The sequence below is a fragment of the Podarcis bocagei genome (assembly GCF_964188305.1).
Source record: "Podarcis bocagei genome assembly, chromosome: 15".
NCBI lineage: Eukaryota > Metazoa > Chordata > Lepidosauria > Squamata > Lacertidae > Podarcis > Podarcis bocagei.
Window position 1 is genome coordinate 20,987,178 of NC_138141.1, and position 205,975 is coordinate 21,193,152.

Sequence of the window (205,975 nt, forward strand, 5' to 3'; positions counted from 1 at the left end):
TTCCTTTGGCAGAAAACTTCCCACGAAGCACTGGGGTACAGACGACCACAGTGGTTAGTGGCCATAGCAACATCTAGCAGAAGGAATGTAACAGTGGAGTTTTCCTTTCAAGTCCTCCAAGAAACCTAGGAACATTCTGTTTATTCCTCTCTGCTAACTTTGCTGTTTGTCAAGCGATGTGTTTTGCTAGGCCAGGGCCGCACTGGGCAGCCAGGTAGCAATTCTGTTTATTGTTCTTGGCTCCTGCTTGCTTTTAGGAAGGATGTTTTCAGCTCTAAGCCCAAAGTCTGAATGTGGATGTTTCTTTGTCTCCGTGTTGATATACGCCTGGTGCACACATAACATTCTAGTTCTGAAAACACCCTGTTTCCAACTGCCCTTAAAGTATTACCCAATCCTGTTCCCGTTTTCTGTTGTTGTTGTTTCTTACCCACCCTTCACCATAAGGTCTCAAAATGGTTTACTGCAATTTTAAATTCAATATTACACACCCTCCAAGTGTCACTATTTTCCAGGGACAGTCCAGGATTTACAGAAACCATCCAGGTTTCTGATTTGATCCCAGAACTTCCCACTTTTCCTTAGGACGTCTCTATTTTCATCAGAGAAATGTTGGAGGGTATAGAGCTATGCAACCCGCCAAGCCAAGCTGATAAATAACTATACAAACTTTAGAGGACACCAGTATAGGGAAGGTTTTTTTAATTAAAAAAAAGTTTAATGTTTTATTATGTTTTCATATATGTTGGAAGCTGCCCAGAGTGACTGGGGAACCCAGTCAGATGGGCAAGGTGTAAGTAATAAAATTATTATTACTATGGAATAGGACGTCCCTATTTTCAGAGAAATGTTGGAGGGTATGGTATTAAAAACAGTTTAGAACAAATTACAGTCACAGGAATAGGGTATACAGTGGTACCTCGGGATGCGAACGGGATCCGTTCCGGAGGCCCGTTCGCATCCTGAATAGAACGTAAGACGCGACAGCGCGTCTGCGCATGCTGCGTTTCACCGCGCATGTGCGTGACGTCATTTTGACTCTCTGCGCATGCGGCGAAACCCGGAAGTAACACGCCCCGTTACTTCCGGGTCGCTGCGGAGCGCAACCCGAAAATACTTATCCTGAAGCATATTTATCCCGAGGTATGACTGTATATATTTATGGTGAGTGTGTCTTCAGCAGAAACTACATTTCATAACACCTACACACCGTTCGATTGCAAGGGGAAAAACCTCGAAGGGGTTTACAAAAAAGACAAAACAATTAAAATGATCACTAAACGTTTTAGCTTCTTAACAATGCAGCTGCTGCACTGTACTGTACTCTGGACTGCCAATAATCTATTTTTGGGCCATTCTGTTTTAGTAGCATATATTTAACACACACACAAAGGCATTCTCCCTGCTCTACGTGGTTCTTTGATCAAATGGAGGGCAGCCTATGGTACATTAATACAGCACATAACAGTGTAGAGCAGTGTAGACCGGGAACATGTGGCCCTACATATATTTTTCGCCGTTCCCAGGCAGTTGTCCCGTTGATCGCTAACAGAATCCCTTGAAACCAATAGGACTTGCTTACAAGTAAACCTGTTTAGAACTGTGGTGTGACTAGCTGAGTATTGCAGGGTTGTAGGCAGGAGACGAGAGGGTGAAACACCCGGGATTGAGCTTAAAAAATCTGGTAAAGAAGCCACGTTCCAGGTCATTCCAGGTCTTGCATATAAAAAATGTTTGCAGAGGATTATTTACCTGGCTTTTCTTTTTTCCGCTTAAACGGCGAAGGGCAGTTCCTGAAATAAAAGAGACAGAGTTGCATGAAATTCAGAGGGTCTTTAATCCTCTAACGGCGCACTGATCAGTATGTGATAAAGGTGTATTGATCCACAGCCTGCCACAAAATGCTGCAGAGTGGAATACTCCTGTTCAGGTTTCCAGCCAGTCCCATTCATTTCTCTAACCCACCTTCAATTTTCTGGTTCTCACCCCCATCTGTCAGTCAGCATTCCATGCCCACTGACCACGCTCAGTCTTCGTTGGGTTTGTGAAAATTGCAGGGACAAAAAGAAAACTGCTCAGAAACAGAGCTTTAAAACCCAGACCTGTGCCTAGAAATCGGCATGAAAGGAAGTCTGGATGAGACCTGACTGGGTATATGAGCCCTCGTCTCCCAGGTTTCAGTCTGATGCTCCAACCATTATACCACCCTGCCTCTCATTGGCTGTAACATGACTGGTGCTCTAGATTTCAGCATTGCCATCAGCAGAGGTGAGAGATACCACCTTGTTATATGGATAGCCAAAGAATGGAAAAATACCAGGGTGAGTTGGGGGACAGAGAGAAAGGAGGTGCGGCTGTGGGGAGCCTGTTCCTAAGATACCCGCCCCAAAACTCATTTTTCCATGGAAAGGGTTGGAAATGGCGAGAGCTCCTGGGCAGGGAGCCACAGCTGGCAGCTCTGTGACATTCTTCAGAAATAAACACCCGGCTCTCGTAACATGCCTCCCCTCCTCCAGCCAGAAGCCATGGGGCAGCACGCAGACCGAAGGCATTGTACAGTCAGTGAGCACACACTGGCTGACTTATGGAAAGAGAAGAGAATGGACCCTGTTCAGTACAGGCCACCCCACCCGTCCTCTTCCCAAAGCTGGACATTGTCCTTTGCTACCAGTGAGGACGCCTGCTCTCTTTCCCATGAATAAGAAAGTTGTTTCGCAGCTGTATTTTTGCTTCCATGTGATCCAGTACTTGTTTGCCCTTTCTGTGCTTTTATGGAGCCTAAAACTAATGTTGAACTGGAGCATTTTGTTTCTCGTTTTCTGGCAGAGGTTTTTCCCCCAGCGCGGAGTTAGTGATTAGATCAGCCACATGTTTTGGAATGCATCTCCCATAAGCCCTAGCCAGGATGATTTTGCTGGCTGATGGGAGTTGTAGTCCACAAGCACAGTTACAATAAGTCATGATCCCATAAGGCATGGTTCCTTGTAAAAGTTTGTTTCACATAATGGTTTGTTGCCCAAAAAAAACCCCAAACAGCCCATAGTTACTCTGCGTGGCTGAGTTCAAATGTCCAAACAAGCCATACTTTAGCCAAACAAATCAGGGCGTAGCGTCATGTCTGAAGCATACCAGCTCATTTACATGAGTAGGGCTGTCATACGTCTGGATTTTCCCAGACATTACCAGGATTTCAAAGGAGGAATTGATGTCCAGGGGAAATTTCTTGGATCTTAAGCAGCAATATATATTAAAAAATGAAATATGGCAACCCTAACCTGAGAGTAAGCTGCACCAAACTCAATGGGATTTGCTTCTGAATAAATATGCATAGGATTCCACTCTGAGAGTGTTATCCATTGGGTGGTGGTATCCATTGGGACTGGTAGGGCGAAAGGCAGAGAGGCCAATATAGGCAGAGCCAGAACTAATGACAGACAGAGCCAACTAATTCTGGTTTTGCCCCCATCCTCTTTCCTGCTGACATCTACAAGGACAGCACTGGAACTCAGGGGGAAGAAACTGACTGGCAATGACTCCCTGCTAGACAAGTAGGCAGGCAAGGGCTGGCTGAGGATGGACTGAGGTTGGTGGGGCAGTACCCCATTCATTCACCAGAAAGGACTGCACTGCAGATAAAATCCATTCTGCCTCATTTTCCAAAGTATTTTCCTTCCCTGCTGCAGGTCCAGAGACTTTTTCAGCAGGGGGCCAGCCCATTGTCCCTCAGACCTTGTGGGGAGCCAGACTATATTTTGGAAAAAAGAAAAAAAAGAATTCCTATGCCCCACAAATAACCCAGAGATGCATTTTAAATAAAAGGGCACATTCTACAAACACGCTGATTCCCGGACCGTCCGCGGGCCGGATTTAGAGGGCTATTGGGCTGGATCCGGCCCCTGGGCTTTAGTTTGCCTACCCATGACTTACGCTATCTTATTGTAATGCAAAGAGCAGGTGGACCATCATGAAAGACCCACAACTCTACTGGCCATCTTTCCACTCCGGCACCAACTTGTTCATTTCTCTGTTCTGCCAAGGCCTGGGCAGTGCAATTAAAATAGCTCTGCTTTAAATATAATCATTGGCACCCTAAGCATGTTTCCTAAGAAATACAAGGCCCCTGTATCATTTTTCAGAGCTGCTTTTCTCTTGTATCGGTTGGCAGAGAGGAGGGGTGTTTTAACAAGCTGCCCCGCAAGCGATGGCTATTCTGAGGCTGTCTGCGGGCTAATCCCTGGCTCGTCCATCCAAAGGCATCTCCCAGCTTCTGCTGGATCAGACAGAATTAGAATGGACAAGGATGGGAGAGAGGTCTACAGCAATGAGGCTGCTCCCTCTCTCTAAACCAAATACAAAATGTTCCTGAAAAATCTTGCCCTGTGAGACTTAAGCCCTAACCCTCACAAACCACTTTTTCCCACAGCTACGCAGAACTACTTGATCACAGTTGTCCATGTATTGGTAACCTGCAGGCTGGATAACCGCAATGTGCTCTGTGTGGGGCTACCCTTGAGGCTGGTCCAGGGGGATGCCGCTGGTTTAAAACCAAGCAGCTAGGCTGCTTGTTGGGACAAACTTCCACCAGCAAATACCACCTTGTCTATTGGCTACCAACCTGCTATGAGGGCTAAGCTCAAGGTTTAGGTACAGTGGACGCTCAGGTTGCAAACATGATCCGTGCGGGAGGCACGTTCGCAACCCGCAGCGCCGTGTCTGCGCACGAGTGGGGCACGATTTGGTGTTTCTGCGCATGCGCGAGTGCCAAAACCCGGAAGTAACCCATTCCGGTACTTCTGGGTTCGGTGCTGTGCGCAACCCGAAAACGCACAACCTGAAGCATCTGTAACCTGAGGTATGACTGTCCTAACATGTAAGGCCGTGTACAGTTTGGGGTCAGGTTATTTGAGAAGCCGTCTTAACCCTTACCTACCCAGTAGTGATAGGTCATTGCATTCTGCAGAAGAGATTATCCCCCCCAAAATATCAGAGGACCACTCAATACTATTTTTCCTAGAAAAAGAGGCGCCGGAACTCATCATGAATACCTTCCTTGTTCTCTTATACAGTAATGGCAATGGTGTCCACCTGACACTTGCCAGAATCAAGTTCCAGCCAGTTCTGGCTGGGGGAAAACTTGCCCTGGGCCCACTTCACAGCAACTCAGGTTGGGACTGCCCCCGTTTTGTGGAACAGCATCTCTTAAGATACGACAGGCGCCTGCTATCAGTCCTTTTCAGAAATAAATGGAAGACGTGTTTGTTTCAATACGTTTTTCCAGTTGGGTGAAATGGTCTCTGGCCTCAGGTGTTTATTCTGTGTTGTTTCTAAACCTGTATTACATTGTGCTTTCTCTACTTAAAAATAAAAATAAAATGCTTAAGGTATTTTTATTGTATGTTTGTAAATCACCATGAGCCTCATGGGAAATGCAATTCATAAACAAAATAGATAAGCGGTTACAACCTCCAGCTGTTTCCACTATGCAAACATGGTGCAAAGTTCCTTTTGTACAATCAACAGCATTTCTCCATCTCTTGCGCTAAATTTCCATGCTGCACTCTAGCTACTCCAGGGCCTTGTCAAAAAATATTAATATTCTGCAACTCAGCTGGGGGTGGGGGCTAGATTCAGCCCCTCTTTCCTCCATCTAGCTGCTTATTAAGTGGGATAGTAATCTCTACTGGTTGCTTGTATCTCATAACTTTACATGTCCTGGAATGCAATTTTCCTTCTTCATAGGATTTTGACAAATAGAGAGATAAACTTAGGTCCTATGGAAATCAATGGGACAGGTTAATAATGGCATAAATAAAGTCCCATTGTTTCAATACAAACTAAGTGCAACCAACTTCTTACTTGGATTTAGCTCACTGTTATTTCAAATCACCAGCTCAATTAATTATGATACCACTTCAGTCCATTAGAAGTTTTTGAATCAATTAATCTAACTGATCAAATGCACACTCCAGCCCTAATGGCAATAGATGCGGAAGTACTCTGAGCACTCTAAAATGCTACATAAATGTTAAGTATAATTATTACTCCTACTGCATTATCTGTGGAAGAGAGTGGCACTGTTAAGCAGAAATTATGTTTCAGCCAGCTTGCCTTGTACGGCTCAGTTAAAGATATGGGAAACTCACATTCTGATTAATTTGTTGTTGTTTGCTGTTTAGTCATTTAGTCGTGTCTGACTCTTTGTGACCCCATGGACCAGAGCACGCCAGGCACTCCTGTCTTCCACTGCCTCCCGCAGCTTGGTCAAAACTCATGTTAGTAGCTCCGATTAATTTAGTTACTTATAAACACACACACACACAAGCATCCTTTTCTCCTTCAGGGTAGCTCTGCCACTCTTTGTGCAATTCAGAAAACCAGCAAAATGGGGGCTTTGATCAGGGGTGGAGAGGTGGGGAGTGAGAGCACAACTAGCAACCTGTTTGCAAAATATTTCCTCCCGCTGAGTAAAACACCCTGCTCAGGTGGGACAAAAGAGAAGACCCCTTTGTGCAGGCAAAACACAAAGCCTTGGAGTCCCACTTGACTCCACCAGAAGCACTTCAAAGCGGCAGCAACTCAGTCAAATGGGGCTTTTGAAGCAGGGCCGGATTTAGATGAAGAGAGCCCTAGGCTACTCCACTTATGAGGGGGCCCCCCATCCCCCACCCTCACAACTAGAATTAAATGGAAGAGTGTTATAAACAAATTTGAGTGGAGGCAAGGATGGTGATGGGTATTTAAAATTCTACAATTCACAATTTCTCCTCCAAAGGACATAAGATATTATTGTTAAATACCATGGTGATTTTTAAAAATGCATAAAATTAACACTGAAAAACTTTTGCAATAACTGAACTTTGTAAACCTTTTGTGGCCTGGGCAGGCCTGGAACTAGTTCCCATGTCTTGTTCCTCTCTAAGGAATCAAGTTCAGCCTTCATGGCATTTAACCATGGCTCAGCATCCTCTGAGTTTAAACTTTGGACCTCTTGGAAGCTTGAAGGTTCCCAAACTTTCTCTGAGTTACTAACAACAGCTGTATCTGCTATGGCTGTTTTAGCAAACTCTTCAGCATACCTTTTGGGTGGTTTACCCTTTGTCACCCTTTCAGATCTGCATACTATACACCAGTCTTCCATGTTAGGCTTCTCCTCTTTAGGAGAACGCTGGGCAGTCCTCTTATATACCTGCTGGGATTGACAAGGCATCTGACCCTCACCTGAATCTCATAGCTCTCCTGTAGCTGCCTCTGATTAGTTATCATGTAACTCTTCAGGGAAATAATTAGCATCACACGTCATGTGCATGGAAGTTGCCGAACCAATTAACCAGCTAGAAGGATTACTGTTAATAGCACCAGTTTTCCTATAACTTGATATTCCTGGATAGTTTTGATGAACTGCAAAAGCATTTTTAGTTTGTTTTCTGTTGCCACCCTGGAACTTTTCTTTATTGTGCCACTTTGTTTTGTACGATTCCTTGCAAATGAAGGAAAACAACTTTTCTGCTTGTATATGTTGATAATATAATTTTGGTGACTAAGGACAAACAAGATTGTACAAAAACAAGACTGGGTGCAGGCCTGGCCAGGACATAGGCGTCCTGACTGTGACAAAGGTGACCTGTGTGCTTGCTTGCTTGATTAACAGCTGTTGGGAACTTCAAGGTCCCTGCTCTCCCTTTTTATGGTCTTTGTACTGGACCTGGAGACTCCAATAGAGAGCATTCCATGTCAAGAAGGAGGGCAAGTGGGCACTCTATCAAATGTCAGGACAGGAGTTACACTGAGCAGGGCCTTTTCACTGGTGGTGCCCATTGTATGGCTCGCTCTTCCCAGGCCTGCTCTCTTTTGGCCAGTATTTTGGAGCTTTATAATTTAGGAAGACTTTGGAAGAACTGGTTGACAAGTCTTATCAGTTGCTGATGTATGAGCAGATTTTATTTGCTGCTATTCTGGGCTTCTGGTGTACCAGGGTTTACACCAGCATAATAGAGTTGGCCAGGATGCCAGAAGGGATACAATTTACGAGCTTTCTCCATTATCTGCACAGCAGGGGGTGTTCAGTCAACAGTGCAAAGGCTGAGCTGAAGCATTCCCTGCTGGTTACCTGCTTTCAGCAATAGGGGTCGCTGTTTGGTAGTACCCAATTGGTTAGCTGTCAGATTCTAGAGCTCCCTATTGGTGGCTCTTAGGTAATTCACAAAATACAGAGTCCATTCATAAAACACCGTGTTCATTCATAAAGCAGCAACATAAATCTCCATTGCTACATATTGGGTGTATATTTCAGCAGTTGAACTTACAGGTTTATGGCCATGCTGTAGTGTAGTGCTTATGCAACTGTGAATAAAAGGTGGCTGAGGTCATTGTCTCGGGGTTTGGGGGGGGAAGAGGTGACAAAACTGATTTCCAATATGTGCCCCCCCTTATTTCCATAACAAGTCCTTAAGTCTATACTCTGAATGGTGACACCAGGGACCTAGAAGGTGCAGAGCTTGTCCGTCCAACCCCTGCACAGTCTCATCAGGGCTGACCTTAAGGCAGTTGGAGCAATTGGGCCAAATTGGGCCCTGTGTGCTGCTCCTAAGGAGGCCCCTGCACCAGGGCAATCTAGATGGATTTTATTTATATCTATAAGATTTTGCAGACTTTGGCTGTGAACTGGGGCCCTACAAGGAAAAAAAAATCAAGTTGTGCCCCACTGCTTCAAATTAGGCCCCACTGGCCAGCCCTGAGTCTAATAGTTGCTGGGCCTTAGTTGCCCTGCCCTTGCATGAAGTCTTGGGTTTACAATTTTGGTAGAGGGGAGACTGTGGTACTGGGGAGCAGGCAAGCTGGCGAGGCCCCCTAGATTTAGAGGCCTGAGTTGCCCTGCCCTCTCATGAAGTCTTGGGTTTGCAATTTTGGGAGAGGGGAGACTACCTGCTGGGGAGTGGGCAGGCTGGCAAGGCCTCCTAGATTTAGAGGCCCTAGGCTTCAGCCTACTTAGCCTATACATAAATCCGGCACTGGTGGGGAGACGAAGGGCCCACCCACACTTTCAAAACCTGGGTCCTAGAAGTTGTGTGTTTGTGTGCTTCTGCTGCTTTCCTCAGTAAAGTCGACTGTTTACTGCTGAATCGGAACAAACGTAAATCCACAGAAAACCCAATTGACATTTGCTCTGATTCAGCAATTGAATATCAGATTTTACTAGGGAAAGTGGTGGGGCCAAAAGACACCCCCCCCAAAAAAAAAACTTCTCAGACCTGAAATCACTTTCAAGGGAGAAATGAAAGTGTAGATGGGGCCCTGAATGTAGCAAGAGCTCCAGGGAACATTGAGTGCCAAGATTCCCACCAAAGCACCTTTCTGTTGAAAGATTTCAGGCAGAAAGAGCAACAGGAGCCATTGTGGACTGGAGTCTGCAAAATCATGGGGGGGGGGGGAATACCTTGCAATCTAGGAGCAATTTTTAAAAAGTCAGTTTCTAGTCCTCATTACTTATGGAGATAGAGAGGGAAACTCGGAGGCATGATTCTGCTTAAACTGCTCTCTAAGAGAGACATTTGTTCCTGCTTTCTAGTGTTCTGGCCCACACGTTCAAAAACTGTAAAACAACTGACAAGCACATTACTTGTTTTTAGAACGGCATTTGTGCCATATGTTGAAAGCACTCTTATACCATTTTAAGTGTCACAACTTCCTCCAAAGAATTCTGGGAACTGTAGTTTATTAAGGCTCTCCTAACTCTTTAAGTACCCAGTAGATATGTTTAAAACAAAGCTAAAACAAACCAGATACTCATGACAAAAGCCCATTTTTCCAGCTGTGTTGCCATTCATAAAGTACACAATCAATTTTTTGATGGAGATGCTCAGCAGGAGTCTGAAATGTCTTCTCAAGTCTAGCAGACCAGGCCAAAATATCTGAATCCCAGCTGCTGGGAATCACAAGTGAGGATTTAGGTCCAGCTTGTAGGCTTCCATTTTGAGCATCTGCTTGGCCACTGTGAGAACAAGATGCTGAGCTATGGTGAGCCTTTGGTCTGACCCAGCAGGCCAGGCTCCTCTTAGGTTCTATTCAGAACCACCTGAACAGAAAACGTTGTCCTTAACCTCAGGAACAGGGCTGGGGAACCTGTGGCTTGCCAAATGCTGTTGGACTCCCAAGTTTCAACATCCTTGACCATTGGCTATATTGGCTTGGGCTGATGGGAAACAAGGCACCATTCACAGTGTTATGTACTGAAGTTCTCACTCTGGGCCAGCAGGGGGGATACTGTAGATAGTTTTCACTCAGGTCCACATATGCAAATAAGGGATCAAAAGTGACGTTCAGTGATTGGATAGTTACAGAAAATGGTTACTGTTGCGTTCTAGTGGAGCTCTATATAAGCAGGCTAGCTGAACCCTTCAGTTCAGTTCTGGCCTGTGAATAAACAAGAGCTGTTTGAAGAATCGCTGTGTCGTCTGATATGTTCACCCACAACTTAACACACAGGTTCCCCAGCCTTGCCCAAGGGGGATTCCCAGATTGCTAGCAGCCCTGTATCGGGAAGCTTTCTAAGGTGTAATGTTTTATTATGTTTTTTTATATGTTGGAAGCTGCCCAGAGCGGCTGGGGCAAACCAGCCATATGGGTGGGGTACAAATAATAAAATTATTAATTATTATTACTACTATTATTATTTATTATTTATTATCTGTTCTGCAGTTATCCAGCATGTGCTTTTGCTGACCCACCCACCACCATTCCATTTCCCACTTACAGTCAAGAGAAGCCCTTTCTCTTTGTGATGTTGATCTCATCTTCACATTCACAGAAGGGATGGGTGAATCTGATCTGGGTTTTTTCCCTTTTAATTTTCCCCTGTTGCCCCACACTGGCTTTGAAAAGCCCTGCACAGAGGTCACAGCTACGCCATACATTTAAAGCACATATGGCTTCTGCCAAATAGTCCTGGGAACTGTAGCTTAACACCTACACCCACAAAGCAATGATTCCCCACCATGCTGAACAAATTACGGTCCCCAGGATTCTTTGGGAGAAGCCACCTCCTTTAAATTTGTGGCGGGGATGGCTCCACAAGCATCTGTGAGAAGTTGGACTCCTCACAGCAGAGGCTCAGGGAGCCAGTGTGGTGTAGTGGTTAAGAGCCATAGACTCGTAATCTGGGGAACCAGGTTCGTGTCTCCACTCCTCCACATGCAGCTGCTGGGTGACCTTGGGCCAGTCACACTTCTTTGAAGTCTCTCAACCTCACTCACCTCACAGGGTGTTTGTTGTGGGGGAGGAAGGGAAAGGAGAATGTTAGCTGCTTTGAGACTCCTTCGGGTAGTGATAAAGCGGGATATGAAATCCAAACTCCTCCTCCTCCTCCTCCTCCTCCTCCTCCTCCTCCTCCTCCTCCTCCTCTTCTTCTTCTTCTTCTTCTTCTTCTTCTTCTTCTTCTTCTTCTTCTTCTTCTTCTTCTCCTCATTTGATAGGTGCCCGCAGACCAGTGGTTTGGTGGTAATCAAATTCTGAAAGGCTCCCTGTTTGCTTGTATGTGTGCTTGTCGTGAAAATAACACTGGAAGTTGCGTGTGTCAAACCAGATATCCCAGGTGAGAACATCGGGTGTTTGTGTGTGTGCTTTTTTTTTAGAAATTAAGGACCAAGCTGAAAATCCGCCAACAAATCTAGACAACTTTTCACCAGGAAATAACCCTGCAGTTCTCTCTCCACTAGATGATGCTATTTCTCTGTTCCACCACAAATCATTAGCGTCACAGCAAAACCGAAAACCAGGACTTCTATTTCACAGTGAGCCTTCTCTCCTCTTGCTCAAAGCAGTCTTTCAGACAGCGGCCACACCGCAGACTGGGCTCTCCCCCCCCCCACTCCCAATGTAGGAGATCCTTCCACCTGCCATAAAAGGAATCTGCTTCTTTCTGCTGTTGCTTCTATTACTGTATTTACTCGTATCAAATGCTCACCTTCTTTTGCCCAAATTACCTTGCGAAAATTGAGGTGCGCATTAGATTCAATGGCACATTTACATTCGCTAGCAAATACTTTTTTTTGTTTCAAGGTTCAGAAAACTGAGGTGCGCATTAGATTCGAGGCACATTTACATTCGCCAGCAAATACTTTTTTTTGTTTCAAGGTTCAGAAAACTGAGGTGCACATTAGATTCGATGGCGCATTAGACTCATGTAAATACGGGATATAGGAGGCAAAATAAATGGGGAATCCTAGGAAGATTCCGCCCCAGAATGGAAGGACTATAGCTCAGTAGAACAGCATCTGCTTTGCATGTCAAAGGTCCTAGTTTCAATCCCCAGTGGTATGTCCAGGTAGGGCTGAGAGAGACCCCCTTCTTGAAGCACTGGAGAGCTGCTGCCAGTCAGTGTAGACAATATTGAATTGGATGGACCAAAAGGCAGCTTCATATGTTGCTAGATCACACCAAACTACTCTCATTTGGGACTCCAAATGTAGGCTGAAGGAATTTTTGGCATCCTGAGCTTAGGTTCTCAAATGCCCAAATAGTGGTTAAAAGGTAAATGGAAAGGGACCCCTGACCATTAGGTCCAGTCGTGACCGACTCTGGGGTTGCGGCGCTCATCTCGCTTTATTGGCCGAGGGAGCCGGCGTACAGCTTCCGGGTCATGTGGCCAGCATGACTAAGCCGCTTCTGGCGAACCAGAGCAGTGCACGGAAACGCCATTTACCTTCCCGCCGGAGCGGTACCTACTTATCTACTTGCACTTTGACGTGCTTTCGAAGTGCTAGGTTGGCAGGAGCAGGGACCGAGCAACGGGAGCTCACCCTGTCGTGGGGATTTGAACCGCCAACCTTCTGATCAGCAAGTCCTAGGCTCTGTGGTTTAACCCACAGCGCCACCCGCATCCCCATAAATAGTGGTTGGAACCCCCTAAAAGAGAATGGCTGAGTGACAACTGGGATGTTCCTAGTTCGAAAGTCGCCCAGAGTTAGTGGCATTAGGCACAGCACTCTTTCCTAGCCTCACCACCTCATCTGCAATATACGGAAAAGAATGGATTTCTTTTCTATAATTAAACTGTTTTCTGGTTGTTGTTCCATACTTTCTCCAAGGAGTCCCCAGTGCAGACTAACGCACTGGGTTCTCAAGTGGCCATCGATCCAACAAGGATTGCCAACTGACCCCCACCCTTGGTCAGCTCTTACGTTTTTAACTGTTGCCTGATATATAGAAACCAAAGAGCAAAGTTTTTTTTCTCAGCATGGAGATAATAAACACAACTGCCTATTAAAGGCAAGACAAAACTGCTGCTAAGGGAACAGGAGCGGCAACAGGTGGGAAAAGTTGGCAGCCTGCTAGCCCTCCTCTGAGTGGTTAATCTCTAAAAGGGGAGGTGCCAGCACTCCAGCCTGCCCATCAAACTTATACACATTGACCTCCTATAATCTAGTACAGGGATGGGGAACCTGCAGCCGTCCATCAGCCGCATCAGCTAGCACGGCCAATGGCTGGGGATGATGGGAGTTGTAGTCCACCAACATCTGGAGAATTACAGGTTCCCGCCCACCCCCCAGCCAACCTGGTATGTATGGGCTAGTGGCAGCTCTCATTGGGACAGGCAGCAGACCCTGTACGTGCTCAGCAAATAAGTCTCAGGGTTTTGACAATGAATTAGCTTCTGCGTAGGGCTGAGCTCCATTGACACCTGTCTCCAGTTAAGCTCTGCCTCCTTTGGAGAAGTGGAAGCCGCTCCAGGAGGATCTCTCTGTATCTTGCCTGCAAAAGCATTTAAGGCAGATCAGGAGACGGGCAGGCTCTTCCTGTGGATGTGAAACCTGGAACGCACCCATCCTTCCCCTAGCCGATACTAGGTGCTGCCCGGGTGGCTCTGCTTCCAACCACGGGGCTGAGGACGATGGTGGTGGCACCAGCTAGAAGAACCAGCCAAGCTCTCCAGACCCGGCAGGGAAACACCACCTCTCCCTCTCTTTAACACGACACAGCTGGCAAAGCTGGTCTTCTTCGTAGCCCTGGGCTGCCCCCAAGAAGCGCTCCCTCCCTCTTTGCCCAGCTCCCAAGCAGCGAGCCAGCCCCAGCTAACTCACCAGACGCAGCAGCAGCACTGGTTGCCCATTTCGCTCTCTGGAGGGAGAAATCTTGCCTTTCTGGAGAGGAGAACCTCACTGGAGCACAGGGCGCCCGCATTTCCTGGTTCCCTGTTCAGCCCCTGGCAGATCCAATCCAAGGGAGTGTCTGGATCATGGACGTGTCAGGTTTCTCCCTCCATCGAGGAAGGCAAAGCTGTGTGTGCCATCTACTGGACAGAAGATCTCCCGAAGGCAGCGGCGTCAGCGTCTGCTGCTGTCGCTGCTCCTCTCCCAGCTTCTCTGCTTCCCCCCTTGATTCTCTGCCTTGCTGGCTTTGGAGTGTGTGGCAGCTTGAGTTATAGGAGTTAGATGGACAATGGCTTTTGGGCTCCTCACATCCGCTCGGAGCCTCATGCCCAGGACATTCAGCTCTCCTCCGCAAGAGCTGAAACGGGTGAGGAATCTGGCATGCGCACACAGAAGGAATCATATCCATATGGACGGATGCATAGATTTTGAAAAATATTTCCAAACTTCCAGTGGGGTGAGGAGCCGTCTTGCCCGTGGTTGCAGGCTTGTCTTATTCTCATGCAACATTTTGCTCCGAAAAAACAACCACCTGAAGATCATGAGCCCGACTTACTGGCCCGACATCAGTGGCAGACTTTAGGCTTTAAAATTTCAGCAGTAAAATTGGTGCAACACCAAAATTCAGTGTGGGTGAACCAGTCATGCTCCCCTAAGTCTGCCTCTGCCAACATCCTCCCTTCTTCCCCACCACACCATTATATGATTGGATTATGCATGTATGGTTAATTTATAGGACGGGGGCTAGTGTGTATTCTTTACTTTTATGTTCCTGAGAGGCCTCCTGAGCCCTCTGCAGCTGCAAAAGAGACAGCAGTTCTACAGGTGGCCTTTGCCATCCCTGAACATGCTATCTGCAGCTTTTTGGCAGGGGAATTCCAAAAACTAGACTCAGGAAGTTTTGAAACAAAAACAGGGTATACGTAGCTCTCTCTGCTCTTCTCCATCACCAGTCACCTTGCATCTGCAGGAGACAACAAGGGATAAAGGAAGAGGAGATATTCTGCTCATTGAGATCCCCAGCAGAATTAGGGTTAGGTGGAAAGGCTGTGGCCAAGAAGCGGACCATAGCCGAGTGAGAGAGCTCGTGCTTGGCATGTAGAAGGGCCCAAGGTCAACCTCCATTTGAAAACATCAGGCGACAGGTGATGGGAATCATAAAAGCCCTACAAGATCAGTCCAAAGGCCTGCCTCCTCCAGAATCCTGTTTTCACAGTCACCAACCAGATGCTGATTGTGGAAAGTGTGAATAATAATAATAATAATAATAATAATAATAATAATAATACGTTTTATTTAACCCTGCCCAGGGCGGCTAGCACCAATGAAATCACAGTAAAAACATAATGGGGGAGGGGACCAATTTAAAATACAGGTTAAAATGCAATTTGAAATGCAGCCTCATTTTAAAAGTAGCCCATAAATCAAGACTATAAGGAGAGGGAAACATAAGGGTCAGACTAAGTCCAAACCAAAGGCGAGGCGGAACAGCTCTGTCTTGCAGGCCCTGCGGAAAGATGTCAAGTCCTGCAGGGCCCTAGTCTCTTGTGACAGAGCGTTCCACCAAGTTGGGGCCAGTACTGAAAAGGCCCTGGCCCTAGCTGAGACCAATCTAACCACCTTGCGACCTGGGACCTCCAAAATGTTGTCATTTGTGGACCTTAAGGTCCTCCGCGGGGCATACCAGGAGAGACAGTAACACTTGCTTTGACGCATCATAATCTAACCCCCCCCCCAGACAAATTAGAATGAATGCTCATTAAATAACCAACATTGTCTAATCTCTCTGTGAACCAATCAGAATGAATCTTCAATAAGTAGCTCATCTAGAAGCATCCTTAGTACCTGATCATTTTAGTGGCTTCCACGACTATATTCATAGTGCAAACAAGTACAGTAGAGTAGCCCTGAACAAACCCCCTCCCCAGAAACACTAGACCTTTGCTAATACGGGCACAGTCCCTGAATCTGTTTTGATTTCCAGACCGTCTATTGAGTTTTCGTAGCCCTGTGCTGAGACCCAAAAATAACACAAGCTCTGGGTTTGCACGCCTGCTCCTTTAAGCCCCTCTCTGGACATGTGCTCAGTTTGCTCAGGGTTTTTTTTTAGCTCCTCTGGGGAAACAGAGAAGCATCAAAAACACCACCCCTGCCAGCCAATCCTTGGCTGCCAGTCCACATTCCCTTTTCATAACGTGTCTGTGGGCACAAAAGGGAGTCTGGGTCTCAGCGCCCAGGCTTAACAATGCAATGCGGGGCAGTGGGGTGGGGGGTGGATTATGCTTTGCTGGCAAAAATCTGGGCCTGTAATTCCCTGCAGTAGATGGGCCAAAACCAAGACCCACTTCTTTGGGGCCTGAAATGTAGGGATGGGCAAACCAGAATGTTATTATTCCAATCTTAAATCCAGCTCTCCACATTTCTGCAGCAATTTGCAATTTGTTTTTAAAAATCCTCATGAAAATTCATCAGCATTTTAGTGCAATTTTCTTCCACTAAATGCATTTTTGTAGTTTCTTGTTTAGCAATATTCACATTTTGCATGCTATTTTGTGACTAATATATACATTTTTAAGGTGCATCCCTCCCCCATTATATGCATTTGTATGCACTGATTGGTTGGATAGCTGCATTGCAAAATACAGAGAACTGCAGATATTGAAGGATGGTTGTGTTTTGGTTCACACATTGGCTCAAGAGGTGTGGAATTAGGAAGTTTCTCATTGAAATGTAAACAAAGTTAAATTTCTCCTCCACTGCTACTGACACGAGAGGCGTGTGCAATAATCTGTTTCTGTAATGAAGGAATTGAGCACTGGCTGTGAAATATACTCGGAGTTGAGAATCCCACCTTCGTTGCCAGTGAAATATACTCGGAGCCGCTAGTGGATTTCATGCTCTTTATTCATCTCATAGAGGTGAGGAGGAATGGAAGTTCCCCCAGAATGTCTGCCTTATATACATTCTTTACACAATGGGCCCCACGTGATTGGCTAATTCCGGGATTCTCCTGTAGGTCAATCGGTTTGCGGATTCCCTTCCACCTGGAGCTGGATTGGGTGGCTCCTGTGGACCAATCAGACTGCTGCCTTTTGGATCCTATTCAACTCAGTACGTAACAGGCTGGAAGAGGGGAACAGTGCCCAGCTCTGCAGGGTGGCATCCTGAAGTCCACCAGACCAGCACGGGGCAGAGAAAAGAGGATGAAAAGTCAGAATTACTGAGTTTTGCAAATGTAAGAAGAGACGTGCTGGATCAGACCAAAGGCACATTTGGCATCCGTTTCTCTCCATGCGTATGAGAAACCCACAAGTAGGACTCAAGTACAAAAGCTTGGCTGCTGCCAAACTCACTGGATGATCAGAGGCCAGTTCCTGTTTCTTAGCCTAATTTACCATAGATATTCTTCCCAAGCAAATTTGCCTAATATCGTGCATTCTTGCATGTTGTTTAATATATGCATTTTAATGCAAAAATTACCCTAGTATATGCATTTTTGTACACCTTACTTGGCCAGGGAACTGCATTGCAAAATCTGGAGAAGCATGACTTTCTAAACATCATAGAATCATAGAATTGTAGAGCTGGAAGGACCCCAAGGGTCATCTAGTCCAACCCCCTGCAAGAATCTCAACTAAAGTATCCATGATACATGGCCATCCAACCTCTGTGTAAAAGCCTCCAATGAAAGAGAGTCCACCACCTTCTGAGGGAGTCCGTTCCACTGCTGAATGGCTCTTAACGTCAGAAAGTTCTTCCTGATGTTTAGTCGGAATCTCCTTTCTTGTAACATGAATCCATTGGTTCGGGTCCTACCCTCCAGAGCAGCAGAAAACAAGCTTGCTCCATCTTCCAGGTGACAGCCCTTGAGATATGTGAAGATGGCTATTCTATCTCCTCTCAGTCTCCTCTTTTCCAAGCTGAACATAACTTTTTATGTTGTAAACCACCCTGTGATGTTTAGATGAAAAGCAGTACAGTGGTACCGTATTTTTCGCCCTATAGGACGCACTTTTTCCTCTCCAAAAATGAAGGGGAAATGTGGGTGCGTCCTATGGGGGGAATGCAGGCTTTCACTGAAGCCTGGAGAGCGAGAGGGGTTGGTGTGCACCGACCCCTCTCGCTCTCCAGGCTTCAGAAGAGCCCCAGCGCCAGCCCCACAAGGTCGGGGGACAGAGGGAGGCGGAACGCCGCCATCCCGCTGTCTCCCGAAGTGGTTTGGAGGCTGACGGCGGGGAGAAGAGCGCTTCTCCCCGCTGCCTGCCCCACCAGTCCGGGGACAGCAGGGAGATGCAGCGCGTCTCCAGGCTGTCCCCGGACCTGATCTGAAGGTGGGAGACGGGGAGAAGAGCGCTTCTCCCCGCTGCCTGCCCCACAAGCGCCTGGGGGGGAAATAATTTTTTTTTCTTTATTTCCCCCCAAAAAAACTTAATGCGTCCTATGGGCCGGTGCGTCCTATGGGGCGAAAAATACGGTACCTCGGGTTACATACGCTTCAGGTTACAGACTCCGCTAACCCAGAAATAGTACCTCGGGTTAAGAACTTTGCTTCAGGATGAGAAGAGAAATCATGCTCCAGCGGCATGGCAGCAGCAGGAGGCCCCATTAGCTAAAGTGGTGCTTCAGGTTAAGAACAGTTTCAGGTTAAGAACGGACCTCCGGAACGAATTAAGTACTTCACCCGAGGTACCACTGTATACAAATTGAATAAAATAGATAAATAAATAAACTAACTCCCTCAACGGTGCGCCATAAGGCTTTCCAGACCCTTGATCACATTGCTTGCTCTCCTCTGCACACGTTCCAGCTTGTCAACAACCTTCTTAAATTGTGGTGCCCAGAACTGGAGACAGAACTCAGGTGTAGTCTGACCAAAGCAGAACAGAGCGGTGCTATCGCTTCCATGGATTAGACACCAAACTTCTGTTAATGCAGCATAGAATAACATTTGCTTTTTTTGCTGCTGCATCACGCTGTTGACTCATGTTAATATTGTGCTCTACTAAGACCCCTAGATCTTAGATGCCTGTGTTTCGGTTCGCATATTATTTCAGAAAGTGCGCATTTGGTAGGGTTGTTAAATGTGAATTGGATTGAATTCCTCTCCCATCTTTGCTGAGAAGGTACAAAAAAAATGGTTTATCTTCCACACCTCTGGGACGGTGCATAGCACCCAAGTTAATTTGGGATCCTCAAAGCCCTCTCTCTTTCACTGGGCATTAAAAAACCCCTACAAGAATAAAATAAATAACAAATTGCTGTCCTTTGGCAGCACCCACAATCAGCTGCTCAAGCCAGCTGCCTCCCTCTGCCTAATGGGATGCTCAATAAGAAGGAAACTTTATCCTGAATAGTTTTTCTTCTTCTTGCCAAGGAACCCTGGGGATGGCTAACAAGCACTTGACATTTTTTCAGGATCATTACAATTTTAATGATAACCCCTCAACTATATATTTTAGGAAGCATGTATGTTCACTATGCATTCAGACGCCTCTTGAGATATTGTAGCCAGATTTGCATGAAGATTCATTTGCTTTCCCTGATACCTTCTCCTCTCTCCATCTTTTGCAGTCGCCCCTTCTGCTGAAATATAGAAAACTAAGTTTTCTTCGGCAGGGATCTGTGTTTTTTTTTACATCACACAAAACATGTGGTGATTTGGGATCACGGGGGGCCAAAAAAAAACACCTTTTTGTATATGCAGTAGGTCTCTGTCTCCAGCATCCTAGAGCCCCACACTCAGCATGAAAAGAAAGTTTTTTTTTAGCCACTAAGAAGCCTTCTCACCTTTAGTGCTGATTGGAGTCATCAGAGTGAAAGGAGAAAAGTCAGCCACCAACACTAGGGTCACTCTGGAAAAGGCGCATGAGGGAAACACCAAGGGGGAGTTGTTTAGTATGCTCCAAACCTAAGCATTTAGACACAATGAATAAACATGGTACCTCCATTTCAAGAGACTGGTGTGCAAGTTCTGTTACATACACAGGAACGTCAAGGAAAACACAAATTAAGATACTCTGAAAGAAGATTGGTACTGGCCATTGCAATGCATCCCTATTTGCGTGTTCAGACCCAGAAACCTCCCCCCTAAATAAATTCACACTTGTCTCAAATTTTAGTTTTGGTTTTTGGCAGGATTTAGGCCACAACTTTATTGATTACAGAAAGTGACTGTTTGCATAGGCTCTGGTTCAACTAGCTCCCTGCCATGCTGGTAGCGCTGACCCAGGGTTCCAGCATAGGTCAGCCAAGGGTGAACACCTGGATAAGCGGAAAGCTGGGAACAGGCTATCTCTGCCACCCAAATGTCCCCCTCTCAAGGGTTGACCAAACCATTGAGTCCCTGGATTCCTTTAACGGAATACCCTTCACATAGGGATGGCGAGAGCGTCCTCCCATCCCTATCACCTGAACCAGAGCCTATCCGCAACCTTACAAGTTGTGACGATTTGCTACGCAGCAGGCAAAACCCAAATGGCCACAGCCAATCAGCCAAGTGGGGAAAATTCCTGCCATGCCCCTGTCCCAATGACAGACGACACATGACGACATAGCAAGGTCAAGCACAAAGCCCTAAAAGTAGGGAGAGGTGGGTGGGTGTTCCGAATGCACATGCCAAAAGAGGAAGCTCTGGGTCACGTGCATGAGTATAAATCGGTCCCTCAAACCGTTTAGACTGCGTCCCATTGGCCAGATTGCACCCAGCTACGAGGGACCTACCAATCGGGTGTTGTGGCTGACCATTTGTACCCACCCACAACACAAGGTGTCGGTTTCCAGGTCTCACTGCAATACGTGCCCTCTTTAAGGGAGGCCCCGATTTATCACTATTGCATCATTATAAGATTGCATAATCTTAGAATGCTGCATAATCTTTGGAGGGTGTGACTGAGAGTGGCTGTGACTATTAAGAAGGAACTCTGCACTTCTGAATTTGCCACTACACTACTGACGTTGTGCCATAAAATGCTGGTGCTCTCTAAGTGGTCATTATAACAGTCTACGTAATTACTCGGAAGTATCACTCAGTTCAGCGAGACATACTCCCTGATAAACGGGTACAGGACTGCAGTCTAAACCTTGTTAACTTACCAAGCTTCTTATATTCATGTTCCTGCTGTTTCACATCAAGACGATGGGCCTACTCCCAATGTGTACCCTGAGGTCACCTGCATTGCAAAACACCTGCTTATGGCCCTCGGTTAACAATCAGCTGCCTCCAAGGTGTGTTGTGGAAGTAAAAGTCAATAGAGCTGGTAAGCTTGTTTGCACAGGAGAAATGTTTTAGTCATGAGGAATAGTAAGCATTACAAACTTCGGTTCTTTCCCCCCCCCCCCTTTGTTTATTTTTATGAGCTTTCAGAATGGCATGCCTCACTGGATTAAGCACACATGTGCCTCCTTTCAGTTGTGGTTTTATTAATGCCTTATTCTCACGGCACAAAAAAAGCAAACATATGAGTTCAGTAGCCAACACACCCAGCTGGAGCAGCCAGTTAATGCACCATCAGAAAAGGGGATATGAATTTCCAAGAAAAGAGGGTGCCAATTTGCATATGGTAACTTAGAGGCAATCCATACCTCGTCTTAATGTGGATTGTGAACGCCTTGTGCTTCTTTTAATTCCCCCTCGTTTGTGCAGTGTTTTCCTCCAACTACTGCTGTCCCACACTTTCTCTTCCCTAAATCCCTGTGATTTGAAAATCCAAAATAGCTATATTGATTGCATAGGGAATCTCTGGATTTAGGGAGGAGAAAGTCTGGGACAGCAGGAGTTAGAAGGGAATGCTGCATGAACAAGGGGCGAATTAAAGGAGGCACAAGGGGTTCACAATCCACATCAAGTTGAGGTATGGACGGGCCCTTGTTTCTACAGTATTACTAAAACTCGGGAATAATTACTGTGCTGCCATTGAATTAGGAACACAATACATCTCACCATAGCGGGAAGAGGCTAAGGTGGCTTGTGTGCTTGCCCAGTCTGCCGACATATGCCTCATAATTTGGGGCATGGTGGGAGCTCACACGCATGAAGGGGGCCGTATCAACATTGGCACTGCTGCACTGTCGCCAGCTTGTTTCTTTCAGAATCCCACTAACTTGAGCTCCATGGACCAAATAGGGAAAACTAACTTCATTGCGATGAATGGCAGTGCCCTTGTTGCCATGACAACACAAGTAATTGATGGTGGCTGCTGCTGGCAGAACCAATGGAAGCAGCTCAGCCCAATCAGATTGACCAGGATGCCCGCCAGGCACTCTACTGCCTTCTGATTGGTCAAATGAACATCCTATCTCCTTGCCTCTGAGTCTTGAAAGAATATTAGTGAGGTACAGAGGTCCACAAGCGTATAATTCTCAGGATTATTTATTTTTTAAAAAACCAATTTATACATTCAGAGCATGAGGCTTAACAGTTCAAACACACACAGAGAGAAAAAATGCTGATCCAAGTCAGTAGGCATACAATAGGACAGGGGCTTTTGCCAATTTTTTTATGCCGATTGACATGTTTGAAATTTTTTTGAGAATGTGCCATGGACACCAGTCACAAAATGGCTGCCTTGGGGGCATGGCATAAAAAATGGCTGCTGCGGGTGCGTGGCATAACACAAAATGGCTGCCACATCTAAAGGATGAGAAAAAGAGACAGGACCCCACAAAGCCATGTGGGTAGGCCCCCTTCCCCAAATCAGCTGTCCAATCCTGACATTCAGTGAAATGTGTGCACGTTGAAGGGGGCATGTTCAATGTGGGAGAGGACATTGCTGAGGGATGTTTTAGGGCTGTGGCTTCTCCTCACAGCCCTTTCCCCCCGCAGCTGGCTGTTCTTGGTGTATTATTTTCACCTCATTGATTTTGGCCTTCACCTCCTTTCCTGTCCGCGGAGCTTCTATACTCAGAATGCCATCATGGGTCACGGTGGCTTTGACCAACAGAGGGTCAACATCAAGAGGGAGGATATAGGTCCTGGTGAACTCCCGGGATATGAAACCATGCCGATCTGCCTTCTGTGGGTGCTGAGCTGTCACCTCCAGGAGATTGTCCACTGTGCGGACAGCAATCTCATCTGGCGTGAACTGACAAACGTCAAGGAACACTTGGAATTTGTGGTCGTTGAGGTTGACCTCTGAGATCCCTCGGTCCAGCTGCTTATTAATCCGAGGTCTAATGTAGTAGCCATGGTACAATGTGGGGGACAGGATTTCCCCTGGGGAAACACCTAAAAGGGAGAATTGACAATTACAGATTATGCCACACTTGAGTACAATTAAAATAACAAGAATAATGGAGGCGGATTTAGGTTCAGTGCCAAAGCAAGTTCAGTGCCAAAGTGCATTGTTTACTTATGTAGAAGTAAAAGGGTCAGTCTATTGACTGCCCCTGCGTACACATAGCTGTAGTGCCAACTTATCCATCAGAATCAGGCCCCAAAGTTTCGTCAACCAAACTTTATGATAAAGGTTGCTCTCCAGAGTCCCCTGATAGCTTGCAATGGTGAGCTGTGTGGCCATCGTGAGATGGAGAATAAGTTCTTTTTGAGAAAGGTCCATAGCATCTGGGTCAAAGAGTGGCAAAAGAGCAGGCTTGCCTCATATAAACCAGCCATATGTTCAATAGGCTGCCATGCTAAGGAAACTTGGCAAACTCAGCATTTTGGAGTTCCCGATATATTTCTTTTGGGGGGTTCATTTATTTCCCAGATTCTATGTATTCTCACTCTCCTTACACTGGAGCCTTCCTCTCCTGCTTTGCCTGCTCTTCCCCACCCAAAGGCATCACCTACCATTGCCCTAGGCTTGGTCCTGCCCAGCCATTTTGCCAGGCCCAGAAGCAAGAGAGGCACATGGCGGCCAACTGCAGTCTGGAACAGACAACAAAAGCCCTTTTATGCAACACAGTCATCCCACCGGCTTCTCTCTGGGGGCTTACAGCTTTTCACTCTGTTCAGCGCTGAATGGTTTACTGCTGCCTTCTGCATTCTTTCTCCTCTAACAGCCACTGCAACTCCAGCCGGGCTTTGTGCACAACCCACCAGCTCAGCTTTTCACCAGTTTTAACGGAGTTTGCAAAAAAATAAAAATAATCTCTGGCTGGCATCGTTCCCCTCCATGCTGCTCTGTGCCAGCCACATTCCATAAAGTGTCCTGGATCCGTGTGGAGAAAGAGAAGGATCTCATTCCCGGCTGCCAGCAGCTTTGAGAGGGCTCCCTTGCCAGCTGGAAGTCTTTTTAACTTCTTGCAAAACAGAAGTGAAGCCAACTGACCCATATGGTCTCATCTTCATGGGTTGTTCCTCCCTTACACCTGGGATGCCGTCTCTCTCTTTTGCATTGTGTGCGGTTACAGATAGCTTGGTTGTAACATATTGGCTTGTTTTTTCCTTTAAAACCCCCCAAAAAACCTTGCCTTACAGTATAACAAACCTATGCTTCCCTTTATGTTGGTCGATTCTGTTGCTGACTGTTGGGCACACATATTGATTTTAATGACCACAATATTAATGGACTAAAAAATATTAAGGATTTGGAGATGTGCTTCAAGATATGTCTCCCCATCCCAGGGGATATGGATATATAGTTTCATCATCCCAGGCAATACAGAGAGTGTGTGTGTCTATATATGCCTCTATAATTCTATTTAGCACAGTGAATGCCTGGCAATGCCTATAGTTGCAATCTGACTGCATTATACATTAAGAATTGAAAGAACTCACTTTTTAGAGGATTGATTTGCGTTTTCTATAATCTCAGACCACAATCCACTGCCCCACTGAACCCAGAAAAGCTTATTTCTGGTAAACAAGCACAGAATCAGATTATCAGCACTTGGGGTAACACACTGAGACACAGTTCTGATTGTAGGAATAATAATAATTAAAAAAACCCTAAAAGGTTTCCAATAGAGGGGTTGTTTCCAGATGGGGTTTTTAATATTATAAATGGGTCACTGAGATATCATGAACAGGTTTTTCCTAAGAAAGGGAAATTTGGATTAAACAGCCGGAAATATGGGGTGGCATTTTCATGCAACGATGCTGTTTGGATGCTGCAAGAAATCTCACGTGCATGAAGAAAAGCAATCCTACAATAAACACTCAATTGGATGCACCTTCAGTCTCATCAGACCCATGAAGAAGGTTAGTCACTGCCACACACTGGTGCCCCACTGTGCCTTTGTTCAAGGAGGCAAAAGTGTGGTGAAAAAAGGGTCTTCAAACACTCTTTCCATGCAAGCTCACGAGAACATTTCTATAATTACAAAATGTGTGTGTGTTATTCTTTGTTTCATAATCACTCTTCCATAGGATTCCCTCAATCGCTGAGTTAGAATCACCAGCTCAGCCTTGGATTGTCTGCAATCTACTGTGTGCAAATACCGGCCAGTCATTTTTCTTACCTTCTCCAAAGTTCTGGTCGTAAATCTTGCTGGGGTTGGCAAACTCGTACTCCGTGCTCATGGGGTAGGCGTGAGGGACAGTGCGCTCCGCCATGGTCTTTGCTGGTGGAATGGACCTCGTTGACTACCTGTTTCTGTGTCTCCTTGTGAAGGCTGCAGTCCGATTGCGACGTTTTCCCGGGGCAAATTCCATGGGGTGGGGGAGCAAGTGATAAAATATGGACCAAAATAGATAGGCCCTGGAACGCCAAGCCCCCAATGATGACCAAAGAGCTCCTTGCTGCATTCCACCCGAGAGGCATCTTTTCGCTGTGCAGCCCTCTGACAACGCAGTTGCAGCTGTTAGAAATGTCAGAAATTTGTGATTCTCCCAAGCTGGCCGTGTTGTGGGACAACTGGATGGGAAGCCACATGGATGAAATGAAGAGCTGGCTGTAGCCACAGGCAGTGTCCTCTCCTCCAGTCCCACTGTGTTCTCCATGACTCCCTCACGGAGTGCATCCACCAGCCTTCCCCAACCTGGTGCCCTCCAGCAGTTTTCGACTAAAATCTCATCAGCCCTAGTCAACTCCAAGGATGACTAGACTAGAGGCATTCTGCGTGGCTGCTCCACAACTATGTACAATGGAGAGAGTACTTCAGTATCTTTTACAGACCAGTACGTTTCCGAGCACAATTCAAAGTGTTAGTGTTGACCTTTAAAGCCCTAAATGGCCTAAGCCCAGTATACCTGAAGGAGCGTCTCCACCCCCATCGTTCTGCCCGGATACTGAGGTCTAGTGCCGAGGGCCTTCTGGCGGTTCCCTCACTGCGAGAAGCCAAGTTACAGGGAACCAGGCAGAGGGCCTTCTCGGTAGTGGCGCCTGCCCTGTGGAACGCCCTCCCATCAGATGTCAAAGAGATAAACAACTACCTGACATTCAGAAGGCATCTTCAGGGAAGTTTTAAATGTGTGACATCTTAGTGTATTTTTGGTCTTTGTGGAAGCCGCCCAGAGTGGCTGGGAAAACCCAGCCAGATGGGCGGGGTACAAATTATTTTATTATTATTATTATTATTATTATTATTATTATTATTATTATTATTATTATTATTACAGACCGCTTCAGGTAAAAGCGCTTACCAGCTCGCCAAGTTGTTACAGCCACAATCCCCGAATGCAATGCCTAAAGACATTGGGAGATACTTCTGCATTAATGTAGCAGGAAGGCTGCATAAGATGCTCAATTGTTGTAGATGGGATAGTCTGTAGCACGTTTCTCTGTTCTGGTATCCTTCAGGTAAGAACAGAAGAAAAGCATGGCTAACGGTTGGGTCCTATGGTCCCAAACATCTCGAGGGCACCAGCTTGAGGAAGGCTGGCCTGGAGCTGAATAGGGAAAAGGTTGGCAACGAGGAATCAGCTGGAGCCTGGAACCACTATAGGTATGTTGTTTTGTTCTGAGCTCACAATGTATCATTTCGTTTGGCTCAAAAGAAGTGATTTGTATGCTACGCAAATGTGCAAAGGGGCTGTTCTGCCACAGGAGTAAAAAAAGAAAACCCACATGGTTTGGCAAATGGTCATCTGCATCCAGAGAGAGGCAGAGAGGGAGACACTGTGCACTGGATAAAGTGGTAGGGAAAAAGGACATCTAAAGTTACCCCCTATTTCCTTCCCTGTGGACTTCTGACTCTGCTGGTTAGTGAAAGAAAGGTTCCTCTTTCTACCAGGACCAGTTGCTGCCTGATGCAAAAACAACACAACACAACACAACACAACACAACACAACACAACACAAAACAAAACAAAACAGGTGCTCTCCCCACCAGGCCACCTATTTATTTATATAGTCAATGCATTCACACTTCACCTTTCCCCCAAGGAACCAGGGCCAGATTCAGGTTTGATGAGGCCCTAAGCTACTGAAGGTAATGGGGCCCTTTACATGTCCAGCTGTCCTTTGTCAACAACAAATTGTCACTGTTTTTTGTGTTGAATATATGCTATATGGTAATTTATGGACCTAATAGGTATCTAAAGCCATTTGCACATGTTGCCATGCAGAATGTAGGCCCCCTATATATAGAAATGAACAAGCCAGTGATATTTCAGGGAGCAGGCTAGCAGGCGGGGCCCATTACTTACATCATAGGAGCCTACACAACACAAAACACTGTTGCTGTATGTAGGTTTTATTTTATTTGTTTTACATCTTATATTTTGGAAATGTACATCCAGTGGTTTTTTTCCTTTAAATTTTTTGGGGGGGCCCAAGAGAGTGGGGCCCTAAGCTATAGCATGTTTAGCTTATACATAAATCCGGCACTGCAAGGAACGCAAGGGGTTCCACCCACCTTCCCATTTTATCCTCACAACAACTCTGTGGGGTAGTTCAGGTCGAGAGGTGATGACTTAGCCCAAGGTCGCCCATCCAGTGAGCTTTATGGCTGAGGGGAGATTTGAACCCTAGTCCAGCACCCTAACCACTAACCCTAACCCCTGCACTGCACTGTAGACAAACCAACTGGACTGAGAGATGAATCTTACTTTGTTACTGGCGACGGGATAGAGTTCTGAACCGTCTGTACATGAAAGAAGCAGGCTAGTTGTGAGGCTTGGAAGGGGCAGGAGAATATGTGTCCCTCAACAGAAGCATACAGCCAGAGGCCTCAAGAGGAACATCTGGAGAGGCTGCCTCTTTCTGCCCCCACCCCAGAATTTGCCCCCTGAGGCAGCTGCTTCAATCTGCTTCAACCTATCTGAATGGATCCAGCATCCACAAAGATTCCCAATGCGTGCAGATCCCTGTCACACTTAGCTTTGTCAAACATACAGTGTGACCTTGGGCCAGTCTCTCAAATGCTAATCTACCTCCCTGGGGTACTGTGAATAACAAACTGTGCCATCCCTTGTAAAATGTCCTGCCAAGGAGGAAAGACAAGACACAAAGTTGTTAAGGACTTTCCCCACAACCGAATGCCCTACATTAGGCCCAGCCCTTCAGTTCTTACCCTCAGGAAAGCAGGCAGAGGACTGCAATCTTTCCTCAGTAATGATTCACAGAGTGCAAGAAGCATCACCATCGCACTCATCATCCCGTATTCATTTGTGATGTGATGTGAAACCAGAGACTTATTGAAGACCCTTTGGGGCAGCAGGTGCACAGACATCTTGTCTCCCTTGTTATTTACATGAGATGAAACTGGAGAAGGAAGCCATCTCAGAGACCATAGCTGGCTACAGCCAGGCAAAAAGTTGCCCCCACCCGCCAACCCCCCACCTTACAGCTCCATCCTACTTCAGCAGCATCTGGTCCTGGCTGTCACAGGATGGCTCAAGGGAGAACCCGTGCCCTTTTAAATGGAAAGTATAAAAGCATACCAGCCTCTCTCATCAATTTTTCTCTCCTTTGAAATTCGCTATCCTGCAAATTTCATGCAGCTCTCCAATGGAAAATTATTCATAGAAATGCAAATATTAGTGCAGATATGACACACAAGTGCATTGTATTAGGTGAAATTGCTTGCCAAAATGGATTAAGGGAAATGCACACTAAAATGCTGGTGAATTTTTGCAAGGACTTCAAAAAACCCTGCAAACTAATGTGGAAATTTAGTGAACTGGACTGAAGTTTGGGAAATTGAGAGATGCAGAAATTGACTGAATCATCCATCCCTAGTGTGTATATATATAATTTTTATTAAATTTTCTGTTTCACAGTTTAGAATATTCATTTAAACAACTTTAAAATATCAATGACTTCCCTTCTTCTCTTTCCATGGTTCATTTTACAGAGCATAAATCCCTGCATATTTTATATAAACTAAACCATTCAGTATTCCATTATTATTTCCATCAAAACTTATTTACACTCTTGAATTTATCTTAATGCTGCCAATGTTTTCAAGTGTACACAATTTCCCCCCATATATTCAATAAACATTTTCCAATCTTCCTTAAACAAATGTTCTTCTCTTATTCTATAAGTTAGATCCACAAGCTGCGCATATTCCATCAGTTTAAGTTGCCATTCTTCTTTGGCTGGGACCTTGTTCGTTTTCCATTTTTGGGCTAACCAAACATAAGCCGTCGTCATGGCAAAGACAATCCCCAATAGCTGCCAGCCAGATGCCTCTGAGAAGCTCTCAAGGAGGGCATGGGAATGATTGCCAGCATATGGCAACACATGTCCAGTCCTTCCGTAAATTTAGCAATCATAGCTCAGCTTGGCCAGCTGTATTGGAGGGGTGCTTCTTATTGCCTGCAAGTTCCCCAAGAGGCCCTAGCTCAGGTGCAATCACAACTACAGATCTGACAAAAGGCAATTCCCAGCTACGGGTACCACCAACGCACAGCACGGGTTACACCCTTGGAGGGATGGGGGCGAAGAAAGAGGAACAGAGAGAGTGGAAACAGGTCAGGCAGCATTCATGTCATGCTCAGCTGGAGGTGGTGTAATGGCTGGCTGCAGCCTTGCATCTCCTTTCAGGAGCCTGAGCAATCAGACCTAACACTCCCAGTTTTAAATTTAACCCAGTAGGCTACATTAGTCAGCTCTTATTCTTAGCAGCTGAATCGGAGGGAAAGGGGATGGGAAGTGTTTGGCTTGAAGGGAAAGATATGAGGAAGTAAACAAACATTCAAAAGTTCAGATCCAAACATGGCAAGGAGGCCAAACGGATAACAAGGTACCTTCTTTCAATATAACCTCTTGAGCACGTGAACAGAAATGGAATTCAAGCAAGCAAAGGCTTCCAGATCAATAAGGTCAAATGATAAGAAAGAAAGAAAGAAAGAAAGAAAGAAAGAAAGAAAGAAAGAAAGAAAGAAAGAAAGAAAGAAAGACTTTTTCTGTGTCACTCCAAAGGACAGGACTAAAACAGATCACTGGAAAGTAAATAGAGAGCAGATTTCGGCTAAGTATTAAAGAAACTCCCCAATGGTTCAACCCTGGGATCTCTCTCAGTGAAAGTATTTCATTCATCTGTCATGGATCTTGCCGTTGCTGATGCTGCACTGAGCACTGGGTTAAGCTAGATTGGTTGGCCACTGTGAGAACAGGATGCTGAACTAGGTGAACCTTTGGCCTGATCCAGCAGGCTATTCTTACATTCTAGATTACCTCTAAGGCACCTTCCAGCACTATGGTTCTATGAAAGAGGAAAAATCCTTGCCAGTCCCTCTGCACTTGTATGATGTTTCTAACAGCAGCCACCTGAAGATCTCTGGAAGATGACAAGCAGGGCATTAAGGCAGTAGGTATGTCCTGTTTGCCTCCACCATCTTGTAACCAGAGGCACATGGATGCTCTGTGTTCAGATATCCTGGCTATTAGCAGTGGGCATCTCTTCCACAGATCTATCTCACCCTTAAAAACAACAGAAGCCACCCAAAGGAGTTGCTGACACCACCACATCTTGTGGCAGTGAGTTTTCTAAGCGCTGGTCGCACTGAGTGGAATGGGACTTCCTTTTTGCCTGTGCAGATTCTGCCACAAATTGACTTTCTTGGGCAACTCTTTGAGCATCAGTTTTACATCACAGGGACCAAGACGTCTCATTGAGTAACCTTTCTGTTTCAACACAGCCAGAGTGGAGAGGAAGGACACAGCCCGGCTGCAATGGAAATCGGAAGATTCCAAGCGACAGAGATACAACAGTGCCTTGTTTCTCTCTGTGTGAGACAAAGATAGTAACTGTGTGAGTGGCGCTGGCATCCGAAGTAGGAGAGAATACCAGATCGGCCTGACCGGGCTTTTTTTAAAATATAAAAAATATATAATAAGAAGGGAGGGGGCGCGAGGAGATTTCATGCTGACCTGCTAGAATTTAGCTGTGTTCTTTTTCCTTGGCAATGTGGGTGCTGAGTGGGATGTACAAATCTCCAGCTAATCTGCCAGCCAGCGCTGAATGGTGCAGATGGGAGAACAGGGATAATGAAATGCCTGACATCACCGTTCCAGAGAATTCAGCCTGGGCACAGCCTGGCACCAGGGAGCATATAAAGCCCTGGCTCTTGGCTTGCTGGAGTGCACTGCTGCCCACTGTCTCCTCCGGGACCAACTCAGATGGATATCACCGTTCACCACCCCTTCTTCCGCAGACCCCTGCTATCAAGCTTGTTGCCCAGCCGCATCTTCAACCAGACTTTTGGGGAGCACCTTGTGGAATCTGAACTGCTCCCCAGCTCCTCAGCTTTCAGCTCTTTCTTTTTGAGACCCTCCATCCTAAGGAACCCCAGCTGGCTTGAGAGCCGACTCTCAGAGGTAAAAATATTTTCTCTTGCTAAACTTCCCCCAGCTCCCATGCAGTCCTTGAACCAGGTGGAGGGACACCTTGTCCCCTTTGCAGTTTGTGCCCTTCATCAGTTAATTTATTTAACTGCATATTTACTATGAGCTTAAAAGGGTGACGTAAAAATCCTTGACAAAGGGAACATAAAGACTTGCCAAGATTGAAGGCAAAGAAAATCGATATCTGCCCCTTAACGTACCCCGCCACAAAAACCGGTTGTTTTCTCCAGTGACGCTAAGAATACCTTTGAAACTGGAATGAGTCATCTGTGAAGATTATTCACACAGGAAAGCCCACAGAAAACAGCCAGATTTAGATCTAAAAGTAGACTTCATTTGAATGATAAACTCTGGAAACAGAAACCTCACGGTTGAGAATTGCTTGCAGGGGGGAGGCGGAAAGACAAAAGGGAGTTCTTCTGTGTAGGCCATAATCAAAGCTGTGTGAGAGTATCCATTTCCATGGGACACACACAAGAGAAGTTCCTGATGGATTTGTGCAATACAGAGTCAAAAAATGGAGCAACGTTCTGTAGCCTGGGAGGCTGCTGCGGAGAATGCACTCACACTGTGAACATGGTAGTCAACAAGGGCAAGACGTCTGTGAAGGACTAGGAATTGTAATGGGGAATGTTAAAAGAAGTTTCCTAAGGGGCAAGAAGTGATCAAAAGTGGAACAAACAGCCTCGGGAGGTGGTGGGCATCCTCCACTTAAGCAGAAGCTGGACGTCCACCTGTCAAGAGATCCTGTAGCTACAGCTTGATCCTGCACTGAGCACTGGGTTAAACCAGATGACCTCCAAGGTCCTTCCCAACTCTGTGTGACTTTGAGGTTTAGGCCCTGTTGGATTAGCCATCCTGTATTTTATGGCTGACAGTTAGCATTGTTATTGTCTTACTGCAGTTGTTAATCATTCCACGCATGGAATTTCTTTCATTATTATTTTTTCATTAGGACGCAACTGTACCATGCAATATGCATTTTCACATTACTATTACACCCTAAAATTGCTAGATGCTGTACAAAAATTAAAAACCAACAACGCAGTCTCTTACAACCTAAAGGACAAGACACAATGGGGAAGTAGGTGAGGGAGAATAAAAGCTGAGAAGGGTAAATTGTGGTAAGTCGAACAGATCTGTTTTCAAAGAACCTGGATCTAAAAACAGAGGAAGAGAATTGGCTGCCAGGTGGGGGGGACTTTCCAGTGGCAGCGAGTTGCAAGGGGAAAAGGAGACGCCGTGGGGAACAGTTCTGGTAGCTACACTGGTGGATCCCTTCTGCCTGTTTTGTATTGTAGAGTTTCCATGCCAGCACAGCTCATTTCTAGCATTATGGCTTTGAGAATCCATCACATCAAAGCCATAATTTTCTCTGTATTAAGAACACAAGAGCCTGGTTGGATAGGACCATCTATGCCTGGCAACCTGTTTCTCACAGTGGCCAATCAGATGCCTCTGCAAGGCCCACAAGCAGGGCCTGAAGGCGATAAGAATCCCTCATTGATGCTACCTAAGCAACTGGCATTCAGTGATACACTGAAGAGGTTCTATATAGCCCCCATGACTAGTATTTTTATTATATTTATATCCCACCTTTGCTCTGAAAAGCTCAAGCTGCCTCCCTCTGGTCCTCAAAACGACCCTGCCCAGTAGGTTAGGCTGAGACGCAGTGATCGGCCCAGTGAGGATTTGAACACTGGTCTCCCACTGTTGGCATGAACTCTCCTCCCCCATAGTCTTGTCTAATCCCTTTGTAAAGCAAGCAAATATTCTGGCCACCATCCCATCCCATGGGGGTGAATTTCATAAGTTAATTATGCAATGTGTGGGGAAGTCCTTTCTTTTGTCTGTCCTGAGTCTACTGCCAATCAATGTTACAAGGGGGAACAAACCCTCATATTTATGTATGTATTTATCGTGTTTTTAATATTCTATTGGGAGCCACCCAGAGTGGCTGGGGAAGCCCAGCCAGATGGGCAGGGTATAAATAAATTATTATTATTATTATTATTATTATTATTATTATTATTATTATTATTATCAACATGCATGACCTCTATCTCACCGCCCCACTCCCAGTCAGCTGTGGAGATGGGCAGCAGCCCCACCTACCCCCCTGAAATTAGACTTTGAACAAAAAAACCTCATTCACATCAATGGGAACTTTTTTTCCTAAGCACAATTGCCATGTGAGGAAGGCTTATAGAAAAGATTTCACTCAACAGCCAACTCTCTTCCTGTTTCTATGTGGTGGGTGTGTTTGAAGGGTAGATACAGAAAGAGGGAAGAATGGGAACGTGTCTCACTGCCAGTACTGGTTCCAAGAGATTTCCTTTGGAGGACTGCAGCCCTCAACATGAAGAAATGTTGCCTGACCTTAACCCACATGCTACCATGAAAGAAGCATACAGAACAGTCTTGCACTTTGGGGATGTGGAATAGCAAATGATCTACCACACTGATCATGTCTAATTATCTGCTCCACATACAGCACCTAACAATTAGTAAACATTAAATATTATAACTGCCCTAACTAGACTCTTTTGTTAGCAGATGCGACTGGATAAGGACAAGTTCTCTGTAAACCTCGATGTGAAGCATTTCTCACCTGAGGAGCTAAAAGTCAAGGTTTTGGGAGACGTGATTGAAGTTCACGGAAAACATGAGGAGCGCCAGGTTGGTCTGGTCTTGGCATGAGCGCAGCTGGCAGGGCGATGGGAGGCAGGGTGGAAGGAAGGAGAAATTGACCCATTCTAAACAAGGTTGTCCATCAAGGAAGGAGACGTTAACAATGCCATGTTACCTGCCACATAGAAGAGTCTCAGAGAGACAGCCTTGGGCAAAGGAAATAGAAATGGCCCCTCATTCATTTATTCATTTGGTTTTAAATCTGAGAAAGCCAAAGCTGGACCACAGCAAAGGACCATTGGCCCAGCTCACTTAGTACTGGCCACTCTGATTGGTAGCAGCTTTCTCAGGTCTCTGGCAGTGGTCTTTACAAGCCCTGATACCCCTAAACTGGGGTATCCCAGGGGACTGAACTTTCTGAATGGGAAGAGTGTGTCTTAACAATGAACTATGAGCTCCCCTTATAGTAAACTGTACTGTTTTTAACACTGATTGGGAGCTGCCCAGAGTGGCTGGGGAAACTCAGCCAGATGTGCGGGGTATAAATAATAAATTATTATTATTATTATTATTATTATTATTATTATTATTATTATTATTATTATTATTAACCATTTGCAACCAGACATATATGGTTATGTTCTTCTCCCCCTCGCCCCTTCTCTTTTGAAAAGGATGAACATGGCTTCATTGCCAGGGAGTTCAACAGGAAGTACAGGATCCCAGCTGATGTGGATCCCCTCTCCATCACCTCCTCCCTCTCTTCGGATGGTGTCCTGACAGTGAATGGACCAAGAAAAGCCATGGAAGTCCCAGAGCGCACCATCCCCATTGCCAGGGAGGAGAAATCTGCCGTACCAGCAGCGCAAAGGAAGTAGACATGCCCTTTGAGACCTACTCTTTTATACCCAAGAAAGCCTTTCCATTGGATGCAAACAGCAGGCGGTGTCACTGACTGGCTGTTCTTATTTATTTGTGCTAAGCAAATGAGCTTGTTTACTAACAAATAAACCGATGAGTAAGCATCTGGCGGATTCTTTCCTCAATCTTCGGGGCAGGGTCAATTTGAGACAGGGCTCAGCCCTACAGCATGCAAACTTGTGATAAAAAAGAGAGAGGGAGAATAGCTCTGAGCACGTGCAGAGTTCCCTTCTGCTCTGGCAGAGCAACCACAAACAGTGTTGGGGGAAAATAATTTTACTGGCTCTTCTAGCTTTGGCTACACAGAAAAACAAATGTAACAGCTAACAAACAAAAATTAGGTGGTGCTTCACAAACCGTCAGAGGGAAAGTACAGTAAAAACTTTATATACACACACACACCCCAAGCCATGAGAAGTAAGAAGAATCTCCTTCTCACTCTGACGCAGACTCTTTTATTCACAGACATGGTTTGTGAGTTGCTGCATGGCAGCCTAGCTTTTAAGTGGGTGGGTGGGGAAAAGAGGGGGCAACTAGGTCACACAGGCAGGGCCTTTCAAGCAACCCCGGCTGTCCTGAAGCGGAAGAGAGACCTACTCTAGTCCTACTGCTTCAGCGGAGTCCCTTGCTGTTCTTTGGGCTTCGTATCAACCAAGCAGCAGGATCCCTTCTTCTGTGGAGGCTCATAATCTATCATGTAGCATGACCGGGCAGTTGGCTTGATTGGAGGAGGCTCCAGCTCTGGCTGGTGTCCAGGGAACCAGTGAACATCTCGCATAACTCCTAAGAGCAGAGAGAGGACAAGGCCGAGGAGCTCAAAAGAAGGCAGGGCAGTTGCAAGCCAGTAAAGCGGAATGAACACATTGCACTGAACAAACTCGACAGCAGCCAAAGGCAGTCTTAGCTTCTGCCAATCTAAAAGGGAGCTGAATACCTGAGAAGGCACATTAGGAAAGTCATACGGGACACGCTGCTTTATCACAAGTGCAGTACAGAAGATTCTGCACCTGAATCCACCCATTTCTATGGGTGCCATTTCCAATTTGCATACCAGCAAATTTCAGCATATGCAATCATGTATATTTTCCAAATTTACATTCTTGCACTATCAGGGTTGGGACACAGGTGGCGCTGTGGGTTAAACCACAGAGCCTAGGACTTGCCGATCAGAAGGTCAGCGATTCGAATCCCTGCGACAGGGTGAGCTCCCATTGCTCGGTCCCTGCTCCTGCCAACCTAGCAGTTCGAAAGCACGTCAAAAGTGCTAGTAGATAAATAGGTACCGCTCTGGCGGGAAGGTAAAAGGCGTTTCCGTGCGCTGCTCTGGTTTGCCAGAAGCGGCTTAGTCATGCTGGCCACATAACCCGGAAGCTGTACGCCGGCTCCCTCGGCCAATAAAGCGAGATGAGCACCGCAACCCCAGAGTCGGTCATGACTGGACCTAATGGTCAGGGGTCCCTTTACCTTTTTACTATCAGGGTGGTCTTTGTTGCTTTCTAAATCATGGACTAACTCTACCTTTTTATGTTGCTGTTGCTTGCCCTGGGGTGGAAGAATGGGTAAGAAATCATATGAATAATGATGATGATGATGCCTGCCACTTTCTAAGTAGAAACAGTTCCCACGGATAGCTGACCACTTCAGGGGAGATGGGGGTGGCGCCATTCAATTGTGCATCCAGACTGCTAGTACTTCAGGACGTACTGCAATGGATTTCATTGTGTTCCTACAGGTCCCTTGCTGTCACCACCAGAGTCCACTGACACTTGACTCATGGCAGTCATTTACTTATTGTTGTTCTAAACTGCACTTTGGCCCCTCAAGACACATTATGCATTATCACTTCTGTATTCCTCTTATTTGGACAGCTCTGTTAGGAATATTTGAGAATAGAGGATTCAGAACTGGGGGAAGACCTAGATCTTCCCAAAGTTCTCTTGCAGCTTTTAAATTAAGTGCCTGCATTTCAGTTTTATGTACCTACTTCTTGTACTGTGGGGCTTTTCCTTGGAGTAGTCCGATGTGTAGGTGGACTCAAAATAGTGAGCAAACTGAAAAGGAAAACACAGATTGAGTGCATGTTTACGGCAACTGAGAAACCATAAGAACATTAAGAAGAGGCTGGCTGCTGAATCAGACCAAATGCCCATCAAGTCCAGAATCTCAATTCCCATAGTGGCTAACCAGGTATTTCTGGGAAGTCTACAAACAGGGCATGAAGGTAACAGCACTCTCCTGCTCATGTTCTGGTACTCAGGCAGAGGCATATTGCCTCTGATCCTGGAGGTAGAATATATCTAGTATGACTAGCAGCCTTAACCTCCATGAATTTCTCTAATCCTCTTTTAAATTTCTCTAAGGGCTTATCCACAGTTACCTTTCCTCCACACTTTTCAGGCATGGTCCACGCTTTAACCTCCGTGTTCAAGCACCTATTATTATTATTTTTTGCTTTGCAGCAATCTGCAGGAAACCCGAATTGCCAATTATTGTGCTTCAGCTTTTAAGAGTGGGTTATCGCAAGTTAAAAAAAATAAAATCTCTTGGACACGGATCCGTGCCTGGAGAGACAGGGCAAAAGCTAAGTGTAGATAAGGCCTAAGTTGGTGGCCATCCCAACATCTTGTGGGAGTGAATTCCATAGTTTAACTGTGAAGAAGAATTTCCTTCTGTCTGCCTCAAGTCTTGAAACATTCAGATTAATTGGATGACCACACTGGGTTCCAGTGTTATGGGAAATAAATGCCTCTTTACCCTTTAATTCACACCACATGCAACTTCATATACTTGTATCATGCATAATTTTGTACACCTCTATCATGCCCCCCTTTACTTGCCTTTTTTTTCTAGACAAAAAATCATGTAGAACTTTTAAGAGGACGAGCCTTATCACCAAAGCAACACCAGCTTGGCTTGGCTTAGTGAGGCAGAAGGGCTGGGTATAATTAGGTATTGCGTGGTGGTGGAGGGTTTGGTGGGATGAAATGGCTAATACTGCAATCCTATGCAAGTTTACTCATAAAATGTGTTCAGTGGGACTCTTTCCCAGGGAAGTGTACATAGGATTGCAGCCAAAGAAAATAAACTGGAACTGAACAGACGGAATGCAAGGAAGGACAACATCATAAACAGGAATGCTGCCTACTATTACATTTGTGCTTCTTCCTTGGAGCTTGGAGCAACAGACATGAGCTCCTAGGTGATGCTTGATTTAGGTCAGCCAAGCTCCCCTTCAAATATAAAATACAACAGAACATTTATATCCCACCTTTCCCCCAAGGGGCCTACATGGTGCCCCCGCCTTTTAAATCCTCATCACAACACTGTGACATAGATTAGCCTGAAAGAGAACGATGGACTCCAGAGACCAGCAACCACCGTGGCCAAACAGGGAAGTAAAGCAGTTCAAGTATCTTATCTTCACACTTGCTCTTCTAAAGCTGGGCTGGAATCATTCAACAGGTTATAAGATAAATTAAACACAGAGTACTAGAGCAGGGGTCAGCAACCTAAGGCCCATGGGCAGGAAGTGGCCCGTGGAGGTCATTTGACTGGCCCATGAGCCACTCCCGAACTGAGCTGCCTGCTCACACGCTGCGCTAAACTGGAACAGCACAGCGAATCGCTTCCGTGGTGCCGAAAATCACGTCTGTGCAGACGCAGAAGCCAAAAATCATGGGGGCGTGTGCTCACGCGGGCGTGCAATCTGGCCCAGGCAAGATAAACCTTGCTGACCCCTGTACTAGAGCATGGGTGGAAGACCTTTGGCCACCAGATACTGCTGAATTACATCTCTCCTAATCCCTAACTGGATGCTGGTGCTGATGGGAATGGAAGTCCAAGAACATCCAGAGGGCCGCAGGTTAGTCGCCCCTGTGCCAGAGGGCTGAATATTTGACTTTACGTTAACAAGCTAACAAACAGGGCAATGTGAATATGGTACTCTGACCTGAGAAGGGAGAGGCTTGGGCTGCAGGATTTTCCGAATGTCATAGCGCTCTTCGTTCCAGTTCCCCAAGAGGGTCTTGTTGGTGTAGGAGTCTTCGTTGGTGGTGCACCTCCAGCCATACTGGAAGAATTTGGCAGAGCTGTCCCAATCTGTCCACACTTCTCCATGACCATTGGCACGTAATGCACAGCCATGATGGGGGTTAAAGAAGCAGGACAGGGACATGGCCTAGGAAGAGACAGAAACGTCAAATGAGGACAGGAAACAACTTGTATTAGGGAAGGCACAACTACACTACAAACCTATCAAGTGCCATGTCTTCTCTCAGCAAATCAGCAAATTCTGGGAACCGTATTTGAAGATGTCCTGAGCTGCCTTCTCAGAAAACTCCTAATACCCCCTAAGGAAGTAACTATTAAAGAAGGTTAAGACTATAATCCTAATCACACAAACTGTATGCCCCAATATAGTGGTTTACATCAGAGCAAACATGTTCAAGATGACCTTTGAACATTGCAAACCCATACACACTGACTTACTAGACAAAGTTCAGTTGAAATCAGTACAACTTACTTTTGAATAAACCTGCACAGGCACATACTCCTTGTCTGTTGTGTAGGTATGTCTCAGAAAAAAAAGACAATATTAATCACTGTTCCTAAAATTATGTTTCTTCTTTAATACTATTTTTTAATATTTATTTTATGCCACTAATATGGTACATGCTCCTCTACTACACCTCTTGCAATCTAATTATAAACTTGTGTACTCCTGAAAACCCACTTTTAGTGGGACTTACTTCCTCATTACATTTGGGATTTAACTATTTCTACATTTTAGAACATAACTTTACATTCTTTTAAAATTTGTTTTTCAGCTCTACGCTTCTCCAGTTCTTTTCCCACACCAAAATCAGTCTGATTCCCTGACACTGGACAGTGATATTAACTGCTGAAAGATCTTATTTTAACCAAAACATATGGGGATGGTTTCATCATGTGGATAGGTTAGAAGGATGGATTGTGCTGAAATTTGGAACTGGAGTTCAATAGGGGAATACCTCTGAATCAGAAGAGGTTGTAGCTGATAAAACTGAAGGACTGAGCTGATCCACATTTTCCCACATTTTCTTGCTTATTTGTCTTGGTTTTAATTGTAATTTTGCCTCAGGATCTCAGCCAAAATGGGCAGCCTCAGTAGAGTGAAGTTCAAGGCTGTAGCTGATGTTAAAAAGTGCTGAAGTTTTTTTTGGCAGCCCTTACAAAGGAAGGTGGCAGGAGGAACTGGAGCAGGCAACCAGAAAAACTTTTGTTTGTGATGCAACTTCCTGATCATCAGCTAGTCCTGATGTCACTGGTTTCTGAGCATCCATGGGGTGAGAGACTTTTATCCAAAAATCTGTATGACCGGACCTTGTCATCAAGGAGGTCAAGCACTAAGATACAGCCTCACTAGTGAGTAAGGCCCATTGAAATAAGCAGCATTTAGATCTGCGTAAACACACTCAAAAGGTTGCAGTGCATAATAATATGCAGGCAGAAATACTACCAAATGTTTGAAGCAGCCACTTCAATTGCATATTGATGAGATCTGAAACCTAGAATTATTTAAAAAATGATTTGTACAACTCACCGCTCGAGTTCCCTAGAACCATCTTTTTAATTTAGGTAGCCCCACTGATATTTTAATTTCAGTGGCCCCACTGAAATTAACGTACATGTCTAAGTTACATCCCCTAATTTCAATGGAACTGCTCTGAATAAAACTTAGTTGAATACCACCCTAATGCTACAAGCCTTGTATCTTAATATCTTAAAATTAAATAAGCACAATATTGCCTGATATATTTAATTTCCCAGAAACATTATTAGCATAAAGGTGTGCCTATGACATACTGGAACACAATCCTGCCATACACTCAGGGTGTGTACCTGAAAGCTCTCCCCTCCCTTCTGATAACGCTGGTTCTGATGGCTCAGAAACAAAACGGAAGGCAATCTGTGCATGCTTAAAGGCAGGTTTCACTCCCTTATTGCTCTTTTGAAGAAGCTTTTAGGGATGAGCAAGTTGCCTGATTTGAAAACAGCCTACAGCGGGTAGCGCTGTGGTCTAAACCACTGAGCCTCTTGGGCTTGCCAATCAGAAGGTCAACGGTTCAAATCCCCACAATGGAGTGGGCTCCCGTTGCTCTGTCCCAGCTCCTGCCAACCTAGCAGTTCAAAAGCACGCCAGTGCAAGTAGATAAATAGGTACCGCTGTGGTGGGAAAGTAAACGCCGTTTCCATGCGCTCTGGTTTCCGTCATGGTGTTGCGTTGTGCCACAAGCAGTTTAGTTATGCTGGCCACATGACCCAGAAAGCTGTCTGCACGCAAACGCCGGCTCCCTTGGCCTGAAGGAAGATGAACGCCACAACCCCATAGTCGCCTTTGACTAGACTTAACCGTCCAGGGATCATTTAACTTTTTTTGTACAAGCCTATGCACACTTGTAAGCACCATGGAGGCTATTAGGACACACTTCTAATAAATGTGCATTGAACAGTACTGCACACCCCTATGAGCAATGCATCATTGAGCCCAACCAAAAAATCACCTTGCTGGATCAGATGGAAGAATCTGTCTAGTGGAAGAACTTTGGCCAGTCACTCTCAGACTAATCTTCCTAACATAGTTGCTGTGATGATAAAGCGGGATTAGAGGGGGTGGAATAGAGAACCATTTGTGCCACCCTGCACTTCTTGCCAGAAGGACATCTGAATATTACAATAAATACACAAAAAGCAAAGCTTTCTGTTTCCAGCACCAGCCAGTCATATACCTCTGGTTTGCAATCTGGGAATAAAAGGGACTGACCAGCTCATGTAGCACCTGCTTTCTTGGGTTCTCCATGCTAATTAGGAGAGGCGTCACCTCACCCATCGTTCCTCCAACACCCGACTCAATCTTCCTGCCATACACCAACAGATGTGCATATGTGTGCATATGTATATAATAGAATCGCAGAGCTGGGAGGGAACCCCAAGGGTCATTTGTTGAACCCCCTCCAATGAAAGAATCTAAACCATTGCATCCATGACAGATGGCCATCCAACTTGCACTTAAAAACCTCCAAGGAAGGAGAGTCCACAACGTCCAGAGGGAGACCTATGTCCACATGTGTGATATGGACATGTGTTTTGGATATATTAAAAAGTTCCCTTATTTTGTTATTTAATTTTGCTGCATCCGAGACTTTCGTGCTCTTCTGTTAGCTGTGATGGCCTCAATAATATTGTTCAAAAAATGATGATGATGGCATAAATCAATGAATGTTATTTTTAATATTGCAGTTGTTGTATAAGGGATTATCATGATCAGAATGTAATTGAAATTAGTAAGATTTTGGAACACAGAAATAAAGAAAATCATCAAAGCATCCATTCTAGCATGCGGGGAGCCACCTAAATTATATAATTTGGTATCTGATCGACTTGTATTAGTAACTGCATTATAAATTGGTATTGTTATAATGTGGCTGTTATTGGAATGTAACTGAAAATTAATAAAAATTATTTTATAAATTGTCAAAAGAAAAGAAAAGGAAGGAAGGTTAAGAACAGGAAAACATGGTAGGCTACATCTGAATACGGTGGCTCCATTTCAGCAGCATCCCTAAAGACTCCTCTCCTCTGCTCCCTTCGCCAGGTGGCTCCTTCCCTTCCGCCCACCCTGCCCCGCTCCATCCTCCCCTCGGTCTCAGCAGAGCCCGGCCCTTTCCCTATGCCCACCTGATAAAAAGGCGGAGTAAGGGGGAGGAAAAGCAGGAAAGCCGTTTCCAAGGCAACCGCCCAAACGGCGCGCGCCGGAAGCGAAGGGCGCACGCTGGCGGAAGTGACGTAAACATACCGCGACGCCGGCTTCGGGAGAGTGGAAAGGTGTGTTTGCGGGGAGACCTAAGTGGGTTAAAAGACCCAATGAAGAAAGGAAAAGGCGTGGGGGGGGGGCAACAGTCATTTGCCTCTTTTATGCCCTCTGCGGGAGGGAGGGTCCTATGCCACGCCCCCTAGGAATCCCCTATTTCTTTGTTTACATACAGTCACATAGCTGTCAACTTTCAGATTTGAAAATAAGCGATCAGCAGCCTCGAAAATAAGGGATCAGCAGCCTCACCTGTCCCAGGGACAGTCTATAGGATATCTAACAATCCGGGATAGCAGCAGGAAATGGCGCTGGAATAAGGGGATTTCCCGCAAAAAAGGGAATATTGACAGCTATGTACAGTCAGTGCTTTTTTTCTGGGGGTACGCATGGGTACGCATACACCTAAACATTTTGTGAATCTTTGTACTTTTGTCCGTTTACTGTTTTTATTTTCCCCGATTTGAACTATAAAATGGTGATTTTCTTGAGTCAAAATGAGAGTAATCCTAAACATTTTTTTTAGGGGAAAAACCACTACATACAGTATATCCTGCCCGTCCGTGAAGGAGCTCCAAGGAGGTGTATACGTAATTCTCTCCCAGCTCAACCTCCTCCGGCTTGTTTTCTCACAACATGCTTTCAAGGACTGGTCAGGAATGAAGGGGCTTCGTAGTCCCAGCAGCGTCTGAAGGGCAGCAGAGTGGAGTGGACTAGCTGAAGAAAGGTCACCTCATGGCTTTGGGGTATTGACCCTGGATCTCTCTCTCCCCTAATCTCAGTGTGAGGTACTGAGTGACTAGTCTCATACCAACTCACCATTGCTTCAAGGAGGGGGGATCTTCTCACCTGTATATACAACCTTTAGGGAGCCAGGAGGACTTGCTTTTCTAAATTTACTAATTTTTTAATGCTCAATCTTTACTGTACTCTTCATTATTAGTATTTTTTAAAAAAACAAAAATTGTACAGAATATTTGCAGTGCTGGGAGTATAAGGAATGAAGGTGTGCTAAACCACAGCATTGAATTAACATGATTAATGAAACAATATAAACCGCTTGCTGCTGGTTTGATTCACATCTTGGCTTATTCTCCAGCTTCCTGTAACCATACACCTTTTTTCAGCATGTATTTGTGTATGTTAAAGTAAGATTAGAATACTTGCTTGCTTATGAACTTGAATTTTTGACCTGTACAAAGGATTTTCTATGTTGCTGTCATGTCAGCTAGGCTGGCCTGGTGGATATTATTAACAAATGCTGCTTTTGCTGACTGGAGACAACTCTAGATGTTTTTGAAACAAGCCTGATTCCTATATTTTTTGTTTTTAATGCCTGACGTTTTCTTACGTTTTTATATGTGTTGGAAACCACCCAGAGTGGCTGGGGCAACACAGCCAGGTGGACGGGATATAAATAATTTTTATTATTATTACATTTCTCTCCACTTAAGGTTTTGTCACCATGAGGCCTCTGCATCATCAGCCCTGTCTCCTCCTAGTTGGAGAAGGAAACTTTTCCTTCTCTGCCAGTTTGTGTGAAGCAAGGAGCTGTGAGGCTCACATTGTTGCTACCTGCTATGAGAGTGAAGCTACTGCAACTAGACAAGCTGTTGCCAAGTCCAACATACAATATCTGAGGGACAGAGGTAAAAGGAAGAAGAAAATTCAAAAAAGAAAACTTGTTTGTTGCATAATTTCTGATGGCTGTTGTTGGAGAACTATTTTCACCAGAGCAAATTGGCTTCTTGGGACTCTGATAATGGGGTTGCTGGGATGCCACAGGATAAATGGGGTTGCTAGGATCCTGCCGAGACATGTAAACCTTCTAAATAAGTAACTGGAGGTTCATCTGTCCTCCTCTTTATAGCAAGTTGGACTTGCCCTGCAGTAGGTGAGATGGAACAAGCAGGATTAAGGGACCAGGGAAATGGTGTGCAGAAGCCACGGGTGCATTTTCACAATATCTGATTAGAGCAAGTTGAAGAAAATTGAAAATAAAAACATTATTAGAAACTGTAGGAGGGAGAGGAAAAATTGGATTGTGCTTGTGGAAGTTGTTCCACTTGTTCAGTGACTTCCTAGAGCAGTTAAATGAAAACAAATCATGGCTCCACCATAGCCAGGCCACAGTCACACAGTCAAAAGGAATCAGTTACAGCATTGTCATCTACATTCTTGGCACATTTAGAGAGCTGGAAAGGATCTTGTTTCAGTCTAGCTTGACTTGCTTCTTGAGTCATTTGAAGCTATTGATTGTATCTGCTGTGTACTTGTGGGCACAACAATCAGGTTTAGGTGAATTAATTTGTGGAAGACCTTGTCCTGAAGCAAGGAACTGTGATGTGGGTATTGGGTGAGGACCCCTGCAAATTCAAGCCTAAAGAATATATAAATTTGCTTTCAGTTGTTACCTTTGTTGCATTGGGAATACCCTTCCATGCCATGTCTCATTAAGATAATGATAATAATAAAGATTCTGCCTTTTTCAAGTGCCCATTAAAGTGTGTATTGCATGATCTCCTAGTATCTTACATATCATTTTTCTTTTACCATTCCAGGTGCTAAAGTTCTCTTTTGTGTTGACTGCACAAAACTGAAGGAGCATTTTTTGCCAGCTGATTGGAAATTTGATTGCATTTATTTCAACTTCCCCCACTGTGGGAGAAAAGCTGGAGTGAAAAAGAACAGGGAGCTTCTTGCCAGGTTTTTCTTTAGGTGAGGCTAAAATGAGCCATGTCAATGTACTCTTGTTACTCGGAAGGTGGTGTGTGTTAACTTCAGTTGATGTTGCTACCTTACACCAAAACCTGTCTTCAATATAAAATTGATATAAATGTGAGCCAGCTAAGTTCAGATGTTCTGGTTTTATACAGGCAGGCATATTTAGTTGATGCGCTTTCTTTTAAACGCTATATACAAATAAATGCTTTGTTGCAATTGGCTGTTTTGAGCAATGAGGCAGTTTGGTAGCAGATGGTCTGTATAAGTAGGGGAAATGCACTAGGGTTTTCATGCAAGAGAACTAATAATTCTGCGCCTTGGAGTTGCTATTCATTTTTGCAAGCTTTCCAGCAAACACCTCCAGTTATAGGAACTATAAAGATCCTATCTGGAGCAATGCTGTTAAGGTCCAGTGAGAAAATATAAGCACTATGTGTTTTCCTCTCTTTGTAATCTTTTGATGAAAGTTTCTTGCCATACCTGCCCAAGCTCAGTAACCAATCATATAACATACTCTTTCCCCTCCCAAAGTGCAACTCTCACAATCCTTCCCCCACCCCCTAAAATATTGCTAAAAGCTACACAATCCAAGGACTTCTTGGAAACAGCTCAAGAAGGCAGCAGAGTGTTGCCTCAGGCACAAAAGAATGTTACCCATCACTCCTCTCTTCCTTTTCCAGCTGTGCAGAGGTCCTGGCAGAGAAAGGCGAGGTCCATGTGGCACTTTGCAGAGGGCAGGGTGGTACCCCTGCAGACCAGCCTGTGAGGGAATGGCATAACAGCTGGCAAGTAGTGGCTATGGCAGCGGAGGCAGGATTTATTTTGAGCGACATTCATCCATTTAACATCGGGGATGCTTGCAGATATAAATGTACAGGTTACAGGTAAGTTGCAGCACAGCACAGCAGATGGTGGCATTCCAGATGTCATTGTGGGTGTTGCCATGGTAACCAGCATATTAGCATCTGCTCTTGCTTCTGAAGCTGCCTCCGTGTTTAAGAAACAGCAAGGAAGTTTCTTTGCTGGATGTTGCTGTATAAGTTTCCTGCCTCTAGCAGCAAGAGTGCTATATTTTATACCAGCCTTTCCCAGTCTGGTACCCTCCAGATGTTTTTGACTGCTGACTCCCATTACCCTGACTCACTGACCTTGCTGGTTAGGGTAATGGGAGTTGAAATTAAAAATTCATGGAGGACACCAGGATGGGGAAGGCTGCATTTTAACTGTCTTTGGTTCTCACGACTTTATCAGGTTAGTTGATAGAGGGAATGGATTGGATCTCAATCTCCATTTAAGTGCTACAGAGATGCTGGGGGAAAGAGTCAGCACTCTAGTAGTTTCCCATGCCTTCCTCCCACCATTTACTTTCGGCCAGCCTGGCATTTATACCCAGGGCCCTGAATCGACAGTCGTACCTCTGCTTATGTATCCCTCTGGATATGTAAACTTCGGGTTGCGAACGTGGCAAACCCGGAAGTATATACTTCCGGCTTTCGCTGTGTGTGCATGCGCAAAAGTGCTCTCCATGCCACATGCATGTGCAGAAGTGCTCAATCAGGCCGTGCATGTGCACAGAAGGGCGCCTCCGGTTACGGACTTTTCGGGATATGGCCGGGCCTCTGGAACGGACCCCATCCGTAACCGGAGGTACCACTGTACAGTGGTACCTCGGGTTAAGAACTTAATTCGTTCTGGAGGTCCGTTCTTAACCTGAAACTGTTCTTAAGCTGAGGTACCACTTTAGCTAATGGGGCCTCCTGCTGCTGCTGCCACACCGCCGCCACACGATTTCTGTTCTCATCCTGAAGCAAAGTTCTTAACCCGAGGTAATATTTCTGGGTTAGTGGAGTCTGTAACCTGAAGCGTCTGTAACCTGAAGCACCACTGTAATTGGTTTACTGTTGATCATGTAGCTCTGCATAGTTTGTTTGGTTTTATGCTTGTGCAAATAAAGAGTGTCTATTTAAATATTCTTGGCTTGTTTGTTTGCAGGAGTCAGGATAAACCTTTTCATGTAGAAGGAGCTTTGAATCATATATTCACACAGAGTGTGCCTTTTCAGCATCCCAAGCCTATGATCTGTCAAACAGAACTGGGAGGAAAGTTGGTTTCCTTCCTTGTTCCAGAGATATTTCTAGATAAGATTAACAGGTATGTAACTGAGTTTCGGCACCCATGTGAAGTTAATAAATATACAGCATAGTCACTCAGTTGATAACTGGAAAATTCAGCAGGCATCCTATTTTCTTAGCCCTGGGTGATCTTTAGAACAGTCCTCACGAGGTTAATTTTGATACAAGTTCCATTGACTTGTATTTCCTTCTGGGTAGGTATGGTTGGCATTACAGTCTAATCTTAATCTAAAGTTTGTAATGTATAAAATATATTGTGGTTTAATGGTTGTTTGCTGAATCCAAATCCTGGGGAAAGCTGCATTCAAATTCTGCTTCATGGGATCTCTTTGTAGCTTTGAACTACTAGAGACACGATATCCTGCTGCCGTTACTGCTGGAAGGGGGCGCCAGCTGTCAAAAGACAAATAGTCCTGTCTGTCTTGGATCATCTGGAGGAAATATTTGCTGCCAGATGGTCTTCCCACCTGCAAAACGCACTAAGCATCATATAGCTCCTTTGTACATTTTGGCGCTACATGAACAGAGTGCTGTTCTTTAAAATATAAAATCCAATTTTAATGACTTGCCTAAGAATATTGCTTTCTGTTGTTTTCCCCCTGTTTTTAAATAGGGGTTTCCTGGATACAAATTCGGAACATCCTATAAGAACAATAAACGAAAAGCTCACTGATGAGCTTGGCAAGTCTTTCCCAGTTCAGAAAGTGAGTGCTTCTCTTTCCTTGATGTTCCAAGATTGTCACAGCTCTTCTTCCACTCTGGATGCCACTTGGATGGTTCCTGCTGCCCAAAGTAACCCAAAAGCCAAGTCTGTGGTTAATAAAGCTGCAGCGGATACAGAGGCCTTTGCCTTTCCTTCTGGCTTTCCTGCCTGGGATGATACAGATCTGGGTGGCAACTTGATCAGCTGGGAAAGAGATTGGATCTTTGGACATTATTGTCTCCGACCTTCCCTTCTTGTTTCTCTTCACAGAACTGTACAAGACAGAGAGCTTCCTCTGGGGACTTTCCTGGTCCTCAGCGGGCTGGCATTTAGGAAATGCAAGCTCTCTGCTCATGCTCTGCCCATTTTTCATGAGTCCGTTTTTATCTGTGTGGTTAATAAGGGCACAGAAGAAGAGTGTAGCCAGCTCCTCGCAGAAAACCTTACAAGTACTTTATGTGCTCTGCTCCAGCCTTCAGGCTTCAAGCTAGACTGTACAGCGGACAAGCCAAAGACACAGCTAAATACTTTTGCGAATCCTGAACTTCAGCTCCTTAAATCAAAGTACTTTTTCAGTGTGACCCCTGACACTTCTGACCCAGACCCAAATAAACTTTGTGTAGGGACCGTAAGTACAACGCCGTGGCAGCCTACAAGCATTGATCGAGAGATTGTTTGTGCTTCGCTGAACCTTGATCTTCTGGCCATGCATGTATGTGAAATCTTTGACTGGCGCATGCTCTGGACTTCTGACGAGCGCTTCCTAAATCAGTTTGCAGGAGGGCATTTAGGTCCGTTCAAGAGCTTTTCCCTCTACCCGGTCTCCTACGTTCATGACGTCAGCTTCTGGGTTCCAAAACCAGAAGAGTTTAATGAGACCCAGCTCCATGCCATTGCTAGGTGTGTGTCTTCTGAATCAGTGGTGTCTATCCAACTGCTCGACAGCTTTCAGCACCCAGGCACAGGGCAAACTAGCCTCTGCTACAGGATCACTTACCAGTCTTGTGACAAAGCACTCAGTCGCCAGCAGGTGGCAATGATGCAGATGAACCTTAGGAAAGAAATACAGCGCTGTCTGCATGTGACTCTTAGGTAGTTCTTTATTATTCTGTGCAGACAGGTTTTGTTGGACTCCATAATTCAAATTAACTGTGTGTGTTAACATCAGGCCAACTGTAGCAAGCCTTTTATAAAGGCTGGGTGGGCTTGAAGGTGGTGCATATACCACCTTTTTCTATTTTCCTATTTAAGGCAATAAAGTCAAACACTTTATAAACCTTGTTTAACTCCTGTCACTCTCAGTGAGGTCTTTTTGGAAGAGGTTATTAATTGCAGGCCAATGTAATTGTATCTAGCTCCCGTTCAAAAGCTTATGAAGGCTGCAGCTGGTCAGAGAAAATAATACAAGGCAGTTTAATTGAGTGCCACCCACTCTTCTTTTGCTTATTTGGAATGGCATAAATGGAAACGCTGGAGATGTAACTGCAAGGTACATAGGGTTAAGCTATGGGGGCCAGATCCGGCCCAATCTTCTTCTAAATCCGGCCCTCAGACAGTCTAGGAATCAGTGTGTTTTTACATGGGTAGAATGTGTTCTTTTATTTAAAATGCATCTCTGGGTTATTTGTGGGGCATAGGAATTCATTCATTTTTATTATTTCCCCCAATATATAGTCCCGTCCCCCCCAGGGTCTGAGGGACAGTGGACCGGCCCCTCGCTGAAAAAGTTTGCTGACCCCTGGTTAAGCTGTTCAGTTTGTGTATCCGAAGAGGTATATATTTCTGAAGTGGAATTCCTGCAAAGTCTTTAGGATAAACTATGCAATTTGAAAAAGAAGAAGTTACATTTCAGTTCTGCTACCCTGCAGACAGGCTCATGGTAATGCACACAATTCAACCATCACAACAACCTGGCTAGGCTGAGAGATGGTAACTGGCCTAAGTTCACTTAGCAAGGCTTGTGGCTGAGCCGGGGACTTTACCTTGGCCTCCCTCATCTGAGTCCAAAGTGCTGACTGCTACATTAACAACAGCTTCTATATAGGAACTTCTACTACAATCCAGGCAAGCAAGAAGCAGGATCAGAGTTCAAGGGCACATTTCACCCAGGCAAAAACACTCAAGGAGGGTGCAAAGCAGGAGTGGAGAGGGGTGTGGACTGGGGAGGGTCCCATGGGCCAGGTAGAGAGGCCTGGAGGGCCACATTTGGCCCAAAGGCCTGAGGTTTCCCAACCTTGCTGTGCAATGTCACCATGTTGACTCAGCCATGCCCACATCTTTAGGTGGTGGAATGCAAAGAGTATGAGTAACAAAATGCCAACATATTTATAATCAGGTCTGGCAAAGACCTAAATCAGCAAGTGGTGTTTCTTATTTTTAGAGAGGATTGCCACAGTTGTTTCTTTGGTTAAAATAAGAGACTGTTACAGAATCCTGAGCCTTTGAGTCTGCTAAGCTTCTGCAGGATAGCTGGAAGAAGGGAGAATGGTCTTATGCCAGCCAAACCCTAACTAATCCAATCAGTCTGGACGCTCACAAGCTTGGATGAGCTCAGGTCCTATTTAAAACCAATGCAGTCACTTCTCTGCTACCCTGCTTCATATTGGCACACTTGGTGCACAGTGATGTACTTGTTGGTGAATTCAAGATGCACATAACAGTGATATTTACTGCCAATGTTGTAATACTAAACAGATAATAAGCCCCACTGAATGCGACCAAGTAAACAGGCATAGCGTTGTTGCAAGCTTATAAAGACTCATAAGCTCCATTACATTCAGAGGGGCTTGTGAATAAATACATAGGAACAGCGTGATGCACTTTTCAGCAAACATGCATGAAAGATGGAGACAAATTCTATCCCCCCCCCCCTTGTTCATTGGTTTGCTTCAAGTGGAGTGTGGAAAACTTTTGAATGCAGTAAGAGCAAAATCATGTAATGATGGCTGGTATGCAAGATCCAGATAAAATTTAGGCAATGCAAACCACCCTGACTGAGTCGTGGTAATCTACTGAAAAGCAAGTCTCGTTCCAATAAATGGGTCTTGCTTGCATGTACGTAGAATCTCAGCCACAGACTCACTCTTGGCACAAAATAAATTGTAAGGCACACACTGGCTGTTAATTTAAAAAAGGCACAGGAGGGTAGGGAGGTTAGTGAGGTAAGTATTAGTCCTGAACACATTTTACTCAGCAGTAAATCCTACATACTTTGGGCATGCAATTCTAGGATTTATCTGCCAGTGCTGAGTGGGGAGAGATAATGAATGTATTTGTGCAACTGCAGCACACTGTAAAACGCCCATCTTGTGCTCAAGTTGCCAGCTGTGTGCGCACATCTGCAATCTTCAATTATTTACCTGGAAGCAGTTTTTACTTCAATAAATACATACTTCTGTGAAAACATGTCCAGGAAAGCAAGGGCACCCTAAAGGTGAGGCATTTCCCTTGCAGGCATTGAGGGTGTGAGGCTGAGTACACCCCATACATTTAAAGCACATCCAAAGCACGTTTCCCTCTCAAAGAATTCTGGGCACTGTAGTTTACCACTCCCTGAATTGCCATTTCCATCAATCCATAACCAACTACAGTGTTCATAATTCTTTGAGGGCGAAGCTGTGCTTTGAATGTACTTCAAAGGTACAGCTGTAAGCGGCCTGAGAGAGAAGGGAGCAAGCCATGGCATGCACCACGTGGAAAACCTGAGCAGCCACCCACAGCAGTGCCCTACTTGGTGAGTTAGTGGAATTCTGGATTTTGCTGCTAAAGACAGAAGGGGTCATATTTTTGAATACTTCTTCCCGTTCACATTTATATATGTATATAAAAAGCCCGCATCCCTGCAAGGAGAAAACTAGCGCATCAGCGACAGGCTCAACATTTCACTGCTAACTGATGACATACAAGGGATAATAAACAACATGAAAGGGCACGTTCAAAAGCGGCCCTCCCACTTGGAAAGTGAAGTGGTAGAGTCTGAGAATGCATAAGGTAACAGCTGCGGCTCCCTTCTGTAGACTCTTCTCGCCCTGCGAGAGGGAGAGACACGTTTTCCTAGTGGCCACCGGCGCCCCAGCAGGGAAAGAGACTGCGCTTGCGCGTGTCTGTTTGCCCGGACCCATCATGGCGGCCGCCACCTTCAGCTCTGACGTGTCCCTCCCTTGACTGCCGAGAGGAGCCTGCCGTCGAGGCCGTTCTCGTGCCCACACTCGGCATGGCGGCCAAGGGGCCCCGGCAGCGGCCTCGAGGGGGAGGTGGGGATGCGGCAGCGGCGGCTGCCGTTTCCCGCCAGCGAGAAGAAGCGCCCCCGCCGGCCACTGAGGAGACCAAAGCCGAGTAGGTGGCAGATAATGGGGTGGGGCGAGCGAGGAGGATATGGGGGGGGGCTGCCATTAGGTGGTGACTTGGAGGCACGAAGACACTTTATAGGGGGGAGGGTTGCCTGAGGTAAATGGGGTCCCCTCGAGGAATTTGAGGGAGGGTCAAATAGGGAAGTCTCTTTTCGAGGTGGACTCGTGGGGGTGGGTTCTGTGGCGCCTGAATTACTAGGGCCTTCCTGACTTTTTAATTTTTATTTTATGGGGGCATTGGGCTGAGGGAAGCTTCCTTAAGAGTCGGGCTCGAAGGGTCATGAGCTGTGGGGGCTTTGGAAATGGAATTTTGGAATTCTCTTTTTGTTTTGGTTGTTGGATGATTGTAAATTTCAAAATTTGGAAAAATTAAATGAATTTGAAAATTTGAAGAAGAAAAAAAGGAAGTGGAGCAGGGGTGGGAGACACTTGACTGGTTTTAGGCTTTGTAAAATGCTGTGTTGCATCATGGATATAAGCCATGTTGAGATACAGATTGTTGCTTGGAATTAGAAGGACTCCCACAAAAAAATGCACCTCTCAGAATCGTGTAATGCCCTCCATTGAATCTCTGTCCACCACTGTCATATTGCACACACATAAACAAACACATCCCTCAATCCTGTAGGAGACATGAAGCAGACTTGAGGACATTGTCCAGAGGATAGAGTCTCCCTATTATTTGTAACTCCCTCACCCTATTCAGCTGCCTCCCTGCACTGCAAAAACCAAACCACACATGTCCCATAACAGCATCATATAAATAGACAGGGTCAGTAGTATTCACACACACAGACACAGGAAGAGCTTTGTGGGACTCTCCCCAATTCTATGGAGACTGCATCAAGACCAATAGGATGTGTTGCTGTTCTCCCCACATATAAATGGGATGTTTCATGGGGGATTCTGAAGCAGAGAGACACACTTTTTTTCTTTCTCATGCCACAGGCTCCCATTTGGGTGTGTGTAGCTTTGCATTCTTGTACATAGTTTCTTGAACTGAAGGCAGGATACTGCCCCAAAGCAAGAAACTAACGCAGTTCTTTTTCCTGCCAGCAGCAATGCAAGAAGGTATTTAGAAAGGAACCTTTAGCAACCCTTGGGGTGGACATGACATCCCTTCTTGATTATAGGCCAACCAAAGTTTGGGCCGATCAGTATTTTGTCAGAAGAAGAATCTGCACTCACTGATCAGTGTGCAAATCAGTGAGAATTGATCAGCGATTGTCTCCACAGTGAGAATTTTTAGATGTATGCAGTATTTCTGGGTGTTTAAAAATGCTTCATTTTAAAACCTGGAATGATTCCCTGAGCACCCTTCCCTTTTCTCAGCTTCAATCACCTTGCCACTTCGGTCTAATCCCCTCACCTTATCATCCACTCATGGGGCTAACACCTGCCTTTTTTTGGCTCTCCCCTAGGTCGTCTGGGAGCAAAGCAGGACATGTCTGGGCCCCTGAAGGATCTACAGCTTTCAAGTGTCTAATCTCAGCCAGGTTCTGTGCTGCACTGTTGAGTAACATCGCCGACTGCGATGAGACATTTAACTACTGGGAACCTGTGAGTGACGTTCGTGTCTGTGAAATACCTTGTTGGGGTGTAAAGGGGGTACATGTTCAACCCAAATCCTTAATCACTCCTGAATTGAGTAGTAGTGGTATCCAGGGTATACCCTGTGGTTTGTTGTGATGCAGGATCACGATCCTGCAGGTTCATGTTTCCTAAGGGTGACACTGCAAATCCTTTGCTCTTCCTCTTAATCTTTTGCCCATAACTGGCTTAGCTTTTAGCATTGTGTGTGTGTGTGTGCGCGCATCTTACTAAAGTGAGAATTGGAACACCTTCTGACTTGATTTTGTAACACGTCCTACAGATGCACTACCTCGTTTATGGTAAAGGCTTCCAGACATGGGAATACTCTCCTGTCTATGCCATCCGCTCCTACGCATACCTGTGGCTCCATGCCTTACCAGCTTTGTTCCACGCCAGAGTTCTGCAAACAAACAAGGTAATGTGCATACTTCAGGAGTCAGGAATCCCAGGCCCAGGGCCAAATGCAGCCCTCTCTGTCTGGCCCTTGCTATCACCCAAGGCCACACACCCTCACCAGCCCTATGTCATACCCTCTTTGAATGTTTTTGCCTGCCTGGAATGTGTCACTGAACTTAACTAATGCCTCTTGATTGTGTGGAAACTAGCTTAGAATACAAAGACATTGCTCTGTCCGCCTCTGCCATCACCTACCACTAGTATGTGATGCCTAGAAAGTTGCTCAGATGGTTGGGTAGCCCTCAGTCTGAAATATATTCCCCTCCCCCCATGACATACCTTGACTTCATCTATGTGTTGGGTGCTCTATCCATGGCTCACCCAAGCTTCCCCTCTCCCCAACCTTCTTCCCTCCCTTCTGCTAACATGGACTCCTGTATCCTTGGTGCAGTGTGGGACACCCAGTTTGCACATTGTAAAGGGTCTGCCCACAGTTTCCTGGAGTCAAAAACAGCCTAACATTCTATGTGTTAATCAATTATCCCTTGCTTTCTTTTTAAGTCTGGGCAAGTCCATCTTGGTGAAAGCTCTGGCTTTCTGAGTCCTGGGCAGGGGTGTGTGAGTTTGACTCTATGTCTGCAAGCATTATAATTGTAATTCTTCATCCTAGGTTCTCATCTTCTACTTCTTGCGCTGTCTTCTGGCCTTCCTGAGTTGTGTTTGCGAGCTTTACTTTTATAAGTGAGTACAGAAAGTGCTTCCTCTATTACCATTGTGAATGCTATGACCATTGACACAGCTGTCACTGAATGGGAATTTGCCAGTTCATCATATAAGAAATGCGCCTTGATAAACTACTGGGCAAGTACATTTCTAGAGATCTTGGTCTTGTTTTCTATGTGCATATCTTACATTGTAAGCCACCTTAAGGATCTGATTCAGTTAGAAATCCTAAGAGCTGGAGCAATTTTGTAGGTTGGCCTAGGATATAAATCAGTATTAAACTGTCAGATGAGACAGTCTTACCATTGAGCTGCCATTCAGCAATGTTATCTGTACAAAACCTGCTTCTGGTATCCCTCAGCACACCAGTCTCAACTGGCATGTAGTTGGGAGACTCCAGCAAAAAGGCATAAGGGGGCAGAGGTGGTAGCGATTGAATGGAGAAGTTCAGAAAACCTATTGAGAAGGACATATAAAACCTGGTACTATGTATGCTGGTAGCTGGATTCATAGTGCAGAACTGGCCAGAGGTCATGTTGGTACCTTAGGGATGCCCATAAGGTGTTAACATGTAAAGCTGTGTTGTATTCATCATTTATTTATTGTAAGATATTTATATACTACTTTTCTGGCAAACCTCACCAAGTGGTTAACATGGAAAAGGTTAAAACAGTATGCATCAATTAAAACTACATAATTAAACAGCCAAGACAAGCTACAAAGGGTGGAGAAGCTTTCTGCAAAATATATTTTCTTTCAGAGCAAGGTGGCTGCTTTAGTTGAGGGAGACGCTACCTCGTCTGGAGCTAGTCTTTGGCCTGTTTAGCCCACTCCTGGATCTTTCCCAGCCCAGACTCCTAAGCCCCTCTTTTAGCTGCATAAAACACACCTCTGCTTTGTCACTAAGTTACGTGATCCATCTGAAAACATAGCTGCCTGATTCTGAGCCATGTCTTTGGTCCATATTGTTGTCTGCTGTGCTCGCAAGTTCTTGGCTTTTGCAGGTCATGGGACTTTTTGTGCACTGGAACTGTGCTTATTTTACCTTCTACTTCCCCAGGGCCGTGTGCAAGAAATTTGGGTTGCATGTGAGTCGTCTCATGCTGGCTTTCTTGGTACTCAGCACTGGGATGTTCTGCTCAGCGGCTGGTGAGTTAAGAAGTGAATTGCTTGAGAGTTAGGAACCGATTTCATATTGACTTTTGATGGGCAAGGATATTCTCCTGCAGAATTTGCATTTTTGGGTAGAGATGGGTAAGAGGTTGCATGAGAGGTGGAAATTATATGGTCTGTATCGGCAAATCTTTCCTCCTCTCTTTTTCCAGCTCCCTGTATGCTGTTTGAATGAGTCACCTAACATTCACATATACCAGAGCTTTCAAAACTGTGCAACACATTAGTGTGTCGGCTATAGTGTGTAGGTGTGTTGTGTGAACACATCCTGCACTCCTCCCAGGCCTGGATAGGGATAGTTTAACCTCTGGTTTTCTAGTAAAACTGAATTACGGTTTTGCGAAATGATGCATATCTAAAAAGTGTGTCACCAACATGAAAAGATTCAGGTAGGTAGCCGTGTTGGTCTGACGCAGTCAAAGTAAAAAATAAAAAATAAAAAAATAATTGTCCAGTAGCACCTTATAGACCAACTAAGTTTGTTCTGGTATAAGCTTTCGTGTGCATGCACTCTTCTTCAGATACACAGACACACACTTTAGACTTCAGACACACTTCTGAAGAAGTGTGCAGGCACACGAAAGCTTAGTTGATCTTATAAGGTGCTACTGGACAATTATTTATTTATATTTTTCCCCCAACATGAAAAGTTTGGAAAGCTCTGGCATATACTTTTCAATCTTTTCTTCATACCAATGGGGGCTAGAAACTTGTAACAAAAATAAATACTGAGATGTTCAGGATTCTGAAAAGGACATTGTATTTTGCACTAGTTAGTCAGTGCAGACTTTTGTGCATCCAGATTCTGTGGAATTAGCAATGCATAAGGACTGTTTCTGGTTTTAAGATCAGTAGAATCAGAACATGAAAGGCATTCACTTTGCTTACTGCAAGAGTCCTCACTATTTGTTGGAGAACTTAGCCTGGATCCTCAGGTGTAACTGGAGTAAGGGACTTCCCTTGCTCCCTGAGCCCCCTGCATCTTGGCATAAAAAGAGACCATCTGTTGCAGAGTATTTCCAGAGATGAAGAATGAGCCTCCAGTTAGCAAGAGGTTGCTTAAGAATCACCTTTTCCAGCAGAAGGATTCCAAGGGCTGTGTTGGTTCATATGTAACCTCAAGCACCCCCACCCCTGCCAATCTGCTTTACATTGTGTACAGCCCCTGATCCATCTAGCCTAGTACTGTCTACTCTGACTTGCAGCAACCTGGGCAGAGAGGGTTATTTTCCCTCTTCCAATCTGATAGTTTTAACTGGAGACTGAACCTGGAACCTTCTGCATTCAAAGCAGATGCTCTCCCATTGAGCTACAGTTCCTTTCCTATGTCACGTGTTCTTAGGTTTGTGCTGAGAAAATCTCCTGCTGACAAGGAGTCCTGAAATGACCCCAAGTCATCTGTGGGGTTCTGAATGCTTTCTGCTTTCTCCCAGACCCTGATTCCTTTTTGCTTCTTTTGCTTTTCAGCCTTCCTCCCCAGCAGCTTCTGCATGTACAGCACAGTAATAGCAATGACGGGGTGGTACATGGATAAAATCTCTCTGGCGGTCCTGGGCGTGGCTGCAGGAGCCATTGTGGGCTGGCCTTTCAGTGCAGCACTTGGGTAAGCAAAAGGGAGCGGGGAACGTGGACGCATTCAGGGACAGGTAGCTCTAGGTGGGCCCTAGCCAGCTGCAAGGGCAACGATGTCTCTCCAAGACTGATCAGTTTCACTGTTGTCCTCAGGCTATTATAGCTCTGTGCACAGGGCTGCAATATTTGACTTGCTTGGGATTGTAGCTGTGCAATTGTTGTTCCTTGAAGTGTTCCTTGAAATGTTGTGTTTTGGAACCTGGTTGTTTTGCATTGCATTCAGGTGCTGTGACACTCAGCTATTGAAAACTCTTTAATTAACTTCCTAGGCCTCAAGGTGGCTAGAGGAAAGTTTCAGAAATATGTGGGAGGTACCATCAAAATTAGCGAGAGCTTCCATTCGTTAAGAGTAAAACTGGAAGCATTCATCTATTATTGCAACTGGAATTGTTGAAGTTAAGAAATTATATCACCATGTGATTTATAAAATTCTGAGCAGAGAACTTTGCATACTGCCATCACAAGTGATACCTTAAGTCACTGCTTTGTAGGCACTAAGTTGGTTTCTGTAGCAGTAGTGCTTCCCTAGAAAAGAGAGAGGAGAGATAACAGGTAGCTCTTATCCTGCTATGTTCACCATGGAAAGGGGATTCCCTCTGTCACTCCAAAAGGATTGCTGTAACTTACCTCTCTCCGCTCTTTGCACCCCTCCCTTTTTTGTCCTGTATTTCCAAAGTTATCCAGCCAAATCGTTCCAAACTATGCTTTTTCTATCTCTGTTCCTTTTGCTGCTCTGTGTTCCAGTGCTATTTATCTATTCCCATGATTCATAAATGTCACTCCCTACTCCCTCTGCTGTTCTTAGGAAAAAAATGAATTCCTTTGCATCCTTGATTAATTTAGAAACAGGATTATATTCAAAGGTAGGTGGGTGGGGCTCCACATAGTTGGTTTGGGGGGGGGGCTTGGAGAGGGGGAGGGCTAGGGTGAGTGTGCAAGGGTCAGCTGATAAATGTTTTTAAACATCCAAGTTGAGATGGGAATATTTTTGGCATCTCCTTTTGCCAGGCTTCCTATTGCCCTGGACTTCCTCATCCTGAAAAGAAGGTGGAGAAGCTTCCTGAGGTGGTTTCTGGTCGCACTAGTGGTGTTTCTGGTGAGTTTCTCAAGTTAATTGTGGAGAAATAACTCAGAGGGGAGTGTTGTATAATGGGAACTGAGTGCCAGGTTCTTCCAAAGGGGTTACTGAGGAGGAGGGGTCTCTTTTGCACTTCTGACCCCCCCACTCTTCCTTCCAAAGGAGTATTCTGCCAGTGAAGTCATGTGGGCATATCCCATTGTTTTCTGCATGGCTTTCTGGACAGGAAGGTATTTTCTCTATGGCTAGAAGAGGCACCCTGGGAAGGAGCAGTAACGTTCATGTCTCCTCCCATATTGTGGCATCTTCACAGTGTGCGTTTCCAGCAGATCTCCCTTGACAGCAGTAGATAATGCTGTTGGCTGTGGGAGGGCAACAAAACTGCAATGCCCTTACATCAGTCGTTATTAACCTGTGGGTCCCCAGATATTGTTGGACTACAACTCCCATCATCCTGAGCTCTGGCCTTGCTAGCTAGGGGTGATGGGAGTTGTAGTCTAACAACATCTGGGGACCCACAGGTTGAGAAAGGCTGCCTTACATTATGGTAGAAGTGATAACTACGACGGTTTTTTGGCGGGGGGGTATATATGCGCACACACACCTGATGGGAGGATGCTTTGTTCAGTGTCAGCCTTGCATTTGCATCAGCCTGTAGTTCTTGTGCCCTAAGTTCTGGTCAGCACCGCTGTTTCACTTGGTTTCCAAACGTGGGAAACGCAAGTGCTGTCCTGGAATTGAGATAATCTAGAAACAGCTGTGTTCTTTTTGTTGAATGAAGGTGCCCCTGGTGGCTGTTGACAGTTATCACTATGGGAAGCTTGTGATTACTCCTCTCAACATTGTCTTGTACAACGTCTTCACACCACACGGACCAGATCTTTATGGTGAGTCCACACCTGTAGGACATACGTAAATATTTTGGGGCGCTAGGTAGGGACCACAAAAGCTAAGGTGTGATAATGGTGCACAGTTTTGTGGGTTGTTCCCAGAGTGGCCCTGTTTGCAGAGCTTCCTCTAACAGCCATACGTACCGTGAAACACTTGGGTTGTGCAGGCCCCAGCAGCCTCTCCGAAGGAATCCGGGAGCAAACCTCTTAGATTCAATGTTGCTTTACTCAAGTCCTTAAAATCGCAGCTACTTCAAGCAGACTGCATGAGTCGCTGATAGTCTTGCGGCCTCTGAGGGATCAAGGGACACCTGAACTTGATCTTAGTTTGACACTTCTTAACTTAATCTGAAGCATAAGAAGAGATGCTTTACCTTGGTAAAGAGATGCACCACCTGCAGACTTGAAATGGGATTTCTGCCATGCAGACAGCTGGTCTCATTGAAATGTACAGTGGGGAAGCAGGCAGGCAGTATGTAGTTATGAGAATTTGTATGTAGTTATGTAGTTATTTGTATGTAGTTATTTGTATGTAGTTATTTGTATGTAGTTTGTATGTAGTTATGGGAATTTATGGGAACTATAGGGGTTTTGGTGAGTCTAACCTTCTCTGAAACTGCTGGTGAATAAGTCCAAAATGAGGACATTTACGCAGTGGGTTGGGAAGCAAATTTAGTTTCCTGTGAGATGTTTCAGCTGAGTTGGTTACTGCCTTCATTTATTCCTTTATAAGGACCCGTCTTACATTGGGGTCATACTTTTGGGGTTCAGATAGCTCCATACTGGCTACTCTGTACTGACAGTGGTTATCCCAGGTCTTGGAGGTGTTCCCCAGACTCTGAGTGGGAGGCAATGATGTATGTAAGACTGCAGCTTCTGGCTCTGTGGCTGTGGCTGTAACAGCAGCTTGATCTTTGTCCTTCTGTGAGTCCTTCATCTCTGCACAATGATTCCAGACACACATCACTGTTGGACCTCGGAGCCTCTTCTCTCTGTCACTGTATTGAGCCTGACCTTTACACATTTCATGCATGAGCATGAGCTGGCTCTGTTGTCCTCAGGGGACCAGTGAATTCTGAAGTGTCTTACTCAGAATGACGCTTATGTAACATCTTCATGCTAATGAGAGAGCTGCTTTAATACTGTCTCGCCTGGAAACACGATGAAGAGCAGAATGCCGTGTGCGTTTAGACAGTGTCACTGAGGCACACACTCAAGGATGACTCAAGGTTGGATGTGTCTGGATGGATTTTGTTTGTTTGTTCTGACTTTGAAGTAAGATTCCGTGTTTGTCTCATCCATCTGGGTTCAATGCTCAGGCATGGAATCTGGCATTTTAATTTTTGTTTTTAAAAAGCAAGTTTCTAGATCTCATGGCTGCTGCTAAATGTTTGCAAGGGGAAACAAAACAAGGCTTGAAAGAGGACTTCTGATGGTCAGAAAAAGAACACTTTTTTCCTTTTCCTGTAATTATTCCTCAGGGCTGGAATTTATATTTGTCACCCAGGCTGTGAAAAATGCGACACCAGCACCTTGGAATTTGGGATATGTTGCTGTCATCTGTTCTTGCTGCCCATAAACCTCATCACCATGCTCTTGTTTTGATCCAGTACATGCAACCCCTTATTATCCACTGTCACATTGCAGAATCCTGAACTGGTTTAATGCATCATACTTTCTACTTCCAAGATAAGATTAAAGGGTTTTAGCCAATGCCCATGACGGGGTGAGCTCCCGTTGCTTGGTCCCTGCTCCTGCCAACCTAGCAGTTCGAAAGCACATCAAAGTGCAAGTAGATAAATAGGTACCTCTCCAGCGGGAAAGTAAACGGCATTTCCATGCGCTGCTCTGGTTCGCCAGAAGCGGCTTAGTCATGCTGGCCACATGACCCGGAAGCTGTACGCCGGCTCCCTCGGCCAATAAAGCAAGATGAGCGCTGCAACCCCAGAGTCAGTCACGACTGGACCTAATGGTCAGGGGTCCCTGTACCTTTACCTTAGTCTTACTCAGAGTAGACATGGCTAACATAGGCCCAATGTGGATCAGATATAAATTTTGAAGAGAAGCAGAAACATAGCAATTGACAGAGGAGAGGAAAATGGAGACAAGGAAGTAAGAGAAGAATGTAATCTTGGGTTTAGTTTCAGGAAGCAATGAGGACTAAAGTGAGTGTGACCTTGGCTCTTTGCATTACTGGAGTGCTTCTTAGCTTCCATGCTTTGATACTGCTTGATAATGTGCATAGCAGTGGCAATGCTCTTACCTTGTGCTGGAACAGTATTGGGTAACGTGGTGGCCATATTGGTCTAAAACTTAACAAGCCCCACTCCAAAGATACAAAAGCTCATAGCAATTTGCTACTGAAGAAGCCCCCCAGGAGACGAAAGCAAGGCAAAGACACACAATGTCATCCTTTTTACTTTTGTCTCTACTAGGCGGCAGGTGGTACTGGCCTCTGTTCCTAGAGAATGTTCACCCGCAAGTTCAGAAACCCCCGCAAATAGATGACTGTCTTGCTGGCCTTTGGGCTGTTGACTTTGCTCTGTTGGGGATCATGACTTCCCCAAATACACATTGGCCTAGGAAGGGTGAAGAAAACCCCATTTTCCCTCCAGCAACCTTCTGCACCTCTTTAAAGGGGGGGCTGCCCTTGTTCTTGAGAGAGCCATGGGTCTTAAAGGAGAAGAAGAGATCAGCTGAAGTAAGTCGGGAAGGTTGTCTGCTTCACAGGACTGTCTGCAGCCAGCTGCTGGATGAATCGTTCTAAATTGAGGTGGAACCGCGATGTCTTTTGTTCCTTGCGTGCTTTTTATAGCTCCACTACGCAATGCAGCGTTACCCCAGAACTATTCTAATCCCTTGAATCTCCTGTGCCTCTGCCAAGCCTTCTAAATTGGGAAAGCACCTTTGCTAAAGAATTCAAGGGGTGGAGGAAGAGAAAGAAGAACCGTTTGTTCTTTGCCATGGCAGGTGGGGGGAAGGTCAGCTGCCTTGGAATTGCTGAGGACCCCAAGAGCAAGGCACCCTTTCCCCTTTCTGCATGACTCTGTGTGACAGCCTTCCCCAAACTAGTGCCCTCCAGATGTTTTGAAGAACAACTCCCATCAGCCCCAACCGGCATGGCTGTTGCAGTTTGAAGCATCCAGAGGGCACCATGTATGTGAAGAAAAAGGAGCAATGATAAATAACTACAGCCAGCATGTTACAGGACATATTAACCTGGTCTGAGGAAAAAATAATAATTGGACTCTTGCTAGATACCATACCTGGTTGAAATCTGCAGATTGCCAGTTGTCATTTCAGGTGTTGCTGAGCAAGGAGCCTGTGTTTACTATGGGTTGTCGTCCCCCCCCCCCCCTTAAAAGTGAGCTGCAGTTCATCCCTGCTCTCTTGACAAACATCTCTGTCCGATATGAAAGTTCACACCTGAACGTCACATTTACATCTTAGGTGAACACTTAAAACAAGCAAATAAGCAAGAAGCTTAAAAAATAAAAAGTAATGTTTGAGGAGGATATAATGGCTATTGGTTTTGATGACTATAGGAAGCCACCAATTCTAGAGGCAGTATATCTTGAAATAACGGGTGCTGGGGAGGAACCATGGGGGAAAGTTGCGGCATTCAGGCCCAGCATGTGGGATTCCCAGAGGCATCTGCTGGACCTTTTGGCTAGAGGGCTGTTCTTTATGTTCTGGAGAGGCCTGAGGAATTGCTGGGTCCAGAACTTTACTATTGCCCTGGAGAGTCTCTGTCTCAAGTGATAGGCCCTGACTGCAGAAGGGCATCACGAGCCCTCTTCAGGAGTCTGTATGGAAATATTACACCTTTGCAACATCCCCCCCCCCTCCCAATTTTCTCTTCTCTCTTTGCCTCCCTTAGGTACAGAGCCCTGGTCTTTCTACTTCATAAATGGCTTTCTGAACTTCAACGTGGCCTTTGTGCTGGCACTCCTGGCCTTACCTCTGACCTCCCTCATGGAAAGTCTGCTGCAGAAATTTCATGGTGAGTGCTGCGGTGTGTTTTTGGGAGCTCAGCTAGAAGCTATGGTATGACTGTCAGGCGACAGCTTGCTTGCAAGCGCAACTTCATTTGGTGGAATTGGCCAAATCCTTCCTGACTGCAAGTGTTCAGAGCAGCCACAGAAGGACAGGGCAGTCAGGGAACCTCAGGCGGAATTTCGTGTGCCGAGAACCTGCTATTACCCGCCACAAAAAATTGAAGTAGGATTCTAGCCCTTATGACCGCCAGAAAAGCATTAGAAGTTTGAGGTGGCTTTTGCTGGAATCCTGGAAGTCCAAGTGGAGCTTGAGCAGGACTTTCCAAAGGCTGAGGAGCAGGAACTTTGATGTCTGCCTGCAACTCCTTGTATCTTCTTCTCTGGCTAGTGCTGGTGGCTGTTACTCACCTTGGAAGCTTTTTGTTAAATTTAAAAGCAGAGTATAAGTACTTAACAGGAATAAAGTGTGCCTTGCATATGCAACCTCACTGCTTTCTGTTTTCTTCTCCCCCCTTTCTGAAATTCTTGTTCTGTAACTCAGTGGCTGTGTGCGATCAAAGGGCACCAGTTCTCCAATCAGGACTGCTTTTTTAAAATAGCATCAAGCCTGCCTCCACAACCCCTGCCTGGTCCCCTACTGCCCTGACGCCTCAGAAATGTTTATTTTATTTTATTTTTTTAAAAAATTTCTTTGCTAGCTGCAGGCTTGCTTATCCAATATTTATAGAAGTTAAACAACTTGCAAATGGCAGCAGCCCAGCTTTGCCACAGGGCAGACACGCAAGTTCCTTCTTTGCACATTTTAGCTTTGAGAAACACCACAAGGATAGAGGAACTTGAAACATCCCCCAGCCTGGTTTTCCACAGGGGTGGGCTGGCTTCACACTGCTGTGGCCCAATGTATTTATTTGTTACTAGCATCCCTGGAGGTCACTGATGTGAATGAATTTTTTAAAGTGGGAGCATATACTTCGGATCTCTAAATAGTTAAGGCGTAACTTGTTCCTGCTAGGTGTTCCTGAGAAGGCTCGCTTGCTTAATAGCACAAGAAGTGCTATTCTGGATCAGACCAAGCTCTGAAAAACTCCAGCATTCTTTGTTTTGAAACAAACAAACAAAAAAATCCCAGAAACTAGTGGGGCACTGGGGAGGGGGTGTCTGCCAGATACTGACCAGTGGTCCACTGGTGGGCCATGTTTGTCTTTCTGTCTTGCCCATCTCTGAAATGAAGGCTTGTACATCCAGGGATGTCCACTAGAGTGCACTAAATGCTCATGTTCTGCAAAGGGCGCCGCATGCACTGTGGGAAACATAAAGGCCTCTTGCCAGCCAAGCCCAGTAGTGGAGGCTGCTGTAACTACCCATTTCATGCCTTTCTGCTTAGCAGATTGTGTCCCGAAGCGGGGGGGGGGGGTCCTTCACTTGCACGCCTTGTTCTCACGGGCTTTGTGAAGCGCTGTTCAATCCTGATTTGCTTTAACACCCTAAGCTTTTCCTGTTGGGGGCAATTCAGGATTTTGACATATATTGAGCTGCCTCTGCAGCCCTTGCAAATTGAAGTAATTGCTGTTACTTCCAAATAAATGACTTCCTGCTTCATTCGAGGGGAGACAAGGGAGGTGGTGCCTTGGTTTTGTTTTCCTTCAAGAGAGAGAATGTGCGTTCAGAGTTCTTGGTGTACTCTGTTGCTGCCGTAACAAAGCGTTGGAGGTTTTAGACGTGCCTGCCCCTAAGCAAGCACATTTTTCTTTCAACATCTTAGGCTCCTTAGAATTCCCCTTTGGATGAACTTCTACAACACCTAGCAGGTAGCTGGTAAATCAAAGACTGTTCTCGTTTTTCCTATCGCTCTGCCTGGGGGAAAGTATTTATTTGTGAAATTTGAGGTATATGCATTAATCATATACCTTTGCCCAAGATCGGGTGGCTTTGAGATGTATTTAGTAGCTGTGTACCAGGCACTTTCACTGGCACTGAGGGGAAATGGCAGAAGCCCCTGTACCTATGTAGCTCAGGGTTCACATTGGAGCTCCATAAAGCAAGCTTCATAAAGCTGGGTCATGCCTGATGATAAGGATGCAAGAGGGGCATTGCTGGATTAGGCCAAGGGTTTCCTTAGCCCAGTTTTCCCTTTCTAGCAGCAGCCAGATGGATGCTCACAAACAGAGCATGAAGGAGTGATCCTACCCTGTCAGTGGTGGTCTTCAGAGTTAACAGTGCCTTCATGTGTGACTGTGCATACCTCTAAAGCACATTCATTATTTCCCTAAAAGAATTATGGGCACCCTCCCAGAGTTACAATTCCCAGCAACCCTTAGCATATTACATTTCCCAGAATTCTTTGAGGGAGAAAACATTCATCAAATGTGCTTTAAAGGCATAGTGTGTACACAGCCTATGAAGCCCGCATCAGATTTCCCCACCCAAAAGCCCAACAGAGAGCTGAAATAAACAGCAAAGTGCTGCATTCCAAGATAAGGGTGTGGTGGGGTCCTGATCCAAATGCCTTGGTTGTCCTTGAGCCTCTCCCTTCCTGGAACTAACCCCCCCTTTTTTCTTTTTTTCTTCCAGTTCAGAATCTGGGACGGCCTTACTGGCTGACGCTTTCTCCCATGTACATCTGGATCCTGATTTTCTTCAGCCAGCCTCACAAAGAAGAGAGGTTTCTGTATCCCATCTACCCCCTCATTTGCCTATGTGGTGCTGTAGGACTCTCTGCCCTTCAGGTGTGTTTGGGGGTGGCGATGGCTGAGTGTGGGTGCAGGTGGAGAGGGCCCACACCTAAGCAAAGCCATGTTCATGCTAGGTGGTTCCCCCTTCACCGCATTGCGTTGAGTTCCCAACTTGACGCACGAGCTTTCCATGTAGCCTCAAGAGTTGGCATGAAGCAATAGTAAAAGAGAGAGAGAGAGAGAGATTTACAGGAATCTGTGCTATCCAGGAACACACAAGGAGCTTTTTTCTTCCTGTGGTCCCAGCCGCAAACAGGAGTCCTGGACTGGGAGCTCTCAAAATTGGTCTGAGGTTGTGCCAAAAAAAAAGTATAAAAGTGGGCAGCTGGCACCAAAATAAGTCCACACTGTTGTCTCCCAGTGATGCTCCAGTGCGGCCTTTGCCAACCCAGTACCCTCCAGATGTTTTGAGCCACAACTCCTTCAGCCCCAGTGGCCAGGGATGATGGCAGCATCTGGAGAGCGCCAGCTGCACCATCCCATTCCGCTTTGTATTTCCCGAACTTGTGCAGAAATATAATCTTATGGAAAGGCTGTTAGAGGTTTCTTTGCAGCAGCCACCCTCTTCCTCCACTGGGTTATTGAAATGAGCTCTATTCCTCCCTCCCCTTGTTGTAGTCTAAATGACATTCATATTTTGCTTTTCTCTCTCCCTTTCCTCAGAAATGTTACCACTTCATATTTCAACGTTACCGCCTGGAGCACTACACGGTCTCTTCAAACTGGCTGGCCCTGGGGACCATCTTTGTCTTTGGGCTCCTGTCCTTGTCGCGCTCCGTAGCTTTGTTCAGAGGTTGGTTCTGGAGAGGCTGCCCTGCCGCTTATTAGTCCCAGGTGGACAAACAAACAGCGTAATGCATTTCAGGGGTAGCTTACTCCTCCCTTATCCAGAAACCATGGAGCAGGAGACACCTGACCATCAGCATGCCATCTGCGGAGAATGGCATTCTTGGTAGCTGAATCACAACTTTGGAATTCCCATTTGCCAAAGTCTGAGCCTAGCCATCTTTTGGGAGTCTTTCAGGCCTTTTGGTCTGTGCTGGTGGTTAATATTGGTGGTAGCCATGAGATTTTAACAACTCTTTTGATTCTTTCTCTCCTGCCCCTTTTGCTTCTCTCCTGATTTAAGGATACTGTGTTCTACCCAGAGCCTTTGGGATTTAATGTAAAATCCTTCAGATGTGTTCTGAAATTGGGTAGCTAACCTAGGATGCTTAGCAAAGCACATGCAGGAGCCCCTTTTAAAGTTAAGAGACCTTATCATAAGAGCTTCTGTGGCATAGTGGCTAAGAAACTGAGGAAGTCCCTGGTTTAGATATTGTCTCTGGCATTTCAAGTAAGACTGGGAGAGTCTTGACTTCTGACTGAATGTTGGAGAGCCACTGCTGGTCGGAGCCTGTTGGACTCCGACTCCCATCAGCCCCAGTCACATTACCAATGGTCAGAGATGCTGGGTGACGTAGTCCAATATTTGGAGTTCCAGGGGTTTTCTATCCCTAGTTGATAAGAAGCTGAGCAATATGGGCCAGTGGCTTGGCTCCTTACAAGGCATTTTCGAAAGTGTAAATTTCTGGTTCACTTTGTTAAGTGCAAGGGAAGGGCATTTTCACAGTTCATCATAGCTCAGGGAAGCTCAGGCTGACTTGAAGAGGTTCCTAAAATTGTTTAGGCACAAAGGCACAGCCAAATCTTCTTCCTTTTTTTTCACTTGCAGTGTCTCTTCCTCTTAGGTTACCATGGGCCCCTTGACCTGTACCCAGAATTCCACAGAATCGCCACTGATCCCACAATCCACACTGTGCCAGAGGGGAGGCCGGTTCACGTATGTGTGGGGAAGGAATGGTACCGTTTCCCCAGCAGCTTCCTCCTGCCAGATAAGTAAGTCAAGACACAAACAGGGTTTATCCCACAAGGATGCAGGTGCTGTTCGTCACCCTAGATAACCAATTTGTGCATAGACCAGGAGTAAATACTTGGGTGGACCGGTGTCCATGCTACCTGCTCACATTGTCAGCCTTCCAGGTCATTTATGCCCCGTCGTCCTCCAAAAGCGCATGAGGTGGCTTATACAAAATTAATGCAGCACAAGATAAAAGTAAAACCTAAAAACAAGAGAAAATGCTGCTTAGAAACAAAAACAAACTAACTAGCCAAACCAGCAGCAGTTAAAAACAAACAAGCAGCAGTTTCCCCTCTGAATTCCAGGTGCTGGGAATCGCAGGAGGGGAGAATGCTGCTGCTATGCTCATGTCTTGCTTGAGAGTTTCCCATGGGGATCTGGTTGGTCACTGGACTAGATCTGTGTCCTAATACAGCAGAACTCTTTTTACATTCTCAGTTTTCAAAGTAGATCACACAGCAACAGAAGACTGAGGACCATGGAACAATGTCCTCCTCTGGCTCCCAGGTTTGCCAGCTTTTAACTAAGGTTGCCTCTTAACCAAGATTTGAAACCAGGATCTGCTGCTGTTTTCCATAGTTTGAGAAAGAACCTCATTAGAAGCTGCAATGGCCAAGTTCCCCCAGGCTCACTGATGGTGATGAGAACTGGGTTGCTTTTGGCCACTGCAGGAATCAAAGGAAGGTGTTGAGGCCGGTGAGATGGAGAGAGTATCTGGACATTGTGACATAAACACTGGGCAGTGTTGTGTTGTGTTGTGTTGTGTTGTGTTGTGTTGAGGTTGCAATTTTGATGTGTTTTTGGTTTATTGACAGGTTTAATTTTTCGAATGTTTCATTTTATTTTTTTACTAATATATTTATTGCTCAATTCTTTTTGTAAACGCTTTGAGCATGTTTGTTTGTTACAATCAAGCAGTAAATAAATTTATGAAACAAGTAATTTTGCAGGACTGCAGCAAAAAAAAATGCAGAATGTGGAATTGGGAGCAGAATTCAGTTTCCTATAAAACCCACTTCAGGATTAAAAAACCCCACAAAGCAAGGTTTCTAGGTCTCATGGCTGCCGATAATACAAAGGGGACAGGAGCTTCTGTGAGCTGCTTGTTCCCCCCCTCATCTGCATCCATTATGCAAATAATTGCAGGAAATGACTTTTTAAAAGATGAGACATGATTCAGATTTGCTCAGGTAGTGCAGATGGCCAAATCCAGCTCCTACAGTAATGTACTTTGGTTTGGCTGAAGACAGAATTTCAAGTGGGATTTTTTTGGCTGGGTGTGTTGTGTGTGCTACTGATTAGGACAGCTTTGCGTTTAGCTTTTCGTGGTGACACTGATGCTCCCGTCAGGCTGCGCTTATGCCTGCGCCTTCAGCTTCAAATCGAGGCAGCTTTGCCTGCACAGACGTTACTGTAGCTGTAAATTCAAGGGTTTAATAACCTAACGGTACCTAGACCATAATGCGCCAGATGGATATCTCTCTCCCCCCCCCCCCACCTTTAAAAAAAGAGAGAAAGAGAATGAGGCATTAAATCCCAACACCGTCACAAGGGATTGATGATTAAGAGGAACAAAACTCGCCCAAGACTACGTCAAAACTGCTGCAGCGTTGCAAGAGCTGGGATTAGCTCTGGCCTTGCCAGTGATTAGGGCTCAGGCAGCAGCCAAGGGCTGTGTTCTTGGAGTCACTGGAGCATGAGTTAAGGAGCATCAAGGACAAAAAGGCTTTCTGGATCTCCTGCCCCACTGAAGCACCTTCTGCCAGGGTTGCTCTGACCCTGTTACAGCAGACGGGCTCCGAATGATACCTGAGCTGCAAACTTTCTTGGCGCTTGTAGGCAAAATGTGAATTTAGCAAGGCTTTGTACCTACAGGAGCCTGTTTGTTTTCCTCTTTTCCTGACTCTGGCCTTTGTTCTCTTTGCACTCTCAGGAGTGCTGCACGTTTCCCCCTATCACTGCCCCCCTCCAATGGCCTGTCACAACTGTAGCATTCCATTTCCCCATGGTCTGCAGCCCTCTGATGAGGGAAGCCCCTAGAATATGTAACATGAAGAGCAGTTAATGATAATGGGACTGTGAACATGCACACACACACCCCACTCCCAAATCCTGATTCACCCATGAAGGAATCACAGGCATGTCCTCATCCTGTGGCCTGCAGATTACGGTGAGCTGTTCTGTAGCGGACAGCTGGCAACCCCAAGCTGTGTTCACAGCCTTTGCCTTGCTGGGTTATTGCTGTGGCATTTTACTTGCAAGTTAAAAGCCCACAGGGTTTAATATCACCCCCTCCCTCTTACTCCCTGCAGTTGGCAGCTTCAGTTCATTCCATCAGAGTTCAGGGGCCAGTTGCCAAAACCATTTGCCAAGGGACCAATGGCCACTCGCATCATTCCAACAGACATGAACGACCAAAACCAGGAAGAGCCCTCCAGATACGTAAGTGACATCTTCTCTCTCTCTCTCTCTCTCTGGTACCTTGGACAGGACACGCTTGCTGTGCCCAATGGGAAACAGCACTCTTGATTTCTTTCAGGGCAGAACTTCTCTTTGGCATGTGGGGGATTCCTACGTACCTGTTTAAACCTAAGCGACCATAGCTGGGGGGGCCCATTGCATTTGGACAAAGCTGTTTCCATGATAAGTGCCTGGACACTCAAGTTTGTTGTTGTTGTTTTTTTAAGTAGCTTCTGTCACCAAGTTGTCACAGGATGCAAGCAGAATAGATACACCCAGGTCCTAAAAACATAAACTCTTATGCACAGTACAACCTGTGGCCCAAATGTGCATATGTGAGACAGCTGTAATGGAGAAAAGCATCCCAATTGTTGTTCTTGTACAGTGGTACCTCGGGTTAAGTACTTAATTTGTTCCGGAGGTCCGTACTTAACCTGAAACTGTTCTTAACCTGAAGCACCACTTTAGCTAATGGGGTCTCCTCCTGCTGCTGCGCCGCCGGAGCCTGATTTCTGTTCTCATCCTGAAGCAAAGTTCTTAACCTGAAGCAATATTTCTGGGTTAGCGGAGTATGTAACCTGAAGCGTATGTAACCTGAGGTACCACTGTACTGATGAGACAGGCAAGGAGATGTTGTCCCTGCAAAGAGCAGGAGTCCTGATGCTGTGTGAGCTGCATCCCTGTAGGAGATGGGAACCAACCCAAAATGTCCTCTCTCCCTTCCAGTTTGACATTTCCAAATGCCATTACCTGGTGGATTTAGACACTGCAACCGAAGCACCCAGGGAGCCACGGTATGCAGCCAACAGGGAAGAATGGATCAGTATCGCTTACAAGCCTTTCCTGGATAGTTCAAGGTAAGATGCTGAAAAGCACAAGGGGAAAAGGAGGGCTATAGGGGGCGTATTCTGCCTAGTTGGGGATCTCTGCAAAACTCAATTAGGGAACTTGTATCTTTTGGGAGGGCGGGGATGGAAAAGTCGTTACCTGAAAAAGGGAGCAGTAGCCATGTGTGCACGCTCTTAACCTGCACTGGCAAACTGCACCTGCTCTGTCTGCTTCTTATGACGGTGATGTTTGGAATGGCAACAGCCTGCACTGCTGGTGGATTTTCAACAAAGTTTCCTTTTGGGATGACTTGGCTCAGGGTTTGAGTCATGCTAGAGGTTGAGAAGGAAGGAATTCCCCCCCAGCAGGGAGGACTGTTGGCAGCCAGCAGCACTCTTCTTCCTTCCTTCCCCCCTTTCCCTTGCAAGTGAGTTGTAGACTGCTAAAAAGATTACTGAGGTGTGAAGTTAATCACATCCCCTCACTTCTAAATTTGCATTTCCCCTGTGTCACCTTCTTCCTCCTCTCGGCAACTGTTCTGGCTGAAGTTTTGCTCCCAAGTCTACTGGTCCCGGGGGGGGGGGGGGCTCACCTTTCAGGAAAGATCTGCCAGCCTCATGAGACACTGAGGGTGGGATTTTGGGTCCCGTGCAATCCACTTCCTCTTCCCCTTCCAGCCTCACGTTGACGGCTGCGACATGTCTGGCTCCTCCGAAGTGTTCACCAGCTGTCTGGCTTCCCCAGCACTCCCCACGCTTTTCTCTTTATATATTTTAAAAGATAAGAGCATGATCGAGAATTGTTATTTTAAAAAAACAAATAAAAAGCTTGATGAGTGGGTGGATGGGAAGCCAGCTCTGCGAGAATTTCCCCAAGGAAGGTGGCAGTGGGAGATGTGTTAATAGGTTACCAGCTTGCTGGAGAATCTCAATTGGCAGCTCGGGGGGGGGGGGGTGGCAGGAGGAGGTGTAGCTGACTGTGCTGGCGACCCAGAGAGGCAGCATCCAAAGCAGCTGCTTCCATCCTTGGCCACTTCTGCAGATACTGAATCTGAAGAAATTACATTGTGTTAAATATTCCATAGCTTGTGCAGCCTGGCAATAATTCTGTGTGTGATGAAGTGGTATTTTTCACTGTAGTTTGGCTTATTCACTTGCAAAACATATAGAAATGCATTGACAGTGAGACAAATATCTCCAGTGCTTTAGTTTCTGAAAAGATATCTCACCTTAAGTCTGCCCTCCTCACCTTGGGAAACCCTTTCCTCAAATGTCAGACGTGTTTGTTCTGCAGTACGTGTTCTGCATACGCTCAGAGGAAGTGTCACTTTCATTATTTTATATGTTCCAAAGGGAAAGGGGGGCTTAAAAACTGAAAAGTTACTGGGGCTCAGTCCTGGCATATGTTTAATTCCTAAATATTCTAAGCAGCAAGCATGAATTGAAACCCTGAGCCCTTTCCACTCCTTCCTTTTTATGGGAACCTGGTGGAAGACCCTCCGTTGACTTGCCTGTAGCAGTGACAGCTGGTTCCTGCTTGCTCCTGGTTCAGAGGGAGGAAGAGCGAGAGCCGGGGGCCTGCTGGATTTTGGCAGCCTCTAGATCTGGCAGCTGCTCCGTCGATCCAAACATAGCGGTTCCAAAAAGAGAGAGTGGCGGGTGTGCGCAGGGGAATGGATCTGTTAATAGCTATTGGCTGTTTTCAGAGACTGGAATTTGACCGAGGAGATGGGGAGAGGGGAGGTCACGTGGCTGCTTGCAAACGGACTCGAACCTCTGGCTGGCTGCCCCTCTCTCAGCCCGGCTGACCTCCACTGCAGCGCAGCCAGCTGCCTAACTCCTGAACCCTCAAGGGGAGAATGTGGACTAACAACTGTCTGTTTCTCTGTGGTCTCCGGCACTGTGTAAATCAAAAACCACCGTACTGACCGTGACCACTGCTCAGTGTTCTCAGGGAATTTCTACATGGGTGGGCCTTAAGTTTAGCTGCTCCTGCTGCATTCTGTACCTGAGAGTGCCACAATTCTGCGCTTGAAACTATTTGTGTAAATGTAGTAATATAGCAGGGCTGTAGCTGAGAAACGGGATTTCAAGTAACATTTTGGGCTTGGAGGCTGGGGAAGGAGGGACCAGTGCACAAACACAGGAGAGCCAGTGGGGGCTGCTGCACTGGGCTGCCACTCTGCGCCCGCTGCCTGACGAGTGCGTTTTATCTTTCTCACAACTACTGTTCCTCTTCTCTGGGAAACTGAATGACCCTGGCTGCTCGATTCATGCTTGCTGAACCAGAGGCTTCTGGGACACAAAGAGTCCCCCATTGACGTCAGCCAGTGCCGTGGTAACTCTCAGTTGGCTTTGATAAATGGTGCTGCTAATTGAATTAGAGAGCACTCAGAGCCATCGACTAATTATGCTACTCAGGCAGCAGCTTTGTCTGGGTCCATTTAATTCTGCATTGGCTGAGCGCTCCAGTTCTGGGGGGAGGAAAGGGCAGGATGGATTAGGATCCCAGCTGAGGCAGCAAAGGCATGTGCCAGCACTTTTAAACCAAGGAGACCCTCCCCATTCCCCACCAGCTGCCTTAGCACTTCCCCACCCCCTCAAGCATACAATAAGTGACCAGGGGCTTTAAGCAGGCCAGCCCTCCCTGTCAAATTCTTTTTTGTTCCCCTTTCCCTATAAGTGATGTTCAGCTACCCTTAATGTTCTACTTTTCCCCTGCATATCTAGGGAGTCTTAGAAACCCTCACTTTCTCTGTGGGTAGGCCTGTTTTGGTGCCTTCCCACCACCAAGTTTGCTATTAATAGCTAGCAATGTGTGTGTGTCAGACATTTTATTTTCAAAAAGCTTCCTTGGTTTTCCAGGTCCTCAAAGTTCTTTCGGGCCTTCTACATCCCCTTCCTGTCCCACCAGCACACGACGTACATGAACTATACCATCCTGAAGCCTCGGCGCTTCAAGCAAGCCAGGAAGAAAGCTGGAGGCTAGCTCGAGCCTCTGGGGATGCAACGAGAACCAGCTGAAGATGCTGGCTTCTGCTTCAGGGGTCTCAATCCCACCTGCCCACTCCCATTTTTTGTAAGAGTGGCAGTGGCTGTGGTGGGTGGGTAGGGAAATGCTTGGGAAGGTTTCCCTTTTTTTGGCTGGCTGTGCTGCAATATTATTGACCACCTGATCTGCCATTGTTTGGGGGCTCTGCTTCGCTTTCAGAAACTCCTGGAAAGTATGAGCAAGGCGTCATCTTGCTGAGGAGTCAACAGGAGCAAAAATCTTGGTTTGTGCGAAAGTTTACCAAGTTTCTGGCTGAACGGTAGCCTGGGGCTGCTGTGGGTCTTTCAGTATTTCCCCTCCACCACAGAACATCTCGCCAAACCCGGAGGGAAGTTTTTTTTTGGGGGGGGGTGTATGTGTGTGTTTTAAGAGGCCTTTTGGAGAGAGAAAACAGCCTCACCAGCAGGAATGCACAACGCTCCCTGGTGGGTCTTCCGGGGGAAAGGCCCTCCTTGACTCAGATGGAGCAGAAATAACTTGCACTTTCGAGAACTGTGACTCTGTTAATTACATAATTTAGTGAAACATTGACTTGTGCGTGAGTGGGTTTTTATTTTAAAAACCTCCATTGTCTGTCTTGTCAGCTGCTGCCAAAACACAGGGGTTTGTGTAGGGTGTTTTTTTTGTTTTAAGTTTCCTTTCACCCCCCTCTACATTCTAGCTTCTTTGTGAAATGTCTGGCTTTGTAATGTTTCCAAATTTACTAAAGTGTGGAAGGGAGCTCTCCTCCTCACTGCACACCTTTCGCTGTGGAATACAGTGGCTTCTCATTCAGTCTGCACTGTATGTACTATGAAACTATGTCATTAGTGATTAAAAATTAGGCTTGCACCACCCCCAAATGCAGTTTTAGGTATGGAAGGAAAGTGCGTGTGTTGGTCTCTCTCTGTCTTTCATACACCCAAAGCTCCAGTCTAACTTCATCATCCACAGCCTCAAAAGTACATGAGAAAAGTGCTGACAACATGTGAGAGTACCAGGTGATTTATTTCATGATGGGAAGGCCAAGGTCTCCCTTCTGAGGCTAGAGCTGACATTTTTAGCATCCAATGAGACTATCCTGCACCATGTACAGCTAATGCATCTAGCTGGGGCCCCTGAAGAAGTGGGAGGCAGCAGATGATTTTTCACCCTAAACTTGTGCATGTTAAAAAAATCACAAAACATGTTATTCTGAAGAAATGTTTGAGGAAGCCAGTCCCAGAAGCAAATGAGTTGATTTTGGTCACTTGACCTTGTTCACCTGAATTGTAAGGAAGAAAATGCAGCCGCTAAGTTTTTCCACAAAAGTTAACGTAACTAAATATTTCACATGGGAGCAGGGCTGCAGGCAAGAGATTCATTGCCACCAGGGTGGCCAGAAGTGGGATTGAATGAACATCTCCATCCCAATGCCGGGACAACGCACAAATGTTGCGAATCTGGAAAACCGGCACATCATCCTCACAGGAAGTGCAGGAGATGTGGCTGGGCAAAGCTGTGAAGAGGAGAAGAGAAAGGGTTGTGTCAGAAACAGACTTAAGGAGAGCTGCTTAGCCTCTCCACAGCTGAGTTGGAGACAGCAGAGGCTGCCTAGGATCTACCGTGTGGTCTGATTCAGCTGGTGATTTTTTTCCCTTTTAACATACTTTAGAGAAGGAATAGGAGAGTGCTGGTCCCATTTAAATACTGTACTTGCCGATTGCCCTTTTAGTCCTTCTAAACAGCACTGGCGTCTCTCCTGCCCAAACCCTGAAGCTGTTCTCTCTTGTGCCTTTGTGCTGTGCAAAAGGCAAAAAAATTCAACCCTCCTTAACAGCTAGGAATATCTTGCTACACAAAGCAGGCTGCATGAAGGCCTGTCGTCCTCACCACAAGAGCTTTTGCACATTGGTGCAACCGTGCATGTGTGGCCTCCGTCCCCATTTGCTCAGTAGGGCAAAGAACAGGCTCACGTGTGCCTTGCTCTGTACAGAAAGGCAGAGAGCAGCTGGGAGTTTTGTTAGTCACGATGTCTCGAGCTGATGTTCTGGAGACTGGAGCGACCCTTCCAGCTGGTTTATGCAATGCAGCATGAATCATGCCATCAACAAGCTCGGGGCCTATTATTAGATTAGGAAACTGCTGCCTCAATGCAAGATCTGCTCATAAAGATCAGTTATTTTTTGCCACAGTTCTCAACAAGGGGATGCTGGCCGGAGAAAATAAGAGGCTCTTTGCTTCTTAGGAATTCCTCTTCTCCTGCAGCTCAACTAACCTTTGACATCCAATACAGAACTTTGTTGTTGCCCGAGTTTTAATATTTGTCTCTATCAGGAACTTGCAGTAAAAAGCGGACTTTGCATGCTTCAATTAAAGCTTGGGTACTCCCCCCTCCCCAACTTCTGAGCGATCACATTAATGACCAAAGAATCCTTTTGCAGCTAAGACCTGGAACCAGTATTTCCTTCCTGGTAGTGACCCAGGTCCACTGATATGAAGCTGCCATTGACCCATCTAGTTTAGCATTGTCTACACTGACTAGCAGCAGTTCTTGAGGGTTTCAGGCAGGGTAACCTCTAGCGGAGGCTACTCTGTTAGGGCTAACAGGGCACAGGCCTACCAAGCTCTCACCTCAGCTAGTCTGCACCTGCCTACCTTTTTGCTTGCAACCAATCAAGAGATGTCTCTACCTGCCATTGGCTCTGGCTGTGCTGCCTGTTAGCTTTGTTTCTACCCTCATGGTCTCAATGGGCACCAGCCACAACTGGTTCTCTCCTAACCCTACCTAGAGTTGGGAGGGACTGAACCAGGGCCTTCTGCATTTAAAGCAGAGGCTCTACCAATGATCTATGACCAAATTTTCTACACCTTTTTCTCAGTGAGAGAAACCTTCTCACTGCAGGGCTGCCCAAAGGAGGTCTTACGAAGAGAATCAGAAGTGTGTTTTACAACAGGGTGTATTCAGCCTAATGGGTGAAACTGTGCATTCCCTTGGGGCTGCCTAACATTATTAAGCATAACAACAAAGCAGCTGCATCTGGATTACGAATCGAACTGACAGACCCTGGAACACAAGCAGGGTGGGGTTTCTGGACCAGCACCAAATTCTGAGGAGGTTCCAGGTTGTCTCTACAGCAGTTCACACACCAGTTACAATCTATTGTGCCCACTAAGCTTGTGAGTCAGCATGGCAGGCATCAGCTTGTGGTGCAGGCATTATACCGCTTCAGCAGAGCTGTTGCCTCCCCCAAAATACCTACCCTCTGCTGTTCTATGGTTGCAGAATAATGTTCTCTCTCCTCGCAATACAACTTTTCAATCTCAAAAAAGTATCAAGATAACTTACCAAACAGTCACCCTCTTCAGACCACTATATATATAAAAAACCAATGGGGAAGCTTTTGCTGGGTTGCATATACCACCTGAGGCCAAGGGTGCGTATCCAGGTTTTAATGTCCCTTGTGGGGAAACACTCCCAACTGCATAGAAAACTAATTCATCAAGAGAAAGCATTGGATCCAGAGGTTCGCCCTGTGGATTTCTTAATCTCAAAGAAGAAAAGGCGAAGGCAGCAAAATAGCACGCGATAAAATCTCACACCTGCTGAAAAATGTGTTATCCATGGATAATCCTTTCCCCTTAACCCCATTGCCTGACACTTTCCAAGAGCCGCTATGTTGATTTGCAGAGGTCAAATCACTCCCAGCTCGTCCCTCCCCTCATTGGGCTCGCATGGGGACAGAAGTAATCTGGAGTTAGGGAACTAGAAGGGCCAGCCCTAATATTGGGTAGAGGGAGGAAGAAAATGTGGGGTGGGGTGGGAAGGGAAGGGAAGGAAGTGGTGGTGGTGGTACTGGAGGACAGCTATGTGGACCATGAGGTGTGGCAGGTGCTCTTCATCCTTCAGGTACAGCAGAGGACGTTGTCCACATTGAAAAGCCACCTGCCAGTCTGTGCATGGAAGGGGTTGTGAGCAGTGGAGGCAGCTGCATTAGCGGAAAAGGGGCACTGCCCCACCAACCTGTCCGCCTTCAACCTACAAGAGCTCAGGGTGGCTCCACTCTCATCGGCTCTGGCGCCACCTACTGTTGGTCTCCCTGCCTTCCACCCTACAGGCGTGAAATACACAATTTGTCCTTCCCCCCCTCTCAGGTAGCAGAAGTTCTTGGGCCAGTCCTGAGAACCAGCCAGCACTTGTCCCCTTTGGAAAACAGCCTATGCTCAAAACACACTAGGCCATTGGAATAAAAGGGGGAAATCCCCCTTCACTTCCCACCAAATCCACCTTTACAGCACTTGAGAGGCCTTGCCTCCTTAGCACGGTCTTTCGTCACCCCATGCCTGGCTTCCAGAAGGAGGAGCCTTGACCTCAGTTCGCCTTGGCACCGCAAGGGTCTGCTCAGGGCAGGCTCTTTCCTGGGCTTGCTCCTGGCAGTAAACAGACAGCGTTGCGTCACCATCGGGCTCGCCTTGTGACCAGGCAGCCGCCAGGAATGCAGCGACCCTTTCTCCAGGGAGCCTGAGGCCTTGGCGTTGGTTTTGGCTGCCTCCCAGTTGCTGCCTCAATCTGCCTTCAGAAGAGCTCTTGTTTCCCTCTGGATTCGCATCCGAGAGAGCGCTGTGACAACTTCGGCCCGCTCACTCGGCAGGAGAAAAACAGACAGTCCTGCTCTCTGTCCACAGGTCACCCTGCCCGGCTACCTCTCTCTGTCTGAAGCACTAAGGCTGACTTTCCAGTGACGACCTCCCCTCCCTCTTTATGGGGGCGATGAGCTGGTGGTGAAGCACGGAGGGAGCCGAGCAAGCTGCCTCTTTGCATTAATCCCCCTGCTGTTGCAAAGCCTCGCTGTTGACTGAAAGAATGAGTTCGCGCTGGGCTCGGGGCTGCAGCAGCTTGCCAGCTGGAAACAGCTCGCAGCGTGCAACTCGCCTGCTCTCTCACATAAATGACAAAGGGAGGAAACTGCCTTATATATGCCGAGTCAGAGAATTGCCCACACTGGCTGGCAGCATCTCTCCACAGAGTTTCAGACGGGAGGTTTCCTCAGTCCTAACAGGAGTTGCTGGGATTTGAAAGCGGGACCTTCTGTGGGCAAGCAAATCCCCCATTGCTGAGCTATATGGCCCTTAAGATGCAGGAAGCTGCCATTTACCAAGCCAGACCAGTGATGCATCTAGCTCAGCCTCACCAGCACTGACTGGCAGTGGCTCTCCAAGGTTTCTGATGGGGCATTCCCTTTTTTTTTTTAAAGATATTTATTACTTTTCGAACAGTTTCAGCACAACACTACAAACAAAAAAAAGAAAAGAAAAAGAACAATACAAATACAATACAAAAACACTACATAACACATTAAACTAACAAAACAAAACAAAAACAAACAAAAACAATTTAAAAACACCTCAAACATTTTCAATATCTTATCTTTCATTCGCTTATTTCCAACGACTTCCTCACACCTCCCTTTTTGTATTCCACTTCTATTAATTTTTTCAGCAATTCCTTTCCATCTTACTCTGTTTTCTATCCTATAATTATCTTAACACATTCTTGCCTTATTTTTTCCTTTAATTTTCTATTAATCTATTTATACTTAATTCCTTATAACATTTCTACTAAAGCCATATAACTTCATTCCAACATTCTTCTAACATTCCTTAATTTTACAGTATTTCTGTAAATAGTCTTTAAACTTTTTCCAGTCTTCTTCCACCGACTGTTCTCCCTGGTCTCGGATCTTGCCAGTCATTTCCGCCAATTCCATATAGTCCATCAACTTCATCTGCCATTATCCAACACTTCAGTGCTTTCAAGAAGCAGCCATTCTCTCAGCCAGCAAAAAGCAGATGGTTCACAACAAAGTTTAGGGGTCTGGCAGGGCAAGTCCACCTCCTTCTTTGGCATCCGTCAATATCTTAAATTTTACTCGAGGCTTCCTGCCCTGCCAAACAAATCTAGGGACGTCCCTCTGCCACCTCCTGAAACAATCCATCCCATCCCAAGCTTGCAATGTTTGAAACAAAAGCAACATCCCCGACAACACAGCAACCCTCATCCCCGCCACAGCAACTCGGCCCAACAATAACAACTTCAGATTTGTCCATATTTCCAAATCCCCCTTCTCTTCAATCCAACGTCCTTCACAGTTATCCTTGAATAGGTTCACATTTTTTGCGGTCATACTGACCCCCAAATACCTCTCTTTCTCAACCGATGTTAGTCCTGTCTCCTCCTGAAACTCTGTCAAGCTTTCCTTTTCCAATTCAGATAGGGCTCTGGTCCTCAAATTAATCTGTTTTTCTTTAAGTTCAATCATAACAAATGTCAGCTTATGTTCATCAAGTTGCCTTTGTATGGATGGGGCTCTCTCTCTCTCCAGTTGTATTACTTTACATTCAGCAGCAAGGGTTTTCTCCTTGACTTCATCTGCAGTTTGCCGTATCAGAGTAGATTCCTGTATCAATTTCTGGATGGTTTCTGTATTGGTATTCACCTTTTGTCCCAGATTATTTAAACTTTCTACAATTAAGTCTATTTTAATATTTGCAGCATCCACTTTCACATTTATCACGTCTGTTTTCTTGTGAAGCTGTTCCAGCGAATAGTTTATTTTCACTAATGCGACCGCTAAGGCCTCTTCTGTCGACATTCCATCTGTTTTTTCCTTTCCATTTGCCATAACACTTAAGAGATTCAAGGTCAATCCCAGAGTCTCACAATTTTTTATCTTGCAGCTGGAAATTCCCCTAGCCCAGCTCCTGTAAAGCAACCAATTTCAAAAGCTTCCGCTAGGGTAAAACAGTTTCTATTTGTATTAGTCAGTAAAGTCCTCTTTTAAACACAGTTCCAATAATCCAAAGTTAGTTTCAGTTTTCAGTTACTTTTACTCCTTTTTTTTTTTAAGAACAGCCGGAGACAGTAGAAACAATGTATTCTCTTGTTTTGCTACCTGTCAATGAACGTTCTAAACGCTGTCAATGAACATTCCAAAAGACATCGATCCTGCTAGCAGCCCGTTTCCAGGGTCAGAGCAGCGGTATTTTAACTCTCTTGACTCTCTCCTACAGGCATATTCAGTCCACCACTTTCCCCCCTCTTCTCCTGTCTCCAAAGGGGGGGGGTTAGTTCTTTGCCGATGGAGATTTAGTCTTTTGCAAAAGGCTTTCCAAGACTTCAGCTTGCAGCCTCATTGCTTTAGTTTTTACAAAAGGGGGAGGCGGACTTCCTGTATTGAACCTCCCCGTTTCGATACCAAATTAGACGTTTAAAAATCCAATTCTCCCACTTCAGCTCTACTCACGGGTAATCAAATTGTCCACAGGAAAAAGTCAGTGCTCTCCGGCAACAGCTATGCGGCTTTGCTCCGTGGAAGAAGCAGACATTCGAAGCACCACGCCACTCACCCCATGTCGCTCCGGATCCCCGAAACCGGGTTTCCCCATGAGTAGGGGAGGCGCAAAAGGTGCCCGCTGAATCCCACGTTCACAGGCTTCTCCCGCCTGTGATTTTTACGGTCTCCGCCTTCGCTGTGGCGGTACAGACCCAAATTCCCACGGGGCAAATTCCTCCCGATCAGAGGAATTCCACCATTACCGGAGGCACCAACCCGAAGTCTCCCAGATGGGGCATTCCCAGCCCTACCAGGTGACACCAGAGATTGAATTAAAGGTAAAGGGTAAAGGGACCCCTGACCATTAGGTCCAGTCGTGGCCGACTCTGGAGTTGCGGCGCTCATCTCGCTTTATTGGCCAAGGGAGCCAGCATGTGGCCAGCATGACTAAGCCGCTTCTGGCGAACCAGAGCAGCGCACGAAAATGCCGTTTACCTTCCCGCCGGAGTGGTACCTATTTATCTACTTGCACTTTGATGTGCTTTCGAACTGCTAGGTTGGCAGGAGCAGGGACCGAGCAACAGGAGCTCACCCCGTCGCGGGGATTCGAACCGCTGACCTTCTGATCGGCAAGTCCTAGGCTCTGTGGTTTAACCCACAGCGCCAGGCGCGCCCCAGGGATTGAATTGGGGAGAAGCAAAAGCAGCGGTTGCCCCTTACTTGCCTCTTTGTTGCTCTGCCAGGGGGCCACCACCTCTCCTTCCTTTAAACCAGTGTTTCCCAACCGGTGTTCCGCGGCACACTAGTGTGCCGTGAGACATCGGCTGGTGTGCCGTGGGAGGGAGGCGGGCGAGTCGGGCGGCGAGAGGCGGCGGCGAGGATCCGCGTCGAGCCGGGGGCGGCTCCGCGGTGGTGGTGCCGAGCGGCGGGGCAGCGCGCGCAAAAGGGAGGAGCGCGAGACAGCGGAGGAGGAGGAGGCCGGCATGTCCGGGCAGCAGCAGCAACAGCAGCAGCAGCAACTCCCGCCGCCGCCCCCTCCTCCGCCCGCTATCGCCGCCACCACCACAACAGCCGCCGCCGCCTCAGCTGCCGCCGTCCCTCAGTCCCTCGCTCTGCTGCCTCCTCCCACCCCGGCAAGGGGGAGGGAAAAAACTTTCACTTTTGTGCGTCCCTCCCGGCGTGACGCTGCGCGCTGACGTCACGGGGCGGGGCTTTAATGGTGGTGTGCCGCGAGATTTTTTTCCGGTAAACAGGTGTGCCGTTGCCCAAAAACATTTGGGAAACACTGCTTTAAACCATTGCTCAAAGGACCCTTTATGTGGGGAGCCCCTTGCATAAAATCTCTCATTCCTGGCGCACATTGGTATAAGGGTATTTGCCCATGTCTACTTCCCTGGCTGCCAAATGTTTGGAAATTTCTCCAGGCAGAGGCTTTCGGTTGCTAATTTCACTGAACAGCACTTGGTGTTTTATTATACCTTGAATAGTTTATTTGTGGCATCAAGAATACCAGATTCACTTTTCGTTTCGTTTTTTAATAATGTGAAGAAGTGGGGTGTTTGGGGATCGTACTGTGCTCCCCAATAAGGGCTTGCCATTTATCTGACCCCTATTTTTCAAAACACAGCAAGTAATAAAGAGGTCTGGCATGCATGTTAAGTAGGGAACAAATAGGGAGAAGGGGAGCTGCTCAACCTTCGCTGCTCCTCACGAGCCACTGTGATGGGATCCTCGCAGTGCCAGAATAAATTCCCCTTGGTACCACCACAAAGAGAACGCTCAGCCCAGCCCTGCTGGCTGTTTATCAAAAATGCGCTTGTTTTTGAGGGGGGGAAATGTTAACAAAACAAGACTGGAAGGTTTTGGACTTTGAACTGGAACAAGGATAAATAAATAGCTGATGAAAGAGAGGCAGGAACAGGAGCCAGTGGGCTTTGAAGTGCATCGGGGGCATGAGGCAAGAATTGCAGGCCGAGAGCCGGAGAACACGCAGAGACAGGAATGATCATAATATTTTGTAACTGGTGGTACGAAGAACCCCCCCCCCCCATATCCACATAATTCCTTGCTTTGTAGAGGTGGATGCCTGAAAGCTTACAACATTAAGATGACTTGGAAGGATACTGGCTTCCAAAGCATCCCTGGGAATTTTGGTATAAAAGGAAGGGTTATTGTGAGAACTCTTGTTAGCAGAGGTGCTTGCATTTTCTAAGCAGCTGCAGTTTCCACAGGGTTCAGATTTGAAAAATCAAACACTGATATAAGCCCTTTGGAGAAGAAGAAAGAGAAAATAAAAGCATACTGGCACAGAGAGGAATATGTGTCAGACACACGTAATGTACGAATGGCCTTCAGAAAACGAGGGACTGCATTCATCAAGTCCAGGAGTCAAGTCACAAAAAAACAGTGGCTGAATCTACAGACAACCTCTTACCACAAAGTGCGTGTAAATTGCTTTGCAGGGTGGTTTGGTTTTGTTTTTTTAAATCTGGATAATCAGCCGGAGTACTACTGGGCAGACCCATACCCCAAATTTATGTGGTAAGACAGTGGGAATCACAGGATGCTTCTGAACAACTTGCTGGCTGAGTACTCATCCCAATTTGTGGGGAGATTAGATGAGGTTGCATCAAAGCCTGCACTTTCCAAGATGTTTCCCAGTCACTTCCCTTACGGTAAAAGTCTGATCATCAACCATCAACCATAATTGTACAGCCGAGATTTGGCCAGTTTGTGATGGAAACCCACACAAAAATAGCAACAGCCTTGGAACGCCCAAACGGAAGGGTGAGAACAGAAATATATCGGGTTTCCAACATGCTTGAAATGACTTAATGTTATTAATGGATTAATGGATCCAGTATTTGTTTCTAGATAAAGCTGGCTATAAGGCTGTTTTGACTCGGAAAGTTTAGTCTGCCATTGTAACCCCACTTACCTGGGAGAAAGCGTGCATGGTCCTTCCAATCTGAAAGGCTGCTCCTTCAGGTAGTTGACTCTACCTTTCTACGATTCAGTGACAGGTGACATGGCTGCCCCTACCCATCCACCAGGAACAGCCAAAGCAGAAGCCTACTTACTCAATATGCCAAATGCCCCCCCCCCTTTGCTCACAGCAAGCCTGCAGAGGCAGCCACTGACTCTAAGGACAAACATGTTATGTTGTTGTTTGGAGGGGTTAGGATGCCAGCCAGGTGTTGTCCAAGATACCAGCCCCCACAGTGCCAAGAAAGGGAGATGACGGATGTGCACTTTGTTAAATTTCCAAAGAACGTGGCTTTGATAATAATAAAAATAATAATAAACCCGTTTCCTTGGCAACTGCTGATGTCAGGCTTGCTCTGGCAGGGAGTGTCGGCTGTGCGGACCCCTCAGAGCTTGAGGCTAACTGCAAGAGAGAGAGAAAGGCAAGTGTCAATAAATAACCCACCTCAACCGGCAAGTCACAAAACACTTCCTGGTCATTCACTGGTCTTGAACTCAGACCCCTCTGCCGATCCAAAGAGGCTCACTTGAGGTAAAACGTTTTAGTAGTTGTAAGGTGCTTATTGTCTTTTCAATCACAACAGCAATGTGAAAGAGAGGTCATATATTCCCATTTTACAGACACAACATTGAGGCCAAGAGACAGCAACTAGGTCAGTGGCCAAGACCCCAGACTTAAGGACAACTCAGGACAGATGTGGGCACGTAGCCTTTTCTAGTCTCCTTTCTAAGTTCACCTCCTCTGCTTATTCATTATTGGCTTGCAGGCGTATAATCTCCATCAAGGTTCACAGCCGGTATCTGGAAAATTGATCTCTTGAACTCTACATGTTTCAAGTCTCAGCCGTCAGATTTGGGAGCTGGTGCAGCGTCAACAGCTAAGAGGGCAAGTTATGTATGAGTCGATATGTCTGCGCTTCAAACCTTGTGTCTGCTGTGAGCTCACCAGTGGGATTTTCTGTGTCAATTAAGTAACCCCCCCCCCCACGACAGGGATGACTGTGGTCTACCTTACAGTGTTCGTGTAAGGTTTACTGAGCCAACACATATACGCTAAGAAGTGCTGGGTTGAAAGGCTCTCCTAACACCTCTCAGTTACATCAACAACACAGAGATACCAGCGTTAATTGTGACGGGTTGATTCAGCCAGAACAAGAATCTTGAGACATGGCCAGACTGAATATCAACTGCTTTCTTTGCTTCTTCTGGGAACAACCCCTGCTGCATCCAGTCCCCATGTGTGTTGTGGCTGCTGCATGCAAGGCTGCAGAGATAGAGATTTATGCATTATGCACACTAATCCAAGTGTGGCTGTAACCGTAACCTGGGGTGGGGTGGGGGGAGAGGGGGCCGCAGCTTCTCTTCCTGCACAAGGTGACTGTGGGTCAGGCACTGGCAAGTGCGAGCAGAGCGTCTCCTTGGAGCCGTTGCCATGCCAACACATCTGCCTAGGTGATTGCCACTTGTTGAAGGTCGGAGATGAATTAGCAGCTGGAGGAAATGGCAAGGGGGAATTAGAGAGCTGGAGGGTTTAACACTCTCCAGCCAAAGGGTTTGACACCCAATTACTCTTGCTAAAAGGTGCACACTAAAGGAGCAGGGGCCCTTTCTCTGAGACTTCTACACTGCCTTGTCGATGCAAATTGAAGTGCTGTATAAGCAGATTGGTAGGGACGCGGGTGGCGCTGTGGGTTAAACCACAGAGCCTAGGACTTGCCAATCAGAAGGTCGGCGGTTCGAATCCCCGCAGCGGGGTGAGCTCCTGTTGCTCGGTCCCTGCTGCTGTCAACCTAGCAGTTCGAAAGCACGTCAAAGTGCAAGTAGATAAATAGGTACCACTCCGGCAGGAAGGTAAAAGGCATTTCCGTGTGCTGCTCTGGTTTGCCAGAAGCAGCTTAGTCATGCTGGCCACATGACCCAGAAGCTGTACGCTGGCTCCCTTGGCCAATAAAGTGAGATGAGTGCCACAACCCCAGTTGGCCATGACTGGACCTAATGGTCAGGGATCCCTTTACCTTTACCTTCTATCCAGAGAGCCATCAGCCACTAAAAGAAGAGAGGCCTGGGGGGCGGTGTCAATCATTACTTGCTCCCCCAAAGCAGATATAAAGTAAAGCAGCAGCAGTCAAACACTGAGCTTTATGGATTCTTTCCCCAGGAAGCACAAATTCCGAGATCCAAATTTGTTAGGTAATATTTAATATTGCTTTAATTTATTCTGCTTCCACAATCTGGGTTAGCTAATAACTTGGAAGTTATCTGGAAACTTTTGAGGTGAGCAACAGAGATGTTTCCTTGTTATTCTCCCGTGTTAAATGAGAAAGAAGCGAGGAAGAGAGATGTGCAGTCTTCAGGGTGCTGAATTTGGAAATGGGTGGCCGGCTGATTCTCCGTTTTTGCATGGCCAGTCCTGAGATAAACAGAAAGCAGCCAGTGAAAATGTCTCTTGCCCAAGGTGTTTCCACGCTGAGCACAGGCAGATTTTGTTTCTCCAGGCACCTTCCCCCTCTTTTCCGCTCCTTTGAATTCCTACTCTGTACAAAAAAAGGAGAAAAGAAATATACTGCAGAAAAAGGCATCTGGCCTGTGCAGTTTTCTTTGCAGGAGGATGGCCTCAGCAGGGCCTCGCTGAAAGGGTAATGCATACTCTGGCAATTTCAATGCAGGGTATTATTTACCCAGCTGACGTCATTCCGAGCACATTCTCCGCTTCCATTCTCTCTAGAAGCCTCCAGGATATAAGGCACCTGATCGTTTTACTGGCTTGAAAATGCTGGCTAGCCCTTTATATAGAGCACAGTGCATGAAGCAGAGGAAGGAGAGAGAGAGAGAGAGAGAGAGAGAGAGAGATAGTCATCTTGGACTATTTAGGAGAGTAAATAGCTGTCCTGGTTTAATTTGCTTCCTTCTATGCTCCTTGTTGCCAATTCTCCCCCTCCCCAAAACTCTAGATGGATTATTGCAAAAAAAGACAGGTTGCTACTATTTATGTTCCAAAATCTGAGGGAAAGGTTTCAAACTGACATGTCTGTCCCCTTCAAATGTAGACATAAAATCGCTTTTTTAACACATGGAGGATTTTAAAAGAACTCACATGATATGGTCATTAACAATGATGTGTTCAGAGAAAGAGCTCAAGTCTACATACTGTATTTTTCCGTGTATAAGACGCCCTCTATTTTTGGGGACTCAGATTTAAGAAAATGGGGGAGAGATGTATCCGTGTATATGACGCCCCCTAATTTTTGAATTCATTTTTTAGGGAGAAAACCTAGTCTTGTACACAGAAAAATATGGTATTCTTGTTTCAGAGAAAAAGTCTCCTTCATCATTTTATCTTAAGAGCAACCTTCCAAAAGAGCAATTTGTCAGGATAGCAAGTGCATTTACAAAGCCAAACAGTATGAATATGACTGGTTTGTCTTCTTCTCGCAAGTAAGTTCCAACTAGGAATGTGTAGATAAAGCCTGTGCTCATCACGCCATATTTATTTGCCAAGTTGGTGAAGGCTGCTCTAAGGTGTTCCGGAAAACCTCTGCTTAGCTAGCTTGTTAGTAAAATGAGAGCCTGTGCTTTACAAATGAAAACCCATAACGTATCGCAAATATTCCCCCATAGGCAAATGTATTGGTGGGAGGTATACTCAGTGATTCACACACAGCCATCTTAAAAAAAACCCATCATCCACTGCAGCTAATGAATGGTGGAACTCCCTGCCGTAGGAGACAATGGATACCAGTGATAAAGTAGGACAGAAATGGGACAGGGGCATTGCTTTGCAATTAGTAGCCTCCTCAGGTCATGCCTGCCAATGCTGTGGGGCTAAAGGAGCCGCCATGTACACAGTTGAACTCATGACCGGTTTAGCCCGCTATAAATGTATGTTCCTGTACAGATTACAAATGGTTAATATTTTCTTCCTTCAACTTCTCAAATCAGTTTCTTCCATCACACACATTACTGAGTAGAGAGACCTTAAGATTTTATATAACCACACACAGATGTTGTTTGCTTATCAAATGTCTCAGATTTGCTAGACGTAGCTTCTGATTAGCGTATGACTTCTCTGCAAAGCCTGGCTCTGCCTTGCACTGAAAAACAAGTCTGAATATAGTATTATTATTTTTTAAGTTCCCCAATTAATCTATGGAATCCATTTGCAACTCCCATCGTATCCGGCAAACAGAATTATTTATATCCTAATGGAGAGAAAGTACAAGAAAAGGAGAATCGTTGCAATGACATCTTGTAATGTTGCTCCCGTTTTTCATCACCATAATATCCTCCCCCCGATGTCAACAACAGAGCGTGAATTGAACAGGGCCGCTTGACACCTTGCTGAAGAAACTACTTTGGCAAGAAGGTGGTTTGCTTTTCATGTTACATATTATATATTCTGCAGAGTATATGTCTGCACTTCCCTGCCAGTGGCGGCACCCAAAATGTATTAGGAGGGAAGGTCAGGGCATGGCAAAGGGAGAGAAACGGGGGTGAGATTTGCTCCACACATCAGATTTCTGAAAGGGAAACAATATATTTCCCATTAATGGTTTGATCCTAAAGGTAAAGGGGCAGAGGCACTCCCTCCTGCCCCAGTGCTTTTTTAAAAAAATAAATATTTATTAAAGTTTTCACAGTATTACATAATGAAAAAGAAAAAAGAAAAAATACAAAATAAAAAACAGTTAAAAATAATTCCATCTTTTCGTCACTTATCTTTCATTTACTTGTTTCCCGGACCTCCTCATACCTCCTTTTTTTGTATTCCAGTTCAATTTATTAGTTCAGCAATTCCTTTCCCTCCTTATCTTTAATCTTAATATATTGTAGCATTAAAATTTTACCTATTAAAAATCCAATTTTTCCATATTCTTTTATACCATTACAGCTAGAAACCACTTAACTTCAATCAAACATTTTAACATTCATTAATTTTGCAATATTTCTGTAAATAGTCTTTAAATTTCTTCCAATCTTCTTCTACCGACTCTTCTCCCTGGTCTCGGATTCTGCCAGTCATTTCCGCCAATTCCATATAGTCCATCATTTTCATCTGCCATTCTTCCAGAGTGGGTAAGTCTTGTGTCTTCCCCCTCCTGCCCCAGTGCTACCTAGGCATTCAGCCGTCTCCTAGCTTTGCTCTACCCCGGCAACTTGACAATTCCACAAAGACCGCTCAAAGTCTATTGCAACTTAAAAAGCCTGGTTATTTTCTAGGGGTGAAGGTGTGGAGTCCCAAGAGAGAAAATGCCTATGCAGTAGGTGCTTCTGCAGTCCAGGACATCACTCCTTGCTCAGTCTCTTTCTGGCAGGCTGCCTGCAAAGTAAAAACTCTTCTCACTGTTTGCTTCCAGACCCAAAGGTGGCTGACTATTCTTACAGGACTTGGGAAGGAAGCCTTTTGAGAATCGGGTTTTTCAATTTGTTGCCTACAGGTGCCTTTTGCGTGCAGAATCTCCTCCAGGGGAAAGGCTACCAAACATGGAGTGCAAAGGAACAGAGAAGGCTACTGCAGCTCACCAATTATTATTATTTTATGTATATATATATATAAAAAAACCAGAAGGTCCATGTTCTTTATTTTGCATTAATACACGGTAATTGCTTTTACAGAGTCCAGCATACCAACTGCGTGTTGATTCTACAGATGGATGCGCCAAAAACCGGCGCTGACCAAACTAGTGCACTTCTCCCAAAGCGAAGACTAAAACCCTTTTAACTCTTCTTAAAAAAATACATTAAAGAACGTACCACACACACATATTGCACTTGTCTCCATATGAAAAATTTGTTTAACCCCCCGCCCCATGTACATCTCACCAAAGTCTCTTCAAAGGAACCTGTATTAAAACTAATAAAGCTAGTAATTGTTATACAGTAGTATACACAAATCCTCTAACAACAGACATCAACAGCAGACTCGACAGAAGCGGCTATTCTGAAGGAGTAGTTAAGAGAAAGAGAGAGAGAGAGAGAGAGAGAGAGAGAGAGAGAGAGAGAGAGAGAGAGAGAGAGAAGGCAGGCAAGTGCGCTACGGATATGTAGAGTTAAGAAAAAGGGTTTCCTCTGTTGTAATATAAATGACAACAAATGTTCCGAAACACAAGCTGTTAAGCAGAAGGGGTTAGCTATGCCTGATATAGTTCAACATTCAGAACTTCTGCCCCATCTGCTGAGGTACAAAGCGACTGCCAAGGAAAGTGATGCTTATCACTTCTCTGCACCTGGATATGGAGCTACAGCCACCTCCTGAGGCTGGCTACAGGTTGTGCTCTGGATGCCCCCACCCCACACAGGGGAAGGAAAAGCTGTGCAGGCCAAAGCTGCGTTATTCCTTGGTGGATCTCTGCTCTTCGGCTGCCCTTTGCAAGGACGTGAGCTGGGATCCTAACAAACCTTACTCCCAGTCGCCACGGAGTAACGTCTTGCAAAGGAGATGCCACCTCACGAATCTCCTGGGCGTTAAGTCAAGGACCACCAACATACCAGCGCTTATATCTTCCACGCACAATGAAAGCCTCCTCCTATTGTGAGAAACAGCTCCGGAGACTAAGAACATGGGGGGGGGGGTAGAGTAGACAATGCAAGGTCTGAACGCGGCGTCCAGCCCATCAAGGTTTTGGCTAACATAGACTGTTGCTGCAATGCCCCCGGTGAAAAACTTCTGTGGGTTGGACAGGGTCCAAAGGCTGAGGTTGCCTTCTCCACAGAGCAAAGGGGAGAGGAATGGCTGACCTAAGCTTGCTCACAGCACCACCACCATATGCAAACTGAATAAAGTAAGAGGTTAGCAGCTGGGTGGGCAGGTCTCAAGGGCCAGTGGGGGTTCCTCCCACTGCTTACAAGGAAATAAGGCAGTTGGCGTCAGCTTGGCTGACCTCTCCTCCCCACCCAAAGTGCATAGGATATAGCAGGAAAGGATTTCCTTGTGGGAAAAGCACCTTAAGTCAACGTGCTTCAGCAGTTTACAAGTCAACGGAAGGTTATTAATTCCTGGCTCGCCTCTCAAGAACCCAAAGGTCCCGGTTCCTAAGGGCAAGGATCGTCCACAGGAAGGAATTCCGCAAGGCAAGAGGTCTCTTTAGGACACAGTTCCTTGCTGAATCAAAGCCTGTCTCCAAGTCACTCATTTCTCTGAGAGTTCAAAACTTAACTGAGGCGGGGGGGAATTAATGGCAAAGACAGCAGCTAGGAGCAAACAGTTGGTGTGGCAATTAAAATGGGAAGTTTAAGCATCGCACAGTGTGAATGCGGCACATGGACGAAAATGGGTCGGGAGGGGAGGGGTACAGTTTCCCCTTGAAGAAGAGAGGCACAGTTCTCACCACCAAGCTGGGCTGCACAATTTCAGACTGTAGGCGGGGGGCAGGGCTGGAGGGGGGCTCACAGGATGGAATGTTCCGCCTTACAAGCCCCCTCCAAATTAGGGCTGAACAGGAAGTTCTCCATTGGGAACCTTTTGTTTAGAAAACTGGGAAGCCTGACAAGGCACCATTTCAGCAACTTGGGGAGCGAGAGGGCTTGAGGTTTGTGCTTCTTTCCTTAAAGCATCTGAATATCTTGAAAACAGGTGGTAGCTGCTGCAGGGGTCCTATTGCCAGCTGCTTCCTGCCAGCTGCCTTCCCTCTGCCGCCCCACACCCAGAAGGGCCCGGATGGGGCACGGCCACACCTGCAGCCCAAAGTGGTGGAGCTCAGGCGCCAGTTGAGCCCCTCAGTTGAGAACCAGGCCTACATTTGTCTTCAGCCAGATCGACTTTGCTAATCCATTGTTCTTTGTGCTTAAAACAAATCTGTGTTGTGCTTAAATCTTCATCTGCTCCCAGCAGGATGCTCAGTAACCCGTAGTGCCTTTCCTAACACTGTCACGGCATTTATTATTATCTAAATCCTCTTACGTGACAAATTCAAGGGATCCTCTGTATTCTTTCCTATGGTTTTGTGGCCAGCGTGTCATGCATCGCAAAAGGTCTCGGCCAAACGCTTGATAGAGCAGACTGCCTGTTGAAGTGGTTAACAAGTCAACAGTTATTGATCCTAAATATTGCTGTAATACTTTTTAACATTTCAGATATACTAATGATGAACAAGTCAGAAACACTTAAGGAGAACGTTAAACCTGCTTTCCACATGGTGGAATTTGAGCTCTGAAGGGACTTTGGCGTCAGCATGGACACAAACGGGGGTATTTTCTACTTCAGAAAAAGAAAAAAAAGAAAAAGCGTAAGAGTCTCAAAATGAACCCAAAAAGGCACAGCACTATCACTTCACATGGGTTTTCTGATAAGCTCATTTTGTTTCGTCCTTAAAATGCTAATTCCCTAAATAACTGTCGAAATATACAAAGCCTAAGAAACCAAAAGCAATACACACTGCTTAGTCCAAAGTAAAGTTGCTTCTTCTTTTAAAACAGAAAAGCAACAAAGGGCAGCTTATAACTACTTCTCCAGTGATCACAGCTCCCCCCATGCTCCCCCAAGGGGCAACATTGTATAGCCTCCCCACACACCCCTGGGTCTTCCCCACCCCACCCCCCCCACCTCCACATTCTTGTCCATTGATCTCTGGAGGGGTTTCCAACACACTTTTAAGTTCTATGAAAATCCTGGACGTCCAACTCCAGCCTTCTTTTGACAACGGTATATGGACCCTTTCGTCACAAGATCCAGGGGCTTGTCAGGGTTCATAAAGATCAGGAATTTCCTGGCGAGAGTCAACAGAAGGAAGTGGAGATTGTGAGAGGCGCCACGTGAGTCCTCTGAGGATCGGCTGCAGTCAAGTTCTACACCGGCAGCTCAGAGAAAGGTTGTTTGATCCCCAGCACGCTACGTTCCTGATTTGCTTCAATATCAGCGCACAACTTTGCAGCGTTCCAATGAAAAATGTATTGCTTTTATTGCCAAGTAGCATGGTGTCGTCCCATGTTCGCTACTCTTCTTGATCCCTTCCAGGCTTCCTCAGACAGGGGCTGCGTGGTTTGCAGATCTCCTTCTTCCCTGCAAGTGTCTCGCCTCTTTCCTTTCAAAGTAGTCCCCTCTTCTATCGAAAGTGCAGTACCTTGCCTCCACAACCCCTGCCATCGAGTTTCCTTGCAGAGCGAGTGACGCTCAGTCATTTCCCTGCTAGTACCAATTTAGGAGGGTTTGTATAATCATCTGTTAAGGTCAAGGGTTGGGTCACAAACCATGAATTTTAGGGATGGGACGTACATGGAAATCCACATGCATTTCCGTCCTTCACTTCAAACAATCCACCTTCCATCCACAACACTCCAAAACTTGCTAGTTCACCAAGACGTAGCCACCATGTTGGGGGTCAACAGTCTCCATCATTTCACAATCAAAGAGCCCCGGCAGCTCCACCAGGCCTAACGCCTCGTAGCTAGACTGGGATCCAGGAGGGTCTGAACTCCGCCGGCTGTCGGTCATTGCTACACTGCTCTGCTGGGTCGGGCCCAGGGGATATGGATGCTGGCTGGCATAGTCTGGTTCGGACGAGGTGCCAACGGGCAATTCGCAAGTCTGATAGGGATACTGCTGCTGCTGCAGGGGGATCTGCGAGGGCAGTCGAGAGGAACCGTGAATCGGGGGTGAGGGTGGCTGGTCAAGTTGAAGCTTCTGGTATTGGCTAAGGAAAGGGTCGTATTGCATTTGTTCGGCAGAAGGCTCCATGACGGGGCTCAGGGGCTGCACCAGACTGAACTGGGAAGGGGGTGGTGGCTGCTGCTCCTCGTGGCATGTGAGGGACAGCTGGCTTGGTCTGGGGTAAGTACTCTCCGCTATTTGCATCTGGTTGAAATACGCCTGCAGCTGGGATTGCTTCTGGAGAAAGAGCCGCTTCTGGTGCAACCTGGATCGAGAGAGAGCGAGAAAAGTTGGTTCAGCCAGTTTCTTAAAAGCCATGCCACTTTCTTCTCCTCTAGAGGCAAGGATTCTAGCATCAGACATAAAAAATTGACATCTAGTCTAAACCTCCACTTGGAGCAAGGATCAGAAAACCTACCAGCTGCGCTGCCCCCAGATTAATTCAAACTAAGTCTTTTTAAAAACATACTTCAGTTTTTGAATTATTTTCTTTAAGGATCGAGGAAACCAAGATAGACAAACGAGCAAACACCGCTGCTCTAATTCTATGCAGTACGCACTTTTACACACAGATTTTAAAAGCAGGAAAATGTACAAAATGAGCTGAAGGAGGCTTTGGGAGAACCTTGGGGTGACAAATTTCGCATTGGAAGTTTCCAGGTCTACAAGGCAGAGCCATCTCAGCCTGAAGCCAGCAGCAAGAAGCAAATATGTGAATTCTTTTCCCGCTTTTGGGACTGGCTCACAATTCAATCTGGAGAGGAACACTGCTGACAAGGAGAATGGGGCAGCACACCTATGACAATTCAGTGCTGCCCGCATACATGCACTGAGTGGCAACTGTTGGAGATCACCTGGGAACCATCCACCCCTCTTATGCTATAAAGAATTGCATTCTTGTGAGCCCTCATCCAAAGACACATTAATCTGGAGGTGGGTGGGAAAGCATCCTAATTAAGCTCCCCCGACTCTTAAAGCAAGCTTATATATACAAGCAGGTCCAAACCAGTGGGCGCTGCTGCCTTCTCGCTCACCTGTGTTCCTGTAACTGCTGCTCCAGGCTCCGGGGTAATTCCTTGCAAAAAACCTGGCAGGCGTTTTGGGCTTTTGAAAGCAGACTGGGCTTCTGAAACAAGGAAGACTCGCTGTATCATCATATACACAACGCTTTATAGTCCTGCTATAATACTTTAGCCGGCTACTGAAATAATGTAGGGACTGAGCTTGCTGGTAAGCCCATCACAACTAGTTTTGCCATGATATGTGCAGCCGGCCACGAGAGCCCCATGGCTTTGTTATTTGAAACCCTGGAGGAGGGGAGAGTAGTGTGTCTTATATCTCGACCCATTTTAGTGGGGAGACGAGAGTGAAGGAGAGGCAGCAGAAACTCCCTATAAACGTCTCTGTTGTTTGAAGTGGCCTAACTCTTCCAAAGGTGGCACCGTACCTGGAGTCTGTGCTGCAAATACTGCGTTTCTAAGCTCTGCCGCCTGGAGAGCAACTGGGGATGGATGCCGTTAGCAAAAGCAGAGGCAGCTTCCTGCTGCTGGGGTGTTTCCTCCTTGGGGGAGAGAGAGAGACAGACAGAGAGAGAGAGAGAAAGAGGGAAAGGATGAACGTGCTGTAGAGACCTTCTGCTAATCCAGAAGCCACATTTCCCACTTAAAACTCTGACAAGTAGCAAAGTCCATCGAAACAAGAGCCAGATCAGGAGCCGGGCAAATGACCTGAATTCAGGTCCAACCCTCTGGCATCCAGATAGGCTGGAAAGAAATTTCAAAATCTCCAAGTGCGGTCAGCAAGCCTGCATGTTTGTGAGTGATGCCTGCTTCCTAGAGAAATCACAGGTTGCTGGTGTTATCCAACTAACTTCTACTTAGAGTAGCTCCACTGAACTTAACGAGCCTGTCAGCCACATCTATTAATTTGAACGGATCTCCTCTGAGTAGGAGTCTTTTAGTGGCTCATGTGTTGTATACGCTTGGCCTGCAGAGCTCCCAACCCCTTCCACACAGACCTGAGGTCCACAACCTCCTCATTCCTATACAGTACTCTGAATGCCAATCAAACCCTCCCTGGCATCAAGAGGTTTCAGATTTGGAAATGCAGAACTTAAAATGGTAACAAAACCCAGATGAAAGCTAAGGAATTACACCCAGCTCAGATTTGTTGGTTCTTGTGTGGCAGGTGCCCCAGTTAAGTTTGCTCTCTCTGCCTACCAACACATTCTGACTTCTCTGTGCTGCTTCAGCTGGAGTAGCTTAAGGAAGGCTGCAAGACTCCATGGCTCACAAGAGATATGGCAAACATGCCCCAGAAATGGCGTACCTGCTGGGGACCACTCCTGAGGTCTTGCAGATGGGGAGACGTGGAGGCCAGGGCAGGCTCATCTTCCGACCTCATCTGTTCATAGAACAGCTGGACTTTGTTAAGCTCCAGGATTCCTTTGGTTCGGGCTAGATTCTGAAGATGCTGCCTAAATGCCACAATTCCTGGATTGAGGACAAGGCAGAGCAGTTTTTAGAAGGAAAGCAATCCCTGGATGTTAAGATTGTGAGCAGCCCTCTGCTTTGAATTGTTAGTTTATTTTGGGGTTTTGCTCATTGCACCTGTGATGTACATGTATTTCCAAGACATCCACATACAATTTCTAAAAAGCTGAAGGTATATATAGAGCAGGGTTTCCTAACCTTGGGTCTCCAGCTGTTTTTGGACTACAATTCCCACCATCCCTGACCAATGGTCCTGCTAGCGAGGGATGATGGGAGTTGTAGTCTAAAAAACAGCTGGAGACCCAAGTTTGAGAAACCCTGATATAGAGGCCCATGTGCACTAGGGAACACCAACAGGTGCATATGTAGGCTGCAATCCTAAACACCCTAGGAATAGCTCCAATTGAACTCAATAGGGCTTACTTGGTAGTAGGTTGCACTGTGAGACAGCCCCACAATCCCCTCCTCTCCTTCCCACCACCCAAAAAGAAATATGGTGGTAAATAAGAGCATAAGAAGAGCTTGCTGCACCAGGACTGTGGCCCATTTAGTACAGCATCCTGCTTTCACAGCGTCCAGCCAGATGTTCACAGAAAAACTACAAGCAGGACCTGAACACAAGGACGCTTTCCCCTTCTGTGGTTTCCAGGAACTGGTATTCAGAAGTCCCCTGCCTCTGAATGTGGAGGCAGAGCCTAGACATCATGGCTAGTCGTCATTGATACTTTTATCGTCCATACGTTTAGCATCTTTGTTGTATAGCTCTTGCCATATGCTGAAGTCCTATCTTAACTGTCAGTTTAGAACTGGGGCAGTTCAGGACTTCCAGGCTGCCAGGACAACCATGGGGCCACCCCAAAGCCATCAGTCTAACCCAGGTAGCAGGGCACACCCCACCCAGACTGCCTGCCCCAAGAGCTGCAGCCCATACACCTTGATTTCTTAACAGAAGGTACCTTGCGTTAGGGATGTGTCTGACGCTCTGCGCCCCTCTCGGAAGCTGACAGGGGAACGGTTGTGGGCCTCTCGTTTGTGGGAGGCCAGAGCCTGCATGGCGGGATTAGCGGGTCTCAGGCCTATGAAAGGAGGCGTCATCCTAGGAGCTGGCTGATTGGCAAGTACCATTTCCTTCAGGGAAGGAGTGTCTTCTAGAAAGTTGAGGTCTCTCTGGATGGATCCCATGTCATATTCAGAGTCGACGCTGCTCAAGGACTGGTTCTCATCCATGGAAAAGACTTTCCCTTTAGAACACAGGAAAATCCATAGTAAGTGGAATGAGCAATTACCTACCAAAGCAAACTAAGCAGCTGTGTCTAAAGCCATGTCTCTAGTGGCTAGCTGGAACATGTTAAGATAGCCTCCAAATAAGCAAGGCTGCATTGCTTTAGCCCTTTTCCAACACTGCAGAAACAGACAGGTTCAAACAATGATGGCAGATGGTCGTGTGAACTGGCACAGTCAGACAAAATATGCTACCACCTGGAATTTTTTATTTTCACATTTGGAAAGTGAAAAAGCCGCCTTTTAAGAACAAGTCATTTTGGTTTTCTTCTTAAAATTGCCCAAAACGCACTGGGAGCTGAATACTGCTTTTCTACTACAGCAATTGTGAACAGATATGACACATATTTGGAAAGGAGCACAGACAACCTTCTCACGTTTAGAGGATAAAAATCATGTAAACACTTTCGCATGAAGTCACAAGGGGCATTTGCCAGGCAGTTGCTTCTCTGCGATTCCAGCCTTGCTTATCGCAATATATACACACACTGTGTACGTGGCGAGGCTGGAACGTAGCAAGGGCATCTGAAGGTCGATGCTCTAAACATTACAATGAAACTCTCCTGTATACTGGTTTACATTATGACCCTCTTGGTGTCTCCACAGATGATGTTTGCTCAACAGCAATTTTGGCAGAATGATTTTTGCTGCGTCACCACTGTGATTTTTTAAAGCAGATTTGAGGGTGGAGGAATTCCACACACACACACCACAGTTACTGAACAAGCAACGATAAGTTCTCAAGTGATGGTGGAACAGCAGCCTCCTCCCATTTGCACAGGAATGATGGAGAAATGTTCTCCTGGGTGCTATACCACTGGCTCCCAGTGCTATGAAACATTCACTAACTGGTGGCTCCTTAGCTGACACTGTTTGCTCTTCCCAGCCTTTGAACACTGTCATGAGAGTGCTTGGCAAAACAAGCAGAAACCATCTGTACATTTATCATTCTTATCTTCCTACAAAGCAAATTCATTGTTGGCTCCAAGGTAATAAATGCACCCCCCGTGCACACAGGGCTTGTCTTTGTTGGCTGCTAAATTCAGTGAGGCATGAAAATTAGGCCAAGACCTCAAAATCCCCCCACCCTCTGCCTCAAGTTGCCTTCAGTGTATAACCAAACTTCTCTCTCCCTGGAAGTCCACCACAGGCCCTTTAAAATAATAGAATCAGAGTTGGAGGGGACCCTGAGGGTCATCTAGTCCAACCCCCTGCAATGCTGGAATCTCAGCTAAAGCATCCATAACAGATGGCCACCCAACTTCTGCTTAAAAGCCTCCAAGGAACAAAGAGTGCACCACCTCCTGGGGGAAACTGTTCCACTGTCAAACAGCTCTTACTGTCAGAAAGTTCTTCCCGATGTTTAGCCAGAATCTCATTTTTTGCAACTTGAAGCCATTGGTTTGAGTCCACCCTCCAGAGCAGGAGAAAACAAGCTTTTCCCCTCTTCCATGTGCACCTGCTCTCAGTCTACAACATGCCACAGTTGGAATTAGGTGGATTCACATAAGGAATACTATCCTGACCTAGGGCAGGACTGGACTAGCCCAAACAGCCAGCCAACTTGGTGCCCTTCAGATATTTTTAACTACAACTCCCATTAGCCCCAGGCAGCACGGGACTTGTTTGGATGCTGAAGCCCAAAACATCTGGAGGGCACCAGGTTGGGGAAGGATGAACCAGCTGAGCTGTGGCGCCACTCCAACTTCCTAGGCTCCAGCCTGGACCATTTACTTACCTGTGCCCGGCATGACAACCAGCTGATTGGTTACTTCTGCCAGAGTGTGACGCCTCTTCCCACAGCGAGTGGCTTGCAGGGCTGCAAACGCCCGAGCAGGATCCTCTTCAGACTCTCCCTCTGTCTCTATCCCTTCATCAATGGAAGTCTCCATCATACTGCTTGGCAGGGACTGGCATCCTTTCCTCCCCATCATTGGGGGGATGGGATCCAACAGGCAGCCATTCACCTAATGCATTAAGAAAAGGAGGGTGAGGAGAACCACAAACACACAATATCTACTTAGTGGCACTTGTATGCAGAGACTCTATGACATTTGAAATCTCTGTCAAGTGAGAGACAATTATGATACTGAGCAGCATCCGAAAACACAGTAGAGGCAATCTGTTGATTGAATACAACCAGAATGCTACAAACCATGATGCTGCTTGATAAAATGTCAAGAGCAGAGCTGGCAAGACACACGAGAGAGAGAGAGAGAGAGAGAGAGAGAGAGAGAGAGAGAGAGAGAGAGAGAGAGAGAGAGAGATGGAATGAACAGTGAGAGTTGGTCTTTTCTTACAGGGCCATCTTTTCCTGGTGAAAACAGGCACACTAACTCAGGAGAAATCCCCCCCCCCCCCACTCCTAGGTAGCACAAGTTAAACTATGGACAGACAACCCTCTCTCTCTATTCTCTGGGGCTTCTCTGTGGCAGCTACCTTCCAGAAAACAACCACCTCCCATGAGCATTTGTCACAGCAATGAAAAGGTCGAGCAACTTCATACCAGCTCAGGATTACTAGCTAGCTAGAGAGCTGCGCTGCTTCCTCTCAGGGGCTACGGACTAGGGCACAATTGACTAGGAACTCTCCTGTGCAACCCCCATGAACAGGCTTAGGTGCTCTTGCCCATTTGGGCCTTGCAGAGGAGATGTTCCCAGAATGCTGTGCCCCAGGTGCCCTGCTCTTCCAATAAAGAGGCCTCCCAGCCAGCTGATGAGTGACCTTGCCGCTCTTGACTAATTCCCAGACATTTAAGCAGCTGTTCCTGAATTCCATCAAGAAATCTGTCTCAGCGGATCAGCTTCAAAATTAGCTAATTGCTGAACTGCTGAGGTTGGGCCAAGTTCCCGTTTCTGTAGGAGATTGCACTGATACCTAAAAAATATATTCGAGTTTGACTGCAGTCTATCACACATGGGAACATATCTTGGATAGGGCTCCAATTCTGGGGTGAGGGGAGCATGTTCTCTGTGACCTTCCCCCCCCCCCCTCTTGGAGAAACACATTTGGCGACCTCTAAAATGGAGCCTTGGTGTTTTCAGCAAAAAAAATAAAGGGGGAAAAATAATTTGCATCAACTTTGCATCAACTTTGTGAAATCCCACCGGATTTCACATATGAACCTGATGACAAATTGGCTCCACAAGGCAGCACTGAAGGTTGATTCTGCAAGGTGTGGAAGCAAAAATCCAGAGCAACTCTGCACCTGGTTGAAGGGAACTTTCTCAGGTCAAATGAAACTCTGTGTTTTACCCAGTCATTTGTGTGTTGCGTCAACCCCAGAAATACCTGTTGGGCTGCTCTGGCAACAGATTTTGATGCAAGTGAAAGTACTTCAGATTCTGCCTTATGATGGAGCCACTTTCATCTTTGCTTACGTGCAGGATGTTAAATGCTTTGATATCATTACTGATTTCAATATGGTAAATCAGATTTCTTCTTCTTGCAGTTGCTTAAAAACCCACCCAGGTTTAAAGGGGTTTTGAAAATCACCTTGCAGAAGACCTCCTTGCATCTGTTCAGGCTCCTATAGCTGGTGGTTACCTCACTAGGACGGGCAGTGCCACAACTCCCTTTGAAACATATGCAGGGAACCTGCTTATCTTCACAGGTCATCTCCATCAGCACCAGCAAATGCTCAGGGGTGAGAGGAAGTACAGTCTCACAACATCACTGGAGGACCACACATTCCCCATCTCTGCTTAAAAAAGGACCCAGCTAACAACAGTAGATTAAAGACACTGGTGTCTCGGCCAGATAGCACAATAACGTCCATTCCATGACTTGTCTTGGACCCAGAAATGACTTTTGTTTGTTTCCTATACTGAGACACTGAAAGGCTAACCAAAGCAACTTCCATGTCTAACAGAAGGCAGTTTTGCAATTTGCCAACTGCAGGAGACAAGAACATTTCAGAGGCAACCCTGATCCCACAGCCGGGTTACGGGAGCGCCGCTGTTTGTTTTACCACAGGACGTCTAGCTGACACTTCCAGCTCCAACTACATTTAGGACACAGGGAGGACACTGGTGTTGCCTGCTCTGGCCATAGCTTAGCCTCTAAAAAGGAACCTGTGCTGGGAAGAGCAGGCATGGCAGGCGTCTCCCCCCCCCCCCAAGATATGAAGGGTGGCCTCTGCCTTCATCTGGATTAAAAGCTGCAAGCCTGTACATGTGGAGACATCTCTGGGGGAAAGCTCCTTGTGCTGCTGTCATCAGACCAGGGAACGAAGCCAAGATACACCAGCCCCATGGTGATGACTGCAACAAATACGGGAAACCGTGTCAAGCCCCGCTTGCTAGATTGGATTTGACAATCAAGCACAGAAGAAAAACCGGTTCAGGACAGCACCTCCTGTATAAGCAGGTCTTCGTATTTTAAGAAGCACAGCTGTAAAATGAGAGGGTGAGCTTCCATGCTTCCCTGCTCCTCTGAGGCAATGATTTCTCTTAAGCCCTATAGCTGCTAACTCAGCAATGGAGCTGTGTGTTATGCTGGGCAGGCTGTTTCCTGGAACACCAAGCCAGTAACAAAAGTTTTGCGGCTGGCACCACGCTACCACCCGCATCACAACAAGAATCAAGTTATCCGTTAACAGCCGGGCTGGTTAAGCAGCAGCCAAAGGCATAGACAACTTAATTCAGTCAGCAGACACGACACAGGACAAACAATTCAGCGGAACTAAGTGCCAGTGTTAAGACAGGTGTCAGGGCTGCCACCCAGTCCCAGCTCACATAGGACCACGTTAGCCAGCGTTCACGTTAAAAGAGTCTTTATTAGATTACAGGTTCCATTTCCAAACTGCAATGTGCAGCCCTACTTCTTCTAGGTCAGACCGGCGAAGACCCGTCTGAGTCTCCGCCTCTAGCACACCAGTTTAATACCCTAGCCTTGCTCCACCTCCTGCGCCTTTCCTTCCGTCTCTGGGTCCTTCTGCCCCCCGGGGTCTCTTCTTTCCTACTCTCTTCTGACGCGGACCCCCCTGACCCTTCCGCCTCCTTGCGGCGGGCTTTGGGACCTGGCTCACTCTCTGGGCTGCTTACTGCGCCAGCTTCCGCTACATTTGAACTTGGCGCGCGCGCCCAACTCCCTACCTTCCTCTTGATCGTTTCGTCGCTCCCCGAGGTGGGCGTGACTACTCCTGACTCATGCCCTCCCTCCTTCTGAAAGCCTCCGGAACCCGATATCTGGTCCCCTTTCTCCCCGCTGCTCCCGGCTGGGCACGTGGGTCCCGATCTCCAACTGCTGCTCTCTGATCCCTCTCTGGACCCTTCTTCCTGGGGTGTCCCCCTGCTTTCCCCCCTTGCTCTGACCGCTGGCGCTCCCTTCTGGGAATCCTCGGACTCACTGGACAGGCTCGGTGATCTCGGGTCGTCATCCCCACTCATCTTTCCTTCGTATTCCTCCCCCTCGCTCTCTGTCTCCTCCCTTCTCTGCGTCTCTGCTCCTGAACCCCTGACAACAGGTTTCCTAGATTTTACTGTTCAGGTTGCTTGGAGCAAGTAAAAAACAACAACAACCTTAATAGCTGCTATAAGAGAAATCTCCTGGATTAAAGAGGGAGGGGTTCCACAATATGCCTGAATGCTTTTGCCACTCCAAACTGTGCATGAGATTAGACTAGAGTTTGCCAAGAATCAGGGTATTGTATAGTAACAGCCCTGTTCACGTTTATCCAGCCTTATCAGAGGCAGAAAGCTATACTACACCTCACTAAAACTAACTGCTTACAGATCTCTTGATCCTTGTGTTTAGAAATGGTGGTAAGGCTGAAGCACTCTAAATATCGCATCCGAGGAGAATAATTTCGGTGTCAGGCATGCTGATTAGAAAGGGTATTCAGGTGTCGATCCCTCCTGGTCCCAATGGAAGACTATGGACTGCCAGATCACCTTAGGGCAGACCCACTGAAAGACAGGTAACTGACCCCAAGATGCATTTTTGGAGGGTGGGGTTACTTCTGATGCCTGCTCCTCTTATTTTAGCACCGCAGCATGAAGCTAGCTGTGCGGGAAGCAGCCACATTCATAAGCTGTCATATAAAAAGCACAGACGTGTATTTATGAAGGATGAAAGAAACCGAACTAATAATTATAAGCCTCTTTTGTGTCATCTGGTGGTACAGGATGACACTGGGCTAGACAGGCCAAGTACATGCTGCTCTTATATATAGAAGTCTCCCATCCTGGCAAGCCCTAAATCAAGGGTGTCATTTGAATCTGATGGCATAAAACACACCAATATCAATGAGGCAATGACTGTGCAAGAACAGAACGTGTCATTACGTAGGTATACACACACACCACAGAAACGTGTTTCTGGCCTATTTTGTGCTCTTGTCGTCACAAAGGCTCCGGAATATTTTTCTCCTGCCAGCTCACATCCATTCTGGTTAATTCCCACTTCCCTTCAAGACCCATCACCACAGACCACTCAGCTTGATGTGTGAATGTGCAAAGCTCACTGGAGCAACTGTACCTTTGCACAATTGTGGATCTGTCACATCCGATTAGTCAGGTTTAGTGCCAGCCTGTTAGCGGCAGAGGAGCACGAAGTTTATACAAGTTTTCTTGCATTAACGACAGGAGCCAAAATCTAAAGGGACTGCAGCTGAACTAGTGATTCTCCGGAGCAGATTGTGAATTTCGACTTACAAAGTGGGAGAATAAAAAACAAAAAAACAAAGGCTTTAGAGACAGAAGGTCTCTAATATTTTTTGACAACTTGAAGGTCCCAGCAAGCTTGTTACTGCTCATGAAGTGAACTAAAAGCAAACATTAATAACACCATTTCAATTAAAGCATCTTGCTGCCTGCCAAGTTTCCAATATCACATAATGTAAAAAGGCAGGAAAACTGCAATTACAGCTGAAAATTAACATGGAAATTCTCAGCTTACAAGGAAATTTGGGGGAGGGGGACTCATTTTGCAACTGCAGTCAAGCATACCTGCAAGTTTACATAAAGAAGTCTAAGGCTGGCTGCAAATAAGCAGCCTCAACACTGTGAGTGTAAACTAAAACTCATGAGGGTCCTTGTCAGCATAAACAGCAACGAGCCTTGCAGCACCTTAAAGACTAACAGATTTCGCTTATGCCATAATAAATCTGTTAGCCCTTACGGTGCCACAAGCCTCTTGGTTGTTTATGCTGCAACAGAGAATCTGCACAGCTACCCCGCTGGAAACTTTTCAGCAGAAGGCTTCGTATCTGCAAGGACTGAAGAAACCTCTATGTGACAAGAGCTGGTTAATTTCTACTAAGTAACAGAAGCTGTAACCCAAAAAAGTATGGCAAACTCCCTCCTGGCTCAGCTTAATATCATCATCTCACTGTGTGTAAAAGGTAGAGCTGTCCACTTGGGAGAGGAAGCAGTTTGCAACAGGCCTGACTTCTTAAGAAGCTGTTTTTTAGCCAGTGAAAACCGGTGCTGCAGCTGCCCTGAAGTCAGCTGAGTTGTGAACACACAGTCAGCTGTTTCAGGCACCCTGTTTATCTTGTGGCATAGGAAACCACACCACTGTGAAACGCAAGGGCCTTTCTGCACTCTCCACCCTAGGAAAATGCCTGCAGGTCTCCCACACTTCCTGCTGCTGTGAAGTAGCCAATAAGCCCAGTTCACACAGGCCTCTGTTAGCTGCCCACTACTGATAAGTGGAGACACCTCTGGTGGGAAACCACAGTGAGGAGGACACCCACACAACCGCCATCAATAAATGGGGAGCCTTCATGCACCACCACAAGCAGACTGTGAAAGGCAAAAGGAAGCACAGGCCCCCCCCATCCCTCCAAAAGACAAAAACCAAGAGCTGACTTTTTGCTCTGAAAATTTCTAGGAAGATTTCGTTAAAGCAGCTCATGGGATCAGTTAATGCCATATCAACAGAAAATAATAAAACATATAAACACTACTAAACCTAACAGGAAGTGTAGTCAAAATCTTTAAATACCACTAAATTCCAGGGTGAAAAAAGCAATACGAAGTCGGTGCCTAGCAGGTAGATATAGGGATTTCCTCAAATGAGGGGCCACCACAGAAAAGGCATTCTCCCTCAAAGCCACTCACCAATTTTTAAAAGTGGGGCAGGCAGAGCAGGGGCTCTGATGAAGATCTGAATGCTCAGACAGAACTTTGCTCAAAAGTAGTAGCCAGTGAAGATCTTTAAGTCATACAAGTTCACAGTATTAGTTGCTATATTCTGCATGAGTTTAAGTGCCTAAACTATCTCTCCTACAAACGCATTTTAAAGGACATAGAATGCTGGTCAACTAAAGGCCTGGTTGAAGAGGAACTTTTTCGCCAGGCACCTAAAGGTGTATAATGAAGGGACCAGGCTACGCTTCCTGGGGAGAGTATTCCATAAATGAGGAGCAACTGCAGAAAAGGCCCATTCTCTCTTTTAAAAAAAAACAAACATTAATTTTTTAAAAATACTTATCCATCATACAATCAATCATTGAATAAAATGAACAAATAATACAAAAACAGAAAATACAAAAACAAAATTACAAGGATGTAAACATAATAACATAAACTACAATAAAAAATATAAAACATTATATTCTCCTAAAAAAGGAAAAAGAAGAACGAAAAATAATATCAAGAAGAAGAAGAAGAAGAAAAATTGACTTTCAACTAACTCCATGTGGATCTTTATTCCTCAAATCACTGGTTGTCTGTAATGATTAAATTTTTGGAGAAATATTCTAATTATCGGTACCTGTGAGATTTTTATTCTAAGCTAAACCAAGTATGAATCTGGGAATCAGTTCTCTTTATATAATTTATAAAGACTTCCCACTCTCTCCTTATTTTCTCATTAGAATAAATTTCTTATTAAACCTGGAAGTTTGGCCAGTTCAAGATATTCTGACAGCTTAAGAACCCATTCTTCTTTTGTTGGTGTTATGTTACTTTCCAATGTTTAGCAATTATTATCCTGGCCGCCATTACTGCACACAAAAATATTCCTTTGGTTTCTTTTGGGATGTCTGTTGTTAATAGGCCCAATAAAAACATTTCCGGTTTTTTTGGGGAAAGTATGTCTTAACATTTTCTTTAATTCTTCATAAATGGTATTCCCAAAATTTTTAATTTTAGGGGAATGTCCACCACATATGGAAGAAATTCCCTTCTTTAAGTTTGCACCTCCAACACTTTCCACTAGTGTTTTGGTACATTTTAGCCAATTTTGAGGGTGTAAGATACCATCTGTACATAATTTTTTTTTTAAAAAAAATCTTTTATTGTATAACATGTCGTAAATCTTATGTCTCTTTCCCATAAATTTCCCCATTTTTCTAATTTAACTGTATAACCAAAATCTTGTGCCCATTCGCCCATGACATCTTTAACCTCTTCGTCTCTTAATGCCAATTTAATAATAGTTTATACATTCTGGATCGATTTTTTATCATCATTTATAATCAATTCTTCATCTAATTCAGATAATTTCTTATCAAATCCTTTTACTTTCTTGTCCTCAAAAACTGCATTTAATTGATGGTATTGTAACCAGCCTATTCCTATATGTCTTCTTGTTTTATATTTTTTCATTTGTAATCTATTATTTACTTCCTCTAAAAGATCTTTATATGTCAACCAATTTGAATCCATATGTTTTCTTTTTACTGCTTCTACCTCCATTGGTTACAACCATCATGGGGTTTTTGGTTCTAATAATTTTTTGTTCTTTTCCCAAACTTCATATAAGGCTTTCCTAATAATGTGATTTAGGAATCCTTTGTTAATTTTTACTTTATTATAAACCAGGTATCCGTGCCACCCCACGATATTATCCCAGCCCTCAATATCCAATAATCTGGTATTCTTGAAGATCATCCATTCCTTGAGCCAGACCAGGCAGGCAGCTTCGTAGTAGATCCTAAAATCTGGCATTCAAAACCCTCATCTGTCTTTGGTGTCTGTTAATAATTTAAATTTAATTCTAGGTTTTTTGTCCTGCCAAATGTATTTCACCAAATACCTGTGCCATTCCTTAAAATAATTTAAGTCATTACGAACTGGAATTGATTGAAAAAGGAACAGTATTTTTGGTAAAACTACCATCTTGATTGTAGAAATTCTTTCACACAATGTGAGTTTTAATTTGCTCCAGATTTCTAAGTCTTTCTTAATTTAATGTTTTTCATGGTTATCCAAAATCCTAAATACTTTGCTCTGTTGGTGATTTTAAGTCCTGTTTCTATTTCTAACTTTACTTTTTCTTGTATATCTAATTTTTTTTACCAAGAGTTTTGTTTTTCCTTTATTAACTTTAAATCCTGATAATTGTCCAAATTCCTTTGTTTTCCCCAATATTGCTACAATACTCCCTGGTTTTCTGTTGTAATTATTAGATTGTCTGCGAAGGCTCTTTCCTTAGAGGCCCTTTGTCCCAATTTAATTCCTTCTATTCTAGGGTCTTCTCTTATTGCTTTCAAATATACTTCCAGTAAAAAAGAGAAGAGGAGAAAGAGGGCAGTCCTGTCTTGTTCCCTTAGAGATACTAAAAGCTTCTGATGTTTCACCACTGATAGTCTGGCCTTTTGGGAATTATAAATCACTTTTATACTACTACATATTTTCTTGCCCAAACTCATAATTTCCAAAGTTTTTTGCATGAATACCCACGAAACATTATCAAATGCTTTCTCTGCATCCACCAAGGTCAGGGCTGCAGAAAAGGCCCATTCTCGTGTTGCCACCCTTGGGACCTCTCGTGGAGGAGGCACACAATGAAAGACCTCAGGTGATGGGCCTCACTGGTACATGGTCCCTGGAAGGATGCCCACAAGGGGATTTGGCCCTTGGGCTGAAAAAAGGTTCCCCACCCCCGATATAAGCCTCTCAGTCTTTTGTAGATGCTTCCTGTGCTAACAAACAGCTCACTATTAAGCTCCTTAATGCTTAGCTCAGTTGCTCCAGCATTACTCGGCTCAGCTATGAATCTAACTCCTCCTCCAAGCACCGATCGCGGACAATTCCAAAGGTCTAGGAGACTTAAATATGGAATGTGAGAATTGCGGAGCTTACCTTTGGTGTGTCGATTCTCTCTTCCTCCATGAAAGCCGATTCTGCCTGGCAGGCAGAAGGGGGAAAAGAGAAAGCTTCAGCAGTGGAAGTTGGTGGGAGGCCAGGAGACCTTAGCAGCCTGACATTCTGGGGGCGCAGGTTGACGGGAGCTATGGAAGCCTGGGCCTACAAAGAGTAAGAGAAATAAAGAACAGTTTGTTAGAAGGCATGCAAAGAGAACAGAAATGAAACCAGGAAGTATCGGACATGGGATGGAGCACAACAATAACAACCCCTGGAGAATAATAGAAGTGGTGGGATCTCAACCTGTGAGGCAAAACTAGCCTAACATAGGTGGGGAAAGGAGAATGACCAATACACAAGACTGAACTGCTCACACCAAACGTTTCTCAGAGAAGAACAAAGAAGGGAAGTGCTGGTCCTGCGCTTTAGAGCCAGAATGCTTTTAGCAAGACCTTCTTGCCCTGCCTAGAGTTACAGAAGGTCCTGCACTTCAGACTGTGCATGCCTAGTCACACTTGTGGGACTGTGAGGAGGCCATAAGGAAGAATGAGGGCTTCTCCAAGGGCTAAAAGCTAGATTGTGCCTTCGCTGTTATTTTAAGCGTGTGCTGGTTTAATGCTCACTTTATTGGCGTTATGCTGATTAAATAAAGAGTCAGAGGCTGTGAGATGCCTGCCAGCAAGGGGATTGCAACATTCACAAAATTAACCGTCAGTGTATATTAAACATCTCAAACTGCCAATGCTAAGAACAACATACTTGGTTTCTATACATCTAAACACAAAACAAAACATGGGAGTTTGCAAAATACGAGAATATTTGGGGATCTGTTGGGAACGACAAACTACTGCCATTTATCATATTCTACAAAGGACAAACTTCAAAATAGCATATTTGTGTGAGTGAGTGAGTGAAGCTCTGATGCCACCCAATGTTTTGCTCCTTAAATGTCTGAGTGACATTCAGCTGCAATCTTATCAGGGCTTCTGAAGCCAAGGCAGAGCCTGCAGGAACACCGTGATAAAAGTTCCGCAGTGCCACGCAGTCAACTTGTTTTACCAATGAGTTTTGAAAGCACTTTAATGGCTTGATTGCTTCCCAGACCACCAGCTGGTTCGTGAGCGTGTTAATGTGGGCCAGTGCTTGGTCTGTGGCTTCAAGATCTAACATTGCCTGTGACTTGCCAGTCAGGAGAATCACAACAGCTGCCCAAAGCTGAGCATTGGCATGGGGAAAGCCATCAGCTAAATAATGCCAAATGAATACTATGTGCTCAGATTCACATACATCACAGTCATGGTTAGAATGATCCTGTATGGAAGGACAGCACTGCCATTCCCTTATTGCAGATTATGGAGAAGGTTGGTTGGGTGAGGCTGAGAGAGATATTGGCCACCCTAAGGTTAGTGAGTTCACAGCATAGGCAAGATGGGAGACTTTCTGGTTTGTGCTCTTAGCCAAAATACCAGCGCTCATTACAGAGGAATGAAACAACACTTTATTGCCTTTGCTCAAATTTTGGTGCATCTGATCAGCTTCAGGCAAAATCACCAAGGAAAATAACTGCCTAGGTCCCCCTCTTACTGATTTTCCTATTGTTGCAGCAAACTGAACCACTTTCTGGAACTGGACTGTTGTGACTGACTTTTCACCCTTCTTAAAAATGAACCACAGTCAAAGGAGGCTTCCATGATATGCAGGTCCTTTATATATTCAACTAGGTTCCAGGTCTAAAAATACAGGTCGCTGGTGGGGGGGGGGTGTCTGTCTGGGTAGGAAGAAGAGCTCTGTGACTGAACACTGACTGGCTTGTGTGGTAACAACTGTGCCTAGAACAGGGAGTTACCTTGGCGACTGTTTGCTCAGCGATGGTGCTCGGTCGTCGCTGGCGGGAATCAAGCCGCTGCTCCACAGGGAAGCTACTGCGATGTGACTTGAGCCTCTCTATGAGCAAGTAATAGATAGCAGCAAAGTGGTTGTAGCTCTTGTCCTGCAAGGACTGAGAAGAAAACAGGCATCCAAAGGTTAAATCAGGACAAATAATATCTTTTACCTTTCTCCAGTGCGTGAGAGACTGCCACAGCAATATGCATACAGAGAGGTGCGGTGTTCCACAACATTTCCTTGGGAGGAGTGCGAGTCTTTCTTTTTCTTTCCCTAGAGTCGAACTGGGCTGCATGTTTGGGACTGGGAGGGAGTTTTCACCTTGTTGAGATAAGCTGGCGAAGGAGGGAGGGGAGATGCCTGCTGTGTGTTGATCAGCTCTTTGATGGGACTGCATAAATATGTTTTCTATAAGCACATCCTACAGTGCCATTTGGGCGGCTGGGTGGCGGAACAAGACACGTTTTAATCCCTTCTAGCTCCAAATTCTGTTCCCAGCCCAAAATGACAATGCTAATTGGGCCCTGGGACCTCATATTGGCTTTAGTGCAGTTTTACAAAAGTGTCAGTTGCATAAATGAACTGTCAGCAATGCGTGTGTCTGTGCCTGTTTATTAACCCTTAAAAAACAAACACAAAACAGTACCACCTAGCCCAGGGATGGAGAACCTTGTGGCCCTCCAGATATTGCTGGACTACAGTTCCCATTGCCCCTGACCACTGAGCCCTGCTTGATGGGAGCTGAACTCCAACAACATTGGGAGGGCCACAGGTTCCTTAACCTAGGCTATTCCACATTTTGAGCCACAATGGGAAATGGAGCCCTGAGCAAAGAGGCTCAAGGCTTCATTGCCCCATGCCCTCCCTCCTGCCAACTTTCTGGCAGGAAGCATTAATACTGCAGACTCCACACTGGCTAAAAATATCAACCATTTTGAAGGAAGTGATCACACAGACTCCTCAGGGAGCTTTTCAGCATTTATTTCTGGTAAGAGGCTTGATTTGGAATCCTAGCTGAGACACCAAAAATAAAGACAACTGGCTGCCTTTCTAAGGGTTGTTTTTTTATTTTATTTTTACTTTGTCAGATCTCACATTTTAGAAGCTTAAAGCAAAGTGAGGTCCGTTTCCTGTTTTGCTCCCCTTGTTATCCTCAAATTTCCCCAAACTTGCCCTGTAAATATATAATGAAGAATAGGCACATGTGAACATTTTCACCACTCCAGGCTATAAAACACAGGAAGGCTTGGCAGTGAAAGTTTAAGAAAATCAAACATTATCTCCAGAAAAATATGAATTGTATTTCTCACTTAAAAAAAAGAAGGGGCTACAATATTCCACAGTACAATCAAAGCTGAGTGTACCTTGGCAAAATCAGCTGTGGGAATTACTGGAAAAGTGTCCCTTTCCTGATGGTTTGAGATGTGCATGCTAGAATATACCCATTAAACTCCACCAGGTGGTTTCCCACTCCTCACTCCCTCTACCCTGCAAATTCATTTCCCAAAGGCATTAGGCTCATTTAGTCTCTTGCACCATTATGTTACTAGTTTGACCTTCCCACAATAGCTCCAGCAAAGGTGAAAAACTTGGAAGATACCAGACAGACCTGTAAAGTAGGGACTGTAAATGAGCTTCCACCTGAACAACAAAAGACTGTGTTACCTCAATGGTTTTTTGTTGGTCTATTCCCAAGCTGTGCATCAGCCGCAGAACTTGTTCATTGTATTCTCCAATTGATGGCTCATTCTCTTGTCCTTGGGGATAGAGAATAGGTCTCTGAACAGGAACCTCTACCAGCATCCACTTGTGCTCTTTGATCTGAGCAATTGTCAGCCTCTTGGATGGATCCAGGACCAGCATCCTCCGGATAAGATGCTCACACTCTACATGGACAGAGTAGGGGTGAAAAGTTCAGACTGATACAGCTAGTATGGGATCTATCTGCATTGTTAGCCTGTGTCAGTGTAAGCTGAGTGACTATTAGCAATAGGAAACTGCTTAATTCAGATGCCAAATACTACTGCTAAAAATAAAAATAATCTTGAAAGAGGTCTTTAATTTGTATAAAGAACAAAACCCATTTCTCCTACAGGTGAGCAATTAGGGGAAACAGCACAATTATTTCTAACTGCAGGCACAATAAAAGGAATAATAGTAATTCTTTATACCCATGGGACCGACTGAATTGCACAAAAGGGTTACGTCTGCATTAACCAATGAAGTTTCAGAACAGAAAAAAACTGTTTTGTTTTTTAAGCTCCCCATTCCAAGTATGTGTTCTTGCAGTTCTGACTTGCTTGTTGCAGTGCCTACTACAGCTGCAAGAAATCAGTGCCCCCTGCCCAGTTGTTATGGAAATTGTGGAAAGGAGCACCATCATGGCATCATACCGCAATATTTTATTTTAAACATTTTTGTGCTGCAGGCCACCAAGGCAGTTAAAAAGAAAATGAAATACCCACAAACCAGTTGAAACAATAGCAGAATTAAAAACAAGAGTATTAAAAACCAAGATGAGTAGAGGGAAAACCTATGGTCTCCAATTAAAAACCAAGCTGTATGTCTCTGTCAACTGTCTAAAGTCCAGGGATGGGACCACTCTGATCTCCTGAAGGAAGGGATTCCATAACTGGGATGGTTGCAATAGAAAAAGTCCTGTCCTGCAACCCTACTTACTGAATACTGAATCTCTTTTTGGTAGCAGGACATTCGACAGAGTATAGGAAGATGAGCTCAATGAATGGAGAGGTATGTAAGGAAAAGAGGCGGCCCTCAGATTGGTCCTGGTCCTGTTAAGAGCTTTATACCTAACCACTAGTATCTTGAATTAGGCCTGGAAACAAATTAGAAGGCTGTACAATCTACCTAGGACCAGTGTAATATGATCTTGAAAAAATGAACACTAGAATGGCTATTGCATTTTGCGCCAGCTGTAGTTTCTGAGCATCGTTCAAATGTCCAACATGCTCCCCACGTAGAGCATGTTCCGCTAATCTAATCAGGTGAGCAAAGACATGCATCACTACGGCAAGTTCTGCCTTTTCACAGCTCGCACTGCAGTCACAGCTGAGAAAAAGCACTCCTGAACATTGCAGTCACCTGTGCATCCAAGGACCAGCAGTGGATCCAGGGTACTCCCGAACTGCAAGCCTGATCCTTCAGAGGAAGTCAAATACCATATACTGTATTTTTCGCTCTATAAGATGCACCAGACCATAAGACACACCTAGTTTTGGGAAGAGGAAAACAAGAAAAAAAAAATTCTGAATCCCAGAAGCCAGGACAGCAAGCGGGATCGCTGAGCAGCGATCCTGCCGGCTGTCCTGGCTTGTGGGATAGCCACGCGCAGCCTCTTCTGGGCAGGGAGAGCCTTCATCCCCCTGCCCAGGAGAGGCTGCGTGCGGCCAAGTCTCCCCCAAGAGCTGCGCTCCCTTTAAAGAGCGTGCGGAGTGTGTGTGCGGCTCTTGGGAGAAAGGCTGCCCTTCTCCCTCCTTGGGGAAAAGCCCCCAAGAGCCGCAACATGCTCCACACAGCTCTTTAAAGGGAGCGCTGAGCAGAGCCTCCCACCTGCATTCACCCCATAAGACGCACACACATTTCCCCTCACCTTTTAGGAGGGGGAAAGTGTGTCTTATAGAGAGAAAAATACGGTATGTTGTTTTTCACAAGGCATCTCATTGTTATATGATATTTGATGTTCTGCTTTATCTCACTCATGTTGTTTGCCACCCATCCTATCAACCACCCCATGTTTAATGATGAATTTGGATGGCTGGGAACGACATGGAAGCTGTCTGTTCACTTGGCACAACAAGTGGCACTGACCTAGGGTCTTGGCCACACAGTTAAGCCTGACATTTACTGCTTCCCAGGATTTCTGAGTGACAGTGGAGGGCTGGTGAAGCTGTGCTTAATTGACTAACTGCATGGTCAGAAATGACAGAAAGTTGGGGAGTCCTACAACACCAGCTGGTAAGCATTTAAGCAGTGGCTTGGTCTTTAGGTTCTCCAAAGTTTTATCCCTTGGATACCTGACAATGCCATGTCTACACCTACACACCCAAAATGGCTGTTACTGCACTAAGATTTTATTTCTGCATTCACGGTACACTAATATACAGCAAAGTTAACACTGACATTGTGGAGGTTATAGAACGCATAGACCATGTAGGGGACTAGGATGCTCCCAAATGGAAGTTTATTGTGCTATCATTGCTGCTCACGTTTAAGAGTTTTTGCATTGTTTAAACAATGTCTTCCTCATCAAAATGTCACCTTTGTACTCCCCATGTAACCCAGATTTCCTCTTAAGTAAAAATGACCAATTATACCTGCTGGTATAGAAGCTCCTTTGAGCATTTTTCTGACGGGGGGGACTGGTTTGTATGGTGATGTTCCTGGCTGCGGCTCCTACCACTGCACCCCTATTTCTGTTTGCTCTTCACCTGAGCAAAACCTAGCCATTCTGTTTCCAGCAGCACAAATAACACAACTGTGCCTGCTTCCACTAATAGCTGCATGTGTAGTCACATCGAAATTTCATCAACTATTCTTTCAAGGTCTTGATGCATGTAGAAGATTACCTTGGAGACTAATCACAGTCCCCAACAGGACTTCTTTCTATTTTTAACCCAAGTCATGTGCAAGACCACTTTGCCAGGATTGCAGTATAGCTACATATCTGTCTTGCACAAGACGTCTATATGACTCTTTTTAAAAAGCCACCAAATGGGAATGGATCCTCTCCCACAAAGCAGAAGTATCCAATTTGTCCATAATGAAACATGACAACTAAAGACTGGTTCTTGCACACCTCCTTTGGAGTAAAAGCATTTAAGACCTGTACGCAAATGTACAGAAATACCTGTCCATGCCCACAAGGGGAAGAGGTAGTGAAGGTCAGGGGAGTAGTGACTGAGGGGGTCAGAAAACATAGCACAGAAACATTCCATCAAGAACTGCTCAGTCGTGTAAACAGGAAACAGTGGAATGCCTATGGAAAAGCTAAAACTAAAAAATATTGTGTGGATGGTCATGTACTAATCACACACACACAGAAAAATCAGATGTGAACAATCTATGGGAAACATTAATTCCCTATCTGGAATACCCCTTGATGGTTTGACACCAACACTAAGAGCCTGTAACAAAGATTTTGATAGGAGGCAGATTTTGGGTTTTTCCAGAAACAAAATATGAAGACACTGCCACACTTTTCAGCTCAAGATCAGCAGAAGCATAGATGAACGAAGAAGAAATGGAAAACATGAAGTGAGGAGAGGGAGAAATGTCAGAAGGGAAACATAACAAGGTGATGATCACATTGCTTTAGAAGTTTTTCATGCAAAGAAGTGCTGTTGTTTTTTGTTTTTAAAAGCCACAGTAATGGAAAGACTACAAGTGATTAAGATTAAGCACACAATGGACATGCAAATAAAGGGATGTGCATGTAGTTTTGAAGTGAGTTAGATAGGTCCATTCATTCCTGCTTAGCATCATGACATCCTAGCTGCATTCCATGTCACATCAAGCAGCTATCATATACCAACCTAGAAGACTTAGCAGTGGCTAGAGCACTGCTGCTCTAGGATGCTGCTCTGGTCAATGCTAAAATCATCGGACAAACATCCTCATAGCCTATTAAACACACATTACAGCTGGTAATGCGGCCACTCAATAGCATTGTCTTACATACTGATGTTTAGGCATCATCAGGTTAACATGTGTTAATATGGCTGCATCACTAAGCAATTGGATAACAACTTCCCCCATGTGCAAGCAGCTGTATTATGTACTATTATTGTATACTCAAAGATGGTTTTCAGGCAAATTAAGCCATAGTAACTGTGAAATTAGAAATAACTTGCTGTTTTAGTCTAAATCTCTGCACTTTTTTGCCATAGGACGGAAACGAATATTTCTTTAGGACTTCTATCACCTTCATCACCAGCAGAATACAGGCAATCCTTGCTTTGCACGTCGGTTACGTTCTGAACTCTCTCTCTTTTTAAATATTTTATTGGATTTTTACAATTTATAGTCAATCAAAAAGGCAATATAACATTTGTCACATAAAAGAAAAAGAAAAAAAAACCCTCCCCATGACTTCCCTCAACTTCCCCTTCTGCTTCTTGAAATATTTACTACTTCTGCTTAATTATTATCTTATTTTTATAATCTTATACCTCAATACTCTTATTTTCTTATCAGTTTTATACCAAATTTTCCTTCATGTTTACATATTGCAGTCAATTTCATTCCATGTTATCCTTACCCAACCTTTGATTTTATTTTCTGACTTGTGTTTAATCAAACCCTGCTAGTGAGTTGGTATCTTTACAGTATTTCTGACGTTCTGAACTCTCTCCACACAAACATACACTGCGCATTGGTGGGGCCCACATAAAGTGTTCTGCCCTTTCAGTGATGCTTTAGTGACATTTTCGGGTCACTTTCAAGTTCAGCATCGTGTGTACATGGACATGCATCAATCAGTCATTGCCTGTATTACAAACAATAGGAAAAATTAAGCCAAAAAGCCTTACACAAAACTGTTTAGGGAAGTTTTTAATGTTGGATCTTTTACTGTGTTTTTAATATCCTGCTGGAAGCAGCCCAGAGTGGCTGGGGAAACCAAGCCAGATGGGTGGGGTATAAATAAAAAATGATGATGATGATGTTACCTTCAGACATGAAATAAGGGATTCGGAACCTCCCTTCCAGAACCCGTTGCCTCAGGATGGGCAGTGTAGGTCCGTCAAAAGGCAGTGCTCCACATACTAAGACGTACAGAACTACACCCATGCTCTGAAAGAGAAAGAGGAGTTTTAGATTTGACTTTCAAAACATGCGGACAACTGTACCTTGCTCCATAGTGTGCTGGTAAAACCCTTATATACTAATGTTTTCTTTCCGGGGGCTTTTCACTACATCTGAATGTTTCAGTATGTAAGCAAGGTATATCCAGAATTTATCCCATATATATAACACAGACTAGCAAGGCCTACAAGCTGCTGGTAGCAATAACACCATTAACCTTTAGAAGCCCATGTCTAATTTTTCATCAGATTTATTTAACACTTGATTGTAAGAGAACCTCTTATGTGGTTTAGAAAAGCATATTAAAAAAACAAACTTTAAAATTATTGATAAACAGTTAAGAGGTATTTTAAAACATACAACAGTAGCTTTAAGAAAAGGATAAAACACATGTATCATCTGTACATGTCAAAACATACTGCTTTTTTGTCTTTCAGAATTCTGCAAAAAGCCTTTCCATACATTGTACCAATGAAACACATTTCTATAACTTGGCTGCAAAAGCTGGGATGCTGACTTGTTGAGGAATCAAAATAATTTGGCCAGGACTGTATTGCTGAAGCATCTCTTGCTTCAAGCATTCCTACTAGGGAAACAGGGAGCCAGTTTTTGACACCAAGCAGATAAGAGAGGAAGGAATCCATTCCAAGTCACTATGGCTGAACTGCAAACCAACTCAGAACCTAGTGTAGTGACTTCCCCATCGTCTGCACGTTTGTGTTCCAGCAAGCCAACCGTGGGTTCCATTTTATCAGCTGAATCTGTTTAGAAATGACTTCTCGATACTAGTTCTCAATTGCAGAGTTATGATTTTATTTGGAATTATTATTATTTGCCTTCAAGTTCTTCAGTTGGGCAACATCCAACTGAACTTATGGGCACCTCTGGAACCCGCACCTTCCTTAGATCACTTTAAAGGATAGAAGTTCTATCTGCAACTCTGGAACTGCAAACAAGACAGGACCCTGAGTGAGACTGATGAGGGAGTGTGGGATCTACAAGCTAGCTTTACTCAATAAAATATAAACGACCTTCAACAGATGCACCAATATTCTTAATAAAAAACCCTCCTCTCCCCCCTCTTCTGCCCCGACCCTATACTGCATACAACACTAATGTCTCGTATCAAATGTAACTGATTTGTAGAACGGACTACAACCTTAAAAAATGCACATACCAAGAAAATCTTGAATAGAAATTACTTTTAAAAAATAAAATCTGAATCCCACCCTGAAGTTTGCTTGAATTCTCTCTGCTCAGAGCACAAAAGTGTGATTCTCCCTAGTTCCCAACTTGCAAAAGCTTACGAGAAGAAATCCCTGTGAAGGTCAGGATAAGAGCCTCAGATCCTGATTCTATGCAAAGCCTGTTAAGATTTATTATGTAAGACGGGGGAGGGCAAAGAACAAGGGAAGAGACAAAGTCAAAGTAGCAGCAATGTGCTAATAATGACTGAGCCTGCTGGAAAGTATGCACAGTATTTGGTAGCATTAAATCTGCTGAACAATGTAATGCCACACAGAGACTGGGGTAACGCAACAACAACAACAAAAGATTTATCTTTTCTCCTTTAAATGGAGAGCATCTGTTTCCCAATGACAAATTTTGGGAGCCTAGGCAGAGCACTTTCCTGAGCTGTTTTTGCCGCTATAGATTTTGAGGGGGAGGAGAAAAGGCACCAATCCCACCGTAATTGTGAGAATCACTGACCAATTTTGTAAGAGGCACAAATTTATTTTTCAAAAGAACATTTGCATTGTACAGCCAGTGCTTTTCATCTGGTTTTGAAAGGTATTTTTGTTAGCAACCTAACAAAGTCAATAGCTTCCACAAATATTTTTCAAAACTCCTGTTGATCTGGCACATCCCCACACAGCATTAGGTGCTGTAAATCCTTGGGTGTGTTTGAGGTGTGTACCGAGTTCATCTGGAAGTTAGAGGACAGCGGGCGCAATGAGGCGGTAACAGTTTCCTCATTAAAGGGGAACTCTTGTTGAGATGTGTTTATTTGTAAAACAACGTGGGTGTCTTCACAGAGAAGAACGCAGCACTAATGTCTGCACCCTGCCTCCTTTCCAAAGAAAACCAAGACCAAGGGCCAATTCCAATATGGCAATTTTCACTGCATCCACAGTGCGAATGATAACAAAAATATAAATATAGCAAAATATGCTTGCCATAAACAGTCTGAAGGTATAGACTAGGGTTGCCATAGTTCAAAAGGTGAAAATCTGGACACAAAAGTTGTTGAGGTTGGGTTACCATACATTCAGATTTTTGTGCACATTAAAGCGATTTCCACCAGGAAATTCTGGACGGATGGAAACCCTAGTACAGACCAGGGGTCAGCAACCTTTTTCAGCCGTGGGCTGCATAGACCTTCTGATGTTACTGTTTTCCTCACTGAAGTAACTTGTAGGCTCAATCCCATGACTGAAAACTTGTGCCATAAATGCGGCGGGACATTCACACTGACAGATTTTAGCCCCTAAACTCTGGCAACACAATGGACAGCAAAACCATGCTCTGGAAACATTGCTAATACCAGGAGACACTAAGACCCAATTACTTCCCCGCCACCAAAAAAACTGGAGAGCAGCAAGCCTGGCACTGCATTAAAAGAACCTGGATCAGCACATCCTCTCTCCTGTATGTGCTTTGCAAGATTTTCTTGTCACCTCCATGTGTCCTTTTCCATTAGAGTAGCATGAAGCAAACACACACACACACACTCTTTTTGGTTCAGCCACGGGCACCTGCCTGCAGCAGAATTGTTCAAGGCAAACTGTCTTGTCCTCTCAACTGAGAGGATGGATAGCAGCCATGTGCAAATGACTCAGACAATCCCTCTGGCCATACAGAGAATTTAGAATCTTAACTTTGGTTTGAACTCCCAAGAAGGAGGAATTAGCAAGCTAAACTGCAGCATAGACATAAGTGCATAGATTCAGTAAGAGAGGACCAGATTTCTGCATTGGCCAAATTGTTTCCTCTAATACAATAAAGACAAGTTTCAAAGTAACTCTTGCTTCCCATTCTCAAAGCTACTGGGGCCTTTATGACTTGTCTTTAAAAGCAAGACCAACTTATCTACCAATTAGGAAGAGCAATATAACATGTTAACTAAAATTTAGCAGTTTTTAAAAAGGGATGCTCAATTTAATACAATTAAGATACCCATATATCCAGCTGCGGACCCTCGTACTGCTGGCCTTCAAACACCTCAGGGGCTGCATATGGGGGGCTTCCACACCATGTTGTCAGAGGCTCACCACTTTTGTAGAAGTTGCCAAATCCAAAATCTGGAGAGAGAGAAAAAGAGAGAGAGAGTGGGTAATTGATAATTTAGCTATATTTTTAAGTCCAGGCTGAATGTATTTATCTAGTATGCTCAACAAAACAAAATGGAACCTAATGTATATTAAGCCCCCAAATCCCTGTGGGCTCTTTGCATTTGTGGGGGCCCTAGTTTGAGCCCAAACGATATACAAAAACACTATATGTCATATGACATATGCTCATGTCTTAGCAGCTCAAGAGAATTTATCTAATGCCTCAATAAGAGTTTGGGCTCTAGCAAAACAGTTCAAATCCCGAGGAAGAAAATCCAGGAGCAGACTTCTCCCATCATGGCATTTTAACCAGACCCCACACCATCAAGGCAAGTCATATTAACTTCATACCAGATGCACCGTGCCCTGTTTTGCCACTTGAGGAGAAATGGCAACATGCCCCTGCTGCCACACTTCTCTTACCCACGAAGCAACAGCAGCAGTGGTGCCTTCCACTGAGATCTTGCTGGCATCTCATGCCCTCTGGAAATGGTAGGACGGGTAGCAGAGGAGAGGTCGGCATCACCTCTTGGGCTTCCACTGCTTGGGGCGGGTGCCTCACCCTGCTCTGCCTTATCAATGGGCCAGGCCTGGTTCCTACCAAGCACCATCAAAGGTTAGACACAGAGTAGTACAGGAAAGACATCTCCTTCCCTTCCTGTTACGAACTAACGTTAGGAGCTGCATTGAACATTTGTAGAACAATAGCAGCGTTTGGTTCTTCCAGGCCTTCAGTTTATGAGTTTCCATTAAAGGCTGCTTGTGCTGTTGGTGCTGCTGCGTACAATTAAGTACTGTGACTTCACTGTGTGGGTACTACGTATAGCCCCAATTATTTTTATATATCAATCAGAGATGTGTAACTAGCACACAGCTAAGATAATTAGCCTAAAACTATAAAGACATTGTAGAAACAGGGTACAATTTTACACAATGGCATTGTCCATGGTCACTCATTTTGTTTGATCCTATGAAAAAGATTTTTTTTCTGGAAGACATGGCTAGAACAACCACAGGTGTCTGTGATGATGGTGTTAGGAATCTGAAAGCAGTTTTTAGCCTTGATCCTGAGAATGCAGGTGGTCTGGATTCCTGTTTTCCTACCCCCTTCTTGCCACTCTTCTCTGGGTACTCCAAGTTCTGCTCAGCATGGGGTCTCTGCCATGTGATGAAAACTCTCAGCAGGAAGTTGCAACTACATTAACTACTACCAGCCCACCTATATGCATTGCAGATCCATTCCCAAGAAGCGACTGAAGTTACCCTTACCATGAGAGCCTTAAAAGGAGCTAAAATATAACCTGCATAGTAAGAACAGCTTCAAGGGCAGAACTCACAGCTCAAGAGCAAACGCAGAGATGAACAATTAAGCAGCTTGGTGAAGAGGACACAATGGAGTGAATGCAAGAGCCCATTTGTGCTCTTGTACATTTTAATGTCACCTGCAAAGCTGGCATGATAGTGGAAACAAAGGATCCTAAGGGCACCAATGTGAACCAGTATAGTATTCTTGGTTTAAAAGGCTCCAGGAGACAAGCTAGTGCATGTTTCCAGTTCTCTCAACACTTTATTCCATCAAATACTGCTGTCAAAAGTATAACACACAACGTTTGCATAGTGTTTGTAATGCAAGATTTGTACAGCATGACTTCATGCACACTTGCTATTAGCATACTAAGGTGCACGGACTATTACTTCATAATGGCCTCTCTAAAAGAGCTGCTCTTACTACTTTTCCGTGGAGCACAGAGGCACACAAGCTAGGTTTCCAACTGTGTCGTTGCAAAGAATCACACCTCAGACTAACAAGCCTCATATATTCTTGAGCAAAATTGTTCACTTGTGAAGTTCCAGAAACTTTGAAGCGAAACTCAAAGCGAGTTTGGTAACAGATGTTTGTTTAGTCTTATCTCCCAACTGCATAGTTCTAAGCCAAGGCATGCAAGTGCCATGTGGCATTGGTCAGCAGACAGCATGACTGGATAAATGCTGCAGTTGTACAGGCATCATAGAGACTTTGGTCCAGTGGTGAACACGCTGCATTATGCTGGAGAGCGAGATCCCAGTTTACCTTGCATGACCTGTGCTACTAGAAGCAGCTTGACATGGACTCCTAGTGTGATACGGACAAACTCTGACTCCATATTTCATTCAAAGGTAGGGGCCTTCAGACGGCCCTAATCACACACCTCAGGGTCTAACATGTCCAACACTGGAAACAATATACAAAGGTGGAACTGATTTCCAAGCAGTTCTGCACCTGCACCTCAAATATAGGAATACAGACCTAACCGACTTTGCACTTAAAAACAGCCATTTTAAAAACCATTCCAAGAGTACAGTACACATCACTATTTTCAAATTTGATATGTCAGAAGAAAAATGCCAGTGGCGCAAGAAAAATCATCTGATTTTGCTGCTCTTTGACCAGATAAGCAGATGGCCTGGTGTGCATGTAATGCTAGACCAAAGTTTAGCATTACAAGAATGAGCCACACACAGTGAACCTCAGGCTTGTCTCCTCCTTGGGCATGGTTGCGAAAAGGAGACTGGAAGGTTTTGCTTACAGGTTTTTGCCTGCTAACACAGTCAGTGCCAAGCAAGAGTGGTTTTTGCTTCACTATTTTCCCCGGGGTATGTAATTGCTTGTTTTACTTTGGATGGTGACTGCTGAGATTATGTCTTATAAATTTTGTGGCCCACCTAGAGCCTTAAGTTTGAGTTATTTAAGAATGTTAGATATAGATAAATCCAACGCAAAACCTAAGAGGATAACAAAAGGCATTGAAACTGTTTTGGCTTTAAAAGAAGTGGGTGGCTGAAGGGGCAATATGCTAAACATTCACACTCATAATGGCTGCTTTAAGGATGGCTATAATAAAAAGGAATGTCAAGAAAGGAAGAAGAGCCACAGAATTAATTGCAAAAGGGATCTTATGAAGTCACTAATAGAATAGAAATAAATTAAATACTTGCTGAGGGCTGTAAAGGTATTGATCTTTTTAATGGCAGGGGACTGGCTAATTTACTTTGAGGTCCTTCCCAGCCGTGAAGTGATAATCTTCTAGTAAGGAAGAAACTTGTTCTCCCTTTATTTGAACACTGCTGGGAAACCCAGATGGCTGTTCATGTCACATTTCCCCATTCATTCTATCTTCCTTCACCCTAGAAGCTGGAAAATTAATCTATGATAACTAATGCCCTCTGTTAGTCAGTTTCTACTACCGCCTTTGCTGTGAACTTTTCAAAAATCCACCCTAGCAAACTTTGAAAAGAGATGAAGCAAATTATTCCCACCTTGCTTCCTATGCAGGTGTAAAGACCCTTTCCCCACAATTCTCAAATCTGCAATACTGAGCTGAGATTTTAAAAACAACAACACAGAGACAGACAGGAAAACAACAATATTTCCATATGAATTAAAGCTTTTTAAAAAGCATCTTACTTGGGAAATTTCCAAACCAGATTATGCAATACTTTTGATAAGGTAAAATTACAGAGCCTTGTACAACCAGGGAACACCTGTTGGGCAATACTGCATGTCAAATTCACACACACACCAGTTTTCTGTGATGTTTATTATTTAATACTAAAGTACGAGATACAGCAATCCACAGCAAAGGGCTCCAGAGCAAAATAAGCTCCCTTCCCCTACAGTTTGAAGAATTTGAAAACTCTTTTGTCTAAAAAGAGCAAATGAGTTTTAAAGGGGAGTAATTTTAAGAAATTGGGTTTGTTTGCTAGCAGAAGGCATCTCTCCTCAGCTTCAGGAGGGAGATGTGTGGATCTTTTGTTATTTGGTAATGTGAGCAAGGCAGTAATTGCAAAGAGAGGTGCTGATAAAAGGAAAGGAATGACTGAGAGGCATAAACCTGACCCACTGCAGGAACTGAATACTGATCACTGATCACCCAGTTCTGACGTCAATGCATGTTACACAGTCCACCAGCAGAAAAGGCTGCTGTGAGCCCTTTCAAAATAACAGTCTCCCGTCCCCGCTTTCCTTCAAATGACCTAACTGCATTCAAATCATGGAGTCCTCTCTTCTGCACAGCATCACACTGATGCTCAAACTGCTTTGCTGGATTTAACCCTCCTGGCCTTTAAAGAGGCTAATGTGGACTTTAAGGAGTGGGTCGAGAACACGCAAGACAGCAACATTTCTGCCAGCTCTGAAGTGCTGCAATTACAATGTCAGGCCCAGACGGTTGCTTCCTTTTACAAAGGGGCCCACTGAAACACAATTCTGTGTCATCACTTTCACAGCACCTGGAAGACTGATGCGCCTAACAGTCTTCACAAGCCCCTCAAAAGCTAACCAGAAGGACAAATATTTTCTCAGAATAGCCAACAGAACTGTGTTTTCTCCCAAGAAGTCTGGGAGAAAAATTGCCAGGCTTGCACCAAACCGTTCCCCTCTCCATAGGAAAATTCACATAGAGTTCATGCAACCATTTATCAAGAACAATGACAATAACAATGACAACAACAACAACAGCAATAATAATACCCCACACATCTGGCTGGGTTGCCCCAGTCACTCTGGGTGGCTTCCAACACATATATTAGAACTTGCTTAGATCAGTCATCCAAACCACCCATCCTAGCATTAACAGAATTTTAGCAAACTATTCAGAAATCTGGGTAAGAACCAGGAGTGTAAAATTCACCAGAGAGATTATCATTGTAGCAAGTGGCTACATGACCCAACGTCATATGTTACCACATGGTAAATGGTCATATTTAAAGTATTTAAAAATAAGGTCAGTATTAATTTGGGTAATTAAAGGAAGTACAGAGATCTTCAAGCAGGCAAGACACATGCAGTATCACAAACAGTCATTTGAAGTTCAAAAGGGAGTGCCCAAAGCCATTGAAAAATACATAGCTCATATACTGAGCAAAAATAGTATGAAATGATGTAGTGATTGACGATGGCTAAAGCAGTTTTAAAAAGAGACAAATTCCTGGGGGGTATAGGCCTGTCAATGAAAACTGACAAGGATAGCCAAGTCGAGCCTGCACTTTCAGAGGAAATGTTCCTGCTATTACTAGTAGTTGGGGAATTAATATGGGAGGGCTAAAGCCTTCATATCTTTGATGTGAACTTTCAGGAATCATCTGGCTAGTAAGCGTTAGGAACAGGTTGCTGGTTTAGATGGGCACTTGTTCTGATCCCAGGACTCTTTTGAAATATAATTTAGATTTCAATGCAGTATAGTGAATTTCATGCTGGATTAAAGATAGGAGCTACACAGAATCAAATCCTTGCTCTGCTACCTTGGACCAATTACTCCCAGCCCAACTTACCTCCCAATATCATTGTGAAAATAAAATGTGTGTTGGTGAGGAGGAAGCAAGGCTATGTGTGGCTGTCATGCATTTCTTAGGAAAAGGGCAGAATAAAAATGTAGTAAGTATGTCAAGAACCCATGGAGTGGAAACTCAGCACAAACTTTGAGCCTTTAGGTCACAGTGTCCAAATATTTCAATTTTAGTGTTCATTTTTACAGCGCTGAAATCATTATGGAGGATACAGAATCTGACAAGTGCCAGAATTCCAAAGAACATGGGTTGCAACAGAACAAACAAACAAAAAAGCATCACCCATTCTGACAGAGGTATGAAAAACCAAGACACTTGATTACCACATGCAGATGTCCGAGACTGCCAAATCCATCCTTAAGGCACACAGGTGTGTCTTTAAAAAGGGACAATGGTGCAGCCCAAATTGATAAATAAAATGCTGCTGCTGCTGCTGCACAACAGCATATGAAGGATTCTTGTCATCAATGCAAACAAGTTACACACAGATCTTTTGCTGTGTAGTTTTTCTGTCCTTCAACCCTTTATTTGCTGCCCTAAGAGGATCCCCATTTTTCTCAGCACGGCAAACTACATAGTGTGAGGAATCGAACACTTCCCCATTTCCCAACTTCCCGTTTAAAATGTGTCTATTGGAGATGTTTTAAGTGAAAAAATTAGAAAAGAAAATAGTCTGCAGGCTTTTTTGTATGCAAGTGGTCCATTTGTTATAGGGGCAAACTACTTACTTCTCTGCCTTCCCTGCAAAAGAAAACCTCATTCCAATATCCTCTTAATATCCTGGGTTTTTTCATGCATTAAGGCTAGTGCTTTATGGTCCACTGAATTTCACTAATTTCAGTGGAAGGAGTAAGTCTTCTCTGTAACACCCATCAAGCCAGGCTTGGGTAGGGTATGTGTGTTGTGTGGGGGTTGGATTCACCACCGCACCACAGTGCATGGGCTATTGCAGTCTTCCCCAACCAGGTGCCCCCCAGATGGTTTGGAGCACAAGGCCCACCAGCCCCAGCTATCACATCTGGAAAGCACCAGGTTGGGAAAGGTTGGCTTCTTGTATCTTTCCCTCCTGTATGAAGTGCTACTGTTTGATACCAGCACTGTGTGTCTTTCAGAGTGATTTTTAATTTCATGGGGATTTGTTTTTAACAAGCTAACTTTACTGCCAACTTTTTTTCTTTGGTGCAGCTGCTCTTCTTTCTCTGTCATCTATCCCTACGTAAGAAAATGCTAAGAAGCCTTAAACAGTCATTATTCCCTCCTCCTTGAAGCTAAACACCATCTGGAGAACTTGCCAGACATCTTTTATTCCAAGAACTCTACTGCTCTATAGAACTCTCAGCAGCTTAAAAATGAGTGTCCCTCATTTTTGAAATTCTAGTCTGGCAATCCAAGGATCCTTAGTATTATACAGAGGCAAAAGAAAATTATCTATTGCAAGGAACATCTGCTGTGTCTAAATTTGTAATTAAAATTAAATCAAGCATGCTAAAATAATCCAGAGAGTTTCCATTTTGAGCTTTTTTATACTCAAGAATTATTTGATTAAATTTGATTGTAGCCAGCACATCTGGCAATGCTAACAAGTTGTCATGACACTACAAAAATTCATAAAACCCTACAAAATTACTGCCATTTCCCCCCAAGAAAGAAATACAAGCAGCAGCTATTTTTAGTAAGAACTTAGTGTCAAAAGCCTACACCACCCATAATGCAAAGGGGGCATATCAGGAAATCCTCTCTGTCTTTCCACTTTCTCTAGGGCTGATATAGGAAGTCTGCCAAAGTCACTTGGAGGAAAGAGGAATTTATTTCCCAGGCACTAGGACAAAAGGGGGAAAAAAGTATTGAGGTACCTGCTATTTTAATATTCATGTTGTTATCAAGCAGGAGGTTTTCAGCTTTGAGGTCACGGTGCACAATCTTACGGCTGTGACAGTATTCGACAGCGGAGAGAATCTGCCAGAATTTGCGCCTGGCCTCCGACTCACTCAGACGGCCATGGTTAGCAAGGTAATCTGTAGAAAGAAATATGGGATTCAATGAGTTAATCACATTGAAAAAATCATCTTCAGGCTCTCCAACATGCCCCACAGGTAGACATCAGAGATAGTATGTTATGCTCTCCCCAAGTTCACTAGCAAACTGCATTGTGATACTTGTGAGGTTAACTGCATTGTGAGGTTAACTTTTCTGCTCCAAAGTTTAGTCACTAGGAGAAAGCCTTGCACATTCTTGTTTTGACAAGAACAAAAAACAGTAACCTCCTCATTCACCAGAGACTGGATGTTTCACTCTTCCTTCATAGTACATTCTGTCCTGACTGTTTACTAGAGTAACCAGAAGTGATGTCTTTGCTTGGGGCTTGCCTTAAGTTTCCTATATGTGGCACAAAGAGGTGAAACAGAGCAGGTAAAGAGAGGGGAAGTAGACTGAACTAGTCATTTCCTCACAAAAATGGAAAGCAAAAATATACAGCCTTATAGGTTCCAAGAAAAATAATAAAGACAGCAATCTGGTATGTTTTCTTTCTAGTTAAGGATTCTGCAGTAAAGGACATCTGTAATGGTGCAAACCATTTCCAGGAGTCAGTATTTCCGAGGCATTTGGGTGACCCTCCACTCTCCTTTGATTTACACTGCTATAGAGTGGGACTTTTTATTTAGTTTGCAAGTAATAAGTAAATGTTAACATAAATTTATGGTGGCAGCACAGTAATGGGGAGCAGTAAATTGTATAAAGGCCAGTTGACCAAGCCAAAAGCATGAACATTAAGGATGTATCTTAACTGGAAAAATGATATCCACATAAAAAGCAAGCCCTGAAGAAGGGTTTTGCGCATGAAACATGGCTGAGGACAGTGTTCTTCCTGTCGAGTGCAGAAAAGAGAAGCCCATTCAACACATGCTGTGTGCTCTCACTGCAACATAAAGACAGATGCATGTCTCCCTATCCCCTTTCAGAAAGGAAATGGTAACGTGCTACTTTCAGAACCAAATGTCTTGCTTCTTAAAGGAGGAGTTGGCAATGCAAAGTCTGTGGCTATACTAGGCCCAGAAAAGTTTTCTCCCCAAAATTATTCTCCTTGTCCATCACCCTGTCTCCCGACCCCAGCCCCAACCACACATTCCATCCTGGCAAACTGACATATAAAACACAGTTGCAAAGAATCAGGAAGTAGACTGTCAAGAACCTGGAAGATGGCACTGATTTGTTGATTAGGTGGCTTATTATGAGAAGTGATTTTTTGGCCTTTTTTTTAAAAAAAGGAGGGACACACATTAATGGACTAGTTTTGGACCAGTTATTTGCAGGATGGCTGCATCCATCTTAACCTGCCTGGACCTTGAGGTTGGTCTCAGATGGCCTGCCATCAAGAACTCTTAGGTTTGTGAGACAAGGGTAAAGGAGACTTCTTGGTAGAATTCTCTTTCTCGATTGTGAATGACTCCTATTCTATTGGTTTATAAACTGAGCTTGATTTTTTAAAAAAATCACATTTCTTTTTAATATGTGGTAGCCGGTATTGTTTTAACTGCCTCTGTTTTCAGGTTATAAAGTTTTAGTTTTATATTGCAGTTTTATTGAAATGGTGCAATATGTTTTTGATGCAAGCTACCTTGGAAGAGTTTTGCTCTGAAAGGAAGCACATACACATTATTGAAACAAACAAACAAACAAACCTGCTCAATAGATCTGGACGTGACAGATACAGATTATAGCATATAGTAATACAACATTCTTGTTAGAGTGTAGCACAATTCATTTCCTTAGAGAAGGGGAGAACTTACCTATGTGAACTGTATTAATCAATAGTAATAAACAACTACTGATCAAAACTGATTTCACCCAAGTGCACCTTTTATGGAAGTAATGCTGACCATCTACTCTACTGAGGATATGCAATCTGCTCTGCATAGATACATTTTTCAAGAAAGAACATGAAATATTTCATTTACACCTCTTACATCCCCAAATGATATCGTCACCTCAACAATATACTTAGCAGGACAAGTGAATTGGAACAAGACAAAAATGAGAAGTAACCAAGTAGGTTGCTAACAGACCAGCCAATACATTCACTACGATAACAGTTATGCCTTTATTTAGCCACTACAGCAAATTTGGTCACGGAGCAGAAAACATCTTCATTCCTATATACTTATAGGTTGCAAGGAAAATAGCAAAATAATAAAGATAGCAATGTAGTATATTTTAATTCCAATTTCTGTATTCTGAAATAAAGGGCATATTTCTGTTCAAGCAGGGCTTGATGTCCACATCTACTTATGTATGTTTGACTGCTAAACAACTTATGCATGTTTAATTGCTTTATTTCCCCTTTGCATTACTATGACAAAACTCTTTTAGATCTGTCATATACTCCAATGCAGCAATGCACACTGAAAAAATCTGAAACAAAACAGCCAACCTCATGCTATCCTAGTGTAATTCACTAAAGCTCCAATTTACCACCCAAGTCAGTAACACTTCACTTGCAACAAATCTTAAACTTTATTTTTCTGAAAGGTATCCAGCTGCAATTTTCAATCCCATATCAGATAGCTGCCTACCTGTATGGAGAGACAGATGGAAACTATCCTTAGTGTTCTTAATGCTGGGGCTGTGATGTCAATTAAATTGATCGATAAAACTTAAAATTAATTAGGTCTCCAGTAACAAGTTGCCATTATTATTTATTATTATTTGACTTATTAGTTGCTTAGTACAAAAAATGCTCTAAGCTATTTACAAAATGTCAAAAGTCAAAAGGGTGCAACATAAAACAACACATTTCCAAAAAAACATTCTAATAACCCATAAAAAGACCCATAAACCATCAAAAAGCTACAGCAGCAAAAACATTCTCATCAAAGGAATAATCAGCCAGCTTGACATACGCAGTCTAATGAAGACCTAACAAAACATTAATCATTATGTCCTTTCTTTGGGTGGCAAAGTTGAAGCCAGCTAGCTGGCTTCCACTAAGAAAAGCATACTATATAGAAAGATAATGTCTGGGGTGACTGATCAAGAGAGTTGTTCTGACCTTTGTGGGATATCATATAGAACCTCCAAATGCAGAAGCACTATATGTGATTTTTTAAAAAAGCTTCAGATGTGATAAAAAGCACAACAAGTTAGAATTTAGCCATACTCTAGCCATATCAAAATCTATGCAAATATAAAAATCAAATTGAAAATGTCTTTCTTATTCAGATGACAGACCTAAATCATTCTGCACTACATTTTGCCTGCTACTCTCAACGAGCTCAAGAGGATAAGGTGCACCCAGTCCAGAATTGTGTTCCCACAGTGGCCAATCAGATACCTATACCTATGCAGGATGCACTCAAATTCATGTTCTCCAGCAACTGGTATTCAGACGCATACGGCCTCTGATAGAGGGTAATGGATGCCCATCATGACTAATAGCCATTGACAGTCTTTCCTCCACAAAACTATCTAATCCCTTTTAAAGTTGCTCAAGCTGGTCACTATAAGCATATCTTGTTAGGGAATTTGTGGTAATGAACATTCAACTGAGCAAAGTACAGTGGTACCTCAGGTTACAGACGCTTCAGGTTACAGACTCCGCTAACCCAGAAATAGTACCTCGGGTTAAGAAATTTGCTTCAGGATGAGAACAGAAATCATGCGGCGGTATCAAAATTGGAAACAGAATTGTTAGATCCAAAAACTAAGAATTTGTCAAGAATGTATAACTTGCTGTTGAAATGGAACACTCAGGAAGAAACGGTGAAATCAGCTATGATTAAATGGGCACAAGATGTTGGACATAACATAATGATGGCTGACTGGGAACGGTTATGGACCACAGGTATGAAATTTACGGCATGTAATGCCTTAAGAGAAAATTTAATGAAAATGATTTATAGGTGGTACATGACACCAGTTAAGTTTCAAAAAATCTACCATTTGCCCGATAATAAATGTTGGAAATGTAATGAGACTGAAGGTACATTCTTTCACCTTTGGTGGACGTGCCCAAGGATTAAGGCATTCTGGGAGATGATTTATAATGAAATGAAAAAGGTATTTAAATATACCTTCCTTAAGAAACCAGAGGCCTTTCTCCTGGGCATGGTCGGCCAATTGGTGTTAAAGAAGGATAGAACTTTTTTTACATATGCAACAACAGCAGCAAGAATACTCATCGCGAAATATTGGAAGACACAAGATTTACCCACCAGGGAAGAATGGCAGATGAAGTTGATGGACTATATGGAACTGGCGGAAATGACTGGCAGAATCCGAGACCAGGGAGAAGAGTCGGTGGAAGAAGACTGGAAAAAGTTTAAAGACTATTTACAGAAATACTGTAAAATTAATGAATGTTAGAAAGATGTTGGAATGAAGTTATATGGCTTTAGTAGAAATGTTATAAGGAATTAAGTATAAATAGATTGTTAGAGCATTAAAGGGAAAAATAAGGTTAGAATGTGTTAAGACAATTATAGGATAGAAAACAGAGGAAGATGGAAAGGAATCGCTGAAACAATTAATAGAAGTGGAATACAAAAAGGGAGGTGTGAGGAGGTCGTGGAAATTAGTGAAAGAAAGATAAGATATTGAAATTGGACTGTGTTTTAAATGGTTTTTGTTTTGTTTTGTTAGTTGTATGTTAGTGTTTTGCAGGTTTTTTTGTATTGTATTGTATTATTGTATGTTTCTTTTTTTGGTTTTTTGTAGTGTTGTGTTCAATTTGTTGGAAAACTAATAAATATTATTATTTTTTTAAAAAGAAATCATGCGGCGGTAGCACGGTGGCAGCGGGAGGCCCCATTAGCTAAGGTGGTGCTTCAGGTTAAGAACAGTTTCAGGTTAAGAACGGACCTCCGGAACGAATTAAGTTCTTAACCTGAGGTACCACTGTACTTCTTTTTCTCTGCCCTGAATCTCCCACCATGCAGCTTCTTCGGATGACCCTGGGTTCTAGTATTGTATTATGAGAGAGGGTGTTAGCTGTTCTTGCTCTTCCATTCACCCGCAAGTGATGAATGAAGTCTTAACAATTACTAACTGATGACTGAAATACTTTTAAGATGCTACAGATAGATAATGGACAAGGGCTGCAATCCACACTTTGCTGGAGGGGAAATTTAGCAGCAAAGAAAAACAGCATTCTACATCTTGCAACTTGCACAATGAAACTTAATACACAGGGAGTAGGAACAAATATTTTCCTCCAGCAATATTTCAAATACAAAAAAAGTCAAAGAACAAGTCTAATTTACAGTAAGCTAAGCTGTCTGTTTATGGTACAGAACAGAGCTGGCAAAGAACCTCAAGGAGAAAACTCTGAAATCTGCTTGCTATAGAATAATTGCACTGGACTTTACTGCATCTATCCCAGAGCAGGTTGCTATAAATTAGGAGGCAAGAGAGAGTCCATTATATGTTGCTTGAAAATAAATAATCTTACTGAACATGTGGTCATTCTTCTAACCTGATATCAGAATACATAAAAGCAGAATTCTGAACTTTCAGCACAAATCCCGAGAGTATTTTTCTGGTGGACATTTAGATTTCTCATAAGCATATTTTTAGTAATAAGAATAACCACAACTACACTAGATTGGAATCTCACTAGAGAAAATCTATCAGGGATTTCCCTGAATGTCAGACTTTCAGTATTCCTCTTTACAAAGTGTTTCTCAAGCCAAAGCAGCCCTTTGCTCACGGTACCTTAACTCTGTTGGTCCTGGAGGCAGGCTATGCAGAGAGTGGTTGCCTTCCAGCAACAACAGGCCAATTAATTCATCCGAACTTTTTACAGCAATGCAAACATTCTCCCCCCGCCCCATCTTTCTCATGTTTACTGCACTCCCATGTCATTTTCCATCACAGTCCTTCCTTGCACATTTTTGCGGATAAATAGGCATATTTTTTCGAGTGGAACACACTGAGTTGTATGCAGTGATAGTCATACTCAGGGAATAGACCCATTGATCCACTCATTTCAATGGGTCTACCCCGAGTAAAATGTCATTGGCGACAACCCTAACATAATATTTCATCCAAGTATCAGCCACAGTAGTGGAATTTTTAGAAAAATAACATCTACATCAAAAAGGGTTCAGCTTCAGTAACAAATAATATTTCAATAGATTAAAAGAGATGTGGATCCCCATTTAGAACCCCATTAGTATAAGCACTTAATGAATAAGACAGTTTCCACCATCGTCTTGACATGTTAGAACACAATATACATCACAATAATCAATCCAGAAGATGGGGATGTGTTTATGGTGCATGTGCATGAGGGAGGGAGACTTGGGTAACAATTACGTAAGAAGATTTTATAAACATCGTAAAATTAGGGCAGTTCTAAGAGGCTGCAGTGAGAACTCTCAGCTAGTGTCAGCGCCCATTCAAAAACAACATTAGTCTTAAAGAAGGAGTGGGGGAGAAGAGAAGGGATGAAATGCTGAAAGCACAAGATATCCCACAGGGCATTAGTTTTTTAAAACGTCTGCTCATCAGTTTACTGTTAACGTGATGGACTGGAAGAAAATGGTATCTACGGATGTTCCCCTCTGCTTAGCGCTCAGTATTTCAGGTGAAATGATGATGCCACGGCGTTTTGCAGGTTATCATAAAGGCAGCTCCCTGGAAATCTAAAAGGGCTGGCAATCTGGAAGTTCAACATAGGAGAGACAATATATCAAGGGGTGGGTAATGGAGGTGAGTGTAAACAAGGGAAGGATGCATGCTATTTGGTTACATGTATTTAGACTTAGATTAGCAGGGGCTGAGGACAACCCCCAACGGAAAGCTGGGTCATAGACAATGGCAGATATACACTTGGACCCAAGAGCAGAGAGAGAGGAGGGTCAAGGCCACAGGGGGCTGTAAGTATGTATGAGGAGTTTGTGCCAGAAGCGTTAGCAAGCCAGCATTCAGATTGAGGGAGGGGTGTCACATGGTATGATTGACAAGAGAAATTATTTTGGCGGTAGAGCTCTGGATAGGGCTGAGACATGACAAGTGAAGGGCAAAGAGAAGGTTGCAGTTGACCAGGTGGTATATGAATGAAGTGTGAGCCAGAGTTTTCCCTGAGGAGGAAGGAGAGGAAAGGGCAGTAGTAGTTTTGGAAGGCTGTGCAGAGGGAAGCAACACAACATAACAGACTGGATATGGAGAACAAAAAAGAGAGGGGATTTAAAGGGTGGAGCCAAGGGTTTCTGCTTGGTCAACAGGGTAGATGGTGACTACTGCAAGTGCATGAGAAAAGGAAGGCTTCAACAGAACTATAATAAGTCTTGTGTTAGACATATATGCCCAATTATTCTCTAAACAGAGTGGCTGTATTACAGACACTAAACGGATGCAAAACCTATGAATCCCACTGAATTGAGCTGAACTTCCAACCCGATAAATATGCACATAATCATGATGTACGTGTGATCATACACAAAGTGCTGTCTTCCCCCATTATATAGATATTTTTGATAGAGCCACCCTTATTTATGCTCCTGTGGCTAGAAGGGACTGAAGCCACCCTGACATAAAACACACACAGCAAGTGAAATCACTGACCTGGCTTCCATGTCACACTAAAACCACAGTTTAAAGCAAACAATGATTTACACTATAAAAGTGCTGGTTTAATGAGATGTGAGATGCTGGCAAGTTACATTAGTCCTACAAGAAACAGTATCAAATATACTGAAAAAGAAAAGTGGATTGGGGGCTAGTCCTTTTGAAGTGGGGTGTCTAGTTGTGTTATGCAAGTTGCTCACCTGTTTTGCCAGCCACAAGTATAAAGCTTATGCATCTTTCAAATACTTAAACTTTCCTTAATGAATCATCTTAACCAACTTTCTCTTAATAATAGGGCCTACACAATAAATTACAACTAAAAGTATTCTACTTGTAGAATGTAATTTCAAAGCAAAACCAAGGCTAACATGTGCAGCATTATGCTGAATAAATTGTTCGCATCGCCATGGACACATCTCAAGCTTCGCAGCAATAATTTGCTGACTACTTCAGAAAGTTTCCTTAATTCTCTCTGCTCACTCTGTAAGACACGGCAAAGAGCTTTGTCAACAGCACTACTCGTCGCTGCCTTCAGCTTTCAACAACTGAAAGAAGATTCATTTGTTGTTTCTTTTGAACAACTTCAAGTTCTTATTTTCTTTGCAACGAGGTGTTATTTTGCAAAGTGTAAAGACAAATTACCTAAGTCAACCTATGTGGTGGCAGGCACTAAATCCTGCTCTTTCCCAAGAAATAACATACACAGAGAGCACACATACACACCAGCCATGTGACACATCTTTGCTAAATAACCATTGCCTACTCTGATATTCTGTGCAGATATTTTTTCAAGGGAGCAAAGGTGTGGTTGTGTAGCAGCTTCTTGTATTCCTGGTTCAGCACTTCAGCAATAACCTAGAAGTGAAGGAAACATTGCTCTAAGGAGCAGGTTCTCCTGAGGTCAAGGTTCTCCGCAGAGCCTTAGACCTAGTACAACTTGCAATGCTCAAACCAATTGCTTCCCCACCCCCACCCCTGCCCCCTGGTCATAAGAACAGGCAGAGAACCAAGGTCAAGCAGAGCGAAAAAAACACATGCATGTGTATGTATATACACACAGAAAGACAAAGATCTCCTTTAGGGGTTTTAAGCAACAACTAATAAACACACAGGAGCACAGGAATCTGCCTTATCCAGTTAGACCATCAGGCCATCTGCCTCAGGATTGTCTAATACACTGACAGGCAGCAGCACTCCTGGGTTTCAGACAAGGGTCTCTCTCACCCATCTCTGCAGATGCCAGGGACTTGAACCTGAGGTCTTTTGCATGCAAAGCAGATGCTCGATCACAGCTCTTCCCCACTTGAAATATTTGAAAAGATTAATCTGCAGCAGACCAGAGGTTGTTTTTCAAGAAGATTAAAAAGGAAATAAATCTGTGTTTCAACTACAGTTTAGTATACCTACGACTGGAATACCCAAAATGGGCATACTATTTTCACACGTTAGTAAACAAGTGGGACGTGGGTGGCACTGTGGTCTAAACCACTGAGCCTTGGGCTTGCCAATCAAAAGGTCAGCAGTTCGAATCCCTGCAATGGGGCGAGCTCCCGTTGCTTGGTCCCAGCTCCTGCGAACCTAGTAGTTCAAAAGCACGCCAAAAAGTGCAAGTAGATAAATAGGTATCGCTGTGGCGGGAAGGTAAACGGCGTTTCCGTGTGCTGCTCTGGTTTCGATGTTCGGTTGCACCAGAAGCAGCTTAGTCATGCTGGCCACATGACCCGGAAAAACTGTCTGCAGACAAACGCCAGCTCCCTCGGCCTGTAAAGCAAGATGAGCGCTGCAACCCCAGAGTCGTCTGCGACTGGACTTAATTGTCAGGGGTCCTTTACCTTTACCTTTTAGTAAACAAATATTTCTTTCACTGAGAAGGAGCCAGGAAGTTACGGGAACTACATTAGTTTTATTGATGTACTATTTCTGATTAGCATTTTTAAAAAAACCACGAACTGTTGCTTAATACCAATCTACAACAGTGGACAGAGAAGATAAATAAAACATCAAACTCGATACACCTCTCCATCATTGATGCTCATATTGTATATTAACAGAGAAGCTTATTGCTTGTGTTTTGCTTATTTGTACAGATTGTCAGAAATATTTTATTGAACTGGCATGATCAGAGAGCCTTCTACAAAGAGGAAGCAAGTCAGGGGTCCTACATTGATGAAGTCTATGCAACAGGTGACTTGAATTAATATTTTTTAAATGCTAATTATTTAAAATTGCCTTTGAAAGCATTTTGGAAAAATATATCTGCCACATACTTTGGGAATAGAAATTCCCTTTTCCTTTTAAAATAGACTTAATTAACTAGACATGGGCATTCTAGCTTGAAAAATACACTTTTATAAGCAGCATTGTATAAACAAAGGGCTCTGGTACTAATACCAAGATAGGAATTTCCCTGCACTAAAGCTCAGATGAATTCACACAAAAAGCATTTGCTTTTAATGTAAATGAAGGGAGATGATGTAATGATGGCTGCAAGCCCTGCTTCTGTTTGTAATAATCTCATCGTAAGATCTGATTAATGGTTTTACTTACAGATTTTAGTCAAACAGGTTATGTAATTGCAATGGGCCAAACAGAGCTGGCCTAGAAAATTTAATTTCTCAATAGTGACAGGTTTGGGAAGCCTCAAACTAAGCAGGGCAATTTTGACAGGATTAGTTCATTGACATGCTGTCAGAAAAGCATCTTTCCTTGCACCCTCACATTTTTTGCTTATTGTGTCCTTTCCCATTCACCAGATGAGCTATGAAGACCACACAATTTATCAGACACAAACTTTGCATTAGGGGATGCGAAAGATAGGAAATATCCGTTTTCCCACCAAGCAAATGTCTAAGTGTTGCATCTGTACTTTTTCGCCAAAAATATCAATTTTGACTCGATTAGATGAACCTCAGCTCTGCTAATTCCTCTTCTTGATTCCACCAAGTGCCCCCTGCCAATGTTTACTTCCTTGCCTATACCCCAGGCAGTGAAAACATTGCCAAGTTAGGGAAGAAAGAACGTCTTTGAAAGAGGATCCACTGCTAGGCCACTATCTGCCTCTCTCCACAACACGAGTACCCTGGCCGTCCTGTAGACTGAAGTTTCCAATAAGTACAAATGGCAGTTCAAACAGTAATGCTAGGGCCATTTCTACATTTTCCATACAGGTAGCTGTGTTAGTCTGTAGCAATAAAAACAACACAGTCTTGTGTCACCTTAAAAGTTAACAATTTTTATTACAGCCTAAGCTTTCCTGGGCTAGAATCTATGAAACAAAATTGTTAGTCTTTAAGGTTCCACAATACACTGTTGTATTTTCTATACCTGTGATGAAGCACTCAGGCCTGCTGTTTGTGGCTTCTTGGCCCTGAAAGCGCTTGAAATATGTAGTGTGTAGCAGGGATGTCACAGCCAGTATTAAGAGTCCCTTCGCACCGCTTTAGCTTGTGCATCAGCTGGAGAAGCCAGGTCAAGTCAGGTCATTATTAGGCATGACATGAGCCTCTTGGTTCCAGCAGTTCCTGGCATGATTTGGCAGCCAGAGACGCAGGAGGAAGGAGCCGAGTTCCTCCCCTTGTGTCTATAGATGTCGGAGGAGGAAGCATATCTGCCAGCTCTCTCCCCCTGCCCCTCCTGCCAAGCACAGAGACTCATTGGGGTGGTGCTGAACAGGAGGTGGCAAGAGCAGGGGGCAGAGCTGAACCAGCTGCCATGCTCAGGTGACATCAGAAGCACACACCCAGAGTGAGTGTGTATGCTTGCAAGTAGCAGACTCATAGGCATAGATGTCAACCTTCCCCTTTTTGTGGGAAATTCCCTTATTCCAGCACTGTTTCCCGCTGCTATCCCGGATTGTTAGATATCCCATAGACTGTCCCCGGGACAGGTGAGGCTGCTGACCCCTTATTTTCGAGGCTGCTGATCCCTTATTTTCAAATCTGAAAGTTGACAGCTATGCTCACAGGGCAGGAGAGTCCCGCATGCTGGGTGGGGAGTGTCAACTGTCAGGGTATCTCCATAGCTTCCATTTAGTTATGAAACTCTTGCCTTGCTCATGTATCTTGGAATCTTGATTTCTGGACCTTGTGCTTGCTGCTGCTGAGCCTGTACAAATATATTTTCCTTACTTTCAACCGAAATATTTTTGCCTGCCTGGAATGTGTCCTTGCATTCTGATGATATGATGCCTCCTGCTTGTCCGAATGGAGCAAAGAGAGGCACATGTTAACGTACTGTACCAAGGTAAAATGTATATTAATTGCTGTGTCCACTTTTGCCCCTACTGGCATGGGGCTCCCGGAAGGGAATGCAGTCCTTGAGCTGAAAAAGGTTTTCCATTGGTGTGCTACATGATTACATAAAAGGTAAAGGTAAAGGTACCCCTGCCCGTACGGGCCAGTCGTGACCGACTCTGGGGTTGCGCGCCCATCTCGCTTAAGTGGCTGGGGGCCAGCGCTGTCCGAAGACACTTCCGGGTCACATAGCCAGCGTGATGAAGCTGCTCTGGCGAGCCTGCACCAGCGCAGCACACGGAAACACCGTTTACCTTCCCGCTATAAAGCGGTACCTATTTATCTACTTGCACTTAAGGGTGCTTTCGAACTGCTAGGTGGGCAGGAGCTGGGACCGAACGACGGGAGCTCACCCTGCCGCGGGGATTCAAACCGCCGGCCATACGATCGGCAAGTCCTAGGCGCTGAGGTTTTACCCACAGCGCCACCCGCGTCCCTACATGATTACATAGACAATGTTAAATGGCTGTCTTTTCCCATATGGACCAGCCCACTCTTTGAGTTTGTCATCTTCCTCTACATGCTGCTGAACTGGCCAGGATGCAGGACAAGCACTTTTGCTGTAGTGTTAGAATCTCATATATATAAGCTAGGCATCAAATGACTCCTTAAACCAGGTCTACAGTCACCGAAACAAATTTCTAGTTTCCATTTTGGGGCCAGACGACTTTTTGGTTCCTGAAATTATTTCTGATTGTGCAGATAAAATATCAGGGGTAGAATTCTACAGGATGTCTTGTTAGTGTGAAAACAGTCAAGATCCAAGGATCCCAAGCATGTACCTCCATCCTGGCACCAGGGCATCTTCATTTGGTCCCAAGTGGCCAATAGCCAAGTGCAAAATGTGCCTGGCGCCTGGTCAAATTTTGTACACTGTCCACAGGTTGTGGAATTCTCTTCCACCAGGAGTCTAATTACAGTGGTACCTCGGGTTACATACACTTCAGGTTACAGATTCCGCTAACCCAGAAATAGTGCTTCAGGTTAAGAACTTTGCTTCAGGATGAGAACAGAAATTGTGCTCTGGTGGCACGGCAGCAGCAGGAGGCCCCATTAGTTAAAGTGGTGCTTCAGGTTAAGAACACTTTCAAAGTTAAGAATGGACCTTTGGAACGAATTAAGTACTTAACCCGAGGTACCGCTGCAGTCACTTTATTAGATAAGCTTTTAAGACCTTTTTATTCCACTGCAATTCATTAGTTTCCCTTGTCTTTTATGTCATGACTCTGTCCTGTGAAATTCTGTTCCAGTTCTCATTTTATCCTTTATGTTTTATTATTGCAGACTGCTTTTATTGGCATTGTGAGCTGCCTTGTAGGTCTTTGGGCCAAAAGGCAGAGTTGAAATATTTTAAAAGGAAATAAATACTGGGGACACTAAAGAGCCAGATAAACAGGCTGATGTTTGACACTCCAACTTTACATCATGTTTCTGTATCAGAATTGTTCTGTTTCATCAATATACATTTATTTAGCATCTATAATGCATTAGATGCTACAGCAGAAACAGAAACATTAAAATACAGACAGGGACAAAGGCAGAACTATAGGTTAGGCTGCGATGAAGGCATAGCAAAGATTGATGCTAAAGGAGGTTGCATGGCAATTAAAACCTAGCCTGACCATTTGCTTTAGGAAACCAAGCTTCCAAATGCTGTTGGTGCTTTTCGGCTTTCAGTAGTATACCGTATTTTTCGCCCCATAAGACGCACTTTTTCCCCTCCAAAAATGAAGGGGAAATCGGGGTGCGTCTTATGGGGCGAATGCCTGCAAGCCTCGCGCGCCCGGCAGGAGGTCCGACCGGGTGCGCGAGGCTTGGGGCGGCAGCCTGTCGCCCGAAGCACGGGGAGCCCTCTGGAGGGCTCCCCCTGCTTCGGGCGAGTGTCTGCAAGCCTCGCGCACCCGGCAGGAGGTCCCACCGGGTGCGCGAGGCTTGGGGCGGCAGCGGACTGCTTGCGCGCACCGAGAAGCTTGGGGCGGGCTGAGCTCAGCAGGCCCCAAGCTTCTAGGTGCGCGCAAGCAGTCCGCTGCCGCCCCAAGCCTCGCGCACCCGGCGGGACCTCCTGCCGGGTGCGGGAGGCTTGGGGCGGCAGCGGACTGCTTGCCGGCATGCAGAAGCTTGGGGCGTGCTGAGCTCAGCACGCCCCAAGCTTCTAGGTGCGCGCAAGCAGTCCGCTGCCGCCCCAAGCCTTGCGCACCCAGCGGGACCTCCTGCCGGGTGCGGGAGGCTTGGGGCGGCAGCGGACTGCTTGCCGGCATGCAGAAGCTTGGGGCGTGCTGAGCTCAGCACGCCCCAAGCTTCTAGGTGCGCGCAAGCAGTCCGCTGCCGCCCCAAGCCTTGCGCACCCGGCTGGACCTCCTGCCGGGTGCGGGAGGCTTGGGGCGGCAGCGGACTGCTTGCCGGCACGCAGAAGCTTGGGGCGCGCTGACCTCAGCACGCCCCAAGCTTCTAGGTGCGCGCAAGCAGTCCGCTGCCGCCCCAAGCCTTGCGCACCCAGCGGGACCTCCTGCCGGGTGCGGGAGGCTTGGGGCGGCAGCGGACTGCTTGCCGGCATGCAGAAGCTTGGGGCGCGCTGACCTCAGCACGCCCCAAGCTTCTAGGTGCGCGCAAGCAGTCCGCTGCCGCCCCAAGCCTCGCGCACCCGGCGGGACCTCCTGCCGGGTGCGGGAGGCTTGGGGCGGCAGCGGACTGCTTGCCGGCATGCAGAAGCTTGGGGCGTGCTGAGCTCAGCACGCCCCAAGCTTCTAGGTGCGCGCAAGCAGTCCGCTGCCGCCCCAAGCCTTGCGCACCCGGCGGGACCTCCTGCCGGGTGCGGGAGGCTTGGGGCGGCAGCGGACTGCTTGCCGGCATGCAGAAGCTTGGGGCGTGCTGAGCTCAGCACGCCCCAAGCTTCTAGGTGCGCGCAAGCAGTCCGCTGCCGCCCCAAGCCTCGCGCACCCGGCGGGACCTCCTGCCGGGTGCGGGAGGCTTGGGGCGGCAGCGGACTGCTTGCCGGCATGCAGAAGCTTGGGGCGTGCTGAGCTCAGCACGCCCCAAGCTTCTAGGTGCGCGCAAGCAGTCCGCTGCCGCCCCAAGCCTTGCGCACCCGGCTGGACCTCCTGCCGGGTGCGGGAGGCTTGGGGCGGCAGCGGACTGCTTGCCGGCACGCAGAAGCTTGGGGCGCGCTGACCTCAGCACGCCCCAAGCTTCTAGGTGCGCGCAAGCAGTCCGCTGCCGCCCCAAGCCTTGCGCACCCAGCGGGACCTCCTGCCGGGTGCGGGAGGCTTGGGGCGGCAGCGGACTGCTTGCCGGCATGCAGAAGCTTGGGGCGTGCTGAGCTCAGCACGCCCCAAGCTTCTAGGTGCGCGCAAGCAGTCCGCTGCCGCCCCAAGCCTTGCGCACCCGGCTGGACCTCCTGCCGGGTGCGGGAGGCTTGGGGCGGCAGCGGACTGCTTGCCGGCACGCAGAAGCTTGGGGCGCGCTGACCTCAGCTTGCCCCAAGCTTCTGGATTAGCGCAGCGCACCTGGGGGGGAAATAATTTTTTTTCCCTTTATTTCCCCCCCTAAAATCTAGGTGCGTCTTATGGGCCGGTGCGTCTTATGGGGCGAAAAATACGGTATATAAAATTTCCAGCTGGGATAGAACTGTTGGGTGTTAACTTGTATTACAAGTACAATTGAACAGGATTCTAGACAGAAGCCAACTAGAAGGTGATGATGACAAGCAGCTACTGCTCACCACAGGCATTTTTACATACCAGCTGGACCTTGCTCTTAAGGAGATTTGGAAGAGCCGACTGCAAGATAATAATTTAAGCTGCAGCTTTTCTCCAAGGATGACGGCTTGCTTATTAGGGATATTGTAAGACCAAGTGAAAGAGCCGATTTACCAATATATGCAGGCGGGGAAGACATCTTAAGGGGGAAACACGAAGCAAACCTCTAGCAACCATGTTTAGTCATACACTTAACCTGCAGCCTTCTGATGGATGGTATGTAAGACTAAAATAAATAAATAAACAAATTCAGTACAAAGAAGAAATACTGTACTTGATATATACATTTTCCAACTTTACACTCGAAAATCAGTGGCTGTGCCTTCCTTTGGCCTTATTAGCACTCTTCCATTGTTTCTCAAGACAGACGGCTGCCAACAAGTTACAACAAATGTTATGTACGAACCCTGCCCAGCAGCTTAACCATGGTTTGTTTACAGGCAGCAAACCGCAATCTGAATCCATAGTATCTTGTTGAGGAGAATTAGCAAGGACAAATTTCCCCTATCTCTTCCCCAACATGCAGGGCGACCAAAGCAGCTTCTGTGCCAAAACAGGGCCTGATCAATTTTAACTATGGTTTGGCACTGTGTGCCCTGTGACCACTGATGACACTTAACAAACTACAAAGGCACGAAGCAATAGCAGCTAGAAAGGAAACTTTGGAGAATCAAGCCACTGTTTGTTTGCTTGTTTGTTTGTTTGTTTGTGGTTAACTTGTGGTATGTAAATAAATGATGGTTTAAACAAACCATAACATCTTGTTATGTATAAACCAGCTGGTTGGTTTGTTGCATCTAAACTTCTTTTCCCTAATATTTTATTCTTAGAAGCCTCAATGCTGCTGCTTTACACTTATATTACAGGCACATTTCACCTTCCTTATGTAGTTTTATTTAGGGTAATTCAGCAGAAACTAGAAATCTCCTCAGACCTTAGAGAGAACAATAGCTGGAACAAAGAGGCCTTTCACTTGGAAGCAAGACAGTTTCCTGTATCAGCAGCACGCTCCTATGTGGAGTAGTCAAACATGTGGAAGAATTTGGAATAAGCCAATATTGCAAAGCACATCAACTGACAAAGTGTTTTTCAGATCGTGGGCCAAGATTTTCAGGTGGGCCTCAGTGCTACTGCCTGTTGAGTACCTCCTCATGTGCCTGCTCCATTTCCTGGTCATGACATAGCCTTCTGGCTGGGTCACCACAAGCACCAAAAACTTGGTGGGGGAGGATAGTAGGGTAAGATGGAAGGAATTAGGAAGTGAATGATTGAATTTACTTTATTTGGTCACAGACCAGCATAAGCAAAACATCTAAATAAATAGTATGAATCTAAGCGAATAATTAAATAAATGAGAGCAAAAACCAACCATGAATTAGAACATATACATAGAATACTTGATTAAGCATAAATAATGGGTGAATAAAAACTAATAAGAAGAATTTTAAAAGACCAGTTAAAACAGCTATACAGAATCTGGGGATTGAATATGTGACTTGTGGGCTTTTGTCTTGTAGTAATAGGGAGATGTTGTGTTGTTCTGATCACCCTGGGAATCTATAAAGGATGGGCTGGATAAACCTGGCTCGAATGTCTATATAATACGGGCAATGAAGAAGGGCATGCTCCGTTGTTTCCTGCTGCCCAGAGCCACATGGGCATTTCCTCTCCTCATATGGTATCTTCCTATAACAGCCTTCTTGAATTGCTGAAGGGAGGGCCTGACAATGGGCCAAGGTGAAAGACCTTCGCTATTTTGGTATTTCAAGATTAGCTATGTATGGCATTTGGGAAGTCAAGTATCTTCTAGTTCTAATTAGAACTTTTGGGGACCTGGAATTAGGAAGTGAGATAAAAGGATAATCATCACCTGGGAAGAAGAGGAAAGTTGTTTTTATCTATTTATCTATTTATTTTCTATACTGGTGGCTGCTAAGCTGTGGAAAGCTCTCCCCACAAAGCTGTTTCTGGCACTTTCATTATACAGCTTTTGAAGAATGCTGAAGAAGCAGCTCTTTACCCTGGCTTTTAATATTTGGGGTGTATGTTTTTGGTTGCATGTTGTTTTAAATTGTTTTTAATATTGCGTTTTAATGCTACAACCTGCCCTGGGACATTAGGGCAAAGGTGGGAAATACATACATACATAATACATACAGTGAGGGGAAAAGGTATTCTAATCTCAGCTTGTTACATACAGTGAAGATACCAAGTAGCCTGACATCTGGCTGGTTGATAGGGGATCAAATACTTAATTCACTCATTGTAATGCACATCAATCTCTGACTTTTGTCTTCTGGGTTTCTGGGGGTTTTCCTGTTGTTATTCTGTCTCTCACAGCTACAATAAACCTACCATTAAAATTATGGACTGGTCACTTCTTCGTCAGAGGGCAAATGGGCAAATTTAGCAGGGGATCAAATACTTCCCCCCTCACTGTACATAAAATGGGAGGCTGACTTAGGAACCCTAGAACAAGATTCTGAAAGTCTGGGAATGTTTGGTGGTGGTATCCCTAAAACTGAAAAAAAACTGCAAGCTATGTTCTCTTACATAAATTTCTGGACCATGACGATACCAGTTTTCATTCTGATTATGTTAATGTGGAGTAGGAATGACATCTTTAAATGTTCAAGGCAGGCTGGTTTAACTCAATATATCTGATCTGATGTTTTTACTCTGATTACGTTTATTCCTTTTTTTTACTGTGTTACTGTATTTTATTCTTAGAAATAACTTCAGGTCACTCAGTTGTGGGAAGCAATAAAAGTAATTAGCACTATGATTAATGGATACAATAAGCAGTTAAATTGGACAGTTTCATAGTCGCAATTAACTTCTTTTCAGATAACTATGCACCTAAGAAATATCCCTATTTCAATGAAGCCTTGGTGGCAGCGGGACATGTTGCTTTACTAGTTCTTTATTTTTTAAAGTGCCCTGTGCACAGTCCAACTACAGACCACTTGTAAAAGCAAAGCTGAGGACAGAAATTCTCTGCTCTGAATCTTGGCCAAGAGCAACATGTTCTGCTGTCAACAGGGATTCACACTGTAAAATAAGTTTTAAGTCCATAGCAGCACAATCACAGTATTATTCAGACTCAATTCAATGTCTTATGAGACTGACATGCTTAGGATTTCTGACGAGGAATGAAGTTGACCATTCTGACCCTGGGGGCATTGTATAAAAACAGCATAACCATAGCAAACAAGTATTGGTTAAATTTCATTTGGAGTAATGGGGGAAACCACATAAATGGGACCTCATATATTCCTTGCCCATTTGCTTCATGTACACCCCTCTCATGGTTTCCTCATTTCTATGACCAAATAACCAAGCTATTGAATAATTATGGAATTTGCTACCACAAAATATAGTGCTGGCCACCAGCTTGGAGAGCTTTAAAAGGGAATTAAACAAATCACAGAGAAGAAGCAGTCAAGGACTACCAGCCACGAGAGCTATGTTCTCTACTTCCACTGTCAGAGGCAACATGCCTTTGAATTAGCGTCCAAAATTAGCCAGGTGCATTTTGCACCTGGCTATTGACCACTTGCAACCAAGTGAAGATGCCTGGGCACTTGTATGGCACCTGACATCTCCACCATCTGGAGGTGCATGCCTGGAGATCATTGGATCTTGACTGTTTTTTCACACTAATACCATCCTGTAGAATAGGTAAAGGGACCCCTGACCATTAGGTCCAGTCGTGACCGACCCTGGGGTTGCGGCGCTCATCTCGCTTTATTGGCTGAGGGAGCCGGCGGACAGCTTCCGGGTCATGTGGCCAGCATGACAAAGCCACTTCTGGCAAACCAGAGCAGCGCACGGAAACGCCGTTTACCTTCCCACTGAAGTGGTACCTATTGATCTACTTGCACTTTGACTTGCTTTCAAACTGCTAGGTTGGCAGGAGCAGGGACCAAGCAATGGGAGCTCACCCCGTAGCAGGGATTCGAACCGCCGACCTTCTGATTGGCAAGGCCTAGGCTCTGTGGTTTAACCCACAGTGTCACCCGCGTCCCACATCCTGTAGAATACTATCAGTTATATTTTATGTGCATGATCAGAATGAATTTCAGGAACCAAAATGCTTTTCTGTGCAGCCTGAGCAGCAGCAGCGAATGACATTCTAGTTAACTGTCGTGGCTTGTCTTCACTTACACCACTGCACTGCTGTGCTCACAGTTGTGAAGGATATTCTTACGTTATGAATGGTGTGTGTCATCATTAAGAAAAAGAGGTAGGAATAGGCCAATATATATGTGGACTGTCCCTAGATAATGTGACTTTTCTTTTTTCAGTTCTCAAAGTTCTTAAACCAGCTCAAGGTTGTCATCTGAACCAGCCAGATGTTTAACTGATAATCAATCATATCCAGTCCATCATTTGAAAAAGAAGACTTAAGAGCCATTTTGCCCCAAAATGGCAAGTAGACTTTCCGTTTTGGAAACTGTAACCTTGGTTTAAGGAGCCATTTGGTGCCTAACTTATATATCTGAGTTTCTAACACTGCTTTGAATAGCAGTTGCTGAGGATCATATGCAGGAGAATGCTATAATGCTCATGCCCTACTTGCAGGTTTCCCATTGGCATCTGTTTGGCAACTGTGAGAAAAGAATGCCTTTGGTCTGATTCATATCTTATGTTTAGCAGAAGGTGTATTTAGAATATGGCAATTTGTAGGTTTCTTCTCCCAAGTGAAATAGCCAAATACTGATGGAGAGATCTGATGATACATTACTGCAGAACAGACTCCTTATAATTATCAGATGACTGAAGGCTGGCAGCAAAGGAAGGGATTGAAATGATTTTTTAAAGTTTCAGGTAGAAGAGCTGGAGAGAGAGACATTGAGGTCAACTTAAGAAACAGAAGATGCTGTTGGAAAGACCCTTTGCAAATGTACAAAGATTATTGACTATACAAATGTCTAAGTGTCCAGGTGAAATGGCAAACGCCAGAAAGCTAAGCAGCAGTTTTGAGTACTGTACTTAATACATGACATGAAGTAGGGCTCCATTTCAATGGTTATATGGCAAATTTATTTTCTTTTAAATCACCCAATTAAATACATGGCAAAAAACAAGGAAGTATTTTGCCTGCAAAAGTTAATTTCATTTTTATTTGCTGTCTTGTTATCAACACCAGTTTTCCTTTTTGGCTCTTACACAAAGTTTTAGTAGACATTTGACTGACCAACACCCAGGGCACTGACAAGCACAACTCAACGATAAAGTTTTAGAGAAAATACAGACAGACTAAAACAGACTTTAAAAAAACCAAACTGCTGCAAGTTCAGCTTAAAAGCCAAGCCACTAAACAAACAAGATGGCATCATCAGCCAGCCACCTCCTCCTCTGTTCTCCAATCATTGGAGGTCTCATTACCACAAGCCAGTGAACTTTATTCTAGCTCCTCTTCTTGGCAACCAACGGGCTCCCTTTCTACCAAGCTAGGCCCTTCCTCACCCTTGACAACTTGAATCACCACCAAGTGCCTACAAATTATAATAGTGACAGTAAGTTAACAATGATTTTATCTCCTTATTGCTGCAGTGTCACTTTGCCCTTTCTAAAATGTCTAACGTAGATCAGCAAGCAAATAGTTCTAGACATGAAGCCAAATTTGAGTCACGATTTCTGGAATGAATTCTGATTCTATCCAGTTCCTGGATGATGTAACTACATTCTTGATCTGCAGGCGGTACATAAAGAATAACTTATTCTTAAAAAGATGAACAGCTTTTTGTTAGTCACCTCCACTGCATCCAGTTCTTTGCCTAATGAAAAAATAAACCCTACCAACAGTTTTTTAATTAAAAAAATTACACGTGTGTGTGTGTGTGTGTGTGTGTGTGTGTGTGTGTGTGTAGGGGTGTATTTAATTTGATATGATACAACTGCCAGCATATACAGCTTATTAAGCCATTCCTTGGATACGGTATTGAAAGTGAGCTTTTTCATAGATTTTTAAAGGCGAGTTTTTAATCAAAAAGGTTCAAGTTTGTTACCTTATTCAAGAGTGTTTATTTCAGTGTACTTCATAAAGATACCATTCCAACACCTCCATGATTGAAACATTGGGGGGCAAAATGAAAACACAAAGGCATTATCTCCCTTCACACTGATTGCCTTGCCCCTTTCTACTTGTATACATGCAGCTGGCTAAGAACATTCATACAATGTTCAGCAATTATAGAAATACAATATTATTGGTAAATGTAAAGGTACCCCTGCCCGTTAAGTCCAGCCGCGGACGACTCTGGGGTTGCGCACGCATCTCGCTCTATAGGTTGAGGGAGCCAACATTTGTCTGCAGACAGCTTCCAGGTCATGTGCCCAGCATGACTAAGCTGCTTTTGGCGAACCAGAGCAGCGCACGGAAATGTCGTTTACCTTCCCACTGGAGCAGTACCTATTTATCTACTTGCACCTGACGTGCTTTTGAACTGCTAGGTGAGCAGGAGCTGGGACTGAACAACGGGAGCTCACCCCGTTGCGGGGATTCGAACTGCAGACCTTCCAATCGGCAAGCCCTAGGCTCTGTGGTTTAGACCACAGCGCCATCCGTGTCCCCATATTATTGGTACTTAACCTCATTAAATATAATTGCCACTGTGTTACAGAAGAGATGAGGAACCACTGGCCCACAGAGACTCCAGACTTGGTCCAGAACATCCCCTCCTTGCCCCACCACCAACCAAACCCAACAGGAGGGTTTCTTAAAACCTGTATTTGGTGTGAAATACATTTGATGGGCTGCAGTCGGGGAGGGAAAGGTTGGCCTATGACTTCTATACTGAAAATGCACCCACATTACAATGAGACTTGGAGGGGGGGATGAACTTCCAACCATAATTGTGGTGGTGGGAAGTTGTACACCTAGTAAATGGAAGTTTGGGTGAGGAAAAAAATGAATGGGGGCGCAGGCTTTGTGGATGTGTGAGTTAGCCCTGCCCACTACCAGTTCTGGCCCTGCCCACTTTAGCAACACCACTTTGGGGTCCACCCCCATCGGCACGCTCCCCCTAGAAGGCTGGCTACAAGGGAATGCAGCCTTTGAGTGAAAAAGGTTCCGCACCCTTGAATTACAGGAAATCTCATTTACACTACACAGATATAATCTAACTACCACCACTGCAGAAAGAGAAACTGATCAAAAATAAAAGAACATGAGCTTTGTCCTTGCAAACTGGAATTTCCTCCCATGGGATTTTCTGCTAAGCACTGACGATACAGACTGCAAAGAAGGGACAGCAGGAACTTGCTCACATTTCACACTTCAGGGCACAGAAAACAAGGAGTACTACACATCAGGCTACCTTCCTCGTAGTGAGCCAGAACCAAGGAATTCTGCCTTCCATACTATGCCAGAGGAGCATGTGATATATACTTAACACAAGTATGCACAGTAAGATTTGACCTTTAAAGAAGGAGTGGGGAATCTTTGGCCCTCTATACATTGTTGGATTCCAACTCCCATCTGCCCCAGCCAGCACTGCCAATGGTCAGGGATAGGATCTAGAGGGCCACACTGCCATATTGGAGGATATTAAAGGAGTACAATACCACAACACACAACATCCTCAAAACCAGCAACGGACTCCTGGAGTTTACCCCATCCTGCTGTGGAGGTATGAAAGGTATAACTGAAATTCTCCTAATTTAGGCTACGCAGAAACTGGTGTGAACGATTTACAGTGGTACCTCTGGTTACAAACTTAATTCGTTCCGGAGGTCCATTCTGAACCTGAAACCGTTCTTAACCTGAGGTACCACTTTAGCTAATGGGGCCTCCCGCTGCCGCTGCGCAATTTCTGTTCTCATCCTGAGGTAAAGTTCTTAACCCGAGGTACTACTTCCGGGTTAGCGGAGTCTGTAACCTGAAGTGTTTGTAACTCAAGGTGTTTGTAACCTGAGGTACCACTGTACATGGTTACATCTAGCAGGGAGAACATTATGACAATAGACTATAAATAAAATTGCCACATATCATTGTGCTTTCCCAGAAGAGCTCTCATTTATTTCCTTATTGTATTTTATCTCTGCTTCTTGTATTTTATCTCTACTTGCATAGAACTCAGGGTGGCATACATGGGTTTCCCCACAACCACCATTTTAATCCCAACAATCCTGGGAGATAGGCTAGGCTGAGAGATGGCAACTGGCCCAAGATTACCCAGTGACCTTCATGTCTGTGTGAGGACTTGGAATTAGTGTCTCCCAGATCTTCATCCAACATTCTAGCAGCTATACACCACACTGGCTCTAGTAAACCAAAAATGCTGCTCTGAAATTGAAGCTACCCAGAACAGTCCATCTGCAGCAATTTTTAACGCACAATTATTCATTATTCAAACCATGTGCTTGGAAGCATTATACTGTAATGCATGCCTGAGATACATGGTATATGAGGAAGTTTCATTTAGCTGTATCATCCATCATCTGCCATATTTTTGCCCAAACCAAATGGAAGTCTGGAAGGCACCCAAAGGGTTATCCTATCCTGCCACCACACACGAAGGTGGATTAAGTAGATTAAAGCCAGCTCAAAACAATGCTTCAACATCTTTCTCCTAAGAGCTTCCATAACTTTCTTGTACAACTAGTGCTCCATTTAAGCCTATACTGCTGCAATAAAAATCCAGCAAAATAATACAGTATTCCTGAACGTATGCAGTGCTTTTCTCTTACCACTAACAACAATCTGCCCTCATACATCTGGAATAAGGCAATGATGGGAAAGTGTTTCTAGGTCAGATAGGCAGGATTCACATAGAGACGTAATCATCATTTTAGAAATTAAATAAGCACCTTAGAAATTAAAGAAGCATGGCTTCAAATTCACCTAGTCTCTTCTAAGACCACCACTGCCAGAACATTTGGTTTCCAGAGAACTTGTTTTTAAGTTTAAATCAGTACTGAATAATGACCAGAGTTTTCTGAGTTTCAGTTGGTGATAACAGAGACCCTGACTCAAATGTGTGCTCACAACAGAACATCTATCCCACAGGTTTTTGTTTTATCGGGTTTTAAAGAACCCCACAAAAACTTGCAAACAGCAACAGAAAATAAACCATGGAGCAAAGAGACAGCCATCTTGTGACAGAGGTTGAGCAATCTTATTCAGCACCAATCCTGAAAATTCACATGGAACATGTTTTCTACCATGATGTAAGTCATCAATGACCACAACTTACTTACTAGAACATGAGCTCTGATTCTTTGGTGGAACTATTTCTGGCCCACTGCTCCCTAGGAGGAGATCCCATCACTAAGACATGGATAGGCTTCAATAACTAAGCTTGCTATACATGCAAGATCAAGTGTGGGGACTATACGAATATCTGCCTGCTGGATGCAGTTGTGGGTAGGTGTTCAGACCAATAAGCTCCTGGCCCACAGGGAATGATTTTGTTCCCTTGAGGCCATGGTGGTTGACCTTAAGAAGCTGGGAAAGCCAGAGGTTAGTAGCCAAGGCCTTCAGGGTTGTGATACCTGCACCCAGTTCGCAAGGCGAAAGCTTCTCTGCTGTTACCGCGAATAATGGTCTCTGGGAGGAAGATGTCACTCTCAGGAAATAATCCCGGGGTTTGGGGGATAGTCTAAGCAGCTATCCTCTCACACTGATGATAACCTTCTTATTAGTGGGTGATTTGAACATTAGGGACATAATTAGATAAGCAATGGGGGTCAATGCATAGTGACTTGCCTGGCTGGTGTGAAGGCTGCATATGTTATGAGTTGTTTTGATGGCCTGTTAGACGGTTCTGGGGAGGAGTCAGTGCTTATGGTGCCTCTTGGCACCAGTGATGTGGGGAACTGTAATCATGCTGTCCTGGTGTTTAGAAAACAAATCTAGGTTACTAGATAGGAGGTTGAAAGCCAGGAGCTTCAAGGCAGCTTTCTCAGAAGAACTAACTGTTCCATGCAGAGAGCAAGATAGACAGACATAGTGGTGCAATCTCAATTCATGGATGGGATGGTGGTGTTAGGAAAAGGTTATTGATTTGTTAAAAAGGTAAAGGGACCCCTGACCATTAGGTCCAGTCGTGGCCGACTCTGGGGTTGCGGTGCTTATCTCGCTTTATTGGCCGAGGGAGCCGTTGTACAGCTTCTGGGTCATGTGGCCAGCATGACTAAGCCGCTTCTGGCGAACCAGAGAAGCACGGAAACACCATTTACCTTCCCGCCAGAGTGGTACCTATTTATCTACTTGCGCTTTGAGGTGCTTTCGAACTGCTAGGTTGGCAGGAGCTGGGACCGAGCAACGGGAGCTCACCCCGTCATGGGGATTCGAACCGCCGACCTTCTGATTGGCAAATTCCAGGCTCTGTGGTTTAGCCCACAGCGCCACCCGCGTCCCTTAGGTGCTGGGAAATGTTTGGGAATGAGTTTGGCTTGTACAAAATGGATGGACTCCACTTGAACCAGGATGGAACCAGACTGTTGGTGCTTTAAATTGAAAAGGTGGCAAAGCATCTTTTAAACTGATTGCTAGGGGAGAGCCAACAGCAGCTGAGGAGCATCCAGTTCAGAACAAATTATCCTCCAGGGATGAAGGTGAAAATGTTCATGATTGCTCAAAGGAGAGAGAAGAACTAGGCATTTCAAGTGCAAGGGTACACGATAGCAATTCAAAGATCCCAAAGGACCATAGGGTAAACACAATGCCAAAGCCAAGACTGGCCAGCTGAAGTACTTGGTACTAAGAAAGAGCACGGATATAGGGGGTATTAATGGAAATTTGGTGACATAAGAAAGAACTAGTGGGACACAGTTATCTCTGGATACAAACTCTACAGAAAGAACAGGGAAGGGCACACTGGGGGTAGTGTCAGTGTACATCAAAGAAAATATTGTCAATGTAGAAACTTCAAAAGGGGCAGATTCCGCAGAATCACTGTGTATGGTGATACTGGGACCCAACAGTAATTAAGTACTGGGAATGTACAATCGCCTCCCTGACCAAAATGCAGAATAAAATCAATGAAGTATCCAAAGGAAAGGTAACAAAAAACTATTGATTCCCCAGAGATGTCAACAGGTTCTTTATCCCAATATACCAGGTTCCTGAACTCTGGTCCTGGACCAAAATTATGTAACATTATTCAAAAAAAGCCTTGGGGTACTGTTGGAAGCAGGTAGGGGAAAGAAGAGGACTTCTTTTTACACCACTGTTCTCCCAGCACCTCCAGAAACTTATTCCACCAAGAGTTCTGGGAGCCAGGGGCCAATGATAGCATCTGTGCAGGAAACCAGAAGCCCTTGCCCTCTTTGGACACTAACATAGTGTTATTCAGGCCTGGTGCTTGGCAACAACCTTCTAAGGTATGGGGCTATTTTCTTCCCTATGGAAACCCTTCCTCATCTCCAGCAGGTTCCTCCACAGGTTCGGAAAGTCAGGAGCTGCTGAAGGAACAGGACAAATGAAATTGTTGCCCTATTTTCTTATGGAAACTGCTCTGAATTTGTTGTTGTTGAAAAGTGGTTGATTCAAATATTTATATGCAATACATATTCAGGACAATTTATTTTCAAAGCTACCACTTTCACTTATGGATGTTAAGTTGCCATCTTGAGAATAGCCCTGTCTCTAAAAGCTCCACAGCATTTCCCTGACAAGCTGCATGGCAATCCTGCCACTACACAGTGTCTTACAAATTTATCAAAAGCACAGGTCAGTTTGTACAAATGGGGAACTTCTATTTATTCAGCGGCAAGGCTAAATGATAAGAACTCCATATAAGAACAATAATAGATAAGTGGAAAGACAAGAAAACCAGTTTTTGGATTGGAAATATACTAATATTTTAACAACTTTCAACTGCCAAGAGTCAACACTATTGTGAAATGACAAACTGGCCTACAACACATTTTATTTGCTAACCTACTGAGCAAGACGTAATGCTCATGAATTAGTTTTATATGAAAACCTCCTTTAAAAGAGAAGTGAGTGCAGTAAAAAGTTGATCTAAAGCTTCTATTTTTAGAATGAAAACAATCCTCCCACAACTCACAGTATTTAGCTGCTGAAATAAACTATCAAGCTATTTTTAAGCGAAAAGACTTACCAAAAATTTCTCCATTTTTGGCATATTCTGTCACAAGGTACAACATGCTTTTGGTCTCCATTACCTATTGATGGAAAAATCACACATTAGTTTAATAGGCGAAAAGCATTTTAAAAACAAAATCCTAGAAATTTCTCAATAACACCCCTGCCTCACAAAACACATCACAGGTGGCCTTTAAAAGCCTAATATTCTCATGCTACAAATATTCTAATTTAAAAGTATGATTAAGCAGCTCCTTAAATTAGTGCCTAGACAGAGTCTTTGTTTCTTGGCCATGAAGTTTGTTAAGAGGATGTTGAGATTTCCCAGGACCAATTTTAAGACTTAGTCTAAAGGCAGTAGGACTTCAGCCAATACACCCAAGCAATTGCTTTGCTCAACTCCTAAATTACCAGACTAGATAGCATCTGGGGTCTTAGCATGGGTGTTCATGGTGCTCTAAGGTAAGTAACAGATACTGTGGGAGGGAAAAAGAGAAAAAACAACCACAATGCAATGTGTTCTTAATCTTGGAGACAGGGTCTCAAGAGTTTGCTGAATCATGAGAATCCACTTATACAATATCAGAATCATTGTTATTCAGGCCTTCTCTCTGGGAAGGTCAAGTTGAGTAAGTACTCTTATAAAACAGCAACATGAATGTAAATCAAAAGCTATATCTAATAAATGGGACCTTATTAACAATGAACAGTAGTGTACACGCATCCCCTGGTAATGGGAATGCTCCTGTCTGACAGCCATGTTCTCCTCCTTGGTATTATACGACAGTCAATGTGGTGCTTCACCAGATGCTAATGGACAATTCCCATCGGCCCCATCCAGTATGGCCAATGGTGAAGGATAATGGGAGTTGTCATTCAACAGCATCTGGAGGACATCTCATTGGCTACCCTTGCTATATGAGTATGATGTGAATGTACATGAGATCGCTGCCCTGCTGAAGCTAAGCAGGTCTGCAAGGCAGGTCTGGGTCAAATCAGCACCTGCATAGGTGGCCACCTGGGAACCACACATACACCATCTTGGGTTCCATGACAAAGGACATTAACATAAGAAAGTGAAACCAAATAAAAGATTGGAAGTTCAAACGGTGCATTCTACTCTTCATTTATTGATTCACACACGGCATGCTAAGTCTTCCTTGTGCATTTTTTCCTACTTAAGTTCATTTATTTTAATTTTAACTATTTTTGTTAAGGAACTCAAATATCTTTACATACATATCCAAGGTATGTTGGCCCCGATTATCCTCTCATTACATTGTCGTCTTTTTCCTGGACACTTTCTTTTAAGCCTTGCTTTGTCACACAAGACAAAACACAAAGTGAGCCTCAAAGTTCTCACCGAATAGGTTATCTGGCTGGTAACTTTTTTAACAGCTCATAGAATGAGATTGCAGAATAAACTCTCCTTAAACTCTGAACTGCTGATCAGGATTTTTCAGTCTTGAAACTAAGATTCCTTTTAAAATTGGTTATTTTACAATACATATTCTTAGGAATCCACATAAACCTAAGCAAAAACCTGGTCTACTAGCTCTGATGCTACAATAGATTTTAGCTTTTTGTATTTTCAGTTAATACATCCTCTCTACTCTTTTATGAAGCTTCTTTTACCAGGGACCCTAACTGAATACCAAAAAATGTGATGTTGGCACCTAGGAACGCAAACTATTTTTCAGCTCTGTGCAGGGCTAATGCTGTGGAATTGTATCATCTCCTGAGAATTTCAAATACTTTTTCCAAATCTGGACTCTGCCTCTGCTCAATCTAATACAGATTGCAAACCATCATGACAGAGAGTGCACTGCTGGCACTAAATGAATGTTAAGTTCATTTAATGTTAAAATATCCAATGGGCTTACCAATAAAAGGCAAGATAGAAATGCTTTTAATAATTGTAATAAATTGTATTAGTGAATTACCAGAAGTCATAACATTATTTTGTACCACCATCAACAAAACATGACCAGAATTTAATCTGGATTCCGTAATCAAGTTTCATGTCCTGCCCAAAGTGAACAGTTTTGGTATCAGAATTCAGGTGGCAACCTTTTCTATTGCCAAGGTAACTGTGTAACCACCCTCTGGTAAGGGTGACAAGCAGTCAGTCACGCCCCCAAATCTGAAGCTGTAGAGGTGGGTAGGGATAACCCCAATCTTAAGCAGCTATCTCTGCCCTCTCCCCAGTTCCAAGACTGGGAGGGCTTGGTTGCTGGAGGAGAGATACTTCAAAGAAGTCAAGGTGGCAAGCTCCCCACCCTTCTTGCAGGAAGGTTTATTGGCTGCTTGGAGGTAAGGTTATACCTGAAAGCTCCCCAGTGGCCTTTCTCAGGAGAAAAGTGGTGCCCAAGCTGCTAAGCTTCCCCACTAACTTAGCTCCTGCTGGTCTCTCTTGCAGGTTTTCTTGGGCAGTGCTAGGGGATGCACCAGATGCCTCCGTCCAACAGAGGGGCAGGTCAGTATGTTTTCTGCCTTCCTTTCCTGCAGAAAAGGCTAACGGGGGCTACCTTGGAGGGAAATGATTCACAGGCAGTTATAATTAAAAAGGGAACCCAAAGCGGTAGGATCTATCTGCTATGGTGTCCAAAGCAAATGGAAAAGGTCACATTAACCTTGCCATTAACCTAGCCTACTCTCCCTTCCCTCTTTTAAATATGAAATCATTATATAAGCATATAATAGGAATGAGTGTGATACCTTCTCATTATTGCTCAATGTGAGATTAGTCACCATATATTTCTTGTTTGCATGCACATTTGGCTCCTAGCTGACCTGTGAGCAGTAACGTCTACCTGCAATCCTAACATGCATAGGAGTTTTAAAAGGAGGTTGCTTATTAATAAAAACTGCAAATTCTTGAAAAGTGGAGATTGTTTTGGGGTGGGGAAATATGAGTGGTGGTAACTAGCCACTTTTACATCAAGATTGCAGACCACAAGACAGTTATTATATTCTTTTGACTACTGGAACAACTCTCCTTTGTGCACTCCAGGTTAATTTTTTTTAAAAAACAGCCCAAAGTAACATGTTTGTTTCATACTATTAGAATTGTATCCCTTGATTTATAGGTTGCTGTCAAGATTAAGACTTGATTTAATAAAGCTGAACCACTAGACTATTTCTGATGGTAAAATTAAAACTAACAAGACAGACCTCATTAAATCAAATCTTCCCTCTTAAACAGCAGGAAGATTCCTATTTTGCTTGAGGCATCAACACTTAATGGGAACAATCCATTAATGTCACTGGGACACAGAGCATACAAGATGGCTCAGAACTAAAACTCCTGTTTAAATTTACATTGGATACAATCTACTGGCATTTTATTCCATGCAGATGTGTTCTGGAATAAGTTCTGTTCAATTCATTAGGCATAGTTCGGGAAGCATTCTTGAACTGTATCCTTTATCCACATATTCCGCATCTATATTTGATTATGCGTTTACTGTATTGTAGGGACAGCCAGCAAGGTGCCCTCCAAATATCATTGGACTCCATAAGTCCCAGCCAGCATGGCTAATGGCTAGTGATGATGGGAATTTAAGACCAACAACACTACATTGGCTACCCCTGCTCTATTATGATGTTTCAGCTCATGTAAGGCACCAAATACAAAATAGAACAGCAAAACCTGAATGCCCATTCTCAGTTTCAGCTTAATATTTTGTTTCACATTTCAAACAGCTACCTACTCAAAACAAAAGCTAAGTTCACCAAACAAACAAACAACACTGCTTTAACTTTGATATAGAGATGAATGCTTGATCACATAATAATTTGGACCGATTCCTGCATGTGCCCTGCCATCAGACATGTGAGGTTTAATAGGGGGCATGCGGCCTTTGAAAAGCTTTGATGGAGACTTAATTTATGCTTAACTTGTGCTTACAATGAAAATCTTGCCTGTGACACTGAATTGGGTGTGTGTGTGTGCAAAGAATAACAAACAGTTTAGGGCATGTAAACATTTTAAGCAAATTTAATGGCTCCCCATAAGGAAGCTGAGAACTAGGGAAGCCTACAAAATAGTTCTCAGAACCTTGACAAACAACACTTCCTGGAAACTTTGGGGGAAGCAATGACATTGAAAAACAAATCTATACTAGTCACATCTGTAGCATAAATGGGCCCTTGGGTTCAGATTTAAGCATTAGCAGCCCAAACACTCTAGCAGCATCAGGCTAACACATTAAAACAAAGCGATGGAGTCATGCCTGAAAGAATGATTTCCCACCTTCACACAATCAAGGTTTAGAGCAAATCAAGTACCATAATGGGGGAAAGAAAATCAGGTTAAACCAAGCAGATTTCTAAAAAAAGTTCCCCAGTTAAAACACACACTAGCAAAACCCACATCCAAAGCTTTAGCTCAGTTTTAGACAGTTCTCTTTTCCACTCTAGGAAATTTATTTTGTAGATTGTACTACTGTATTGAATTCTAATTGGCTGTGATCACACATCACATTACATACAGTGGTACCTCAGGATGCGAACAGGATCTGTTCCGGAGCCCCGTTCGCATCCCGAAGCGAATGTAACCCATGTCCGCGTGTCTGTGCGTGCCACATTTTGGCGCTTCTGCGCATGCGGTCATTTTGACGGTCTGTGCATGCGCGCGTGCCGAAACCTAGAATTAACGTGCTACGTTACTTCGGGGTCACAGCGGAGCGCAACCCGAATTTGCCTAACCCGAAGCGTATTCAACCCGAGGTATGACTGTAATAGCAGATGCAAGCAAGCGGTGGGTTTGTACACGCTGCTCAAAATTCCTGCTTCACCTCTTCCCCTACTCCTGGATAAACCTTGGCTTACAGCTTGCAGTTTGTTTGGAGAGAAACAAACCACAAGCCTGGGTTAGGTGACCCAACAAGCCATAGCTTGTGGCCTGTTGCTCCCCGTGTGGCATGGCCAGGAATAGGAATAGTGTGAAGAGGGCACTTTTAAGCAGTGTGCAGAAGCATGCTACTTATTCTCAGTAAATATAACTATGGTTTGACATAGGCCTAGGCAACTATTTTCTGCCAGAGAACCAGATCACATTGCAGCCAACCCTCCATGGGCCACGTCTGATGAATGGGTGAGGTCACCCTTTTGACATCATCAGGTGACTATGACCCCCAGGCAAAAACAGGGTGGCTTCCCTTTGGCACCAAAGTTAAACAGCACTGATTGCAAGCTGAGCTTGGAAAGGAACAATCAGTAACTGTAGGGTACATTCTTAATTGTTCCTTTGCAAGTACAGCTTGCATTCGCAATGTTTCACTTTGGCTAGACATCAGATTCACTTGGAGCTCCTGACTGCGATGGGCAAACCTGGCCATTGTCACAGAAGCATTCAAGTCAAATTGCATATTTCATAACAAACAGGATGCTATAAAAGATGAAATAATTCTGACCCACCTGGACCTGGCCTTATGGTGGCTATGAGAGAGGCAATATCATCAAGTGACTGAACTTCCACACTAAGCAGATTCCCTGCACTCTAACCTAAAACCTACTGGGTGTCTGTTCCTGTCAACAAGGGTCTTGGGCTGACTGGGGAATCTGTCAGATGTCTAGCTTTCCTTGTCTGTGGCTGTTCAAGTTAATGGGAGTTCAGTCCCTGTGAATTAATGAATTATTCAAAACCATTATGATGTCATTGTTCACAAACAACCAAGTAAAAACCTCCTCTCATATATACCGATTTTTAATTATTTCCAGATTTATAAACCTGCCAGATTTATAAAACTGCCACATAAAAACTCCAACCAACAGCAACAAGATAAAACTTACAATACAGGACTTCATGGGACACAGGGCTTAATTCTCACAAACTCAAACCCTTAACATGAAGGTTTAGCAGAGAATATAGCTACGTACCTGATAAAGCTTGATAATGTGTGGGTGGTCCAACATTTTCATTATCTGCACTTCACGATAAATTTTCTCCAGGTTCACCGAATCTAGCTGGGATTTGTCAATGATTTTTATTGCCACCTAGAACCAATTACAAGAAGAATTTTAAAAGTTGGCTTTGCCAAACCAGGTCAAAAAGGCAGTATATAGGTTATGACCCAATTTTTACTTTATTTTTTCTAAGAGAACTACAGTGTTATACTCACAAAACAAAGTATTTTGGAGGGAATTTGAAAATACTCTTAGCATGTTAGCACGCAGGTGCTCAACACTTCCTTTGTAACAGAAAGAGCAAGTTCAGACACTTGGCCAGAACTTTAGTAAAACATGATCACATTTTATTATACACAGGAGAGTCTACTTTCACATTTTATGCTAAAGAGGAACAAGGTGTTTCAAAACAAACAGGACCCCAATAGGAAAGTCCCGAGGGCCAGGATGCCATGGAAATGAAGATCTCTATAGCATTTTCCCTGTGCTATTCCATTCTATCTGTTGCTTTCTAGTAATAGATATGAACAGAATTTTGCACTTTGTCTTGATGTTGTCTGAACCAACTTTGCAAAAACTCATAATGTTAAAGCAACTTCAAACCATGGTTCAACATCCTGGCTTGTTCCAAAGCAGATATCTATCGTGGCCCAGTTCAGACAAACCAGGAAACTGTAGTTAAGAAAGGCTGTAGCATGTGCCTTTGCAAAGGCAAAAAGACTTGCACACATTTTGGCTGAAGAAGGCAATATATGATCATTCACAAGTGAATAATAGATATTGCAACTCATTCTGCAACCTCAAGGCCGCTTTGAATTAGTGCTCCTTGAGTAGCAGTCCACAGGCTAAATAAGAAATCATTACTTATTGGGGGCTGTTGCAGGTTGGGGGGGGGGGGACCACAACCAACAAACCAAAAGCTACTTGGCACATGCAAGTTTTCCTAAAGTAGCTTTCTGCATCCCAGCCAAATTGCTTAGAAGCTTGTTCCCACTAGTAATAGACAACTTGATTTTTTAAAAAAAAATCTCGTGTGCCTACTCTATTAATGAACCCCCATGTACTAACCCCCAATAGATGTTGTTGAATACAAAAATACAATTTAAGCAGAAATTCACATAGTATTTCATATTTAGTACAAAAACAAAATCAGTGTAGTTTGAATTATTACATACACCTTATTTTAACTGTGATTAATGTCTCATACATAATGTAATTTATAACCACACTGTTAGGACTTGAGAATAAGCTCTCCTTAGGGAAACTCACCCCACTTAAATACAGCTCAGCTTATCTACAGTGTGGGCAGGTTGTTGTTTTTGGTTGTTATTATTACACATATTTTTGAGTTTTTCTGTTGTAAACAGCCCTGTGATCTTTGGATGAAGGGAAGTATAGAAATTTAATTAATAATAATGATGATTAAAAAACACACTCTAGTTTTGGGCTTGCAAAACCCCAATTCTCAGGCAATGGTGTGGAAGGAGTTATAAAGAAATGCAGTAATGAGTTCACAGATACATTTCAAATGCAAATGCAAATGAATGTGTGAATGTGCAACTGAAAATACTACATGGATCAGTGGACAATCTTGCTTCAGTGCCTGAGCTGAATGACCTCTGAAAAACTGTAGAAATGGTTACCAACAACATATACAAGCATGGCACAAAATCTTTGTGGCATGGAATTGGTTTGATATGGAAAGCATGGAGACTACAAAATTGGACAAAGATGTATTCTCAGCAGCCCCTTCAACAGAAGAAATCCTTCTTCTGGCAGGATTCACCCAAGCTGCAGGATCTTTCAGAATCACTGTCATTTGTTATGATGTTTAAATACTAAGAACCTACTGGGTTGTGGGGTGTGTGTTAATTTGTATTTTGTGTTTCTACTTTTTCCATTTATTCCTATATGCCTACTTTTTTCCATTATATGCCCCAAGCATTTGAGAAGGTGCAGAGCAGAAGACTGAAGAAAAAGGAATGATTCTTGATTGCTTGAATGTTCTGTGTTTGTATTAAGTTGTTTCTTCTCCAGTGGACATCTATTTTGATTGCTGTGTGGCCCTTGCTATTACGATATACCATATCATCTGGAATGATCTCAAACTGCTATATTAAATAATACATTTTGTTTTAAGGAGCACGCAGGATCCTGATTCAGTGCAGGACTTGATCTAGAAATGGATCTTCAGGTCTCTTATAATCTTACAAATCTACTATGAAATCTTCTTGATCTAAGATCTCCATGAGAACCGATCCAGCATGTTGGAGAGATCAACTTCCCCGTAGCAGTATAATCACAGCAAATTTAGTTGCATACCCACAGCAAATTTAGAAGACTTCACTCACTGAATTTAGACAACTATCTGGTCCTATATAGAGACCTATATCTTCCCATATATATGTGAAGTGCTACAACTAATAATAAATGACTTAAGTGACCATGTAACCAGAGTTTAAAGCTCCAACCCTGCATCAAGCTGCTTAAAGCTTCTATTTTCTTTGTTTAAGACCAAACAGGCATTCAGGAAAAGTGAATGTCAACACTCTTTTGAAGAGGAATTAAACCCACACTTCCTTTGTTTACCCAATAGATAACTAACCTGTGAAAATGTCACAAAGTATCATTAAGATTAGCAATGCTTTTAAAGAAGGGTGAAAGACTGATGAATCATTGAAACATAAAAACTTACTAGAAACAGAAGCTAGTAGAATTTTTTATCCTTCCTAGACACCTCAGCTGCCATGCAAGTGTATAAAGGTACGTACATTAAGCTACATAGTCCTATTAAAAACAATATGGAGTCAGATATTGTCAACAGTCAGGCAAGGCACTGACTGTCTCTGGGAGCTCAAGTAGAGATCTTTTCCAGTCCTGCTACTATTGTGCTAGTAAAGAACATTTTAGTTAAACTAAAATCTGGGGGCATCCTCATCTCTCACCCATACACCACTCTCCTTTTTGCTCACTCATTCAGAAAGCAGGAATTCTTCTTATCCCACCCCAGCCATGCTAAGACACCGCAAGAGATTTTGAGATTGCAGGTACATCTGTCTTGCAAGTCAAGGGTATTCATCGATAATCACCCTCTTCATCATGCATAAAACCATGCAGCAGCATTGACTTCAAAGTGGTTACAAGCCAAGGAGGGACTCAGTAGGCAAACACAACCATTTCTTCTTGTAACTTTGGAAGCAGCTCCTGGCTACAAGGAAAACAAATCCTGATTGAGCAAAAAGTTTAATTATTTATAAATGCTTGGCACAACAGTTTCTTCTGCTACAGCCCACTATTTCCTGAAGTGGCAAAAGTATATGTCTACGTTTTCTATAATGTTTAAGAATCAAACTCAAAGAAGATGTGGTGTCTTCAGAACATTTCTCCAACAGCCCATCTAGCTTGAAACAGTACAAAATAACTAGCTGATGGCAGAAACTTCAAATCAGGTTAACTCCCAAAGAGGTGACCACAAGTTTAAGCTACAATTTAGAAAGCTGATTAAGTACAAAGGAGAAGTTCAGGTTGGGGAGGCACTACAAAACTGAAATCCAGTTTAAAAAGTGGTTGGGCAGCTCAGCAAGGATCAAAATTGCTGAAAAAGAAGAACATATCGTGACTTGGCAATCATAGCTGATCTATCCAAATGCATTTGAGTTGTATTTCAATTGTTCTTTATTTCAATTTAATAAAAAGGAAGATTTCATTTTCCTTGCATTTATTTGTGGCCAAGAGCACAATGAAACTCCAGGAAGAACCTCCAGAATAGAGACCACATTTTTAAAAGTGTGGAAATACCTGCAATTTTCCTGTAAACTTGGTTCCAGATTGACAGTGCTAATCCATCTTGCTGCTACTCCCTCATTCTCTCCATGCTATGGATATCTGCTAGTAATATAACCTTTCCAAACAATGATGAAATAAATTTGAAGGTCTGCAAGCTATACAGTTCCAAGAAATTTAGTTTTCAGTAAGTCAACCAAGTTACTTCCCTAACTTTCACTTATTTCCTCTAATTCTGAAACATGAGAAGGGAGGGGGAAACGGCATACATTCTGTTGTAGTTCTAGTCTTCACTGTCAAATCCTTTTTACAGAACACTTTGTCACCAACACTTATACTGTAGTTGTGGATTGTTAATGCTACATTTCAAAAGTTCATAGTGTTTTGGTCCGCTTCTGATTTCTTTTGAGAATGATTTTAAGATATCCTTGAATATAATAATTTTTCAGCCTTAATAAAGCAGCAAACGTTAGGAAGCAAAACTTATGCCAGTTATGAGAAACACAGTACCACATGCTTAAACCATAGCAGTCTAGTCTACCCAATCTAAATACAATTCACCACTGTTAATACTTCTTTTGAATATGCATACTAAATCTTTGCTCACAGAAATTTATCAACATGATTATCATAGGAGTTTTGCCCAAATCTATTTCCTTCTCTTGTTTTGGTTCCTCTCACTTGTAGAGGCAAACCAAAGCATATAGCTTCTGTATCTTTGCAACCCTAATTGCCACACACCTCTGTGCCATAACCAAAATGTGCCTCTTTCTAGAGATGCTGTGACAGCTGCAAATGGTAACATACAGATAGGAAGAAAAAACTGCAACCCACTGCAAAACATTAAAGTAGTGACCACCATCCATCAAGATACTGGGTAGATGAAACCAACACTGATTTATCAGGCAATTTCTATGTTCTTAATAATAATACAGTATGCACTAAATACTTGAAACAGAAACATTATCTCAAAGGGGCTTCCTGCATTGCGGAAAGCAGAACTGGGAGTGGGGAGATAAAGCGGAGCCATGCATGGTTTTATACAATCCTCTCTCACCAATCCAGCTGTGCCAGCAGAGCTCATGAATCCCTCAAGTTGCTTACCATACTTTTCCATGTATAAGACACCCCTGTGTATATCAGGTTGTCAAGAAAAGTCATGAGACAAGGTGATCAAGTTCCATTTTAGCAGAATTTTAAAGTATGGAATTATAAAAAGGAAAGCTGAAGAAAATAATTTCAAAAAACTACCACCAGGATGACATAACATTGTAATCTCTTGACTTAACATCAGAAACAGAGGTGAATTTCTTATTTGAAATTTGAACAAGGTGCATGGCTGTCACCATGAAGGAATGCCATTTGAATTTATGATCCCCTTTAGCAACAGAAAGCTTCTTTACAAACATCTATTTTTGCACATTTTACGCTCTGAGCCCTGTTGTGTCCAACAACTACAACTACAGAAGCCAAAATTGGTTCTTTCCATTCATACATCAATCTCTGGCTACTCATGCATCCTTGCTGTATTTGACACTTTCTGTGCAATGTCCTGTAGGTTACTGCCAAATCCAATCTTATTATTGACAGATATTAAATATAGTGCCAGGTATTTATATAAAAATTGCAATTGCTCAGAGAGGTGTTTTTATTAATGGATCTTGCAGTCTCCAAGTAAAGTTATTTACAATGTAACATTTTTCATTATTTTCAGCAAACGTTGAAACCTCCCCTAACAACATTACATTGGTACACTAGACTAAAAAATGGGTCAAAAATCAAGCAGGGAATAATTTGTACAAAATTACCTAGCAGTCACTACAATGTAATATGGAAAGTGCAACCCAAAGCGAATGAATTAAGTGAATAAAGCATTATGTATTAAAGGCATTAAAAACTTGCTAGTTTTCATCTGTTTCTACCTACACAACATAATGCTGTAATTAAGTTAGCCTTCCCACCAACTTTACTTTAAAAATGTAAGTAGTTTCTCAACTGTTTGGGTCCTTCAGAAAACATAAGCGAAAATGCTAGGAACACAAACAACTACAGTATAAAGATGCATAAAACCAGCCAAGGTACTAGCCTCTATTAGGAACAAACTTTTCAGTTGCTTAAATAAAATCTAGCACATTTTAGATACTTTAATAAAATCCCACAAAAACTACTTCAGTCATTCATTTAATACTTAACCAAGCTACCTATTTATCCAATAAACTGTAATTACGTGTACCCTCTGCTTTTCCCCCTTGAGACTTGCATCTTCTTTAATGTGTAGTTTGCATTCAAAAAGATTCTCATGGCCTTAATTTAGTACACAGACAGAATGATTCATATGATTGGGAGGTAAAATAGAACCATCCTTCTTTAAACTGACTCCAGGTCAAGGGAACTAAGTTTTGTGATCTTTCCAAAATAGATGGGAGCTTAGCACTCTGAGGTTTGACTTTTGTGATTTCCAAAAAGATAAATAGCAAACCCAGCGTCCAGAATTGCTATCATTCTCATCCAAGGTATAACTACCGAAGAGTTGAGACAACTAAATGGGCAGCATGTATCACCTCCCCACTTCCAAGATGCAGTCATGGAATGAGCCAAGGGCATGCTGCCAGGGATGTCTGCATGAAAAATGGACTAAGAGCAAAAGCAGTAAAGTTTGACAAGGTATCCCAGCATGTTTTGCCTTGAAAGTTCTTCTGAGAAGTAGAAAAATAAACTCTCATTCATTCTTCTGGTTGCAGAAAAACTGACAGATGCCAACATTATGCCAGGCCTGGGCTAGCTTCTTAACCTCATTTGCTGCTGGAATGAAAAAAAGGGACAAAGGAAGTTACGCTTCCCCATCACATTCCCAGTTACTGGAAAGGAAATGACTGTGGTTGAGGCTACAAGGACAATAGCAGAGTTCAGTTATACCACTGAAGATCAAAATCAGCTGAGAGAAAGGGACAAGATACCCTGCTAGGAAATCTTCCTGAGTGCCAGGAATCATTCTGATCAGTTTGCTTAGGCACACGACTGACCTTGTTACCTCATTGTGCTCAGGAACTCCCTTCTTTTTTAAAAAGCCATTTTTTCATACCATATCCTACATACTAATCCCCCTTGTTTTAAATTACAACAGCCTTTCTCTGCTACAACCCCCCCCCCCAACTCACTTCTCAGGTAAACGTCTATGTCCCCTCTTCTTCCTCCCCATATTTATGCCTACAATTATAATAAAACTGCCTTTTCTTTAGGTGCAGCCTCCCTTCCAATCCCAAATTTCATGAAGGGAAAATATAATCATGTTCACCATGTGATGCCTAAATACCAGTTCCTGCTTCCCAATGGCCTTATTAGACCCTTTCCCCCAACTCCAGTCATTGAAGCCACTGCCCATTTGCAAATAACCACCTCAAAATTAGCACAGCCATGTCCTTCTGAGACAGAGTTCCTTTTAGACGTGTCAACCATTTTCAGAATACTCCAACCCACCCTGCACAACAAGGAAGACTGCCATCTCTCTCTCTCTCTAATCACACTTTCTTGGGGGCTCAGATGTTGTTGAACTACAACTCCCATCACCCTAGGTAGCAAGGCCAGCGCTCAGGGATGATGGGAGTTGTAGTCCAACACAGGCTGCGAACTGCTGCATGGGTAGGCAAACTAAAACCCGGGGGCCGGATCTGGCCCAATCACCTTCTAAATCCGGCCTGCGGATGGTCCGGGAATCAGCGTGTTTTTACATGAGTAGAATGTGTGCTTTTATTTAAAATGCATTTTTGGGTTATTTGTGGGGCATAGGAATTCGTTCATTTCCCCAAAAAAATATAGTCCGGCCCCACAAGGTCTGAGGGACAGTGGACCAGCCCCCTGCTGAAAACGTTTGCTGACTCCTGCTCTAAACCCTTGATGCCATGCTCCATTATCGCCCATTAGCCTTCTTCTCTGGATACATTTTGTTTTGTTTTTACTTTGAGGAAGCACCCTCCACTTATCACCCTGTTATGAACAACCTTTTTCACCTACTTTTGAGGATCAGGTCTCCTGTGGGAGGATATTTCAGAGTGCCATGAGACATAAGCTGACTCCACCACCCTTTCCATATTGCCCAGGCTCATTTCCTGGACAAAATGATCAAGGTCCGAAGAAAGCTTTGGGGGGGGGGGGTGTTTGACACTCCTACCACAACTTCCTCTAAAAGACCACCCATGGACACTATGTTTCAAGAACACACCAACAAGCACTTCCTTTGATATAATGCTCCATTCTCCAGGGTGAGAGGAAAGCGAAGATCGTCCTCCAAGTGAAAATCTTGTTTTATCACAAAAACCTCTTTTCCAGGGTGCAGTTCTTCTTTCTGGAGGGGCAAGTCATGACAAGCAAACACCTCTTGATTTTAATGGGGGGCTTTATAAGGAGACACCCCTTTTGGATCACCACCACACACACCTTCTCAGAACTATGTCCTGCAGCATAAATGAAGCCAGCATCCTTCTCATGTGTGTATACCTGGAAGGAGTACATTTTGGAAGGGGTGGGTGGGAAGTATTCTTGTGGGGATGCACCTTTTCTAGTGAAGGCAATGTTCCTTTTAGGAAACCCAAGCCTGCCTTTTATTTGACTGGCTCTCATTTCATTACTAAACTGCCCCCTTCCCTCACAACATTTCTAGCATCATTTTAACGTAATACTTTCTGTGAGATGGGAAGGAGGGAGAACCCTGCTGCTCGCTTTTTATTATTTACTTGAAAAATGTATACACTACCTTTTAAGGTAAAGCCCTAGCAAGGCAGCTAACAAATTATAATTAATGCAGTATGAAACAAATTTTAAACTACTGTACATACAAAATGATTCAATTACAAAACTAACAGCAGCAGCCGTTTAGAATCTCGTCACATATTTAGAAAAATGAAGACTGAAACAAAAAAAGTTTTAAAGGTATGTTAAAAGCTAATATACATATTTCTTTCACAAGCAAGCTCCAGACATATGGGGCCACCACTACAAGTGCCCCATCACTAGCTGATGGACCTTGATGACAGGCCTGTGAGCAACCTTAAAGCCCAGGCAGCTAATATAGGAGCAGGCTTGGGACTAGGTTATGGCTCTAAATGTAAAATGCAGCACTTTAGAGCCCATAAATAAGTAACCCAAGATAACAGGTATAATATCAATCTAGTATGCTTTGACTGCCATCTCTCCCACCCACCCCGCCATTCTTGCAGCTGCATTCTGTACTTGTCGAAGTTTCTGAGTGTCTTTAAACACAGCCCTAGGAATTGTGCATTAGTCGGGATATAGGCGAAACACGTGTAACTGTTAAGGTTTGCTTTCTCCAGGTATGGTTGCAACTGGAAGCCAGCCTAAGCTGGTAAAAAGGCACCCCTAGTCACTGGCAGGATCCAAGCTCCCAGTGACAGTACCAAGTACTGTACAAGAGAACCCCAAAACCACATACTTGATGTTTCAGGGGGAATGCGGCCCCATCCCAAACTGGCTGCATATCTCCATCCAGATCAGCAAATTTCCCACCCCACACTGCCTCTCTCTTTATCCTAATTCAGCTTCAACTAGGCCACCTGCATCCATTCCAAGGCAGCCTCCCCCTAGGGCTTGCAGGTAGAGAAGAGGGGTAAGGCTGTGTGTCATCTGCATAGAAATGACATTTAGCCTGAACCTCATGATGATTCCCCCCTCCAATGGTTTCTTGCAGATGTTAAAGATGACAGAGAAACAGGACACAACCTTGAGGCACCCCAAAGGGCAAGGCCATGAAGTGGGAAAGAAGCTCCCAGAGCACCCACCCACCCAAAGACTTTAGTACTTTCAGAAAAAGGAATGGGGGGGGGGGAAGGAAAAATACTGCCTCTTTCCTCTTGTTAATATTTGTATTATGGGTCACCCCCCAAAAAGGACCCACCACAATCCTTTCCCCTTTCCCGGAATCCACATTATTATAGTTTCCCAAGGAGAAAAGACACATGGATGCAGAAAGAAAGGGGGAGAGAAAAGAGCATTTACCTTTCTTTCATCAGCACACCTCAAGGAGAAGGGGGTGGGGAAGAGGGGAAGCAGGAGATTGATAGAAATGCTCCCCCCCTCCACCCGTGGTTTGAGAGAAGGAAGAAAATAAGGCGGGACACAGCTCGATCCCCTTCAAACATAACCTCCACCAAGGGGAAAAATAGAGAAACGCCCCCTTGGTTGGAAGAAGAATGGAGCGCCCGCGTTCACACGTTATCCTCACCCAACACGCGTGTTGTTCAGGGGGAAAAATCCCCTCCCCCTTCTCAACGGTGCCAGAGAAAGGTGAGGGTGGGGGGCTCGCCATGCCCACCTCCCTTCTCTCTCTCACCTCCCCCCCCCCCCCGCCACGACCGCGCTCCCCTTTTCCTCTCAGGCGCCTCTCCCCACCTCGCTCCGCGTGATGCGGTGCCGGCCCAGCTTGACCACGGCGAAGTTGCCCTTGCCCAGGGTGCCCTCGATCTCGTAGAAGCCGACGCGGACGGGGCCCGACCCTCCGCGGGGCGGCTGCAAGAGCAGCGCCGCGGCAGCAGGGGGAAGCCGCCGGGGCTCGGCCATCACCATGCTGCCCGGGCGGCTCCCCGCTCCTCCTCGCCGCCGCCACCTCCTTCTCCTGCCGCCGGGGCTGCTTCCCCGCTCCTTCCCCTCCGCCTCTCCCTCTCGCTCTTTCCCTCACGAAGGACTGAGCAGCCGCCACTGAAGCCCGGCGCCCTCCCAACCGCCGCCGCCGCCACCGCGCTCGGCTCCTCCCTCTTGGCTCCTCCCAGGCTCCGCGCGTCACGGCGCGCGTCATCGGAGAGGGAGGGGGCGCGCGTCGCCGCGGCAACCGGAGCCAACCGCGGGCGAATGTTCCAACGGCCATCTCCTCTCCCACCCGCCATCGCTCTCTATCCTCCCGCCGCGCGCGCGCGCCACTTCCCAGTTCAGGGGGCCGTTCCCGCCAATGGGAGGGGGAGGGGGAAAATCCCCATCAACCCCCGCGCGATACTTGAGGGGCTTTCCTGCCACCTCCACCCCTTTTTGCCTTCCCGTTTGTGGGGCTGCGCGAGGTGTTATCGCCTCTCTCAAACTGTGCTTTAGTACCGAGCACCCCTCGCTGTGCCATAAGCATCAGGAGAAGCGGCTCTGGCTTTAAAAATGGGGGGGGGGGCAGGCGCTCTTTTTTTGACATTGATAACTTCTCTCCCCAGTTCCTTATCGAGTCGTCCTGCGAGGGACCGTTTTTCTTCGCCAGCCACGTCATTTTACCACACGTTCACAGAAAACGCGGTTTGCCTCGCGTTCTGTGACATAATTTTGCTGCACGCATTTTGCACCTGGTGCGTGTGGTCACCGTCTCCCTCGCCGCTCGGCACAATGGGAGGACAAATTTTGTGACGCGAAAGATTAGTTTCGTTGTTCCCTTTCAATACCGAAATGTTTGAATATGGTGAGCTTCATAACATCAGAAGAGCCTCACTGGATCAAGCTAATGGCCTGCCTGATAAATGTGCCCAATGTACTTTTATGGACACATTTTGGTGCATAACCATTCTACAGAGGGAGAAGATTCTTTCTCTTCTACTGTTTCCCTCACAGTGAGATGCTTTAGTTTGCCCTAATGAAGTTGGAAACTTTGTTTTGTCCTGATTAAGATTTTCGAGTCACCAGGAAAGCTTGTGAATGGGATTCAACTGCATATTGGCAAATTCAGATTGTACAGTGAAAGTGATTCAGTAAACAGCACACCCCGCCCCCCTCAGCCTTTTTGCAGCAAGGAAAGTGATGTTAAAACTGGAAAGTGGGACACTAATTACTAGACATTGATGCCATGTAACCTTGCAAACAGAGGAATGGATGCCCAATAAATTGGGTTGGGTATTGTATATAATCTTGCAAACTTAGTGCAAACAAAACCGGACAAATACTCATTAGGTTGTTTGGAAGTGATCCGTCTGCTTCCATTAAATGGGAATAATAAATAATGCACACAGTGAGCTGTTTTTTTTAGGTGGGTTTTTTTTTTGCAAACTATGTGCTGGGTAATCCTGGGTTTCCTTGGAAACATAGATTCCTATATGAGAACTCAAAACTTGCATTTTGTGATATTTAGTTGACTTGATAAAGGTGCCGCCCTAAGAATGAATTTTAGGTTCCCCCTCTTAATAAGATCACTCATGGAAGACAACCTTTCCCAATTGCTGAAGTTGTCGGGGGGGGGGGTAATGGTAAAGCCCAACAGGCTGAGGACCAGTGCCCCATATACTGTGCGTGCCCTAGAACCTTCTTCACAACTCTGTAACAAAACCACAGACCAACATCCTAATCTAAAGCAAAATTGCAGACTTGAGGGAGAATAGTTACACCTTAGGAAATGCTTCCTGCATCTATATTGTATTTATACTACAACATAAATACCAACCAGTGGGGCCATGACATTATGGAAAAGGAGAAGGAGCAGAAGAGAGGTTGTCTGTTTGTGATGCTGAAATATATAACTTGTGATATCGCTGACATAGGTCAAAGAGATGATTGCCTAACAAAACCAGTCTCCAAGGTGCCACAGTGTCTTTTATCTTCTGTCTTGATCCTATGATTCCCCCAATTTACTCCTGGCAGCCTATGGGGACTCCAAACTTACTTGGATGATTGCAAAACCATTCCTAATTATAAGGCAAAACTGAGCTAGCACTGGTTTGGAAGAGATTAGGACAGTCTGGGCATTAGAGGATACTGAGTAATGGAGATATTTCTGCCTTTTAATCCAAAATAAGTAGCTAAAAAGATACTTATTTTGATCCTGCTTTGTTTTAAATCTTAATAACTGTGCAGCACTTACTTTATTGATTTATCATACCCATAATTGTTGAACTAGATGGGAGGGTGGTAGATGAACAATGGTATGGTAGCTACTAGCCAGTGCCACCCAAACAGAAAGAGTTGAAGGGTATTTTTGAGTCTGAGTTTTTTTTTAGTTAATATGGAGAGAAGACAAATTCTAGCATAATCCTGTTTCTGGAGATAGAACTAGTATGAGCCAGAGGGCAGACTATATTTTTTGTGGATCCTACAACAATAAATTTAAGTTACTTAGTTTTAACATGCTTTGGGATGCCTAATTATGTACAGAACCAGGCTACAGTTTGTGTAGCTGATTTTTTTAGCCTCAGTTTCCATAGTAGAAATCATAGTGGTCTATCTTGTGTGACCGTTGTGAGGAGAAAATCTAAATACAGTAACTAATAACTACTTTCGACAGCTTTAGTTCTCATGATTTTACCCATGTCTGACTTCAAATTCTTCTTTAATCTATCCATGGTCATTACTGCATGGTGTCAAAAGCCTATAATTAATTTGCAAGTGTCAATTTGTTTACATATCTACAACTATGAGCCCTGGACGCTAACAGCAACAACAAAAACGAGCTGGTCAGATAGCAGCTGTAAGTTTTATGTGGGGCAAACTTCAGCTGATGTCCACCTCTGCAACCTCCATTCAACAATGAACCCTTCTGTAAAGGGCTATTTCAGAGGGGATTTGGCACCCAAGATTCTCTGTTTTGTACACCGTGATGACTATGGTCTACCTCCACAGGTGGAAGCAGTATGCCTATGAAAGTCAGTTGTTATGGGGAAAGCGCTGTTGTACTGAGGTCCTTCTTGCGGGCTTCCCATAGATATATAGTTGGCCACTGAGAACACAATGCTAAGCCACAAGTCTGATCCAGCAAGCTGTTCTTACACCATATGGATATATGATTATACAGAATAAAAATCTGAATAAATTATAAATTTAGTGTGACATTCCAAGGCATCACAAAGCTGATTTATGGATCTAGTTGTAAAATAAGTCCCTCTACATCAAATTTTAAGCTGAACATTGCCCTGTTTTTTGGTTTTGCTCTTCTCCTTGCCGTCTGGGTACTCCTTCCACTCTTAGTTCAGTGCTCCCAGTTTTGGCAATTCTTGTGACCTGTGATATTTGCCAGAGCTTCTGGCTTCTCTGCTTAACTTCAAGTTTCCCTGATGATTAAACTGACAACTGTTTTAACCCCAGCAAAAGATGTGCTCCCAAGCTAGTCTGCTGCTGAATACAGTCAAATTAACCACTTTCTGGACTCTGGTGCTCAGTAGCCATCCAGTCCAAAGGTTTGGAAGCAAGTATTGTGCCACATCCAGTTCTGGTGTGTTAGTTGTACTATACAATTGGCCTAATGACAGATTCCAAACCACCACTGTCTCCCATGGATTGCCAAGACTTTACCAGAATAGCCCCTCTTTGGTTTTCTTCTCAGGGTTGAAAAACGCAAGACAAAAAAATGCACATACTGTACAGGTAAAAGAAACCAGAACTGATATGCCTCAGCCATCTCCTAAATTCCACCATACAACTCAAATAATGTTACAGCTGGTTGCCTATTGTCTCTGTTGGGTTTTTGTTTTGTTTTGCATATTGAAGAATTTACATTTTCAACAAGCCTTTTGAGTCTGTATCTGTATTTGATTTCAAACTTTTATTGTTAATCGCTTCAGGATGTTTCATGGGTAGCAACAAACAAAAAGGCAGGCAGACATTTCAGGGAGTTTTTGTACATGATGCCCATGTTGTAATGGAATCAAAGTGGAGCTCTCTTCTGCCCACTCTTCCCTTAAACGTGGGCTCAGATAATTTTTCATCTGGGCATTTCTGTCAGTACTTATTTTATATGGCTAACATTTGCTTTACTGCCTTCTAGATTTATCCATTCTGAAAAGTTCCGGTGGATGAATGGAAGCTGTTGAATGGAATTAGTCAGCCATCCACCTTCAGAGATGGCTGATCTAAGCAAGAGCAAGCTAAGAATAGTGCCTCTCATGGTATGATATGGTACCAGATGCTGTACTCTGTTCTTAAACCCATTCATTATCCCTCCTTGCTGTAGTGTTTCATTCATTCACCTGTAATTATTCTTTCATGCTATGAAAGTGACAGAAAAGTTCCTTTAGTAGATTGTCCCCAAACTCAGCTTTTTATGCAATTGTAATACATGCACAACCGCCTTCCCCAAACATCTGCTGTAGATGTGGTGGACCTAGCTAGCTGGCTCCGATGGGAGTTATAATCTCAAACACCCAGAGCCGGGGGGCTCCAGGTTGGGGAAACCTTTGGTGCACATTTTTAGAAACTGATGTCCTTTTATTGGCAGCTAAATCAGCAATAAAAATAGCAGAGCCAACTTTAGCAGGCTGGATGAAATGTTCTTAATGGGTGTGCCCTTTCGTGACAGTGGGGAGGCACAGCTGAGGAAACAGGAAAGATCAAATGATACTTGCAGCAACTTTTTCATGGGAGACAGAAAAGGGCCTCCTTTCCACGGGTGTTTTTAATCCCATATAGAATTTACATTTTGCAAACACAGTTCTGCTGCTCAGAACCCTTCACCAGTCAAGTGTGTGGCCTACACTACAGAATGCTCAGGACATTAGTCTCAGCTATGCCAAATCTGAAACAAAGGTGCCCTCTAGTGGTGCACATTTTTTCCTCTTCGTACATTATTTTTCTAGTTCTTAGGGCTGAGCATAAATGACCTCCCATAATTCTCCACTCTTATTTGCAGGCAGCAGACTTGGGAGGGGGGGCATTTTGTGGAATATTTCTGTGTGCACATGCACACAGAAATTCTACAGTTCAGAGGCAGGAAAAAAAGAAGAAGAAGAAGCTCCAAATTTTTATCATAATAACATCCTCATAAATTTCTGCTCCAATCTACTTGGTATGCAGCCTTCAAATAACAAAAACAATACAAGCATGAAAAAGTTGTATTAAAAGAAGCCTTGAGTACCCAACAATTCCTACACAGATTTTAAAAAAACAGACACTGCAGCTGCTATACTTGCAGGTTTCTGATATATACTGTATTTGCATTTGAAGCATACATGCCATCTGCACCTGGCTTCTAAAATACTATCTGTTGCAGAGCCCAATTCCACTCCCTCTCTTGCTCTCATCTTCATGCTTCTAGCCCTGCTGTTCCTTATGCCCAGACTAGTCTTGCCTCCCCTGCAATCTCCCTCTTCCTATCTGCTTTCCCCCCTTGGATCCTTTCCTAGACTATCCTACCCTTACCTACACTATAGCTACTGGGCTCTCCAAAGCCTATCCAAACAGTATAAAACTGTCTCCACCATCACTACCATAGATCACTATTCTGTCATTCTACAGTAGGTCTTTGATATTCAAGAAAGTGGTTAATGTAACAAGTTGTTGGTTTTTTTAATTAAAAAATACAAGTGCTTATAAAAACTGCAGATGGCAAGCACTACCTTAAAAGAGGCATCCCCCCTTTTCTCTCGCATGCCTCCTATGCGTGCAATATCTGAAAACAAATTATGCTTCTTGCTTCAGAAATATTGACTTTCCCATATGTAGATTTAATCAACAATTTTATCAACATGTATGAAATAGAACTCAGGGCAGGGCTATGAGGACAGACTTCCTTGCTTCACACTGAGTTATATGGGCAACGTAAGTGGGTAGCAACCTGATACACAGTTGGGCATTTAATTAGTGTTACTATGAAATTCAGGAATAGCCATGGACACAGATAATGGAGGGGGGCATTTGCCCCCACCCATAATCAAGTAAATCAGTAAAAATACTAAACTAACCAAGGTTCTGCCCCCTCCTAACATAAAGCATATCCCCCCCCCCAACCATAAATCCTGGCTATGCCCATCGTAATAGCATTTGCAAGGCTGCTCATCTGTGCCAAAAAAATCTCTGGAAAAGCAACTTGTGGTGAAGCCACCAAAGAATCTGTGTGTGAAATAGCTAATTTGACCCTTGCACACAGGCAGCATGTGACCCAAGCCGTCTAAAAATGCTGCCATCCCACTTTGAGAGTGAATAAGACACACAAAGGTTGGGGCCATGGCTTTCCCCAGCACAGCTCTCGTTTCCTGTTTTCCTAAACCAGTAACAGATGATGCTGGACCAGCTAAAAAAGAAAAGTTGAGAATGATTAAAACCTTTTTTAAAAAAGCAAATGCATCTGACTGCTTCATGAAATGTAGTTAAAAACTGGGGGAACAGCCAATGGCTATCATTCTGCTGGCTAACACTTCACTGGCAGACACTGCTTAGCTTTGTTCAGGCTGCTTGTAGTCATTTATCTGGCGTTGAACTCCCTATGCAAATGGCTGTAGTTTTCCAGAGAATTTTGAGCCTTGCAGAACTTAGCCAGCAGGCATTTCTCAAAGGCTGCTAGCTAGGAAGGAAGGAGTCACAGAATAATGCTGACCAATTGACAGGGAAAGGCCAGCAGAAATGTAAAAAGGACTACAATGGTTGAAAAATGCTAGGATTCCTTTCCAGAAAACTGGCTGCCTGAAGTGTTTATACTGGCACAGCAAAATCATAGCAGCATTCACTTTTATGGTTGTTTCATTCCCATGCCACACACATTCATCTCAAGGCTTCTTTTCATTCTTTAACTTCCTGGTAGCTTCTGGGTATTGATTTTAATTTTATCTTGTGGTTTAGCTACTTTTGATGCAAAATAAGTAGAACCCCAAGCATCATATTAACAATGCCAGTTTCTAATGAGGGTACAGTTGCTTTGTAAGCATTACGTGTCTGCTGATTTCATGAAAGATGGGAGGTGGGCAATTATTTATCTTCAGAGAAGCAAGGGGGGGGACCCTATCCAAACTAAATAGCAGACTGTGATCTTAGGTCTGCTATAGCTCCACAGATGTGCACTGTGCATTTCCTATATCCACCCTCAGGCATGTTTTGATGCCTGTTACATAGCTGTCAACTTTTCCCTTTTTTAAAGGGGAATTCCCTTATTCTGAAAAGGATTCCTTGCAATAAAAGGGAAAAGTTGACAGCTATGGCCTGTTTACATTGCAATGTAGAAATTTCCTGTGATAGGAGAAACTAACCTTGGTATCCCCAGTGCCATAACTTGCAAATAAAGAAATGCTACTGAGATTGATTAACTTTTTAAAAATAGCAATAAAAATTGAAATGCATCTAACTACTTAATGAAAAAGGTACCTTTAGCACAGCAATTGGGAAACTAAGCAAGAGGCATCACTCAACTAACTACCACTTCCTTGGTGCAACCTGGCAACTGTTGCCTAGCACTGTTTTGACTGTTGCTCATGGGCAGCAATCTTGGGCATTATTGTTGCCTTTGCTTTTAAGCAACACATGGCTGATTCACACATGCATGCTCATCCCTTGCTCATCAAGACGCGACTTGCATGTGGGACTGTATCATCACAGATCAAACACAATGCACTTAAGGAGAGGAATTTCACACATTCAGCAATGTGTGCTGACTAATTCAATGGTGGTCAGGAGGACTCAGCCCACTGAAGTAGATGTGCACACATGTTTAGTAACCCTGGCCATCTTAATAGCATGGAGTTATAGTCCAGCAAACAGTTCACCAGCAAAACATGTGTATTCCTTGATAAACAACATATAAGGTTGCATTCAGACATGCACAAGAGAAACTTGACAGTAGTGCAATAATACCCATGTCCAGGATAACGGGAAAAGTAACTGAAAATACAATGAAGGTTTGTGGCTGTTTGTACACCAAGGTTTGTAAACTAAAAGTTACTAGAGTTTTGTCAGTCATCAAATTTGAAAGGTGCCCAAGGCTATCTTGATACCAATTCCAGGATCCTACTACCCTACATTCCAACTGGAATCATCTGGAGAGGGAATTTCCCTTATAGGGGATTCTCATTCATATGTGGGTTAACGGATTGTGCGTATTCAATTGCTCCTTTTCTATCCATTAAGTGCAGGAAGCAACTTCTCTGTTTGAGCCATTCACATAACATGGTTGCCAGTTCTCACATGTCTGAAAATCACGCAGTGAGAATTGCTGTCATCAGATTCCATTACAGCTATTTGTGCTGAATTGCACATATAGGAAAAAATATGCTCTGAACACCCTGCATGTCACACAAAGTAATACACTCTGGTAAGGAGTATAAACACCCATTTCCTTATGCCCTGACCACAAGGTTCCAAGTGGCCTAGCCTGCTTTCTAGCTACTCAAGCAAGACCTCATGTCTTTTTGGCTAATCTTTGCCTCAGTGTCAAATTTGATGTTACTTTTTCCCTGTGGTTAGCATCCACATCATTTTTAGGTTAAAAAAAATACTTGGCACAAACCCCTTTTTCTTATAACTGGATATGAATGTGGGAAGTGAGGTTTAACCCTTCCACGGAATCCCCCCAAATCCCTGTGTGCTAGATTAGAAGAAGAAAAAGCTCTGTTGGTCTCTGCTTTTCAGCCCCTTCTCTCTGCCCTTTCTTTCCTCCACCCCTTGTGTTCTCTGCCTCTTGAAGAGAAGAGTCCCATCAAAACTGATCTTTATTTTCATCACAAAAGTTGGTCTGTTTGTGGGGATTCTATTGTCTTCAGTGCCATTCCTTCCAAGTTAGAATGTTCACAGACATTCCATGACATCACAGCAACTCAGCCACCCACAGCCAGAGGCTTCAGACATCCACATGCATACAACCCAACACCACCACAAATATCACCTTACAGTATAATTAAAAAAAATTGTGGCCTCATATGGTAACACTGTTCCACTCAGTACACGATAACAGACTGCTGCTATTACTAAGTATCTTTTCTGTCACATGTCAAATAACAAAACAAAACAAAACAATTTTTTTCCGGTCTTATTCCAATTCACAGCTTCTTCCTTGGAGCAGAAAACTGGAGGAGTTGTAGCATTCAGGTTAAAAACTGCAGGCCTCTACTAAACATGTCAACAAATAATGCATTGATTGTTTGGTTTGGACATTTCCAGGAATTACAGCATGGAATTCAATAAGACTACTTTTGACACCACTGTACAAACATAGCCCCAGTCACTTTGTTACTTTTTCCAGTGTGGGTCTCTCATCACCTGAGGCAGAAACTCACTGAAACATGGAGGAAAGGATCTCAGGGAACTTTATTTCATTTCCTGAAACCGACATCTTCTTCAGTCCCTCATTTAGTATTGTGCTTCCAAAAACAGATATCAGGCCCTTTTTTGACACTGGAGGAAGTCTTGTCAGTCCTGGCTCATTTAGAGGTCAAAGTTTAAAAATTCCACTTAAGGATCAATGGTTAAAAAAAAAAATCAAAATCAAAGTATAATGTATTCGATATCCGATGGCAAAGGAGGAATTTCATTTGTTTCCCTCTGTCTTAGGACTGATGGTAGAAAATCAGGATTAGATGCTGCTTCCAGAAGACTGTTGCTCATGAAGATTTGCTTTCAGTTATTTCCATCATTTGTGTTTGTCCTGTTGCTAGACTTTAAAATCTTTTCAAAATTGTACTGTAAAACACGAAAGGAACAAGAAATAGTAATAAGAAAAAGAGGCTAAAGACATGCAGAGACTTACTTTCCATCTTCACTGTTCAGGAAATCACATTCCGCACACACAAAAATTGCATTTGGAAGCTCTTGTCAAGTTCATGTTACGCTTACATTGCAATTGTGCATTCAACAAATTTATAAATATGTAACAGATAAACAAGACTTGTAAATAGCCACACACCGGTCTATTGATTTCTATGCAAAAGTATATAAATGGGATAAGCATCCTCCCATGGATATGAATGGGTTCAAAATTGTGCCTTGGCCAAATCATGTTGCATGCATGGATAGGTGAGCTAGCAATTTTTTGTGTGCTTTGGTACTTTTTGTGGACATTCACAGGGCTGGGTAGAATATAAGAGTTAATGGTATCAGGCTCAAACCGTACATGACATTAATCACCAATGTAGCAGAGGAAGTGGGCACAGCAGTTCTTCTGTCTCTTCCATTATACTAGAACTCAGGGTCATCTAATTATTAAACTGATTAGCTGTCAGTTCAGGACTGAAAAGAGAAAGTGCTGCTTTGCATAATACATAATTGCTAACTTCACTAGATTTGCTGCCATAATATCTAGTGATGTCCACTGAGTTAGACTTTTTTTTAAAAGGGCCTTTAAACGGGATTAATCAAATTCATCAAAGAGGTCTAAAAATGCCCATTACTGAAGTTGGCTATATGGAATTAATGTTCAGAGGCACTATCACATTTTACCTTAAGTCCTATTTCAAGTCTTCAAGCGGAAGAGTCTGCACTGATGTAGCCAAATGGCATAATCCAAGCACAAAGTTTGGGGGAGTCCTGAGATTTGCAGCAGTATGAACAACAACAACAACCCTAATGTTGGGGAGGGGACATTCCATATTAGTTTGAAATGGATACAAGTATGTTTGCTCCTGGGAGGAAAATAGCAGCTGTTGGGGTGGGCAAATTTGGATTAAGAAAATAGTGGCAGGGGAAGGGTTAAGTCTTCATCTCCCAGTGCCACCACCCTGATCTGAATCCCTCCCCCTTCCTAAAAAAGCAACAACACAAAACCATTAGGATATCCAACCACAGATCTCCAGGTGTCACTACTAGCCTCTCAAAAGTGCACTGATGCATTGGCTTCTACCACAACAGATTCATACAGAATGTGTTATTATGTGTTTCAGACTGGTGGTATTTTTCTACTCCCCATTACATTCACTAACCTTGCACAGTAATCTCATCTGCATCAGGACTTCTAGGAGTGCAGCTGTGCTGGTCTTCAACACCCTTGCCGGCAGCAGAAAGCATAAAAGAGGTAATAACGTAACAGTAGCTGGCCACCTATTTCCTCCAAAATTAAGTGACCAGTGTTTAATCTTTCCCTCAAGGCAAATGAGCAAACCTGGCACAGAGGTCTATTGTACAGCAGCATATAAGTGCCTTCTTGGCTCTACAGATGCAGATGTGTCTATAAATTTTTGCTTTAGCAATCTTTCCAAAAAGAGGGGTTAGGGATTGTTGCCATTCCTATGGTGAACGCATTGCCTGCACAGATACTGCAAGTTCTTTATATTTAGGTTCTTGGAATGAGTCTTTTTGCTTAACGTGTTACATCCAACATCCGAAACATATTGCTTTGTTGGTCTTGATGTCATTTGATGTCCATGTCCTGTGTTGGGAGGCCTTGGGTATAAGAAAGCTAATCAGTTGTTGCAAAAGTAGGCTGGGTGGATAAGAGCAAAGCACAATAGAGGAACAGCCCCCTCCTTGCTGGAAAACTGATGGCTTTCAGGATGACAAAAGATGGCTACTAGGCAGCTGGTGAAAACTAGGTACTGATGGTCACCTGTGACACCTGTAGTATTTTTAGCCTGGAGCTGGAAAAACCATCACTGAATAACTCACAAGCTCCATCTGGGCTTAGGCAATTAGCTTAAAAGACAGGAGTTTTGATTTAAGTGCATGTTGTCACAAGACAGAAATACTGTCAAGCTGTAGATTATTAGGGAATGATGTCTGTCTGTCAAGGAATGGAAGCAAGATTGCACAAGGCCATTTTCCTTAGCTGAGTAAGAGCTCTACATATATAAATTCCCTCACATTCCACTTTCAGAAAAAGGAAAACCTTTATCATAAAAACACAAACACTGCCAAATGCAGAAATCACATTCCTTTGCCTACAAGGCGCGCATCCCTTTGTGCCAGAGCTAGTTCCAGTGTCCAGTTAGCTCAATAGCCAAAGCACTGTCTTCATTAATAGCCATAGATCTCGTTTTCTACCCAGGCTGATTCTTTGCTTCGCCCCACTCGGTCATTGCACAGTTCGTATATGTCATTGGTGACAAATCCACTTTCGGTGCTGGCCAAAGTCACAAAGCCGCTCTCTGAGGTGTTGACAGCCATATTGTCATAGTCCCCAGAGAGGTCATCGGGAGTATCTTCTCCAGGACGGGCCCGGAAAGAAGAGTTCTTAATGTCTGGTCTGGTCCTAGCGAGATCTGTTTCTGACTGTTTTCTGATTACATTGTATATCTCCAAACTGGGGCTGTTCTGTCTCTTGGGGGACAGCCAGGTATCCTGTTCCTTTGCGTTCATCTCCGTTTGCTCCCGTCTCCTTAGAAGGGAAATAAATAAAAAGGTATTAGCTTCCCTTTATCTTCCACTGGACCACAAAACACTTACTAAGAAACTAATCTAGTGGTGTTAGTGCAGAGAAAATGTGTGTATACACACACACACCACACACACACACACAAACACACACACAGAGTCTGTGGCCACATAAAGGGAGAGAATACTTCAGGTATGGTCAGATTTGTTTACTGTAGTATGTAGTGGCACAATCCAATCTGAACTTAGCAGTAGCAGGAAAAAGAAAGGTAATAATAACTGCAGGCAATAAAATAACTTCCTTTATCCAAAAGTAGAATTTTACCCTGGAAGCACATACAAGCTAGCAACAGGAAGGACACCTAAAAGTGATAGCAGCAGATGTTTATGTGTGTGCACATTTGTTAACTTAACATGCCCCCTTCTCAAAATAATGTTTATTCATTAATTAAATCTATATCCTACCCTTCCTCCCAGAGGAGCCCAGGGCAACAAACATCAACACATTAAAACAATATAAGTTGAAACAGAATAAAAATGAACATGTTTAAAGCATTTTAAAATAGCTTGAAAGCCACCAAAAACATTTCATTCCAGATGTGTGTAATAGTAATTTCATTGAGCTTCTTACAGCCTATTTCACATCCCTCCTCTTCCATTACAACCCCACTCCCAGTTTTGTTCTACATTCATTCACACTGCCCCTTGGTCCTGACCAGATGCTATCTATGACAGCGTATCATAAAGCTTCATGCTTTGCCCCATATTGTGACTTGCCTCTTTGCATAAAGCCAAAAGCTGAAAATGGCTGTGATGACCACGAGGAGAAGCAGAACAGGAATGCTGGGGATTAAGAAGTAGGCAAGGCTCCAAACAGGCTCTGTTGAGGGGGAAAAGATACTCTAACTTTCAGTGGAAAAATTAACAGGCATTACTTTTTCATGCAGTTATTGCGCTCCAGGTTCTCTGTGCATAATTTCCCCTTTTTCCTTTTAACTTTAGCAATGGGGGCAGGGAGAGAGGATATAATTAGCACAAGTATCAGGATGTTTTAACTATCTCTGCTGTGGTGTTCTCCAGGAAATCAAATGTTGCATTACAGTCTGTGGTAATGAATGACAGTGCCTACCTTTAGCTTCTTTGAACGTTTTATTGGTGGCAACTTCAGGAATGGGTTCTTCTGGGGATGTGCGTATAAAGGTCTCTGTTGCAGCTCCTAGGAAAGGAATCTGGCTATTACAACTCTCATAGTTGTCAACTGTCAGATTTGAAAATAAGGGATCAGCAGCCTCGAAAATAAGGGATCAGCAGTCTCACCTGTCCAGGGGACAGTCTACGGGAAAACCTAACAATCCAGGACAGCAGCGGGAAGCAGCGCTGGAATAAGGGAATTTCCCACAAAAAAGGGGTTGACAGCTATGCAACTCTACAGGAGAATGGCTTCATTGCACTCTACATTTTAAAGCAGTATCATGCTACTTTAAGCAGTCATAGCTTTTCCCAGAGAATCCTGGGAACTGTAGTTTGTTAAGGGAGTTGCGGACAGTTGTTAAAAGTTGACTGGGGAACACTCTGGGAGCTGTAGCTGTTATTTGGAACAGAATCTATACCATGCACTCAAATTTTACTGATGTGAAATTTACCTGCTTGAGAGGTATTAATTTCAGAGGCAGCTGTTGGCTTTTCTGCAAGGGAAAAAACATACAGACATACATTTTCTTCTGCATTTGGTCACCAGGAGAAACTTAATCCCACTCCCCCAATGTTTTGGCTTATCCATGGACGTTCTTGGCACATTTGATATTGTGTCCCAGAAGTTTAGTTAAGGAGACCATTTTTGGAAACGGCTTGCAACTTGTCACTGAAACCATTTTCCCATTTCCCTTGTCATTTCATCGCCTTCAGATTTTTTCGGTGCCCAATGGTGATACTTGAAAGTCTTTACCTGCATCCTCTCTAAGGGTGGCTCTCGAGAAGCTATGGTTCCATACAATTCCCTTCTAGGTTTCTTGATGTTCCTATGAGCAATATCTTCAAGTGGCCAGTGAATGCTAGAGGCACATTATTGTACTGCACATTGCAAACTCCATCAAAGCTGTGAGAACTAAGCCTCACAATACAGTACAGTGGTACCTTGGGTTACATACGCTTCAGGTTACAGACTCCGCTAATCCAGAAATAGTACCTCGGGTTAAGAACTTAGCTTCAGGATGAGAACAGAAATCGTGCTCCAGCACGATTTTTAAGAAAATGTAAATAGGGATTTAAGATTTTTAAGAAAATGTAAATAGGGATTGATAATTGGAAAATTGATATTTATAACAGGTTAACATCTTGAGTGAGGATAAATGCCAGAGGGTAAGGATTTGCTGAATTTAATATCTGAACTGGAATACAAAATGAGAGGTGTGAGGTCAAGAAACTAGTGAAGGAAGTACAAGATTTGAAATTACTAATCTATTTCTTGTTTTGCTTTTTGGGTTTTTCTTTTTGTCCTTTTTACTTTCTTGTATTTTTATGTGTTTTGTTTTTTGTATTTTTATATTTTTGTAGTTTTTTCTTTATGTTTAAATGTTGGATTTTTTTATTATCTGTGAAACCTTAATAAATATTATTATAAAAAAAAGAGAACAGAAATCGTGCTCCAGAGGCGTGGTGGCAGTGGGAGGCCCCATTAGCTAAAGTGGTGCTTCAGGCTAAGAACAGGTTCAGGTTAAGAACGGACCTCCGGAATGAATTAAGTACTTAACCCGAGGTGCCACTTTATCTTCTTCTGAGTTGGAAACTGTTAAAAAAAACCAGCTGGAAGAGGAAGGGGGCACAGAGCGTGAAGAAAGAGCTGTGAGTGGAGGGGGGCCTTCCCCCCCCCTTTAGACCGCCTGGGAAATGCATTAAACCTGCTGTACCTGGAACTGAGTGTGGAGAGTACAGCTGAATGACACACAGCTGTGGGCAGCCTGAGGAAGTGCCATCCACTTTGGGCCTGCCCATAAAAAACAAGTCTAGAATGAGAGCCTAGGGTGATGTCCTCTGTTTCCAGGAACTCGTCTTCTTGTGAGACTTTTGTGGGGAGCTGAGAGTTTGTTTGGGTGAGAACCCTGAGGCTGAGAGGGAGGGAGTGTCAGAAGGGAGAAAAACCTGATATTGATTTATATATAGTAGTAACTCTGTATTAATGTAACGCTTTTGTATGTACAGTGGTACCTCTGGTTAAGAACTTAATTCGTTCTGTAGGTCCGTTCTTAACCTGAAACTGTTCTTAACCTGAAGCACCACTTTAGCTAATGGGGCCTCCCACTGCCGCCGCAGCGCCGCCACTGTGCAATTTCTGTTCTCATCCTGAAGCAAAGTTATTAACCTGAGGTACTATTTCCGGGTTAATGGAGTCTGTAACCTGAAGTATCTGTAACCTGAAGCGTCTGTAACCTGAGGTACCACTGTACCTGTAACTCTGAATTTTAGTAATATTTTGTTTAAGTTGTTTGTTGTTGCTTCTTTATTGTATGCTGCTTAGAGATATTTTTAAATATATTAAGCAGTATAGAAATTTAATAATCATTCAAGCAATAACCAAATATACACTGAGTTCAGAGACTGCCCCAGTAGCATTTCCCTTTCAATGCCTGTTGCAGTGCTGAGAAAACTGACTATATGGAAGGATGCTGGATTTCTTCAAAACTGGAGAGACATCACAATATACAGATATATGTTATTAATCATTCTTGGTTCCAGTTCTTTCAGTTAAGGCCAAAGGACATAGGATGTTCATTCCACAACCACAAAAGATAAAGTCCATAATTAGCAAGTTAACTCTTAGGACTCCATAACACAAGTGGACATTGCGTTTAATGACACATTCCCAGGCATTCATGTATCCCTTTGTGGCGTTTGCCCTCCCATGTGTGTGACTTCATACTGGGTTCATAGGGAAAGGGTTAACTAATTGTAAAATGACTAACTAGTTTGTTTCCTTTTTCTTAACACCGTTAATACAGTTGCGACTTGACTTCGAGGAGCAACTCATAGAACGCAGTGTGGTAGCCTTTTTTGAGGTTTTTAAAGACTGGTGATTTTTGAAGCTTTTCCAAAACTTTCCCGACACCGTGCTACGCAAGACGAAAAAAATCGCAAGATGACAAAACTCGCGGAACGAATTAATTTCGTCTTGCGAGGCACCACTGTATAAGGTTTAAGCACAGAGAGAATTTGTTAAGAGGAGTTAGAGTGGTTGAGAAGACGGTCTGGAGTTAGACGAGAGAGGGAAGATAAGTCTGTGGGTTGGGCAAGTCTGGTGTGAGAGAGTGAGAGAATTTGTTAAGAGGAGTCAATCAAACAGTTGAGATAATCAGTCAGAAGGTATTAGGAAGGTATAGGCCGGTAAAGAAACTAAAGTTAAGATACTGATAGGAATATTATCTGAGAAACCATAAACTCGTTAATGTTTTTTAAAATAAACTTTTTCTTTTGATTCACTTTTAACAACTGACTGGACTCGGTGTTTTACCAGAGAGTAACTGGTTGGTGGCAGTGGGGAAGCGATCACAGTGGTGGCACAGGGATCAATAGACCGTTAAATGTCCAGGGACCCTGTGTGATTGTCCACCCATCATTACTAGAAGTCTCCCACACAACAAATGGCCAGCCCCTGAGCCGAATTGCACATCACAGAATATGGACTCCGTTACCCTGGGGATATTTGCAGATGAAGTTGTTTTTCATGCTGCAGCTGTCATCATTCCACTGAAACATATATGGTCCCCCATCGCCTGCAGGTGCTGAGGGCTGGTGGTACATCACAACACAAACTTCACTTCCACAGGAGGGCTCGTCTGCGTACCAGTTTCTGTGGAATCAAAGCAAAACATCAGGTGAATTGTTTCTCCTTGCCAGGAGTTCTCCCCATGAAGGGCATTTCGCAGAGCAGAGAAATACATGGAAGGAAACAAATTCACTCACAGCACCTTTAAACTTTGTACCTGCCGCTCTAGCTATTCACGTGAATGTGGAGGGGGCAGATGTCAGGGACAGCAAGGCTAGAAGCAAGAATCCATAGCTCTGTGCACAGCTGCCCCCCCCCCAATGATGAGCCAGGGGAGCTAAATAAATTAATAATAATAATAATAATAATAATAATAATAATAATAATAATAATTTATTTATTATTTGTACTCCGCCCATTGGGACATGGGTGGTGCTGTGGGTTAAACCACAGAGCCTGGGACTTGCAGATCAGAAGGTCGGCGGTTCAAATCCCCGCAATGGGGTGAGCTCCCATTGCTCGGTCCCTGCTCCTGCCAACCTAGCAGTTCAAAAGCATGTCAAAGTGCAAGTAGGTCAATAGGTACCGCTCCGGTGGGAAGGTAAACGGTGTTTCCGTGTGCTGCTCCGGTTCGCCAGAAGTGGCTTAGTCATGCTGGCCACATGACCTGGAAGCTGTACACCGGCTCCCTCAGCCAATAAAGCGAGATGAGCGCTGCAACCCCAGAGTCGGTCACAACTGGACCTAATGGTCAGGGGTCCCTTTACCTTTACCCCGCCCATCTGGCTGGGTTTCCCCAGCCACTCTGGGCGGCTTCCAACAAAGATTACAAGTACATTAAAATGTCACATATTAAAAGCTTCCCTGAACAGGGCTGCCTTCAGATATCTTCTAAATGTCAGGCAGTTGTTTATCTCTTTGATGTCTGATGGGAGGGCGTTTCACAGGGTGGGTGCCACTACCGAAAAGGCCCTCTGCCTGGTTCCCTGTAGCTTTGCTTCTCGCAGTGAGGGAACCGCCAGAAGGCCCTCAGAGCTGGATCTCAGCGTCCGGGCAGAACGATGTGGGTGGAGACGCTCCTTCAGGTATACTGAAGGAGGCCGTTTACACGTTGGAGGATCTCCCTAAACAGAAAAAGGATCCTAGGTGCTGGAGGAATTCCACTGACCCAGGCAAGCCATTGGCTGTCCTCAGTAGGAAGTGCTATGGCGGCTTCCTGTTTAGGCTGGCAACATAGGAAGCTGGCTTTTGGTCAGACTTTTAGTCTATCTTGCTCAGTATTGTCTACACTGACTGGCAGCAGCTTCCCAAGTTTGCAGGCAGGGGGTGCTCTGAGCTGGAAATGCCAGGAATTGAATTTGGGACCTTCTGCAAGCAAAGCAGATGCTCTACCAGTGGGCTATGCCCTTCTCCAGACCAATGGTTCATCTAGCTCTATGTTGTCTACACAGTGATTTGAAGTGGCTCTCCAAGGATTTTTAAAATGGGGTCCTACCTGGAGATGCTAGGGATAAAACCAGGAACCTTCTTCATGCAAACCAAATCCTCTATCCCTCCACCTGATTGTCATTCATGCAGGCAGCCTTGCTGTATTATTTTTGGCATCCGTTAAAAACATTTTTGTTTAGACAAACCTATCTGGTTATGTAGAATGTTTGCAAGGTTTTAAGCTTACCATTGATCTTAATTATTATTTGTATGTCTTAAATAACTGTTTTTTCACTGACAGTGATATTATTTTATTCTTTTCGTAAGCCACTTTGAGGTTTTTTATTATCAAATGGTATATACATTTTATGAAGCAATACATAAATAATACCCCTGAATTACAGCCCATGGGATCTGTCTTGGCCATAAGCCTTCCCTGGCTGAACCCAGATACTGCATAGTGCTAACAGAGGATAGGCAAATGGATTTAGCCCCTTTCACAGTCCAAAGAAAGAACACTTGTGCAAGTTTTTTCCTTGCCATAATTCTTGTTATTGGTTATATCAGCAGGATACAAAGCTGGATGGGCCCCTGTTTGGTCACTGATGTTCTGGTACACAAATTTTATTGGTTGATGTTGGTCACATAGGATAAACCCACAACTATGCCAGAAAGTAAAGGGTGTGGCAGCTGCTTGCACTCCTAGCATGGGCCTGAAGTCCCAGTTTGGTACTGTGAGCTGTGGGAAGGTTCTCTGGAAAGGTTAGCACCATTCCTACCAGGAAACTTGTTATGCAATAATAGGTTGAGCTCTTGACATCCTTGTCAAGCAAAACACAATTATGGCCAAAAGAAATTCTCTGGGGCTTTGGATTAAAACACCAATGCTTTTTCAAAAGGTAGAACTTATTTATCAATCGGTAGGAATCTGATGAATTAATATGTTTAATTTCATAAAGTGAAGATTTAAGGATGTTAATGTTTAAGTTAAATTTTATAAGAATTGTGATTTGGGAAACCATTAAAAGGATATGCAATGAAATTCAACTAAGGGGAAGCGGGGAAGTCACTTAACAAAGTTAATAAGTGTAATTTTCAATAAGGCTATGATTATGTTTGTTTGTCTTATGTGTTTGTTTATAATATTGTGAAAACCAATAATTTGTTTTTGAAAAAATATATAAATGGGTAGGAATCTCTATTCAGAACACTTAATAAGTTTGTTTGACTTGCTAACTTCATGAAGGAACTCATACTTCTGTTCTGAACATGTGGACTTACCGAAACGTGGACAAACTTCCATCTGACCAAGAGTACAAGTTTGGGCATTCAGTGCTGTTGTCAGGATCTGATTCTCTCCTAAGCCCTATCCAGAAGTCACCATCTGATGCTGAAAAGCTCCCAATCATCTTCTCAATCAGTTTCTGTTCTGACTGTGTTTCTATACTGACTAGGTCTCCTCCATCTCTCCTACAGGCCTGAAGAGCTTCTTTAAAGCCAACCCTGCGTACAACATTATGCAAGTAAACGATCTTGTAGCACGGGCGTTGGGTTCCTCCACGGCAAATGGCATGTCCTGAGGAAGACCAAAAAGAAAAAGAAAACCCATTAGCAAACCAGCAGGAAAAGGCAGCCAATACTTCTCCCACGATGAGTTTTGTGCTGAATGAAATTTCTCTCCATTAACTCACATTAGCACTCATAAAACTAACATGAACTGGAATTAAGAACACCTACTTGCATATTATGGCCAGTCTAGCCACATTTCCTTTGACTGAAGTTGAGGAACACACTGCTGTCTTATTTTGGCCAGATACAAAAATGAGTGCCAGCCATAATTCTGTTGGTATGTGTGCTCAAAAAGAACCCAAATTTTGTATTAGGTGAAAGCTTCTTATCACAAAAAATATTAATTAAACTAGTTCATATTAAGGCTCATTCAATCTCAGAATTTGTGTTATGAATTTTCATACAGGCTGTAGCTCAATAGCAGAATTGTCATGGTCTGGCAGGATGCCGAGTGGTGGGAGGCACCAGCTGGGGAACCCTCAAGGGAAGAAGGCTCAGAGCCTGGGGATTGGTGGTGAGATGATGCTGAGTGGTCAGAGGGAGAAGAGGGAGCCGACTGGGAGGAGGAGGTGTCAGAAGCTGAAGGGGCAACAGGACTTAGTGAGCAGGAAGAGACTGGGACAGAGAGCAGTCTAGAATCAGAGGCAGAAGAGGAGGCTGGAGAGGAAGGGGACCAAGAGGCAGAGATGAAGCTGGCTGCTGAAGAAGTCAGGGGGTCTCCCCTTCCTCCTGTGGCCAGTTCCCCCCACCCCTGGTCTCCCAGAACCAGAAGCGGTATGAAGTGAGAGGAGCAAATACACACAAGGCATTGAAGTCTCAGATCGTTTGGGGGATGACCCGGGGCAGGAGGAGACTTAGGGAGATGTTTGGAACTGCCTTACTTGGGCAAGATCTACTGGGGAGAGTTGCAATGCTCACTAGGCCTGGCCTCCTGAGCTGTTTCTTTGAATAAAGAGAGTTGACTTCACTGACACCGTGTGAGTTATTGCTGACCTGCTCCTGAAAACCTCCCTGACAGGAATTCATGTAGAAGGTTCAGTCCCCAGCATCTCCAGGTAGGACTGCAAAAGACTCTTGTTTGAAACCCTGAAGTGCCATCGGCAATGTATGTGGACAATACTGAGCGAGGCGAACCGACGGTCTGGCTCCTTATAAAGCTGCTTCCTATAAACCTATATCATCAGCCAATCTCTGCCTCGTGGATTTCACAATGTGACTTTTATATAAAAAGATAGGGAACACAACGACCACATCCGAGTAAATCATTTTAATTAGGATTTTTATGTCCACATTTATCCAGTGCAGAGTCAAGTGTTCTGTTTTAAGAAGCCAACCATGGAACATGTATTTCAGGACAGGATGTTATAAACCCCTACGGTGCAAAGTGGTGTTTCATTTTGAGAGAGATCCTTGTGTTTCTATTCATCCTTAAATGTACAAAACAAAAGTTTACAGCACTCCATTCCAAGGTCCTTAATACAGCACAGTAATTCGACTGCGTGGGATTCCAATGTCTTAACTGCAGATGGCATACAAGTTAAAATGCTGAGCACAGCAAAAACAGTCTAGTCACCATCGATAATCTGACCAACATGCATCTCCGATGAAACACAAAATGCGTTACCTCTCTGAAGAATCAGATCCGCAGCTGTGAGGCAATGGGAAGAAGAGAAAAAGCACATCACTTATAAAATTGGCAATGACCAGGACTGCAGAATATCCAGCCCTTAAGAGTGGGCTGTTTGAGGTGGCTAAAGTTTTTGCAACAACCTGGCAATTGTCTGCATTTTATCAGCAAAATTTGAAGTTATTTTTAGCCAAGGCAGGAATGCAATGCAGTTGATTGCAGGCCGGGCACTGCTACAAGTCAACTTGTCCAACCAGTGATCTCACTCTCCTGCATACTAGAGATGAGTCCATGAAACTAAAGGTGCTTAGTTATTAAGTAAGGTGTTGATTTCAGTCTGATTAGCCCTTAATAAATATAGCTAAAATTCTAACCAGTTTCTCTGCTGCATCAATATGTTAGGCATTTTTAGTGCAAAGAGGTAGAATCAGAGGCCCAAGTTCAAAACCCTACTTAGAGCTGCTTCACATCCTGCACAGTGGCTAGATCACACTGGTGTTCAGTGCAACACAAACTGCAAGTGTGGAGGGCAAATGGGTGCTCCAAAACAAGTAGTGGATATACACCAGAGATCCATGGCCAATCATAGCTCTTTGAGCAAGTCCCTGAACGTTTAGGAAAGCATGTCTGTCTGTCAGGTGTTTCATATCTGCTGCAAAACACACTAGCAAACACCTTATTAATGACTCAGACAAATAATATGAAATAGTTTTGCAAAACAGCAGCATAGTTTAATACAGTGATGGGAGGCCTGAGTTCGAATATCATTGTAACCAAGGCCTTGCATAGCTCCCTCTCCCCCCCCAATCTTCTGTAAAATGGGAACAATAATGTCGTGTCATCTACGTTTCTGATGAGGATAACTAAGGCCTGCAAGTTGTTTTGCATATGAAAAGTAATTAGTGCTAGAATGGCAAACATGTGGTAACCATCAATCACGTGGCAGTATATTAACGTATTAGTTTAACAATGAAATCATAACATCATAAATTGGGGTGGGGGACAATAGCATGCCATGCACAAAGTTGCACACCTTCAATTACACACACAACACCCTGGCAGAAGTTGCTTTATGAGTTTTCCAAGACACATTAAATTGGAGCTCGTGCGGGACTGATTCTACATGCCAAAACCATAAAGTGTGTCCCCAATGGTAATATGAACTGGCTATGTATCTGGCCCTCATTAATGCAAAAGAAAAGAATGGTTGGAAATGCCTGCAGCATTAATAAAAGAAAAAAGGAAAACAGGTACCTTTTAAAATACAAATACTTGTTCAGGTAATTGAGTAATTTTATTATGCTTTATTGTATGACTATTTTGTTTTTGTTTTACATTGCTTACATGATTCTGCAGCAGCCTAGAACAGATAGGAGCACTTATAGCTGTGGGGGTGAAGGAACGGCCTGACTAGTACAGAACAAATGGAAATTCTTTGGCAGTATTTATTTTCAGACAGTCTCCACACTTAGAGTGGGGAAAGAGTTTATTTAAAGGGTCCTAAGAAGGAAGGGGAGAGGGAGAGAAATACACACACACTGTGTGTGTGTGTATTCTAAGAGGATGCTTAAAATACTGTTGTGATGTGAAGTGGGCAGCCCACTGCACAATATTTCTAGCTGGCCTTGCCTGTGGAACCGCTATGGTTGTTGCCAAAAGATGTCTTGGTTCCTGAATGGCACGGGAGCTCTTAAACCTCCAGCTTAAAGCCCAGTATAGGCTGTAGCTTAGTGATAGCTCATTTGCTCTGCATGCAGGTCCCTGATTCAAGCCCTGGCACCTCCCAGCAGGGCTTAGAGAGCCCTCTGTCTGAAACCCTGGAGAGCCACTGCCAGTCACTGTATAGAAATTACTGGACTGGATGGTCAGATTCAGTATAGGGCAGCTTCCTATGCCAGCTTTCGTAGTAAGGGGTTTTTTTTTTGGGGGGGGAGCTATAGTGACTCAGTAGTGATAGATAAGCATTCTAAGCGAGCTCAGAAGCATTTCTCCTCGACGGCACTTCATGGGAATGGCCAGAGCTCAGTGGTACACTGCCTGGTTTGCAGGTCCCAGATTCAGTCACCAGCATCTCCAGTTCACAGGACCAGTTTTAAACAAAGGACAACACCTTCCTGCAACTGTGGAAATCTGCTATGAGTTGGAGCAAACAATATAGGCTAGATGGACCGATAGCCTGACTCACTAGAAGACAGCATCATATAAACAATATCCATTTTGCACAATGGCACCATCAGGGCAGGACGCTGGGGCAGATCAGCAGAATGATCAAGAAATGCCCCAGCTGAAGCCAGACTGGCTAACCACCTTTTGAAATAAGCGAAGTAATGCCATCTAAAGAGAGGTGCCCCATAAGTCTATTCTGCCCAGAGTTTAAAATGACTGAACTTAACCACTGCTTTTGGACGGGAGCTCAGATGAAGAAGAGCGTACAACACCAGCCCCTGCAGCTCACAAAGATTCTCAGGAGCAGACCACCAGCTAAAATAGACACCACGGGGCAGGCTTATTTCATAGAATTGTAGAGTTGAAAAGGACCCTGAGGATCATTGTAGTTCAACCCTCTGCAGTGCAGGAATATGCAGCTGTCCCATACGGGGATCGAACCTGCAACCTTGGCATTATCACCACCGTAGTATAGCCAACTGAGCTACCCAGCTTGATACAGTGAAAGCAGCTTCATATCATTTCTTCCAGCACTGTTTCCCAGCACTGAAACCAGGGTCCTGGGATCGAACCTGCAACCTTGGCATTATCACCATCGTAGTATAGCCAACTGAGCTACCCAGCTTGATACAGTGAAAGCAGCTTCATATCATTTCTTCCAGCACTGTTTCCCAGCACTGAAACCAGGGTCCTGGGTATCTGACTCATGTTAAGTCTCCCTAAGATTTAAGGGTGCCCGGTTGAGAGAGAGCTGCAGAATGTGAAGCTGGCAGCCCATCACTTCCCCCCTTCTACCATGCCAAGGCAGCAAAGCATCTGCCATAGTGCCTTCCTTGTTGGGGCAGCCCCATTCTGCACCCCTAATTCTGCTGTGTCCGGAGCTTTAGCAGCCCAGAGCAGAGCCTGGAAGGGATTCCAGGTTCTCCGCTACAGAGATACACAGGGTCCAGTGGCGTAGCGTGGGGGGTGCAGGGGGGGCGGCCGCACCGGGCGCAACATCTGGGGGTTAGGGGGCGCAAATCCATGGGTTAGGGGGCGCAAAATACTTGCCTTGCCCCGGGTGCTGACAACCCACGCTACGCCACTGACAGGGTCTCCGCTCCACTTGGGTGTTGAAACGCACACAACTTTTTGCAGAAAGCTCTACCATCGCCCACCCCCCTCCTTCCCCGAAAGAAGGGGTTTCCCTGTCTCATTTAGTCCACCCACAATCCACATTGTGTATCTGTAGAGTAAGCAGTAGGCTGAAGACGAGGCCACCCATATCAGCTGGGTCGTCTCTGGGGTGCCATCAACATTTTCCTGGGCGCAGTCCTGCACACAACTTTGGCAGCGCATAGCCCCTGGCTTTCGATGGGATGGAGACTGCCAAACCACACAGCCAGGACTGCATACTTTGGTTGCCTCCCTGCCTCTAGAAACAGATACTAAAACTGGCCGGCCGTTGGTCCCGCTTTTCTCATGCAGAAGGACCCCCCCCCACCCTCCATTTCTGGGAGGGGAAAGCTCTGCACCTTCACAACCGGCCTGCTTCTCGTGGCAGCAGCAGTAGCATTTTTGTGTGCGCATTAATAGAAGTGCCATCGGGGGGGGGGGTTTAGCCCCCACCTTGGGCACCGCTGAAGCTGCTCTTTCACCCACTGTTCTCTCTCCAACACAGAATCTTGTCCCTACCCACCCCAGTTTGCATCACTTTCCTCATCCATAGGCAGGTTTCTCAGCCGGGGCTCATTCCAATGATTTAATGACCCCCCCCCCCACACAATCGAGGGATAAGTACCCAACCCCATGCCCAAAGCGCTCCCCATTCCAGAAAGCGGAGACGCAGCTCCAGATCGTCCCCCCTTAACTTTTGCATTTGCGTTCAGTTCTCGGGTGTGGGTGCTTCCCCCCACCCGCTGCAAAACAGGGGGGGGGGACCAGCCCGAGACCCCCGCGCCTGCAGCGCCTGCTTCTCTCCCCAGCCAACTCGGGACCGGACTGATGCATCCGCTTGCCCAGCCCAGCCCGGGAGGCACTCACCGCTGAGCAGCCGCGTCCCCTGCCCGCCCGCCGCCCCGCAGAAGGCAGCCAGTAGCAGCAGCAGCAAGTTGCTCCCCGCGGCGGCTCCTCCGCCGCGTCCCCGGAGCCGCATGTCGCGCGGCTGCACTGGCAGCAGCAGCAGCGCAAGGGCAGCAGCGCGAGCTCCGGGCGAGCTTCTGGCAGCAGCCAAGGCGGCGGCGGTGGCGGCGGCAGCAGAGCCGGCTCCGCCTCCGGGCCAGGGGCCAGCCGAGGGGAGGGACGCTGGAGAGCCCGGCGGGTGGGGTGGGGAGGTTCTGCGCGGACACTGGCACTCACTCTCTCGACATGCCTGCCGAGAGGGGTCGAGAGATGCTTCGGTAGCCAAAGCGGAGCTCGGTGCCAAACTGATGCATGGGAAGAAGCTGCGGAAGTTGAGGGTTTTGGGTGGAGGTGGGGGGAGCATCCATAAGACACACAGAATGCGAAGTTAGAGCGCGTGGGTTTTGCATGCGGAATGTTCCCGTGCGGATAGGGATCCAAAAGTTGGCTTAGAAGTGAAACGCTGCAGGTCTGGCGTGCATAATGCTATCCGCCCCCCAGCAAGCAGTGGTAAGGATGCCCTGACAGTAGAATCATAGAATTGTATACAGTGGTACCTCGGGTTACAGACGCTTCAGGTTACAGACTCCGCTAATGCAGAAATAGTATCTCGGGTTAAGAACGTTGCTTCAGGGTGAGAACAGAAATTGTGCGGCAGCGGTGTGGCAGCAGCGGGAGGCCCCATTAGCTAAAGTGGTGCCTCAAGTTAAGAATGGACCTCCGGAACGAATTAAGTTTTTAACCCGAGGTACCACTGTAGTTGGAAGGGACCCCCAGGGTCATCCAGTCCAACCCCCTGCAATGCAGGAATCTCAGCTAAAGCATCCATGACAGATGGCCACCCAACCTCTGCTTAAAAACCTCCAAGGAAGGAGAGTCCACCACCTCCAGAGGGAGACCATTCCACTGCTGAACAGCTCTTACTGTCAGAAAGTTCTTGATGTTTAGTCAGAATCTCCTTTCTTGTAGCTTGACACCATTGGTTCGAGTCCTGCCCTCCAGAGCAGGAGAAAACAAGCTTGTTCTCTCTCCCATGTGACAGCCCTTGAAACATGTGAAGATGGCTATCATATAGCTCATCTCAGTCTCCTCTTTTCCAGGCTAAACATACCTGGCTCCTTCAACCTTTCCTCATAAGGCCTCACCAAACAACTCACAACTACAGCAAACAACCCCAGCTGTTCACCACGTACTCCACAGATATGTGGGCTCAGCCAACGTGCTTTAGGAATATAGAATGCTGCCTTGCGCCAAGTAATGACTCACTGGTCCATCTAGCATGGTATTCTCATTTAGTATCAAAAAGGGAGTCCCTCTCATTGCAACTTGGGGATATTGCAAAGGACTGAAGCTTGGACTTTCTGCATGCATGCAAAGCAGCTGGTCCACAGCAGTTACATCTTTCCCAAAGACTTGAGGTTTGTCTTCTGTAGCTGGATGGTCAAGGGGTCATGTGACAAGGAAACAGCTGGCTCAGACTGTGATTAGACACACCCCACAAAGCTTGGGAGATCACTCTGCTGGAGACCAGAGTGGCCCAAGGCACTGAAACACTATGGGTGCTGGTGAACTCCCTGCAGTACTTGGAGGAACCTCATTCACACAACCCACCTTCATTATTTGCCCAGGCTGCCAGGTTTCTCAGCTGTATGGTTTCTTATTTCATTTCTGGCAGCCAGTGGGCTGAATCCAGGTTAAATGGAGCCTGTCGCTCCAGAGCAAGAGATCTGGTATTGGCTTGTGCTTTGGAAGCAGAAGGGAAGAAAGCAGTCTGAGTGGAAAGTTTCCTTTGCACCACTTCCAGTGTCCGAATGCTGACCCTGCATTTCTCCCGCTTGTTTCCGGAGGGTTGGGGAGCTGGACTGCACCTGCTTCCTGGCTTCCCAGCCATGTTTCTGCTCATCCAGGCTTGGAAACAGTTTCTAGCTGCCAAAGTGAAGATAAAGTAGACTCAAGATGCTACTTGCATCATGGCTTAAAATAAAGACGTACATTGTGGGACAGGGAACCTCTTTAAAACAAAGTTTTGTCAGCATGCTTCTGAATAACAGTTGCTGGGAATTGCAAGGGAGGAGAGAGCTCTATTGCACTCAGGCTGCTCTTGCAGGTTTCCCAAAGGCACCTAGTTGGCTACTGTGAAAACAGAAGGCTGGACTAGATGGATCATGGGCCTGATCCAGCAGGGCTCTTCGTGTTTGCAAAGGGAACCTTTTCTCGGGTTTAAACTGTTGGTCTAAACACCCAGCAAGTGATGTTTGTGAGCACTTTATAATAATCACAACATCATAGAACTGTAGAGTTGGAAGGGAGTTTAAGGGTCACCTAGTCCAAGCTTTGGAACGCGGGTGGCGCTGTGGGTTAAACCACAGAGCCTAGGACTTGCCGATCAGAAGGTCGGTGGTTCGAATCCCCACGGCGGGGTGAGCTCCCGTTGCTCGGTCCTAGCTCCTGCCAACTTAGCAGTTCGAAAGCACGTCAAAGTGCAAGTAGATAAATAGGTACTGCTCTGGCAGGAAGGTAAATTGCATTTCCGTGCGCTGCTCTTGTTCGCCAGAGGTGGCTTAGTCATGCTGGCCACATGACCCGGAAGCTGTACACCGGCTCCCTCGGCCAGTAAAGCGAGATGAGCGCCACAACCCCAGAGTCGGCCACAACTGGACCTAATGGTCAGGGGACCCTTTACCTTTAGTCCAAGCTCCAGCAATGAAGGAATCACAGCTAAAGAATCCCTGATCATCCACTCTGTTTAAAAACCTCCAATGCTGTTGACTCCAACACCTTTCAAGGTAGTCCATTGCACTGTCAAACAACTCTTGCTGTCAGAAGGTTCTGTCAAATGTTTAGTCATAATCTCATTTCTTGTCATTTGAACCCACTGCTTCAGATCCTTTGCTCTGGAGAAGCAGAAAGCAAGTAAGCTAATAGCAGTGGTAGCTCCAGTAGCAAACCCACGGTAGGATGCAGAAATCTAAACTGCTCCAATTTTGAGGTGTGTGTGGAACCTGATAAAACACCTTCTGCTATTTTTCAAGTTTTCCACCCAATTATCATGAAAAACCAAGGTGTTTTCGGGGCCAATTCAAACATGTATACGACTTGATCACTTAAGATTTGTAATCTATGCTAGAAGACTGTCAGCTGTATTTGTGAACGCAGGTGATCTAAAAGTTTTGTTTCTGGCAAATGATGCAGATTTGCTCTTAGCAATTCCGTAGATGAATACTAGTCATTCTGATCATCTCCCTAATTGCATTCAAGGCATTTCTAGAAAGCTGCATTGCAATGGCTCAAAGAGCTAACATTAACACACTGCTACGTGTGATGGGACGATGAGCTGCTTGTGCGTAAAATCCAAGTCCCTCAGAGTTTGATCAAGTTTGCAAACCTCTGTCTGTAACGGAGCCCCTTAAACATGGCTCCCTCAGTCGCTGGCAGATTCCGACAGTGGTTGCTTTCGGAATCGCTTCCAACATAAAAGCTCCTTAACGGAAACACGTCTTCTGGACTCTCTGCGTGACAGTTTCCGGCGAGGAGTGGGTGTCCCTACAGGAGGTCCTGAAACCTCCCCACTGCCCTCGCTGGAAGTGTCTCGGAGCCATCCCTCCTGCTCACTTTCCCTCAGCTCAGCTCCTCTCCCCCTACTGGTTCCCTCTTCAGCTGCTGAGTCTCTCCCAACCTGTGTGAGCCCTTCCACCTCCCTTCCTTCCGATGGCAGTTCCCTGACATCCACCTCCCCTCCAGGGCCCCCTTCACCCCCTCCCGCCCCCTCCTCTATGGGCGGTGAGGAGGCAAAATCCCAGAAGGAACTTCCTTCATCTTCCGATGTCTCGAACACTTCTCTCCACCTGTTGCGGTTCCGGGTCTTGAAGTACTCCTCCTCCTCAGAGTCCATCTCCCCTTCCCCTTCCGAATCCGTAAATCCTTCCAACTCCTCCTCTTCATCGGTGGTGCTAAAGTATTCCCTCCGGAACTTCTCCACAGGCTGAGGTTTCCTTGGGAACCTTTGATGGAATGTTTCTATCAATACCTCGTCATTGATATCTTCTGCCATTACCCAAGTGTTTTCTGACTCCGGTTCTCCTTCCCACGCTACCAAATACTCCACCTGATCCCCCTTCCACCTGGCGTCGAGGATTTCTGCCACATGGCTGCTGCATTCCCTTTCTTCTATGACCGGTCCCCGAGTGGACATCCCTTCCCGTCCCCCCTCATACGGTGACAGTAACGACCTGTGAAATACTGGATGCAGTTTCATGTGGTTGGGTAACCGGAGCCTAAAAGCCACTGGGTTGACTTGTTGAATGACCTCAAATGGACCCAACCTCCTGGGTCTTAATTTCTTGCAACCTCCTTTGAACGGCAACCCTTGGGTTGACAGCCACACCCGATCTCCCACCCTTATGGTTTCACCTTCCCTTCAGTTCTTGTCTGCCTGCCTCTTGTATTCTTCCTTCGCCCTTTCTAAGTTGAGTTGGAGCTGACGATGGATTGCTTCCATTTCTTCTACAAAATGCTCGGCTGCCGGGACGCTCCATCTCTCCCCTCCTCCCCCTGGGAATGCCCTGGGATGACACCCATAATTAGCCAAGAAGGGACTCATCCCTGTGGACACATTCTCTGCATTGTTGTAGGCAAATTCTGCCAGCACCAACTTCTCTACCCAGTCATTCTCTCTGTCATTGACATAACACCTCAGGTATTGCTGGAGGACACCGTTTGCTCTTTCCGCCTGCCCTTGGTTTCAGGGTGCTGGGCAGTCGAAAAGTTGACCTCCACCTGAAGTAAGCTCATGAGCTTCCTCCAGAACCTGGAAGTAAATTGTTTTCCCCTGTCTGAGACCACCCTCAATGGCACCCCGTGCAACCTAAAAATGTGTTCTACAAATAACTTCGCTGTCTCTTCCGCCGTGACTGCATGCGAGCAGGCTACAAAATGGCACATCTTTGTTAGTAGGTCTACCACCACCACCATGATGGCTGTTTTCCCCTTGGACTTTGGCAGATCAGTCATAAAATCTATCGACACTGCCTCCCAAGGTCGTTCTGGGGTTGGTAAGGGTTCTAATAGCCCTGCCGGCGCCCGCCTCTCCCCTTTGGCTCGCTGGCATTGCTCACACCCTCTTACATATTCCCGTACATCTTCCCTCACCTTAGGCCACCAAAATTCCCTGGTGACCAACCACATGGTTTTGTGTTGTCCAAAATGCCCCGCCGTGGGGCTGTCGTGCAACTGCTTGAGTACCCTCCCCCTTAAGTCTCCTTCGGGGAAATACAGTGCCCCTTTGTAATACAACGCTCCATTTCTTTCCTCGAAACCCCCTGGTTCCTCTCCCTCACCCCTAAGACCTCTGAGCTTATTCTGGGCATATTCATCATTCTCTGTTTCCTCTACCAGTTCTCTTTGCCCCACCAATGCCGCCCCACACACCCAGCGGTCCTCTGGGATGACATGTCTCTCTTCTGGTGCCCCCTCCCCTTCCAAATATTCAGGTTTGCGTGAGAGAGCGTCCGCCCTAACATTTTCTGGACCTGGCACATAACAATTTTCAAAGTGGAATTTGGAGAACTCCTGGGCCCATCTCACTTGCCGTTGGTTGAGCACTCGTGCCGTTCTCCAATACTCTAAGTTCTTGTGGTCCGTGCACACTTGCACCTTATGTTGTGCCCCAATTAATAAATGCCTCCATCTCCTGAACGCTTCATGAATAGCTAGTAGTTCTCGGTCATACACCGTGTAGTTCCTCTCAGATTTGTTCAGCTTTCGCGAAAAAAAGGCACACGGTCTCCACTCCGACTTCTCCTTCCCCCCAGGCTGCAGAAGCACCGCCCCCACAGCCCGGTCTGATGTGTCCGTCTCCACTCGCATCGGTTTTTGTAAATCCACATGCAAGAGCTGTTCTTCTGAAGCAAACGCCCTTTTCAGTTCCTCAAAAGCTCGCTCCACCTCCGCCGTCCAAATGAATTTCCTCTTACTGCTGAGACAGTCCGTAATGGGAGCCGTCAAGTGGGCAAAATTTCTGATGAACTTCCGATAGAAGTTTCCAAATCCAAGGAATCTTTGCACATCCTTCCTTGTTTTCGGTGTTTTCCATTCCAGTACCGCTTGGACCTTGCCAGGATCCATAGCCAATCCCTTGTCCGACAAGCGGTACCCCAGGAATTCCACCTCCTTGGCATGAAACTGACACTTCTCTAGTTTCACCCACAGCTGATTGGCTTGCAGTCTGCCCAACACTTCCCTGACGTCTTTTACATGCTGCTCCTCAGTCTCTGAATATACTAACACGTCATCTAAGAAGGCCACACAATTCTTGTAAAGCAAAGGCCCCAGGACGTGGTTCATAAACGATTGAAAGCACGCGGAGCCTGCTTGCAGGCCGAAGGGCAT

The 205,975-nt window shown here is 44.7% G+C and overlaps 7 protein-coding genes and 1 long non-coding RNA gene across 17 annotated transcripts in view; 3 read left to right on the forward strand and 5 right to left on the reverse strand.

Annotated features, from left to right (window-relative positions):
- LOC308574678 (uncharacterized protein C11orf52 homolog) overlaps positions 1–14,738 on the reverse strand; it is a 22,436-nt gene extending 7,698 nt beyond the window's left edge. The window contains exons 1-2 of the mRNA XM_081172804.1: positions 14,076–14,738; positions 1,753–1,793 (exon numbers count right to left, since the gene is read on the reverse strand). Of these exons, the coding sequence (XP_081028930.1) occupies positions 1,753–1,793; positions 14,076–14,104 (70 nt within the window). The 5' untranslated portion in view covers positions 14,105–14,738. The remainder of the gene's footprint in view (positions 1–1,752; positions 1,794–14,075) is intronic.
- Positions 14,739–22,496: 7,758 nt separating this feature from the next.
- Positions 22,497–25,740, reverse strand: HSPB2 (heat shock protein family B (small) member 2). Its single transcript, XM_081172795.1, has 2 exons — positions 25,545–25,740; positions 22,497–23,367 (listed from the first exon to the last, which is right to left on the reverse strand). Exons 1-2 carry the CDS (start codon positions 25,636–25,638, stop codon positions 22,925–22,927), a joined length of 537 nt encoding a protein of 178 aa, XP_081028921.1. The 5' UTR covers positions 25,639–25,740; the 3' UTR covers positions 22,497–22,924.
- A 5,596-nt stretch (positions 25,741–31,336) lies between these two features.
- CRYAB (crystallin alpha B) lies at positions 31,337–35,475 on the forward strand. Of its 2 annotated transcripts, none has more exons than XM_081172797.1 (3): positions 31,337–31,792; positions 34,373–34,498; positions 35,125–35,475. In XM_081172797.1, the coding sequence occupies exons 1-3, from the start codon at positions 31,595–31,597 to the stop codon at positions 35,326–35,328; spliced, it is 528 nt and encodes a 175-aa protein (XP_081028923.1). In that variant the 5' UTR covers positions 31,337–31,594; the 3' UTR covers positions 35,329–35,475. The 2 variants fall into 2 exon arrangements, with proteins under 2 accessions (XP_081028923.1, XP_081028924.1); XM_081172798.1 differs by having other exon boundaries at positions 31,356–31,792; positions 34,376–34,498.
- CFAP68 (cilia and flagella associated protein 68) lies at positions 35,399–43,167 on the reverse strand. Of its 4 annotated transcripts, XM_081172789.1 has the most exons (5): positions 40,381–40,620; positions 39,894–39,945; positions 39,321–39,548; positions 37,356–37,422; positions 35,399–36,154 (listed from the first exon to the last, which is right to left on the reverse strand). In XM_081172789.1, exons 1-5 carry the CDS (start codon positions 40,434–40,436, stop codon positions 35,976–35,978), a joined length of 582 nt encoding a protein of 193 aa, XP_081028915.1. In that variant the 5' UTR covers positions 40,437–40,620; the 3' UTR covers positions 35,399–35,975. The 4 variants fall into 4 exon arrangements, with proteins under 4 accessions (XP_081028915.1, XP_081028913.1, XP_081028914.1 ...); XM_081172787.1 differs by lacking the exons at positions 39,894–39,945; positions 40,381–40,620 and adding an exon at positions 43,088–43,167; XM_081172788.1 differs by lacking the exons at positions 39,894–39,945; positions 40,381–40,620 and adding an exon at positions 41,914–41,998.
- LOC308574584 (alpha-1,2-mannosyltransferase ALG9-like) lies at positions 43,154–76,110 on the forward strand. Of its 4 annotated transcripts, XM_081172569.1 has the most exons (20): positions 43,154–43,234; positions 43,744–44,005; positions 44,672–44,866; positions 45,779–45,935; positions 46,622–46,825; positions 47,934–48,092; positions 54,547–54,685; positions 54,999–55,133; positions 55,785–55,855; positions 56,898–56,986; positions 58,478–58,613; positions 59,651–59,738; positions 60,502–60,607; positions 64,491–64,613; positions 67,180–67,334; positions 68,004–68,133; positions 69,071–69,218; positions 71,553–71,682; positions 72,427–72,557; positions 75,393–76,110. In XM_081172569.1, exons 3-20 carry the CDS (start codon positions 44,683–44,685, stop codon positions 75,514–75,516), a joined length of 2,409 nt encoding a protein of 802 aa, XP_081028695.1. In that variant the 5' UTR covers positions 43,154–43,234; positions 43,744–44,005; positions 44,672–44,682; the 3' UTR covers positions 75,517–76,110. The 4 variants fall into 4 exon arrangements, with proteins under 4 accessions (XP_081028695.1, XP_081028692.1, XP_081028693.1 ...); XM_081172568.1 differs by lacking the exons at positions 43,154–43,234; positions 43,744–44,005; positions 44,672–44,866; ... (1 more) ...; positions 46,622–46,825; positions 47,934–48,092 and adding an exon at positions 52,837–53,111; XM_081172566.1 differs by lacking the exons at positions 54,547–54,685; positions 54,999–55,133; positions 55,785–55,855; ... (9 more) ...; positions 72,427–72,557; positions 75,393–76,110 and adding an exon at positions 48,687–50,057.
- A 15,308-nt stretch (positions 76,111–91,418) lies between these two features.
- On the reverse strand, positions 91,419–173,629 carry SIK2 (salt inducible kinase 2). 2 transcript variants are annotated; one of them, XM_081172497.1, is made up of 15 exons: positions 173,382–173,629; positions 163,170–163,286; positions 157,303–157,366; positions 129,468–129,629; positions 122,135–122,259; positions 118,822–118,945; positions 113,801–114,021; positions 112,098–112,250; positions 110,249–110,413; positions 100,951–101,179; positions 98,888–99,172; positions 97,768–97,931; positions 96,887–97,000; positions 96,474–96,562; positions 91,419–95,704 (listed from the first exon to the last, which is right to left on the reverse strand). In XM_081172497.1, exons 1-15 carry the CDS (start codon positions 173,553–173,555, stop codon positions 95,137–95,139), a joined length of 2,754 nt encoding a protein of 917 aa, XP_081028623.1. In that variant the 5' UTR covers positions 173,556–173,629; the 3' UTR covers positions 91,419–95,136. The 2 variants fall into 2 exon arrangements, with proteins under 2 accessions (XP_081028623.1, XP_081028622.1); XM_081172496.1 differs by having other exon boundaries at positions 96,474–96,565; positions 173,382–173,627.
- On the forward strand, positions 124,319–129,041 carry LOC308573956. The gene is made up of 3 exons (XR_014002278.1): positions 124,319–124,923; positions 127,803–127,910; positions 128,800–129,041. It is a non-coding gene; the product is annotated as an uncharacterized lncRNA (long non-coding RNA).
- An 8,888-nt stretch (positions 173,630–182,517) lies between the features above and the next one.
- Positions 182,518–199,688, reverse strand: LAYN (layilin). 2 transcript variants are annotated; one of them, XM_081172684.1, is made up of 9 exons: positions 199,511–199,688; positions 195,320–195,343; positions 193,408–193,702; positions 190,625–190,782; positions 187,583–187,624; positions 187,069–187,155; positions 186,717–186,819; positions 184,553–185,943; positions 182,518–183,317 (listed from the first exon to the last, which is right to left on the reverse strand). In XM_081172684.1, exons 1-8 carry the CDS (start codon positions 199,620–199,622, stop codon positions 185,583–185,585), a joined length of 1,182 nt encoding a protein of 393 aa, XP_081028810.1. In that variant the 5' UTR covers positions 199,623–199,688; the 3' UTR covers positions 182,518–183,317; positions 184,553–185,582. The 2 variants fall into 2 exon arrangements, with proteins under 2 accessions (XP_081028810.1, XP_081028811.1); XM_081172685.1 differs by lacking the exon at positions 195,320–195,343.
- Positions 199,689–205,975: the final 6,287 nt, after the last annotated feature.

Coding starts and splice junctions, on each gene's coding strand:
- HSPB2 (XM_081172795.1), bottom strand. CDS start 25,638: ATGGCGGAGCGCACTGTCCCTCACGCCTACCCCATGAGCACGGAGTAC. Junction 23,368..25,544: donor CGACCAGAACTTTGGAGAAG/GTAAGAAAAATG, acceptor TCTCCCTTTTAG/GTGTTTCCCCAGGGGAAATC.
- CRYAB (XM_081172797.1), top strand. CDS start 31,595: ATGGATATCACCGTTCACCACCCCTTCTTCCGCAGACCCCTGCTATCA. Junction 31,793..34,372: donor TTGAGAGCCGACTCTCAGAG/GTAAAAATATTT, acceptor CTCTTTTGTTAG/CAGATGCGACTGGATAAGGA. Junction 34,499..35,124: donor GAAAACATGAGGAGCGCCAG/GTTGGTCTGGTC, acceptor TCTTTTGAAAAG/GATGAACATGGCTTCATTGC.
- CFAP68 (XM_081172789.1), bottom strand. CDS start 40,436: ATGTGGATCAGCTCAGTCCTTCAGTTTTATCAGCTACAACCTCTTCTG. Junction 39,946..40,380: donor CAACCTCTTCTGATTCAGAG/GTATTCCCCTAT, acceptor TTTTTTTCTGAG/ACATACCTACACAACAGACA. Junction 36,155..37,355: donor AAAGCCCCACAGTACAAGAA/GTAGGTACATAA, acceptor CTCTGCTCTTAG/GAGTTATGCGAGATGTTCAC.
- LOC308574584 (XM_081172569.1), top strand. CDS start 44,683: ATGAGGCCTCTGCATCATCAGCCCTGTCTCCTCCTAGTTGGAGAAGGA. Junction 44,867..45,778: donor ACAATATCTGAGGGACAGAG/GTAAAAGGAAGA, acceptor TTACCATTCCAG/GTGCTAAAGTTCTCTTTTGT. Junction 69,219..71,552: donor AGCTTCCTCCTGCCAGATAA/GTAAGTCAAGAC, acceptor TACTCCCTGCAG/TTGGCAGCTTCAGTTCATTC.
- SIK2 (XM_081172496.1), bottom strand. CDS start 173,555: ATGGTGATGGCCGAGCCCCGGCGGCTTCCCCCTGCTGCCGCGGCGCTG. Junction 122,260..129,467: donor CATGAATATTAAAATAGCAG/GTACCTCAATAC, acceptor CTCTCTCTCCAG/ATTTTGGATTTGGCAACTTC. Junction 95,705..96,473: donor CAGCAGTTACAGGAACACAG/GTGAGCGAGAAG, acceptor CTCTCGATCCAG/GTTGCACCAGAAGCGGCTCT.
- LAYN (XM_081172684.1), bottom strand. CDS start 199,622: ATGCGGCTCCGGGGACGCGGCGGAGGAGCCGCCGCGGGGAGCAACTTG. Junction 190,783..193,407: donor GGAAGTTTGTCCACGTTTCG/GTAAGTCCACAT, acceptor TTGATTCCACAG/AAACTGGTACGCAGACGAGC. Junction 187,625..190,624: donor CATCTGCAAATATCCCCAGG/GTAACGGAGTCC, acceptor TTTCCCTTGCAG/AAAAGCCAACAGCTGCCTCT.